Source organism: Gouania willdenowi, chromosome 16 (assembly GCF_900634775.1).
Source record: "Gouania willdenowi chromosome 16, fGouWil2.1, whole genome shotgun sequence".
Taxonomy (NCBI): domain Eukaryota; kingdom Metazoa; phylum Chordata; class Actinopteri; order Blenniiformes; family Gobiesocidae; genus Gouania; species Gouania willdenowi.
In genome coordinates this window covers 651,759-853,763 of record NC_041059.1, presented here as the reverse complement: position 1 = coordinate 853,763, position 202,005 = coordinate 651,759, and the positions used below count along the sequence as shown (strand labels likewise).

The window sequence follows — 202,005 nt, the reverse complement described above, 5'->3', positions numbered from 1 at the left end:
CAATGTGTGGAAAACATACAATAATGTAAAAATTATTAGTAACATAATTGATAATGTTGACGACAGAAATGTGAGTCCACACATTGTTTGATGTTGTAAATTAATGATAAAATCTTTCTGCTTAATTTTTGCTGCAGTGCCGTACATGAACTGCTGGGGGCAGTGTCGCTTCACTATATACATTGTGAAGAAGAATTGCGCAACCACAAAATATAACTTATATTTTTAAACGAACAACAAATTAATTCATACAGATTTTGTACAGTCATTGTGTTTTATGGCACTTAAAATATGTGTATATTATTGTAGATTATATTAAGAATTGTATTTAAGAAAACTGTAATGAAAACTTTTGACCACTAGAGGCAGTGGGCAACACTCCCTCTGTGTGTCTGTGGCTCAAATATCTCAGTGATTCAGGGACAGACAGAGCTGAGACTTTCAACATGGCTGCTGCTCGGTTCAGGGGTGTGCAATGTTGGATTTGTTTGGATTGCAATGATACCGTTAATGAATTATTTCATAAAATTGACTTAAATGCAGCTTTGCCGAACAGCTCAATATTTACAGGTAGTCATAGTAACTCAGGATAAGTTGAAATCTGCATAGAATCTACATGAGTGACCTTACAAAGGGCTTTTAAAAACGACTAAAGTGGGTCTAATATCCTAAAAAAAAATACCCAGTAAATATTGACCAGCAGGTGTCCTCAGTGAGCAATGTTTATAACTAAGGTGAGCAATAATATAATAATAAATAATAAAATTGTGTGTGTGTGGGTGTGTAATTCAGAATGAAATTTATATTAGGAATTAAGTGTTTACAAGGTCAGTTTAAAGAGGATTTCACTTTTATTCTGAAGACCCTGTTGAAAATGAGATGATTCATTTCAAGGGGTTTATCTTCTGAATAAATACATTTGAAATTAAAGCCCCCATGTAAACCATCCATGAAAAACCTCCCACGTTTCTATAGCAACACATACTTCCTGGACACTGCACTATAAAATATAAAGGACAACTTCAAGCCTCTAAAATATTGTAGAGTTTCATTAAATTGGTGAATTTAAGACATATCTATGGGTTTTTTGGTCATTTACACAATAATTCATGTTTTTTTTGTGAGTCATTTTAACTTTCCCCAGCGGGCCGAATTGGATGCTCTAAAGGCCCAGATTTGGCCCCCGGGTCTTGAATTTGACACACGTGCCTTATAGTCTATTTTGTCCTTTGGTTTTCGTCTGTATTAATATTAATATGTTCATGTCCTGACGGTCAAGAACTTTCTATTTTGAGCTGCTTAGGAATACGCTGCAATTTATTATATTAAAGCATATGTAGACGATGATGATGAGTAAAAAGATGATGAAAGATCCCGTGCTTTTATTTTGAAAAAGGAATCATTTACAGTATAAAGGAAAAGGTAATGTCTAATCTCGCCTGTGAGAAATCATTTCACGTCATCTTTGCACTTCATAACATTTTAAGTAGGCTAATCAATTTCTTATTGAATTTTGCTTTTTGTGTGTTTTGTGTGATATATTATTATGATTATATCAGAGATAGGTGACTTTGTCTGATCCGAGGGCCACATTATCAGCATTCATCTCAACATTTGGAATTATGACCAATCTGAGCATTAATACATGAGTAAAAAACTAAAGTTATGTGTTGTTGTTGTAGTTATTTTAGATTCATTTACACATATTCAAATGTATATGTACAGTATATATATATATATATATATATATATATATTGCTCATTTGAGGTATTTATGTTGTTTTGGGAGTCATTTTTCCATTTTTGTGATTTTCTGTTTTTTTTTTGGGAATATCCACAGTCGTCTTGTTTGTTTGTGAAGTGATTGTGGTTTTTTGTTACTTTTTCTTGTTTTTTTTTTTTGTTTTTTTTGTCGTTTTATGCCATTTATGTCGTTTGGTGTGTTTTTGCAATAATTAACGGTAGCTTTTTTTTTTTCACTTTGAGGGCCACACAAAATTAGACCGAGGGCCGCATGTGGCCCCCAATCCACTAATTGCCCATGTTTTCATCAAACAGCATGAACCTATTTTCAATGGTTTCTTCTTCTCCTGTGAATGTATTTAAAAGCTTATTTATAATAAGAATAATTTTATTATAGGAGTTATTATTTTTATATGTTCATAATTATTATTATTATTATTATTATTATTATTATTATTATTATTATTATTATTATTATAGGAGTAAACAGTGACACACTGTGGTTGAAAACAAAGCTGTTTTTAACAGACGGAATGGTTCAATCACGACTCCTGCCGACGCGCACGATTTCACAGCTTCACTTTTCCAGATGTGTGTGTGTGTGTGTGTGTGTGCGCGCGCGTGTGTGTGTGTGTGTGTGTGTGTGTGTGTGTGTGTGCGTGTGTGTGTGTGTGTGTGTGTGCGTGTGTTTGTTTACAGTGGCCTTATCAGCTCCAGCCACTCACGTCGTGATTTCAGACTTCAGGGACCACTCCAGTGTGTGTGTGTGTGTGTGTGTGTGTGTGTGTGTGTGTGTGTGTGTGTGTGTGTGTGTGTGTGTGTGTGTGAATGTTTCTAACAGACTGGGTGGAGCCGCGTTTGAAATCAGAGCGTTTTTCAGCTTCGTTAATGAGGTGAGAGGAAGAAATCAGAATATCTTTAGAAACAATGGAGAAACACACACACACACACACACACACACACACAGCAGAATTCTTTTAGTGTTATTCATTATTAATCTGAATTTAATTGAAAATCTCTTTTCGTGACACATTCATTCAAAAAATATAGCACATATGCTTTGAAATGTGTCATTTTAGCTCATTTTAAAAAATCCATTATAATAGACAGTAATAATACGTCAAATTTGACTCTAAATTGAAATATGAAGAATATTTAAATGATTGAGTACAAAGAATATCAATTATATTTAATTAAGACAAAATATTATTAAGAAGAAACAAATCATACAGTAATCAATTTAAAAGCTATGATATGGTACATAATTATCAATTTTTATTTTATATATTTCGAATTACAATTTCAACTTGTTTTATTCCTCTTTCATTAAAACTATACTCGTGGAAAAAAAAAAACATATCATTTTTCTTTTGCCATGCATTCTCTCTTTCATTTAGACCTGTGGCTCTCAACCTTTTCAAAATAAAGGTTCCAGAGAGCGGGGACCCCCACTGTACCATTTATTTATTCATCTGAATAATATCCACTGTTATCCAGGAACGTTTATTACTATTATAATCATCTTAAAGATGGAAATCATGGTTTTAATCACTAATAAAATGGTTCAAAGTGACCAAAAATGGTGGAAAAGGTGGTGAAATGTGATTTTAAAAACCACAGAATTTTTTAAAAGTTGTAAATTCGAGTGGATAAAAACAGACAGAAAAAGTGGTAAAAATGATTCAAAGTAAAATATTGGAACAATTAGTCTAAACTGGCAAATAATGGGCATGACTAATGGTGAATGTGGTTAAATTGGCAAAAATAAGCATGAATTAAATGAAAAGAGGTTAAAAGTGACAATAATGGGTCAATATATGTGACATTAGGTGTAAAAGTGGTAGAAATGGTTTATAAATGATGATCATGTCTGGAAAGTGGAAAAATGTGTAGAAATGTCATTAAATGTGATGTAGAAGTGTCAGAAATATAGGAGAAATGTAGCAAAAAGTGTGATCTGGTTAGATGATCTGGTTAGATGATCTGGTTAGATGATCTGGTTAGATGATCTGGTTAGATCAGCAGGTCTGGTCCTGGTCAGTAGATGATGGAGACCACTGAGAGTTCCAGGGGCCACAGTGGGGAACAGTCACTGCTGTGGTATCTGTCATTGTGTCCTTGGGCAAGGCACTTCACCCACATTGTCTAGTATGAATGTAGTGTGTGAGTGGTGGTGGTGGTGGTGGGAGGGGCCTATGGTTCACTATGGCAGCCTCGCTGCAGTCAGTCTGCCCCAGGGCAGCTGTGGCTACGATAGTAGCTTACCACCACTAAGTGTGGAGTGAAAGAATAATGCTTTAATTCTGTAAAATGACTTTAAGTGTCTATGAGAAAGTTCTATATAAAATTCAATGTAATATTATCATTATTATTATTATTATTATGACAAGAAAAAGTGATGAAAATATGGAAAGTTTGGTGAAGTTGCAGAAAAAGTGTCAAAATAAGCAAAAATGGGCTCAAATTGGGTCCTGACCCTAAGGTTGAGAACCCTTGATTTAAGCAATGTCTCATATCCAAGTCGTTATCTGAAATAAGAAATATCTAAACATATTTTAATAATTATTTTTATTCATGTTTTTATTGGGAATTTAAGAGTTTTCTGATATAATTTATAGTTTTTCATCATAAATAAGATTGTTTTTTCATGTAAACAGAGTCTGTTTATTCTGATTATTCTAATATTGTGTATTTTAATGACATGTGGTGAATGTGAATCTTCTAGTTGTAAAGTTTGGAAAGTTTGGATACCTGCTTCCGGTGGCTCGTGCGGGTCAAACGAACTTTTTTTTTTTTTTCTTGTCTGCAGGTCACGACGCAGCTTTAGCCCCGCCCCCTCCTGCTCCAGCTTAAATAGCACAGACACACACATATAACATAGCACACACACATATATACACACGTGTCTGTCCATCATCCAGTGAGAAGTGAAACATGTTCTGGGAGACCACGGTCCGAGCGGAGAGCAGGGACAGCGCCTTAAAGGTCTGTAACACTCTTTTAATCTCATTTATACACGTTTATTAATGCTTTCACTGAAGAACAAAGTCATGTTTTTCTGAATTGATGAGATTAAAATAAGTAAATTATAAAAATGGCCCTGGGTTTCTGTTTTTATAGGAAATGTGTTTTGGTTTTTCTGAATTTTATCTTAAAAACTTATCTCATCATCTCTGAAAAATCAAAATACATTTTCTATAAAAAAAAAAAAAAATTACAATTTCAGAAAAAACTAAAAATATTTCCTATAAAAACAGAAAAACAAGGCCAATTTTTTTGATTTACTCATTTTTTCTCATCAAATAATAAAAAAAAGTATTTTTTCTTCAGTGAATACAAAATGCTCCTGTTCATTTCTCACCATCATTTAGCATGATTAGGGGGTGACGTCACGTATTTACTACATGCTGAAAAGCATTAGCACGAGGTGTTTAAATGATCGGCGAGTTAGAAAATAAAATATAAGTCATTTTTGTCACTTTATGTATGTGTTGTAGTTATTTTGTGTGTTTTATGCCATTTTTGTTTGTTTGTCTATTGTGTTGAGATTAATATTCCTTCCAATTTCTTGAATTACAATTTTTAGAGGGATTTGTTTGTTTGGGACCGCACAATATAGACAAAGGGCCGTATGTAGCCCCCAAGCCCCCAGTTGCCCATGGCTGCTCTAAGATAAAATAAGATTAAGATTTTTTTTTAGATAAAATATCTAGATTAAGATAAGATTATTCTATCAATTATGTTCAATAAGAAATTATTTTACAAATAATACTACAACAACTTTCAAAAAGAGGATATGGATATAAATGCTGCCTATTCTGTTCAGTTATTATTAATAATAAAAATAACTTTTTTCTGATTTTTTTTTTTTGAAGAATATAGATACTGAATTTGATTAAATATAATATTTTTTATTGATTAAAATTTGTTCTCATTAAGGTGGCAGCTAATTTTTGGGCTTTTATCATAAATGTTAAAAAAAAATATATATATATAATCTTTCATCCACTTTTTAAAATGTAAAGTCTTTTTAAAAGATGAATATATATATATATATATATATATATATATATATATATATATATATTCATCTTTTAAAAAGACTTTACATGTTTTTTTTTCTCTCAGACATTTCACAACATTTAGGGTAAATTAGTTAGTAAACACATTTCTTATGATATAAATTCTAGTCTTCATGAATAAAGTTAAAATTTTGACCTATTTGATTTGTTTAGTTTCAGTCTGTTGAGTTTTTGTACATTTTATAACTAATGTATCTAATTTAATTAGTAATGATTGGTTGATCATGTGACTGACTTTACTCACAGATGGAAACGTGTCCCACTGAACTTTACGTGGACGACTTCAGTACCCAGGAGGTCCCTGCAGGGTTTGACTTCACGTCTTATGGTGAGTGTTTAAAATTAAACTAAACCAAGTCTAATTTAAAGATTAATTAAATATGTAAGTAAAATACGGTGAGGACTGAGGATGTGAGGCGTCAGAAGACAGATGTGTATACAGATGTTAGGACAGACATAGGCACAGATGTGGGAGCCCATGTGGGGACAGATTTTTGTATGAATGTGAGAGTAGACATGTTAGGACAGATGTGAGAACAGATGTTAGGGCTCATCTGGGGACAGATTTTGGACAAATGTGAGGGTAGACGTGTGGGCATGTGAGGACAGTGAGGACAGATGTTAGGATGTGATTACAGATGTGAGGGCCCATCTGGGGACAGATTTTTGGACAGATGTGAGGACAGATGTGAGGACAGATGTGAGGTCTGTTTCCCGTGGACCTTTTGGCGTCTGAAGGACAGAGGAAACACGTCCACACACCACATCTGTCACATCTGTCTGTGTGGGGTCTTGACTCCGGGTCTTCAAACTGTGGCGACGAGTGGCGTCGTGATAACGTTTTAACGTGTTAGCAGTTTAAGGCCTCTCTCCCTGTCCTCTCTAATCCTACACTCCAGACTTCCTCCTCCTTCGCCATCACTGCCCGTCACTCCCTCTCTTGGCGTTTCCTCCCCCCTCCCCTCCCCACCCCACCCTCCCCCGTTTCCTACTCTCGGCTCTATCCGCTACGGCTGAAATAACCTTGCATCTGATTGGACGACGGACAGACGTGTTTTCCTGGGGTCCGTCGTCACCGTAATGAACGCGTTTCCTCTTTTTGTGGAGCTCCCGCCCTCATTGAATGAGTGTTTCATCACAAGATGGATTCAGACACAATTTAAATGTTGAAATCCTCCACTTTGTAATCGTTAGCAAGGCGTGGTCCCTTCAAAATAAAAGCACCACAATGCAATGCTCCCGACCCAGAGGTTTGTGGTGGTTGGATTTCGACCTTCCCAGCCTTTCTGTGTAGTTTGCATGTTCTCTCTAAATGCAGGTTTGTGTATAAATAATCACAATAATGTGATGTGTGTATTTTCATTATAATCTTGTGTGTTATTGAACACATTTTTAGTATTTCTGTATATTTTTCTTTCATTTTGTGTTTTGTTATCGTTTTATGTATTTAATGTATGTATATATTTTTTGTGTGTATTTTTATGGACCTTATTTGTGTGTTGAACCTTCAGACTACCCTGGTGAAGACCTGTCGTTTCTGTTAGACACTAAAGTACCTGGAGAACACCACTTCCTGTCAGAGAGCAGCTACTCAGAGACGCCCAAAGCCTCCCATCCATTCGACCACAAAGGTTCACATCCATTATGTACTGACTTGTCTTGTCACGTCATCTCTTGGCTTGTCTAATCTCATCCTGTCTAATCTAGTCTTGTCTCTTTTCTCATCGTATAGTGTCTTGTCTTAATTTTTGTTGTCTTTATCTTGATGATTTTAGTCTGGTCTTGTTTTGCTACAGCTTTGTCTTATCGTCCTGCTTTACCTCGTCTTGTCTTGCCTTGTTTTATCTCAACTGTTTTGTCTTGTCAGTTTCATTTTGTATTTCTTTCTTTGCTTAGTCTTGTTTTGTCTTATCTCATCTTGTCTTGTTTTGCTTTACCTAATTTTTGTCTAATAGGTTTTCTTTCTGTTTTGTCTTTACTTGTCTCTTCTTGTCATCTTTCCTCTCTTAATCTCATTTTGTCTTGTCTTGACGTAATTTTGTCTCCTTACTCATTTTATAGTGTCTCGTCGTGGTTTTTGTTGTCCTTGTCTTGATGATTTTAGTCTGGTCCTGTTTCTTCACTTATTGTCCTGCTTTACCTTGTCTTGTTTTATCTCAACAGTTTTATTTTGTATTCCTATTTCTTTCTTGTCTTGTCTTGCTTTACCTTGTTTCGTCTTTTCTGGTCTTGAAATGCTAAATGTCATCAGTTTCCTCTTGTCTTGCTTTGCTTTGCCTAATCTTGTCCAGTCGGTTTTCTTTCTGTTTTGTCTTTACATGTCTCATCTTGTCATCTTTCCTTTTTTAGTCAAATTTTTGTATTGTCTTACTTTCCGTTTTCTTGTCTTGACCTGCTTAATCTAGTCTCACCTCGTGTGTTTTCTTTTTCTCATCTCGTCTCGTCTTTCCACGCCTTGGTTAATTTTGTCTCGTCTTGTCTTGTCTTTGTCTTGTCTCTAGCCGATGACTTAGTTTCTAACTCGTCTCTTTTCCCAACAACCACTTGTCTTTCAGAGAACACAGTCTTTAACCTGGACTCGTACCCAGAGATGAACTGGTGGACTTCGTATTCTCACGGTGAGTTTGTCCTTTTGTGGACAAGCAACGTTTTAAACGAAGAGACTGTACACATTTAGAACATTTCATCTGTAGATCCTAAAAACACTTTGCCTCGAAGAAAAGGGACCAATTACTGCCCCCTAGTGTTAGATATGTGACATTTACGTACAAGCAAACCCTCTTCAAAATAAAAGCACAGCTAATTTCCCACGACAAACTGACCTGTTTTCAGGTTTCAGCCGTCGAGTTGAGAAGCCCTGCTTTAGATCAATCAATAAATCAATCAATCAATCAAACAAACTTTACGAATAAAAAAATAAATGAGCAATAAAAAAGACACTAACACACGTGTTTACACAATACAGTGAAATAATAAAATAAATTAAAATCAATAAATAAATAAAATAAAAACAGTCTATAAAGAGTGAATGAATGAACATGGAGCCGCTGCAGTAATAATTATGTCTTATTTAAGACAAATAAATGCTTTTAAGAAATGTTAAGGCAGTTTCTGTTTGTTTCTTTTTTATTTTTTTAGTCATTAGTCAAACTATGAAATATAAAAATGTTAAAACAACAAATCAACACAAAAAAGAAAACAAAATAGACAAATATTAACTTTCTGATATTATTTATCATATACATATAATCATCTTTTATTTAGTTAATAGTGAGAATTTTTTTGTGAGTTGCAGCTTTGAAACAATCATCATCAATTAAACAAAACTAAGTTTAATTTCAAAGATCAATTAAATAAGTAAAATACAGTGAGGACTGAGGATATGATATTTACCAACAAAATACATTTAAAATAAATTTTGACCAGATTTACAGCAATATTTGTGGAATTTACTTATCTTGTAAAAATATGTCACTGTTAAATATAAATATACAGTCTAAAACTAAATATTAAATCTCAAACTAAATGTTAAATATGAATCTAAATGTTAATTGTTCAATATAAATGTTTGTGTTAATTAGCTTTATTTTGGTACTTCAGGTGATTTTACACATTAGTATTTAGTATTTAGTTTCACCTGTGATTTAATATTCAGATTTAACATTTAAATTTAACATTTAGATTTAACATGTAATGTTTGAATTTAATATTTAAATTTAACATTTAGCTTTAACAATTAGATTTAACAATTAGATTTAGATTTAACATTTAATGTTTGAATTTAACATTAACATTTAAATTCAACATGTAATGTTTGAATTGAACATTTAACGTTAAAATTTACCATTTAGATTTAACATTTAGCTTTAACAATTAGATTTAACATTTAGATTTAACATTGACATTGTCTTTTTACGAGAAAAGTAAGTCTCACAAATCTGGTAAAAAGTAACATAAAAACGTGGTTTATTTGAGCATGCACTACTTGTTTCTTAACTGTTGATTTGTCCTTTGATCTTTAGCTGCGTCCCATGTGGACCCGTCCCAGGGTGGGTACCAGACCCATCCTCAGACCTTCCACAGCCTGGTTCCTCAGAGTGGACAGTTCAGCCCAGCTGTAGAAGGCAGTCACAGCTCCTTCCTCACCCTAAAAGACCCTAACACGTCACACTGTAAGACATTTGATTTCTCCATCACTGATACTTGTTCACGCTGAGTTATTAATTATTAACGGTTCTCAGCAGGTGATCTAGACCAGATCTACTACGACTCAGACCCACTGAGACAGAACCCCCCCTCCTACTGGTCCGACTACCCTGGGTTCAGCTCCAGTCCATCTCCGACCCAGACCCTGACCCCCCCCTGCCCTCCTCACCAGGGTCATCAGCCCACTGTACACTGCTGCCCCCGTGTGGCCAAGAGGAAACACACACACCTGCATAGGGAGGGTCACATGATGTCAGCGTATCCAGGTGAGCTTTCTCTTAAACACACACATTTTTAACACGTAAAAAAAACAAAAAAAAAAAGGTAAACCTTTAAAAAAGAAGCGTCATCATCATAAAACAGATTTAAAATGTTAACAATGAGAGAATTTACGTAACAAAGGGTTCTGTGTGTGTTTACTGTGTTGTTGTTTTGTGTGTGTTCGCAGTCATTTCATGCATTTGTTTTGTGGCTCCGATAAAATTAGACCTAGGGCCGCAAGGACACGGGGTTCATATTTTTTGTGCCCCCCAAAGTAAATGCACAAAAATCGAACGAGAAAAAAATTATACAAAAGGACAAGAACACAAAATAATAATTAAAATACATCAAATCACTAATAACACATAAAACATCAACACAAATACACTAACAGATAATATAAATGCACAAAACAACTACAAAAATACACAATAATAGAAAGATACACAACATATGATTAAACAATACACAAAACTACAACTAAAATACACAAAATGACTCCAAAAAACACACACAACTATATGACAAAAATACACTTTTCCTATATTAATGGTCATTATTTTTTAAGATCAGTTTTTATTCAACACTTTTAAATATGTGGCTCCTTTGGTTGATGTTTGGATTGATGGAATGCTAATGGTGTTCAACACCTGGTTCACGGTGCAGGTTCCGGTCCAATCCAGCTGTGGCAGTTTTTACTGGAGCTTCTCCTGGACTCCAGCTGTCGGACCTTCATCAGCTGGACGGGTGACGACTGGGAGTTCAAGATGTCTGACCCCACAGAGGTAAAGACCACTCATTTCACGTCATCATTTTCCTAAAAAAGTTCATTTCATCTGATTTAAATCATTCTGCTGTGGTTTGTATTTAGTCTGTCGAGTTTCTTTTTTTTTTTAAATGATTTGTACTTTATTTTAGTTTTTAACAAGGAAAATAAACACACATGATGTCCCACTAACATACTTTACACCAGTAGTTCTCAACCTTGGGGTCAGGACCCCTTTTTGGGTCACAAGACACTGGGAGGGGTCGACAGATGCCTTCAAGAAATTAAGAATATATATATATATATATATATATATATATTAACAATTTGAGCCAATTTTTTTCTTATTTTTACCATTTTTCTGCAACTACACCAAACTCACCATATTTTAACATATTTTCATCACTTTTTCATGCCATATTTTTGCTTCTTTTAATGTATTTTTGCTACATTATTCCTATTTCTGACACTTCTACATCACATTTTAATGACTTTTCTGCACATTTTTTCTACTTTCCAGACATGTTCATCACTTATAAACCATTTCTACCACTTTTACACCTAATGTCACATATGTTGACCCATTATTGTCATTTTTAACCTCTTTTCACCAGATTTCATGATTATTTTAGCCACTATAAACACATTCACTATTTTTCATGCTAGTTTAAACTAATTGTTCCTACTTTTTTCTGCCACTTTTGAGCCAATATTGACACTTTGAACAATTTTTTTAGGTTTTCTTTCTGTTTTTTGTCACTGTTATCCAGATAGTTGACTATTATTTGGGCCATAATATATAATCATCTTAAAAGTGGAAATCCTTGTTTTAATCAGAAATAAAATGGGGCAAAAGTGAACAAAAATGGCGGAGAAGGTGGTAAAAGGGGAGTTTAAAAACCAAATAAATTGGTTACGATTTAAACTGTTTTCCTTACGCTAATTTGTAAACTATCAATATTGGCTTGAAAGTGGCAGAAATGGGGGGTGTTGGGGTAATGTAATTTAAAAATCAGGAACAAATAGTTTTAACTGGGAAATAATGGGCTTGAAAAATGGTGAATTGGCAAAAAATAAGCATGAAATCTGGTGAAAAGAGGTTAAAAGTAACAATAATAGGTCAAAATATGTGACATTAGGTGTAAAAGGGGTAGAAATGGTTTATAAGTGATGAACATGTCTGGAAAGTAGAAAAAATGTGCAGAAAAGTCACTGAAATGTGATGTAGAAGTGTCAGAAATGGGAGAAATGTAGCAAAAATATATTAAAAGGAGCAAAAATATGGCAAGAAAAAGTGATGAAAATATGTTAAAATATGGTGAATTTGGTGGAGATGCAGAAAAATGATAAAAATGGGCTGAAATTGTTCCAAAAAACATTCTAAGTTTGTTGAAGGCATCTGGGGACCCCCTCCTAGTGTCTCTCGATGACCCCAAGGTTGAGAACCACTGCCCTATAACCTAATTGAGTTGTTTAATAGTTGATTTCTTCTTCGGTGGTGTCAGGTTGCCAAACGTTGGGGTCAGTGTAAAAACAAGCCTAAGATGAACTATGAGAAGCTGAGTCGAGGTCTGCGTTATTACTACCACAAAAACATCATCCACAAGACGGCGGGAAAACGCTACGTCTACCGCTTCGTCTGCGACGTGCAGGGCATGCTGGGAAAAACGGCCCAGGAGGTGCTGAGCAGCATGAGCATCCTGCAGAGCAAAGCACAGGACGACAACAACAACAACGACAACAACAACAACAACAAGGACAGGGAGACGTGGGCGTCGCCATAGAACACCCAAGCGCTACGTCTTAAAACTTCACCAAATAATAAAACACTTTATTTTGAAATTTCATCCAGAGCCACATTATGGCTTCCACACTAGTCTGAACAAGTGAACATTTAAAATGAAACGCGTTTAAAGGTGAAAATTAATAACACCTGAAAAAGTGTTTTTTTGTTTAGTTTTTTTTTTTTTTCAACATTTTAATCACAATCAAAAGTTGGTTTGAATTTTTTTCCTATTACATTGGACATTTATTTTGAAAACCTCCAAAACTGATTTCCAGAGGGGTGTTCCATAAAGGAGGGTTAACAAACTCTGAGTTTATCCATAAACTCTGGGTCAACAAACCCAGTGATGGTAAACTCTGTGTATCTGATTCATTACAGCTGGTATGAAGTGTGTTAATCAACCCTGAGTATGTAAACATTGGATTACTGACGTGCACGCGTGCGACAAAAAGCCATCATCAATGGATCAGAGATTTAATCGAGCTGCCATGGCAACCAAACGGAAAATAGTGATTTATTCACCTTAATGGGTGAAATAAGTCGGTGTTTGATGAATATGATCCTGTTCTAAAGATGTGTTCAGTCTTCAGTGACTATAGTGATTAAATCACCTGTAATTAGTCACACTTTATGATCACTTCATCACTTTATTGCTTCAGTGACGTGACGAGTGGTGAATAATATGAATAAAATGTGTCTGAGGAGACGTGTCAGCATCATAGGATGTCTGTATAGAGAGTCCTCCTGTTACACTGGATATAAAGACAGTGACTGATGCTTCATATCTAATCAATTATATTGATTTTTTATGTAATATTGTCATCAGAGTCATCTCTACGTCCTAAAAAAATGTCATAAAAAAACACTGAAGCGGGATGTGAACCCGCAACTCGTCACTTACAAGCGTCACAGTTCACTGTGACATCATAACTTCATAGATGTATGATCTACAGATTTAACTGTATAATAATATAAAACAACAATTGAGCCTAAAAAGTGTATTAATTTAAATGATCATCTCCTCCTTTATATTATCTACAGGTTTATATTCAGTGAACTTTACTACAGACGTCAGTAGATGTTTTAATGTAGATCAACCTCTCAGTGTGTTTCACTTAATGATCTACATCTACAATGTTAGAAAGAAAACTACTGTTTGATAAAAAAATAAATAAATAAACATAAAGCAACACAACATTAGTAATGACGTGAACACGTCTGTGGTGTGTGATGTTAATAATGTGTTTCAGAGAAAAGTTAAAGTTTATTAAAGTGTTCAGGTGGGCGGAGCCAGGTAGAAACCCAGGGTTTCTTTGATAAAACCTGTCAGTGACCAGGTTTAGTTCATGGACAATGTTGCCATGGTAACATACTCAGAGAAGAACATACCTCACGTTTAGGAATGAGATACTCAGAGTTTCATCATTTGAGCCTGAACAAACTCAGAGTTTGAACATAACCTGTTTTATGGAATAAACCTCTGTTCCTTTTTTCAGACTACTTTGTAAATATTGTGTAAATGAGCCTTTTTATATTTTTTATTATTAAAATCTCAGGTTTTAAATCCTTTACGACTGATGAGAGTATATGTGGATGGTTTTTGGGTTATGTATTTGTTACTGTGTGTTGTTTTGTTTGTAATCATTTATGCATATTTTGTTGTCCTATTGTGTGGTTTTTTTTGTCATTTTGAGTATTTTTGGTGTAATTTTATGTTTTGTTTTTTTTAGTCTTTTCATTTAGTATTTTTGTATATTTTTCTGTCCTTTTGTGTTGTTGTTTTTTGTTTTTTTTAATCATTTTTTTCATATTTTTTTTGTCTTTTTATGTCTTTTTAAAGTCATTTGTTCCCCAGACCACGTTACAAATATGTAGCTTGTGTTGTTGGTTCCAATGTGAACCAGAATGATTTGGACCCTCCTTCATATCTAGATGCTTCCTTTGTTACTTCCTCTTCCTCCTCCTCCTCTTCCTCACTGTGGCTCTGTGCAGCGGAGGATCTGATCCAGGACTAAAGGGGTCTCTACCAGGACCTGATCACCGGGTGGAGGTGGGTTCTAGCTCTAGCTCTAGTTCTGGTTCTGGTTCTAGCTCTAGTTCTGGTTCTGGTTCTGGTTCTAGTTCTAGTTCTGGTTCTAGTTCTAGTTCTAGTTCTAGTTCTAGTTCTAGTTCTGTAGTTTAGAGTCAGAGAGGATTCACATCAACTGAAAAACGTTTTAGTTTCGCTTTTAAATCTTTACTGATGACGTTAAAAAGCTATATAAATAAGTACACTTTCGATTTTGAAAAAAAAATTACTTCAGGCTTAATTTCTACGGAAGTTTATTGTATTCACAGAAGAAAAATGTTTCAGTTTTTCTGAGTTGATGAGATAAAAGTTTTTAAAAAATTGGCCCCGTTTTTCTCTTTTTATAGGAAATATTTTCGGTTTTTCTGAACTGATGAGATCATTTTAAAGCTTTTTGCATTTACGGAAAAAAAAAGTTTCAGTTTTTCTGAGATGATGAGATAAGTTTTTACAGGAAAAATGTATCTTTTTTTTCCCCCATTGTAAAATGATCTCAAAGGTCAGAAAATATTTCCTATAAAAACAGAAAAATGGGGCCATTTTTTTCTTTATTTTTATCTCATCAATTCAGAAAAACCACATTTTTTTTCTTCTGTGAATACAATAATACGCTTCACTAAATTTCTAATGAGATTGTGATCAAATCTGGTGGTGTTTCCATAACTCACTGTTAACTGTTAAATCATTAATTCAGATTTTTGCACGTTTAGGTGTGAGTGTTTATTATGGGGTCATTTCAACACATTTTCAGGACCTGCAAAAAAGACAAAATGCATGGAGGTAGATTTGTCTCTTTATTATTCAATAAAAAAAACAAAAAAAAAAAATTCTCACAAATATTTTCCATCAAAGAAAAAACCATTTGAGACCCAAATAATTGCATTTGAACATTTTTTTTTTTTTTGCACTAATAATTTTTTTTGATAATTTTTTTTAAATGAAATAATAAATACACAAATTTACCTCTATACAAATGTAGAATATAAGAAATGTGTTCTTAGTTAATATGTTTTCAACAATGATTATTAGACACAGAGCCAAAGCTACATTGGCCTCATGTAAAGGATTTTCAATATTCACAAGTGGTGAAATAACCCAAAGTTTGGGTCCAAAAATAAGACAAGACATAAAGACAAATTGTTATATATTCCAATAAAGAGTAACTATCTGATCAAACTAATAATCACAGAAAAATTGGTAAAGATTTCTGATTTTTTTAGACTGAAGTGAGTGGGTTATTTATTTAAATGACATTAAATGACCTCATCTCAGATTCCACATTTGTTTTTGAATAAACTTAGCTTAGCATTTAGCTGCTGCGCTAAAGATCTGAACGATTTTTAAACATTTAAAAATGAATTAGATATACAATCCTTATCATTTTCAGATATTTCAAGTGACATAATTACATTTGTTATGAATTTAAACAAAAAACTTGAGTCTGTCTGTAGTTTAGCTTGACATAAAAAAAGGGATGCTAAATTCAACCCCATCTTGAAATCATTCTTAAACAAATTCAGATTTTGTTTGAACTTATTTTTATGTAAAAGTTGTTTTTGTATTCGTCAATTTGTTTTGAAAGGGGATTTATTAATGCATTAGAGTGTCATCTATTATAGATATTAAACAATGTAATAAATGTTTTCATTGACATGTTTTGTGTCCTGTTCAAATATGACATTTCCAGATGTGTTTGAATGCATCACTAAGGTCCAATTCTGTTTTACATGCAGATTTTAAACAGAACCTTTGCAAAGTTTCTGCTGAGTCATGATGAGGTTCAACAGTATCAGGATGAGCATCGCAAACGCTCTGGAGGACATCTGTCAGGAGGACTTCCAGAAGTTCTGCAGCAGACTCCTGGACCACAAGGAGGAGCCTCAGATACGACGCCGACAGCTGGAGGGAAAAACCTTCCTGGAGGTCACTGACCTGCTGGTGGTCACCTACACGGAGAGCAAGGCACTGACCACGACTGTGCAGATACTGAAGGAGATCGGCTGTAATCAGCAGGCCAACACACTCAGTGAGCAAAATACACACTAGCACACACACACACACACACACACACACACACACACACACACACACACACACACACACACACACACACACACACACACACACACTTTTTAAAGATGAAAAATGGACAATCCAACTTTTACATTGTTTTTTTTTTCAATCTAGTGAAAATGTGTATTTATTTAGAGTATTTTTTTAATATTAAAGATTAGAAAAAACAATGAAGATATGTCTGAACAGATTTTGAAGAATATTTTTTAATAAAAAACCTAATTAAAAATTTTTTTTGTTTTTGTTTTATTTAAATAGAGGTTAATATATTTATGTTTAATAATAATTCTAAAATCTAATGAATATTACAATAAAAATGAAAAATATCCTTAAAGTTAAAATAAAAATCTGTAAAACTATAATTAAAACGAAAATTACTAATAAAAAGTCAAATTCGAAAACAATTTAAAATGTTGTTTTTTAAGTTTAAATGAAGGTTCAAAATTAAAAATCTTTAATAATAATTCTAACAACCAGTACATTAAAATAAAAATAAAAACTGCTTAAAAGTTTGGTAAATCAAAGTTTAAATAATAATTTGTAAAACTATGATTAAAGTAATAAAAAATAACATTTTTGAACAGATCTTGAAGAAACATTCCTAATAAAAAGTAAAATTCAAAAATGATATGTATGTACTTTTTAAGTTTAAATGGAGATTAAAAATTCAAAATCCTTAATAACAATTCTTTATGAACGTTATGTTAAAAAAAATTAAATAGTTTATTAATTTAGTCACACCATGTTATTATTGTTCAGTTTGTGTTTTTGTGTTGATCATCAGGTGATTCTTCTCCAACTGTTGCTGTGAACTCAGCTGAAGGAACAGCATCTCCTCCATGTGAGTTACATGTTGTTTATCTCTTTATTATTTCATATTATTTACATGTTTCTCACACAAAGTCTGACTTTTCCAATCCTAACATCTTCCTTTAGCTGCAGCAGAGCAGAAGAAGATGTCAGAAGGTACTGAAACCTCCTCCATGTCAACGCTTTGTTATGGCCTGATATGTAACAAATCCCAAATATATATAATTAAAATAAAACCTGAAATGTAATAACTAGTCAATATGTAACAATATGCTGAACCAAAATATTAAAACATGTACCCATAGTACAGTATATATACTGTATATACTGGCTAGCTCAAATGGTAAGTCACCCGACTTGCACACAGAAGACCCCGGTTGGAATGGGCTGCCAGTGTGGGTCCTTAGGCAAGACCCTTCACGCTGCTGCCTTCCTCATACAATGATGAGAGACAACGAAATGAATGACATGCCGGCTAAGACGTCGCCCGGCCAAACAAGGTCTGCGTCAGGTGTTGGGGAACCAGAGCACCTCGATGTAAAATGGGCAACTGGAACAAGGAGGAAATGGGCGAGATGGTATTACTTCAGTAACCCTAGTCAGAGGGGCTTCATGCAGAGGATGTGGGAGAAATGGTTACTTCGAAACCCACAGTCCAAACTCACGGCGAAACAACTAGTAGCTCAGTGTTCTAACATCCACAAACGGCAACTGCTATCACAACTTGAGATTGACGAGGTACAACACCAATGCTCCGGCAACGGGGAGCCAGGACACGAGGTCAGAGGGGAGTTAACACCAGACCCCCCAATGGAGATTCGGTATGAAGCCCCAATAAGTGCAATCACGCTGAACAAGGCAGCGACTGACCTGAAAAATAAGATCATGTCAAAAATGTCCATCAGGCAACCCCAAAGCCAATTACAGAGGCTAAAAGAAGTACCGCCAGAAAGTCTCCTAGAAGATGTGAATGCAGCTCTGAGAGCAATTCCTACATCAACCATCACTGAAACCAATGAGCTGATATACTCCACAGCAGCAGTGATCCTAGAGACGCTTGGTAAGAGCAACCATGAGATGAAATACCCAACATGGAAAAGAAGGCTGGAGGCTAACATCAAGGCAGCACGGAGAGAAGTGAGTCAGTTGACAGAGGCCTTGAAAGGTGCAATGAAAAAGCAAGTACCCAAAAGGTACAGCCAGATGCCCATACCTGAAGCATTGGAAACTGGCTCAGCATCAGGTTACGTTATTGACCAGTTATTACATTTTGGGTTTTATTAAAACATTTTTCTAACACTTTGGTCGTTGTTACATGTGGTGTCCCTGAACTCCTCTTTCCCTCCTCAGACAAACACTTTGTGGACAAACACCGTGTGGCTCTGATCCAGAGGGTTTCTAACATCGAACCCATCCTGGACCAACTCCTGGACGCTGGAATCATCCAACAGGAGTTCTACGACCACGTCCGATCACTTCCCACCTCTCAGAAGAAGATGAGGATGATCTACAGCGAGCCACTGAAATCTGGCCTACGTGCTAAAGACGTCTTCTACCAGATCCTGAAGAAGAACGAAGAATACCTCATCAACGACCTCAGCACCTCCAAATAACGCTTCACCTCAGGTTCTAAAGGGGAAATACACCAGTGTGTTATAGGGTCACATTAGAATAAATATAAATATCAGCACTACCAGATTAAAACGGGAATATTTCAAGATTAAAGTTGTAATATTTCAAGAATAAAATCATAATTTTATTAAAGTTGTAATATTTCAAGATTAGTGTCCAAAATCTAACTTTTTTCTCATAAAATTACCACTTTATTCTCTAAATATTACGACTTTTATTTTGAAATATTACAATTTAAATCTCATAAAATGACCACTTTATTTTCATAAAATATAAAACTTTATTCTCAAAATATTACAATTTAAAGCACATAAAATCACGACTTTAATCTCGAAATATTACAACATTAATCGTAAAATATTACAACTTTAATCCGGAAATATTATTACTTTAATCTCATGAAATTACGATTTTACGAAGATACGACTTTATTCTCTTAAAATGTACAACTTTATTCTCAAAATATTACGACTTTAATCTCATAAAATGACAACTTTATTTTCAAAACATCGGGACTTTAATCTTGAAATATTATGACTTTAATCTCATAAAATCACGATTTTATTAAGATACGACTTTATTCTCATAAAATTACCACTTTATTCTCGAAATAGTATGACTTTAATCTCGTAGTGCCAAGATTTCTTTTTTATTTTAATGTGGCTCAAATACGTCATCGTTGAAACATGAAAACGAAACAGGTTTCAAATAATTTATATTTTTCTACAGAGCTTTATTGATTTCATGTGAGATAAAAACATATTTTACTGTTGAATAAACATCTTTTAAACTCAGTTTTGCGGCTTTTTGTTCGTGTTGTGATGTATTTATTTAGTTTTTCTTCTCTTCATCCAATTTTAATTCAAGTTTAGCCTCGGTGCCCCTCCCCAGAAAAATTTTAATCTTTATTATCTTTATATTTAATATATTATATGTATTTATAATTTTTTAATATAGTTTTTTACTTCATTATATATACAGTATACATATATATATTATAATAATAATTATATATATATATATATGACTGGAAGTGTGCAGTAATTGCAGTCCTTTATTTAATTGTGTACATCTATGTTTTCTTTTCCATATTTCAGCGTTTCTTCTTTTTGTTCGAAATATTTCTTGACCATCTTTTTTTAAAAAAAGGCAATTTCGCGGTTCACGGAGCCTCACAATAGTTTCCAACAGTTTGTGATTCATTTATGAACGGTGAGACGTTTAAATAATCATTGGATATTATTATTATTATCAGCGTATCTAAACCCATTAACGTGTGCATTATTAACTAATTATTAATTAATGAATAATACATTATTAACGTGTGCTTATGACGGTGTATTGTATAAATATTGTAAATCAATAGAGTTATTGACGACACATTTCCGAAAATCCCAGTTATGTCACTCGGAATCAAAGGATTCCAATTGCCCGCCAGTAACTTCCGGGAACTATTTGAGTCTACATGAATCACGTGATAGTCAAACATTTTGAACTTCCGTTGTCGCACGCGCAAGTCGGTCTCATCTTCCTCTACTGACGTTTTAGCCTGTAATTCAAACGTGCGCTAAGCTAGGCTCGTTTAGCATAAACTTGGTTTTCGTGCGTGTTTGTGACTGTTTTTGTAGCGCAGATGTAAGGAAAAGCACTAATTTTCGTCTTTGTGTTGAACCAATGTTTCCTTAAATGTCTGCATCGAGAGGGTTTTTTAACGCGGTGGAATAAAGCAACTGTTTTTAGCATCAGTTAGCACTGGATGCTAACAAGGAATAACCTGAAAGTGAGCTACGGCGTCTGAGGTTTGTATTTTAAAGTTCATATTAAAATATTCATAATTATTGGTTTGTCTTTAATGGAGTCCACCGTGATATATGAGAGTCAACTGTTGACTAATGAACTTTAAATTTATATTACATTTATACTGTGCAAATCCCAGTTTGCTGCCTAAACATCAGTCATGGAGGTAGAGTTTAGCATGTTTTTTTTTTTTTTTTACCTTTTTCTGCAACTACAACAAATTCACCATATTTTAACTTATTTCTTTAATCACTTTTTCTCTCCATATTTTCGCTCCTTTTAATGTATTTCTGCTACATTTCTCCCATTTCTGACACTTCTACATCACATTTCAATAACTTTTCTACACATTTTTTCCACTTTCCAGACATGTTCAGCACTTATAAACCCTTTCTACCACTTTTACACCTAATGTCACATATGTTGAATGTTGACCCATTATTGTCACTTTTAACCTCTTTTTACTATATTTTATGATTATTTTTTTCGCCATTTTAACCACGTTCACGATTTGTAATGCCCCTTATTTGCCAGTTTAAAATAATTGTTTTTAAATTTTTTTATTTTTATTTTTTTCAAAAAATGTACAACTTTTAACATTAAAATGTGATGTAGAAGTGTCAGAAATGGGAGTAATGTAGCAAAAATACTTTAAAAGGAGCAAAAATATGGCACAGTTGTTGTTGACGTAATGGGTGTTAAATATTTTTGCTGCTGAATTTAATGTTCTTATTGATTTTTAAGCTGTTGAACGTTTTCTGTTGCACTTTTTAATCATGTGAAGCACATTGAGTTCCTTACGTATGAATTGCGCTATACAAATAACTGCCTTGCCAAGAAAAAGTGATGAAAATAGGTTAAAAACTGTCAAGTTTGGCGTAGATGCAGAAAAATGGTTGAAAAAATAAGCAAAAATGGGCACAAATTGTTTCTTGAATGCAACTGCTGACCCTCTCCCAGTGTCTTGTGACCCCAAATAGGGTCCTGACCCCAAGGTTGAGAACCCTTGGTTTAGCGTAACCATTTTATAGGGAAGACATTGTGTAAATGTGTGTTATTGACTTTCCAAGACCATACATGTAAGGTATATTCTTCTGTGTCATATTGTTATTTCTGCCTAATTTATCATATGTAATTTTAAAAATACATTAAAGAAATTCAGATTCCAGGAAGTGGATTCCGTTAATTTTAATCACAGACGGGGACCTTCCTAATGTAATCAGTTTAGCTTTGACCAATTGGATTTGATCTAATTATGAGGCAGTTTGGTGGTACAAAAAAGCAAAGTCAGCAGTTTTGTCACTATCATTTTTTACTTTAAAAAAAAATGTCAAAAACAAAAACCCTTTTTTACTTTCTTAGAGAATCACTGCAGAAGTTTTTGCATCATTAGGTACCCGTCTGAGATTTTTCTGGTGTTGTTATGATTGTGTGTGTGTGTGTGTGTGTGTGTGTGTAGCCATCATGGCGGGCCTGGATCAGTGGGTGAACGACCGTCTCCATGACATCCTGGGGCTCAGCGATCGCTACGTGTCTCAGTTCATGATCGGCCTCGCACGGAAAGCGGGGAGCGCTGACGACTTTGTGTCTCGTTTGGAGTCGACGGGAACCATCGACATCGATCCCAGCGTCTTGTCCTTCGCCAAAGAGCTTTACGACAAGGTGCGTCCCTGTCTTAGAGCTGCTTGATTATAGAGAAATTAATAATCAACATTATTTTAGTCATAATTGAAATCATGATTATTTTTTTGTACAAAACAATGTAAAATTCATTCTTTAAACATGAATACAATCCTTCAAACACTAAAATCAAGTACATTTACTTTTGCACAAAACAAAAAATAATATTTGAATGCAAAATATGAATTAAAATATTATTCAAGTATATTTCCTTTTGTAAACAAATGAACTGCTTCAGACAAGATAAAGTAATTTTAAGGGAACTGTAAATTTCACTGTAGTATAAAACACTGTAAAATACATTCTTTGAAGACTTGAGAAAAATAAAATTGCAACTTGAAAAAAAGTATGTTCACTTTTGTAAACAACAATCAATGAATTAGAAGTATATTAGTTAGAAAGAGAAGAGGAGGAGGTTTTAACTCCAGAGTTTATAGATTTTTAGCCTGTTTACATAATCTGGATTCAGAGACGCTCGTCAACAACTCAGTTATTTTTTCTTGTGTGTGCCAAGTTTTATTCTCTGTAGATATCCTAAATAGTGGAAGTTTGCTGACTATGTGCATTTGTGAATAGCAAAAAAAAAAACATGTATAATTGGAAAAAAATATCTTTTTTTTTTTTTTATTATCTTTTTTCTCGATTATGTTAATTTTGTAGTCGTTAAGTATAATAATCATAATCAAATTGTGATTAATAGCACAGCCTTTTATTTCTGAAATCACGTCTGTGTAAACTAATTCGTCGACGGGTGTTTTTTCCGCACGTTGCAGATTCCTCGCCAGCAGCAGCCTGAGAAACCTTCCAGAGCCCTGGAACGCCAAGCCATCGAGATGGAGAGGAAGAACCGCACGTACACGCTGCTGGAGGACAGCGACGGAGAGGAAGAACCCGCTGAGGAGAAACAGAAAAGGAAGAAAAAGAGCAAAGAACACAGAAACAAGAAGAACATCCGTCAGAGGGCGAGCAGCGAGTCCAGTGGAGACGATGAACCTCCAACCAGGTAGAAATATACACAAGGTATCTGAAGCTACTTCACCTAAATGTTTGTTTGTATAGATATTAGTATAGATATTAGGGATGTGACCATTCCAGCAGCTCATGATTTTTTTATCCTCAGAAAGTTAAATTGCAATTAATCACAATTAATGAGCCTGAAATAAATAACCTAATAAAAGTTAACCTTCCTCTTGTGTTAGCTTTCTGTTAGCATCTGTAACGCTATCGGGTCCTAAATCAGCTGTAAAATACACAAAAAATTAATATCTATCTAATTTATTTCTTATCTATTGATTACCTTGTTAGGCTTCATAATCAATGAATATATAGGTTTTAATATTTATGGTGTGGGTCAGTATACCTATAGATTCATTTATCTTTTAAATGGTAAAATGTGGTAAAGCTTGATATGAAACATATTTTTAAAATGATTAACTACATATATATGTAGAACTGTACATATAGAACTGTAGCATGGTTACCTAGTTTTGCATTAAATTATAATTGACAATTTTTGTACCATTTTCAGTCAATTTTCTTAACTCAATTACAATTGAATTACAACAACAGATTTTTAAAATGACAGTTACAACATAATTACAATTAATTATCAACAATTATAATTGACCCCAACCCTGATTCAAACTGGTTCTTGTTTCACAATCAATACTCTTGGTTACAACGATTGCCAATAAAAACTGATCGTGTTGAATAAATAAATTCTAAAATTGTAAATAAACAGGAAAAATTTGGACAAGGAGGTAACATTTCATTTCCTTATCTCTTTAAATTAAATCAGTAAAATACTTTTTAATATTTCTGTGGCTGCAAAGTTTAACAATTCATTGACATCAAAAAAATAAAAACTCTTTCTTAGAACAAAAGAAAACAATAAAACAATTCTTATTTTATCAAAACAAAAAAAACATGTTTAACTTTTCAGTTTCTGTTGTAATAAGTAAATAAGAACACCCACTTATCAGCTTCAAAAGTAAAGATTTGAGAACATTTTAAATTAAATATGAAAATAAAAAATGACATTTACGTATCAGTATCAGCAGATTAAAATATAAATAAGTACATCTACATTTTATGGGACTACTAGGTAGTACGCTGTAGGGGCAGATCTTTTTTTATTTTTTAGTATGAATGTAGTGTGTGTGTGTGTGTGTTGGTGTTGGTGGTGGGAGGGGCCTATGGTTCACTATGGCATCCTCGCTTTTGTCAGTCTGCCCCAGGGCAGCTGTGGCTGCAATAGTAGCTTACCACCACTAAGTGTGGAGTGAAAGAATAATGCCTTAATTCTGTAAAGTGACTTTGAGTGTCCAAAGAAAGCACTATACAAAATTGATTTATTATTATTATTATTATGGGATGGCTTAAAAAACATTTTTTAAAAATCAATTCTAGAAAATTTTGAATTGATTCAAAATCTTAATTAATAAAAATCATAATTTGGACATGAATGGATGTTTTCAGGTGCCCTTAGTACATATGGAGTTAAACATTGGAGTTCCTCAGGGATCATATTTTCACCCTCTTTACTTTTATTTACTCCACCATAAATAAAAGTTCTGTCCTGTTAGCTTCATTACAGAGTTTAGTCGTATAAACTGGCCTGTGTTTCATGTCAGGGGGGCTCCAGGCCAAAAGTCTGTGAAAAAGGAGGAGGAAGAGGAGGATGAGGAAGAGTGGGAGAAGGAGGAACGGGAGCGTCTGCAGGACATCGAGGAGAGAGACGCGTTCGCTCAGAGAGTCCGTGAGAAAGACAAAGACAAGACGAGGAACATCGCAGAGAGGACGGACAAGAAGGTAGAGGAGGCTTCAGTCTGTGGTTCTCAATCACTATGGCAACGTTTGTTTACCTTTGTTTGTTTTCAGGCCTACGAAGAAGCTCAGAAGAGGTTAAAGATGGCCGAGGATGACCAGAAGAATATGGTACGAACCAGGCTCAGGTGTGATTTCTAATTAACAAGAAAAGAAATAAAGTGTATTAGCCTTTTTCATCCTTTAATGTCATTATTTATTATTGAAAACTGCAATAATTTTATCAAAATTAACTCAAATGTGTCTCCTTCTGAGACACTGGTACACCGACTAATTAATTTTTATCAAAAGAACTATGTCGGCCATGTTTGCTCTCAATAAAGCAATAAATGCATCTGTTGTTTTAAATGCCCTCTATAAATTAGGAATATTTATCACGAAAAACATTTTAAAAATTTGTCTGAAACACAGAAAAAAAAAATTGTCTGAAAAACAGAAAAAAAATTTGTATTAAAAACAGAAAAAAATGACTCCAAAAAACAGAAGACTAAAACATTTGTCCAAAAAAAACCTGAAAACCAAACAAACAAAAAATATTAAGAAAAAGCAAATTATTTTCTTTTCAAGTGAATACAATACACTTCTGTAAATTTTTACTTTAAAAAAATATAGATCTACTAATGAAGAAGGTTTTAGGACATATTTATAAAAATGTTGGATGATCTCTTTTAGTTTGTATTTGATTAGTTAATTCCTTGCTTGAATGATTGAGTCGTTTTCTCTGTTTGCAGCTCCCAGAGCTGAGGAAGCGATCCCGCTGGGATTACCTGAAGAAGAGGGAGGAGGAGAAGCTGGTGGACCTGGAGGCAGAGATCGTGGACGAGGAATATCTGTTCTCCACCGAGGAGCTGACGGCGCGGGAGAAGAAGGAGCTGGAGTACAAGCGCACGCTGCGAGACCTCGCCAAGGACTACAAGAAGGCTGGAGCCAGAGAGCAGGAGGAGAGGAGGAACCGCTACTACATGCCTGAGGAGAGCAGGAGCAAAGTGAGAACAGCAGGAGGAGGAGGAGGCACTATACCAGGATGGATGTGAGCTGGGTGTCTCCTCCTCTGTGAGCAGGTGGTTCCTCAGAGGGAGCTGGAGCTGGAGGAGGTGCCCATGGAGCTGGGAGGAGAGCAGGGTCGCTGGGAGGAGGAGCGTCTGAAGACGGCCTCGCTCAGCTTTGGAGCCAGAAAGGAGAGAGAGCTGGAGAGGAGGAGGGAGGAGGAGAGGTATCAGCTGATCCTGGAGGAGGACCAGATGATCGACTTCGTCAGCAACGCCATCACCATGAAGGGGACGCTCTCCCAGGAGGTTAGTGCAAAGGCCTTTTATTTTGAAGGGGGATATTTCCCTTTCTAATTCCAGCAAGTTCATTTTGTCTTCTTTTTTTAAATTAAAATGTTAAGGCAGTGTTTTTCAACCTTGGGGTCGTGACCCCATGTGGGGTCGCCTGGAATGACTTGTAATTGATAAAGAAAATTACTGATTAAAATTGCGTTTTTAGGGGTGGTGTGTAGCTCAGTGGGTAGAGCGCCCGCCCCATGTACGGAGGCTGTAGTTCCTCACCTGCAGCGGGTCCAGGTTCGATTCCCGGCCTGGGACCCCTTCCTGCGTGTCATTCCCTGCTCTCTCTGACCCCCTTCCTGTCTAGCAACTGTCATATAAAGGCCACTAGAGCCAAAAAAATCTTTAAAAAAAAAAAATTGCGTTTTTAATTATTTTAAATTGTCATAGTTTTTTAACTAGTTCTTTAACTACAATCTCAAACAACTTTATTCTATACTTTCTCAAATATAAATCTAGTTCAAATAAAATGTAAACAAACAGATCAAAATAAATTAAAGGTCTTTAAATATCTGAGGTGTAACATGTACAATGTCATGTGATAGTGTGAAATATATATATTAATAACCCAGAAAAGGTTGGGAATCCACTGTGTTAAGGTTTAATTTAATCTGACAACTTTTTTCAGGAAATTTACTGTGATCTGAAAAAAGTTGTGAGATTAAATGAAACCATCTTAATTTCCCTTTCTAGTTTCCTACCTCATATTATGGTTCAGATCAATCGTTCCTTTGATGTTTTCTGTCTGATTTTAGCCTCTGCTGAAGACAGATCTGTTCATTATATCCAGATTTCCACCTTAGATGATATAACAAATTAAAATATCACCTATTACGATACAATTTCATTATAGGATTTTTGCTTTTGTTACGTCTTCAGCCAAAAATAAGCACATAATGATATTCTGCAGCTGTGAGGACTTTATTTAGATAAAAACAGTGAGATTTATATCGTGTCTCACCATTTTGAGGAAAAATATTGAATATGGTTCATTTGGTTCAGCGTACCTGAGGTGAAGTTATCTTCTTTTCTCGATGAACTCAGCGTTTTGTTTCCTGAAAAAGCGCCGCTGTCGTCCTTGTCTCTTTTTCTCAAAGCTTGGATAATATGAGCTCATCTCTGTGTTCAGGACACTCCCACTTTGTCTCAGGCTGAGATGAAGAAACAGTCCATGCAGGAGGTGAGGCGCAGTCTGCCCATATTCCCCTACAGAGAGGACCTGCTGGCCGCCATCGACCAGCATCAGATGCTGGTGATCGAGGGTGAGACGGGATCAGGAAAGACCACCCAGATTCCCCAGTACCTCCTGGAGCACGTAAGTGATGACGCCACACACCGAACCACTGATCTACTGTGTTGTAAACCTGTGGTTCTCAACCTGTTCAGGCCATGACCCCCATAATAAATGTCCCATAGAGCAGGGACCCCCACTGTAGCTGAAGGTGGTTGAACACAGACATGAACATTGAAGAACAGTCATGTGGAGACAGGACCATCTATAAGGGGGAATAAAGGAGAGATTTTTGGGGTCCATCCATAAAGTCAGTAAAATGATGGTCCATTGTTCTATGAATCTGTGATAACCACATTTATTTATTCATCTGAATAATATCCACTGTTATCCAGGAACGTTTATTATTATTATTATAGTCATCTTAAAGATGGAAATCCTGGTTTTAATCACTAATAAAATGGTTCAAAGTGACCAAAAATGGTGGAAAATGTGGTGAAATGGGATTTTAAAAACCATAGAAATTGGTTAAAAGTTTCAAATTAGAGTGGACAAAAACAGACAGAAAAAGTGGTAAAAAGGGTTCAAAGTGTCAATATTGGAACAATTAGTTTAAACTGGTAAATAATGGGCACGATAAGTGTAGGTTCAGTGGTAGACTGGGTCGTACAATAACCGAAGGTAGTAGCTTACCACCACTCTGTGTGGAGTGAAAGAATAATCCACATAAATGTAAAGCACTTTGAGTGTCTTTGATAAAGCACTATATAAAATCCAATGCATTATTATTGTTATTATTATTATTATTATAAGAACCACTGGCCGTTCCTCAGGGCTACACCAAAGGAGGGATGAAGATTGGATGCACGCAGCCTCGAAGGGTCGCCGCCATGTCCGTAGCAGCCAGAGTGGCCGAGGAGATGAGCGTGAAGCTGGGGAACGAGGTGAGGTGGAGGTACAGGTTTGAATGAGTGTGTGGTCAGTATGTCACGCTGCTCATCCTCCTCCAGGTGGGCTACAGCATCCGCTTTGAGGACTACACGTCAGAGAGAACCATCCTAAAGTACATGACGGACGGAATGTTGCTACGCGAGTTTCTCACAGAGCCGGATTTGGCGAGTTACAGGTGAGGACGACCGAGGTCTTCATCAGTCTTCATCACTCTATCTCATCCTCCTCCGTCCCACAGCGTGATCATCATCGACGAAGCTCACGAGCGCACGCTGCACACAGACATCCTGTTTGGTCTGATCAAAGACATCGCTCGCTTCAGGTCTGATCTGAAGGTTCTGGTGGCCAGTGCCACGCTAGACACCCAGCGCTTCTCCTGCTTCTTTGACGACGCCCCCGTCTTCAGGATCCCAGGAAGGAGGTTCCCCGTAGACATCTTCTACACCAAAGTAAGAACATGTAATGTGAACCTACAGGGCAGGATATAATCATACATAACCATATATTTTACTTTTATTTAGAAGATTTTTGTATTTTACTGATGAGAAGTTTTTGATTTATTCATACATGCAAATTCGTCTCATAGGTGAAATTTGTCATTTTGAACTGAAAATAGGTAATTTATGTAAATCATATACATCTGATGAGTTTTTCCGGGGGTGGGGGATTTTCTTAAAAAGGAGCAGGAACAATAATGCAAGTCAGTTAAACTTATATCTACCTTTAAATTGTATTTTACACTTGGTTATTTATAAATTACATTTTTATTTTGGCATGCATTTTTGTTTAATTATGGTTTTCTTTTTTTATTATTATATTTTGTTTCCTCACAGGAGTTAAAAACAAAAAATTTTCCAAAAATTGCAAAGAAAACCCCAGAAAAATGGAATTTTAAAATATGACTGTGGGAAACAGAATTTGTAAGATAATAAATTGAATTTTATAGAGCCCTATGTATGGACAGGAAGACAAAGTTCCTTCATTATTTCCTGTTTGTGTGTTCAGGCTCCAGAGGCAGACTACCTGGAGGCCTGTGTCGTGTCTGTGCTGCAGATCCACGTCACGCAGCCTACAGGAGACATCTTGGTGTTCCTCACTGGACAGGTACTGATACCTGATTCATAGTCATTAATATATATAGTCATTTTATAGTGTTAAATCTCTAGTTTTAATCACTAATAAAATGGTTCAAAGTGACAAAAAATGGTGGAAAAGGTGGTGAAATGGGATTTTAAAAACCACAGAAATTGGTTAAAAGTTGCAAATTAGAGTGGACAAAAACAGACAGAAAAGGAACAATTAGTTTAACGGACAAATAATGGGCATGACAAATGGTGAATGTAGTTAAATTGGGGGAAAAAATCGTGAAATTTGGTGAAAAGAGGTCAAAAGTGACAATAATGTGTCAACATATGTGACATTAGGTGTAAAAGTGGTGGAAAGGGTTTATAAGTGCTGATCATGTCTGGAAAGTAGCAAAAATGTGTAGAAAAGACATTAAAATGTGATGTAGAAGTGTCAGAAATGGGAGAAATGTAGCAAAAATACATTAAAATATGGTGAGTTTGCTGGAGTTGCAGAAAATTTGTAAAAATAAGGAAATATTTGGCTCAAATTGTTGAAAAAACATTCTTAGTTTTCTGAAGGCATCTGGCATCCCCCTCCCAGTGTGATTTCCACTGGTTTAAACAACTGTATTCTATACTTTGACTTTCTCAAATTTAAATATAGTTCACACAGTATGAAAATATCTGAGGTGGCTTAACTTTTCACTACTCTTGGCTTTCTTGTATTTGTAAGAAAGTATAACAAATTTAACAAACAAATACTAATTCTAACCAGAGGTTTGAGATATTTAAATGGGTCACAATCCCCAAAATCAGCTTGGTAACCATTGGTTTACGTTGAGAAGACGGTGGATATATTTTTCTCTGTCTGTAGCGTCAACACTTTACAGACTTTCGGTTTATCACAAACCTCCTTTTTAAATGCTGACCTACTGTTTTTAAGTTTATGTTTTAATTCTATACATGTTCCTATAGTTAAATCACAATGTTTTTCTGTGTGTGTGTGTGTGTGTGTGTGTGTTACAGGAGGAGATTGAGGCGTGCTGTGAGCTGCTCCAGGAAAGGTGCAGACGACTCGGCTCAAAGATCGCTGAGCTGCTGGTGCTGCCCATTTACGCCAACCTACCGTCAGACATGCAGGCCAAGATCTTTAATCCAACGCCGCCCGGCGCCAGAAAGGTGACGCAACAAAACCTGACCTGTTAACACAACATTTAGACCTAAAACACATTGGACCTCATCACACATGCTAATAATAAACCCTTTTTGTTTCTATAAATATGTCCTATAATGTTCTAACTGTCCTTATTAGTAGATTATGTCTAACAAAACATTATTATGCACTATATTTTATTTAATTATTTAAAAAATAGGACTACATTACAGTTTTAGAGCCTGTGTTCCTCCGTCTTTAAATCATGTGATTGATGATGTCACACGGCCCCACTGCCTGTAAACATCCCATTGTTTTCTATTGGAGTGAAACATTCAGCCTGATTTTTACATCATTTAGTAGATTTAATCGCTCTTTAGATCATTATCTCCATCAAGAGCAGAGCGGGAGGTTATGTTTTACCCTGCGTCTGTTTGTCTGTCTGTCTGTCTGTCTGTCTGTCTGTTTGTTAGCAAGATAACTTGAAAAGTTTTGAATGGATTTTGATAAAATGTTCAGGAAATGTTGATAATGGGACAATGGAACAGCTGATAAAATTTTGGTGATGTTCTGGATTACCAAAAATGAGAAAATACCACTCGTAGAAATCACAATATGGGTGGATGTGCCTGTTCCTTTAAGTGCAGTGGCTTATGGGTAATGTAGTAGTGGTAGGAAAGTGCATGCTGTACTCTAAATCACAATATGGATGGAAATGAGCTACTTGGCAGAGGTGTGCGCTCTCCGAGAGCTCAAGTTTAGTAGCTTTTTCAACAAGTTGTGCTGCTTTTGGTTCCTGTAAATAATCAGGAAAATTTACAGATGTCGCTGTAAAGAGCTTTTGTTTACAGAAGGAGGATAGAAACAGTTGTCGTCTTCATTTTAAACACATGTAAACTGTTTTTTTTTTACTTTTCTTTGAAAAAGGAAAATAAGTAAAAGGCAGCCATTGGAAAATCTTTTCAACTTGTCGGTTTGACACAAACCAAAATAACACACAAAATGCATTGTTTTTCTGAGAAAATGGTTTTTTGTTTTAATGAATGTTAAATTTAACATTCAGTCTGATTGGTTTTAGTATCAGAAAATTTAAGGTTGCAAATAATGCAGTTCCAGTTCAGACCACTGGGTGGCAGAGTTTAAATGCTGATAAAAACACTCTAAAGTTACTTTATTAAAATGTTACATGAGGTGTTGCTACATTGCTTTACCTGTGAGTTGTGTAAAATAATGCATGTGAAGGTGCAGCTAATGACAGAAATTATACAGTAGTACAGCTGTAATTAACTCTGTTCTTCTTTCTCTAAGGTGGTGGTAGCCACCAACATCGCAGAAACCTCACTCACCATCGACGGTATCATCTACGTCATCGACCCTGGTTTCTGTAAACAGAAGAGCTACAACGCTCGCACCGGCATGGAGTCGCTCATCGTCACGCCGTGCTCACGGGTAAAAGCTCCTCCATTGTCAGGACCAAACAAATGTTCTCGACATCCCATAGTTTGGTTTCTCAAAGGAGGTGAACGTTGAAGACTAAGAACTACAGACATGACAAGGCGTGTTCTAAGGAGGTCTGTGTGTGTTTCACCCCGTCAGGCCTCAGCCAATCAGAGAGCAGGCCGTGCAGGCAGAGTGGCTGCTGGGAAATGTTTCCGTCTCTACACGGCCTGGGCCTTCAAACATGAGATGGAGGAAACCACGGTTCCTGAGATCCAGAGAACCAACCTGGGAAATGTAGTCCTGCTGCTGAAGAGTCTGGGTGAGGAAGATTTAAAGAAAGAGTTTACATCATTTCTGGAGTTTATCTTCTTCTTTGTCTTTTTCTAATTTCTCCTCCTTTTTCTTCTGTTTTTTTCTTTTTCTCATTTTAATTTCTTCTTTTTCTTTATTCTTCATCTTCGTCTTTTTCTTTGTTTTGTAATTTCTTCGTCTTTGTCTTTTTTCAAATGATTTCTTCTTTTTCTTGTTTCTCCTCCTCTTCCTTCTTCTTTTTCTTCTCCTTTTCCTATTTCTTCTTTTTTTCATTTTCCATTTCTAATTTCTTCTTTCTTCTTCTTGCTTTCTTTCTTCTTTCTTCTGCTGCAGGCATCAATGACCTGGTTCACTTTGACTTCATGGATCCTCCTCCCCATGAGACGTTGGTCCTGGCCCTGGAGCAGCTCTACGCTCTGGGAGCTCTAAACCACCTGGGAGAGCTGACCAAGGTGACATTAACATCTAACGTTAACTTTAGCATTACAGTACAGCTGGAACACACGTTTCACTTCATTTGCTCTTAATGTCAATTATTTATTGGAATTAACCAAAAAATTGGGAGTAATTTTAAATAACGTGCTGATATTTTAAATAATACTATAATCATATTTTTAGAGTTTCCAGCTTTGAAAAATTCCTGTAAATTTGCAACCCTAATAAAAACCAATGCTTCATGACGATATATCACACCATAAATACACATGAAATAAGTTTATAATGTAATGCGTACTAGTGCACCACAGAACGTGTGTTTGTACAGTAAATAAATGATATTAAATGTTTGTTTTATTCAGTTTATTCATGTGAGCTAGCTCCACTATTCCCACTATGATTTGAATCAATACATTAGTGTTTTCCTAAGATTTTGGCTTTAAGTGTAAAATGCATGAATGTTTATTTAGTGGTTGTGATGTGCACATGGGCCTTAATATAAGATTATTATTAACGAGGGGTTGACTGATTATAGAGCCTGATAACCCATAATCTCATTTATTTATTAATGTTTTCCTGATATTCTTGTGTGTTTTCATCAGCTGGGACGCAGAATGGCTGAGTTACCTGTGGATCCGATGCTCAGTAAAATGATCCTGGCCTCAGAGCAGTGAGTGTCATCATCACACGTTATTTTTATAGAATTATCATTTTATTTCTTTTGATCACCATTTTCATTTATTGAATACAAAGTTTAATCGTAAAAATGTGTTTACATTTTATTTTTCAGTAAAACAGAAATTATAAATAAAATCAACGAGATCACGTTTTACAGGAAAGATAAATATACATTTAAAAAAAATAAGTAAATATGGATAACTTCATCCACTTTTGTTGTTTTTCTTTTTTCTTAACAAATATCCATTACATTTTCCATAATTATAATTAAATAATAATAAAATAATGTTGAATTTGAATAAAAATGTATTAATTATTAAATAATTAGAATTAAATAAATAATAAATTAAAATCCATAAGGTTTTCAATTTTCCATGATTTATTTATTTATTTTTAATTTTTTTACATTATTTTACATAATCATTCAGGCTTTATAGAATTAAAGTAGATTTATTTGTGTTTAAGGGGAAAAAAATTATATACAACAATCTGTTATATATCTATATTTTTATTAATCCCACTTAAAGCCTTTGCAAAAATGTATCTGGAAAAGATATTTTATTTAATTCTCCCAGTTTTTACTACGTTATCTTAAGTTTGCATTATTTGATCTTAAGCTGGTTATTTTTGGATAAAAAATATAAAAAAAAAAAAAATTAAAATCTATTAAAGTTTAGATAAAAAAAAAACAATAAATACTCCATAAAATGTCAAAAGTGTTTAAATAATATAAACATAAATACATTTTTTTGATTTGGTAGAATTTATATGTGACCTTTGAAATTAATAATTTAGATAAAATACAGAAAACATGTTGCAGTTAAAGGTAACACTTTTAATTAGGGGTGTTGAAAAAAATTGATTCAGCGATACATCGCGATACTACGTCGCACAATTCTCGGATCGATTCCAAATGCATCCATATCGAATTTTTTATTAACTCATTCACTACACACAACCAATATCTAAGCTGTAGGGTGATGTAGTAACCAACTGTGCCCTGAAGGTGGCAGCAGTGCACCTTTAGATGAGAGATTAGCCACTGATGCTACCATTAGCTAAGGTGGAAGAAGCAGGAACGAAGGAGATTATGTAACTATGAAGTGATATTATAAAGTATCCAGCAGATCACATATATTATACATACTAACACAGAACATGTGGACCTGAGTGGATTATTGATTATGTTGCGATCGTGAGATAAAACCATCAACTAACAGGGCTAAACGGTCATCTCTGCGTGTTGGGAGGAAGAAGAAGTTACGTGTGTGATTGACGGGGGAGGGACTTGGAGGAACGCCAAAATACAGTAAGAAAACCATTCAGGTCTGACCTAGATAACAAAATAATAATGATGTTGCCATCATATAGAAGGAAACTAATGTTGAGGTGTCACTAAAACAAAACAAATTGTTTCAAAGTCATTAATAGATTTTTTCAGAAAAAAAATAGTTTTCACAAACTGGTGATTTGTGTGAAATTTGCCTCTGTTCAACTGATGATTACAGAACAAAACAAGCTAGAAACAAAATAATTTTTTCTGATGAAATTAGAGACTTTAATCTTTCAGAATTCAGATTGTTATAGTAGAAAATATTCTCTTTAAAAATCAGTCAAAATGCTCTAAAACTGCTGGCACTGAATGGATCTCCATAATCACCTGATACTTTAGTAATAAAGGTGATATATCGTATCGGGATATGAATCGTATCGCCAGATACCAGACAATACACACCCCTACTTTTAATGCTTCTGCAGGTATAAATGTTCAGAGGAGGTTCTGACCATCGCTGCCATGCTGTCGGTCAACAACTCCATCTTCTACCGACCCAAAGACAAAGTGGTGCACGCCGACAACGCCCGCATGAACTTTCTGATGCCAGGTGGAGATCACATGGTTCTGCTCAACGTCTACACACAGGTAGGAGACGCAGAACTCCTGTGTTTGACCACGGGTCAAAACAAACACACAAAATGACTGTAAACATAGAAAACAGAATAAAAACACACGGAATTACAGAAAAATACACTAAATGGCTTTAGACATTCAAAACAACAACAAAGATAGTTAAAATGACCTAAAAATATCCAGTATATATAAAACCACAATAAAATTCAGAAAAGTACATGAATTGACTACCAAAATACATGAAATGACTCAGAAAACCAACAAAATAAAAGTGAAATACAAATGACACGAAAAAATAACACAGAAATCACACAAAATGACCGACACCCCAACAGCAAAAATACACAGAATAACCATAAAATAAACACAATGACTTGAAAAACACACAAAATAGCCAAAATATTGCCAATAAAACAACAAAAAAGAACATGATTAAAAGACAACAAAATACACAAAATGAATCTAAAAATATATAATGCGTCAAGAAAAGAAGCAACTGAAAAATACACAAAAACACAAACTGAGAGAAGAACACAAACCCTTTGTTGTGTCATTGGTTCATTAATGCTAACTTTAGAACCATGTGTTTGTTCTGCAGTGGGTGGAGAGCGGTCACTCCACTCAGTGGTGCTACGAGAACTTCATCCAGTTCAGGTCCATGAGACGAGCGCGGGATGTCAGGGACCAGCTGGAGGGCCTGATGGAACGCATCGAGGTGGAGGTGGTCAGCTCACAGGGGGACAACACGCCCATTCGGAAGGTGAGACGCACACACTAACTAAGGCAGGGGTTCTCAACCTTGGGGTCAGGACACTAGGAGAGGGTCCCCTGATGCCTTCAAGAAACTAAGAATATTTTTGGAATAATTTAAGTTTTAAGACATTTTCAGCTCTTATAAGTTAAAGGAACTCTTTTTCTACTGTAATGTAATGTATTTACTGATGATTTTAAATGTTTTTATTGATGATTTTAAATGTTTTGTTGTCAACTTTAAAGTTCTTATTGATTTTAAGCTCTTTCACTTTTTGATCATTTAAAGCACATTAAGTTACTTTGTGTATGAAATGCTCTATACAAATACATTTGCCTTATAAACCCTTTCCACCACTTTTCCACCTATTGTCACATGTTGACCCATTATTGTCACTTTTAACCTCTTTTCACCATATTTCATTATTATTTTTGCCACTTTCAACCACATTAACCATTTTTTTATTTCCGGTATTTGCCAGTTTAAACTAATTGTTTCCAGTAATTGTTCTAATATTGACACTTTGAATCCTTTTTACCACTTTTTCTGTCTCGAATTTGCAACTTTTAACCAATTTTTGTTGTTGTTGTTTTCTACCATTTTTGGTGACTTTTAACCCATTTTATTTGTGATTAAAAGAAGGATTTTAAGGATCTTTAAGATGACTACATACTAGAGCGCTAATAATAATAAAGTTCCTTTGATAACAGTGGATATTAAACTCAGACTCTAAATCCTCAGCCCAATAGAGATAAACACACGTTAAACCAGAACCAAACCATGACCTGATCCAGACTGGTTCATGTAGTGGTCGGTTAAAAAAAAAGCCTCAATAATAGGAGCGTGTTCCACCTTAGCTCCGCCCACTGATAGAAACAAAGACTATATCAGCACAGACGAGGAATTCCTCTCTTTCCTCATCAAACAGCCACGTTAAGAAAACAATGTTAAACACACATGGCCTAAAAGTCTAGTAATAAAGGTGTGTGTGTATGCATGTGCGTGTGTGTGTTTAAGGAACACACCCATGAACCACTACAGATAAGCGAAAATGGACGTTCCAGTGTTGTTTGAGTTGTTAAGTCTCCTCTGAGCCCCTCAGTCACAGTGAGCTCAGCACTTCTGTCCAGGAAGTTTTCAGGACAAACTGAGTGAGTCACTCTGAAATGTTTAATGAGCCGTCAGTCAGATTACTTTTATATTTTATAAAATAAAAGATCAAAAACAATAGCCAAACTACAAATAAACTAGAGTATTTGCATTTCATTAAGCAAACGTATTAGCACTGCATTAGCTTAGCATTAGCATACATTTGTATTAGCATTACTATTAGCCAGTATTAGCTAACATTAACATTAGCATACCCTAGCAATGACATTAACCTAGCAATAGCATTAACCTAGCAGTAGCATCAGCCTGACCTTAGCATTAGCCTAGCATTTACATTAACCTTGTGTTAGCATTAGCCTAACGTTAGCATTAACACCCTAACCTAGCTTTATCATAGCATTTTGTAGCATTAGCAATAATAATAATCATAATAATGCATCAATTTTATATAGCGCTTTTTTGGACACTCAAAGTCGCTTTGAGTTGATTATTCTTTCACTCCACACTTAGTGGTGGTAAGCTACTGATGTAGCCACAGCTGCCCTGGGGCAGACTGACAGAAGCGAGGCTGCCAAAGTGCGCCATTGGCCCCTCCCACCACCACCAACACTCACACATTACAAGTGCCTTGCCCAAGGACATAATGACAACTTCACAGATCTAACGGGATTGGGCAATGACAGGGTGGTTTGGCCACGCATTAAGCTAACATTAACATTAGCCAAACGTTAGCCTTAGACTAACATTAACATTAGCCAAACGTTAGCCTTAGACTAACATTAACCTTAGCCTAGCGTTAGCATTAACCTAGCGTTAACATTAGCCTACCATTAACATTAACACTAACCTAATATTAGCATTAGCCTAGTGCTAGCATTAACCTAGCGTTAGCATTAGCCTAGCATTAGCGTTAGTATTAACCTAGCATTAGCATTAATCTAACATTAGCATTAGCCTAGCATTAACAATTACCTAGCGTTAACAATAACCTAGCATGAATACTAACCTAGCATTAGCATTAGCCTAGTGTTAGCGTTAACCTAGCATTAATGTTAGCCTAGTGTTAGCATTAGCCTAGCAATAACATTAACTTAGCGTTACCATTAGCATTAACACTAACCTAGCGTTAGCATCCTAGCATTAGCTGAAAATTAGCAATAAGGTTGAGTTTAAAAAAGTTAAAAAAGCTGAAATTTCCAATTGAAATAAATGGGAAAGAAAACTTTTAATAAGTCAAAGTTTAAAAGTTACAAAAGTGAAAAAAAGGAAAACAATAGTGAAGATATTTCCTGTATCATCACTCATCAATAAGTGATTTCTGTCTGGTTAAATAAACCTTTAAATACTTTCCTCCTCTTCCTCCTCTTCTTCCTCTTCCTCCTCCCCTTCCTCCTCCTCCTCCTCCTCGTCCTCGTCCTCGTCCTCGTCCTCCTCCTCCCCTTCCTCCTCCTCCTCCTCCTCCTCCTCCTCCTCTTCCTCCTCCTCCTCCTCCTCCTCCTCCTCCTCTTCCTCCTCCTCCTCCTCCTCTTCCTCCTCCTCCTCCTCTTCCTCCTCCTCTTCCTCCTCCTCCTCCTCCTCCTCCTCTTCCTCTTCCTCCTCCAGGCGGTGACTGCAGGTTATTTCTACCACACGGCTCGTCTGAGTAAAGGTGGATATAAAACGGTGAAGAACCAACAAACCGTTTACGTTCATCCAAACAGTTCATTGTTTGAGGAGCTGCCGAGATGGTTGATTTACCACGAGCTGGTGTTCACCACCAAGGAGTTCATGAGACAGGTCTGTGTTGTGTTGTGTTGTGTTGACCCCCCTAAAACAGACATAAACATATAGAATTACAAAATACACAAAAGTAACAAAAAACAGACAAGATAATAAAAATAAACAAAACATAAAATATATCAGAATCAAAATATATCCATTTGTCAAATTATTTTACTTTCACTTTAAATGCATATTTTTCTTAAAAAATCAAAAAGTCCGTAGAAAGCGACCAGCGATCTTTGTAAACGGCAGTAGTAACCATGGCAACCCGTTTGAACTGTTCCAGGTGATAGAGATAGACAGTGCGTGGCTGCTGGAGGTGGCTCCTCACTACTATAAGAGCAAAGAGCTGGAGGACAGCAGCAGTAAGAAGATGCCCCGTAAACAGGGAAAGACCAAGGAGGAGCTGGGCTGAGGAACCATAGCGTGGAGGTGTGGCCACGATGGACAACGCCTAAATAACGCCTCCACCTCTTTGTGTTTGTGTTAGTGAGAAAATAAAGTTTTACAATTGTTAAAACCTTTGAAATGTGTTTATTTTTAGGATTTGTATCTTCAGGTTAACCCTGTTGGTCACATGACCTCAACATCTCCACCAATCAGAGCCTCACTATGTTGGTTTGAAGCTGGTTAAACAAAAAGTTGGTTAAACCTCTTTAAAGGTAATCTAAAACTAACCCAGTGCCCACATCTAAAACCAGTGCTAAGATACGTAGGAACCAGTTCACTACTGGATCCCATTAACAGTCCATTCCAGTCCCAAACCAGTTTAAACCTGATTTAAAACCAGCTTAGGTTCACTATGTTTGGTTTGAAGCTGCTTTTTTGAAAGTCTGTTAAACATCTTTCCACATTAATCTGAAAGTAACCCAGAGCCCACATTTAAAACCAGTACCAAGATACCCAGGAACCAGTTCTTAGACCCAGGAACCAGTTCACTACTGGATCCCATCAACACCAGCGATTTGGACCAAAAACTTCAAATGTTTCAAAGTGGTCAGAAATAAACGGACGTCCAACGTCAGACTCGTCTACAATAGAAACGTTATTTCATCAGACTTTTATTTTGAAATTTATCGTTAAACTTGCCAGAATGAGTTTCCTCTGTTGTTAAACTGGGAACCAGTTAGAAGCAGCTGAATAATCAACTGGTATTGGACTCCTTAGAGCTGCTGTCTGTTCTGGATCATGGTTTGGGACTGGAGTTAAAGTGGTTTTAAATCAGGTTTAAACTGGTGTGAAGCTGATTTTAGAATGGTTTTAAACTGGAGTGAAACCGGTTTTAAAGTGGTTTTAAACTGGAGTGAAACCGGTTTTAAAACAGGTTTTTCAGTGGGTTTATCAGAACATCCTAATGGTCGTGTGTGAATGCCTCGTTGCTAAAGGACGACTGAAGTCATGTGACTGTCTCAGTAATTCTGTGATAACATGTTGTGTTACTTTGATAAACTGTGATGTTTATTTTTATATTTCCTCTGTTTTTATCAGAGGTGAATCTAGTTCTGTGGTGTCATATTTCAATGGTGGTTGAACTGGTCGTACTACATTCATCCCTCATAGATGTGTGTGTGTGTGTGTGTGTGTTAACATGTTGATAGAGATCATCTTTTTATTGTTTCCATCACAGCAGTGAAGGAAATGTACACACACACACACACCATCCTGCAGCTCTTCTGATAATATTTACTGTATCTTATTCTGAAATCAAAAACGTGCTACAATAAATCTTTTAATTATTTAAAACATGTTTTTAATTTTAAAATAATGTATGAAATATTTTATATATGATCAATAAGACGGAGTATTAGTGCCACATTAAGTTAAAAATAAATCTGAAATCATTAAGGTACAATTTTATGAAGATACCACTTTATTCTTATAAAATTCATACCTATATTCTAAAAATGTTCCGACTTAAATCTCGAAATGTAATGATTTTTATTAAGATACGACTTTATTCTCATAAAATTACAATTTTATTCTTGAAATATTACAATTTAATCTCGTAGTGCCCATATTTTTAATTTATTTTAATGTGGCCCTAATACACCATCGCAGATCAAAAATCATTTAAAATAGCTTTTAATCATCTGCACATAAAATACTGTTTTTTTCAGCTCAACAGTTTTTATATTATAGTTAATGAAGGTTTAGGAACATTCTCTAATTGTTTTTACTTCTATATAAATCCATCTCTTGTACATTTCTGTGTTTTTCTAAATAAATCTGACTGATTTTGTTACATTTAGTGGAGTTTTTTCTGCTGCTTTGCATCAGTGCTAAAGTTATGCAAACACTTTATTCAAAACTGCAACAGTTGCACTTTACCACTATTCTGTAGCACAATTTAACCATTAATATCTATTTAATTTACAGCAAAAAATATATACGTTTAAACCTGTATTATCAGGGATTACAGGTGGATATTTAAGGTGTTAATAATTTACTCTGTCCTTGTTTTACTGGAGCTGATGAACGAGTCGCTGCAAACATTTAAATAATTATTCATCAGCAAAAACCTCACAGTCGTAAACATGTTTTTAATTCAATAAATCACAGATTAGTCCCTGGAAATGAAAAGAACAGGAGACTAATGTCATCAGATTAAATATACAACAGAAATAATCATATTGAATAAGAATAATAATAATACCAGAATGTTGCTCATTTAAAATCACATCAGAATATTAACCATCTCATTTTCTTTTTTCCCCCAGAAAAAATATTTTTTATTTATTAAACATGTTTTATGTAAAGTTGTTGTGAAAAGATTCCACTACATGTGGACAAATGCAGACATGAAATAAAAATATGTATTTTTAAAAATAAAAAAACAGAATAAAAAAAAAACATTAAGAAAAAATCGAAAGTTTTTAAAATCAAATAGAATTTTCTTAAGTTTTAAAATTAAAATAGAACCATTTTCTATTATCACTTTTTGTAAATGGATTTTTTAAAATTTATTTAAGTTTTAAAAAAGAATAAAAATATATATTTTTATTTAAATAGGATTTTTAAACAGTTTTAAAAATAAAATATGTTTTTTTAAAATATAATTTTTCAATTTAATTTTTAAAAACAAATAGAAAATTCTTTAAATTAATAAAAAAAAATAATTATAAACATCAGGAATCAGAGAAATTTTATTTATATTTTTTGTGAATCACTGCAGCAGTTTTAAAATATTTTAAATCTCATAATGAGTCCCTGTAGTTTTTAATTGGATCATTAGTGATAATGTTCAGACTGTGATGATGATGATGATGATGATGATGATTATTACACAAGGTGGAGATCATCCTCCACTGTGTTTATCTGAAGTTAAACCAGACGAGCTGGTCCAACATTCACTGGTAAAACTAGTGATGTTTAAGTCATGATAATTCATCAAAAATGACACAAATGTGACAAATATTGTTGAATTTTAAATTCTGTTTAATGTTTTCTTCTAAAGACTTAAATAGTTTTTGTAAATTTTACAGATAAACAGGTCAGTGAACGCATCGTGGAGCACGGCTCTGGAGCCACATGAGGCTCTTTGGCTCCGTTACTGTGACTTCTGTCACTGAGGAAATAAAAAGTCACTTCTTTCCTTTTGAACAGACACAAAACTTTATCTGATAAAAACATATCAACTGATATAATATTTAACACGTGTTGCGTCAAAAATTCCCAAAGTGATTATTGATGAATGATTCATTAAACTTTAACATTTTCTTTAGTGTTGTTTGTGTGTTTTTTTAAAAAAGAATTTTTCTCAAATTTTTTGTTTGATGTCATTTCCTGTATTATTAAAGTTATGTTGTTTTTTATGTTCCATTTTGTGTCGTTTTGTTTTTATTCTGTGAATTATTTGTAAAAAGGAAGTGAACTGTCTTTCATTCCCATGTCTCCTGATATATTCCCACGGTGTGACCTCACAGGTTCTTCTCTGTGGAGGATTTTAGGTTTTAAAGTTCTTTAGTCCTGGATTTTCTACACAGAGAGAAAACAGTGGAAGCAGCAGCTGGTTGGACTGGTCTGACTGGAACCTGCAGCAGTAGGAGGGGGAGGGGGGAGGAGGAGGGGGAGGGGGTAGGAGGCTAAAAGTCGAGGAGGAAACATCAGAGAAGTGAGAACAGGAGCTGATCGTCTCTGCACGTCTTTGGATTTTATTCTGATTTGTTTCTAAGATGCAGTTTTGCTCCTGTGACCAACATCTGGATGGTTCCCCCTCCTCAGACCAGCTGTGACCATCGTCTACCTGCTCAGGTGAGTCAGTGTTTGTTCTGCTGAGGCCCCTAAAGATCCATGTCCTCCACCTGGATCACTGCACACTGAGGGAATGTTCTCACTGGGTCTTTCAATGTTCACAAAAGGAAACGGAAAAACTAAAAAACTAGTGGTGATTTGATTTTTGTTTTTTAAATTGAAAAACTAAAATTTAAATTAAAGCCATGTTTATTCATCAGGATCAAGAATTGATTAATAAACATTTAAAAATCGCTTGATTTTTAATTTTTGTTTCTAAAACCAGAAAACCAGAAAACAAAAACAAAACAAAAAAAAGCTTCTTTTTCATTATGGTGAGACCGGAAGTTGTTTTTTCAAAATAAGAGCACATATATGAGGACGAATTACGTCTACATTTCCCCTGCTGTTTAAAATGTCTTTGAAACCGTACAGTATGCACATATTACATATATTATATCAGATTTACAGATACATATCAGTGAGTCTGATTAAACCATTTTCTGTACAAAATCTCCTCTAATGTCTTCCTGAAAAACTCCCACTTTTGTTGTGATATTTTTGCAGCAATTTCTGCAGATGACAAGCCTTCTTTTGCCATAATTCATATATTTTGGCGCCATAAAAACAGTAGCGTCCTCGTAAATGTGCTCTTATTTTGAAAAGGACAACTTCCGGTCTCACCATAATGAAAAACGAACCCTTGTTTTTCTTTTCCAGTTTTTTGGTTTTAGAAACAAAAACTAAAAATCAACAGCTTTTTGTGTGTGTGTGTGTGTGTGCGCGTGCGCGCGCGCGCGCGTGTGTGTGTGTGTGTGTGTGTGTGTGCGTGTGTGCGTGTGTGTGCGTGTGTGTGTGAGACGCCTTCCCACTATGACTCTGCACAAATCCTGTTTGGCTACATACAGTAGCAGATGTGACTTTATGTCACATTAAAACTGGGAAAACGTCCTGTGTTTGTTTGTTTAACAATTTTAGAAGGAATATGAAGCATAAAACTACACAAAACTTTAAGAAGAAAAAAAAAAAAACACACAAAATTACTCCAAAAACACAAAATTATTCACAGAATAATACACAAAATGATAACAAAACTACACAAAATTATTCTTTAATAATATAAAACATAACACAGAAATTTTTAATAAATAACATCACACAAAACAACACAAACGTTATTAATCTAGATTAGCTCTTATCACGTTAACTTCCAGGGTTTAATCAGTGTGTGCTGGACTACGAAGCTCGCTAACGTCTTATGGAGCTAAATCACCATGGTAACTTAGGCTGAACGACTAGCCTGGTCCTGAGCAGGTTTTTCTCTGGGTAGGATCTTAGCGAGTACTAAAGTCCCGCCTCCTGACCAATCAGATCTCTTAGAAAACTAGCTGTCTAATAAAAGGTGATGTGTGAACACGTCACTGACGCCATATTTAGACATCGATGCAATCCTTTCATTTACTGACGATATCATTTAGGAAACATATAGATTTATATTATCTGATGGACTGATGAAGAAAAATCATTGATTCATGTATTGTGTGGTGACGCTGAGAGCCTCAGTCCTGTAGATAATATAAATATAAATATATTCCACCTTATGAGACACAGACAAGGTAAAAGAGAAAGTGAAACTGAGTCTCCGTTTATAATCTTATTAATTTAAATACAACACTCATCAATTCCTGCATTAATTACTTTCTGCTTTTACTGCAGCTACAGTGTTGTTTATGGTCTGAATTATGTATTTTAATTCTTCATATCTTTAAAGAATTGTTCCTCATTTGTGACGTTCTACAGTTCATCCGTGTGATTGGTCTGACGCTGTAATATCTGCCTCTGTCACTAGAGTGCGCCAGTAATTAGACTGAAATCAACACGCTTCACTCAGCCTGTTGGGATCGACCTTCATAGGACAGCTTCTGTCTGACGGACAACGTGTGGTTAGGTGACGCCCGCTAACGGAGATTAATCCAGGATATAATTATCTAGATTTGTAACATAGGCCCCAAAAAGTAACTAAGAAATACACAAAATAACAACAGAAAATTACTCAAAAAACACACAATTAATTTGAAAAAATACACAATGACAACAAAGACAAAATGTTTCTTTAAGAATACAAACAAAACAACACAAAATGACAGAACATTTTAATAAACAACAACGTACAAAATGACTCAAAACACTCAACGTAACTTTAAAAATACACAAAATGATGGAAAAATTCTTAAGAAATAACAAAAACGCTCAAATTACGCAAAATAACAACAGACAAAAATTATTAAAAAAAACAACAGAAAATTACTTCAAAAACACAAAATAATTCACAGAATAATACACAAAACAAAGACACAAAATGTTTCTTGAAGAATAAACGGTAAATAAATGAAAACCACAGAAAATGTACTTTAAAAAACTTTAAAAATACACAACATGACATAAAACACAAAATGATAGAAATTTTTAGAAAATTAACAAAATAGCACAAATGACAACAAAACTAAAGAAAATGTTTTTTAAAAAACAAAGATACCAAAACACACACAATGACTAAAAAGAAACACAAATGCAATCAAAATGATTCAAAACGAGTTTCAAAAACCTACAAAATGCCTCTGAAAATACACAACACGTAAGAAAAATGCATGAAATTTTAATGAAAAAATGATCCAAAAACCGTTTAATGTTTGTTATTGACGTAGAAATATATTAGATTCTTTCATCAACATCTTTTCTAAAGCAAAGTCTCTAAATTCATACTTTTTTGGTTCCCTTTTTGTTGAATTATTGGATTTTATTTCCAAATTGATCCTCAACGCAACCTTTTCAATTTAAAACTATTATAGTTGGTAAAATCTGTAATAATGACTAAATGAACTCGTATTAGTTTGTTTTGTAGTCTTTGTGTTGGAGAACAAATTAATTCAGATTGGTTCATTTAACGTCCCGTCACACCCTCTAAGCCACGCCCACTTCCAATGAGACACATTAAGAACTTTGTTGTTTAGCTTTAGTGTTTTTTACGAGACAGTTTATTGGTTAAAAGTGTGTTTTTCATCATATACTCCCACACTGTTAATATTTAAACCCTTATTTGATTCCAGTAACAACAGTAGAGTTTAAATCAGATAAAGTCTTTATCATTTCCAGGAAAAACCTACAAAACAAAGATTTGACGTCAAACCTGTTCATGTTGGTACTTATCAATGAATGGATACAATATTAGAAGATTAGCCGCTAACGCTACGTCACTGTGACTTCCTGCTGTTCTAGTTTAAAGGTTCTTTTATCAACGTTGAAGTCTTTTTATCTCTATACACTTTGTTTCTCCACATCGTTCCATCAAGGGAGTTACTGCCTTAGCACAGGGGTTCTCAACCTAGGGGTCAGGACCCCATTTGTTGTTGCTAGACTGTCCCCTAGATTCTTTCAAAAAACTAGGAATATTTTTTTTTGAACAATTTCTGTCCATTTTTGCTTATTTTTACACTTTTTCTGCAACTCCACCAAATTCACCATATTTTAACCTATTTTCATCACTTTTTCTTGCCTTATTTTTACTCATTTGAATGTATTTTTGCTACATTTCTCCCATTTCTGACACTTCTACATCACATTTTAATGACTTTTCTACACATTTTTTCCACTTTCCAAACATGTTCAGCGCTTATAAACCATTTCTACCACTTTTACACCTAATGTCACATTTGTTGATCCATTATTGTCACTTTTAACCTCTTTTCACCAGATTTCATGATTATTTTGCCACTTAGTGTAGTATACATAGTGTAGTATACATAGTGTAGTATACATAGTGTAGTATACATGGTGTAGTATACATGATGTAGTATACATGGTGTAGTGTATATGGTGTAGTATACATAGTGTAGTATACATGGTGTAGTATACATGGTGTAGTGTATATGGTGTAGTATACATAGTGTAGTATACATAGTGTAGTATACATGGTGTAGTATACATGATGTAGTATACATGGTGTAGTGTATATGGTGTAGTATACATAGTGTAGTATACATGGTGTAGTATACATGGTGTAGTGTATATGGTGTAGTATACATAGTGTAGTATACATGGTGTAGTATACATGATGTAGTATACATGGTGTAGTATACATGGTGTAGTGTATATGGTGTAGTATACATAGTGTAGTATACATGGTGTAGTATACATGGTGTAGTGTATATGGTGTAGTATACATAGTGTAGTATACATAGTGTAGTATACATAGTGTAGTATACATGGTGTAGTATAAATGGTGTAATATACATGGTGTAGTATACATGGTGAGGTATACATAGTGTAGTATACATGGTGTAGTATACATGGTGTATTATACATGGTGTAGTATACATAGTGTAGTATACATGGTGTAGTATACATAGTGTAGTATACATGGTGTAGTATACATGGTGTATTATACATGGTGTAGTATACATAGTGTAGTATACATGGTGAGGTATACATAGTGTAGTATACATGGTGTAGTATACATGGTGTATTATACATGGTGTAGTATACATAGTGTAGTATACATGGTGTAGTATACATAGTGTATTATACATGGTGTAGTGTACATAGTGTAGTATACATAGTGTAGTATACATGGTGTATTATACATGGTGTAGTATACATAGTGTAGTATACATGGTGAGGTATACATAGTGTAGTATACATGGTGTAGTATACATGGTGTATTATACATGGTGTAGTATACATAGTGTAGTATACATGGTGTAGTATAAATGGTGTAATATACATAGTGTAGTATATATGGTGTAGTATACATAGTGTAGTATACATAGTGTAGTATACATGGTGTAGTATACATAGTGTAGTATACATGGTGTAGTGTATATGGTGTAGTATATATAGTGTAGTATACATAGTGTAGTATACATAGTGTAGTATACATGGTGTAGTGTATATGGTGTAGTATATATAGTGTAGTATACATAGTGTAGTATACATAGTGTAGTATATATGGTGTAGTATACATAATGTAGTATACATGGTGTAGTGTATATGGTGTAGTATATATAGTGTAGTATACATAGTGTAGTATACATGGTGTAGTATACATAGTGTAGTATACATGGTGTATTATACATGGTGTAGTATAAATGGTGTAATATACATAGTGTAGTATACATGGTGTAGTATACATAGTGTAGTATACATAGTGTAGTATACATGGTGTAGTATACATGGTGTAGTATACATAGTGTAGTATATATAGTGTAGTATACATAGTGTAGTATACACGGTGTAGTATACATAGTGTAGTATACATGGTGTAGTATACATAGTGTAGTATACATAGTGTAGTATACATAGTGTAGTATATATAGTGTAGTATATACGGTGTAGTATACATGGTGTAGTATACATGGTGTAGTATACATGGTGTAGTATACATAGTGTAGTATACATGGTGTAGTATACATAGTCTAGTATACAAAGTGTAGTATACATGGTGTAGTATACATGGTGTAGTATACATAGTGTAGTATATATAGTGTAGTATACACGGTGTAGTATACGTGGTGTAGTATACATAGTGTAGTATACATGGTGTAGTATAGTGTAGTATACGTGGTGTAGTATACATGGTGTAGTATACATAGTGTAGTATATATAGTGTAGTATACATGGTGTAGTATACATGGTGTAGTATACAAAGTGTAGTATACATAGTGTAGTATACATGGTGTAGTATACATGGTGTAGTATACATGGTGTAGTATACAAAGTGTAGTATATATAGTGTAGTATACATGGTGTAGTATACATGGTGTAGTATACAAAGTGTAGTATACAAAGTGTAGTATACATGGTGTAGTATACATAGTGTAGTATATATGGTGTAGAATACATAGTGTAGTATACATGGTGTAGTATACATGGTGTAGTATACATGGTGTAGTATACAAAGTGTAGTATACATAGTGTAGTATACATGGTGTAGTATACATGGTGTAGTATACATAGTGTAGTATACATAGTGTAGTATACATGGTGTAGTATACATGGTGTAGTATACATAGTGTAGTATACATGGTGTAGTATACATGGTGTAGTATACATAGTGTAGTATACATGGTGTAGTATACAGTTTTCAGGGTTAAATCACTGTCGTACAGGACACAGGGAATAAATCCTGGATGTTAGCGCGATAAGAGGAAATCTAGCTTTGTTGTACAGGATCAATGTGTAGCAGCTTTTTAGATCATTTAACAGCTTTTTCAGTTAAAATAACAACTTGTGCTACTTTTGGTTGCTCTAAAAAAACCAGGAAAAGATGTTGATGTAAACGTCTTTTGTTTATAGAAAGAGGATAAAAAGAGACAATGAAGAAGAGCTCTTCTAAGGGACCTTTACTTTCCCTGAAACAGTGCGCTGACATGCTCTGGTGGCTAAAGTTAGAGAGTAAATCACTGACAGGTGAAAGACTCTCATCCAAAAAGACTTTTATCTTCAGGCTTTGTGTTTCTTCAATAGTATGTGATTTACTATCATTATTATTACTAATTCCAGTGAATCATTTTGGGCCAAACTTGGACTAAATGTGTTAAATCTGGACCAAATTAGACGGTCCATAAAAAAAGACAGATCGACCAGATTTTGCCCAAAAAAGAAAGTTCTAAATGACATTTGGTGTTTGGTTTCTCGTGTGTTTTAGTGTGAAAGTATTTCCCATGTGCTAAAATATAAAGTTTGATTTGGTTTGTTTTGTTCGTAGGGAGAACCGGGAGTCAGACCCGTCCATCATGAGCGATGACGGGAACGGACGCCCGGCCCAGAACGTCAAACCCAAACTGGGCCAGAACACCAAGGAGGACATGCTGAGGAAGGGCCAGCCCGTGGTGGGGAGGAGGTCCCGGAGCAGCGACTCCCAGAGGTCGGAGAGGGGCCGTAGGAGGGAGCAGGAGCGTGGCCAGAGGAGGAGGCGTGGCCGCAGCGAGGAGGCCCGACAGCGCCCGCGTAGAACCAGAGAGGGCGACGGACGCACGACGGGGCCGACCGAGCCCGGCTGGGATGACACGGAGTGCGCCGTGTGCTTCTGCTCCTACGACAACATCTTCAAGACGCCAAAGCTGCTGGCGTGTGGCCACACCTTCTGCCTGGAGTGCCTGGCCCGCATTAACGTGACCACGCCCGAGATCAAAACCCTGTCCTGCCCCGTGTGTCGTGAGCTCACCGAGCTGCCCCACGGCCAGGACCTGCCCCGCCTTGGCAACAACCAGGACATCATCAGCCGGCTGCCACCCGACATGCAGCGGGCGCTCTCCATTCGCTTCAAACGCAGAAAAGGGAAGCTGATGCTGAAGAGGGCGCCGCCCACAAAGCCCACCGTCCTCTCCCTGCCCGTTAAGAGCCGGGAGGCTCAAGCCCAGGTGCCGCCCGGGGGCGTCCTGAATCAGATGGAGGAGGGGGTCCCACCTGCCACCGTCTTGAATGTGGGGCGGCCCCCCAGCCGCGTCCGGGGTCGCCTGCGCCGCCTGTTCCGCTCGGACCAGTGTTACTACGCCGTGGTGGGCTCCATCATCACCATCACCGTGGCTCTGATGCTCATCGGGATTCTGGCCTTCATCATCATACCCAACGTATCCTTCCACCGGCCCCCGCCCACTAATAATACCGGGAACCGCCCGCCCACCCCCAGGCCCTGAGACCAGACGAAATCTGCAAATGATGAGCTAAATTTAGTGTGTGTGTGTGTGTGTGTGTGAGGCCTGGGCGATATAACGAGATTTGTATTTTGTCGATACAGAAAATTACACTAACGTCTATATCGATATATATTTATTTTATATCTCATTTTGTATTAAAATACTCGTTTTAGGGGTCGCTGCTTTCACCACTTCTCAGAACATGTAAAGCTCAGTTAAATGATCACTGTGTGTTCTAACCCAGACCTTCCCCTAAACAAGCCACACTACAGAACTCACTCACACATACTGTCCATTAGAGGAGAAAAAGCCAAAAGTGGAACGGAATGTGCAGCTGTTCATTAATAAATGTGCCAGAAATACACAAAAGAACAACAAAAACACAAAAAGTTTCTCCAAAACTACTACAAAAATAAACAATTCAACAACAAAAATACACAGAATGACTCCAAAATATATCAAGATTTGTATTTTGCCAATTACAATATCGTCTATATCATTATATTTATTCTATATCTTATTTTGTGTTAAAATACTAATTTAGAATTTTTTTTCTCCACTTGTCAGAACATGTAAAGCTCAGTTAGATGGATTTCTGAGTGCATTCTAACCCAGACCTTCATCTAAACAACACACACTACACTACTCACTCACACGTGCTGTCCCTAGAGGAGAAAAAAGGCCAAAGTAGCAAATATTGTGCAGCTGGTTGTTAATAAATGTCCCAGTGCATTTTTTCCATCCTTTTATGTATTTTGTTGTCCTATTAAGTATGTGTTGTTCTTTTGTATATGTGTCTGTTAATTTGTGTTTTCATAGTAAATGTGTGTATTTTTTGCTGTTATTTTGTGTATTTACTTTAGGGGAGTAACTAATTGCCCATGTTTATGATACACGCACAAGTTATTTTTTTTTATTTTATTTTACTAATCTTAAAACTGTGTGATGTTATTTTAGCCTGTTTGGTATTTTGCATCAGCAAATTTAACCCTGAATTGTCTTTCTGGTAATAATTTATTTGAATTTTGTATCGTATGTCGCCATTTTGTGAAAAAATCGCCCAGCCCTAGCGTGCGTGTGCGTGGGTGTGTGCGTGTGTGTGTCAGTGAAGAACAAGCAGCAGAACCAAAAAATGAAGGAAAACAAGGAAGGCAACATTTTTTAAGGCGAGCGACGCCGACAGGTTGGACTGGAATGACCATGTGACTTTAACAACAACAAACCCAAATGCACATCTTCACTCTGGATTATTTGATTGTTTAAACACTTCAAACCTAAACTAATCACCCACTTTATCAGACACGACAAACATACAACTCATTAACACAAAGACGTCAGCGAGTCAGCCAATCACAGGGCAGCAGTTTCACGTTCTTAAAGGATCCTCCACTGTTTTATCAAACGTGTCCTAAAACCTTCTAAATGTACTTATTAGTAGATCTATGTCTAACAAAACACATTATTATGAACCATATATTCATTTAATTTCCTTTAAAAACAGGACTACTTTACAGTTTTAGAGCCTGTGTTCCTTCATCTTGAAATCATGTGATTGATGATGTCACATGACCCCACTGCCTGTAAACATCCCATTGTTTTCTATTGGAGTGAAACATTCAGCCTGATTTTTACATCATTTAGTAACTTTTTAGATCATTTAGCAGATTTTTCAAAATAAAAACTTGTGCTGCTTTTACTTGATCTAAATAATCAGCAAAAGTTAGAGATGTCGATGTAAACCTCTTTTGTTTATGGAAAGAGAATAGAAATAATTGTGACCACAGGGGACAACAGTTCGAACTCTGAGGTTTGGTAGTAAACAATGAAGCAGAGAAGAAGAGCTCTCCAAACGGACCTTTACTCTCCCTTAAACAGTGTGCTGACATGCTCTGGTGACTGAAGTTAGAGAGTAAATCACAGATAGTTGAAGGACTTCCTCCCTAAAGGATTTGTAAAAACAGTGAAGGATCCTTTCAGGAGGTTCAACAGTTGATTTTTTTTGCTGTAATACTACGTTCCACCACACGGTGGTGTGTCGAGCCGCTATGTGTGAACAAGCATAGGAAAATGGACGCTATCCATAATTCAGACATTTTGCACTTGGTTCGTTTGGAGGAAACTTTTACACTGATTGTAATGACTGTGAAACACAGACGCTGAAGAATAATATGCTGTAAACATTCAAACTGCACTAAATTCATAAATTGTTTCCTTTTTTATAAACAAACAAACAATCATGGTTGATGTGAAGGAGTTGTACATAGGAGCCCCACAGAGGATTTGTACATTTTGTAAGTATGAGAATCAGATTTTATTAATAAATCTCCAGGTAAAGAGTGAAGGTGTTCAATGTCTGTCTTTGAACGTCTCATGAACTCCTCTGGTGCCCTCTAGTGGTGTCAGATACATAACATACAGGCACTTTGACTTTGACTAATTAGATTTATTATTTTAACATTAATATTTATTTAACTTTTAATATAGTAAATATGCAAATGTATAAAGTATGTATGTATTTAACATGTTTTAACTAGTGTGTTCATTTGAATTATTTAACTTTAGATGAAACTTCATTTAATTATACATTTATTTAATATTTAAATAATTATTTAATTCTAAATTAAACTATTTGATTATGTATGCACCTGATATATATATATATTTTTTAATTTTAATCATGATTTATTTAACTTGGTTATATATGTATTTAAACTTTGTCATAATTGTTATTATTTAATATTTTACTTAAATTAATTGTTAAAGTAAATGTTTTTTGGAATTTATTTAACTTTAAATAAAATATTTACTTTACGTGTGTTTGATATTCTCTGAAAAAGGACAATGCAGGTCTGAAAATTGATTAATTTTGATTAATATTTTAATTAGAATTTATTTAACTTTGATTATATATGTATTTAATAATTGTAATAATAAATATTATTTAACTTTTTATTGTGCTTGATTTCACTTTTCTTTGTAAATTTACTGTAGTTTTGGAGGATTGGTGCATTTTTAACATTATTTTATTTAGTTATACTGTAGTGATACAGTGTGTTGTGTAGTTATAGTGTAGTGTTACAGTGTGTTGTGTAGTTATACTGTAGTGTTACAGTGTGTTGTGTAGTTATACTGTAGTGTTACAGTATGTTGTGTAGTTATACTGTAGTGTTACAGTGTGTTGTGTAGTTATACTGTAGTGTTACAGTGTGTTGTGTAGTTATACTGTAGTGTTACAGTGTGTTGTGTAGTTATACTGTAGTGTTACAGTGTGTTGTGTAATTATAGTGTAGTGTTACACTGTGTTGTGTAGTTATACTGTAGTGTTACAGTGTGTTGTGTAGTTATACTGTAGTGTTACAGTGTGTTGTGTAGTTATAGTGTAGTGTTACACTATGTTGTGTAGTTATACTGTAGTGTTACAGTGTGTTGTGTAGTTATAGTGTAGTGTTACAGTGTGTTGTGTAGTTATAGTGTCGTGTTACAGTGTGTTGTGTAGTTATACTGTAGTGTTACAGTGTGTTGTGTAGTTATACTGTAGTGTTACAGTGTGTTGTGTAGTTATAGTGTAGTGTTACAGTGTGTTGTGTAGTTATAGTGTAGTGTTACAGTGTGTTGTGTAGTTATACTGTAGTGTTACAGTATGTTGTGTAGTTATACTGTAGTGTTACAGTATGTTGTGTAGTTATAGTGTAGTGTTACGGTGTGCTGTGTGTAGTTTATTGTTGTGTATCAGTGTTGTGTGTAGTCCACTTTAACCGTAAACCAAACCCTGGTCTGAGGACCTTCCCCCGGGCCTCCCTCACCTCTCCCGGGTCAAATATGGAGAGCCCCCCCCCCCCTCCGTCCCCGTGAACTTTGATCTTATTAATGTGACGTTTGGACTCGGGTTGGGTAACCGAACCCGGTGAAGGAGTTGTGGGCTCTTTGGACCCGTAATGGCCTCCACTCCATCCACCTCCGCGCTCTCCGCCGTCCTCCGGTGTCGGGGGAAGCTCTGGGCCCGGAACCCGCAGACCAAGCGGCCACAGGCGGCCTACGGACTCCGAGTCCCCGGAGCAGTACTGCGAGAAGCTCCGACCACACCATGGGAGTCTTTCCGCCGCGGGGAGCGGGTGTTGGTGGCCGGGGGGCTGGAGCTAGAGTACCGGACTAGAACAGACTCTCACTGCGGGCCTAGGGTGAGGGAGTCCCCGGAGAGGGAGCCTCTGCTCCGGCTCAGCCCCGCTCTGAGCGGACCAACCCCAGGACTTCACTGGGGACACCGGACCGGACCCGGATCTGCTGCGGGGGTCCTGAAGCTCACCGTCAGGTCCAAGTCCTGGTCCTGGTTCTCGGTTCAGGATGCGGGTCGCTCCCAGTGGACGGTCCGAGGTGGATGGTCCGGGCTGCGGGGCTCCCTGCTCTCTCTGACGGCCCTGGTGTCCTCCATCCTCTCGGTGAGTCCAGCACTGGGATCTGGACCCGGTAGACCCGAGGATGGAGCTCCGTTCTCCAGCATCCAGAACCAGGCTCAGCAGGTTAGCATTAGCATTAGCATAGCCTCACTGTCTGTGTTTTCACCGTACCAGGACGGCCCATGGTCTGAATCAAGAATTCTTCTATCCGCTGCTGTGGGTCGGAATCCCACTTTTGTCACATATATTTTTACATTTTAACATTATTAACACGGAAAATTCTACCTTTAAAAATACATATACGAAAAAAATAAACATTTTAGGGTATTTTCTGGGTTAGGGTTAAAATAAAAGGGTTAGCGGGGTAGCTAAAAATAAATATGAGTTAAAACAAAACTGACGGAACTTTAGGTCACGTGGTGCACCTATTACGTCACATAAACTGGCCAATTAGGGGCGCTGCATATGAATAGACTAAAACTCTATTCATACGTCGCCGTATCAATAGCCACTGCCTTTAACAATTGGTTTACTTTTTATTTCTAAACTTGTTGCTGTATTATTTAACAGCAATACATGTTATGTATTTTTAGGTGGTTTTGTGTATTATTGTGTCCTGTAATTTTGTTTATTATTGTGACTTTTGTCGTCATATTGTGTATTTGTGTGTTTTTGGTGTCATTTTGTGAATTCTCTCCATTTTGTGTGTTTGTGTACTCATGTATTTTTTTTTTCATTGTGTGTTTATTTATTATACTTTTAAGTGGTTTTGTTCTTTGTTTTTTTAGAACCATTTTGAACATTATTATTGTCCTTTTGTGTGTTTTCTTGTCATTTTGTGTATTATTGGTTTCATTTTGTGTATTTTTTTTCCCGATTGTGTGGGTTTTTGGACTCATGTATTATTATTTTCATCAGATGTTTGTTTCTTGTACTTTTAAATGGTTTTGTTGTATTGTTTCAGGCTTTTTGTTTGTTTGTTTGTTTTTTTGTTTGAACAAACATCAGTAATGTTTGTGTGCACTTTTCTCTCGCTCAGATAAACACTTTGACTTCCTTCTCTGATGAGACGAGCTGCAGGAGGATCACTGAGGACCGACCCGACTGAGAAGAGTGTCCAAGGCCTCGACACACACACACACACACACACACACACTCACGCACACACGCACACACACTCACGCACACACACACACGCACACACGCACACACACTCACGCACACACACACACACACACGCACATGCACACACACACTCACGCACACACACACACACGCACACACACACACACACACACGCACACACACACACACACACACACACACACACACACAGTCTGTATTTACCGTCACTGTGTTTCTTTCACAATCGATGGACTTCAACCTGCTCAAATACAGAAGAAACCTTCATGAATCAGAGACGATCATGTTTGACTGGATCCTGCACGTTTGCACAGATGCAGTAAATATGTGAAATAAATACTACTTTGAATTGGTTGGTCCTCTTTGTCCTGACGCCTGCTTGAAAACTGAAAATGCACTCATTATGAAATATGGTAATTTATTTTCATTTTTTTCATTTTAATTACTTTATTAATCCCTGAAGGGAAATTATGTTAAAAAGAGGTTAAAAGTGACAATAATGGGTCAACATATGTGACATTAGGTGGAAAAGTGGTAGAAATGGTTTATAAGTGCTGAACATGTCTAGAAAGTGGATAAAAATGTGCAGAAAAAGCATTGATAAATACATTAAAAGGAGCAAAAATGGCAAGAAAAAGTGATGCAAATAGGTTAAAATATGGTGAGTTTGGTGGAGTTGCAGAAAAAGGGTAAAAATAAGCAAAAATGTATTTGTACAAATTGTATATTCTTTGTCTCTTGAAGGCATCTGGCGACCACAAATGGGGCCCTGACCCCAAGGTTGTGAACACCTAATTTACACAATAAAGCAGCTATTACACAGAAGTAAAAACTTAAAATTAAATTAAAAATTAATAACGAAATGATGTACAAATCATTCAACAAAACAGCCTCAATAAAATAAAATTTGAAATATAATTTAAAACTTTTATTTAAAAAGAAACAACTAAAATACATTTCAAGCCTTATTGTCATGGTTACAGTGGCACAACAGATGTGAAGATGTGAAAATTCACAAAATATTTGTGGTTTTTCTGAATAAATGAGATTTAAATAAGTAAATTAAAAAAAAATTGGCCACTATTTTATGGGAAATATTTTTCAGTTATTCTGAGATGATGAGATCACTTTTCATAGGAAATATTATTATTATTATCATTAATTTTTTAAACTTTTTTTGATAGGATGTTTTTTCTTCAGTAAATGCAATAAGATTCTGTAAAAATACATGTTGAGAAACAGTTTTTGTGTGCAGTGTGTTTGGAGATTTTGATTTTAAATGGTTTTACTGCTGATTGTAATGTCATTTTTGACTTTTAATTTGTTAAAATATTTTCTATTGCACTTTTCAATCATGTAAACCACATTGAATTGCCTTGTGTATAAAATGCGCTGTACAAATAAATGTGCTTGTCTTGAAGATACATAATTTATCTAAGAACGGGTAAAAAAAATTAAAACGATTTATAATTAATGTGCTAAATTAATAAGTTTGAAGATCAACCCAATACTAAACAAAGCCCAGATATTGAACTTTAAAGCCACTCCTCAGAGCGTTGATCTGCGCAGACTCCTGAAGTCTGTTGCGTAACACCTGAAGGTGACAGAGGGGGCGGGGCCTGTGTGTCTTCCTGTCTGGAACAGAGGAAGTGTTTTCGCTTTCACGAGCGGATCTAAAAGAGTCCAGACGAGGACACGATCTGACCTAAACTGAACCGAACCGAACCGAGCTGAGCTGAACTGAACCGAACCGAACCGCTCCACCCGGTAAGACCTCCGTCTGTCCGCCTCCCACCGGGTCCTGGTCCTGGATCGGTTCTTCTGCTGACTCAGCACTAAAGTAACTTCCTGCTCACATGTTTTCAGTCAGCGGACCTGAATGAAGACTTCACAACAACAACAGTTCATAGTTTAATGTTTGTTTTAAATTGTGTCAGATTATTATTTATTATTATGATACATTATTAGAGCTGTTTAAAGTGTTTATTAAAAGTCTTTTTAATATATTTCTATATCCGTTCATTTTGTGTTTCTATATATATATTATAATTCGGTAGGGTCTTTTTTTGCTCTCCAGTAAAGTTAACAAAGTCTGATAAATCAAGTTCAGTTTCTGTGTGCAGGAGGTCAAAGGTCATAAACAGGGGTCCACTGCTGTGTAGGTCACTGCTTCAAAAGTTGGGCAACTTTGTCAATATTTGTTGCTCATTAAAAAAATTAAAACACACAATTTCTAATTGATGTTTTTTTTTTTTTTTTTTTTAAATTATCATGTGTTGGAGCCACTTTGTGCATTATTGTTGGAAGTTTTTGTGTTTTTGGTGTCATTTTGTGTATTTTTTTGACTCCATCACCCTGGAAGTCGCCATTTTGGAGATGAGCAGCAGGTTTATGTAAGGTTACAAACAGCATGCAAATGAGCAAATCCTGAATTTTGAGAGGAAATGGTGAACTATTGCAGTGTTTTTGCCTGCACTAATCGGTCAGAACGTGATAAACATGGAGTTTTATAGACTGACAAAAGTTCTTACAATCAGGGAAGAACAATGTCTGCATTTTATAGTCAGTAGTTCTAGATCAGGAGAACAGTGACATGAGACTAACTCACTGTTGTTGCACCAGTTGATTTGCATATCGTGTAGGGTTAAATGCACCGATTTGCATTTAAATCCAGCTTCAGGTCCAGTTTGTTCTCCAGGGAACAGACATTAGAACACAGGATGGAAGGAAGCGGCGTTCCTTGAGGATTAGCTTTTAGCTTGGTTGCTAGCCCCGCTCCTGCTTCCAATCACACCGCTTACGTGTCCTCCGCTGGCGGACACTGCTGGTACGAGGCTCCGTTGCTTTGCAGGTCGCTGGATGTAGCCGACGTAGCAGTCTGAGGCTCCAGGTCCAGAGGACTCTCATCTAACGGACTATAACCGTTTGATTTGCCTAAATCTAAGGTTGCTTGGCGGTCGTATATTATTTTACAGTAACTACGCTGCAGGTTCACTGTGAAATTATTAGAACTAGTTATCTGCCGATACACAGTTTAATATTCGTTGTTAACGCGAGTCTCTACAGACATACCGCTCTCGACCTCCAAAGATCTATAAGATTTAAGGTGTTCCGCTGTGCATGGACTTGGTGAAATCCAGGTATTTGAAGATATCAGGATACATAATAAACGGAACACTCTCCGGGTCGTCATTGATCCAAGACGAAGGAGCCGACTCGTATACCTTTGCATCTATAACGCGTTTTGAGGAGCTTTTCTGTGATTTATCCATCGCTGAGTACACCTCTGTGAGCCTCCAACATGTAGCGTCAACATCCGTTTACCTCCAACATGGCCGCGCATCTGGGTTACTGCCAAGAAAGTGACGTCGGTGAAAACCCTCTATATGTATTTCTCTTTTCATCATGTGTTTATTTCTTGTACTTTATGGTGGTTTTGTTGTCATTTTATGTATATGTCTTCAAAAGTTGCACAACTTTGTCAATATTTGTTCCTTTTAAAAACATCTATCTAATTATTTCTATAATTATTGATTAGTTTATTTAAGGGTTTTTTTTGTTTATTTTTTATTTTTTTAAAGAAAATTTTAAATAGCAAGTTCTGCAGCAGAGCAGAGGCATTATTTCCCCTAAACTGTTCTTAGTGTTTAAGTCAGGTTTTTTCAACTGGAATTAAAATGGGGTCACCTAAAATGTGTAGTAAATGATAAAAAAAAAGAATTCTGATTAAAATTATACATTTATAATTTTTAGATTATTATTTTTTTTCAAATTAAAACACCACACGCAATTCCAAACAACTGTATTCTATCCAGTTACAGACAAAATCCAATTTTTAAATTTCTTTGACTTTGTGGCTAATTTTTATTCAATTTGGGAAAAATTTGTGGAATAATTTCAATAAAATTGCAGGATTTTGGAAAATATTTCTTTTTCAACAATTTGCGATTTAAAAATGACTCATGATGGAAGTCTTTAACTTTTCCTGATTATTTAGAGCAGCACAAGTGGCATTTTAACTGACAAAGCTTCTAAATGATGTAAAAATCAGGCTGAATGTTTCACTCCAGTAGAAAACAATGGGATGTTTACAGGAAGTGGGGCCCTGTGACATCATCAATCACATGATTTTAAGATGGAGGAACACAGGCTCTAAAAGGCAATAAAATGAATATGGTGCATAATGATGTGTTTTGTTAGACATAGATCTAATAATAAGGACATTTCAAAGGTTTTAGGACATATTTGTAAAACAGTGGAGGATGCTTTTAAATAAAATCCTAGAATTTTTTTCAAAAACACATTTTTACAATTATCTGTGCAGTTAATTGTCTCTTTTGTGTGAAATGTGTGTTTTTAGGTGAGGAACTGCTCTGACGCTCTGAGGAGTTTTAATCCAGGATGATTCTCGGTGCTGGTGGTGGTTCTGTCGGTTCTTCTTCCCTTTTTAATGATTCTAAACATTGGTCCGACTCCGCGGTCGCTCTCATGTGATGTTCCAGAACACACGCAGCCTTTTCCTGTCATCTGTAACGAGGACACGCCCCTCCTCGCTGTTGCTGAGTCATGTTTCGTAAGAAAGGCTCCCTAATCGTCTGTGGTGCGTTTGTTTTCATCACCTGGAATGCCATCCTGGTGCTGTTCCTGCGGGGCCGAGAGCCGGGCGACCCGGGCCGGCAGCAGAGGGAGGCGGTCCCTGAGGGCCCGACCGATGATGTACTGGGTGAGGTGCTGAGAATGGCCGACACGTTTGGGGCGGAGCTAACGAGGCAGAAGGACATCCTGCTGCAGATCCAGAAGCACCGCTCGCTATGGGAGCCGGACCGAGGGGAACCGGACCCCCCCGCCCCTCCCCCGCCCGTCATCCCCATCCTGGTAATTGCCTGTAACCGGGTCACAGTGCGGCGCTGCCTGGACAAACTGCTGCAGTACCGGCCCTCGGCCCAGCTCCACCCCATCATCGTGAGTCAGGACTGTGGCCACGCCGACACCGCCCAGGTGATCCGTTCCTATGGCGACCAGGTGATGCACCTGGAGCAGCCGGACCTGTCCGACGTCCCCGTCAAACCAGAACACAGGAAGTTCCAGGGCTACTACAAGATCTCCAGGCACTACCGCTGGGCCATGAACCAGGTGTTTAACAACCCCGCCCACTCGACTGTGGTGATCGTGGAGGACGACTTGGAGGTGAGTCGGACCTTCATCACAACTTTTCCATGTTATTTAAACAAATGATTCACACACTTTGGTCTCAAAAAATTCAGAAATGTTGACCAATTGTTCCTTAATTATTTAATAGTCACACTGTAAATGTTTAGTTTGATCGGATGAATACTTTGAAATATGAATAATTTGGTTACGTAACAGCTATGTACATACTAAAGACCGTTCAAATCACCCATAACCAGTGCTTAATTTATGAACAAGCTCTTGACATCCGCTCATAGAATATCCATGTCAAATTACAGCCCGATTCAGCGAGCATTAACGGAGGAATCAGAAAAGTTAATTTATCCCAGAGAGGAAATTAAATTTTCAGTAGTGGGTTGGGTTGTAGCTAGGGACAGAACATTACACACACATTTCATCTTCTCACAGTTATAGCTACAGCAGTTACAATATTGCGATAAAGTGCAATATTGTAAAAAAAATTTTGTGAACCATTAGTTAAAATAAAAATGACCCTTTTATACCATTGATCAGTTGAATATGGCATCTAACGTTTCTTCCTTCAGGTGGCGCCGGACTTCTTCGAGTACTTCCGGGCGCTGCTGCCTGTGTTGCGCGCCGACCCCAGGCTGTGGTGCGTGTCAGCGTGGAACGACAACGGCCGGAGCGGCTGGGTGGACCCCGGCCAGGCCGCCCTCCTGCACCGCACTGACTTCTTCCCTGGCCTGGGCTGGATGATTCTCCGCCAGCTGTGGGAGGAGTTAGAGCCCAAGTGGCCGGACGCCTTCTGGGATGACTGGATGCGTCAACCAGAGCAGCGTCGGGATCGCGCCTGCATCCGCCCCGAGATCTCACGCACGCTGACGTTTGGGCGTCAGGGCGTCAGCCTGGGTCAGTTCTACGATAAATACCTTCGTTTCATCAAACTCAGCTCAGAGTTCGTTCCTTTCACCAAGCTGGACCTGAGCTACCTGCAGGAGGACACGTACCGGGACGCCTTCACCAGGGAGGTGTACGGCTCCCCCCTGGTCACGTATGAAGACGTGAAGCTGGGCCGGCTCCAGGGTCACGGACCGGTCCGCCTCCAGTACTCCACCAAGGATAGCTTCAAGATCCTGGCCAAGAACCTGGGGGTCATGGAGGACCTAAAGTCTGGAGTGCCCAGGACGGGCTACAGGGGGGTCGTTGGGTTCTTCTCAAAGGGAAGGAGGATTTACTTAGCCCCTCCTCCAGGGTGGAGCCACTATGACCCCACCTGGAGCTGATGGTCCAAAGGTGGTCCCACTACCAGTACTGCCAAAAACTAAGTGCACATAACTCCACAGGAAGGAGGGTCGTCATGACAACCAAATGACTTTGAAATTTCACAAAATATTCACCATGAAATGTGCCTTAAATTCAACCGTTTACAGATTTTGGTCCAAGAATGTGGAGGATGTGCTTTGCCCCGCCTCCAGGGTGGAGCCTTTATGACCCCCGCACCACCGTAGCTGATGGTCCTTAGCCCCGCCTCCGGGGTGGAGCCTTTATGACACCCCCCCCCCTCTCTCACACACACACAAACACACACACACACCTGTAGCTGATGGTCCTTAGCCCCGCCTCCAGGGTGGAGCCTTTATGACCCTACTCATAGCTGATGGTCCTTATCCCCGCCTCCAGGGTGGAGCTACTGGAACCTGGGGGTCATGGAGGACCTAAAGTCTGGAGTGCCCAGGACGGGCTACAGGGAGGTCGTTGGGTTTTTCTCAAAGGGAAGGAGGATTTACTTAGCCCCTCCTCCAGGGTGGAGCCACTATGACCCCACCTGGAGCTGATGGTCCAAAGGTGGTCCCACTACCAGTACTGCCAAAAACTAAGTGCACATACCTCCACAGGAAGGAGGGTCGTCATGACAACCAAATGACTTTGAAATTTCACAAAATATTTACCATTAAATGTGCCTTAAATTCAACCGTTTACAGATTTTGGTGCAAGAATGTGGAGGATGTGCTTTGCCCCGCCTCCAGGGTGGAGCCTTTATGAAACCCTCCCCCACCCGAAGCTGATGGTCCTTAGCCCCGGCTTTATTGTCACAGAGCCTGTTTGACTTTATTTAAACAGAATCAGGTAAACTTAAGGAAATATTTTTAAGGTGTTTCTTCACATTTCAGTCTTAGCCATAAGGTAAAATAGCCTTAATGTTCCCTTAAACTCTTCACACAGAGTTGTTTAAGTCAGCGTTTGAATCCACATGAGGCACATTTTTAGTTTATTTTCTAACGTAAACCCTTAAATAATAAAATAAAGAGCCAAAATAAAATAAATACTTAATAGTTTATTCTGAATATTTCTGATATAGATTTAAAATTCAATAGAAATAAAACCAAATTTGCAGTCACTGAGAAACAAGTCAATTTATTTATCAAGAATATGTTAAATATCAATCATCCATTTAAAAGAAAAATGCTTGTGTTTAACAGACAAAAATTAAAATGTCTAACCCTGTTTAGATGTAGGAGTCTGATATTTCCTTAGAAAAAATATTAGGCAGAAAAATAATTATTAGTTTTATATTATGTCAAAATTTAAACTACCTGGAAAAAACAACAAAGAATTTCAAAATAGACTAAAAACTTTTTTGACACACTAGGAAATAGTCATTATAAATAATGATCAGTATAGGAATAGTGGAATTAGTTTAAAATATTTTTACGTAAATAAAATATTGCAACTGTCAAAAGCTAGTGTAGAAAAGTAAAGATAATAAATATATTAAATGAAATGTGTGAAAGAAAACAAAAGTTCATTAATCACAATTATTATTCATTTAAAAGAGATGAAATGAGTACAGGTGGAAGGGATTAGTTTTATACGTGGGGTTTTCCATCTTTCTAATACACGTGAAGGACTGCTGAGTTGTTTTTACTGTTTCCAGAACTGAGATGGATCGTGAAAGACTAATAGACGTGTGTTAAAAACAAGTCATGTCAATGTAAAAGAAGCGTTAAAACTTGAATGTTAAACATAACACAGAGAATGTGGAGCTCAGCGTGCTTCATTCAAATGTTGGACCAAAGAGGATGTTTCAGCTTCTTTTCCACAGAAACAGTTCATGTGTGGTTCATTCAGTGCCAAAGCTCCTACACTTCATCACTTTACGTCATGTGCTCAGGTCGCTCACATCCCTGTTTAAACTCAGAGATTCAACTTGTGTCGTCTCTCATTGATGATGATGTTCACTGATAATAATCTGCATCAGTGTGTGTTGGACTGTTGTGTAGCTGTTCTAGTGTTTGTGTGTGTGAGGCTCACGCTGCCTTAACGTCTTCAGTCCAGCAACTCATACAAAATAAATGTACATTTAAATTTCAACGGGAGCCTGGATTTCATTTGGGCCTGAATGGATGGAAGATAAAAATAAATCTAACAGTTTGTCAAATTGAACAGTGGTAATACAAGTAAACAAAGCTCAGGGTTTTCACATGAATACAAAGTAAATGCAGCAGAATAACAGAAAATATTACTTGCAGCAGGGGTTGTCAACCTTAGGGTCAGGACCCCATTTGGGGTAGCGAGGCACTAGTAGGGGGTCGCCAGATGCCTTCAAGAAACTAAGAATTTTTTTTTTTTAACAATTTGACCCCATTTTTACCCTTTTCTGCACCAAACTCACCATATTTTAACCTATTTTCATCACTTTTTCTTGCCATATTTTTGCTCCTTTTAATGTATTTTTGCTACATTTCTCCTACATCACATTTCAATGCCTTTTCTCTACATTTTTCTACTTTCTGAACATGTTCAGCACTTATAAACCTTTTCCACCTAATGTCACATATAGTGACCAACTATTGTCACTTTTAACCTCTTTTCACCTTATTTCATGATTATTTTTGCCAATTTAACCACATTCATGATTTATCATGCCCACTATTTACCAATTTAAACTAATTGTTCCAATCTTGAAACTTTTACCCAATTTCGGTGGTTTTTAAAATCCGATTTCACCACGTTTTCTGCCATTTTTGGTCACTTTGAACCTATTTTATTAGTGATTAAAACCAGGATTTCCATCTTTAAGATGACTATAATAATAAACGTTCCTGGATAACAGTGGATATTATTCAGATGAATAAATAAATGTGGTTATCACAGATTCATAGAACAATGGACCATCATTTTACTGACTTTATGGATGGACCCCAAAAATCTCTCCCCTTTATTCCCCCTTATAGATGGTCCTGTCTCCACATGACTGTTCTTCAATGTTCATGTCTGTGTTCAACCACATAACATATTAGATAAAGATTATTACCTTGAAATATTTTTTTAACCTATACATTTGTGAATATAACATTAAACTTAAATGTTCATATCTTTCTAATTATTTCTAAAGCAATATGATGACACACATGCTTTGCTTTTCAGATGGATATCACTTAAAAAGAAGCAGTATTAAAAACAACAGAACGTGTTGCGCATCCTATATATATATATATAGAGAGAGAACTATAATAAACATCAGCGCATCTACGGAGGCCGAGCTGGCTCAGCCGCGGCTCCGTCTGTTTACACCGGTGCCGTGAGGCCGGGGATCCCACAGCTCTCCGCCCGGCTGCAGTGACGCTGCTCCTGGGGAGGATGGGGACAGCTGGGAGTGTTTGTTGGGAGAAACTACAGAACTGATGCGTTCATCAGTCACGTCACTACGGCTAGTTGTGTCACCTGCACCCGCTAACTTCCACCTGACGGTGCTAGCATGCTAAGCTACACATGCTATTGATTTAATTTAATATGACAAATTAAAAGAAATATAACTTTTTACACCGCGGGGATTACCCAATTATTTACACCTACGCTATAACCTAAATCTGGTGTCAATAGGACAGGGTTTGTTGATCGCAGCATCTTGGAGCTTCCTCCGGCTTTACCCTAAACACACTAGGCCTGTGATGGAGCCTGGGGACTTGCGTGAAAGCCCCGCCGGATCCGGGGGGTCAGATGTCGGGGACTGGAGGGAGGTCGGCCCCGGCGGGGAGGACGAAGAGATGAAAGACCCAGAAAGTTCCCGTGAGACTATGGATATGGTGCTGAAGGAGCTCAGCCCTGACAGGGAGCCCCTGAAACCCGCTGTGGAGACCCGGCAGAGTCCGTACGAGGAGGAGCTGGATCCCCGCATCCAGGTAAGAAACTGAACAGGTGTTTGGTTGATAAATACGTATATATGCATATGTGTATCCATAAAATGAAGAGTCCGTCCTTAAGACTGCTCTACTGTAAAGTGTCTTGAGATACCATTGGTTATGATTTGGCGCTATACAAATAAAAGATTGATTGATTGATTGATTGATGATTGATAAGGGCTGTTGTATATTCAATATTCATGACACATAATTAACTTTTAACATACGTACAAAGGTAGATTAATATTTAATTTTGGTAAATTTTTGTCAACCAATTTCTATTTCTTTTAAAGTGTTTGCACTATTGTAACCATACATAAATACATAGGTTCATATGTATTCCAACAACAACTCTTACATTTTTAACACGTAAACTAAATAAAAGGTGAACCAGGTATCTGTTTGCAGATTTTGAATTTTAAAAAGTTCATTAAATAATTAGTTTTGTTTTGTTTCTCCAAAAAGATTAACTGATTAAATGATTATTTTAATGTAAATATGGAGAGAAGAAATACAAATAAAAGAAAACAAAAATTAACATTTTTAAATTTACCAACAGATTATCAATCAATCAATCAATCAATCTTTATTTGTATAGCGCCAAATCATAACCAATGGTATCTCAAGGCACTTTACAGTAGAGCAGTCTTAAGGACGGACTCTTCATTTTATGGATACACACATATGCATATATACGTATATACACATACATATGTATCCCACACCCAACATGAATTCATCATGGCGGCAAGGAAAACCTTCTGTTAAGCAGCAGGAACCTTGTGTGGATCCCATTCCTATGATGAACAGCCATCCACGTTATGCTGTGTTGGGTGTGTGCAGAGGAAAGGGTGGAGACAGAGTTGTTGAGACTCTGTAACTCCACACTGAGGATCCCACGGACCTGCAAGACAAAAGCCAGAAGGAGAACAGGAGCAAACACACAAGGGAAGAAGCAGACATAGAGGGAGTGTTAGAGAGAGGAATGGGACCCTCTCTGGTCCCTCTCTAACCTAAATGACCTCTCTCTTAACGCCCTCTCCAACCTCTCTCCAACCGAGCATGCCAGACCCCCCCGCCCCCCCCCGGCAGTCTATGCCTATTGCATCTTAATTATGAGCTATGAGCTGGTTCCTAACTAAAAGCTTTATCAAAGAGGAATGTTTTGAGCCTAACCTTAAAGGTAGAGAGGGTGTCTGCCCCCCGAACCGTGGTTGGTAGATGGTTCCAGAGAAGTGGGGCCTGATAACTGAAAGCTCTTCCTCCTATACTACTTTTAGAGACAAATGGAACAACGAGTAGTCCAGCATTTTGAGAGCGTAGTGTTCTGGGGGGATTGTATGGCACTACAAGCTCCTTGAGATAGACTGGTGCCTGTCCATTTAGGGCTTTATAAGTGAGAAGAAGAATCTTGAATTCTATTCTATATTTTATGGGAAGCCAATGCAGAGAGGCTAATACAGGAGTAATGTGATCTCTTCTCCTAGTTTTAGTCAGTACACGTGCTGCAGCATTTTGAACCAGCTGAAGTGTCTTAAGCGACTTGCTCGGGCAGCCTGCTAAAAGAGAATTACAATAATCCAGTAATTATAAATACACACTTAAATCATTCAATTTAGGACAAAATATAGATTTGAAATAAATACATTTTTACACACAAACATTTGATGTGAAGTTAATACATTATATTTTAGGTTTATTAATGTTTTCACAGATAAATGACAAGATATCACAAGAAGACAGAATGATAAAGATAAATGTAACCATGACAACGTAGAACAACAAAGCTCTGAGTGGTGAATAAAATGTATGAATGTCGCTTTACAGGAATCATAGCCAGTGATTGGCTAACATTGGCTACCCTCAATACTATAGGGTTACTCACAAACGTACGTACGTACGTGTGTGTGTGCACATTCTCACAGGAAGAGCTGGAGCATCTTAACGAAGCCAGTGCAGAAATCAACAAGCTGGAGCTACAGTTGGACGTAAGTCGCACAATTCTGTGTTTGAAACAAACCTGTGATTATTATCTCTAAAGAAAACATTTGACTTTTTTATCATTTTTGGGCCTGTCTGTTGTTATATAAATCATAATTCATATTCACATAATTGAAAACACCAGTTAGCTGGTCATGTGACCTGAGTACAGAAGGAGAATATCTGAAAGAGAACTGATCCAAACCCAGAATAACAATGTTTGAGATAGTTTATTTGTCATCTTAGACATGAAAAAACGGATTACAAAGTTAAAAAAAAAGAAACCCTAAATTTATGCTATTTTCAAGCACTATATACATTGAAAATCAAAATAATTATGTTTTTACATGTACTAGAATCTCTATTTTTTATGGACCTTAGGAAGATTAGCATCCCCCATGGTGGAAGCTAACGGGGATCCAATGAATAAATAAACAAGTTAAAATAAAAAGGAAAATTATGTTTTTCTTCTATATTTTCACTGAATCAGCCAATTCACAATAGAATCGGATCTAAATTAAATAAATAAACGCTAAAATTACAGTTATTGAATTTTTTTCCAACACAATAAAACCATGACAAACATAAATATTGACAATTGTCTTGTTGAGAAGTGGAGCAGCAGAATGAGTGAAATGTAGGACAGATTTTCTATTTTCTGACACCGTGAACCCAAACCAGCAGAACTTATCCAATGAAAGATGTTCAGTGATTAAAGTAGCGCTACATGTAATGAGGCATGCCAACACAGATCAAAGAGAAGCTTTGATGTTGAATGTAAAAAAACAAACAGATTCTAATCATAAGAAACGTGCTGGGCCTCTTTGTGAGTGTTTAATATTTAATCAGAGATCAATGAGATGATGATAGATCTATGAGCACAGAGTGGATGAGTGGAAGTGCTGCTGCTTGGAGGTCGATTCTCTGCTTCCTGCTGTGAAATGTGATCAGGTTAATTTAATCCTGTTCTTTCCCTGCATTAACCCAGGACGCTCGATCTGGCTACAGGAAGATTCTGACTGAGTCAGCCAGGAAGCTCAATGCTCAGAGCTCTCAGCTCGGCAGCTGCATCGAGAAGGCCCGACCGTACTACGAAGCACGCCGCCTCGCCAAGGAGGTACTCCCCATCACACACACCTACACATGTGGGAATCAGCACTGATTATACTTTGTGTTCATGGTCAATCAAAGGCCAATTGACCTTTCGCAGAACTCCGCCCACAAACAGTCATTGTCCAATCATACATCCTAGCAACCGTTGCTATGTAAACAGAGTCCGACATGCAGCACATTGGTGCATCGGTGTGCTCATGGCTTGTGTGTGTGTGTGTGTGTGTGTGTATTTATCTCATCTTGTCTGCACTAATGTGTTTGTGCAGCAAAATGACAATAAAGCTTGATTTTGATGAAATTAGGTGACATAACTATACATACACGTACCTAGTGAAGTCCTTCTCATGCCGGTTAGCGTCGCTAGCTCGTCCATCTTATTGGAGATAGATCTAACATTCCTCATGATGATGGACGGGAGGACAGGCTGATATCTTCTCCTTGCTCTGCACTTTGACCCCGTGCGACAACCCCGTTGTTTCCCCCTCAGTTCATGTCGGGTCTCCCTGCATAGGCTGGCGTAGCATTAGCACGGAGCACTAACAGCTGATCTCCGTATAAACATTCCGAGCAGTATTTCTCGACACGATCAAAAAAATTGCAGACACAAGCAGCAGAAAAAATAGTGTAGTTTGGGCGTCCATGTTGGAAAGAAATAAAGGAACACACTAAGAATAAAAAATATAGGTAAACAAGGTAAAAAGGTCAGTTGTGAGCTGGAGCTGCTGCTGCGGACATTCGGTGAATCGCTTCGATAGTTGTAATGTTTGTTTTAATATGTTTAATATATATATGTATAATATATTTCTCCAGTTTATTGTAATCTTTTTTGCCTGGATCTGGAGGATATCGTGCAGGTATTTCTCCAAAAAGACTCGCTAACACGCACAGGTAGACTTTTTCCAGCCATTCCAGACGAGAGAACTCAGGAAAACATTGAACCTCACAAAAGTAAACAAGGGGGGCGGGGCTTTTGTGAAAGGTCAATTTTCAGCATTTCTCTCATGTTTTCTGTAATTATTTTAACAAACTTAGGATGCATTCACAGAGACGGATCCTCCATAAAATAAAAACCCTTTGAGGGCACTCAAACAACTTTATTGTTGCTTTTTTACTTAATGTGATGCACATGTTATGTTATTTTTATGAGTTTTGAAGAAGAAATGTATTTTTTTTTTTACCCATTTTGTTGAAATTGTGATGCGATGGCGGGTCATACATTTATTTATTTATTTTTTTGTTTTTCAAAAGTATGGAAGTAGATTTATGTCTTTATTATTCTATTAAAAACACTTTAATTAAAAAAATATTTTCGTAGAAGAAAAGTGTTGCAAAATACATTTGAGACCCAAATAATTGCATCTGAACACTTTTTGTTGTTGAGAGAGAATTCTGTCAAACGTCATTGGTGTAGAGACTTGTCACTCAAACATGTCCGACTATTGGGGAAGCCTCCGCCCACTTCAATCAATAAAAAAAAGTGTTCAAAAGCAATTTATTATTTTTGCATTCAAACACTTTTTTCTTTGATTAAATTTTTTTTTATTGAAATATATATACATATTTTTGAATAATAAAGACACAAATGTACTACCCATAATTTGGCTCAAATATAAAAATTATATCTTATTTGGGTCTGAAATTTATATATATTTTGAAAAAAAATTTTATTGATTTTTTTTTTTGTTGTTGATTGAATTAAACTTTTTTTGATTGAAGTGATTTTTTTTCCTAAAATTTCCTTTGACATTTAAAAAAAAAAAATTCAGATTTTTTTATTTATTGAAATAAACTTTTGTATTGAAGTATATCTTTTTGTTGAAAAGGTTTTTTTTTATAATGAATATTTAAGACTAAAATCTACCTCCGTACAAAGGATGACACAACAAAGAAGGTTTAGGAACAACTGGTCTGCAATACAACCTTTTACCACTAGATGGTGTAGTGAGTGTTTTTGAATTAACACTTAAAGCCCAAAGTTGGAGTGAAATGCACGAAAATATCACAATAGACTTAAAAAAAAGTGATATTTAATTGTTTCTTGTTCCAGCATGTGTTAATTTGCAGATGTTTTATGAAAATATTAATCATTTTAAAGGATTTAGTCTTTAGGGGAACTGTGTGTTTGCAGTGAGGAGTGTGTGTGATGATTAAAGTGGGCGTGTCCTCTCTGCCCCCCACAGGCTCAGCAGGAGACCCAGAAAGCAGCTCTGAGCTATGAACGAGCCGTCTCCATGCACACAGCAGCCAGGGAGATGGTCTACGTAGCAGAGCAGGGCCTCATGGCCGACGGGAAAAACACCCTGGATCCCACGTGGCAGGAGATGCTCAACCACGCCACCTCCAAGGTAACGACGGAGGAAGACCATGATAGGATGAAGATGGATCTCTGACTCTTTAGCTGTGATTGTGTATCAGAAAAGCTGTTGCTTGGTTACATCCACTAGAAGAACAGTTTATGGCCTGATGTTACCTCTACAGCAGAGACGGACCACTGCAATCACACTGTGATTGGCTGATCAGAGGGTCACATGATCAACTTTCACCTCAGCATTTAGAATAATGACCAATAGGGGTGTGTATCGTATGTCATCTGGTGATACGATTCTTATCCCGATACAAAGGTCACGATACGATACGATATATCCCGATATTAAAGTACAAGGCGATGACTTAAGAATCAACTAATCTATAAATGTGTTCACCGTCATGAGAACATTATTTATGAAATATATTTTATTGCCATATTTTACACACAAAACATTGGCTTTAACTTGACATGTGCCAATAACTTCAAATAAAAAACAACACAATCTGTCTGTGGCTTTTAACAAATAAATGCAGAAAGTTAGAACTTTGTTTTTAGATTTTATTGAAACATTATTTATTTATTTTTAAATTGAAAAAAACGAGATATGGATGCTTTTAGAATCGACTTGAGAATATCCTGAATTGATTTTTTTCAACACCCCTAATAACCAACAACAAAGAGTTCTGTGTTTTTTGTTGTTGTTTTTCCTGCTATTTTTATTTATTTTTGTTGCCATGTTGCATAATTTATAGTTATTTTGTGTATTTCTGTTCACATTTTGTCTGTTTTTGTTTGGTTTTTTGTTGTTAATTTTGTGTATTTGTGTTGCCATGTTGCATAAATGAGGACCATTGTGTGTATTTTTGTTGTTGTTTTCTATTGTATTTCTTATTTTGTGTGTGTTGTTGTTTTCTAGTCATTTTGTGTATTTTTTGCCATGTTGCATAATTTATAATTATTTTGTATGTGTGTGTGTGTGTGCGTGCGTTAGGTGAACGAGGCAGAGGAGGAACGTCTCCGCAGTGAGAGAGAACACATGCGCGTCACACACGCGTGTCAGGAGGCTGAGGCTCGAGTCCAGATGCTCCAGAAGTCCCTGAAGAGGGCCATCGTCAAGTCCAAGCCTTACTTTGAGCTCAAAGCTCAGTTCAACCACATCCTGGAGGTGAGTCTTCATCAAGAAACCACACCGTCCACATAAAGACAAGAAGACCAGTCACTTACACTCAGATTTATTTTGGGTGAGATTCGTTGTTTCCATGTCCGTCACATGCTTTATTGATTGTATTTGGTAATTAAAAATTGCCAAATACAATATTTTTGTAGGAGTTCTTATTATTTTTGTCATCCTCTTAGATTATTAATGCAGCACTAATGACATGTATGTCATCTCATAGGGACAATGTTAAGGATGTGCAGTCAACCTTTTTTGGAGCTTCAATGTCAAGGTCAAGGTCAAGGTTGCATCAAGTGTCAAAAAAACAAAATTTTCAAATATTTATCGTACAAGTTTGATGAAAAGCTCGTCTCAAGTGGACTATTTTATTTTATTGGACTGAAGCTGTACGACCTGCCAGTAAAAAGATCGGTAGGGGTCGAAGTTCAACACGACTCAATGTGAAAAAAGTATATATACTGTATATATAATATATATAATATACTTTTTTCCCTATAACGTGGTCACAAATTGACATCCAGTGCTCAGACTGGTACCATTGAACAACATTTCCTTTCAATGTGTGACTTTGACCTTCACTCAAGGTCATATTTAAGGTCAGTTTTCTGTTTTTCCTGCATTATTACTTTTAATTTCATTAGTAAAAATAACAACATAAAGGGACGTTTCTCAGCAACAGAATACACACAATAACATGTTTTTCACATGAACAATAATAATAATTTGACTGGCAAATTCCGGTCTTACCTAGTTTTTCTTATTTTTATTGAACAATAAAGACACAAATGTACTACCAATATTATGGCCCAAATACAAAAAATGGCTTCAATGAAAAGAAAAAAAAAATTCTATCAAATTGTAAAAGTGTTCAAATGCAAATATTTGGGTTTCAAATATTTTTTTTGCATTTTTTTTCTTTATATAAATGATTTAAAAATAAAATAAATGAAATAATAAAGACAGTGATGTATTTCCATACTGTGTTAGTTTGTTGTGATGATGATTTCCTCCGTGTGACTCCAGGAGAACAAAGCTAAGGTTCTACAGCTGGAACAACTGGTGTCCAAAGTAAAGACCAGATACTCTGTGGCCCTGAGGAACCTGGAGCAGATCAGTGAGCAGATCCACGCCCAGAGGGGGCGGGACCCGGTCTGCGGTGGGCGGAGCCCCCCCGTCGGAGCCGAGGCCGACGCCCGACCTCCAGGGGAAGGAGGGGGAGGAGGAGGCGGGGCTTGCGGCGGCGTGGCGTCCATGGATCTGGTGGAACGTTACAAGGACCAGGAGGGAGAGAAGGAGCGAGATAGAGCCGGGTCGGACTCTGTGTCGGTGCTCAGTCTGCAGACCATCGCATCCGACCTGGAGAAATACGACTCCATCGAACACCTGGGAGACCTCAGCGACGTGGGCAGCGTGACGGGGGACGACGGGGAGCGAGGGGTGGGCGTGGGAAAACGAGACGTGATGGCGGAGATGAGCGCCAAAGAACGACAGCAGCAGTTTTACAAGCAACACCACCGTAGCTTCAGCCTGTGAGAACAGCACCAGGGGTTGAAAATGGACCAACATGGTCCGACGAATGGAGGGAAATAAACTATCCAGAACAAAATAAACAATTAAAACAGGTCAAAACCAACTAAATCAACCTCTCAGACTCTAGAGTTTCATCTACACATCATAAACAAACGAAAAAGGTCAGAACGAATAAAGAAGAAGAATGTTGGAAATGTTACAAACTTAAAAAAAGGGAAAGTGGAGAAAAAAACACAACAGAGAAAAATAAATAATGAAAACACAAAATAACAAAATGCATCTAAAACAACAACAACAACCTGTTTAAGCATGTGACCAAACATTGATGATTGTGTAGATAAGCACACACACACACACACACACACGTATGTACACTAGACATGACTTTATTTATGAATAGAACACTACGGACTGATGCATTGTGGGTATGACGAGCTGCTCCTGGAGCACACGTTCAGAACCACAGAGAAAACTAACCCCATGTTGTTTACCTTCTCGTCGTCATGCCAACAGTCGTCGCAACCGAGCAGGAAAAAATGACAAAAACGTCTCCGTGGGAACTCGAAGTTTGTCGTAAGTTTTATTATTTCCTGCATCTGTTTTTTGAGTTTCCTGCAAACGGTGATGACTGTTCCACTCTATGTATTTTCTGTAATATTCTGTTTCACTATGTGGTCACACATTACGTTTTCTCTCTGCGTTTGCTTGTCTGTCGTGAAATATCTTTCACTATTTTATAAATATGTCCTAAAAGCTTCTAAATGTCCTTATTTGTAGATCTATGTCTAACAAAACACATTATTATGAACCATATATTCATTTAATTAACTTTAAAAACAGGACTACTTTACAGTTTTAGAGCCTGTGTTCCTGTGATTGATGATGTCACATGGCACATTGTTTTTTATTGGAGTGAAACATTCAGCCTGATTTTTAGATCATTTAGTAGATTTTTTTAGTCAAAATAACAACTTGTGCTGCTTTTAGTTGCTTTAAATAATCAGGAAAAGTTAAAGACGTCGATGTAAACCTCTTTTGTTTACAGAAAGAGGATAAAAACAGTTGCGACCACAGGGGGCGACAGTCCCAGCTCTGAGGTTTGGTAGTAGACAATGAAGCAGAGAAGAAGCGCTCTCCTTTAAACAGTGCGCTGACACGCTTTGGTGGCTGAAGTTAGAGTAAATCACAGACAGTTGAGCCAGAGCCACCAGAGCGTGTCAGCACACTGTTTAAGAGAGAGTAAAGGCCCCTTAGGAGAGCTCTTCTTCTCTGCTTCATTGTCTACTACCAAACCTCAGACTTGGGACTGTCGCCCCCTGTGGTCACAGATCTATTTTGGGGCACAACTGTTTTTATCCTCTTTACATAGTTTATATCAACATCTTTAACTTTTCCTGATTTTTTTTAGAGCAACTAAAAGCAGCACAAGTTGTTATTTTGATTGAAAAAGCTGCAAATTGATCTAAATGATCTAAAAATCAGGCTGAATGTTTCACTCCAATAGAAAACAATGGGATGTTTACAGGCAGTGGGCCGTGTGACATCATCAATCACATGATTTCAAGATGGAGGAACACAGGCTCTAAAATATAGTTCTATTTTCAAAAGGATATAAAACAGATTTGTGGTTCATAATAACGTGTTTTGTTAGACATAGATCTACTAATGAGGACATTTAACAAAAACATAGGCGTGTTATTGTTGTGATGCTGTTGTTTTATTTGTATTATTGTTTACAATTGTGTGCGTCTGTTGCCTGCGTTCTAGCTCCGCCCCCTTCCCTGTAATTGTAACGTGTGCCTTCGCACTAAACAGGAAGTCCTTAAGCTCCAGGTTTGGTGAAAGAATAAAAGTAAATAACAGGACACTCGTGTGACGGTGCATTAGAGCTGCAGCTAACCCTAACCCTGTGAAAAAGATCAACTATTTAACATTTACACAATAACATAAAAATCTAGAATTTTTTAATTAGAAATTAAATTAAAATATTTTGTTTTAATTTTTTTTTCAACAATACATTTCATTTTAATAAAATGTGAGTGCGTCATGATGATTAATTGTGTGTTTCATCTTATTTTGAATTATTATTTTTTATTCTTTACCTGTTTTTTTATTTATTAAATTAATTAAAATATATTATTTTTTCTTGTTAAAAATTCACGTTTCTGGAATAAGACTGAAATATATGAATAATATTAATAATAACTTATTAAAAATACTCTCCTAACAATTTTTTGCCGTTTTGATTTTGCAAAATCACATTTGGACTATTATTTTGAAAAGCTGCATTTATATACTACATTTAAAGTTTAATTTTCAACATGAACTTATATTAAATTATAAACATATGTAGAAGCTTTTTAAAAAAAATTAAAAATAAAATACATTCTTTATTTTAGCTTTCAGTTACTTATTTTTTTTTTAAACTTTAATATTTTTTTCCAAATTAAAAGCTTTAATTCTGCCCCCTTTTTTAAAAAAAATAAAATGTACTTTTTTCATCACACGATAACCCGTCTATATTCTCCTGGTTTCCAACTGTTCTCGCTGTATTTTCTAATGATTTCTTGACATTATTCTGAGTTAAAATGAGATCATTGAGTCTTTTATTGTGTAAAGCAGCTCTGATCCACTGACACTTGAAGAGTTGTGATTTTTCTGTCAAAATGTAAAAATGTGAACAATGGAGACGATAGTGAGTTATAATTAGTGACTGACACTGAGTACTGATGATGATGAGTTATGTTTAATATTCTGACTTTATTTGTACAGATGTTGATGTATTCATGCGTTCATCGTTAACCTTTTTCTGCTGAGTCAGCAGATCGGCCTCTGAATCTAACCGATGTCGCTCACGGTTATTAATATTTATGCATCGTCAATAAATTCGTCATCAAACATTGACTCTGTTTATTGTTCTAAGGAGAACCTTTATTTTTTTTATTTTTCTTTCATATGGAACAATCCCATAATGCATCTCACCACGAATACTGTAAATATTATAGTTTCTCAACATGTGGATGTGGTGCTTTTATTTTGAAGAGGTTTTATTTAACACTCCAGTGTATGAACTTTTACTATTTGAAGTTTAATTTATCCAAAGCACATTTTGATGACTATGAATGGTTGATTATTGGAATTTAAAAAAAGCATTTTCTATATTTAATCTGAACTTTTGAATGTATCTCTTTTTTTTAAGTTGTGGAAGAAAATATTTGTATTTTTTTTGAGAATTTTTAATTGATGTTCTGACTGTTGGTTTATGTCTATTTTTATTGTCATTTTGTTTTTATTTTATCCTCTGTATTTTTGTTATCTGTGTTTTTGTAGTCATTTTGTGTCTTTTTGTTGCTTTGTGTGTTTTGTGTAATTTCCCGTCAGTGAGTTTTTCATATAGTCGTTTTGTAATTATGTTGTGCGTTGGTGTTGTCACTTTGTTTTTGTTTTTTTTATTTTTATTGTTATATTTTGTGTGTTTAGGTTTGGGTAAAAAGAAGAAAGTCGAATAAACAATGAACATAAACACACATAGGGCGTAGAGACCTAAAGTTAATATAAATATGTATTATTGTGTGAAATGTTAATGTTTATTTCTGATTTATCGCTGCTATTTTATTTCTCACTGTGAGAATAAAAATAATAGTTTCTTATTTATTGTTATGCAGTTCATATCTATAATCTCTGACAAACACCTGAGGGTTAAATGTTCCTCATGTTTCAGGATGAGGTTCTTCTGTTCTTCAATAATTCAGCAGATGGATGAGGATGGATGAGCAGTGATGGATGATGGAGGAGTGACAGAGTGACTTAATCTATGGAGGCTTAACGGCTGAAGTCTGCGTTAATGCCGCCGCCATCTCTGCTGTAGGGAGAGGAGGAGAGCACACCACCTCCATGTCTCCAGTCCACAGACCAGAACCAGTCTGGGTCCTGGTCCTGGTTCTGGACTGACGGGGGGGGGGCGGGTTGCGTTATTACGCACAGCGCGTCTCCATCATGACGTCGTGAATCAGCTCCAGATCGAAGCGGGGGGAGGAGAGGGAGGGAGAGAGGGAGGGGGGTGAGCTAGAGCTAGAGCTAGAGCTGAGCTACGTCTGAACGGGACGTGTTTCAGGGACTGAACGAGTGGTTTTTATCCACGGACACGGACCTATCCATCATCATCATCACCGTCATCATCATCATCTACTGCTGCTGTAACCACAGGAACTCCTCCGGGCTCCATCGGCCTGTTTACGCCCCGCGCCCCACCGTGTGATGATCAGCTGTGACACATAAAACGGGACGTGGACGCGGACTGAGAGCACCGAGCCCGGGCCGTAAGTACTGAGTGATGTGGGTCTGTGGGTGGTTGGATGGTGGTTGGATGGTGGTTGGATGAGGAGGCCCGAACCTTTCCGATCCCGCTCCGCCCTGCAGGTCTGAGGTCACACCGTGCACACCGTCACCGTGCACGCGGCTGGTGGCAGCCTCTGTGACCCGTGCGTCTCCTACAGTTCACGCTCATTCATGCACGAAAATGCACCATCTGAGTCCCAGGGTGCGCGCGCGCGCGCGTCCCGAGCGGACCTGCGCGTGCAGCGGCGCGCCACCGACAGACACTGAATCAGACCTGCAGAGGGTCCGTGCGCGTGACAGTGCGCGTGCAGGGACCTCCTCAGGTGTGTTGTTGTCGTTAGGTGTCACGCGCGCCGCGGGCTGAGCATGCACTGTGCGCGTGCTGTATGTGCGTGTGCGCGCTAGGGCTGTCCATTGCCAAGATTCTGACGATATGATTCCCGATTTGCATGACACGATACGATATTCTCGATACTAAACAATACGATACATCTCAATATCAACCTTTACAAGTACAAAATTGTCTGAAATACAATTTATTTCATTATTTTTAAGTAAATAGTAAATATCAAAAAAGTGAATGTTTATCAAACTGTTAAATTACATTTTATTAATAAAAAACAGTTTAACTTGTGCTTCTACAACAGATTCTGACTCTATTTAGTTCTTAAATTCTTTAATAAAAACTAAGCACATATATCTATGAAAGTATGTTATTAGAATAAAACTAAAAGTCATATAGTAGTTTAATAAGGTGTGATGGTGCGTTCACTGACACCTAGTGACCGCAGGGCGTTTACGTATAGTATATAGTATATACTGTCTATGGTCTACTACATGTTAGAGTATATCATGTCTATACGAGAGTATATACTGTCTACTATATACTATAGTATATACTGTCTACTATATACTATAGTATATAATGTCTACTCTATACTATAGTATATACTGTCTACTATATACTATAGTATATACTGTCTACTATAGACTATAGTGTGATTATGATGATGACGTTCCCACTAAAGTATAATTCCAAGTTTCCCCAGATGCATCTGGAACCTCCAGCGTTAAAAACCTTGTTCACACTGAGGTTAAATATCTCTGTTGATTCTCCACCTTTATTTTGAAAGTTCTGAAAACATTTGAAGTGAGAAAGTGACCAAGTAGAATATCAACATGTGCTCATTTGATCCATAAAACTCACGTAGACATATTTCACACATTTTCAGAGTCCCTCCATTGGTCTACTGACTAAACTTCCTGTTCACTTCAAAATAAGAGCCTTATTTACAAAAGAGTTAAAAAAAAATAATGGGAGACAAGAAGAGATGCTTTTATTTTGAAAAGGGGATGTTTGATTTTTATCTGAAAGCTGATCCCAACACCATTTTACATTCAGCTCCCAGTGCATCATGGGACGGTTTAGTATGACTAGTATGCATACTTAGCGTACAAACACCAAAGTGATTGTTTTTGGTAATTCTCCCACACACATTACATTTGGCACCAGTTCTGTTCTTAAAGGTGAGATCAGGAACCATGTGGTCTTCACCCAGCCAATCAACAGACATCACATGATTGTGACATTTGACCAATCAGCAGAGACCTGGGAGGCCTCAACTTCCTGCTTTCTCTGAAGTCAGAAAAATGTGGTCATGTGCATTTCTGATTGAAAACATTTAAACTACCGTTGGTAAGTCGATGAAACTCACACTGTTTTTAGTCTAGTTTTACTAATTGAGGAAATATGTTTTGTTTATGGACAACTTAGTGAAATTACTGCAGGAAAAATGTAGGCGATATATTTGATCATACGCCCAGTTCACCTAAAAATGAGTGAGTTTGGTGTGAGTGCTTTAGGACATGAAGCATCTAACATACATGTGCCAAACTCAAGGTCCGGGGGCCAGATCCGGCCCTTTACAGCAGAGGTTTTAGTTCAGGGGCCAAATATTAGGAATGCTCCGAAATGAAAATTTGAGGCCGAAGCCGAATAAAATATGAACGCTGGGCTAAATACTGAATATAGAATGGGGTTAAGTTTTACACTATTTTTTTTTTACTTGTGCATAAATAGCCTAGAATACATTTATGTTTTTTTTAAAGAAAATAAATGTTTTTTGAATATTCTGACATTTTTTAAATATTCCAGTAGCCTTTGCTTTTCACAAAAAGCACAACACAGTTTATCATTTATATTAACCCTTCAAATAAAACAAAACATGCATTCCAAAAAAAACCTAAAATGCATTAAATAGGAGAATAAATGACTTTCTAATGGTTTATCTACAGTGATATAGATAATTTAGCCTCATTCAGAGGAACAAAGTGTAAAAAGTTATGTTTCCTCTCTTGTTATTACATATTTTATTTAAAGTCAGCTTTAAACAGGGCAGTTGGATTTTACCCACGTTGGCAGGTGACGTCACCTAACACGCCTCCTAGAATGTTAGCTCCTCCCTCTCCAACTATCTAACAGCTAAAACAAACACTGCTGTTTAATATAGAATATATATTATACTTTATTACCATATATGTAAATACAAACTGCACTACTTTTTCTGCTGCTGATCGTGGTGGGAGTCACTGCTTGGAGCCACGCCCACTGTTTACACACATCAGCTGTTAGCTAATGCTAATGCTACACCAGTCTATGCAGTGAGACCTGGTGTAGTGTAAGGAGGAAACGATGGAGATGTTTATAGAATCATGGCTCACAACGCTAACAATGCTAACAACGCTAACAACGGACTCTGTTGTGGAATTGGACGTTTTTTAACTTTTACGCGGTGACGAACAACGGAGAGAATCTGGATGTGTTTGTGTGTGAAAAGGAGGAGCTGCTGCAGCTGGTTCTACAGTAACGCGCACACACTTTTCCGACTCAAAATCACTGCACATTGTTTGATTGCGTCATTGCGTCACACGCTACTCTTCGGTCTTGCTTTTAACTCACCAAACCAAAGGCCAAATGTGGCTTTTTTTGCAGTATTCATATTCGGTGCATCCCTAAAAATATGAAGCAGTTTATCTTAAGTGGGCTGCTTATTTTAAGCGGAAAAATTAGTAATTGAAGTATACTGTAAATAAATTCTAAAATATAAACGACACTAATAATATCAAATCAATAAGTGACAGATATCAGTCCCTTCATTTCAATTTATTTTTTCATATTTATTAAATTTGGGGAAGTTTTGTGGAATAATTTCAAGAAAGATGCAGGATTTTGGAAACATTGAGTTATTTTTTTTTTTTATATCAATTTGAGATTAAAAAGGACTTCCATCAAATGTGAGCCCTGCTAATATTGTGGAGTTTAATTAAATTTGCGTATTATTTTTGAGATATCTATCTAAGGTATTTACAATGGTTAGTTTTATTTGCACAAAAATTAATGGTTTCTCTGACTTTTTTGCTTTCTGCAGCGGGGCCCATTTGGACTCTCTAAAGGGCTGAATTTGGCCTCGGGACCTTGAGTTTGACATGGGTGCTTTACACTTACAGTATCAAATTCAGCCCATTCAAGGAGGTGAAAAACTCAAATAAAACCCAGAATATTTACAGAGTTCAGTTTTTCAGTTTTTGGCAGTCAATTTTAATCTCAGATTGTGGAAATAATTATTCCACAAAATTTCCACAAATTCCCAAAATCAGGGAAATGTAAGTGAAGATCCTGCAGGGACAGATATACTCACATACATTTATATATCATTTATACGTGGAAGTGTTAACCAGTGCACAATAATGTTGACTGTGCTCTTTTTCCAACCTATAGTCTGTGGCCCACTTATGGTCAAACTGGTCCGTATTTGGCCCCTGAACTAAAATGAGTTTAACATTCCTTATCTAACAGGCACAGTTTTTCTACAAATAAGGTAATAACACTAAGGATGTTACGTTTTAATGCTACCAAATGTTTTTTATAACAATAAAACCTTTATATTAATTCTGAAGCTATAATTAGTAAATATGTGATTTTGATTGTATTTAATAACAGTTCTATTGCAGTTGATTAGTTTTTATTAAAAGTCTGCTTTGATGTTTTATGTCTAGAGGAGAGTGATGGTTGTCATGGCAACCAGTCCTGCCTTTAGTGATGATGACTAGGAGGAAGATGATGAGGTGCTAGATGCTGGCTGTGCCCTAATATTCCCTCCTATCTCCTTTCCTATCCACTTTTCCTTAACCCAGGAAGTGTTTAATTGGCGACCATGATTAGGAGCGTTCCAATTCTCATTGAGCTAAGGAAAGGCGGCTCAATGTTTCCTTTATAACCTCCTTTAGTCTAGGAAACACTGATGCGTCCTTTACCAAAGGAGACCACATAATGATATCCCACAATTCATTGCAGCAACATTTAAAGGGACACACTCATCAGAGTGTTCACGTAAACTCACCATGACATTAAACAGACTCTCTGTGGTTCTAGAAAAATGGATCAGAGACATTTTTATCCACTTTATGTTTTATTCAACATAATTAATTCACCTACAAATGCTTTGTGTGGTTGTACATGTGTATGTCTACTACATTATGTTGGTCTATATCTGGCATAAATGGAACTATTTAATAAAATCCTACTTGTTTTGGATCAATGTTGATTAGTGAGTGGAAGGTGAGCATTCATTCTCAATGTGACGTTCTTTTTAAAATTTACATTCAAACCCTGTGATTTTTTTAGATGATATCAGCGGAAAGTGTTATAAATGTGCTTTTAGTCCATTTTCAGACATTTATAGTTTTTTCACCATGTCAAACATCACTAACCTTATTATTATTATTATTACGTCACCTAGTGGAAGTGCGTCTTTTCCTAACTCCTTTAGGAATATTAGACATAGACCCTGATTTTGTCATACTCACCAACAACCAGGACATTCCAGGTAGTGGAGGTGCTTTAGGACAGTTACAGTTACAGTGAGGACTATGGTGATGATATGTAGCAGAACCTCTGGAGCATCTTTCTGCATAACATCCTGGTGATGGATGAGACAGTCTTGATGGCTGGCTTTGAAAGACGAAAAAGATAAATGATTTGTTTTTGATTCAGGCTAGCTCAGTTTTGATAGCGTTGAGTCCCGGTCGTCAGCAGTAATCCAATGAGGTGGCTTTTAAACTTGCAAGCCAAGCATTTCACTTTTTCAAGTTGGATTAAATTTCACGTTAACTTTCCAAAGCAGCTCCTGCTTGCTTTTGAGATCATTCATCACGAGTCTGAGTGTTGAGAGTCCTGCTCCATCCATCAGAAATGACTGGCAGCCTTCCCATAACAGACTCTGCGATAGGTCAGAAAGCTGCCAGCTCCAATCAGCAGCATACCTGCTACCATAATTCCAATCATGTAGATGTCTTCCACGACCTCTACGTAAAGAATGGACAGACACACGACCCGCCACTTTTCCCAAGAGTCGAGCGCGTATCCAGACACAAACGTATCGTTGGACAGGCGAGCTCACCTCTGCCCGTTCTTTTTGTTGAAGAAATTTGGTTGATTGCATTGAGAGACCGACTGATCAATTCCATAATTTCAGTTTTTGGATGAGATACAAAGAGAAGCTCCTGTTAGATTCACAGGACCAGACAAAATAAATCAGCAGCAAGGACGATACGGGTGGGAAAGAGGGAGCAGAGAAACATGTGACCGCCTTCATCAAGGTGCAGGAAAAAAAAAAAAAGCTGATGTCAGCATCACAAATGCCTGAGTTGTGTACAAACAGTGTTTAGTGGTGTCAGAGGTCAGCCACATATATTACAATCCGACTGACGTGTAAAGAATTTTTATTTTGATTTTTGTACAGATGCCTTTGTGGAAAATAAATTAAGTTCTAGTTGTGTCTCTTTAAGTTTCTACATGAGATGTTTACTGTATGCATGGGAACCGTACCAATATTTATTACCAAAAATAAACGTGGGGGGGGGGTGTGAAAGTAACTAGTAACTTTTACTTTGAGTACTATTTACATGCGCTACTTTTAACGTGTACTTGGGTACCTGTGTCAAACTCATGGCTCGTGGGCCAAATCTGGCCCTTTGGAGTGTCCAATTTGGCCCACAGGAGAAAGTAAAAATGACAGAGAAAACATGAATCATTGTGTACATGAAACTCAACAATATTTGTAGAGGCTCACAGTTTTCCCAGGGCTTATATCTCACAAATGCAGTCATTTTTAATGTTAAACTGTTGAAAAAAACTCAAAATTCTAACTAAATCTTTCAATTTTTCTCAAATTAATATATAATATTTCCATTAATTAAAGAGTAGCTAAGCCCCTGCTTTCTCCTGATCTGCCACTAGGAGGGAAATTTAAAGAAATGCCTTGATTATGGGTGGGGCTCCTGTAGCAGTTTAGACACACCCACTCTATCCTATAAAATCTCCAATGAACAATCAATGCTATGCTATGCTAACTAGCTACTCATTACTCACTATAGCTCTCTATTCACTCTTCTCTCAATCCAACCTACTCACCGCAGATTGTTGTCCACAGGTGACAGTTTTTACAAAAGGGGCGGAGCTAACAATGCTTGTTTGTGATGGAAGATGGTCCCAAAATGTCACATGATCTTGTTCTCAGCCAATAGCAAAACTCAACTGTAATGTCCTGGTTTCAACCCATAGAGGGCAGTCACTGATATTTTACAACTAAACACATCAAACTGAACTACTTTATCAACCAACAGCACTTCTTAATACACAAATACAATTTTATTGTTTTGGGGTTTAGTTACTTTTTAAATAGAAATGAATCACAAAATCTAGGAAATGTAAAGTGTAGATCCTGTTGGGACTGATAACGGTCACTTATTGCATTGATATTGTCGGTTTCTATCATATTTTGTATTTTATGTATACAGTGCAAATAGGACACAATCATGTTGAAATGAATTGTTTCTTATATAAAATCTGTGGCCCACTGGAGATCAAACTGCTCCGTATTTGGCCCCTGAAGTAAAATGAGGCCCTTGGCCTCTAGCATATCTTCATCTGTTAGCTTCTTGCTAACTGAGTAAAGTGTAGCTGCTACAGCAGTGACAGCAGCTCCTAAAGCTTCTAATGAGTGTTTTCTGCTCCACAGACGTTAAAGCTTCTTTTAGAGCCTCATTGTTGGAGAGCAGCCATGTTTGATATCTGCTCTGACTCCTTTGTGTGTGTGTGTGTACGTGTGCGTGCGTGCGCGTGTGCGTGCGTGTGCGTGTGCACTCGAGGCACAGTGCGTCTCGAGGGAATTGCGGGACTTTGACTTTTTGCTGATTAGCACATTTTCTCTGCACACTGAGGTCAGAGAAGTTTAAAACATAATCATCTGAGCTGTGACACACGTCACCAGAACACAAGACGTTGTTCATTCTCGTTCGTCGGCGAGAGGAAAAAAACAACAGCCTTTAGTTTTCTCGGCCCTGGTTTTGTCGGTTTGTCGTTTTGTTCCACAAACCGTCTCAGATCAACATTTGGTTTGTAATGTGACTGGTGTGGTTAATGTTAATATCTTGCAGTTGGGCCAATAAACATAAGATGTGCATGCGTGCTGAGTGATGGGTGTGATCTGATGTACATGGTCATCGAATGACGGTCCGACAACCTCTTGTCCATCTCCTGAACGCTTTGAGACAGGAAAAAGCTGATTGTTGAGTAGGTGTTACAGTTTGACTAGTGAACATGTTATCTTGTGACTCAAAGTGATGCTGGTTCTAACGACAGATATTGAAAACGTGCATAACTGTCATGAAAAGTGCTTTAAAAGGGATCCTCCACTGTTTTTACGAACGTGGTCTAAAACTTTTAAATGTCCTTTTAGATCATTTTTGTTGATCTAAATAATCAGGAAAAGTTAAATATGTCAATGTAAACCTCTTTAGTTTAAAGAAAGGATAAAAACTGTTGTGACCACAGGGGGCGACAGGTCCAACTCTGAGGTTTGCTAGTAGACAATGAAGCAGAGAAGAAGAGCTCTCCTGAGGGACCTTTACTCTCACTTAAACAGTACGCTGACACGCTCTGGTGGCTGAAGTTAGTGCGTAAAATCACAGACTGTTGAAGACACACAAACCCTGAGGATAAAAGGAGTTTTGGGTGGAAGTTCTTCAAGTCTGTGATTTACTCGCTAACTTCCTCCACCAGAGCGTCAGCGCACTGTTTAAGGGAGAGTAAAAATCTACTAAATAATCTATAAATCTACTAAATAATCTATAAATCTACTAAATGATGTAAAAATCAGGCTGAATGTTTCACTCCAATAGAAAACAATGGGATGTTTACAGGCAGTGGGGCCGTGTGACATCATCAATCACATGATTTCAAGATGGAGGAACACAGGCTCTAGAACTGTAAAATAGTCCTGTTTTTAAAATACATTTAAATGAATATGGTTCATAATAATGTGTTTTGTTAGACATAAACCTGATAATAAGGACATTTAAAGGTTTTAGGACATATTTGTAAATACAGTGGAGGATAACGTTAAGTGATTGTTATCATTGGTGGAGGCTTCTATGTGTATATGTCATATCACAGTGTGGTTGAATAGTTTTCCTGCTTCTAGGACACGTTTTACCACACGTACGATCTATTTTAGTTCTCAGTGAAGTAACCAGGATGAATAAAGAGTGAATGCAGAATAATTTAGTTTGTAGAAGCATCAGCAGACCTGGATCAGGAGCCACAGTATGTGGAGGTTTCCCTTAGTACACACACACACACACACACACACACACACACACACACACAATCTGAGCTCAAACAGAGGGAGATGATCCACCAGAATAACCACCAGAGAGGTGGAGGAGGGTCCACGCTGCCAAAAAGTTGATGCATCCTTTTGGACGATCAGCAGTGAAGCAGAAGTGTGTGTGTGTGTGTGTACAGCATCTCCTTTTAAACCCCTCCTCTTCTCTCTTTCTTTCAGATCCAGACATGTCTCTCCTGTTGTTCCTGGTTCCTCTGCTCTCCCTGCCCTGCCTGGTGGTTCCTATCCATAATTCATCCACTGGAGGTAATGTGTGTGTGTGTGTGTGTGTGTGTGTGCGTGTGTGTCATTCCCAAACCCTCCTAGGTAATCATTTTAGCAACACAATCATTTTCCCATAATCTTTAGCGTCCACATCCTTTAGTTGAACGATCATTTCCTGAATGTTAATGTTTTACCTGGACGTGTATTATACACACATTATTCCACATAGACATAGTTTGGAACCAGAATCATTCCTCTATCATAGACTATTTTCTCCAACAAACGCAGCGCTGCATGTGTGAGCCTCTGAGGATTTGATATCACGTGTACGGTGTAGATTTTAGGACGTCTTCAGATTTCAGGAAAACTTCTGTTTATCATTTATCAGACCAAACGGACTGATGACTCAGCAAAGCCTCAGTCAAATGAAACGGCCTCAGGCTTCAAAATAAAAGTAATCAGACTCTACGGCATCAGGCTGTAAAACACCACATGCCATTTTAATTTGAAGGAACAGGAAGTAGGGCTGGGCAATATATCGTGATTCGAGATTTATCGAGTTTTCTATGTTGGCGGTAGAGAAAATTACAATATCGCTGAATCGAGTGACTGTATATCTATATTTTTTTTTTGCTTGTTTTAACTTATACACTCACACTGTACAAATCACATCTATAATTCATAGAGTACAGTCAAACAGTGTTCTATACAATTTTAACACATTTCTGAGATATATATTTTTAGAGGTTATTTTGTATTAAAATAGTTCTAACCCAGACCTTCATCTAAACAAGCCACACTACAAAACTCACTCACACGTGCTGTCCCTTAGAGGAGAAAAAGACTAAAGTGGAACAAATTGATCAGCTGTTTGTTAATAAATGATCTGCCATGTGTGGCATTTTGCTTCAGCAAATTTAACCCAGAATCTGATTTATGGAGTTAAAAATATGGAGAATAATTTTGTATATCGCCATTTTGAGAAAAAATATGGAGATATGAGTTTTGGCCCCTATCGCCCAGCGCTAAAGTACATATTTTTTTTTCTTTTTTAAAAATTTAGATATATCAACATATTGTTTGATTAATAAATACACAGTTAAATGTATCTTAACTTTTAAAAATAAATAGAAAATAACAGCTTTCAACTTTGCTGTTATATCTGAAGCAGCTCATATTGATGACGTCATGTTTATTTACGCTGTATTTAAAACAAATCGTCATGTCGTGTTTTACGCCCTGAGGCGTTGAGTCTGATGACTTTTATTTTGAAGCCTCAGGCCGTGTCATCTGAGGGAGGTTTTGCTGAGTCATGATTCAATTTGGTCTGACCATTGACAGAGGTTTATCTGATACCTCACTATGAGACCTAAGGATGTAATACGTACGTGTCGCTGTGATTAATCCTCAGACTGACTCCATCTCTCTGTTGTTTCCAGGCTGTGCCATCATGAGACCCCCCAGGGATGGAGGGATCCGCTACAGAGGTCTGACACAAGAACAGGTACCAACACTGACCCAGTACTAACTGATCCCTGCTCCATATTTACATCCTCAGCCAGCACTGCTACATGCTAAGCTAACCAAAACATGACTCATCACTGGTGGTCTGGATTTCCTTTAATCACGTGTGTCAAACTCAAATCTGTCCCTTTAGATCAGGGGTTCTCAACCTTGGGGTCAGGACCCCATTTGGTGTCACCAGATGCCTTCAAGAAAATGAGAATTTTTTTTTAACATTTTGAGCTTGTTTTTGGTCATTTTTACTTTTTTCTGCAACTACACCAAACTCACCATATTTGAACCTATTTTAATCACATGTTTTTGCCATATTTTTGCTCCTTTTAATGTATTTTTGCTACATTTCTCCCATTTCTGACACTTCTACATCACATTTAATGACTTTTCTCCAGATTTTTTTCACTTTCCAGACATGTTCATCACTTATAAACCATTTCTACCACTTTTACACCTAATGTCACATATGTTGACCTATTATTGTCACTTTTAACCTCTTTTCACCAGATTTCAATTCATTTTTTTTTTTTACCAATTTAACCACATTCACCAATATGTTATTATTTTGTTTGATATATTTTTGGAATCTTTGTATTTCTGTGTCATAATGTTGTGTATTTTTCTGTTGTTTTATGTATTTTTTTTAATTTGTTTTCATTATTACTTTGTGTATTTTGTAGTTATTTTGTGTCTTTGATTTGCATTTGTTTTATTTTTTTTGTTTGTTGCTACTCTATGTATTTCTATGTATTTTTGTTGTATTTCTTTGTATTAATCTGTTATTTTGTCTGTTTTTGTTTTACTTTGTGAATTTTTGTTGACACTTTGTGCATTTTTACTGTATGTCATTTTTGTATTGTGTTGGATATCCTCTTGAATTTCATTTTTTGTGGAATTAGTTTTTGGGGCCACAAGGTGTGGAGGGTGAACGGGATCATCATCAGTCAATCAATCTTTATTCATTTATATAATGCAAATAATAACAAAAGTCATCTCATAGTGCTATCAAAATATAAAATTAATATAACCATTTAATTTAACCATTTTTAGCGATGTGTACAATCACTTGTGTCAGCATATGCACAATATTATCATTGTTTTTTTTTTGACATTTTCACATCAAAACAAAAAAGGGAACAAACATAGGAACATTAAAGAACCTCAGGGTTGCTGACATTTTTCCCAACATGTCAGCAACTGGTCTTTTTTATTTACAAATGCTGTCATTTGTTGCATTTTATAGATGTTATAGAGTTATATTCCACCACTCTGATTGGGTGGGTGTGTCCTGTGTTAACCGTCATTTAGTTATAGATTTTATTTTACTTGCAACCAACTTATCCTTTCTTTTCCATTCTTGTGGTAAACACCCAAAATAAACTGTTTTCATATTAAACACATTTAAAAATATCTTCCAGAGACCCATAAACATCCCTCCAATACTGTCTAATAAGTGGGCGGTCCCAGACGATATGCAAATGTTTGTCCGTTGTTCTCCACATTTTCTCCAACAGATAGAGAACGTTCATAAAGTATCTTATCACAGTTTTTCATCTATATTCCTTTTATCTCTGTGAGTTTGTGCATTTCCACTGGAGTTTCCATGTTGCAGTTTATTCCTCCTCAGATGTTCTCATCCCTCCTTCTTTCTCCCACGTTGTCTTTACATATTCAGTTGAATGAGATTTATGATTCATCAGACATTTATTTAAAATTGAAATAAGTTTCTTATTAGTTTTCCCATCAATTGAATTTGTGAAGTATTTCAATAGTTCCATGTTGACCTGTGACACCGCCTTTATATTTGTATTTATATTTGTGTTTATATTTGTGTTTATATTTGTGTTTATATTTGTGTCTATATTTGTGTTTATATTTGTGTTTATATTTGTGTTTATATTTGTGTCTATATTTGTGTTTATATTTGTGTCTATATTTGTGTTTATATTTGTGTTTATATTTGTGTTTATATTTGTGTCTATATTTGTGTTTATATTTGTGTTTATATTTGTGTTTATATTTGTGTTTATATTTGTTTATATATTTGTCTATATTTGTGTTTATATTTGTTTATATTTGTGTCTATATTTGTGTTTATATTTGTTTATATTTGTTTATATTTGTGTTTATATTTTCAGATAACGATAAAAGTCTTGTTTCTCCAGAGCATATTTATGTTTGTGTATCAAAGCTGATTACTGCACCGTCTTTAAGGTTATTATCTACCAAAGCTTATTGCATTCACTTGAATAAAAAAAAGTTTCTGTTTTTATGAGAAAAATGAAAATACTACAGTATTTGTCAACTTTCAGAAGACATCTCAGGTGTGTGTGTGTGTGTGTGTGTGTGTGTGTGTGTGTGTGTGTGTGTGTGTGTGTGTGTGTGTGTGTGTGTGTGTGTGTGTGTGTGTGTGTGTGTGTGTGTGTGTGTGTGTGTGTGTGTGTGTGTGTGTGTGTGTGTGTGATCGTACTGTAATAGGTGCTGTTATGAAAACAGAAACTTTTTTTTATCCAACTGATGCAATAAGTTTCTGTAATTATCCCTTTACAGGCCCAGAATTTAAATTGTGGAAAGTCAGAATCATATGCATATCATTTTAACATTATGATATATTTTTCCAATTTATATTCTTTAACCACATTTTACCAAACAGAAGCTGTACATTCATTATCTGCAGTGATTATGTTTTTCTCCATCAGCCACAGTTGCGTGTATCGGGAATGAAAAACTTTATCTCTACAGTATATTTTTGCACTGGGCAGTACTGTATATGAGATCAATTTATCAATGTTTTCATTTGTGCCGCATGAACGTAATCCCTCAGAGACGACAGGCCCCTCCTCCTTTCTCTAATGTTATAATACTCCTGGTTTTTTCTCTTCCATGTTTCTCTTGATTTCATCGTATCCCATTCATTAAATTGAATTTGATCAATTTGTATTGGTAGCGTCTGAAACAAGTATAGTAGTCTTGTGTATGTATATATACTGTACATATATATATTTACAATGTTCAAATGATATACATACTGTACAAAGGAGGGATCACATCTAATCTCATAAAACACCAGTGACGTCATCCAGAAAATACACACATATAGTTTTGTCAGGGAATAATTTCCTGTTTATTGTATTTTATCCTCTATGGTTTATTATGTTTGAGAAGAAACATTATTGTCAAATAGTTTTTAAATTTTATTTAAAGACAGTGGATTCGTTATCCTAAGTTGATTATTTATATTAGTTAAACATAAATGAATGTGCAAAGGAAACTGAATGATAATTTTTTTAAATTTCAATTTTTTTATGCTTATAAACCGCTGTTAAAAAAGAGAACACTGGATGTCTCTATACTGGCTAACTATAGACCAATCAGAACCTTCCATTCAGGGCCAAGATCATTGAGAAGGTGGTCTTCAACCAACTGAGTCAATTCTTAACATTCACCAAATATTTGATAAATTTCAGCTCTAGCATTAGCTTCTTCGTTAGCCTCTGAGGAAGCCATACTCGCTGCTTTATCTTCACTTGGTTTTTCTTCAGTCTCGCCTTTTTGCCGTGCATCTCTCTTCCCCATGATCGCCCCGTTTATCCCGAACTATTACCGAGAGAATAAGAAAGTCTGACACTTTTGGTTTATGCTTCCATCAGGGATGGTGACGTCACCGGAAGCTTCTCTACATCACATTTTAATGACATTTCGACACATTTTTTTCCACTTTCCAGACATGTTCAGCACTTATGAACCATTTCTACCACTTTTACACCTAATGTCACATATATTGACCTATTATTGTCACTTTTAACCTCTTTTCACCAGATTTTATGCTTATTTTTTGCCAATTTAACCACATTCACCATTTATTTTGTCCATTATTTACCAGTTTAAACTAATTGTTCCAATATTGACACTTGGTACCTTTTTAACACTTTTTCTGTCTGTTTTTGTCCACTCTAATTTGCAAACTTTTAATTAATTGTGCTCTACAGAGGAGAGTCTTTATATATTTATCTGCTGATGTTTGAAAGGAATAAATCCTGTAAATGATCATGACGTGTGTGATTTATGCCACTAATCAAACAACACAAAGATGTAGATATAAAAACACCTCGCTGTTGTCCTGTGTGACTCTGCACAGACGCTCTGAGCATCATTTTCTTCCCATGACGACGTTAGCTTCAGTTTTAGCTGCAGATTCACACGGAAAAACCCCCGTTTTAGCCTCCGAGCGCTCACAGATTTAACTAAGTGTGAATTCATGAATAAAAGACGACGTGGGGCTGCTTTGTTAGAGATGAGAGCAGCAGATTTTAAAGCTCCAATAAACACAAACATACCGATTTATTCTATATTTAGTTTTACAGTTGACTATGGATTAACACAGGACAAACATTTGTTCAAAACTCATGAATTTATTTCTAAAGTTAATTTAAAAACAGCTGTTGATCAAACACTGAAAAACACAATTTTACACATTGTGTGGACTTGTACACTGCACCAATAACATGTTAGGTTTATACAGGACAGGGGCGGGGCTTAGTCAAACCTTTGCTGTGATTATTTTCAATATAGTTTTGTGTATTTTTCTTGTCATTTTGTAATTTTTTTCCCATCTGTTCTGTTTCATTGTTTTATGTCTTTGGTCATTTTTGTATTCTTGATGTCATGTTGAATATTTTCTGTTATTTGTGTGTTTTTGTGTCTTTATCTTGTTCTTTTGTGTTTTATGTTTGTTTTGTCTTCATTTTGTGTATTTTTTTTCCCCTCATTTGGTGCGTTTTTGCAGTTATGTTTTTTTCTTGTCGTTTTGTACAAATAAAAAAAATTCCATTCTGTTTTGTTGTTTTGTGTTTAGTCTTTTTCGTATTTTTGATGTCATTTGGAATGTTTCTCTATTATTTTTGTTGTTTTCTTGTGTGTTTGTTTTCCTCCTTTGTGTTTTTGTTGTTCTTTTGTGTTTTTGTTTGTTTTGTGTATTTTTTTTCTCTCATTCAATGTGTTTTTGCAGTTGTTTTGTCTATTTTTTGTTGTCATTTTCTAAATGTTTTCCTCATCCCATTATGTTTTGTTGTTTCACGTGTTTGGTGATTTTTTGATTTTTTTGTTGTCATATTTTTCTATTATTTTTGTAGTTGTCTTGTGTGTTTATGTTGTTCTGTTGTGGTTTTTTGTTGTAATTTTGTGCATATTTCCTACATTCTGTGCTTTTTTGCAGTTGTTTTTTGTATTTTTCTTGTTGTTTTGTACAATTATATTTTCTTATCCTATTGTGTGTGTGTGTGTGTGTGTGTGTGTGTGTGTGTGTGTGTGTGTGTGTGTGTGTGTGTGTGTGTGTGTGTGTGTGTGTGTGTGTGTGTGTGTGTGTGTGTGTGTGTGTGTGTGTGTGTGTGTGTGTGTGTGTGTGTGTGTGTGTGTGTGTGTGTGTGTGTGTGTGTGTGTGTGTGTTGCAGATCCGCAGCGTGCAGATGCTTCCTGTTGACTATGAGATCGAATACATCTGCAGAGGAAACCGAGTGATCGTGGGACCAAAGGTCAGGAAGTGTTTGCCCAACGGCACGTGGACAGACATCGCGCTGCACAGTCGATGCTGTGAGTCTTAAATATTTTATTGTTATTGTTAAACAAACCTGCTGATCAAAAATGATCAAACTTTATCTTATATTCATAAATAAATCAGTTAACATTCAATCAACCATCATCTTTGATTCAGATTAAATATAAATCAATGTTTGTGCTTTAATATTTTTCTATTATGATTTGTGTGATTAAACAATCCAGAGAAACAGCTGAGAGGAGAGTTTCATATCGGAATAATAAATAAATGTTAAATTAACGAACAAAAATGTGAGTATAAATAAACAATTGACACACTACTTAAAATTAAAGGGGAGATAACCTTCAGAAACAATTAATATATTTTAAAACACCAAACATTCATTTATGAGACAATAAAGTATTGAACAATGAATTAATATAACTCAGACTTATTATTTTTATAGTTATCTTGAGTGTTTGTTGTTTTGTGTTTTTGTTATAATTTAGTATACTGTATATTTTTTTTTCAAATTTCTTGTGTGTTTGTTGTGTTATGAATGATTTTGTGAGTATTTTACACTTTTGTTGTCATTTTCTACATTTTCTATTTTTATGTTTTATTGTTTCATGTAGTTTTTCTGTCACTTTTGTGCATTTATTCAATTTTTGTTGTGTTTTTGTTGTAATTTAGTCTATACTTTTTTCTCATTTCTTGTGTTTTTGTAGTTTTGTGTGATTTTTTTATTATTTTTCATGTATTAGTTGTTTTTTTCTTGTTGTTTTGTGTAGTTTTTCAGTTTTTTTGTGTTTTTAAGGCATTTTTGTGCAATTACTAATTTTTTTTGGCTACTTCTGTTTAAAGATTTGTTTCAAACTTTTCAATAAAATTAAAGGTATGAATAATACATCTTTAATTGATTAAAAAGGGGGGAGTCCAGGATTTACACTATGCGCTCAAGATTTATGATAAAATTCTTTAGAAAAACCCCCATTTATTAAATATTTCTTTGAAGTGTAATTTTTGAATGAACAGAACATGTTCTCATCTTTTGGTCTCTTTCTACTTTAAAAAGCTTTGAAATGGAAGAAGCTTTCTTATGATAATAATAACTATATTTCAGATATTTCCCAAACACTAGCTGCATATGAGCATTGATTAATTAATGATTAACTAATTTTTTCAACAGTGTGTGTGTGCGTGTGTGTGTGTCCTCTCAGTGCTGCTGTGTCCTCGGGTGTGGACATCCCTGGAGAATGGGCGTGTGATGGCGAGGCCCCCGGGCCCCCCAGTGGAGGGGACACAGCTGCACTACAGCTGCCACGCTGGCTTCATCCTGGAGGGAATGAACGCTAGTCACTGCACCAAACTGGGCAAATGGGATGCCCCTAAACCCACCTGCCTCTGTGAGTATTTATTGATTGATCAATATCATCACTGATCAGGAGCATCAATGAGAAAAGAATCTCTACAAAATGCATCAACTCTTATGGTTTATATTTTAGTCTGTTACAGATGAAATAATCATGATGCAAACATTATTCGTTAAAATCAGTGACGTGCTGTGACCACTAGGGTTGAGTAGGCGGAGCGTTCTAAATGTAGACCACCAATGATCATTTCATGTTTCTGCTGGCAAGTGTTCAATTCAATTCAACTTTATTTGTATAAAGCAATTTACAACAAAATCATCTCAATGCGCTTATCAAAATGTAAAATTCATAAGAAAGAAAAAAACCCAACAAGATCCACATGAACAAGTATTTATCATCTAACAAAATCAACATCATAAACACCATTAAAGAAACATAAACAATATTTAATATAGCCTCCATACTCTCCAACAACATATATCTCATGACACGGCAGCACATCTGTTGTTTGTGTTATAAACAGAAATATGGAGAAAATGACAACAACAACAACTCAGAACATCCTCAGTGAGGAACATCCACAAAGTCAATCCTTCTTTTTGTTCCATTCACTGTAGAAAGAACCAACAATGTTCTGACCTTAGCTTTGATGAAGCTCTGGTAGCTCAGGTGTTGGTCTCCATCTTTTAAAAGATGTTGTTTTTCCTCAAAACAAAGTTTCTCTATCATCTCTAGCGCTGTCATCCTGACTGTAGTGTTATCCCGCCCACTAGCTAGAGAACGTAGCAGCAGCCACGCTGGATCAATTCACTAATGCACTGTGAACGTACGTATAGCATTTAGCATAGCAGCTCTCTACGCTGCCTTTGGACGTAAATGGTTTTTATTTTGGAGAACTGACCGAGCATGTGCAAACACATAAAAACACGCTCTGGGGACAGAGGCAGAGCAGCAATGTGCTTTTGGGAGAGGGTGTGGCCTCCTCCTGGCTCCTCCTCCTCCTTACAGTGGAGTGAGACTGTGCAGCGCCTCTGCCGTACCAGGAAATAGTGATGTTTAGTAATTTGGGCTATGAAAACCACAAAATGCTGATACTTTCAAACTTATAGGTACTGTAGGCTATTGGAAATGGAAAAATAAATTATTTATAATTATGATACAGTTAAAACAAATAATCAAAATATCAATTCACCCTTGGGTAGGCACTGCCTACCTTGCCAACCCTGACTGCACGTCACTGGTTAAAACAGTGAACAGGGGTTCTCAATCTTGGGGTCAGGACCCCATTTGGGGTTGTGAGACACTAGGAGGGGGTCACCGCCTTCAAGAAACTAAGAATATTTTCTGAACAATTTCATCCCATTTTGCTTATTTTTACTTTTTTTCTGCAACTACACCAAACTCACCATATTTGAAAGCTCCAGGTTTTTGCTATTTTTCACTCATTTCTATTTGTTCTAAGAAACCCAACAACTCAGTATTTCAGCTTTATTTTCCCAAACTCACCTGTTTTCTAGAGTTTTAGTCTCTGAAAAGTGACTTTAATGACGCTTCTAAACACAGGCTGTTTTGAGGGCCTTCATGCATATGTATGAGTGGGCGTGTCTATAGACGCAGACTCCCCACCACAGCTTTATTATCACTATAGTGATTTTCTTTTGCTATCCACACACTCTGGTTTTTGTTTTCAGCCAAAAAAGTGCACATTACAGTAAAACACATGGATATTTAAGAGGCTATTGTGATTGTGAGTCAGACATACACTGTTCCATGGTGTGTGTTTATCACATCAGCAGCAACAGCGGAGTCAGTCAGCTGTTTCAGATGTTTCAAACACTCACCAGAGATGCTACATCACTTTCTCCTCCTCCTCTCCTCTACTGATTACAGGAATAGTGCATTTAAGGTGATAATCACTGTTTAGTCCGACCGCTGCTTCACATTGGGTCACAAACACGTTAGATTATCTCAAAGGTGATATGAGGTGATATAACGGGTACTAAAAATGGAACTGCTCCCTGGGTGCTACACCGTGGCAATTCTATATTAAACCTCAGTGTTTGTTTTAACTGTGAGGTAGTTTGAGAGGGAGGAGCTCACATTCTTATATGGTAGGAGGAGCCAGGATTGTCATGAGGAGGAGTTTCTGCTACGTGATACATAATATTTATATAATTTGTATATTTTATTATTATTATTAATAATAATATTAGTATTATCTGACCCCCAATTTTTAACAGTCTTTTACTAAATTATACACGTATTTATTGTTCATTCTTTCTTTCGTTTTTGTTAAGGTTTTTATTCTTTTATTTGTGATTTATTTATTTATTTTTCTGTGGCTGTAACATAAGAAATTTCCGCCTGAGATTAATAAAAGAATTCTGATTCTGAATATTATAATTGGGGGTAAAATCCAACTTTCCCGTTTAAATCTGACTTTTTACAACATGTTGAATAACAAGGTATTTAACCTCTGACCCTCTGAATGAGGCTAAATGAATGTATATCACTGTAGCAAAACCATTAGGAAAATAGTTATTCATAATACTGACCCTTTCCATATTTTCATCACTTTTTCTTTCCATATTTTTGCTCCTTTTAATGTATTTTTGCTACATTTCTCACATTTCTGACACTTCTACATCACATTTTAATGACTTTTATACACATTTTTCTACTTTCCAGACATGTTCATCACTTATAAACCATTTCTACCACTTTTACACCTAATCTCACATATATTGACCATTATTGTCACTTTTAACCTCTTTTCATCATATTTCATTATTATTTTTGGACAATTTAACCACATTCACCATTTGTCATGACCATTATTTGCTAGTTTAAACTAATGTTTCTAATATTGACATTTTTTAAATCCTTTTTACCACTTTTTCTGTCTGTTTTTGCCCACCCCGGGGCGACCGTGGCTCAGGTGGTAGAGGGTCGTCTTCTGATCGAGAGGTTGGGGGTTCGATCCCAGTACCTGACTATGTGTTGAAGTGTCCTTGGGCAAGACACTGAACCCTAAGTTGCTCCCAGTGGTCGACTAGTGCCTTGCATGTCAGTCCTGTCCCACTGGTGTGTGAATGTGAGAGTGATTGGGTGAATGAGCTGATATGTAAAGTGCTTTGAGACTGTTTCAGTGGTGATAAAGCTCTATATAAATCAAGTCCATTTACCATTTACCACTCTAACGCTCTCTGGGACTTTTATTTTGAAATTTTGAAAGGTTGAGAACCACTGCTGTAGGTGACCATTCAGACTCTAATCACAATAATGCACAACACCTGCTCCCCCAGCAGGTTGCTAGGCAACGATAGAACTGTCATCTGCCCCCCCCCCCGTCCACGCCGTCAGAGCCTCTTGAATAAATCTCTGAACGAACGATAACGAAGCTTCAGCAGAAAATAAATAAATAAAAAATCCACAGAGATGAGACGGCGTTGACTGCCAAGTGGTGGTGATCAGCTACAGCTGGCGCCGCAGCCGGCAAAGTTGCTATGGGAATGGTGTTATTAACGGAGATGAACGAGGAGTAGTGTCGGCACAGTTGGGATGAAGAGTGAAAAGTGGCTCTTATTGTGTGATTCTACTGTAATTTAATGCTTCTAATGCTCAGGATCAACCCTGGTAAAATAAAAACTAAATAAATATTATCAACATCACCAATTACAGCATTAATATGGAAACATACTTAAACATATATTATATTTTTGGTGTTTTGTGTTTTTACTCATTTTGTGTATTTTTGTTCTGTTTTGTGCAGTGTTTGGAAATCATTTTGTGTTCTTCTGTTATTTTTGTCTATTTTTACTCGTCTTGGAGTCACTTTAGTTTATTTTTGTCTGTTTTTCATATACTAGTTTTGTGTGTTTTTGGATAAAATGTGTGTATTTTTGTTGTTCCTTTGTGCAAATTCTGTAATTAAAAAAAATAAAATAATTATATTTGTTTACTATTGTTTTGTGTATTTTTGTGTCCTTTTTGTATATGTTTTGCTCATTTTGTGTATTTTTATTCTGTTTTGTGCATTTGGAAATCATTCTGTGTATATTTGTATTCGTCTTTTGTGTCAATTTTGTATAATTTTGTGTGTTTTCCTGCTATTTTTCTTGCAAACTTTAAGTTGTTTGTGTATTTAGAGAAAATGTGTGTATTTTTGTTTTTTTTGTGCAATTTTTGTAATATTTTTTTTTTGTATATTTTTATGTCCTTGTGTTTTTCTGTCATTCTGTGTGTTTTTAGAGTAGTTTTGTCCATTCACTTATCATGATGTAACATCATTTATTTTGGGACAATATTAATATGTTGTTCCTTTTTGCAATTTCTGTAATTTAAAAAGGTTTTGCGCGTTTGGTTAATACTTATCACGATATAACATCATTTATTTTGGGACAATATTAAAAATAAATATTTTACCCTTAGAGGTAACTTTGCTTATTTTTTGGAGTTTTTGAAAACAAAATGTTAGAAATGGTTTTGTTAATGAGATTGTGTGATTCTACTGTAATTCAATGTTTTTAAAGCTCAGGATTAACCCTGGAAGAAATAAAATAAAAACACAGTACATTTGATCAGCACATAAATGGCATCATTGTCTTTCATTTCATTAATCAGAATGTATTGATCCCTTTGTGTCAGTAAGTGTACACAGAATAAGTGAATCCTAATATTCTGTTATTTGTTTTGTTTTTTTTTGTTGTGTATTTTTCAGTTATTTATTTGTAGTTATGTAGTTATCAATGTGTAATTATGTGTATTTTTGCCATTTTTTGTATATTTTTGCCATTTTTTGTGTATTTTTGCCATTTTTTTGTGAATTATTTTAGTTTTCTGTGTATTTTTTTAGTTTTCTGTGTATTTTTTTTTTAGTTTTTTGTGTATTTTTTTTTAGTTTTGTGTATTTTTTTTGTTTCTTGTGTTTTTTTTAGTTTTGTGTATTTTTGCCGTTTTTATGAATTTTTGCTGGTTTTTGTGAATTTTTGCTGGTTTTTGTGAATTTTTGCTATTTTGTGTGTTTTTTTTTTGCAGTTTTTGTGTTTTTTGTGTATTTTTGCATTTTTCTTTGTATTTTTGCTGTTTTTGTTTATTTCTGTAGTTTTTTGTGTTTTTTTGCTGTTTTGTGTATTTTTTGCAGTTGTTTTTTTTTTTTTTTTTACATTTTTTTTTTTTGTATTTTTGCTATTTTTGTGTGTATTTTTAGTCATTTTGTGCTTTTACTTTGGAGGGCTGCACAAAATTAGACCGAGGGCCGAATGTGGCCCCTGGGCGTATTTTAAGGCGTTTATTTATTTATTTATACATTTATGCATGAGTTTATTAGATCTGTGTTTGTCTGCGTTGTAACTGTGTCACTGTTCCTTTCATTACTGTTAGGAATATTTACAGTTTTCTGCAGTAATGTGTTCATTAATACATCAAAAGTAAGTGAATAAACTCACTGCCACTTTATTAGGGACACGTTACTGTAATTAAATCTTGCCTAAAGCAGATGTGAATGAAATAAAGTATTTTAGGCTTCATTCCTCAGTATATTAAATGGTGTCTGTAAATAATAAAATGGACAATGAGTATTTTCTCTCACGCTGTTACATAACAGTGCTGACGTCACTGCTATCCCCTCCTCACTGTAGTGTGATGCTGCCCTCTAGTGGAAACTATTCGTTTTACGCGTATATGTGCATTTTAATGTTAATTAAAAATATTCATTTTTCTCCTTTTCTTTTGCTCACCAAAGATGACAGAAACTACACAGGTAAGAAACCTTATTTTGAAAATGTGTTTTTAATAAGAGACTGTATATTAAATCATCAATCTGCAATGAAGCTATTATTATTATTATTATTATTATTATTGTTGTTGTCCAAGTTTGGACTACAGATTGTTGATTTTTACACGATTTCACTCACTCTGCCTTTAATTTGTAGATTTATCTCAGTAGGTTTTTAATTAACTTATTGACTCATCTTCATCACATTTACCTACAACGTTCTCGTCTTTGTCCTCATTAAATAATATAAACATTGAGAATGACTCCATGTGAAGGTCACGCCCCGTAGGGCCTGTAGCTACGCAGCTAGATTAATTTTTATCACGCCAACTTCCTGGATTTATTCGGCGTGTGCTGTACTACGACTCTGGCTCATTTCTAACCGGGATAAATCACCATGGTAACTTGGTTACCATGGTGATTTATCCTGTGTCAGACACTCTCCATATGTAGAACAGATCAACTTAATCATCCATCCATCCTGTATACTGTGAGGCTGATAATTGTGTGTGTGTGTGTGTGTGTGTGTGTGTGTGTGTGTGTGTGTGTGTGTGTGTGTGTGTGTGTGTGTGTGTGTGTGTGTGTGTGTGTGTGTGTGTGTGTGTGTGTGTGTGTGCGTGTGTGCGTGTGTGCGCGTGTGTGTGTGTGCGTGCGTGCGTGCGCGCGCGTGAATAGAAACAAGAAACAAGAAACTAAATCTACATTAAAAATAACTAAGTTACTTCAGAATAATAACCTCTCTGTGCTGTAATACACACTGTGACCACAGGGGGCGACAAAGACCAGACATTCAGTGTGTGTTTATTAGCCTATAAAAAATATTATGTTTTATTTTAGTTTGCATTCACGTGTATTTCTTTTAATTATTCATAGTCTAGTTATTGTCATTTAATAAAATATAGTTTACATAAACTGATAATGTTACAGTGCTCAGAATTCCCAGTTGAAGTGAATATAACTAATATTGATAAACCTCTGAAATCGACCACTTCCTCCACTTCCTCCTCCACAATAAAAGAGTCTATTATTAGCTCTAAATCAGTCTGCTTCTTTGGAACAAACGCAAGTGTTTTCAACGTGTTTAAAGTCCTTAAAGTGATAACAGTGGTTATGATAATATTTCACTATGTGTGAAACATAAAAACAAATAGAATCTCATTAAATGTTCCACATTTTCCAAAACGACAAAACACACAACATCGTGTTTGGATTTAGATTTTATTCTCATAAAATTACAACTTTATTCTAGAAATATTGGACTTTAATCTCGCAGTGACCATATTTTTTTTCTTCGTTTTAATACGTTGTCGTAGAGATAAATAAAGCAAGACTAAAAGTAAAAATGATTTTCACTTTAAGACGCTGAGCCTGAATCCAAATTTGCTCTCTCTCTCACACACACACACACACACACACACACACACACACACACACACACGCACACGCACACGCACACGCACACGCACACACACGCACACACACACACACACACACACACACACACTGCAGTATCTATGAGACCACTAGGGGGCAGCAGAGACCTGTATCTCCTCCATGTGGATCATCAAAGGCCTGGAGCTCAGACACTAGAACTAAGACTTAAATAGAATTAAATCCTCTAAACAGGACAATCGTGGCCCAAAGGCACAGGAACTAAACCATCAACCTCTAGGAAGGTTTCCCTACATGTATTTACAGCTCACTATCACATAGATCTGCGTCTAATCAGGTCACACGGTTCACCTAAGAACAAAAATACTGTTTTATCTTTTAATGCAGGAAACTGACTCCATAAAATAATTAATATAATATATGTGTGTATATTTCAAGCACTCCTGGGCCCCGAACCTAGTTTTCTGACCATTTTTATTCTATGTCGTTATCTAGTGTTTCTCCTCCTTGGCTGCACATGGTTGGGTCATGTGACTTCTTCATCAGTGATTATATATAGGTCAAAGCATAGAATTATAAAGTTTAAATCTAACTATTATTTCAAACAATCAGTTATTATAATTAGTTAAAGATGACATTTACTGCTGATTTAAAGCAATACAAAATATGTTAAAGAGTTATTGATTGATTTATTATTATTAATCATTTAGGGGTCTATTGTCTGTTTTATTAGATTCATTAGGTATATGTATATGAGTTGTTTAATGTGTATTAGGTTTAGTATTTAAAATAGAATTATTCTTATTTGGTAATGATTTAGATTTTGCACATTTTGCTCAAACTGTTTTTTTTAGTGTTAATCTCACTGTCTGGTGATTATATCTGTTTTGTCTCTTTACTTATGTACTGTACATATATTGTGTTGTTGTTAGATTTAGATTAAGTTGTTAAAATGGCAGCTAACAAGTTCACCTAAATATGTTTTATGAATAGATTTATTGAGTATAAAGACCTTTATTTGTAGTATGTTAAAAAAGAAACCATGAATAATAATCCATATTTATAATATATAGAGGCTGATGCTTGGATTTATGACTTCCTACTTCCAGGAAACGAGTTCAGGGAACCAGAAACTCAGGATAGAGATGCTAACGCTAACGCTAACTGATACTTTGGCTCAGTTGAAAGGAAAAGGAAGTTCCTCAGGCCGTTCAGTTAATGAAGCTGATACAGACTTAAGACTAATATGAACTGTAATATCAGTGAATGAAGACACACGTTAGACCAGTGGTTCTCAACCTTTTCAGGCCCCGACCCCCAAAATAATGGTTCCAGAGACTAGGGACCCCCACTGTACCTGTAGGTAGTTGGACACATAGTATCTAGTCATCTTATCACTAAAAAAAATGGTTCAACGTGACCAAAAATGGTGGAAAAGGTGGTGAAATGGGATTTTAAAAACCACAGAAATTAGTTAAAAGTTACAAATTAGAGTGGATAAAAACAGACAGAAAAAGTGTCAATATTAGAACAATTAGTTTAAACTGGTAAATAATGGACATGACAAATGGTGAATGTGGTTAAATTGGCAAAAATAATCATGAAATCTGGTGAAAAGAAGTTAAAAGTGACAATAAGGGTCAACATATGTGACATTAGGTGTAAAAGTGGTAGAAATGGTTTATAAGTGCTGAACATGTCTGGAAAGTAGAAAAATGTGTAGAAAAGTCATTAAAATGTGATGTAGAAGTGTCAGAAATGGGAGAAATGTAGCAAAAATGCATTAAAAGGAGCAAAAATATGGAAAGAAAAAGTGATGAAAATATGGTGAGTTTGGTTTAGTTGCAGAAAAAGGGTAAAAATAAGCAGAAATGAGCTTAAATTGTTCAGAAAATGTACTTAGTTTCTGTTAAACAAAGACTGTACTGATGCATCACCAGATATAATGATCACCAGTTAAACCAAAACACCAACATGTAAATTATATCGTGTTAACTTTTCTGTTTGTTCCAGATTAAAGTCCTTCAGTCTGATGAAGTTGGTAAAAAAAGGCTTTAGAAGCTCATTTTTAACTCATTTCACACATAATTTAGTCTAAGGATGTCACACACACACACACACACACACTCTGAGAGATGTTTAACGCACAGTGCAGTAGAGTGTGATGTGCTCAGTGTGACTGCCAGCTGATCCCTGCAGAGAACCACGAGTTTATTATTATATATTATGCACCGTCGACCCCGTCCAGGTTGAATCATGGAACAGAAAAACACACCCACTGCCAACTCTCCTAAAGTCTTTAAATCTATTAACTTTAAAAACTGTCTCAGTATGTGCCGCAAAGTACACACACAAACACTCCAAAAACTGACAAAATGACCCATAAAACACACAAAATGTCTCCAAAACATAGAAAATGACAGAAATGTACAAAAAAGGACTCAAAAAACAGATAAAACGACTCCAATAATACATAAAATGACTCCGAAAACACACAAAAAGGCTTAGAAAATACACAAAACCACAGAAAGACACACAAAACAATTACAAAAAATCACAACAAAAGTAAACAAAACAACTCCAAATACTGATGACTCACAAAACAGCAGACAATGACACAGTGACAACCAAGTACACAAACAGAAACCCACAAAACAACAACAAAAATACACCAGAGTGCTTAAATAGATCAATTGACAAAAAAAACTCTGTAAACACACAAAACAAAGACATAAATACACAAAACGACTCAAAGAATACATAAAATGGTGTCAAAGATACTCAAACGTACTTCAAAAACACTCAAAACCACAAAAAACTACAACTGCAAACAGTTATGAAAGGGGGCCGAGCCTTCCCGCACAACTCGGCCCCAGGTTTTGCGGAGCCGATGGAAGTACGTCACGAATAATGACGGGATTGGGGCGAGTGTCAGGACGCAGGCAAACGTGTCATTTGCAGTTTTGTAATAGCAATGGGCGTGGCCCAGCCCAGGTGATTCAGTACTATTCAGGAGTGGGAGTGGCCTATGTCAGAAGATGCGACTGTATTTAGAGAACACGTAGATGTAAAGTTTATAAAGATGTTATTTAAAATGTGAAAGTTACAGGCCAAAATGCATGTGCACCCATTATAGCGCCACCTAGTGGCGCACTTTTTGGTATGGGTGATCTGTGTGCTCATATAAGTACCCTGTAAATTTCACAGCCCTCAACATAATACGTCAGCTGAAATAAATGTTTGTTGTTTATGTTGTAATAAGCCACGCCCACTTTGACCAATCACGATTAACTTCGAGATACGGCCTCAAAAGTGAACCACGGTCATACCCACCAAATTTGGTCAAAATGGGTCTTGCCATTTAAGAGATATAAATATCCTATGTTTGTAGCGCCCCCTAGTGGCCTACATTATTCAACACTATACATCTTGTTGAATGTTCTTTTTGTTTTGTGCGCTTTTGTGTATATTTCTGTAGTTTTGTGTATTATGACACAATGTTCTGTGTTTTATACATATTTATGTCTTTGTTATGTGTGTTTATGGAGTTGTTTTGTGTATTTTAAGAGTTTTTGTGAGTTTGGAGTCGTTTGGTGTATTTGTGTCATGGATTTGGAATCGTTTTGTGTCTTTCTGCAGGTTTTGTGTATTTTTAGTCATTTCATCTGTTTTTGTCCTTGTTTTAAATACTTTTCTTCTCCTTACATTCAGTCTTTGGACTGTGTGTGTGTGTGTGTGTGTGTGTGTGTGTGTGTGTGTGTGTGTGTGTGTGTGTGTGTGTGTGTGTGTGTGTGTGTGTGTGTGTGTGTGTGTGTGTGTGCGCTGATGGAAAACACTTCAGGTTTCACCCAACTGACCATTTTCTACAAGTATCCCCACAAGATGTGGATGAAAACTTTGCAAATGTCACAGTCCACGCACACGCACACAATGACCATAGCAGCCTAGACGATGTGTTTCCTCTAATAGAATGTTCCATGGTGACCTCCTCCTCCTCCTCCTCCTCCTCCTCCTCCTCCTCCTCCTCCTCCTCCTGCTCTACTCCGTCTCCTCTCCATGTGCATCGCCTCCCACTCACTGCCTCCTCAGCAGGAGAAAGGTTAATACCTGCTCCTGTGTGTGTGTGTGTGTGTGTGTGTGTGTGTGTGTGTGTGTGTGTGTGTGTGTGTGTGTGTGTGTGTGTGTGTGTGTGTGTGTGTGTGTGTGTGTGTGTGTGTGTGTGTGTGTGTGTGTGTGTGTGTGTGTGTGTGTGTCCACTCTCCGTCTCCTGTAAAAACAACCCTGAGCTGATAATTAAAACCAAACAAAATGACAGGAAAACAATATATGAAGAATATTTTCTGAACAATTTTTACTTATTTTTACTCTTTTTCTGCAACTACACTAAACTAGGGCTCCAACTAACGACTATTTTAATAGTCGACTAGTCATTGATTATTAAAATGATTAATTGACTCATCAGATGACAAATTGTACAATTATTTTATTAGTGATTAAAACCATGATTTCCATCTTTAAGATGACTGTAATAATAATAATAACCGTTCCTGGATAACAGTGGATATTATTCAATTTTAGTAGGAAAGTGTTTATGTCGTTAAAGTTGTAGAAAGTTCTTCACAGAATCATCTGCTCTAATGTTTTAACGCTGAGCGTGCACTGGTGTGTAACAGGCCATAATGATGCTCACACACACACACACACACACACACACACACACACTAGAAGGATCTCATTAGAGCTGCTCAGCGACACCGTGATGGTCCAATCACATGGTCAGGATGATCCTCCCATCGTGACATTTACCACTGCGGGGGTTGTTAGCACCATGCTGCCTTGCTCCAGCTGTGGGGAAACGGTGGCTAAAGATCCGGGGCTGAATAATTGATGGGTGAGTCTGTGGGGTCAGAGGGGGGGGGGGGGGGTGAGGAAGAGGAAGGCAAATGGCAGTAGATGAGGTCCAGTGTCAGTGAGGGCTGTTCTAGCTGGATGTGGACGCTCTGAGCAGATAATGAGGTTTGGGTAACGAACCAGTGTTATATAATGACTGTATCACTGTACATACTGTAACTACAGAGGGTTTCATTCATAGCTGAGGAATAATAGACCTCAACCACTGATGTACACACAGAGTTACATCAGCACACACACACACACACACACACACACTAACACTAAAAGTAGTTCATCAGCCAATCACGTGGCAACAGACACGGACCCCCCCCCCTCTTTGTTCGACTACAACATTTTATTTAAAAACATCTATAGATCATAATAATGAACACACATTTTAAAGAATCTCATTTTGTAAAGAAATGAAAAGAAACATTATTTATTACAGTGGTTCACAACCTTCTTTGGATCGTGACCCAATTATAACATCAAGAATTTCTGGCGACGCTAAAGATATTTATTGTTTTACTGCATTTCAGTTTAACTAGATTAATAATGTAATAAATAAAGTATAAAGTATAGAAATAGTTGTTTAAGAATGTGTTGTTTTAAAGTCCGTATAAATCAAATTCAGACATTTTCTTCTAAACACATTAAATAGGTCATAAATGTTAAAACATGTAAAAATCCATTTAACCATTTATAATGTAATAGTGAAGCTATGGATTCACAAACTGTATTTCATATTTCTGTGTTCAGGATTTAATGGGCGGGTCAGAAATCATAGCTGCGTTGTGTAACAGAGCCCTCATTAGCATAAACCCGCCCCTGCTGCTGAAGCACACTAAACCTCCACGGCCTCCAGCGGGAACAATTCGGCCCCTAGTCAAAAACAAACCACATGTTTGGACTCGGGGAATAAACCACGTCCGCTGGTGCCACATTTTCTATGAAATGAGCACATTTTTTTGAACCGCGATTGTGGGTTTTTCGCCTCTAGTGGGCGCAGTTCTGACTCAACCCGGGAGGGATGCACATATTCGGACTCGGGCGGAGCAGACCTTTTCGGTGACACCTTGTTTGTCCCAATCCAAGCATTTTTGGAAGCGCTATCATTGCTGGAGCCACATTCACACTGCTCTCTCCCTTAGACACAGAAAGGAGGCGGGGCAAATGTGTCTCAGTGGTCAATGACACATGTTTCTGTCACACACTTATTTCTGCTTTACACAGACTTCAATGAAAATAAAAGATTAATTAAAGAATTCAAATTTTTCAGAAATTTCAGGTGACCCCACATGGGGTCCCGACCCTAAGGTTGAATAAAATTGATTTAGTGGCTCCTGAATAGACCTATTTCTATAGTTTTTAATCATTTCCAGTCATCTCAAGCCTGGGGGGACCAACACTGACACTCTCTCTAGTACCCCCTGTAGTGCCATCACGTACCCCTAAGGGTACACGTACCCTCATTTGAGAAACACTGAGATTATGACTTGAAGTGGACTAGGGGTGTAACGCTTTATTGTAGAAACAATTTGATCTGAATCATGATTCGTTGTTGCTGATTTGATTAATGGATGTTTTTAATTAATTTAAGATGATTCAGTGACTTTTCATCCAAAATAATAATGTGTATATACAGTGTGAGTGAAATAAATCCCTGATACTGGACAGTACAGGTGAGCTTTACTAGGTTCCTGATGTTTATTATAAAGGAATCATCTATAAATTAATGATGGACATAAACAATTAAACAACATTTAATCACAAATTTACATTTTCTTTGAATAAAGTCCAACCAACACTTCAGTTTAAATGAACAGGATGTTAACTTTTCAATAATCAATAAGTTTTCAATATTAATCTATATTAGGTTTACCTGACTCTGCTGATTGTTGTTATACATTAAAATAATACAATATTAATATAAACAATGATGTGTTCAGGTTAAATGAGCAGTGGTTGAACCTTTTAACATGATGGTTATCACGAGGCTTCTGCAGTGCTAATGCTAACGAGCTAACGCTACATGTGCTGCCTACACACACTAACATCTTTATTATTATAAGAGCTTTTAAACACATCCATATAAAGTAAATATAAATCAGTTATTTACTTTGTAGAATGATTGTTCATTTTAACTCCGCTTTTATTCACGTTAGCTTTAAACAGCTTGTAGCGCGACACACACGTGAACGCAGGCTTTCATAATAAACCTAAATCCTATTGGCTGCTGTAAACTGCTGTGAATATGACCTAATGTGCTTCACATAACCAATATATGACATACTGATATCGATACGATGGATTGATTACCTTTTAAACCATTTTAGATCAATGTGTGTTTAGGAAGGACAACTAGCCGAGCACAGATCAATGTCGTTGGATCGTAGGAATATAAATCTATTCATTGTTCTAATGATGAATCATTACAGCCCTAATAGACAGACATCGCTACTGGTTTAAATTATCTTAATATTTTTGGAAAATGTTTCGTCCGGCACAATAAAAAAAAAAGTTTGGGTGCAACTATAAAGTTTGTAAGTTGTTAAAAATCTGTGGTTTATTTTCTTTCCCTGGAGGAAAAACTCAGAATTCAGATAAAGTAAAGATTCTCACGATCTTTTCATTTCTAGACAAATAACAAGAGTTAAGAGTGAAACTATTGAGTGGTTTGTTAGAAAACTGTGTTTCCTTATAAAGTGTAAACACCCACACACCCACACACACACACACACACACACACACACACACACACACACACACACACACACACACACACACACACACACACACACTGTCCTGCAGCAGAAACAGAAGTTATTGAACAAATACATCATTTCTGAGGCTCAGCGTGGAGTGGACTCTGTTAAGAATAATAAAGTATGAAATGCTCCTGTGTGTGTGTGTGTGCGCGTGCGCGTGTGTTCTGATAAATGGACCAGCTCTTTGTGTTGTAATTGATAACAAAAACAACTACTGGTGCTTATCTCAGAGTATGGAACAAATGGGAATTAGATCATTTATCTCCTCACGTTGGGGAGGACACACACACACACACACACGCACACATACACACACACACACACACACACGCACACACACACACGCACACACGCACACACACACACACACGCACACACGCACACGCACGCACGCACGCACGCACGCACGCACGCACGCACACACACACACACACACACACCTGCCTATTTCCAGCCAATCACAGAGCAGCAGTAGCTCAGTTAACTCAGGCTCATAGATCTGGTTCAGATAAACTCCAGAAGATCAGATTGAGCTTCAGAATCTACTGAGACCCACTGCAGTCTGTGGTGGACCAGGATCATTGAAAACAAATGTGTCAAACTCGAGGCCCAGGGGCCGAATCTGGCCCTTAGGACAGTGGTTCTCAGACTTATTTGGCTCTAGTTCCCCTTTCTGTGTTTTCTGAATGTTTGTTGTTTGTCTGTGTTTTTGTTGTTGTCTTTGTGTATTTTTGGTATTGAAATAATTCTCTGTGTTTTTTATGTTGTTTTGTATGTTTCTCTGTTATTTTTGTGTATTTTGCAGTAATCTTGTGTGTTTTTCTCTCATTTAGTGTGTCTATGTTGTCATTTTATGTATTTTGTTGTTCTTTCTGTTCTTTTTATTATCAATCAATCAATCAATCAATCAATCTTTATTTGTATAGCGCCAAATCATAACCAATGGTATCTCAAGGCACTTTACAGTAGAGCAGTCTTAAGGACGGACTCTTCATTTTATGGATACACACATATGCATATATACGTATATACACATACATATGTATCCCACACCCAACATGAATTCATCATGGCAGCAAGGAAAACCTTCTGTTAAGCAGCAGGAACCTTGTGTGGATCCCATTCCTATGATGAACAGCCATCCACGTTATGCTGTGTTGGGTGTGTGCAGAGAAAAGGGTGGAGACAGAGCCGCTGAGACTCTGTAACTCCACACTGAGGATCCCATGGACCTGCAAGACAAAAGCCAGAAGGAGTACAGGAGCAAACATTATTATTCAATATATTTCTTATTTTGTGTATTTTTGTTGTCGTTTTGTGGGTTGCTAGTAATATTTAGTATCATTTTGACTAAAAAATAAACTGTATAAAACCCCATATTTCAATACTTTCATTTGTTATTTTCCTCTTTCTCTTTCTCAAGTATCCCCTGTAGTGCCATCGTGTACCCTAGGGGTACACCTACCCCCATTTGAGAAACACTGCTTTAGAGCATCCAAGTCGTCCCGCGGCAGAAAGCAAAAAAGTCCGAGAAACAATGAATCCTAGTGTAAATTAACATCTAATTCAGTCGTAGTTATCTTCAAAATTAGCAAAGCTCACATTTTTCCCATGTGCTTATACATGATGGCAGTCATTTTCAAACTGTTAAAAGAAGCAAAATCCTGCAATTTTCTCTTAAATTATTACACAAAATTTCCCCAAATGACATCAAGATGTGTCACAGAATCAAATAAATGAAAAGTGAAGATCCTGCTTTGATATTATAATGTCGTACATGTTTTATTATTTATTTATACGTGGATTTAAGAACTACAGCCAAATAATGTTTAAATCTGCTGCTCACTTAAGATAAACTGCCTCATATTTGACCTTTGAATTGAAATGAGTTTAACAGGCCTGAGCTAAAGCATGCAGGACAGGGACCCTCCAGGAACCACACACACACACACACACACACACACACACACACACACACCTGCTGCTGACCTTGTGTTTCCTGGAGCTCTGATATTAATCTTAAACTAACTGACAGCAACATGAAATATGTGTGACATTAACCCTTCACGCCTCTATCAGCAGCAGCTTCTCTTATTAAAGCGACACTGTCACACCCATACAAGGTAATATTTGCCAAATATTGGAGTCAAGAAAAAAAAGCATTTTTATTTTTTTTACAAATAATTTGCAACTGAAAATGACACGAAATGCCATCCATTGAACTATTTACATCATAATTCATGTTTTTGTTGGAACCAAATCCTCCCGTGGGCCAGATGGGATAGTCTAACAGGCCAGATTTGGCCCGTGGACCATGGGTTTGACACACCTGTTCTACAGATTATTTAATTTAATTTAATTTATTTTTTTCCTCCTTGCTCTCAGAGGAGACGGATGCTTTTTCCTTCGCTCCCTTCTTTTCTCTCCTACTTGCTGCTCTTTGTACACGTATGCTGAGGAGGTTTGTCCTAGTTTTACACTGTCCTCCCCAATAGGGAAGATAGTTTAAAACCTGCTTTTTCCCCCTCACCTCTCCTCCTGTTGTTTTCTCATTTTTCATCTAAATATGGGGCGCCGCCCATGGCAACCCACAGTTTCTTCCGTTCTTGTCCTCCCATGTTACATGTGATTGTCTTTTCATGTTTCTTTGGACGGAATGAAACTGAAATGTTTCTACAGCACTTTGTGCTTTTTTACTTGTGAAAAGTGCTTTGTAGATAAAATGTACTTACTAATAAAAAAGAAGTGTTAAACTCGAGGTTTGATTACGGTTTTCAGGGTCAACTTACGGTGAATGGAAGAAAGATTAATATTTTTAATTGGACATTTCTTTTAGTGAAATTCTGAGTTTGTGGATGAAAACACAGTTATGTTTCCATAGTTTAGTATTTAAATCTTAGACGTCATAATTGTCCATCAAAGTGTGAGTTTACTAAATGTGTTATGAATCTAAGCATGTTATGGAAATACAACATAACATACTGATGCTGTACATAATGATACAGCTAACTTGGCTTTTAATATAACATTTACACTTAAACTGACCTTTACCATAGGCTACTCAACATGCATAGACGTGTAGCATGGCAGCGGCTAATGCTAACAATGTTTTTAGAAGAGATGCTGTTTATTAGAATATGGAAAAGAGATATTATCTTCATCATGGTCACACTTTTTATTTTAAAACCAAGTGCTGCCGTTTAGGTCAGAAGCTAGTCAATGCATATCGTTAGCTGTATGCTAACTGCTATTTAGCCACGTATGGGACTCTACTAGCTCAAAGTACTTTTAAATTCAAGTTCATCAGATTAATTTAGGATAAAATCAGGCGGTGGATAATGAAGGATTAGAGAAGATTCAGCAATAGAACAGAGTAGATTAATAAACAGATGCTAATGTTGATTGATTTGGGATCTTAGCAATAATTATCAGGCTGTATAAAAGCTACCATTTAAGTCTGATTTAATTACTGGCACAACTTTCCATGAGAAATGTGTTCACATTTGGAGAGCCGTGAATTAGTGATGGCGGTTCATTTTAAAATGATTAAAATAGGGATTTTTAGTCAAATCTAAGCTATTTAACAATGTTAGCTAGCTGTTAGTTATAAAGTGAAATGTGTATGTGAGAGAATATTTGACCTTTGACCTGAGGCCAACAGACTGAGGATAAACAGCTAGTGTGAATAATCTCTGGGCAAAGCTACAAATGCTTTAAAAACATTGAATTATAGCTTTTTAAACTTTAATTTCCATCATCATTTCAACCCGTCATGGCGTAAAGGCGTCAGCGCTGTTAGACCCGCGACTCCATCTGATCTGTATCCACCTGTGATAATTCACATTTCATCCATGGCTCCACATCCTGAGCTCTGTCACTGCCACAGATGATGCTGCTGCCTGAACAAAAATGAAATAACACGCCATGCAGCATCAATCACAGCTGATCTCATTTGCTTTGATCTCAATCTGAGCGTACGACGCTCTGCACTTTGTGTTTACATCAGTCACCTTTGGTCCTGGAGGTCCACTGTTCTGCATGTTCACAATGAGACACTTGTTATCAGGATTTTGGTAGAAGTGGAAATAAAACTTTCATCAGATTTAAGGAGCAACTGAAGCATTATGGGCGGGGCTTCTGGAGCAGTTAAAGTGATCCTCCACTGTTTATATAAATGTGTCCTAAAATCTTATAAATGTCCTTATTATTAAATCTATGTCTAACAAAACACATTATTATGCACCATATTATAACACATTTCATTTCCTTAAAAAAATCAGACGACTTTAGTCTCCTTGAAAAAAAGCGATATATAAATATAAGCCATTGTTATAATTATTAGTACAGTGCCCGTTGGAGGTATGTATTCATACAGTGGGAGGAGCCTAAGTAGAGTTAATTATGTCCAAATGAGTATGTGTTTGAAGGTTGTATGTACATAGAGGTGTACATACTGTACTCTGTAGTGTTATAAAGGGTTTATTTATGGATGTAAAATAAAATAGTGTGTGTGTGTGCGTGCGTGCTTGCGTGCGTGCGTGACTCTCTACTTGTCCTGGTTACCATGTGGGACTCTCCATCACCTCCGTGGATTCTCTCTCACTCACACGCGCGCACATCAGCCACGCACATGCACATACTCCGTCACAGATTGTTGAAATGTGTGTAGAGAGAAAAAACGGACCCACTGGAACTAAATGAAAGAACTTTTCCGTTCTCGCAACTCTCTCTCTCTCTAAACAGCTCTGTGTGCGTTCAGCATCTACTGCATTTGGTTTTATACGTAGCACGTGGTGAAAATATCAGCGTTTATAATGCTGTGTCCACGGAGAAATGTGCAGCTTTTGCTGTTCACTTTCAGCACAGCCGCGACCATTGGCCGCCATTAACTTCTGGGTCACGTCCGGGTTAAACAGTGAACGTCAAGCAAACATGAAAATAAACGTTTTGAAATGATCAAATTACTCCAAAATAACGGATGCGAACACTTGCGGTATTTGGAAGTTGTTGACAAAGTTTCAGGTCGAACAGATACCACGTCTGGGAGTTATTTGCTCCACACACACACACACACACGTACGCACGCAGACCTTTCTCGCTTTTATTAGTAGGTTACCTAGTGACCAGAGGGGTGTTCCATAAAGCGGGTTATGTTCAAACTCTGAGTATGTTGGGGCTCAAATGAGGGAATATTCCATTCCTGCAGGTGAGGTATGTTCTTCTCTGAGTTTGTTACCATGGTAACATTCTCCATGAACTGAACCTGCTTCCTGGCAGGTTTTATCTAAGAAACCCTGGGTTTCTCCCTGGCTCCGCCCACATGAACACCTCTTCTCAAGGAACACTTTATTGAACCTCGACACTGTTCTCTGACACACATTACTGACATCACACACCACAGACGTGTTCACATCATTACTAATGTTATGCTGCTTTAGGTTTTTTTTCTCCAAACAGTAGTTTTCTTTCTAACATTGTAGATGTAGATCATTTAGTGACAAACACTGAGAGGTGGATCTACATTAAAACATCTACTGTAGTAAAGTTCACTGAATATAAACCTGTAGATAATATAAAGGAGGAGATGATCATTTAAATTAATACACATTTAAGGCTCAACATTAACTTTACATTTACATTGCTCTTGGGAGAATAGGGTTGGGAGTTTGAATCCAAGCTCAATCTTTTTTTTTATCACGTCTGTTTTGGACGTCCAGACGACTCTCATGACTGCATTACATTAAAAATCAATATAAATGATGTGACGTCACTGTCTTTATAGCAGCTGCAGTGGGAGGGCTGTACACTTCCTCTACTAACTGGGGCCAATGAAAGTGGAATACTCCTTAAATACTCCTTAAATGCTCCTTAAATACTCCTTAAATACTCCTTTTAAATTATAATTAAGTGAACTCATCCTTGATAAACTCTGTAAGTTGATGATTTAAACTAGGGGTTCTCAACTGGTCTCCCCCTGGGACCCACATTTTGCCACGGTCATTAAATCGTGACCCAATTTTTTTTTAGAATTCAACCAACCACATTTAGTTTTTCAAAAATAGCTGTTGAAAACACAAATATGTAATCTTTTTTAAAACATAAATCTGTATACTTTCCTGTGCAACATGCATTTCACTGCATGCCCGTCAAAAGAAAAGTTTCTTTAAAAATAAAAGGCATATTAAGTATTTATTTATTTTTGACTAGCTTTCCGCGACCCACCCAGTACAGATCCGTGACCCACTTTTGGGTCCCAACCCACCAGTTGAGAATCACTGATTTAAACCATAAGTACAGGTGGAGCTGTCTATGATAAGAGCTGTAAATGTATGACTGTAGAAGAAGTGATCAGCCCTCTCAGTGAAGATGCCCCGCCTCCACAGACACATATTATTCCCCAGTCGTTACGTCACTGAAGCAATGAAGTGATGAAGCGACCAAAAAGCACGACTAATCATGGGTGAAGTGGCGTTCAGTGTGAACACCTTTAGAACAGGTTCATATTCCTCTATTAACACCTGATTATTTCACCATCAGGGTGAATAAATCACTAGTTTCCTGGTGGTTGCCATGGTAGTTTGTGTTATCTTTGATCCATTGATGATGGCTTTTTAACATGCTCGTACATGTCAGTAACCCAAGGTTTACATACTCAGGGTTGATTGACCCACTTCATATCCAGAGTTTACCATGGGGGGGTGGGGGGGACCACCTTTTTGGAATACACCCCAGGAGTTTACGTGTTACGCAGATGTTAGCGACATTAAAAACATGATTAAAAAAATCAATTTGTACATTTTTTGGATTGATACGATAATCGCGCAGTGAAATATTGTGATTTTTTTCTTACACCGTTATGAATAATAGCTTTAATATTCTTGTTAGAACAGATACAGGATGTGTTGAAGAGAAGCTTGTGACACAGATAAAGTCCTTACAACATGTATGAGGAGGAGCTTTTAACATAATATGGTATGATTTAATAAAAGCTTTAGAGAAAAGGTTGTGGAAACATAAAGAGACGAGGAGGAGGAGGAGGAGGAGCTAGTGGTGCTCATTTGGAAACATCCCTCCCTCTCTCTCTCTACCATCCCTCTCTCTCTCTCTCTGTTGCTGCAGTGGATCAGACGCAGAGCTCAGAGGCTCTGTCACACACACACCTCTCTGTTTCTCTCTCTGTTTCTGTTTCTGTTTCTGTTTCTGTTTCGAGGCAGAATCTGAGGATGCATCCTGATCTTCTTCTTCTTCTTCTTCCTCCTTTTCTCCACACACTCAGAATCCAACCCCTTCCTCTGATTCATCATCTCTATCCGTGCACGGTGTGACCCCCCCCCCCCCATCCCCAGCAGCGGACGCGGTTTTCTGAGCGGAATCCTGCGCCGGACGCGCGTCATTTCTTCGTCTTTGTGCGTAAAAAGCGACGCGTTCACGCAGCAGAAATCTGCGCCTTTGTTTCTTCTTTAACGCGCCGCGCAGGGCTCGGTGGGTGGGAAGGGGACGGATGGAGGTTCGGGGGTTGGTTTTAGAAACTTGACTGAAGCGCATCGTGTCCTCGCATGAGCTCCTGATCAGTCCCTGATCACTCATCAATAATTCATGTGTCATGATGCTGAACTGATGGAGTTATTGACTGGATGTTAGTGACAGGAGGAGCTTTTACCTGCTGCTCCACACGGACACGTGTTGCCTTCACGACCCCTTCAGCAGCTCCTGACCTGTGATCGGTGACTCGGTTCGGTTCGGTTTGGTCCGGACCATCATGTGTACCTGGCGCAGTGTTTCCGTGCTCCGTGCGTGCCTGACTCTCCTCCTCCTCTTCCTCCTCCGGCCATGTGCAGGGAAGAAGAAGCTGTACATCGGGGCTCTGTTCCCCATGAGCGGGGGGTGGCCCGGGGGCCAGGCCTGCATGCCCTCCGCCCAGATGGCCCTGGACCTGGTCAACAACCGGAGCGACATCCTCCCGGACTACGAGCTGGAGCTGATCCACTACGACAGCATGGTGAGTCCCCCCTCAGCCACTATAATGCCAGGGGTTCTCAACCTTGGGCTCAGGACCCCATTTGGGGTCGCGAGACACTGAGTAGGGGTCACCAGATGCTTATTTTTACCCTTTTTCTGCAACTACACCAAACTTTCCATATTTTAACCTGTTTTCATCACTTTCTCACTACATTATTCCCTTTTCTGCACATTTTCAGCACTTATAAACTCTTTCCACCACTTTTTTTTATCCAATGTCACATATGTTGACCCATTAATGTCACTTTTAACCTCTTTTCACCATATTTCATGATTATTTTTATTTATTTATTTTTTGCCATTTTTAATGCCTGTATTCCGCTCATTTAAAAAAGGTTCCCTACATTTTAAAATTTCATAACCCTCAAATAAAAAAAAAAAAAAAAATCACATTTCACCACCTTTTCCACCTTTTTTGGTCACTTTGAACCATTTTATTAGTGATTAAAACCATGATTTCCATCTTTAAGATGACTATAATAATAATAATAAACGTTCCTGGATAACAGTGGATATTATTCAGATGAATAAATAAATGTGGTTTTCACAGATTCATAGAACAATCTCTCCCCTTTATTCCCCCTTATGGGTCCTTAGTCTCTGGAACCTTTATTTTGGCGGTTTTGGGCTGAAAGGTTTGAGAACCACTGGTCTATTCAACATCTGTGTGTTTGTCGCTTCGATGACCTTTAAAAACTTAAGGATTGCAAAAGCATTTCAAGGAAAACTAAAGAAAGAAAACAAGTCTCTATTAATCGATCACAGAACTCTGATCATTGAAAGTTATATCGATACTAAACAATGATCTAAATGAACATCTCATGTGTGTGTAAAGAGACTTTAGGAACATTTCAAACAAAAAAAAAGGGAAAACATACGATTCCTGTCAACATCACAACACAAGACCTTCCATATCTTTTCTGTAAAAGATTTATTAGCTTAATAAATAAACAGCTTCACCTCATTTTCTAACTCTAATTATTGAATCCCAAATCACAAAAACCCACAACGTAGAGGAAACATTATTTATTCATTGAATTATTCAAATATCTAACATAATAATAATAGGGTTTATAAGCCTATTTCAAACACGGATCATTTCTCCATGTATTGAACAATAAAAAAAGCCATGATGTCTCATAATGTGTATGATTAACCTAAAGCAAAGTGTCAGCTGTTAAAAAATGTGAATAAAACATGACTAAATGTGTTAAACACCTTGTTGTTTCTGACACAATGGAGACACAAAAACAACATGTAACAAACATGTAATGATGAGAGAAAATCACTGATTTAAATCCAGACTTAACCTGTGTGATGGAGAGTTATATTTCACATTTAATAAAATGTTACACGTTTTGTAGATTTTATCTCATAAGGATTTGGTAACAATAGAAACTTATCATCTCTGATTTTTTCCAGATGTTTTTGAGCATTTGTTTCGTTGTAAAAGGGCGTGTGGATGTATTTACAGTTTTCTGAAGGTTTTTTTCCTTTATTGTGATATTGTGATATGGGGTTGATGTAGAAAATGTGACGACCGCGCTTCAAAGCTGCTCGGTTGGTGTCGTACACGGAGCAGTCGTATGTGCACAGCGAGGAACAGACAAAGACGCACAGCAACAATCTCCATCTTTGACTGATTTTCATCTAATAAACACATTCATGATTGACTTGGAGGTTTATAAAATTTATTTCCTGTCCTGTATTCATGTTTATGGCATTATCTACAAATTTAGTGAAACAAATCTTCAAAATTAAACTAGAGTAAAATCCCCTCTCTTTGCTTTAACTTTGAACTCAGTGGTTCACAACCTTTTTTGGATCGTGACCCCATTTTTATATCACAAATGTCTGGCTTTTTTATATATCTATCTATAATTAGTTTTTAGTCATATTTGTTATACTGTGTAACACATACATTAGATGTACCAACGCAGATATTTTTGTTCATACCATGGCCGATCCTGATTTTTTTTCATAACTGACATCAAACACGTTGAATGTTTCAATCTTATTTTATTATAAAACATTGAACAATACCTGTGAAACAGTACAAATGTGTTGTTTTAACTGCACATGAGGTAATAATTTCAAATATAAATTAACATTACTGTCCAAAATACTAAATTATATCACTTCCTTTAGTCTTTCATTTTTCACATTTTAAAAAGTAATAAATGTCCAAATGCAGCAGCTTTGTGGATATTTAAATATAAAAATATTATTCTAAAAATAACTTGCAACAGTTACATGACAAACGCTAAATAAATAAATAATAGTATAGTGCATCATGTGTGACATTTTCATAAGTTAATGTGTAATAACATAATGAACATGACTCAGGTTTGTTGTTTTATTATTACAGTCACTTATACATTAAAAGGTTTTTATTTATGAACAAAACCATGAAATCCATATTCCATTCTTTTCACTGATAAACGCTGTCAGCAGACAACTGGCTCTGTATACTGCTAGCATTAGCTTTAGCATTAGCTTGATTTCTTGCTTCAAATGCTGCACACTGAGCAGTGTGGTGGTTTATTAAATGGTGAATAATGACGTAGCGTTTTGTTTGCAGCTCCACAAAAGCTTATTCAGGAAGTACTAATTGCGATCCTTTGCTCTTTTTTTTTGTGTAAAACTGCCAAACTTCCAACATGCTAAGCTAATCGTGCTGTTGTTGTCATCCTGACCTGTGTAGCAGAGGCATGCGCAGCACGCACATGCACACATGAGCTGATGGGCGGGGCCTGTCACTCACCTCAAGGATTCGCCGACCCCCCAAAATAAGGGAAATCGGCACTGATCGATTGATCGGTGCATCCTTAATTACAAGACATTTCAGGTGAACCCATTTCAATTTCAGGTGACCTCACAAGGGGTCACCACCCCAAGGTTAAAGAACACTTAACTGGTGTCTCCTTGCAACATAAAACAACTGCAAACTAACTACTGCGCATCTGCAACGCTGCCCCTAGCTATACCTGTATGCTAATGCGGCGGTTACTATGGTTACGACTATGCACATGTGGCTGCATCTGGGGCGTAGCCATAGTTAGCGTTAGCATGGTTAGCGTTTGCAGGTGCGAAGCAGCCATTGTTTACTCTGGCAAACAGGTGTCTATGAGGGAGGGATGGACATTTTTTCTCACACTTTTTTTAACTCACCTTTTTTGCAGCCTGCAATTGCATTTAAATAAACGAGTGCAATGCCCGTATGAAGTACGTATATATTTGGCACTGTAATATAGGCTAGCATACATCTGCAGCCAGCTGAGAGAGAGAGAGATACAAATAAACTATCTGTCCTCCTGGTTGCCATCAGCTGCGCGCTCATGCACATACTCTGTCATAGGTTGTTGAAATGCGTGAGACACAGTGCGTTAGTGAGTCATTACACAGACAGTTCTATGGTTTAAACAATGGAAAACTTGTCTGTAAAAGACTCACCAGTGTCTGACGGTTTTAAATGATCTATTCAGAGAGAGAGACGCTAACGATAGCATGGTACAGAGATGGAGACGGAGGAGGAAGTGGACTCTGTGACCCGCGATTTAAAGGAAGTTTGGGATCATGGGAATAATATTAAATAACCATGAAATATTAACTTAAATAACTTTTAGCAGTACAAAAATATTTTTAATACTGACCTTTTTTAAACCCAAACAAACTGCAACACAGTGACGTCATGAAGTGGAAATGGAAGTAGTGCACTCTGAGAGGGAGCCATAATCTTAACATGAAAATGAATGTTTTGAGCGTTTGTTACACCAAATTACTCCAAAATTATGGGTGTACACACACGGGGTATTTGGAAGCCATTCACTAAGTTTCAGGTTGAACAGATACAGTCGGGGAGATATTTGCTCCACAAACACACACAGAACATTCTTGCTTTTATAAGGAGGAGATAATAATAATAATAATAATAATAATAATGATGATAATGATAATGATAATAATAATAATAATAATAATAGTGTGTGTGTGTGTGTGTGTGTGTGTGTGTGTGTGTGTGTGTGTGTACATACTGTATGCTCATATGGATGCTAATCAGGAGCTCGATTTACTAACAGCTAGCAGTGCAGTCTGTTATTGGTCACAAGTTAAAACACTCACCAGTAGATTGAGAACAGTGGTAATCCAGTGACTTATTGATTTCCTGTTATTAATGCTGCCTTCACTCGTTCTACTAAATTCGCTGCCACTACTCACTAAGACGCCTTCATTTGAATAGTTACGGGTGTTCATTTCCATCCCTAATGCAACCGTATCCATGGTTACACACTAATGAAGCAGTGTTAGTGGTTAAATATGTAATGCTTGCATTAATGCAGGCTGCTGCATGATACATCATTAACACACAGTAGTGGGTCATAGCATTATAGATATTAATATCGTTCCTCACACACATTATTGTTCTTGTAAAGGTAGAAGTGTAGAAGAAGAAGAAGCTTTTCTTTACCTTGTAGATGAAAACATAAGTAGTATTTCTACATAATAGATCTACAAACATAGAACGTGTGTTTGTTGTCAGCAGTTGGTTTATAATAAACGCTTTAATCTAAAAATATTATGATTTTAAACTCATAAAATTAGGATTTTATTAAGACACCCTGGATGTTGTGGGGCTGTCATGGCTGACACGACTCTGCAACATCGCGTGGACATCGGGGGAAGTGCCTCTGGATTGGCAGACCGGGGTGGTGGTAGCCCCTTTTTAAGAAGGAGGACTGGAGGGTGTGTTCCAATTATAGAGGGATCACACTCCTCAGCCTCCCCGGTAAGGTCTATTCAGGGGTACTGGAGAGGAGGGTCCGCCGGATAGTTGAACCTCGGATTCAGGAGGAGCAATGTGGTTTTCGTCCTGGCCGTGGAACTGTGGACCAGCTCTACACCCTCAGCAGGGTCCTTGAGGGGTCATGGGAATTCGCCCAACCAGTCCACATGTGTTTTGTGGACCTGGAAAAGGCATTTGACCGTGTCCCTCGGGGATTCCTGTGGGGGGTCCTCCGGGAGTATGGGGTATCGAACCTCCTGATAGGAGCTGTTCGTTCCCTGTATGACCGGAGTCAGAGTCTGGTCCGCATTGCCGGCAGTAAGTCGAAATCGTTTCCGGTGAGGGTTGGACTCCGCCAGGGCTGCCCTTTGTCACCGATTCTGTTCATAACTTTTATGGACAGAATTTCTAGGCGCAGTCAGGGCGTTGAGGGGGTCCGGTTCAGGGGCCTCAGTATTGCATCACTGCTTTTTGCAGATGATGTGGTCCTGTTGGCTCCAACATACCGTGACCTTCAACTCTCACTGGATCGGTTCACAGCCGAGTGTGAAGCGGCCGGAATGAGAATCAGCACCTCCAAATCCGAGTCCATGGTTCTCAACCGGAAAAAGGTGGAGTGTCTTCTCCGGGTTGGAGATGAGGTTCTGCCCCAGGTGGAGGAGTTCAAGTACCTCGGGGTCTTGTTCACGAGTGAGGGAAGGATGGAGCGAGAGATCGACAGGCGGATTGGTGCGGCGTCTGCAGTGATGCAGAGTCTGCACCAGTCCGTCATTGTGAAAAGGGAGCTGAGCCAAAAAGCGAAGCTCTCTATTTACAGGTCGGTCTACGTTCCAACCCTCACCTATGGTCATGAGCTTTGGGTCATGACCGAAAGAACAAGATCACGGGTACAAGCGGCCGAAATGAGTTTCCTCCGTAGGGTGGCTGGGCTCTCCCTTAGAGATAGGGTGAGAAGCTCAGTCATTCGGGAGGGGCTCAAAGTAGAGTCGCTGCTCCTCCGCATCGAGAAGAGCCAGATGAGGTGGCTCGGGCACCTAATTAGGATGCCCCCTGAAAGCCTCCCTAGTGAGGCATTCAGGGCACGTCCCTCCGGAAGGAGGCCCCGGGGAAGACCCAGGACACGCTGGAGAGACTATGTCTCTCGGCTGGCCTGGGAATGTCTCGGGGTCCCCCCGGAAGAGCTGGAGGAAGTGGCCGGGGAGAGGGAAGTCTGGGCCTCCCTACTGAGGATGCTGCCCCCGCGACCCGGGAGAGCGGAAGAAGATGGATGGATGGATGGATGGATTAAGACACGACTTTCTTCTAGAAATATTGTGGCTGTAATCTCAAAATATTTTAATTCTTATCTTACAATATTACTTTAATGTAATAAAATTGATTTTATCAAGATGCAACTTTATTCTCATAAAATGTATGCTTTAATCTTGAATAATTATGACTTTAATATAATGAAATTGGGGTTTTATTAAAATATGACATTATTCTTATGAAATTATGTTTTTCTCAAAATATTCTGACTTTAATCTTGCAGGCCCAGATTGTTTTTATTTTATTTAAATGTGGCCCTAATACGCCGTCCTATTTACATTGTTGACTTTCTATAACCTTGTGTTGATGTAAAACAATTATTAACACGTTTACGTCATTGAACAACAACACCACAGGGTTACTGTACATGTGGATGTGGCTTTCAAAATAAAATGATCTCCTGGAATCCTGCTCTGCTAGTGCTCATCAATCATTAATCACCTTGGTATTTTAAAATGTCAGATTTATCAGACGCTGTAAATTTAAAACCTTCACCACCACGCGTGTGTGCGTGTGTGTGCGCTTTTTTTTCATGTGTGCATGTGTGTATGTGTGTATGTGTGTACGTGTGTATGTGTGTAGTGTTTCATTAGTGTACGAGCATCATCCCTCTTTCTATTTCACTAAATAATCACTTCATCTTGCAGTGCGTCCCGCATCACTCTCATGGTTATTGGGATTTTTTTTGTGTTTTTTATTTTGCAGAAAGAGGATGAGTGCAGACACACACACACACACACACACACCCGTCTCCTGCTCTAAGGTTATCAATCACGCTGCAGGACAGCAGCTGGAGCTCCGTCCAGACTCCAAACGGTTAAAGTGCTCAGGAAATTTAGCTCTGAGCTTTCAGCTGATTGGTGTTCACTTCTCTGCAGTGTGTGTGTGTGTGTGTGTGTGTGTGTGTGTGTGTGTGTGTGTGTGTTTCAAAGTGTGGAAAAGATGGTTCCTTCAACTGATGATCTTAAAGAAAGAAGAAGTTTCCAATAGAAACAGTAACAAGCGTGTGTGTGTGTGTGTGTGTGAGAGAGAGAGGCAGGGTTGCCATGGCAACACTGTTGAAGCAGAGCTGGGAAACAAACAGGGTTTCAGCTCTGTGAAAGAATGCAGGGCTGAATGTGTGTGTATGAGCTGATACACACACACCTGGTTCTCTGCAATCGCCTCGTGTGTGTGTGTGTGTGTGTGTGTGTGTGTGTGTGTGTGTGTGTGTGTGTGTGTGTGTGTGTGTGTGTGTGTGTGTGTGTGTGTGTGTGTGTGTGTGTGTGTGTGTGTGTGTGTGTGTGTGTGTGTGTGTGTAACGTAGCGCTAGCTACAGACTGATCCTCTGTAAACAGGCAGATAACCGGTGGCTCCTCCTGCTCCATTTTGTGTGTTGGGACATTTTTTTGAGATATGGTTTTATGAGTTGTGATTTTGTACATTGGGAATTTTTTGTTATATGTTGAGATTTTGTTACTGGGTGTCTGTGAGTTGGATTTTTTAAGCTAGGTTTTTGTGATCTGGGATTTCCTGCTTTAGAATTCTGTTTGTTGGGATTTTGTTTGTTAGAATTTTGTGCGTTGGGATTTTTTGCTGCTGTTGCTGCTAATGCTGCTAATGCTAATGTTGCTGCTTTGCCTCCGGCTCAGTAAATGAATGCAGATCCTTCTGAGCAGTGACGCTGACGGAGGCTCTAACGAGGATTCATTCCTTGAATGAAGTCGAGATTGAAGAGAATTTACTGTTAAGAACCAACAAGCTTTCTTCTCTTCACCTTCTCGTTTCTCACCTGGCCTTGGAATGCTAACGAGACGCTCACCTGAGAGCAAGCAATTATACAGCAAGAGATGAATTATGCTCAATATTTACACTTCCTGTTTGGGTCACATGACATCCTTTGACTGATTAAGACCAGAATGTTTTTGTTTTGCTCCTCATCTCCAGATCAAAGCTGAGTTTTATATAAAAGTTTGAGAGAAATGGATCAAAAACGCTGCTTTGATGTCCCGTCACTCTCTGCCTTTGTTGTTCCTGTGCAACAAAAAATAACAGAAGAAGAAATAAAACCAAAAGAAATTGGGTTCAAACATGTCGGTGAAAAACACACTCTGAGATGCTTTAAAACCTCCAATATATTGTCAATAAATGTAATAAGAATATTGATAAACAGGATATGTATACTGTACATGAACACAAAATATGATTTACTACGAAAATACAATAAAGAACTTTAATTTGTAACACTGTCAACACAAGGACTGTAAAGCCTCTAATAGATACTAAGAATAATCAACATGATTAATTATTGGGGTTCTACTTTGACATTTGAGTGAGGATTTTGTCTTCGTCATAACGATATGGCTGATCAGTGTGTTTTCATTGATGAAATTCAAATCTCTGAATATTGTGTTTCAAAGTGAACTGTGACAAATGTGCACAGTGGCTGGCTCCTATTGGCTAGCTCCTATTGGCTGGCTCCTATTGGCTGGCTCCTATTGGCTAGCTCCTATTGGCTGGCTCCTATTGGCTAGCTCCTATTGGCTGGCTCCTATTGGCTAGCTCCTATTGGCTGGCTCCTATTGGCTGGCTCCTATTGGCTGGCTCCTATTGGCTGGCTCCTATTGGCCGACGGCCTGGCGCGCTGCGCTCGCTGCTGGAAATCTGTCCTCAAAATCTGAGCAGATGTCTGAGGCAGAACCAGAATAAATCAGGTCATTAATGCTTCCTTAAAGCAGCAGTGGAAGAGTCAGAGACTTTTCATCACATCACAGGGCGGAGAGAGGACGCCAAGTTTGGAAATGATCTGGAATTATGTTGGAAATCGTCTTTTTTTTTTTTTAATTGGTCTGTGTGGACAACAACAGGAATTTGCTGTGTCTGAAGCTGGTGTTTACACACAATCAGGAACAATATCATATTATATATATATATATAATGTATAGTTTTCATATTTATTTATTAATATCATTTTTATTTCATTTAATTTATTAAAATTTGAACTCATTATGAGGTCATGTTTAAAACTTGATATAAAAAAAATAAAGTTGTATATTCTCTATATTTTCTGTATTTATATTTTTATATTGAACCTGTTTGAAGTTTTTCTTTAAATGCTGCTGGAAACTATCTATACATCTATCTATCTATCTATCTATCTATCTATCTATAGTATCTATCTATTTATCTATCTATCTATCTATACATCTATCTATCTATCTATACATCTATCTATCTATACATCTATCTATCTATACATCTATACATCTATACATCTATACATCTATCTATCATCTATCTATAGTATCTATCTATTTATCTATCTATCTATCTATCTATCTATACATCTATCTATTTATACATCTATCTATCTATCTATCTATACATCTATCTATCTATACATCTATCTATCTATACATCTATCTATCTATCTATCTATCTATCTATCTATCTATCTATCTATCTATCTATACATCTATCTATCTATCTATACATCTATACATCTATCTATCTATCTATCTATACATCTATCTATACATCTATCTATCTATACATCTATCTATCTATAGTATCTATCTATTTATCTATCTATCTATCTATACATCTATCTATCTATACATCTATCTATCTATACATCTATACATCTATCTATCTATCTATCTATAGTATCTATCTATTTATCTATCTATCTATCTATACATCTATCTATTTATACATCTATCTATCTATCTATACATCCATCTATCTATCTATACATCTATTTATCTATACATCTATCTATCTATACATCTATCTATACATCTATCTATCTATACATCTATCTATCTATCTATCTATCTATACATCTATCTATCTATCTATACATCTATCTATCTATTTATCTATCTATAGTATCTATCTATTTATCTATCTATCTATCTATAGATCTATCTATCTATCTATACATCTATCTATCTATCTATCTATCTATACATCTATCTATCTATTTATCTATCTATAGTATCTATCTATTTATCTATCTATCTATCTATACATCTATCTATCTATCTATACATCTATCTATCTATACATCTATACATCTATCTAGCTATACATCTATCTATCTATCTATCTATCTATCTATCTATCTATCTATCTATCTATCTATCTATCTATCTATCTATCTATCTATCTATCTATACATCTATCTATCTATCTATACATCTATCTATCTATCTATACATCTATCTATACATCTATCTATCTATCTATCTATATATCTATCTAAGCTGTAAATGGACTGATACGCAGACGTGGAGCAATGAGGAGGAGACTTTATTAGTTGAAACACAGAAATGTCAGTTAAACCTAACATGAGTCTAACAGCCCTCCTAGCTGCCTGTTCTGATTGGCTGAGTCGTCTGAAGGACACCCTCATCAGCCAATAGGGCGGAGCCTATGCAGAGCTCTACGCTAACGTTGGTCACACCCTTTTTTTTCAAGCCATGCTGATGAATAGTTGATTTAACTGGCGTTCTGTAGTTGAATGATGTTTGTTTTAATGTCAATATTAATATTTCAATCAGTGGCTGAAATAACAGGTCATTTATTTTAAATCATTTTAAACAACATTAAATCATAACAACAGGTTACATTTATTCTGTTTTTTTATTTTACATAAATGCTGTACATGAATTAATTTAACAGTAACATAACCAACTTCTCATCTGCATTGTTTCACCATGAATTAAATTGAGAGGGTCCAGCTCTGATAGTGGGGTCTCCTAACCCTCTTCCCCTGGTCAGGGGTCTGTAACCTTTACTCTACAAGGAACCATTGAACCTCATCTCACCTGGATTAAAGTCCTCCTGGAGCCATAAATACCTTCTCTATGAAGACAATACAGTGTATTACATTATATACAGTTAGAATTATATAGAATAATGTTTGATTTATATTGATTATGTAAATGGAAACTTAAAAATAGTTTAAAATAAAATACATTGAAATCAATAAATAAAACATTATCTTCATCTTCAAATTCTTACACATCTCAGTTTATATGAACACAATGTTTATAAAGTAGATTTTTATAGTTAATATATATGAAAGTCTATAAAAAGTAACATGAATATAATAACACATGATCATGTGATCAACACATGCTAATTACTCATTTCATAAAACATACATATTTAACCTGTACATTGGTGGTTAAATGAATCTGTTCCCACACAATTAAAATCTGTATTTTCTTCCAGAAATAGTGTTTTTGTTGGTTTAGTTTCTTACCAGGGATTTAAAACTTAAGGTTAGTCACAGGTGGAGGAAAGTTGATGATCTGTAGATGTTGTAGGAATGTGCTGAGTCATTGTACAATGTGATTTATTTTAGGTTAATACATTGTTATATTTTTATTTTATTTGACATTAATTATTAATAACCTCTGTAAAAAATAACTATTTATTTCAATAGTTTTATAAAGCTATAGGGAGTTATTGTATAAGAGTCAAAGGGCCACATTAGGCCCCAGAGCCACAGGTTGCAGACCCCTGTCCTAGGAGAACACAGCTGAACATCTGTCCTGGTATCATAGTCCATCAGTTCTGGTCCCTCCATGATGGTTCTGATGAGGTCCTCCTCGTTGGTGTGGAATCGTGTATGTGCTGCGCGTGTGCGCTCGGCGCCCCACATGCACTCTGTCACTATGGCCGGTGAGCTCAGCGAGCCCTCTCATCCCATCACCCCACCAATCACCCACCAGCCTTGTGTTCTGTTGCTCCGCGTGCCCTGATGCCCGTCCCTAGTGTGTGTTTGTCCCAGTGTCCTTGAACGCAGCACAGACCGTGTCTCTCCCCAGTGTTGATGACTCAGCAGCGTGTGTTTTGAATTTTCACTCACACAGATGTGACCAGATGATATTTTTACTCGCACACACTGAAAAAATAGTCGCATATGCGACCAATTTGGTCGCAGTCTCGAGCCCTGCCATTTTAAGCTGAGGCCTTTGTGTGGATTTTTCTTAGAAAATTGCTACATTATTGGAATTCAGACAATATGTGGTGGGCTTTTTAGTCTGGAAATTATGGTAATATTTTGTGTATTTTTGGAGTCATTTTGATGTAGTTTTTCTTATTTCTATGCGTCCATTTTTGGTTTCCATAGAAATTCAAATATGTTTAACTGACCTACCTTTGTGTCCCAACCCACGAGTTGAGAACCTGTGGTTTAAGAGTAAAGATGTTGTGATTCACAATGTGGGTCAAACCACAAATAAAGAAAAGGGACTAAAGTCAGACTGGCTTTACTGACAACAGCACGACCTGATTTAGCAACACACACGCACGCACGCACACACACACACACACCAGGGAATGGGAGTGCGTCTCTGCTTGTTCAACATCATCTAATATTCATGAATCTCGACAGTTAATCCCATCCTGTCCTTTAACTCAGGCACACATACCTCGATGGAGCAGAGCGGCTCACTCCTCACTGCTCACAGACTATTTACAACCCTCAGAAATACACACACACACGCACGCCGTTGCCATGGATACATCAAAGCCCAGCCTGCAAACTTTGATCAATTATTAACAGACGTGAGTGAAACAGAGCAGCTTCATCATCTCCTGCTCTTTATTTCAATCGTTTCCATCACACGTAGTAATGAACACACGCACGCACGCACACGCACGCACACACACACACACACACACACACACACGCATACACACGCACGCACGCACACACACACAAGCATACACACGCACGCACGCACACACACACGCGCACGCACGCATGCACACACACACACACACGCGGACGCACACACACGTGTGTGTTTGTGCTCTTATTGGTTTTAACTTCAACAACAACTCAATATTTGAGGTTTATTTTCCCAAACTCACCTGTTTTCTGGAGTTTTAGCCTCTGAAAAGTGACTTTCTGAGCAATTCTAAAAACGGTCTGATTTGCGTCCTACTTTATGCATATTCATGAGTCTATGGACGCTATCCACACTCTTGTCATTGTTTCAGCCAAAAAACAGCACATTACAGTAAAGCACATGGATATTTAAGAGGCTATTGTGATTGTGAGTCAGACAAACACTGTTTGTTATATGTCTATAGAACTACAGCAGCAGCAGGAGTTCAAACACTTCAAATGACATCATCTGTTCTAGTGATTACAGGAATAGTCCATTTAAGGTGACAGTCCACTGGACACACCAAACTTTACCTCTGATGTCACTACGGTAACGCCATCAGCAGTTTAAAACTAGAATGACTGCAGCATTTTCTCATAATTACACCCAATACATACAGTAGTGTACAGGGTTATTATAACAACTACTCACACATGCTACAGTGAACCCAGTAGAACATGTACACAGAGGTTCCTGGGACGCTGTAGAACCAGAATGTGGTGAGTTTGCTGAAAACAATTTGATTTTAAATGAGTTTTTGGCTTCTGATGACTTTACCGCAATACACTGAACAGCCTGTAGCCCCACCCACTTTACCAGTGGGTGGGGCTACAGAGACCATCCAGGAATCATGGGTTTTCCTCATTGTGGGAGTCAGCAGGCTCAGGAAGGACCACTTTATAGATGTAGAGACCAGAAAAAACATCTTTTTTATAATATGGGAACTTTAAAGCAAAAACAAGCACATGAACTTTAAATAAAGTTTTGATAAAAAACAGTTGTAATTGAAAAAATTGTAAAACAAGACAATAGAACAGGAATTAAACAAGTTGTTTTTTAGTTTATAAAGGATCCTCCCTTGTATTTACAAATGTGTCCAAAAATCTTCTAAATGTCCTCATAAGTAGATCTATGTCTAACAAAACACATCATTATGCACCACATTAATTTTATTTACTTTTAAAAATGGGACTACTTTACAGTTTTAGAGCCTGTGTTCCTCCATCTTGAAATCATGTGATTGATGATGTCACACGGCCCCACTGCCTGTAAACATCCTATTGTTTTCTATTGGAGTGAAACATTCATCCTGATTTTTACATCATTTAGTAGATTTTAGATCATTTAACAGCTTTTTCAGTCAAAATAACAATTTGTGCTGCTTTTTGTTGATCTAAATAATCAGGAAAAGTTAAATATGTTGATGTAAACCTCTTTAGTTTATGGAAAGAAAATTAAAATAGTTGTGACCGCAGGGGAGACAGTTCCAAGTCTGAGGTTTGGTAGTAGACAATAAAGCAGAGAAGAAGAGCTCTCCTAAGGGACCTTTATTCTCCCTTAAACAGTGTGGTTTTAATTATCAATAAGGAAATGACAGAAAAATACATAAAAACACAACAAAACCCCAAATATACAAAATAATAACAATAGTAGATGAAATGGCTCATTGGGCACCTGTTATTACAGTAGGGGATATACTGTATGTGTTGTATATTTTTGTTGTCAGTTTGTGTTTAAGAGTCTTTTTTGTTGTTAATTTGTGTATTTTTCTGTGTGTTTTTGGAGTTATTGTGGTGTATTTTGGTTGTTTTGGACTTGTAGAGTCATTTGTACGTATATTTGTTGTTCTCTCTGGGTTTTTGTGTCTTTTTTATGACTTTTTGAGTCATCTTTGTCTTTTTGGGTTTTAAGGGTCATTTATGAATACTTTTGTTTTCTTTTTAGTGTTTTTTTTTTTGCATTTTCTGTTGTTTTGGGTTTTTGTGCTGGTTCCATAAGTGATAGCCGCTTCCTATTCTAGGTGTTTCTACATGGACAACAGGAAGTGTTTGTCACAATAAATTCTCCCACTTTTCCTGACTTTTCATCCCGTCTTTCTGCTCAGACCCATGTTGTGCTGGGGTTAACCAACAAATCAAAGCTGATGTGCTCTGAGCAGATTGACTGAACACCTCTTTGATCTTAGAAACGCTCATCATTTGTTGCCCGATTAATGCTTTTTAAAGACTAATTAGCCTTAGCAGTCAATAACACAGGGTTTCATGGCAGTTGCGTGTCATTTTATTTCCCCAGTAACCCTCCAGGTGTAATTATCCTCCTCCCCGGCCCACCGGCTTTATTGAGACGTAGTTAGAATGCAGCGTCTCTACTTAACCAGTTGAGGAATAGCAGCAGTTGAATGCTTAAACAGCCCAGAGGAGGTCAGCGCCTGCTATTTTTAATTAGATTTTAATTTCTGTGCAATACAAGCAGAGAGTGATTTGGAAATTAGTCAAAACAAGCTCTTATTAAAACCTGCTAATGATTGAGTGATTGGAATTACATGGAGATAATTAGCGTAGAGAATGAGTTTGTGCTTATCAGACGTTTGTTGGTGAAACTCCATGTGATGGATGGTGATGTAAGAACCTCAGGGGTTTGAGTCGATTACCGATCAGTGGAAGTGATAGAAAACGATCAACGATCGCGCAATAAATAAAAGATCAACCTCTTTAATTTTGTCATGACATTTAACTCTTAGTGACATCATCAGAATATAAAGTAGTGTCTCGTCCTGGTTTTAATCATAAATAAAATGGGTTCAAAGTGAACAAAAATGATGGAAAAGGTGGTGAAATGGGATTTTATAAATCACAAAAATTGGTTCAAAATTGCACATTATGGGTAATGGAAATAAAAAATGTAAGAACAGTGAGTTTAAACTGGCAAATAATGGGCATGAGAAAGTATCAATGTGGTTGAAAGTTTCAAAAATAATCATGAAATCTGGTGAAAAGAGGTTAAAAGTGACAATAATAGGTCAACATATGTGACATTAGGTGTAAAAGTGGTAGAAATGGTTTATAAGTGATGAACATGTCTGGAAAGTGAAAAAATGTGTAGAAAAGACATTAAAATGTGATGTAGAAGTGTCAGAAATGTGAAAAATGTAGCAAAAATATATTAAGAGGAACAAAAATATGGCAAGAAAAAGTGATGTTAAAATATGGCGAGTTTGATGGCGTTTAGCCAAGCCACCAACACGGCTAGGTGAATAACTTCTCCAGTGACTTCTACAGTAATAATAATAATGTCTTTTTCTTCGTCTTCTTCTGCTTAGTCGTCGTTATTTAGAAGTGTTGAAGTCATGTGGTAGACTAGTTTCCATGGCAACAGAGGACCCAATGGCACGGTGAGATGTGTCACCAACAGGAACTCCAGTGTTTGTTCATCTAACGAGGCCATAACATACTGAGCAGTTATTAATAGTTTAACTGATTGATTCCCAGTGGAGCCATTGATAGGTGATCAGGTGATCAGGAAGTGTTGGTCACTCGTTGTTTCTCTTTATTCTTCCTGTTTTTACATCAGACGTAGATGCAGAGAAGGTACCAGAAGACTTCTGTCTTTGATTGGATTATTTAATGTATCCATGAATAATTCTGGTAAACATGTTTGAAGGCCAACAAAGTTTCAATCTAAATTAGACATGGGTGTTTTCATTTCAGTAAAAAAACACAGAAAAATGGCAAAAATACACAAAAATGAAACTAAAAAATCAAGACAACAAAAATGAGCGTAATGACAAAAAAAATACACAAATGAACAACAAAAATACAGAAATTATATTTACAAATCTAGTTTTACAGATTCTGTGCCCTCGTTTGAACATGTATTATTGTCTTTATCAGATTTGTATCGACAAGATGGAAATTCACAAATACAAATGAACAATAATAAATAAATAAATAGACAAACAATAGTAAAAGTAAAACTAATCTTATCTGTGAGCAAATAGTCCTGTATAAACATACTGTTTGTGCACAAATGTTGGCGTGCTTATATTTTGACGGTAAACTTTTCACCAACAAACTAAATAACTAAGAACTAAACGATGAAATAAATCAAAACACAAGCTCAGAAGCAAAACTAGGACACAACTGTGATCAAAGCCCAGTGGGATTTGATCACAAAACCTCTGAATAAAAACACCTCCAACATCTCCATCACAACAACCAACCAATGAAGTAAAACCACAAATATACAAATCAATGATTGTTTCTGATCTGAGGGTCACATGATCAATAGTCATGTCAGCATTTACAATAACGACCAATCAGAGCATTAACAGGAAACAGCAAAGGGTTAGACTGGGTTTGTTGTTGTTTTGTGTTTTAATAATAACTAGTACAGTGCCCATCTGAAGTATGTATTCATATAGTGGGAGGGGCTTAAGTAGAGTTATCAATTATGTCCAAATGAGTATGTGTTTGAAGGATGGATGTACATAGAGGTGTAAATACTCTGTAGTGTATAAAGGCTTTATTTATGAGTGTAAAATAAAATAGTGTGTGATTTATCTGGTTTAATTCTATGAGATATGAATATGATAAATTAATAAAGTTTCTACCAAAGCAGTGGTTTAGGTAGAATCTGATAAAAGACATAAATTTGTACAAATAAAACTATTTATTATAGTATTTCAAAAAGAACAATTTATTTTTCAAAGAAACATGATTATAATATATATATATATATATATATATATATATATATATATATATATTTTTTTTTCAGTGTGATTTTGTTGATTTCTATTTGTTTATATTTTCCTGTCACTTTGGGTTAATTTTGTTGTTGTTTTAAAAGTGATTTTGTGTGTTTTTGTTGTAGTTTTGTGTTTTTGGAGTAATTTGTCTAATTTTCTTGCTGTTTTTTTTTTTTTTATTATTATTGTTCTGATATTTTTGTGTTTTTTTGTTGTTGTTTTTTGGTCATTTTTGGCTATTTCTGTGTGTTTTTGTTGTTTAAATGTGTGTTCTGTATCATTTTGTATATTTTTGTTGTCATTTTGTGGTTTTGGAATCATTTGTGCTTTGCATTTTTTTGTATTATTGTCCTGATTTATTTGTTGTTTTCCTGTCATTTTGTGTGTTTTTTTGTTATTGATTTGTGTGTCATGAATCCTTTTGTATTTTGTTTGTTTGGAGTAATTTTTGTGTATTTTCCCATTATTTTTGTTGTGTTTTTTTGAGTAATTTGGACGTATTGTCAGATATAGTTAGTTGTACTGTACCTGTGTCACTGGTGCCAAATTTCTATTTTTAGTGACAGGTCGACTTTAGTCTATTAAACATATAATTTATCACTTTAGTTAAAGTTCATTTCTCTGGTTTCCTGCAGACGTGTTTTTTCTAATCTGTCCATGAATTTAACCTGAACATGTTTCAGATTGAATTATCAAAACGCTGTGTTAACCTGCTGATATAATGAGTGGACAGCGCCGTCATTCCAGCTGATTCAGAGTTAATGGGAAACACGTCGATAGAGAACACCGCTCCATCACGTGTTCCTGGTCCCTCAGGTTGATTACCAGGAAAATCACAGCATTGCCTTAAAGACAGATTTACACACACTCATCTGGAGTGTGTGTGTGTGTGTGTGGATCGTGAGCCGTGTCAGGCCCAGTTAGTGTTGATGAGCCTGACGTGTGGGCGGCGGTCTGTTGGTCACATGGCTTATGGTGCGTTTAGTGACGGTTCCTGTAAGTGAAGCAGCAAAAACAACGACTAGTATTTGAATACAAAATAAATTAGAAATACAGTTCATTTTGTCTTGTTTTGAATAATATGTCAAGGTTTTCTATTTAGAAAACTTTTCAGGTAATTGACTTTGATCTCAACGGTCAACTGCCAGTATTCCTCAAAGGCATCTGCTGATCGCTTTTATATGCTTATATGGCACATCAAAGAAAACTGTAACACAAAATAAGTTATAATTTGATAATAATTTGTCACAGGCGATATTGCAATTTTCTATATTCCTATCCAGAAATCTCGATATATTGCCCAGCCCTAATCCTCTCTGATTGGTCAAGGTTGTTTACATTTGGTTGGATTTTAAAATGAGAAGTAAGAGGTTTGAGTTTCTATTCAAACCCAAACAGATAACCAGAGCAGGTGTTCTCAACCTTGGGGTCAGGACCCCATTTGAGGTCACGAGACACTGGGAGGAGGTCGTCAGATGCCTTCAATAAACTAAGAATATTTTCTGAATAATTTGAGCCATTTTATTCCTGCTTGTTTTGTGCGACGCTGACTCAGCTGTCTGTGATTGTGTGGTTGTGTCCTCACCGTGTAATTGTGTGTAATTGTGTGTATTTGTGTGTTCTCAGTGTGACCCTGGAGAAGCCACCAAGCTGCTCTATGACCTTCTCTACACTGAGCCAATCAAGATCGTCCTCATGCCAGGATGCAGCGGCGTCTCTACGTTGGTGGCTGAGGCCGCTCGGATGTGGAACCTCATAGTGGTACGTGGCCATACCATTTATATACCATTTATATATCATTTATATACCATTTATGTACCATTTATATACCATTTATATACCATTTATATACCATTTATATACCATTTATATATCATTTATATATCATTTATATACCATTTATATACCATTTATATATCATTTATATACCATTTATATACCATTTATGTACCATTTATGTACCATTTAAGTACCATTTATATATCATTTATATATCATTTATATATCATTTATATATCATTTATATACCATTTATATACCATTTAAATACCATTTATATATCATTTATATACCATTTATATACCATTTATGTACCATTTATGTACCATTTATATATCATTTATATACCATTTATATATCATTTATATACCATTTAAATACCATTTATATATCATTTATATACCATTTATATACCATTTAAATACCATTTATATATCATTTATATACCATTTAAATACCATTTATATATCATTTATATACCATTTATATACCATTTAAATACCATTTATATATCATTTATATACCATTTAAATACCATTTATATATCATTTATATACCATTTATATACCATTTAAATACCATTTATATATCATTTATATACCATTTAAATACCATTTATATATCATTTATATACCATTTATGTACCATTTATGTACCATTTATATACCATTTAAATACCATTTATATATCATTTATATACCATTTATATACCATTTAAATACCATTTATATATCATTTATATACCATTTATATACCATTTATGTACCATTTATATACCATTTATGTACCATTTATGTACCATTTATATATCATTTATATACCATTTATGTACCATTTATGTACCATTTATATACCATTTAAATACCATTTATATATCATTTATATATCATTTATATACCATTTAAATACCATTTATATACCATTTATGTACCATTTATGTACCATTTATATACCATTTATGTACCATTTATGTACCATTTATGTACCATTTATGTACCATTTATATATCATTTATATACCATTTATATACCATTTATGTACCATTTATATATCATTTATATATCATTTATATACCATTTATGTACCATTTATATATCATTTATATATCATTTATATATCATTTATGTACCATTTATGTACCATTTATATATCATTTATATATCATTTATATACCATTTATATATCATTTATATATCATTTATATATCATTTATGTACCATTTATATATCATTTATATATCATTTATATATCATTTATGTACCATTTATGTACCATTTATATATCATTTATATATCATTTAAATACCATTTATATACCATTTATGTACCATTTATATATCATTTATATACCATTTATATACCATTTATATACCATTTATGTACCATTTATATATCATTTATATATCATTTATATATCATTTATGTACCATTTATGTACCATTTATATATCATTTATATATCATTTAAATACCATTTATATATCATTTATATACCATTTATATATCATTTATGTACCATTTATATATCATTTATGTACCATTTATGTACCATTTATGTACCATTTATATATCATTTATATATCATTTATATATCATTTATGTACCATTTATGTACCATTTATATATCATTTATATATCATTTAAATACCATTTATATATCATTTATATACCATTTATATATCATTTATGTACCATTTATATATCATTTATGTACCATTTATGTACCATTTATGTACCATTTATGTACCATTTATATACCATTTATATATCATTTATATATCATTTATATATCATTTATATACCATTTAAATACCATTTATATACCATTTATATATCATTTATATATCATTTATATATCATTTAAACATGAAAGTTCAAACGTTAATGAATTTGTTCATATTTAACCTAAAGTCCGTGTAAAGCAAAATCTCACGGTTTCTTCTAAACACATTAAATAGGTCATAAATGTGTTCCTTAAAATACTAGTACAGTGCCCGTCTGAAATATGTATTCATATAGTGGGAGGAGCTTAAGTAGAGTTAATTATGACCAAATGAGTATGTGTTTGAAGGTTGTATGTACATAGAGTTATAAAGGCTTTATTCATGGGTGTAAAATAAAATAGTGTGTGTGATTTATCTGGTTTAATTATATGAGACATGAATATGATAAATGTTTGGTTTTTTTATTTTCTAATTTTTATATTTTTGTCGTTTGGTGTATTTTTATGTAATGTATGTTTTTTGGAGTCATTATGTGAACACACACACACACACACACACACACACACACACACACACACACACTCAGACGGTCCTGTAATTAATAGATAGATGTACAAATCCATTAAACCATTTATAATGTAATAGTGAAGCTATGGATTCACAAACTGTATTTCATATTTCTGTGTTCAGAATTTAATGGGCGGGTCAGAAATCATAGCTGCGTTACGTAACAGAGCCCTCATTAGCATAAACCCGCCCCTGCTGCTGAAGCACACCAAACTTCTGCGGCCTCCAGCGGGAACAAGTCGGCCCCTAGTCAACAACAAACCACACATCTGGACTCTGGGAATAAAACATTTTATATGAAATAAGCACTTTTTTGCACCAGGATTGTGTGTTTTGCCTCTAGCGAGCGCAGTTCTGACTTGGAGAGATGCACATATTGTGACTTGAGCAGAGCAGACCTTTGCGCTGACACCTTATTTGTCCCAATCCGAGCACTTTTAGAAGCACTAACGAGCCTCTTTCACACTGCTCTCTCCCATAGACACAGTACAAGGAGGCGGTGCCGTGATTCCAGTGCCTGTAACTGACACGCCCCCAGCGTCTCAGAACAAAGAAGTGCTTGTTTTTCTATGATTTTGAGAACTAATTTTTTATACTTAATGATTTTTTAATCTTTCAAACGTGTCTCAGTGGTCAATGACACGTGTTTTTGTGGTGTCACAAACTCATAACACACATTTATTTCTGCTTTACACAGACGTTAAGGTCAAAATGGAACTAGATGTTTGACACCCCTGCTGTAGAGGAATGTGTGTCTCTGTGAGGAAACCACAGACACGTGCACAGTTCGTCTTTCACTGTTTCTGAACCCTGTGTTTATGTGGAACAGCAGCTTAAAGCACTTGACAAACAAGCGGGCAGATGTTGGGGAGTGTGGGAGATTTTCAGCCTCGGACTGTCTGTGTCTGTCTCTGAGCTTGACGGCGTAAGCACTGATGCCTCAGGGCAGACACGGCTCTGAAGTGTGTGTGAGTGACAGAACTGATCCTCAGCATCCACCACTCAGCCAGAGCCAGACGCCACAACACAGAGGAGGAGGAGGAGCTGATGTGGCATCGGACAGTCATGAAGCTCTGAGTGCTGTAGAGGGAGTCGATCAGAAGACGCTCTTTTCCTTTGATCTGTGATTTGATCAGTGGTGCTGGTCTGTAGCGTCTGTTTACTGGTGTCAGTTTCACCCACAGCTTTGGCCTTTAGCTCCTCCTCTATCACCACGAGCTGACGCACCGTATTATTCCTCCTCTCCTCCCTCGTCCAACTGTAGATGATATTTATGGAAACTGTTTAAAACTTTGGGGTCATGAGACACTGGGAGGGGGTCGCCAGATTAGGAATGTGTGATTGTTTATCGTTCATGATTTATCATTAAAAACATTCTCACCGGTAAGAACATGTCATCCCACGAGGGGCATTTGTCCCTCAGTTTAGCCAAGAATGTCCCAAAAACCTTGTTTTACGGGACAAAACTGTCCCTGTTTGTTGTCAACAACCTATTATTCTCTGGAGGACAACGTTGTTTACAGAAGCTCTGCCGCAGAACCTCCACGGTGTGCACCACCAGCCCTCCCGTTCCCACCCCTCACACACACACAGACGGTGGTGTTCGTCACGGGTACCTGAAGCTGCCGTGCTGTGATACATCATGAACCACTACTGGGTTAAAACCAGATAAACATCAACAAAGTGAACCAATCCTAGTTCCTCCATCAGATCCACCCAAAGTTCCACAAACACGGGGACAGAGATGAACCTGTAGCAACCATTATGAACTGGAAACTCAACTAAAGCTAACTATGCTAAGCTAACACACCGACACACAGACTGGGCTAAGAGCTAATGCTAACCACTGCATATAAGAATAGACCAAATAAATAACACGTCTTACTGTCATAAAACCACAGAGAGCTTGGTGTATATTATTATATTAAAAACTGAAATTGGGAGCTAACTACGCAGTTGTGCAGAACTTCTTTTCTTCTTAACATTTTTAACACTTAACACTGCCTTAAGTAAAACCACAGAGAACCATAGATTAGCTTATGGTCAGATTTAACACTTGTATGGAAGAATAAAAACTAAACATGTCACACATTGTGTGAAATAAATGTATAATGTATAATATTAATGTCACTATTCATTCATCCCAACTTGTGAAACGCAATATATTTATTAATATTTCACGTGTTCACAGACTAAGCTGATCCCATTAGACTAATGTAACTATTGAGATTATTACACATAAATATACTGAATGATTAAATCATCAGCTTGATCGGGTTTAATTATAGGAAATCAGAGAAATATTTATCAATTATAATTTTATGTAATTCATTAGATATAATGTAAACTAGAAAAAAAATTGATTTGGCGATATATCGTGATATTAAGTCACTTTCTGTGCTTTTTGTGGTTTTAATGTTTTGGTTCTCCTGATCACCCACAATGCCGTGCGCTTTACGTCGTCTTTGACACTTTCTGTGTTTGCTCCGAGCTGAGAGCGTTTGTGTGTTGGATCTTGAATTTCAACCTTGGAAATATCCGTGTGTGCATTAAATGAGTCTCTGCTGTGATTGGCTGACAGTTCCATTAAAGCTGGTCACGCTGCTGCAGGTCTGTTCACACCTTCCATCCGTGACATAGAGCTTCCTGTTTCCTGTGGCTCCGCCTACCTGCGCTCACCCTCAGGTTTTGTTATAGCAGCAGACCCACATTTATACATCTATCATCCTCTACCCCCCCCTCCTGACCTGCTACGGGTCCCTGAACACATCCTCACTTCATTCAGACGAAGCCCGTGGATGTTTTTCTCCACGTGTGAATCTGTGACTAATTGGTGAAGGTTTCTCTCCATCCTTCACGACTTTCTGCGTCTTGGTGGAAATTTAAATCCAACTGCAGCTCGTAGAGCTTCAGTAACAGGGAGAGTAATTAGATGATTTTATCATTTGTTCAGTAATAATAACAGTGAACGTCTTCATTTCATACGATGGTTTTCATCTGAGCCGCCATTAAAAATATTAAAACTATTGAGTTTATCCACACACATCATGAACCAGAGGAATGATGGGATTTTAAATCACATGTGTCAAACTCAAGGCCCGGGGGCCAAATCTGGCCCTTTAGAGCAGGGGTTCTCAACCTAAGGGTCAGGGCCCAAATGTACTATTATTTGGACTATAGTATATAGAGATCTTAAAGATGTAAATTATTGTTTTAATCAGTAATAAAATTGATTAAAAGTGGCCAAAAATGGTGGAAAAGCGATTATAAAAACCACATAAACTGGTTAAAAGTTGTAAATTAGTGTTAAAAAATGTGTCAGTATTGGAACAATTAGTTTAAACTGGTAAATAATGGGCATGACAAATGATGAATGTGGTTAAATTGGCAACAAAATAATCATGAAATCTGGTGAAAAGAGGTTAAAAGTGACAATAATGGGTCAATATATGTGACATTAGGTGTAAAAGTGGTAGAAATGGAAATTTTACTTTGATATTCGGAACTGTTTTGACTGTCAACTGTCAGTCTTCCTCAGAGGAATCTGCTAATCACTTTGATGTTTTTATGAGTTCTATCTGTGTGTGTTAGTGTGTTGACTGTGTATGTGTGTGGCCTGGTGTCGGATTGTGTTAAAGTCGGCATTTTTGCTGCGTTCACATAAAACCACATGGTGTGTTTGTGTGAAGCTGGAGTTGTGTAGTTTTTGTTGGATGTGGTTTTCCTCCTCCTCTTCCTCCTCTTCCTCCTCTTCCTCTCCAGCTCTCCTACGGCTCCAGTTCTCCAGCTCTCTCCAACCGTCAGCGTTTCCCCACGTTCTTCAGAACTCATCCGTCCGCCACGCTCCACAACCCCACCCGGGTTCAGCTCTTCCAGAAGTGGAAGTGGACGCGTATCGCCACCATCCAACAAACCACAGAGGTCTTCACTTCGGTCAGTGTTTGTAACTATGAACTTATTCCACTTCAGATCTCATCTGTGTTTGATGTCAGACTGTAGAGGTGCTTGTTTGTGAACATTTTTGCTTATTTTTACCATTTTTCTGCAACTACACCAAACTCACCATATTTTAACCTATTTTCATGACTTTTTCTTGCCATATTTGTGCTACATTACTCCTGATACTTCTACATCGCATTTCAATGCCTTTACTGCAGTTTTTTCCACTTTCCAGACATTTTCAGCTCAACCCATTTCTGCCACTTTTAAGCCAATATTGACACTTTTTACCACTTTTTCTCTCCGTTTTTACCCACTCTAATTTGCAACTTTTAACCAATTTCTATGGTTTTAAAATAATCCAATTTCACCACCTTTTCCACCATTTTTTTGTCACTTTCAACCCATTTTATTTCTGATAAAAAAACAAGGATTTACATGAAATGAGATTTTAAAAACCACAGAAATTGGTTAAAAGTTGCAAATTAAAGTAGGTGAAAACAGAGAGAAAAAGTGGTAAAAAGTGTCAATATCAGAACAATTAGTTTAAACTGGTAAATAATGGACATGACAAATGGTGAATGTGGTTAAATTGGCAAAAATAATCATGAAATCTGGTGAAAAAAAGTTAAAATGACAATAATAGGTCAACATATGTGACATTAGGTGTAAAAGTGGTAGAAATGGTTTATAAGTGCTGAACATGTCTGGAAAGTGAAAAAATGTGTAGAAAAGTCATTAAAATGTGATGTAGAAGTGTCAGAAATGTAGCAAAAATACATTAAAAGGAGCAAAAATGAAAATAGGTTAAAATATGGTGAGTTTGGTGGAGTTGCAGAAAATGGGTAAAAATAAGCAAAAAGGGGCTCAAATTGTTCAGAAAATATTCTTAATTTCTTGGTGACCCCCTACAGTGTCTCACAACCGCAAATTGGGTCTTTATGCCAAGGTTGAGAGCCCTTGTCTTAAAGGACTGATGGTTTTGCTGCTGATTCCTCTCATATTTAAACATGCAGACAGTGTCTTTTCTCCCCCTCAGTCACAGTTGGAAGCTTCTTTCTGAAATATTCTTTTTGTTCTGACTCTTAAATCTTCACCTGAAAGAGTCAGATTTTTAAAGTTGCAGAGACGTGTTGTTGTGGTGTTCTGACGGTTCATGTTTAGTAGTTGGAGCACTTCTTCCTCTCCTGTTTAAACATGCAGGCAGTGTCTTCCTCCTCCGTCACAGTTGGAAGTATTTCTGAAATATGTAAACGTCTCCTCTCTCTCGCTTTTCTTTTCCACCTAAACCAGGGGCGTCCAACTCATTTTAGTTCAGGGGCCAAATACGGAACAATTTGATCTCCAGTGGGCCACAGATTTTATGCTGGAAAACAAGTCATTTCAACATTATTGTTCCCTAATTGTCACTTCACCATATGCATAAAATACTAAATATGTAAGAAACCAACTATATCTAAGCAATAAGTCACAGATATCAGTCCCAACAGGATCTACATTTACATTTCCTAGATTTTGTGACCAATTTTTTTAATTAAGCAAAATATTATGACATAATTTAAGGAAAAGTTTTCAACAGTTTAACATTAAAAATGACTGTAATCATGTGATATAAGCACCTGTAAATATTGTTGAGTTTCATTTACACAATGTGTTGGATGCTTCAAAGGGCCGGATTTGGCTCTTAATGGACACTTCACTCCCAGCTGGTCTGGCTCACTGGTGCACCACATCCCCATAGCCAACCCTCCAGAGGTTGGATGGTGGGGCTGGGGGTGGAGGAGGCTGCCGTTGTGCTACTACGTAGTGGCGTGGGGGCGGCACTCCCACCTCAAGTTGACCTACCAATTCCTCCAATTTTAATCACACCTCAACAGACCACCCCCCACAGAGGGCGACCACCATTTCCACCCTCCAGAGCTATTGCACCACATACACATATATACACAAAGGTTGGATGGGGGCACCACTCCCCTCCATCCCCTATTTTTTTATTGCAACTCATACATTCACTAAACACACATTCACACAGAGGATAGAGGATGGTGCCTCTCCCCAATGGAGAGGCACCATAACAAAATGGTGGGTAGACTCACACTGTGGGGCCTGTCGGGTGGGGGCCCGGCCCCCCTGTTGATGGCTGGGCCACCGTGTAGAATACAATAACATCAGGATGGTGCGGTCGGGCTTGGCTTGGTGCTTGTCTTGCCCCCGGTTGCCTTGGGGGCGGTCCCTGCGGTGTGCGGGCCCGGAGCTGCCTGCTGCGCTGGTGTGGGTGGGGGGCCTTGGGGGTCGGTGGTGGGGTGCACTGGGTCCTCGGCTTCTTGAGGCTTTCTCGGGTGTGTATGTATGTAGGAGCGGTGGCTGCCTCTCAGCTTGGGATCTCGGGGGTGTCTGGGGGGTTTCTCAGCCATGGTGGGGGTGGCCTGGGGCTCCCTGGCCCCCACTCTCTCTGCTAGCCTGGCTACATCATCAGGTCCAGTTTACAGTAGTGGTTCTTACACATACACTGGTCTATGATACACTGACATGTCTTAGACTGTAGATAAAACTGGGCTTAACTTTAGACACGTTGATCCTAAATACCAGTTTTAGGTTTTATCTCTCACTCCTTCTCTCTGTCTACAGACACCACCATTAGACCTAAGCTACACACTGGTCACCTGACTGGATTGATTACACAACACAATAAACACAATATACACAACTATAACTACACATCTCACTTTAAAATAATCAACTCTTCTCCAACCTTTACATTTACTACCCTGAATCTCTCCTCCCTGTTCCCTTCCTTCCTTTGGTCGACCAGATTTATTAAATATGTAGGGACTTTGACTTTCAATTTCAGCATTAAAAGTTGTTCATTATTTGCAAAATAATAAAATTACAATTGTGCCATTTTAATACTGTAGTCTACTGATATATTTTGTAAGTAAACAGGCTTTTTTTCTGTTAACTCTCACTGCTGTAAATGAAGTATATGACACAACGCTGCATGTGCTGCATCAACCTGACTCTCATACACACACACACACGTACAGACAGACACACACACACACACACACACACACACACACACACACACACACACACACACACTATCTGCTGTGCAAAAATGATCCAGATTTGACAAAATAAAGGATTACATTCAAGACCGAAGCAAATATGACTCTACAGGGTCACTGGTGTGTGAAACTAAATCAGGGCAGATACCACAGACTCCTCCTGGCTGAGAAGCCACTCCTCTGCGTCCCTACCATCCACGCCCACAGAGCGCATCTTCTTCAAAGCGTTATTAATGCTCATTTCTGATTTTTTGTTTGTCACATGACCATTTAAAATGTGACCTGTATCAGACTCCAGTGTGAATTGTCATGTTTGGTTTTGTGCAGCAGAGCCGGAGAATGAATGATCAGGTGGAGGACGAGGGGAAAAAAAGAGAAACAAATATTGTGTTTTGGTTTTTGGTGGTTCAAGCATTTATGATATGATCCTTATTCGAGCTTTGGCCCAAACGTGAAACTGAAACCTACAGGTTTGACAGACATCAGGTATTTATATCAGAGCCCAACCCGAAACCTACATTTAAAACCTATTTTTTCATCATACAAATGACATATTTATTTCATTTCATTTTTCATTTTATTATTTATTTCATTCATTAAAAAAAAATGCAACAACAGCATTTAGACGAATGAAAAGGAGCAGAAAGAAGTAAAAATTTATAATGTCTGCCCCTATCAACACAAAATTATTTACAGTTCCAGTTCATTTGAGCTGTCTATGTTTGTTTTAGTGGTAAACTTTTATTAACACTTAATAACAACTGTTAATGTCATCATCAGATCAGCGTATGAGGAAACAAGTGCACGTCAAACACACACGCTATAGATGGTTTTATTTACATAATCCACGTATCAAATATAAGGATAATCCATGTTCTTGTGAAGAAAAATGATTGATTCAACAGTGGATGCTCCAAGCGTGTCTTAATTCTGTCTCTGCTCCAATCAGAGGACAGTTCACTGACAGCTGCAACACGCCACCTTTTTTTTAATTTTATTATTTATTTTTTTCGACTTATCGCTACCTGTGCCATAGTTTTGGTCGACCAACCATTTCCTTGGTTGACTACAGCCCTAAAAAACAGAAATATGATGAAAACCTTCTATTTATTTATTGTTAGGTCTGGAGTTGTTGAAAGATCTGACGTGAAAAAAAGTGGGAAAATGATTATATATGACATTGTTAAACATGCAGGTGGTGTCTTTCCTCGGTCACAGTCTCTGTCTAATGAGATGCGTCTGTAACCTCCACCTGTCTTCCTCTTCCTTTTCCTCTTCCTCTTCCTCTTCCTTTCATCTCCCAGACGCTGGACGACCTGGAGGAGAGGACGAAGGAGGCGGGGATAGAGATCAGCGTTCGTCAGAGCTTCCTCACAGACCCGGCTGTCGCTGTCAAAAACCTCAAGGTGCTTTGATCACACATTCCTCCTCAGCTGTTGCCCTTCATCTCCTGCTTTGATCACATGGCTGCATGCTAATTAGCACACGGCGGCGTCCTGTGATGCAGCAGAACCGTTAATCATTGTGAGCTTTTTCTCGCTTTGTTTGTGTAACCGTTGTGTGTGTTTTGCAGCGTCAGGACGCACGTATCATCGTGGGTTTGTTCTATGAGACTGAAGCTAGGAAGGTGTTCTGTGAGGTGGGTACATTATGCTAGTCATATTAGCTACGTAGCTTTAAAGGAATTTTATTCTAACTTCATTCATTACTGAAGGTTTTGTATTATTGAACAACATGGTTAGAATATTTTAATAGTATGAAGGAATACAGAGGATTTTATTCTGAAGGAAAAACAAAAACAGAGAAGAAAATATTTACAGATATCGTTACAAAATCAAGCAAAGTAAAAGTGGAACTTGTTTAACTTATTGAGTTTTTACAACTTTCCTGTTGATTTAAACATAAACATCACATTCTATATATACGTCCCCCCCAAAAAATAAATAATGGAATAATAATGAAATTAAACTGTATGCATATATAAACACATACATAATAATAATAGTAAAACAACACAATTATGTCAGACAAACAGGTAACCAAAGATAAAGTAGAACCAGTGGAAATACACAGAAATAATACATACATTTCATATTTACCAATCTTTATGAAATTTGACTAAGTTCTTTTAGGTTGGTTCCTCAGTTATCCCACCAAGTTTCATCTCTATTGAATCCAGAATGCAGATTTCAGCACCATTTTTAGGAAAAAAAATGGTTTTGGTCACGACCCACTTTTTTTACAATTTCACCAACTAAATTTAGCCGTTGAAAACACACATAATATTTACAGTGTGGAAATTTCCTGTTCTACTGAATGACACATTATTGACTTATACTGAACTGAATTCAATTATCTAATAAGATCTTTTTTGTTTTCTAATATCAAATCAAAAGTTGTCGGGAATCCTTTTGTTCATGCTTTTATTTTGAAGGGCTAATACAATCTCTTCCCTGCAGTAATGCATCACTTCCTCCTTCCTGTCAGGTGTTCAAAGAGAAACTCTACGGTAAGAAGTACGTGTGGTTCCTGATTGGCTGGTACGCTGACAACTGGTTCAAGATCAAAGACCCTGCGATCAACTGCACGGTGGAGAACATGACGGAGGCCGTGGAGGGTCATGTGACCACAGAGATCGTCATGCTGAACCCCGAGACCGTGAGAGGAATTTCTAACATGGTGAGTGTATATAATTATACAGAATATATTCATCTATTGGGCGCTGATTGTAAAGTAACACATGCTAAAATAAACATTTAGCAACAACCCATATTTAAAAATGCATGTGAATTTTTTTCTTGTAAAAATATAATGTTAAATCTAAATCTAAATGTCACATTTAAATCTAAATGTTTACTCTAAATGTTGGATTTAAATCTAAATGTTAAATCTAAATGTTACATTTAAATCTAAATGTTACATTTAAATCTAAATGTTACATTTAAATCTAAATGTTTAATCTAAATGTTACCTTTAAATCTAAATGTTTAATCTAAATGTTACATTTAAATCTAAATGTTAAATCTAAATGTTACATTTAAATCTAAATGTTACATTTAAATCTAAATGTTACATTTAAATCTAAATGTTTAATCTAAATGTTACCTTTAAATCTAAATGTTTAATCTAAATGTTACATTTAAATCTAAATGTTAAATCTAAATGTTACAGTTACAGATTTAACATTCAAATTTAAATGTTACAGGCAGTGGGGCCGTATGACATCATCAATCACATGATTTCAACATGGAGGAACACAGGCTCTAAAACTATAAAGTAGTCCTATTTTTAAAAGACAAAAAAAGAATATATGGTTCATAATAATAATGTGTTTAGTTAGACATAGAGTTAGACATAGATCTACTAATAAAGACATTTAGAAAGTTTTAGGACAAATGCAGACCTGGGAAGAATAATAAAAAAAATGAAATATTAAATGTTCTTTTTTGCTCTAAAATAAAGATTCATTGAAAACTCAAAGACGAAGCAGCAGCAGCATCAATAATAGTCGCCTATTTTTGGTTTTTCTGACTCATTCGGTTCCGTTCGGCTCGGATCTGTCCTTAAAGGGAATGATTCCCATGAGATGGAGTTATTTCCGTAAAGCTGTGGCGTTGACGCGTGCTTCGTTGAACTGTACGACATAAATCAGAGTTATATTCAACGCTAGGGCTGAACGCGACATGGACGGTTTCCTCCCAAACATCTTCTTTTAGAATATTCCGTGACTTCCTCCGTCCTTTTCTTTTGTCTTTGCGTCTCCTTTTCTGTGACCTTCCTCCTCCTCCTCCTCCTCCTCCTCCTCCTCCTCCTCCTCTTCTCTTCATCAGCAGCTGTTTATATTCATGCAGCACCTGCCACTACCTGCTGATTTAGCTGTTGATGTGCTGCTCGGCGGGAGACGGGAATTACATCCAGGGCCCGAGCTGCTGTTTCTCTATTCAAATTCAATTTCCAACTTGGAGATTGGCACATTTCTCTGAGATAAAACCAACGCTGCTGCAGCCGTCAGCCCGTTTCCAGCGGGTCACATTTTAAATGCCAAGACGCGGAGGAGGAATTTCAATCAGAGGAATTTGACATAAGTGAGTTAAAGGTGTTTGTCTGGAATCAACCTCAGGGACACTTTGATAAATGGAAGCAATAATCAGCCTCTTCACACGCAGCAACAGGCACTGGTTGGACTGTTTAAAGCAGTGGTTCTCAACCTTTTCAGACCACGACCCCCAAAATAAAGGTCCCAGAGAGCGGGGACCCTTCAAAATAAAGGTCTCAGAGAGCAGGGACCCTCCAAAATAAAGGTCCCAGAGAGCGGGGACCCTTCAAAATAATGGTCCCAGAGAGCGGGGACCCTTCAAAATAATGGTCTCAGAGAGCGGGGACCCCCACTGTAGATGAAGGTGGTTGAACACAGACATGAACATTGAAGAACAGTCATGTGGAGACAGGACCGTCTATAAGGGGGAATAAAAAGCCACAATCTTCACTGAAATAAGTTGAAACTGTCAAAATTAATAATAGAACAAAATTCACTGATTTCTTTTGAATGAAGGTTTAACAGTGTTATTTTAAACAAGTTTAGATGAACTATGGAACGCCTCAGTCAAATGACTCAGCTCCACTGCGTAAAAAAAGGCTCATACGGAGTAATGGGCTCCATTCATATATTGGTATGTGTCAATGATTCGCTATCACGTCGTTATGTTTGACTCACAAATAAATGCGAAAACGACTTTAATGGGAATTGCCAAAAAGGGGGGTGGGCCCTCGGGCCCCTAATCGAATTATGCGAGGCATAATCATAACCTACGTTGAATTACCTTTGAAACGATATATCACCGACTATGTTCCTTTAAACCTGGACATTACTGGAAATGGGAGGTGGGCCCCCAGGCCCCATTTAAAAAAAAAGGACTTTGAGTATCTCATCATATTAATTCATAGAGTATCCATGCCAAACCATTCTGATCTAATGAGAACTAACGGAGGAGGAGTCATTTCAAAAATGGCGCTTCTGTGACACATACAGAGTAATGGGCCCCATTCATATATTGGTATGTGTCAATGATTCGGTACCACCAACCGTCATAATGCTTGACTCACAAATAAATGAGAAATTGAGTTTTGTTTTTTTCTCTTTGGGGCCCACGCTGGGCCCCAAAGAGAAAATCGGGCTCTGAGCATCGTTGCGTATATTTTAACTAGTGTACACAACAAGAAGAACAAAGAGAGGGGTGTTAGGAGTCCGGTAGCTCCGCCCTAAAAACACAATAATGAAATTGGCCTGGACAAAAATGATGGTACCTTTAACTTAATTATTTGTTGCACAACCTTTTGAGGAAATCACTGCGATCAATCGATTTCTGTAATTCTCAATGAGACGTTTGTACCTGTCGACAGGTATTTTGTTCCACTCCTCATGAGCAGATCGGTCTCAGGTTTGAGGGGTATCTTCTCCAGACGACTGCACGTTTCATCTCCTTTCACAAATGTTCAGTAAGATTCAGATCAGGCCTCTTAGAGGGCCACGTCAGAATAGTTGTTTTGTTTTGTTTTAAAAACCACAGAAATTGGTTAAAATTTACTAATTTAAGTTGGAAAAATCCTGGTAAACTGGTAAAAAGTGTTGATATTGGCCTAAAAATGGAACAATTAGTTTAAACTGGCAAATAATGTACATGACAAATTATGAATGTGATTAAATTGGCAAAAAATAATCATGAAATCTGGTGAAAAGAGGTTAAATGACAATAATGGGTCAATATACAGTATGTGACATTAGGTGTAAAAGTGGTAGAAATGGTTTATAAGTGATGAACATGTCTGGAAAGTGGAAAAAATGTGAAGAAAAGTCATTAAAATGTGATGTAGATGTGTCAGAAATAGGAGAAATGTAGCAAAAATACATTAAAATAATGCAAAATGACAACAAATATATGAAATTACAGTAAATAACAGCAAAAGTATACAAAACAAAAAAGGACTCTGTGAACCTATAGTACTGTAACTAAAGAACGAATGTGTCACAATGAACTAGACAACAACAAACAGAATGAGAAGAACACAAAATATTAAAATATTAAGATTAAAAACACTTTGTTGTTTCCTGTGTTAACGTTCTGACTGCTCATTATTCTAATGCTAACATGAATGTTGATCATGTGACCCTCTGATCAAACATACACATTTTTATGGCCCTGCTGTAATAATAGTCATGGAAGATTCCATTAATATCATAAGGAGGAGATTCGGATCAATAAATTGATTCTAGATCAGTTTAAATAATGTTTATTATTTTATATTTATACATTTATATTTCTCACATTTTGCCACATTTAAAAAACTCCTATTTCATATTTAATAACTGATGATCTTTATGAACTTTATGACTTCCAGACTTCTCAGGAGTTCATCTCTGCCCTGATGTCCCGCCTGGGGGGGAAGAATCCAGAGGAGACGGGGGGGTTCCAGGAGGCCCCGCTGGCCTACGACGCTGTGTGGGCTCTGGCTTTGGCCCTCAATAAGACCGTGGCCCCTCTGAAGGCCAGGGGCCGACGCCTGGAGGACTTTAACTACAACACCCACGACATCACGGCTGAGATCTACAGGGCCATGAACACCTCATCCTTTGAGGGGGTGTCGGTGAGGGACACACACACACACACACACACACACACGTTTAGTTAATGTTCCTCCTGTTCTCTTTAGTGAAGCAGGTTCTAAAGTGTGATTTAATCGTCCTTGAAAGGTTAGATTAGAGATAATTCCCTTTTTGGCGTGTGGTTATCACACTTTAGTCCAAACCAATAAAGTCACTGTCGTTTTTCATAAATTCAGGATAAATATGCACCAATTTTTCATCATCAAGGCTTTGTTATTAATGGATGATGATGATGATGTCACATTTAACAGCTCATGGAGAGAAGGTGGAGGCTTCCATTATGGCTCAGAGATCATGTCAGACACGAGTGATCATCAATAATCATAATAATAATAACAGCAAACATTAGTAAACCAAAGACGTTCACACTAAAGACTGAATCACAAAAGCAGAAAACTCCATGTCAATGGAAATAGGAAAATCCACAAAATGTAAAAGAATACACTAAATAACAACAAAAATACTGCAAACTACACTAAATTATTTGTTTTTAGAGTCATTTTGTGTAGTTTTGTTGATGTGTTGAAGTTTTTGTTGTGTATCTCTGATCGTATTGTGTAGTTTTTGTTGTCATTTTGTGCATTCGTTAGTTATTATTATTATATTATTCTGTGTATTTTGTTGGTTTCTATACTCCTTTAATCCTCTTTAATGACACTTTTTGGAGGATTGTTTTTTTTGGGGCCGCATTTAATGAAACAGAGGGCCGTGTGTGGCCCCTGGACCACCAGTTGTCTATCAGTGCTGTGTGCTAACAAACAAACAGTTTATTGACAGTTAGTGAATGCATGTCCTCTTCCTCTTCCTCTTCCTCTTCCTCTTCCTGTGTTTCAGGGTCAGGTGGTGTTTGACGCCCAGGGCTCCAGGATGGCCATGACGCTCATCGAGCAGTTGCAAGGTAGCCCTGCCCACTCCCGTAGCCCCGCCCACTCACTGAGTGACATCACATTATCCACCGTCTCTTTCTTAGGCCGTCCTTCATCCAAACACACACCTACACACACACACACACACATATATGTATATTTTGTGTATTTTTCTTTCCTTTTTCTGTGTTTATCTTTTGTTTTTTTAATTTTTTGAGTCATTTTATGTATTTTCTTTTTTTTTGTACCTTTGTTTTATTCATTTTGCTCTGTGGGTGATTTGTGGTCACCTCACGTTTCACTCTTTACTCATTCTTTTCTCTGTGTGTGTGTGTGTGTGTGTGTCTATGATACATGTTCTCCTTCTCTTTTTTAAAGGCTGAGCCCCTCTTTAGCTCTCATACCTCATGTCTCTCAGGGCTCAGTGGGGAGGTGTGCCCCCCCCCAGGCCATCCTCTGATTGGCTGCTAGCTTTGGTTTGAAGTTGTTTCTGCTAACATCTTCCTATTTGTCACCAGTAACTGAGTCTAAGGTGGAGGATTAGTTTCTAAAGGATGTATAATCCCGCCCTCTCATATACTTCCTGTTGTGGTTTGGAGGTAATTTGACGTCCAGTGTGGGGACCTGATTAGTATTCCTGCTCAACGCTCCACATCGTCCCCTCAGTGCCTCATTGTTGCTCCTCCACCCTCACATTATGATTAAACGCCACAGTTTGAATATGAATGTCTCTGAATATGGGAATTAATTAGAATAGCAGCACTAATTAAACGTCTTCTTTTGTCTCACTCTGACACACAGGAGGAAGCTACAAGAAGATCGGTTACTATGACAGCTCTCAGAAGAACCTGTCCTGGTTTGGGAACGACGTGTGGATTGGTGAGTGCGTGTACGTGTGTGTGCGTGTGTGTGTGTCACGTGTTCTCAGCCCAGTTTAGCCCCTTTCCTCTAAATGACGGTAATCATGGCGGTTTCTCCTCTAACTGCTACTTTGGGTGAAGCTTGTAATTCACACAGATGAACACGCCCTCTCCGTTCAGCACGAGTTAAATGAGACATGTGACACACACGTAAAGCTAACACATGTGTGTGTTAGCTTTACGTGTGTTTCAAACATCCAAAACAAATCAAAACCTCTTCCAGCAACTCTTTATCACACAAAGCGACTAGCTACAGATGTAGCCACTTTTCCTGCTGATATTCAATACTTTTTCAGATGAAATCATGGACAGTTTTTGTTGATCAATGAGCAGCAAACCGTAATGATTTGATACTTGATACAAAATTATTTCAAAAAGACAAAAAAAAAGAAAGATAAAAAACACAATTTGATTTAAGGGGACATATGATGCTAAATCCACTTTTTTAGCCCAAACAGAGCACTTCAGTAACTGTAAATAACGCTAAAAAGTGTGATGATAAGACGTCCCTGTCATTGTTTTGTTAGCATTAGCAGTTGCACCGTCTTCATATGTTAGCGCTGTGTGCTCGTTTTAGATCCTTGATGATATGGCCTACGTGATTTAATTTAAGTCTAAAGTTTTCATTAGTCATTTCATTTTGATGTTTTTGTCTTTGAAAAGACTGTATTAAAATGCATTTGGTGACGTTAGCTTGGCGCTAGCGTTAGCTCGGTGCTTGTGTTAGCTCACTTGTTAGGGTTCTGCAGGTTCATCATCTTCATTTTCATGTCGCTCCACTGGGTCAGACTCTGGCTGGAACATGTAAGGCTGGATGGACAAGTCTAACGTTGTTGACATTTTATAAATAACCTCTGAATAAAAAGTTTATGCTCCGCTACATAGCCGTATCTCTTCTATCAAACTACAAAAATGGCCGAGCAGGGTGGAGTTGAACTGAGTGTCACCTGAAGAGGGGGCGGGGTATGAAGTGTCTCATTTGCATTTAAAGAGACAGCACCAAAACGAGTCGCTCTCAGAAACACATCAGAAAAGGGTAGAAAAGGGGTGGAGCTATAATAATGAGGAATTCAGACCCAAGCATTGCAGTTCTGCTTTATATAGACCACAACTGTATGATTTATATGTAAAAAGGAAGGATTTAAAAGCATGATATGTCTCCTTTAAAAAAACGACGACACACAAAAGTAAAGAAAAATACCCAAAATATACCAAAAGCCTCCAAAAACACAGTTAACTACACAAAGTGTGTCTAAACACACAGGACAACAACTAAAATACACAAAATGACGCCGAAAAGACTCAAAACCACAACGAAAAATGTAAAAAATGATTTTGAAAAGACAAAGAATTGAAAAAAAAAACAAAAAAAACACACAAGTTGATTTAAAAAACAACAAATATACACAAAATAAAATAAAAATACACAATATCAAAAAAAAAAAAAAACAACTTATTTTTGTGTAAGTGCTGTGAGTATTTTGTGTATTTTTGTCATTTTGTGTGTTTTTAGAGTCGACTTGTGTATTTGTTTTTGGCGCCACAGACAAACTGAGACCAAGGGCCACATGTGGCCCCCAGGCCACAGGTTGCCTATGTCTGATCTTAATGGTTTTGTTCCCAAACGTTGGACGGATGGAGCTCTCGTTGATCCCATGATGTTCTATAAAAGTTATAGATTTCAGTCCTGATGTGAACGTCAAACATGATGTGTGACTTTATTCTAAAAACACCGTCTATCACCTGTAGGTGTTAAAAAGTATCTTTTTAACTTTAGAAACACTGTGTGAGAGAGTTTTACACCTGCTTTAATCTATCAATGCTGGAGGAAATGTTCATTTATTTATTCATTAAAAAAACATGATTAATGTGAGCATTTTAGAAGCATCAGGTAATAATAATAATAATAATAATAATAATAATAATAATAATAATAATAATACATTACAATTTATAAGCTCAGCCTTTTCTAACTTTTGCTTTTGTGTGTTTTTTATTTTGTTTTGTTTTGTGTGGTCCTTGAATTATTGTTTTAGATTGTGAAGATGAAAGATGAATTCTTATTATTAACAGAGAACATTTAATCTATTAAACAATAATCTATGCTTTATAATCCAGCCTGTGTTTGTTTTAGTCTCTGATGTGAAAACACATTACACTGGTTTTCCCTCAGACACTGTCTGTTTCTGTCTGTCTGTCTGTCTGTCTGTCTGTCTGTCTGTCTGTCTGTCTGTCCCTGGAGACGTGACATAGTTGTCTACGATCAATCCTGCTTTCAGGGCCCCGCCTCTTTTATTTTGTTTTTGAGCTTTTTTTATATTATTTTATTGAAGAATATAAGATCCATCACTTTTCAGCATTTACATTAACAAAATGAAATTTATTTATTTATTTATTTATTTATTTATTTATTTATTTATTTGTTTGTTTGTGATAAAGGACAATGCACATTAATGGACATGAAAATGTAAACGTGTCAGATTTCCATCCATAGACCCCGACAGGTTGATGAGAAATTATATTTAAAAACCACAGAAGAAGAAAAAAAACCCAGACAGAATGGACAGAACAATAAAATACTATAAATAAGATAGACATTTAGCTGATAACAGAAATAAAGTGACCTTTGCAGTTAAAGTGAATAATGCAGATGAATATTTGACTTAACTGACGTACTGTAGTTGAAGTAAAGATTGACAGAGACACAAGATATAGTTGCAAAATGTTTTAGTGTCAATATTAAGTTTTCAAGCAGTGGCTGAAATAACAGGTCATTTATTTTATATCATTTTAAAAGACATAACAAAAATGTTTTAAATAACAGCAAAGCATAGCAACAAGTTACATGTATTCTGTACTTGGAATATATATAATTATTTTTTATCATAATAATAACTTTCCTAGTAACAGTAACACCCCTCCCCCTCCTTCCCTGTGATACTTATAGGAGCTACATTTGTACTAATTTGTTTAAAAGAAGAGAACCAAAGATAAAAAAGAAAATAAACAATACAAAAAGGAACTAGAACTGCAAGCAGTTATGAAAGGGGGCCAAGCCTTCCTGCGCGACTCCGCCCCCAGGTTCCGCGGAGCCCTTGGAAGTACGTCACGAAGGATGAAGGGCTCGTGGCGAGCGTCAGGACACAGGCCAATGTGCCATTTGCTGTGAACAGGTGGATATGAAGCTTTGGAAGATGTGATTTAAAGTGTGAAAGTTACAGGCCAAAATGTGTTTGCACCCATTATAGCGCCACCTAGTGGCGCAATTTTTGGTATGGGTGGTCTGTGTGGTCTTTTATATCTACCCTGTAAATTTCACTGCCCTCAACATAATAATTCAGCAGAAATAAATGTTTGTTTATTTATGTGTTATGATGTCATTAGCCACGCCCACTTTGACCAATCGCGAATAACTTTGACATATCGGACCCAAGATCATACCCTCCAAATTTGGTAAAAAATGTTCTTGCCATTTAGGAGATATAAATATTCATTATTTGTAGCGCCCCCTAGTGGTCTACATCATTCAAATTTGGCGCATACCCTCACAGTCACATGCCAACTAAAGATCTCAGATTTGGTGTTGTTAGCATTTATTTTGACCGAGATATGCGCCACTTTGCATTTTTATAGCTAGCTAGAAAAATTTAATCGTTAGTAATTTGCGCATAATTTACCCGAACAAACTCATTTAGTTAACTCTGTATCACGTCCAACTGAAGACTCTACATGCCACGTTTCACGCTGATTGGACAAAACCACAAGGAGGATTTCAAAAAAGTAGGTTTTCCAGTTTTTGCGATTTTGCTCCGAGAAAAGTTTAGGCGGAAATGGGCGTGGCCTAGCCCAGGTGATTCAGTGCTATTCAAGGAATCTCTGGATATGAAGGTTTTAAATTTGCAACAAACAGTGTGGGAGTTATTGGCCAAAACGCGTTGACCTTCGTTATAGCGCCACCTGCTGGCGGATATTTGTAAATTTTTGCATCCAAGGTCCCCTGGGGGTTTTGGACCCACCCACCAAAGGGCACCGCCCTACCTTACACGGTTTATTCTGCAGCACCACTTTTACCCAAGGAAACATAAATATAATAAAAACCCTTGCGATTACAATAGGGTTCCTAGCACCACTGGTCCTAGGACCCGCCTATGCTTACATACACGGTTCCCTGGCCCCGCGGGCTTGGCCCCCTAATTAAAAGTAATTATTATGACAATAATATTAAATTTAGGGGGAAAAAACCAATGCTGTTAATGATGATTGGACAACGTTAAACAGGTGGCCCCACCCCTCCTCCTCCTCTTCTGTATCGCTCTCTGCACGGTCGCCCCTGACAACCGTATTGGCTCTGCTCGTCTCCTAATCGCCGTGGCAACTGTTACCGAGCTGGGTCGCCATGGCAACACTGTCCTGATTCCTTGATCAAGGACGGAGGAGGAGGAGGAGGGGGGGGGATGGTAGGGATGGTTGCAAAGAACATTGACACACACACACACACACACGTACATCGCCTCAACCAAGACATTAACGCACACGGACTGACCCCCCCCCCCCCCCCCCCCGTGTGTGTTAATGTCTTGGTTGAGGCGATGGAGGAAAGCTTGGCTCTGCCATTTCCTCCTCGTGCAGAGTTTACATGTTCTCTTTTGCAAACCTGGGTTTCTGCTACGTATGTCCATTAGCATTAGCATGCGTGTTAGCTCGATCTGCGCCCATCAGCTGATGATGGGAGTAAATATACACATATATACACATGGTGTAGGTGGAGTTTCAGATGTTGACTCATTTCTAGTGAAAACTTGTTGATAATAAAGTAGAAGTTAGTCCTGTGGATGACAAGAAAAATACACTAGAACAGAAATACACAAATCCATTCCAAAAAGCACACAAAAAGTGACAAACTACACAAAGCAAAAGAAAAATGCACAAAACAGCAACAACAAAAATACACAAAATGACAGAAAAATTAACAATACTGGAAAAGAAATGCACAAATAATTTGAAAAAAATACTCAAAAATGCCAAACTACACAAATGTAAAAAAAGAATTACACAAAATTACAAGAAAAATACTCACTTGTACACACTAGAACAGAAATACACAAATCAACTCCAAACAGCACACAAAAATGACAACAAACCATCACAAATTAAGAATTTAAGCCAAATTATATAATTATAACAGAAATACACAAACTGAATAAAAAAAACACAAATATGGAAGAAGAAGAAGTGAGTTCATATACTGTATATACTTGTTGCTCCATGTGTGTCTACATTTCCCAATGCTCTACGTTATGGGTGGGGCTTCTTCTTCTTCTTCTTCTTCTTCTCCTTCTTCCTTCTTCCTGTGGATGTAGTGTGTGTGATTGATGGCTTTAATAATGAGTTCCCGGCGGTGCCTCGTGCTCTCCTGGAGGCTCAGATCAAAGTGATATCACTGCAGTCACAGATGTTAGTGGAAACACGACCAGCGTGTTAACCCGCTCTGACGGGCACAGAGACCCCCACAGGGGACGACACCCTCACACTTTACTCTGACATGTGACGCATCGGCTTCAGGAACACACACACACTCACACACACTTGACTTTATGTCTTCAATGACGAGCAGCTCCACAGTTCATTGGCTGACGTGTAGATCTGCATCATCATATATATATATATATATATATATATATATATACAGTATATATATATACAGTATATATATATATATATATATATATATATATAGTATATATATATATATATATATATATATACAGTATATATATATATATGTATGTATGAAACATGTGTGGAGCTCATGCACACACACGTGCACACACGTTGACCCACACATCTGTCCTTCTTTGAACCTTCTGCACTGAGGAGAAAAAGCTGCACAGGCATGAATAATAATAATCCATAATATAATGCAAAAAAGGTCTGCGTGTGTGTGTTTGTGGTTTGTGGAGTGAATATCTCTCCGCCGCGGTGTCTGTTCGACCTGAAACTTTGTCAACGGCTTCCAAATACCACAAGTGTGTGCATTTGTTATTTTGGATTAATTTGGTGTTTTAATTTAAATTTTAAGTTTACGGCTCCAGGTCACTGGTCACTTTGTTGCAGTTTGTTTGGGTTTAAAAAAGGTCAACATTCAAAATGTTTTTGTACTGCTAAACGTTATTTAAGTTAATATTTCATGGTTATTTAAAATTATTCCCGTGATTCCAAACTTCCATTAAATCGCGGATCACTTTGTCCACTTCCTCCTCCGTCTCCATGACTGTGGGCGGCGACTGTGCTGACGGCCAATAGCGGCACCTTATCACAAACTATCTGCTTCTTCAGACAGAGGAATGTAACGTTTTAGTGAGCGAATGGGTCCACAACACGACTCTACTATGATTATTGTTTGTTCTGTGCAAGGGTGAGTGTTTCTTCTTATATTAGTCTATGTGTTCAGATGCTAGCAGCTACAGTGTAAACACACACATGGCTGATGTGCGTGCGTGTCAGAGTGCCAGGATGTAGATGCTGAACGTACACAGAGCCGTTTAGAGTGTTACAAAACTTTATTTTTTGTGGTACTTCTAGGTCTCTCTTTTATCTCTACAACCTGTGATGGATTACGTGCGTGTGTGTGTGTGTGTGTGAGACTAACAGAGGAGATGGAGAGAGTCCCACACGGCAACCAGGAGCGAGACACACAAACACATACACACACACACACACACACACACCAAACGTCAACAAAAATATGAAAATGACTCAAAATACACAAAACTAAATATTTATACAAAAAATACACAAAATTACAACAGAAATACACAAAACTACACTAAAAAAGATTAAAAAATACACAAAATGATACCAAAATTACACTACAATGGCGACAAACAACAACAATTATACAAAAAAGGCACAAAAAGACAACAGAATGATACAAAAATACACATAATGACATAAAAGAAAAAACTAATCAATATTTATACAAAAAGTACACAAAACAACAAAAGAAATGCACAAAAATATACAAAAAGGCTCCAAAAACACACAAAATAATTACAGAAAAATATACCAAACAAAAAAAATCTAACAATGAGTAAAAAACAAACACATTTATCATATTCATGTCTCAGAATTAAACCAGATAAATCACACACACTATTTTATTTTACACTCATAAATAAAGCCTTTATAACACTACAGAGTATGTACACCTCTATGTACATCCAACCTTCAAACACATACTCATTTGGTCATAATTGATAACTCTACTAAGCTCCTCCTACTATATGAATACAGCCGACTAGGGATGGGAATTGATAAGAATTTAGAGATTCTGATTTTATTATCAATACTGCTTATTGATTCAATTCCTTACCAATTCTCTTATGGATTCTCATTGGGTGAGGGAAGTCCGTGCAAGAAGCAACTTTAGCGTGAGTGTACAGAACCAGGAAGTGACTAGCGTAGCAACAGAGACGCTACAAACACAGCACAGCTGTGGGTGGAGGAGGTGGATTCTCTGTATGGTGGACAGTAAACAACTATATGGTGGGAGGAGCTTCACTTGGTGCTAGCATAAACACAATATACAGGACCTGGAGGAGTTTATTGTTATGTATTTGCGACATAAGAGGAACCGATAAGCAGAATTGACAAGCAACCAAAGAAACGATTTCTAGGAATAGGATTAGTGGGAACGGTTCCCATCCCTACTTCTAACCTGCACTGTACTAGTGCAGAGCTCTACAATAACTTTATGACGTTGGTCACACCTTTTTTTTCAAGCCACACATGCTGATGAATAGTTGACTTAACTGGCGTACCGTAGTTTTGTATGAAGTAAAGACTGACAGTGATTCGAGACATAGTTGCAAAATGTTTTAGTGTCAATATTAAGTTTTCAATCAGTGGCTGAAATAACAGGTCATTTATTTTATATCATTTTAAAGGACGTAACAAAAATGTTTTAAATAACAGTAAAGCATAACAACAGGTTACATATTTTTATTTTGCAGAAATGCTGCATAACCAACTGGAATTAAATTGAGAGGGTCCAGCTCTGATAGTGGGGTCTCCTAACCCTCTCCCCCTGGTCAGGGGTCTGTAACCTTTACTCTACAAGGAACCATTGAACCTCATCTCACCTGGATTAAAGTCCTCCTGGAGCCATAAAGACCTTCTCTATGAAGACAATACAGTGGATTACATTATATACAGTTAGAATTATATAGAATAATGTTTGATTTATATTGATCATGTAAATGGAAACTTAAAAACAGTTTAAAATAAAATACATTGAAATCAATAAATAAAACCGTATCTTTCATCTTCAAATTCTTACACATCTCAGTTTATATGAACACAATGTTTATAAAGTAGATTTTTATAGTTAATGTATATGAAAGTCTATAAAAAGTAACATGAATATAATAACACATGATCATGTGATCAACACATGCTAATTACTCATTTCTTGCCACACATAAAACATACATATTTAACCTGTACATTGGTGGTTAAATGAACACAATGTTATATAAATATATATATATATATATATATATATATATATATATATATATATATATATATATATATATATATATATTTTTTTTCGTTAATGAGTTTGGTGTAGTTGCAGAAAAAGGGTAAAAATAAGCAAAAATGGGCTCAAATTGTTAAAAAATATTCATAGTTTCTTGAAGGCATCTGGCGACCCCCTTCCAGTGTCTCACGACCCCTAGCGATGCTAACGCTGCTAGCGATGCTAACAGCTGTGTTCAAACAGGTCGTCGCAGTGGCGTCACTTTGGTCAGGCGTCATGAGGCCTGGCAGCAGAAAGTGTTAAAGTGTAACAAGGTGAAATGTGAGGGAGTTTAAACCCTGGCTTTGTCGCCTTCACACTCAGAGTGTTAGTGTGAAGTTATTATCAGTGTTAGCAACGATAACATGTTCTGCTACTGCGTCAGAGACGTACAGGGATCTGTTAAAGGGACAAAGAACAGCTCATCTAACACAGGAGTTCTCAAACTTAGGGCCAGGACCCCATTTAATGTATTTTTGCTACATTACTCCCATTTCTGACACTTCAACATCATTTTCCAGACATGTTCAGCACTTCTAAACCATTTCTACCACTTTTACACCTAATGTCACATATGTTGACCATTATTGTCACTTTTAACCTCTTTTCACCAGATTTCAGGATTATTTTTGCCAATTTTACCACATTCACTATTTGTCATGCCCATTGTTTGCCAGTTTAAACTCATTTTCCATACATTTCTAAATTCCATTATAATAGAATAGAATCAACTTTATTGGCCATGTAATGTATGTTATACACACAAGGAATTTGACTTGGTGAACTGTGCTCTCTCTAATAATGTAAACATTAACAGTAGTTGGACTAATATGTGCAAAACTAAATGAAATAATATGACAAGATAACAATAACAAGATAAGATAATAATAATAATAATAATAATAATACTAGTAATAATAATAATAATATAGTAGTGCAGTGATGAGTAGTGCAGGTGAACATTTAAATTAAATAGTATGTACATTAACATTCTCAGTGACAGATTGATCCATCCAACAAGAGCAACAACAAGAAAAATACACAAATGACAAGAAAAATAGACTAAACAAGAACAAAAAATTATACAAAATGAGAAGAAAAATAGTCAATACTATAACAGTAACACAAATCAACTCTAAAAAGCACACAAAAATGACAACAAAAGTACACTAAATTACAGAGAAATGCACAAAATATGAAACATTAATCACAGTTTTGCGTTTCTTGCTGTGATAAAACCTGCCCTGTAGACATTATGGTAATGGTTCTCAATCTGTGGTCCTCAGCCCACAGTTTAAGATTACTGCTTATTATTATTACCTCATTACTACTTTTCTAAAATATGTGATTGAACATTTTGTAATTTTTACGATGCCCAATAAATGTACATTTTTTAACCATTTTGATGACTAATATCTTTATGGTTGGCAGTGTTAGAGTTTAATAATTTCCATTGTTTATTATTTATTCCTTTTGAGCTGAAAACCAGTGAGTTATCGTTCAGATGTGGGAGTGACTAATGTATGTGGTTCTCACCCTCAGGTGCGGGGCCTCCAGCTGACAGGACGGTGGTGATAGAGGAGTACCGCTTCTTGTCTCAGAAGCTTTTCGCGGCCGTCTCTGTTTTTGCCGGACTGGGCATCCTGCTGGGCATCGTGTGTTTGACCTTTAACATCTACAACGGAAACGTGCGGTGAGTTTTAGTCCCTTTGAGTTTAGGCTTTGAAGTGATCATTTTCATTAACCAATTAAAGTATTAAAATATGGGGTTTTATAATGTTTACTTTTAGTTAAAACAGATAATCATATGAAATATTACTATAAAATACACACAAAATAACAAAGAAACAACCAAACGACACCAATAACACACAAAATAAGAGAAAAATATACTGAATAATGAAAAGAAGAAGCAAACAACAACAAAATGCACAAAAAAACACACAAAATGATGATAGATGATCTTGATTAGAACATGAAGTAAGAATAATAAAAACTATAGAAATAAATGTATTCATTAGTGTTTCATTCAGTTATTTACTAAATGAGATTCTTTAAACTGTGTTTATTCACTCATTCATTCTATTATTATGATCTATGTTGTTTTACTTATAGTAAATGTAGTAGTCAGACATAAGGGGGACGAGAACCACTGGTGTGTGTAGTACGTTAGTGAAACATTTACAACACAGTCTTGTGTTTCTCCCTCCTGTCTCCACTCAGGTGTATCCAATCCTCTTGATTACTTCCTGTCACTATTAATTTTGATCACTGAATACATGTGTGTGTGCTGGGAACATTGTGCAGTTGTTAAGTATTGTTATTAATGTTATATTTATACACATTATAAATTTGCCGAAATCACGTACGAGATCACGTGAGATTTTGCGCTGGATTTCTTGTCCAGCCATTTGCTACATTTGACAAAATAGACATTAAAAAAGAAGTGTGGAAATGTGTAATAATGTCCTAAAATATGTCAGGAAGGGTTTATTTTGTGTCCATTTCTCAATAAAAAATAAAATGGAAAATATCCTAAAACATTTGTCTTTAACTGGTTGAAGCGTTTGTAACATTGTCTCTGTAAATGTAATTGTTATTGTACCTTTTATAAAGAGACAAATCCATATAGAAATAGTAACTTAGGGTAAAAGCAGTGTGTGAAAAAGCTGCACAGAGATGATAGATGTGTGTCAGATGGATAGGTGTGTGGAACACATTTGAGGAGCGAAAACAGCCTTAAAAATGTGAGCGTTGAATGGAAATGACATGTCATTAGAACTCATCTCTCTCTCACACTGAGAGCAGCTGAAAGGAGCAGAAATAGCTGCGAGCTACTTTTCTCAGGCTAATGGAAACTCAGACGAGGCGACGCTGGTGTGTAACCAGTCCTGGTTTCATGTGTTTGCCCCCAGAATAAATGCAAATATCTGCCTTTTCAACCGAGCTTCAAACCTGTGATGTCTCCCTAACAGCGTATGTAATATATATAATACACGATAACATCGTATTTAATGTGTGACTCTGCAGGTCGAAGGGATTTCAGGTCCCTTAAGTCCACCAGCTCATCACGAGGTTTGCTTTCTCATCTTTTGTGGCGCTGCACAGCTTTTTAATCCGTCTCTTCCTGTGGGATTCTGTGGCCTTTTCACAGCTTTGATTATATTTCAAACGTAATCTCAGTCAGGACTGTGAGCCAGATCAAATCCAATGTTTTCAACCAGGAAGTCTCCACCGGCTGCTTCGTTAGGAGCCAAACATTCCCATGGAATAACATCCAGATTAATCACAGGCTCATTAAAGCTTTGATGTCAGTGTCATGCCACACCCCTTTATTTGAGTCCACATTTAGAATCGTATAGAATATACAATTGTTTCTGTAACCAATCATTTTGAACTTCTGTTATATGCTCCATTATTAAACATCATCATTGTTGTACCCAAATTTTTAATTTTAAAATGGTTTAAAAAACTCCAAAAATATTTTCCTTAGTAATAATCTCTATTGTTATACAGTATATAGCAATTGAAATTGCTTTGTGGTGGAACTCCTCCTATAGATTATTAATGCAGCACTAATGACACGTATGTATCTCATAGGGACAATGTCAAGGATGTGCAGTCGACCTTTTTTGGAGCCAAAATGTCAAAGTCAAAGTCAAGGTCAAGGTTGTGTCAAGTGTAAAAAAACAAAATGTTCCACATCTCCACCATTATTGATAGTATAAGTTTATTTAATCAGACCAAAGCTGAACGACCCACAAGTAAAAAGATCAGTAGGGGTCAAAGTTCATGACGTCACAAAAAAAAGAAACTTTTTTCTCTATAACTTGGCCACACATTGAGATACAGTGCTCAGACTGGTACCATTGAACAACATTTGCTTTCAATGTGTGACCTTGACCTTCACTTAAGGTCATATTGAAGGTCAAGGTCAGTTTTCTGTTTTTCCTGTGTTATTACTTTCAGTTGAATTAGTAAAAAGAACAACATAAAGGGACATAAATACACACAATAACATGTCTTTTGCATGAACAATTTTTATAATTCAGAAATGTGTACTTTAACCAGTTTTATGATATTTAATTTTTTTCCACAAATTTTGCAGTTTTAATTTTCAATTGCCAAATACAATTCACCTTGTGAATACAGGTTTGACCTAGTTTCTATTTAAAAATTAGACTTTTTTCACCCAATAAAATATTTTATTGTAGAAAAAAAACTAACATGTAATGTGTACTTTGTGTGGAAAATTCTAGCATACTCATGTTTGTCTGGTAATATTACTTTACTTTGTTGGTTTAATATTTTTTTAGTTAAATGTTTTTTTCATTTGACTCCATTCCCTGCCTTCCTGACTACATTTATTTATTTATTTTTTATTTTTCTCCTGTCTCCACATGCTGTCAAAGGTCAACACTACAAGAAGTACAATCTTTTATAAACAGCAATGCATGTATAGTTATTGCAATAAAATAACTGGACATAACCCCAGACCAGAAGAACAATCTCTGCACCATCATTTTTAACTTCTAAAACTTCCAAAACGTTTTATTTTTACATCAAAAAACTCCAAAACAAATTGAATCCCTAGTCTCTATTTTAAAATAGATTATACAGCAGAGGAACCTATTCATGTATTTTTGTTATTTAAACAAGGATTTATATCTTTAAGATGATGATGTAGACAACTGGTGGCCCAGGGACCACATGTGGCCCTCACTCTAAATTTGTGCTGCCCCCAAAGCAAAAGCACAAAATGCCTTTAATCCGGGTCCTGAACCTTTTTTCTCTGACTCCTCCTAATAACATCTAAAACAATCACCCTCGAGGACGTGAATTGAAACATCTGTGTGTGTGTGTGTGTGTGTGTGTGTGTGTGTGTGTGTGTGTGTGTGTGTGTGTGTGTGTGTGTGTGTGTGTGTGTGTGTGTGTGTGTGTGTGTGTGTGTGTGTGTGCATGCGTTTCAGATACATCCAAAACTCTCAGCCGTACCTGAACAACATGACGGCAGTGGGATGTATGATGGCTCTGGCTGCTGTGTTTCCTCTGGGCATCGACGGACACCACGTACACACCACCCAGTTCCCCGTGGTCTGCCAGGTACTGTGTGTGTGTCTGTGTCTGTGTGTGTGTCTGTGTATGTGTCTGTGTGTGTGTGTGTGTCTGTGTGTGTGTGTCTGTGTCTGTCTGTGTCTGTGTGTGTGTGTGTGTGTCTGTCTGTGTCTGTGTGTGTGTTCTGCTCTGTTGGCTCAGCTCAGACTTCCATCTGTTCCCAATCAATCATTACTAGATTTTATTGATGAAAGGAATCCATTAAAATGACTTCAGAGACTCAAAGGTGTCGCTTTCCCAAAGCCTTCAATTATGAACACACTCACACACACACACACTCACACACACACACTCTCACACACACACACACACACACACACACACACACACACACACACACACACACACACGCACACACACTCACGCACACACAGACACACACACACTCACACACACACAGACACACACACACAGACACACACACACACACACACACACACACACACACACACACACACACACACACACACACACACACACAGACACACAAACACACTCACACACACAGACACAAACACACACACAGACACACACACGCACACACACGCACACACAGACACACACAGACACACACACAGAATTTTTTACCTGTAATCAGTGAAATAACTCATTAAAAGCACTGAGCAATGACATCATCAGAGCTTTGATCAAAAAGGTGATTGATTCGAGGGTCACATGATCAACATCACGTCATAATTAAATAATGACCAATCAGAGAATTAACACAAGAAACAACAAAGGAAGTGTGTGTATGTTGTTCTTTATGTGTTTTTGGAGTATTTTTTGTTGTTGTTTTCTGTGCTTTTGAGTCATATTTGTGTGTTTTTGGTGTAATTTTGTGTGTTTTGTCATTATCTATTTTTGTTATTTTGTGTGTGTTTTGTTGATATTCTGTGCATTTTTGTTGCACTTTTGAGTTAATTTTTTTTTGGTAGTTTTATGTATTTTTCTGTCATTATGTGTATTTTTGTTGTTATTTTTGTTGTTGTTTTTTGTGTGTATCTTTTTGTTCGTTTGTGTGTTTTTGGAGTTATTTTGTGTATTAAGTCTCATAATAGGTGTATAAATTAATTTTGTTTCCCCAATTTGTCATGAAATACTTTGTTTATTTCAAGGAATTTGCTTAATTGTGACGTGCAAACAATGACACGCCCACAGGACAAACAGGAATGTTCATCTAAGAAGAATAAATATTTGGAGTGATGTGATAAAGTGATGATTGTGCAGGTGAAAGACGTCTCTTTTCATAATTTTATGACCAACATTTAACGTCTATGTTGTGTTAAATGTTCACAAAGCAGAAGAAATCCAACATAGTTTATATATTTAGTTATTCAACAAAAATAAATAAATAAATAAAATACACAAAAATAACTCCAAAAACACACAAAAATACATAAATAATCATGAAGTAACAAACATACACAAAACATAAAAAGAATGTCAGTAGATTACATAAAACGCCTACGGAAGTAGAAAAATAAAGTAAACAACAACGAACATACACAAAACAATGACCAAAACAATAAAAAAATAACAGAAAAATGTACAAAACCACAACAATCACAAAAAATGAGAGAAAAAAACACATAAATGTGTCGTAGATATGGAATAGTATAATATTAATATTATATACATCATATACATGCATGTGTATGTATGTATATGTGAATGTATGAACTGTATATATTTAATGCATATTGTAAAAATAGTAATACAAGTTAAATTATTATTTTGTGTGTGTCTTCTATTATGTAGAGCCTTGTTTAGTTTTGTTGTGATGAGGTTGGTGTGTATTAGCTTTGCTTCAACCTACACACTTTCAGCTGAAGAATTTCTGAAGGTTTTCTGAAAACTGCAGAAATTAAATTAAAATTAAAATAAGAAATAAATACACAAAATGACTTAAAACAAACAAACAGCTTCTCTATGAGTAAATAAAAGTAATATTCTGTCATTAATTCAAAGGAACCTATACTTCCATTCATATATATATAATACTAATATTATATAGGGATGTAACGATTAATCGTAAGGCAGTTAAAAATCGATACATAGGTATCACGGTTGATATTGATTTTCTGAAAATTGAATCGCAGTACTTTTTTTAACCATAATATATATATTTATCCTTCTCTTGTCCAAATGCTGAGACGGCGGGCAGAATCTGCTAATACTTTCTTTCTGGCCGCCTTCTACTCTTAAACATGTTCATAAATGATTCCTTACCCCTTTAGCACCGAAAGAATATCTGTAATATTACGTGAATATCTGTAAAAGTCACGTTTTTCTATTAGCTCTGTCTGCTAGCATAGCATCTCTTCTTCACTGCACAGAATAACTGCATGCCAACCGACCACTGGGTTTCCAGCGCCCTCTGCTGGTCCAAACATATCTGATGGAAATACAATGAAATGACTGTGTTTTTTTTTTTAAAGTTCAATTGTTAAGGCACAAAATACATTTTCAGTTGCACTTTTAAAAAGAAAAAGAACTATTGTGCAGTTTTGCATTGTTTACTATAGAACCATAATTTAAATTAATAGGCTTATTCATTTGTATTATTCCTTTATTTATTTCATTCAAGATTTATTTTTAGTTAAATTGCATTGTTTTGAATAGTTTATCAATGGATTCTTTTGACAATGAAAAATAAAAGTAAAATAATACAGTATTGTCTATTTTTTTCCCCAAAAAAATAAAGCAATATTTTTCAGTCATCATTTGACTACAGTCCCATTTTGCAAAATAAATCGTGAGAGAATCATATTGTGATCCCAGAATCGTATCGGGAGTTGAGTGAATCATTACATCCCTAGTGTTATATATAGTACTGTTATATATACCTGGGTGTGTTTCCTAATGACTTCCTGTTGTTATCCCTGTAGTTCCGTCTATGGCTGCTGGGTCTGGGCTTCAGTCTGGCCTATGGCAGCATGTTCACTAAGATCTGGTGGGTTCACACGTTGTTCACCAAGAAGGAGGAGAAGAAGGAGAAGAAGAAGGTACGGAGTCACATCCCTGTGCTTTATGTCATTTTGTTCATTTATTTAACTATCAAAGTTTCTTTATAAATGTTCTTTTGATAAATCAAACATAACTAAACTGAAGTCAAGCGTTCAGTGGAATTATTAATGTGATAATCAATCATTTTGACTGAATGTACAGCGACTCCGTGGGTCTGATCTCACGCTCTGACACGCCTCACATGGCGCCATATTCTCCCGTCTGGACTTTTTACGTGTTCTCTGGTCCAGGTTCCTGACACGCCCACCGTGCGTAAATCAACCAAAAGCGCGTAGTCTATGAATGAAGGTGGTCTGAAGCAAAGGAGGCGGGGCAATTATGTCATTTTTGGGGGGTGTGTCTAGGGATCATGGAACATGGAGTTTTCCCAACACTTGTAAATGTCATTGAAATCTGTGAAAATGATAAAGTTCACTTTTAATTTGAAATGCCTTCGTTGATAAACACTGTAACATGTTGATTTGATCAGATTATTGATCAGATTATTGATCAGACTATTGATCAGATTCCTGCAGTGTGAAGATCGACCGCATTTTTAATACATTTGATAACAGTTTAGTGTATTTTTAATTAATTTTTTGAGTTTTGTTGTTTTTGGAGTTTTTTGTGTATTTGTAGTTTATTTAGTGTTTTTGGGGGTGCTGCATGTGTCCCAGGTCTGTTTTGAGGCTTCACTACATTCTTTGTGACCAACCAATCAACACGATTAGCGTTGGCGTCTCAGATCAAACCTCCGTGTTGACAGAATGAAGCGTTTTTATCCACATGACGAGTAACGAGCCTCTCTGATGAGATGCTGCTTTGGAGAGAATGAGACGAGGGAGGATAAGCCTCTCAGTGGTCTCTGAAGGGGAGTGTGTGTGTGTGTGTGTGTGTGTGTGTGTGTGTGTGTGTGTGTGTGTGTGTGTGTGCGTGTGTGCGTGCGTGCGTGCGTGCGTGCGTGCGTGCGTGCGTGCGTGCGCGTGTTTGTGAGTGTGTGTGTGTGGCTGATAAAACAACTTTGGTTTAAAACTTTCACACTAAGCCTCAGACGCTGGCACATCACCAGACACACACACACACACACACACACAGATACTGTAGCGATTTACTGTGTGTGTTAACTTAGCATGTTAGCTTAGCCCACGCTGCCACAGCCAGAGAATGTCTGATAATCATTGGAATGAGGGGCTGAGCCTTTTATTGAATAAATATGAATATGGATGAGGTTCAACATTCCATGAATAAATTTAGCTTTGCAGTGAATGATCAGAGGGAATTATTAGTAATTACTTTGACCCAGAGGCCACAATATGTCAGTGATAACAATTATACCAAGGGCCAAATTGTCTGTTTTTTTCCATTTGACTTGTAAGTAACACAGACGGTGTTTCCACCATTATTATTATTATTATTATTATTATTATTATTATTATTATTCGACAGAGAAAAAGATTCATGTAAATCTGTTACTGACTGAATAAGATCATAAAGTATAAAGAAAAACCTCTAATAAGATTAATTGATTAAAAAATGGAGAGGTTTATCAATTACTACAAGGATCGTTGACCGTTGCCCTGACTTCATATCAGCCTGTGAGAGACTGAGACACACACACACACACACACACACACACACACACACACACACACACACACAAAATTGGTGTCCAGTCACCCAAGAAGCACAAGGACGGTTGTCTGATTATTTGATGACTGTGTGTGTGTGTGTGTGTGTGTGTGTGTGTGTGTGTGTGTGTGTGTGTGTGTGTGTGTGTGTGTGTGTGTGTGTGTGTGTGTGTGTGTGTGTGTGTGTGTGTGTGTGTGTGTGTGTGTGTGTGTGTGTGTGTGTCACACAGCAACACTTGGAGCCATGGAAACTCTACGCTACGGTGGGTGTGCTGCTGGCCATTGACTTCCTGTCTCTGATGATCTGGCAGATTGTGGATCCACTGCACATCACTGTGGAGGTAAGACTGATGACATCATCACTGTAGTGTTCAAGACCACACTACCTGAGACCAAGACTTGCCCGGGACCAGAATGCATCGAGACCAAGACCATAAACATTATTATTTTTTTTTTCAATTTAAAAAAAAATATATAAATAAATAAAATTATGACAAGGTTCAACAGTTAAATAACATTTTCTCTTTAATTTTAGTTTATTTTAAATACATTTGACGGACAAAGAAGGTGCCTGCAAAAAATTAACTATAATATTAAAACTACTACTGCTACTGATAAATTCACAATTATTCTACATATTTGAAAACAAGATTTTTATGTCAGCTGAATGTACAGCAAGTGTTTAAAAGTATTTCTGCCAAGAAATAACGATTCTCGATTCTGATTCTTTCAGTTGTTCAGGTCAACAGGTCACAGATTTCACAAGATCATTTTTTAGTTTTAATAAAAATGGCCTGTGTAAAGGCTTTTTCATTCACTTAGTTGATACAGTTTAATTTGGTTGCTGTAATATAACTAGGATATTCAATAACAAAGGTTTCTAACTGTAACTGTAAAAATGAAACTTTCTGAAATAAAACTACAAACAAGTTGTCATCAGTGTAAAAAACATAGAGCTACAGGTAGATGTGAAACTAAATAAAACAAACTCTGGAACAGTCATGTGACAAATCAATCAATAGTTCTTGTTGAGAATTATTATTATTATTATGGATACAGTGGAAACAGAAACTATAAAAATAATTATATTGTGAACCTGTTTATATTGTAGGGAACATATTATATACATAAATGTAATTAGAGTCTAAAGATACAAAAAAACACCACTTTAAAAAGATAATAAACTAATATTAGACCTCTTTACAGTTATTTGAGTCATTCTGTGCTAGTGCAACTTGCGTTGATGACGCGCTGGTGACGACATAATCCAAGATGGCGACGGCCTGGACTACAGCTGATATTATGTAATAAAGCCTTAAAAAACATGGATATAATGAAAAGATCGAATGGACAGAGACATAAACATGTAGACTTTCACACGGACACACACAGACTTATTAAACACACACAGACTTATTAAACACACACAGACTTATTAAACACACACAGACTTATTAAACACACACAGACCTCAGTAAACACGGTAAACTGAACAGGCTTCACCGATCGGCTGGCACTAGGACCCAGAAGCAGAGTAAATGCGTCCCCTGTCCAGCCTTCACAGACTGTAATATCACCAGTTTATCATTTTACCAGTTATTAGAGCTACTGTCTTTACCAGGAAGATAATATTTATTACTGGTGATTGTTTTCTGGATTTTTACTGGGACCTTTAAAATTTGGTCTCGAGACCAAGACCGGTCTGGACTATTACAACACTACATCACTGTGTGACAGACTAATGACATCATCACTGTGTCATCATTAATGTGTGAGCCTCAGATGAAGAAATGATGACGTCAGGGATGATAAATAATAACTAGTGAAAATGTATATAACATAAAATCTGTTACTAAATATTAAACACATTTTAATGCTGAACTAATCAACGTTAACACATTCCAGGCACGTATTCATGTTGGCTGCAACACGCAAATAACCAAGAAATAAAGAATTACATGTATTAATAATAAACTAAATATGTGCACCTTTTCATAAATCACCATAGTGAAATTTCTTAGGATGTATAAAAACTAAACTATAAAAACATAAAACTTACCAGGTACCAGTTGGCTGAAGGTGTTTGGAGAAACGAGTCGTTTAATCAGAAATCCAGTTAGTTGTTAGAAGACTTAGTAAACTTCTTGTGTCCTAATAGTCCCTCCTATCTCCTTTCCTATCCACTGTTCCTTCACCCCCGGAAGTGTTTAAGTGGCGGCCATGATAAGGAGCATTCTAATTCTCTAAAAGCTAAGGAAAAGAGGCTCAATGCTTCCTTTATAACCTCCTTTAGCTTAGGAAACACTGATACATCCTTTACCAAAGGAGACCACATAATGATGACCCACAATTCATTGTGGCAACAACATTTAAAGGGACACGCACACCTGAGTGTTCACAGAAACTCACAAAGAGTGAAAACGGACGGAGATCATGTAATTTACCAATGCAATAATATGAACAACTTTAAATAATCTGAAATCCATATATTATTATTATTATTATTATTATTATTATTAAGACATATCAGATTATAACTGACATTTTTATCCACATGATGTTTTATTCATCATAATTCATATTAGTGAGTGGAAGGTGAGTGTGAGCAACCATTCTCAATGTGACGTTCTTTTAGTTTCCCTTTAGTTCCTCGTAGCCATGGTAACCTCTTTTCCTTTGATTCACATTCAAACCTTATGATTTATAAAATTATATCAGTGGAAAGTTTATAAATGTGCTTTTAGTCTATTTTCTGAATTTTCTGACGTCACTAACCTGATTATTACGTCACTTAGTGGAAGTGCGTCTGATTGTCGAAACAAACATGATCGATTTTTCCTAACTCCTCTCCTAACACCTTTCCTTAACCCTATGATGTCATACACAGGGTTAAGGAAAAGTGGATAGGAAAGGAAATAGGAGGGACTATTCAGACGCAGACTCCATGTTGGAACAGCTCAGAGACATGTTTAGTGCAGAGAGGAGGGGTTCTCCTCTGAGGATCATCTGTGGATTCCTGCTGACGCAGCATGTTTTATGTCTGCTGATTTACTCACATCATCTCTCTCTCTCTCTGTGAGCAGAAGTTTACTAAAGAAGCTCCTAAAGAAGACCTGGACGTCCTGATTCAGCCTCTGTTGGAGCACTGCAGCTCAGAGAAGATGAACACGTGGCTCGGTACCTCCTTCCCTCTCCTCTCTCTCTCCGTCTAACAGTGCTGATATTTTACTATTGTGGGTCTCTAACTGACCCGTGGCCCCACAGCGTCTCTACGCTCCCAGCGTTTGAAAATCAGCTGGAGACAAAGAGACGTTAGTTTATCTCCCACTGATTTATTCACTGCCTCACTGAGGATTTTAATGGACTTTATTACTTTAAAACGCTGTGACATAATAAATCCAAACCAAATAAAACAATGTGAGTAAATCACTCTTTAATTAATTAAAGGAAATAATATAAATGGAGATTTTTCAAAGTAAGAAAATCACATTAAATGTTAGGTTTCAAAACATTTTTGAGTTGAATTTGGTCATTAAAAAAAACATTAAACAGCTGAAGTTTAAAAATTCTAAGTAATAGTAACACTTTTATACACTATAAACAGTAATGATGCTGGTGGAGAATTGTTTGTTTTTATTTTTAATAAACTGTCTTTAATTAATAAGTAGGCAAACAAGTGTCAATAATAAAGTTGTGAGGTTTGGCGTCAGCACCCCCAGCATGCACGAATAACGCCCCTTCACAATAAAAGCATGCAACAAAACAGCTCTTTCTTGGGCCGACAAAAACCGGTCTGTGACCTAATTTTGGGTCTTGAACCTCCCTGGAGAGAGGGATGAGTCTGCACTGAGAGGGCTCTACACTTCTTTACAGTTCTTTTTATAAACAGTGAGATATTTTTACTGATTTCAGGATAGAATATTAATCTTTAAGTCTGTAAAGTGAGCTTCTGTCCTCACTGCAAATAAAATGCAGTGATGTTTTCTATGTTTACAGTTACACTTTCCATTGAGTTTGAATTCCAGGATTTAAAACTATCCTGTTTGAAATAAACATATGATTGTACTATGATTTTACTTCATAAACAATTTGTCTGAATGCCAGTCTCAAGGTATGAAATTAAAATATTAATTTGGGTGATTTAAACCTTTAAAATCTAAGGTAGAATATAATTAATACTTTGTGTAATATTCTGGTCCTAAAAGTGACGCCTCAGGCTTTGGGGACAAACTTATTGCATCCAAATGAAAATGGAATAATCCTTAAATAAAGCTTTTTAATTATACATTTATTGTTAGTGAACTCATCCTTTATAAACTCTATAAGTTGATCATTTAAGCTGTAAGTACATGATAAGGGCTGTAAACTTACAACTGTAGAAGAAGTGATCAGCCCTCTCAGTGCAGCACATTCATACTAGTCACACTAGTCAAACTAGTCACACTATTCATACTAGTCATACTATTCATACTACTCATACTATTCATACTAGTCATACTATTCATACTAGTCACACTATTCATACTACTCATACTATTCATACTAGTCATACTATTCATACTACTCATACTATTCATACTAGTCACACTATTCATACTACTCATACTATTCATACTACTCATACTATTCATACTAGTCATACTATTCATACTATTCATACTAGTCACACTATTCATACTACTCATACTATTCATACTAGTCACACTATTCATACTGGTCACACTATTCATACTAGTCACACTATTCATACTAGTCATACTATTCGTACTAGTCATACTATTCATACTACTCATACTATTCATACTAGTCACACTATTCATACTACTCATACTATTCATACTAGTCACATTATTCACACTATTCATACTATTCACACTATTCATACTATTCATACTAGTCACACTATTCATACTATTCATACTACTCATACTATTCATACGAGTCATACTATTCATACTAGTCACACTATTCATACTAGTCACACTATTCATACTATTCATATGAGTCATACTATTCATACTAGTCACACTATTCATACTATTCATACTACTCATACTATTCATACGAGTCATACTATTCATACTAGTCACACTATTCATACTACTCATACTAGTCATACTATTCATACTAGTCATACTACTCATACTAGTCATACTAGTCATACTAGTCATACTATTCATACGAGTCATACTATTCATACTAGTCACACTATTCATACTAGTCATACTATTCATACTACTCATACTATTCATACTAGTCACACTATTCATACTAGTCACACTATTCATACTAGTCATACTATTCATACGAGTCATACTATTCATACTAGTCATACTATTCATACTAGTCACACTATTCATACTAGTCATACTATTCATACTACTCATACTATTCATACGAGTCATACTATTCATACTAGTCATACTAGTCACACTATTCATACTATTCATATGAGTCATACTATTGATACTAGTCACACTATTCATACGAGTCACACTATTCATACTAGTCATACTATTCATACTACTCATACTATTCATACTAGTCACACTATTCATACTAGTCACACTATTCATACTAGTCATACTATTGTCCCAGGGAGGCATATTTAACATGCAGCTTCTCTGTAAAGATGAGAATTACAACGATGGTGGAAATGTTCTCATTCCCATGTTTTTTGACAGTCTGTGCAGCGACTGTTTCTCATTCCCACCATGTTTTAACATGTAAAAAAACTCCAAACCAGTTCCCACATGTTCTGGCTAGCTTAGCACGTAGCGTTAGAAGAGCTACCACAACTTGTGTTTCCAGTCCTGGTGTAATGTCTTTATCCTCGTCCCTCAGGTGTGGTGTACGGCTACAAAGGTCTTCTGCTGCTGCTGGGAATCTTTCTGGCCTATGAAACCAAGTCCGTGTCCACGGAGAAGATCAACGACCACCGAGCCGTAGGGATGGCCATCTACAACGTAGCTGTGAGTCCGTCTGCCTGTAGCGTTTTTTATGGCCTAATGACTGCAGTAGATGTGTAGAAGTTCATCAAAGCTGATCCTTTTGCTCATAAAAACAACGGAGGAAAAAGACGAGTCGACCTCATCTTTGTTTTTATTGGTTCAGACAAACACGTTACACCAGGTGATTGTCCTGTTTGGTTCGTTAGGTACGTGAGAAAACCAGATTTCTATGTTGGAGTTTAGTATTGGTTACCTTTGTCTTTGTGAAAGCGTTTCCATGGCAATACATGATGTCTGAAGCTTCAAAGCTCACTAGGAGCCTTTATAGTTCTATTCATGTCTTCAGATTATTTTTGATATCATTAACATTCAGCACTGGGAGGGGTCGGCAGATGCCTTCAAGAAACTGAGAACATTTGTTTAAACAATTTGAGCCCATTTTTGGTATTTTTACCCTTTTTCTACAACTCCACCAAACTCACCATATTTTAACCTATTTTCATCACTTTTTCGTTCCATATTTTTTGCTCCTTTTAATGTATTTTTGCTACATTTCTCCTATTTCTGACACTTCTACATCACATTTCAATGACTTTTCTGCACATTTTTCCACTTTCAGACATGTTCAGCACTTATAAACCATTTCTACCACTTTTATTTTTTGCCAATTTAACCACATTCACGATAATTTGCAAATTTAAACTAATAGTTTAAATATTGATTTCCATCTTTAAGATGACTATAATAATAATAAACGTTCCTGGATAACAGTGGATATTATTCAGATGAATAAATAAATGTGGTTATCACAGATTCATAGAACAATGGACCAAGTACAGTGGGGATCCCCGCTCTCTCGTACCTTTAGTTTGGGGGCTGAAAAAGTTGAGATCCACTGATTTAGATGAATATAATCAGGTCATCATCCATCTATTACTCATTAATATTCATTAGGGTTAGTTCTGAGGTCTTCTGGTGGCTGTAGGTTGTTTCATTTTGAGGCGAGCAGGTCCTAGCTGTCCCTGAACCAGCCTGAGTTCAAACTATGGAGCAGAAAAGATCCCACATGAGCGTCTGTCTGTGGATTTAACAGAGGAAGCTGATGTCAGGAATGTGTGCAGCATCTGTTTCCTCTTGTGAGCTGAGCAGGTTATTTGTAAAGGTGATAAATGTCCTTCAGCGTGTGGGACAGTGGACAGAGGAGATGTTACAGTGAGGATCATACCTAATGCACCAGTACACTCATTAAAGCTTTTCAGGTTAATGTAATCTACATGCTTCTTTTCGCAGCATTTTAACACAAATATCATCTACCCATTGTTGCATAATGTCTGAAAAACAAATGAAAAAAATCTGTCATTTTAGTAGGGCTGGGACTTTATCATGTTAATTGCAATGAATTAATTACAGAAATATATATTAAAAAATGCAAACAGCATGTAACCTTTCTACTCATTACATGAGTTCCTGGTATTCCTGGTCATGGCTGTGCTTTGTGGGTGTTCATTTTATTCTAAATAAAAACACTGGATGGAAAACTAAAACCTCAGCTAGCACCTCAATGCTAAACATGTAGCAGCTAGCATGGACAATGTTAGCTGCTACATGCTCCGAGATGGCAGTGTGTCTGAGTGTGTGACACAATGAAAATATAAGATATTACTCCAAAAACACACAAAATACATAAAATGATTCCAGGAACACAAACAAATTACATGAAAATAGACAAAATATTACAAGAAATTATGCCAAAATTACTAAATACAACTAAAATGACTCCAAAAACACAGAAAATGAAGGAAAACTACATGAATAGTGTTAGAGTTTTTTTTATTGTTTCCCTCATAAACACCTCAGACCTTATTTTACCTTTATTTTTGTGTGTATATGTACACACACAAACCTTTTTTTTTTAGTTTACTAAACAAAACTGAAAAGCATGAATATATCTTCCTGCTTTGTTAACATCTTTATTGTTATTATACTGCACATTATGTTAGCACTCAGTGATGGAAATAATGAAAACTATTTCGTTGTTTAAGATCATTTACAAAAATCCATTTAGATTGGAAAAACTTTGCTTTTCATGTCAAATATTATTAGGCCATTCATTTAGAATAATCTAGATTAATTCACATTCATTCGCTTAATTTTTCTTAATCGAGTCCCACCACTAGTTTTGTAATATAATGTAATCCAAAAATGTTTGAATTTTAATATTATTAAAATTAAAATCATATTTAAATGCAATGCAAAAAACAATTCTTAAATCTGTCTACGTGTTTTTTTCAATGCAGTGATTGAGCTGAACGTTTAGAAACACACTGTGTTGAAGCTTCTGTGGGTTTAAATCAATGTTCTGTGACACACTGACGTCTGTTTGGATCTTAAACTGGTTTATATAAAAATATTCAAGCTAAAAGTCATTGTTTCCTGTGATGTGCACTGATCTTTAAGTCTCTTTCATACATCTGTGAAACTCAGCCTGATCCTGGGCATCTTAAAGAGACACAAAGCGTTATTGTTGCTATGCTTCCTGTAGGATACACAGCTCGTATTAGTATTATTATCCTCTGTGAGGCAGCGATAGGTTCGCTTTAAACCAAGCTGTGCGTCATAAGCATTTTTAGCTGCTCTTCACAGCCAGTGGATTATGTTTAAAGAAGAAACCTCACAAATGTCAGATATTACACTCACATGAAAAAAAACACGTTTTCTTTTTGAATTCTCACTCTGAACTCTTTCTTCTTATCACATTGTTATTCTTCTATTTTCCAAAAGTGGTCGTTAGACAAAAACTGTGTTTTTCTCTTCAATAATTACACTGAATTTACAAATTCATTTGGCTTTTAACCAAAGTGAGGATTCAAGGATTTTTATTATCATTATGTGAGTGAACAACATGTACACAACAAAATAATCATCAAGTTCCTTGTTAAGTCCTTAAAGTGATCCTCTATTGTTTTATATTGGAGTGAAACATTTAGTCTGATTTTTAGATCATTTAACAGCTTTTTCAGTCAAAATAACAACTTCTGCTACGTTTGGTTGCTCTAAATAATCAGGAAAAGTGAAAGATGTTGATGTAAACTTCTAAATCTACTAAATGATGTAAAAATCAGGCTGAATGTTTCAATCCAATAGAAAACTATGGGATGTTTACAGACAGTGGGGCCGTGTGACATCATCAATCACATGATTTCAAGATGGAGGAACACAGGCTCTAGAACTGTAACGTAGTCCTGTTTTTAAAAGTTAATCAAATTAATATGGTTCATAATAATGTGTTTTATTAGACATAGATCTACTAATAAGAACATTTAGAAGGTTTTAGGCCATATTTATAAAAACAGTGGAGGATAAAGAGTAAATGGAGTAAAAGAATAAGAGTATACTGTAAATGAATAAAAATAGAAAAACACCAGTAATATAAATATAATTTATACAAAATTACATAATAATACAATATTATACAGAACAATAGAAGATTTCCTAGAACAATAATGTATTATAAGTTGTGGGATGGACTTATTGTATCAGAGGTTTTAAAGTCAGGCTAATATAATCCCACACTGGTTTGGTGCTGATAGATCTGAAGTCACTTCACTTTTCTTTTCTCCATCCTGTCTTTTCTCTGCGTGTCACACAGAATCAAATCCTGACTCCGCCTCCTTCTCCTCTGTGGATTTTTAATTAATAAACAAAACCTCTGTGGTTTGTTTATCAGAGGATTATCATTCATCCATCGTTTATGCTGCTTAAGCACGACCTAAAACGCAGCCTGAGCTTTTGTTTGATTTTGGATTAATACACTGCTGTCCATAAGTTTAATGTGTGTAATGACGGACTGCCTCCCGTGGGCGGTGTCCCAGCGTTGTGACTTCTTAATGCTGCTCTCGCTCTGCGGACTTCTCCATGTCATTATAAACAGCTGTTTGATGCTATTGTGGATGGATGTACTTTTCCCCACACCCTTAGCTCTGCTTAAATAGACGCCGTGGGAATAAAGACACTCATTTATAAAAGAAAAACCACCTTAAAGCCAATGTTTGTAGCACACATACAGGAAAAGTCAAACACCAGCTTTTATTAATGATGCTCCATCTTAAAACCACAGAGGAAGTGTGTGTATAAGATTTGTAAATATTTATACAGATTTAAATATCTTAAAATTCCTAGGTTTTTTTCATTTTTATTTTTATTTTTTTGCACTTGATTCCTAAGCAGATTTTGATAAATATTTCTTTGCTTGTTTTTACTGTAGTAGATACGATTGATTTAATTTAGTCAATGCTCTTAATTCAATTTATTTTATATTCACCTTATAATTTTATTTTGAAGTATAGCCATTTTTTGCACTCAGGCCTGAACTCAGTGGTTCCCAGTCTTTTTTGGGTCGTGACCTCATTTTGATATCACAAATTAAGACATTTTTTTTTTACTGTGTTACAAATACAGAGCAGCCACGTTTTTATATTGATTTATGTTTTAGAAAGGTAAAGTGTAGAATACAGGTTAAAATGTGCAGAAAAATCATTTGAATTTGATGGAGAAGTGTCAGAAATGTAAAGTAGCAAAAATGCATTCTGAATAGAATAGAATAGAATAGAATAGCCTTTTATTATCATTACATAACATGTAATGAGATAGAGCTCCCCATAAAAATACAAACATAAGAATAATAATAAGAATACAATATAAATAGATTTAAAAAAAGTTCACACACTCATATCAGTATTAACATAATACTGTGCCAGCATATTGCATAGAAACTATTGCACATTACCCAGTATATTGCACCAGTTAGATAATATTGCATAACAGTGTATGGTATTGTAGATTTAGTGCATATGAGAGTTCAGAATGGTTATGCCTTTCGGAAAGAAACTGTTCTTGAGTCTGTTTGTTCTAGCTTTGATACATCTGTAGCGCCTACCAGAGGGCAACAGGTTGAACATGTGGAAACCAGGGTGTGAACTGTCCTTGATGATGCTATGTGCTCTGTTGAGGCAGCGTGAGGTGTAGATGTCCGTCAGGGAGGGGAGAGGGCAGCCAACAATCCTTTGAGCCGTTTTTATTACCCTCTGAAGCCTCCTCCTATCTGCCTCAGTGCAGCTCCCGTACCATACAGTTATACAGTATGTGAGCAGGCTCTCGACGGTCGAGCGGTAAAAGGTCAGCAGCAGTTTTGAGTCCAGGTTGTGCTTCCTGAGGACTCTCAGGAAATGTAGTCTCTGTTGGGCCTTCTTGGTAACCGCAGAGATGTTGTTTGACCAGGAGAGGTCCGCAGAGATGAGGACACCGAGGAATCTGAAGGTGTGGACCCTTTCCACACACTCACCGTTGATGTAGAGGGGTGCAGGGTCTGCTCTGTGCCTCCGGAAGTCCACGACAATCTCCTTGGTTTTTGTGATGTTAAGCTGCAGGTTGTTAGCAGAGCACCACGCTGTCAGCTTCAGGACCTCCTCTCTGTAGGCTGACTCCATTGTTATCCAGGAACTTTAATATTATTTGCACCATATTATATAGTCAACTTAAAGATGTAAATCCTTGTTTGTTACCAGAAATACAATGGGTTAAAAGTGACAATGGTGAAATGGGATTTTAAAAATGACAGAAACTGGTTAAAAGCTGCAAACTGTGGGTAATGGAATTTCAAAATGTTGGGAAAATTAGGTTAAACGGGCAAAATAATGGACATTACAAATGGTGAATGTGGTTATATTTTCAAAAATAATCATGAAATCTGGTGAAAAGAGGTTAAAAGTGACAATAATGTGTCAACATATGTGGCATTATGTGTAAAAGTGGTAGAAATGGTTTATAAGTATTCCCGGCCTGGGACCCTTTCCTGCGTGTCATTCCCTACTCTCTCTCACCCCCTTCCTGTCAAGCAACTGTCATATAAAGGCCACTAGAGCCAAAAAAATCCTTTAAAAAAAAAAAAGAAATGGTTTATAAGTGATGAACATGTCTGGAAAGTGGAAAAAATGTGCAGAAAAGACATTGAAATGTGATGTAGAAGTGTCAGAAATGGGAGAAATGTAGCAAAAATAAATTAAAAGGAGCAAAAATATGGAAAGAAAAAGTGATGAAAATAGGTTAAAATATGGTGAGTTTGGTGGAGTTGTAGAAAAATGGTAAAAATTTGTAAAAATAGCTGAAATTGGTCAAAAAACATTCTTAGTTTCTTGAAGGCATCTTGAGACACCTGCTGTAGTGTATTGATGAGGTCAGGCACTGATGTTGGATGAGATGGCCTCATTCCTTTTCTTTGTGCACCGTTGGCTTGGTTACGTTGTTGTTTTTATTGTTGTTATTAAGAAGTAAAACAATTCAATCACATTTTCTAACCTTGTGAACAAAATAGAAATCAGATTTAGGACTGGACTATTCACACCCTGACGGTTGTGTGTTGTGTTTATTGAGTGTGTTGTGTTTATTGTGTGTTGTGTGTTCCTCTGCAGGTGTTGTGTCTCATCACGGCTCCAGTCACCATGATCCTCTCCTCTCAGCAGGACGCCTCCTTCGCCTTTGCCTCCCTCGCCATCGTCTTCTCTGCTTATATCACTCTGGTGGTGCTCTTCGTCCCAAAGGTCCAACACACACACACACACACACACAACATTTGATTGCATGTGTTGTTTGTTCACCTTTTGCGTTCCATCAGGTCCTGTTTACACGCCAACGTTTTCTAAACGATGAGGTGTAACGATTTGTTCTAACAACGATTACAGTCCAATCACGATTCGTTGTTGGTGATTTGATTCATGGATGATATTGGTTCATTTAGAACGATTTGATCTGAAATGATTCAGTGGCTTTTTATCCATAATACTAATGTGTACACAGTGTGAGGGAAATACTGGACAGTACAGGTGAGCTTTACTAGATTCCTGATGTTTATTATAATTTATTATAAATATGTTCACATTTTATTTGAATAAAGTCCAACCAACACTTCAGTTTAAATTAACAGGATGTTAACGTTTCTGCTCTCATTTTCAATAACTAACTTTTTGGTCATTTTCAATAACTAACTTTAATTAAAAAAATACATATTAGGTTTACGTGACTCTTCTGATTGTTTTCATACTTTAAAATAATACAATATTCATATCAACAATGATGTGTTCAGGTTAAATGAGCAGTGGTTGAACCTTTTAACATGATGGTTATCATGAGGCTTCTGCAAAGCAATGCTAACAAGCTAACGCTACATGGTGGACACAGGGAACCACAGCTTTAGAATATCTCTGTCTGTGATAAAGACAAAGGGGCGGATTCACTAAAGGTTTCGGGTCTTAAAACGTGTTCAAACATCACTCCACGCACTAATAAGGGGTACAAACCCCAGGGAATTAGGAGTGTGCGTCTTCAATACGCCCACATTCCATTTAGCGTGTTTCTGTCTGATGAATATGTGACGACACAATGCAATTCATCAAATCTGGAACTGTTTGCTGTGATTGTTTTAGCAGCGGAAAATAGTACGACTGACACGCAGGTGCAGACACACACGCAGAGATCAGCTGCAGTAAATGTTGACACAAAGCCAAGCGGCTCCAGTTAACCTTTCTAGTATAGGAAAAGAATTGAGATAAAACAATAATCAATATTAACAGCCACTGAATGAGAAAATGCAGAGTAAAGTGTGTGGAGTCTGGTGGCTCTGGTGCAGAGGGTCGCTGTGCACGGAGCTCCATGGATGTCGCTGTGGACGCACTGAGCTCCTGCGTCTTTCTCTCCATGTTTTGACCGTAAAACTCTGGTGTCGCGTTGATGAGAGGAGCATCAGGTCATAATCAGCTGATCAGCGGAGTAATTTACACAGCGATGGAACAATATTGTCTACATATGAGTGTGGTGACACAGCACTGCTCAGACCTGCTGGATGATGGTCTGTCGATCATCTTCAAATGGTGCTGACCGACTGATTGACAGACTGTGTTTCTGCATTAATTCAGATTAATGACATCAACAGATCAATAGGACGGTTTCCATCCAAATCTGCCTGTTTTATGAGCAAAGTTACATGACCTAAAGGAGCACCCACATTTAATTAGGGGAAAATATCATTAGGTATTAAAGTTGTTGTTTTTTTGTTTGTTTTTTTTAAACATTTTTCTTTGTTTATTTATTTTCCTACATTATTAAATGTTTGTGCAGCAGACAGTGAAGTCCATCTGCCTTCAATTGAACGTCAATTTAATTAAATTCAACTTTATTTATATATCTGAAATAACAACAAAGTCATCTCAAAGTGCTTAACAAAAAAAAAATCTTCAAATGTTATTTAGTGCTTGTGTGCACTCACCTCTCCACGTTGAATGAGCAAAATGTTCATTTAAATATGGCGTTCTCCACCACCTCTATACATGCACCTACTAGTGCTACAATCTTAGTGAATTCCTCACAGCGCCACCTAAGGAATTATGGACGCACATGGTTTACCACCTTTTATTTCACATCTCAGTGAATCTGCCCCAAAGTGTTTCACACACTGGACCCAAAGGTGGTCCCAGCCATTTCTCCTCCATTGTGTTTAGTTGTCTGCTGGGGGCGTGGCCATGACGTCACACACACTAACATCTTTATTATTAAAATAGCTTTAAAACACATCACTTATTTACTTGTATTGGTACAATCCATTGATTACCTTTGAAAACCATTTTAGATCGATATGTGTGATCAGGAAGGACAACGAGCCGAGCACAGATTCATGTAGTTGGATTGTAGGAATATAAATCTATTCATTGATCTAATGATGAATCATTACACTGTACCTTTATTTATTTATTGTTTTGTGCTGATAATTTTACACCTTGAGTCCCAAACGTTTGCCTTCTCGTCTCTTTCACTCTGTGATGTTGTTTCACGTCTGTTTTCCTTTTTTAATCCACATTTGGTTTCTTATATATTCCTGTTTCACATTATTCTGTTTGTATTTGTGTTGCTGATTTTTTCCCTTCATCTTCTGTTTATTCTCCAATGATTTTGTGTCATTATGTGTCGTGCGTGGGTTTATTTGTGACTCTTTGGGCCTTCACACACTCAGCCTGTCTATTATTGTGTGCGTGTGTCAGGGAAATGAGACGATAGACTTTGTATTGACTCCAGCAGTGGTAATATGTATATATATATATATATATACAGTATATATATATACACAATATATCCTCAGAGAGAAGTCAGTGTTATGGCTGCAGATATTAAAGAAACCTTCTGTGCATTATTCATGAGACCTCTGTATTGACTCTGGGCTTGTGTGGTCTCTGCAGATGCGACGCCTCATCACCCGCGGTGAGTGGCAGTCAGAGCAACAGGACACACTAAAGACTGGATCATCTACCAACAATAATGACGAGGAGAAGTCCAGACAACTGGAGAGAGAGAACAGAGAGCTGCAGAAGATCATCCAGGAGGTGTGAAGACACACACACACATACACACACTCACACTATGGGGGGTGAATCCATTCTAAATTAATGCGCACCAGTCTAACGCACGCTCAAACACACACGCACGCACACACACACACAAACACACGCACACACACACACACACACACACACACACACACAAAAACACAAAGTTACAGAAAAACACAAAATGATGATAATAAATATTGATAATGTCACATATTTGCGTCCCTCGCTGTGATAAATGTTATCATCTCTTTTCCAAAGGATTATTTCACTTTAAATGTTATGAGGAAAGCATGAATGAAGACCTTTTCAACATGTTGGTCGGGACCCCAAAGTGGGCCGTGAACCTGTTTTGTGCTTGGAACAAACTTGCTTTTGATGTCATGTCTGATGATGCAAAGTTAGAAATACATTTTTATTTGAAAATAACTTAAAATAACTAGATAATGGACAGCAGAGTTTTTGGGAGGCTGTGTGCTAACATGCTAACTATTTTATCCACAAGTGACTAGCATGTTTTAACGTCTTCTCAAGTAGAATTCAAATACTATCATCTCACACTGGTGTGTGTGTGTGTGTGTGTGTGTGTGTGTGTGTGTGTGTGTGTGTGTGTGTGTGTGTGTGTGTGTGTGTGTGTGTGTGTGTGTGTGTGTGTGTGTGTGTGTGTGTGTGTGTGTGTGTGTGTTTGCAGAAAGAAGAGCGCGTGTCGGCGCTTCGTAACCAGCTCGCTGAGCGTCAGGCTCTGCGTAACCGCCGGCAACCGTCCACGGGCCAGAACCAGAACCACAACGCTCCGCCTCCCTCGGCCCAGCAGGACCCCAAGTCCCTGCTGCCCCCACCCGGTTACCCCAACCCCACCATAGACAATCACTCCCGTCCCCCCTCCTTCTCTAACTCGTCCAACCTGTACCCAGCGGAGAGCAAGATCAACCGGAACCACTGCCACAACAGCCAGATCCCCCTGCTCTACAAGTAGAACCATGGGTCACATGGTTCACACAGAGAACACCAGAACTCACCGTGGTGGGGGGTTCTCCTGGTTGAAGAAGCACAGATGTTGTAACTGACCTTCACCCCCTCCCCCACTGGTTGTTCCTCCTCATTCGTTCCTGGTTCTGTTGTGGAGACGTCGTGTCGAGGATCGTGAAATGAAAACTTGTGCCGGTGTCTTTGTTATTTTACTCCACGCTTCGTCTCACGTTGTGATTACGATGCTTTTAAAACACTCGTCAAGTTTGTTTACTTTATAGATAAAAGTACGGAAGAGGGTTAGGGACAATTATTCTGATGGAGAGAAACATTTTGGGCAAATTAATAATAAAGTTAAAATGTTGAGATTAAAGTTGAAATTTGATTTGCCCAGAGTTTTTTTCTCTACCTAAATTGTCCCTAATCTGTTTCCTTAGTAGAAGTCGTGACATGTAAAGCTTTTTGTCCCATCAGATGTTTTTACGGCTCGGGACACGAGGAAGGAAGATTTGATGGTGTTTCATCGTAATGAGCATGTCAGTCATCATGTGTGAGATTAATTTAATTAATTAATTTTTTATTTTGACCGAACCAATGAGAACCTGATGATGATCATGTGACCAACCTGCAACCTTTTAGAGTTGTAGGCTCATTTTAAACAGAGATAATTATATATTCATTTATGTATTTAATTCAGACGGATGTTGATTTGGGCTAATATGGATTAGCAGCTCATTGTTAGAAGCCACAGCTAATGCTAACATCTGCTTCTAAACACTAGCGATATTGATGACGTCGTTTATGGCTTGAAAACAATGCTAACAGTTAGCTTGTTGCACTAGTAGCAAAGCTGCATTAACGAAAAACAATTTCAACAACAAAACCTTTACAACAATTTAGCCACCTAATGCTAACGCTTATTCAGCAATGCTAGCTCCTGCCTCACTGCAACAAATACTAAAAATGCTAAAGCTAAACATTCACAGCAGTGCTTAATTGGGAACTAATGCTAACGATAATATTCAGTTACCACATGATATCAATACAGCTGTCGCTGTAATCTAGTGCTAATGCTAAATGCTAACTGAAACAGTACCAGAACACACACTGCTTTTCCTCAGTTCAGTTAACCAGTGACACGACTAGTCATAACGCTAACAGACATCAGTGAAACAGTAATGGAGTTTAGCACTGATGCTAAAGCTAACTCCTACCTAAGTGACTTCATCCAATTAAGAAAGCCTAAAAGTCATCAGTAAACTGTCAACAACACAAAGCTTTTATTTTATGAGGATGCTCATTGTTAGAAGCTAATGCTAACATCTGCTTAGCGATGATGCCGTTGTTCCTTGCTGGAAAACAATGCTAACAATTAGCTTCTTGTACTTGCTAATGCTAAATGTTGGCTAATGGAAATTGCAGCTAACTGGGATTTTTTTTCTTGTATTAAGTCTTTATTTTTATGTTTATTTGTTTATTCTCTCACAGTCGGGATGGTTTGCTATGATGCTCATTTTTTTGCATGAATTTTTATATTTTTTAGGTAATTGTAGAAAACTGAGTCTGCATCGGGAGCCGTTTACAAACCAGTGCTCCCAGTCAGAACACAAAGACAGGTTTTTTAAATTTATTTATTACTAATGCTGAATAATTAATGAATAAACAATAAAGCAGGTCAATGATTCATGATTAAAAAAAAAAACATCCCTAAAATGTTGCGTCAGCAGGTGAACCACTAGAGAACAATCATTGGTGATTAATCACATTATCACTCAGGACCATCACTGTTGATCTCAGTTAATGCATTTATTTATTTATTCACTGTGCAATATGTGTGGATCAGGTGGGTGTAAAATACAAAAATCATTTAAAAAATTGTTGTATTTATCTTGTACAAATACAGTCATATACAGTACATGGATTTTAGGGATATTTGTATATTCACTATATCAAAGATCTTAAATGTTGAATTCCTTCAGAATATGTGTATGCAGATTAAATTAATAAAATATGTTTTTTCACTTGTTTTTGATGTTTTTTGACTCTGGTACAGCTGCGTGTGTGAGAATCAGCCACTAGAGGTCAGTGTTCATTAGGATGATTTAAACCACAATTCAACACAAACTCACTGAGAAACAAATGCAAGGATAAAAGAATGATTTCAAAGGATTGTTGATGTCTTCTTGATGAAATGTATTTAGGCAATTGTTCTCAACATTGGGGTTAGGACTCCATTTGGGGTCGCGAGACACTGAGAGGGGGTCACTAGATGCCTTCAAGAAACTAAGATTTTCTTTTTTTAATAGAAAACTAATCACACAAAAACATGATAGTTTTCTTTTTACACTGAAATGTATTGTATGAATTTTACAAGTTGTTCCTGAATCCATCACCGCCCCCAACAAGCCTTTACCATACATGCTAGAAGCCTGGATGGTGTTACCGTAGTAACAATAAGTATCACATTAGTATCTCCTCACACCGCAACTATCTCGTGGACACGCATCATATTTTTTTTCAATTCTTTCTCTTCACCTTTCTGTGTTTTTGCAAAAACTAGAAATGGTTTGTGTTCGTTGTTTTCATCCGCAAAAGTTTCAAAATCATAAAAAATCAAATATGATTTATCAATGCTCGGAGCTAAAGGCTCGATGTAGCACAGGTGATCACCCCTCGGTTTTTTCTCTCCGCAAATGTTGCATTTTGAGCTCGGACACTTATGCACATCCCCCTTTGTACCTATTTTGTAAATTAAATGACATTGTCCGCATTTTACCTCACCGCATTGGCTTTTCACCCTCGGTGGATAGAACATTTTGTGTCTGTTGTAACATGACACTGAACGACACGTCCTGTTACAATCGGGACAAATTAAGGACCTCACTTCTTCAGTCGGACACACTCGATCTTCACACACGCCGCAGTAACCGATGCAGCGATGGTTATGGCTATCGTCACGAGGTTCGTAACAAAAATCACAAATGAATGTCACACCCACAAAGGCTTTGAGATCCTTTATCCCGTAGTGGTGGTTTTGTAGCAAAAACAGAAACAGAGGCTTGGAACGATCTGAGAATTTTGTCTCAAAATGTGTCCTGGGGTCTTTGAAAAATACGATAATTTTCCGACCTAGAATTTTCTCAAATTTTTCAACGTCGTTCAAAGTGACGGCTGTCTGATCGCTCAAACCGACCATGTGTTGCATATTCTTACCGATACTCTCACACTCTTTATCAGTGAGGTCGGGGTGTATGACATGAGCTAAGCTAATGGCAAAGCATAGTTGATCTGATCTATTGTCAACGATGAACAAGAAACGTCTTTTTTTGTTTAGGACTTCACAGTCTAAAAGTTTCTCAAGTTTGCGCTTCGCACCCCCTGTCGGATTTCTGGTTACCTGAACGCTTAGCTCTATGTCTTCATCCCCGACAATGTTACCGTTTGACTGCATTAAACGATCGAGCAAATCTTCAAAAGCGGGTTGGATGTTATCTTGGTGATCATCCACGGTGATTGTAACATGTTTGTGTACATTTTCACTAGATAATTGAAGTTGTACAACATCACTACGCAAAGCGTGTGATCTCGTCTCATTGGCCAAATCCTGAATAATCCCCATCACATCACGATAAAATGTTGCAATACTTGGGACTTCGCCTAGGTTAGGAATCGTAATTGATCGTCTCAATCTGAGCGTGTTAAAATATTGACCCATTATTGTCACTTTCAACCTCTTTTCACCAGATTTCATGGTTATTTTTGCCAATTTAACCACATTCACCATTTATCATGTCCATTATTTACCAGTTTAAACTAATTGTTCTGATATTAATGCGTTGAACTCTTTTTACCACTATTTCTGTTTGTTTTTTTGTCCACTTTAATTTACTTTTAACCAATATCTGTGGTTTTTAAAATCCCATTTCACCACCTTTTCCTTTGAACCCATTTTATTAGTGATTAAAACCATGATTTCCATCTTTAAGATGACTATAATAATAATAACTGTTCCTGGATAACAGTGGATATTATTCAGATGAATAAATAAATGTGGTTATCACAGATTTGCAATAACTTGTTTCACACCAACGACTAGATCTTACATTTGCAAATCTGAGATCAGATATTTAAGTTTCCGTATATTCGTTCCTTATTTTCTTTCACTCATTTTATTTATTTATTTTGTCTTGAAACGTGGCATTTAATACGATTTTATATACTAACAATCACTGTCAACAATTTATTAATGCCAATAAAATGTTGTTTTTTTAGTCTGTTATGTAATATAATCACAGATCATCAAACAAACTGTCATGAAAGAGAAAATCCAGTTTCTAAACAAACACTTGTTATTATTGTATGATTATCTGTTATTAACCACATTTTTAAATAAGCTGAGTAAGATTCCACTGACTGCACCCAGACACCAAAACTCTGAGTTTCACATCCTCTTCCTTGTGTCATTCCAGTGAAACTGTAACAATACGGAATTAGATAAAAAACAACTTTTTGATGTTGTGCAACAAACAATACACATATAATGTTTGTTATACATTTTGTACATGTGGTGTAACATAGTTAGCGTTAGTTTAGCAGTTAGCCATGTACGAAACAGAGAATAACAAACTATACTAGTGAATAAAGTGACTGAAACATATCATAGAAATAGTGATAACTGTTTTTAAAAATGTAATCACACATTTTGTGTTTGTGAAGACGAAGAATCACTTTTTTTCCTTCTTTTTAAAAAATGTTTATTTATTTAATTGCATGAATAAATTCATAGATGTCACAAAAAGATTGCACTACGTGTAGTGTTGACCTTGAACACACACACACACACACACACACACACACACACACACACAAAGCTTTCATAGCCTCCGCCTTTCCACGGTCGACCTGAGGCCAGGAATGTGGCGATAGAGGGTGGGGGGGGCGGGGGGTGGAGGGGGCGAGGCTGGAAAATACACGGTGCTATAAATAGAAAGAAAACAGAATGATTGCTAAATATTTGAGCTCATTGGTTAAAACGAGAACAAAAGCAGGTAAATAATGATGTCATCAGATGTAAAACACATAAATACATCAACAGTGAATACAACTATAATATATATGATTTTATAGAAGGATTTGGGGTTTTTCTGATCAAGCAAAAAGAGAGAAGCTTGTGATTTTATCTTAAAAATGAATTTATAGGCGCTATATTTTTTTCATTAGGTTGAGCTCCGGACTCCTAACACCCCTCACTTTGTTGTTGTTCTTTTTCTTGTGTACACTAGTTAAAATCACTCCTCTGTTATTCATGAACTGATCTGGTTGATATTTGGTAGCTATGATCTATGGATATGTACGCGTCCACGCTCAGAGCCCGATTTTTTATTTAGGCCCCCCCCCAAAAAAAATAAAAAAAACTCGATTTCTCATATATTTGCAAGTCAAATTTTACAACAATTGATGGTACCGAATCATTGGCACATACCAATATATAAATGGGGCCCATTACCCCATACGTATCACGGGGGCACCAGGGGGGCCTTGGGGGCTCCATTTTTCAAATGACTACTCCTTTATTAGTTCAATGCTGTTTGATATGAATACTCTAAGAATGAATAGATGAGACACTCGGAACCCATTTTGGGTAATTTCACAATTTATAAGAACATAGTCATGTGATATGTTGATTCAAAGATAATTCAACATAGATTATGATTATGCCTCACACATTTTGATTAGAGGTTTGACTTTTTCTGCTATTTCCATTAAAGTCATTTTCTCATTTATATGTGAGTCAAATATTACGACAGTTGGTGGTAACGAATCATTGACATATACCAATATATGAATCGGGCCCATTTCTCCATATGTGCCACGGGGGCACCAGGGACCCCATTTTCAAATGACTACTTCTCCGTTAATGCTCGTTGAATCAGGCGCTAATATGACATGGATATTCTAACATAGATTATGATTTTACGTTGCACAGTTTCATGTGTTTTACACGGTGAAACTGAGTCATTTGACTAAATTCTCTGTAACGTGGTACGTGCTATTTGGCGCGGAGACATTCTACGGGCCCAGACGTAGTTCATCAGAACTTGTTTTTACCAATGGTTTGAATGATAAAAAGAAATAATCATTTTTGTCCCGGAGAGTGGGGACCCTCCAAAATAAATGTCCCAGAGAGCAGGGACCCCCGCTGTAGCTGAAGGTGGTTGAACACAGACATGAACATTGAAGAACAGTCATGTGGAGACAGGACCATCTATAAGGGGGAATAAAGGAGAGATTTTTGGGGTCCATCCATAAAGTCAGTAAAATGATGGTCCATTGTTCTATGAATCTGTGATAACCACATTTATTTATTCATCTGAATAATATCCACTGTTATCCAGGAACGTTCATTATTATTATAGTCATCTTAAAGATGGAAAACAATATTGAAACTATTAGTTTAAACTAGCAAATGATTGTAAATGTGGTTACATTGGCAAAAAATAATCTGGTGAAAAGAGGTTAAAAGTGACAATAATGGGTAAAAATATGTGACATTAGGTGTAAAAGTGGTAGAAAGGGTTTATTAGTGCTGAACATGTCTGGAAAGAGAAAAGGCATTAAAATGTGATGTAGAAGTGTCAGAAATGGGAGAAATGTTTGGTGGAGTTGTAGAAAAAAGGTAAAAATATGCAAAGATGTGCTTAAACGCAAAATATTTAAACTTTATCACAGATGCAGATTTTTAAAAACCAAACCATCCTTTCATGCTTTTCACAAAGAACTTTCCTTTTTTTTAATCAGTGTACCATCGATGAATTGAGATGAATGGAAACCCCTAGTGTTTGTGTATTTTATATTTTTTTTTTTTTTTTTATTATTATTTCACTCATTTGTTGTTTCTCTATTTTCACTTTATTAACATTTCATAATAAAATATTTTTTTGTTCTGACCCTATGAGTGTTCTTACTACAGGTATACATGCTTTTGCTATTATTTTTCTACCATGAATGTTTTAATGATGTTCTGTCTGTCGTTAAGCAGACAATATGGAATCTGTGAAATGGGTTTATGTGAGTTTTATGGATCATTTTGTGTATTTTTTGTTGTGCTATTATTCCATGGTATTTCACTGTTATTTTATGTATTTCATTTGTTATTGTCATATTGTTATTTTCTGTGCTGTTGGGCTCTAAATGTCATACTACATACTACTCATACCGTTTTACTAGTCATAGTTTAGAGCAATCACATCCCCTTTTGAAAATAAAAGAATCTCTTCTTGTCTTCCATTAGTCTTTTTTTTTTTTTTTTAACTATTTTGTAAATAGGGCTCTTATTTTGAAGTAAAGAGGAAGTGTAGTCACTAGACCAATAAAGAGTCTCTGAAAATGTGTGAAATATGTCTACGTAAGTTTTATGGATCAAATGAGCACATGTTGATATTCTACTTGGTCACTTTCTCACTTCAAATGTTTTCAGAACTTTCAAAATAAAGGTGGAAAATCAACAGAAATATATAGCTTTTTAATGCTGGAGGTTCCAGATGCATCTTGGGAAATTTGGAAGTATACTTCAGTGGGAACGCTCATCATCCTAATCACACTATAGTATATAGTAGACAGTATACACTATAGTATATAGTAGACAATATATACTATAGTATATAGTAGACATTATACACTATAGTATATAGTAGACAGTATACACTATAGTATATAGTAGACATTATACACTATAGTATATAGTAGACAGTATATACTATAGTATATAGTAGACATTATACACTATAGTATATAGTAGACAATATATACTATAGTATATAGTAGACAGTACATACTATAGTATACACTATAGTATATAGTAGACAATATATACTATAGTATATAGTAGACAGTACATACTATAGTATACACTATAGTATATAGTAGACAGTATATACTATAGTATATAGTAGACAGTACATACTATAGTATACACACTATAGTATATAGTAGACAATATATACTATAGTATATAGTAGACAGTACATACTATAGTATACACTATAGTATATAGTAGACAGTATATACTATAGTATATAGTAGACAGTACATACTATAGTATACACTATAGTATATAGTAGACAATATATACTATAGTATATAGTAGACAGTACATACTATAGTATATACTAGACAGTATATATTTATTAAGTTTGAGTACAATAGGGTGACATTTACAGCCGTCCAGGTCTGGAAAAAGTCACAGCGTCAGCAGCAATGCATTGTGGGCCAGCTGGGGCGGCGTGTGATAAGCAGACTTGGTTTGAGGTGAGTGAGGGAGAGTCTGAGGGGAAAACCCACTGTGGCTTACTGCTGACTCAGCTAAAGAAAGGCAGGAAATTCCCCTTCAGGTCTGTGACCTCATAGAGGAAGTATCCACGCTGGACTAAAGTGGGACACTTTTTCACCTCAGGTGTGACAGTATTTCAATGTTAAAAACCATCAATAACCTTTTCTCAAGAAAAAAATTCCCACTTTTTTTCCATTTTTATGCCTTACCTCCGAAATTTGGGTGTTTTTCAATTGTTTAAAAAATGTCATGCTTATATTAAATTCAACTACATTTGTACAGTGCAAATTACAATTCTAGTTGTAACAATTTACAACTTTACAACATTTACCCCAGTTTAGGTGTGCTCATCATATTTGAACTATTTTGTAGGGTCTTATCATAGCCTAAAATAAAGGAAAAAAAATGTTATGCCTTACAATAGTCTTACCTCTAAAATTTGGGTATTTTTCTCATTTTTCATGCTTTAATACATTTTACCCCAATACCCAGTTTAAGTGTGCTCATCACATCTAATCTAGTTTTTGGGTCTTATGAAAGCCTTATCTCAAAAAAAAGAAATCCAAAATGTTTCTATTTGTATGCTTTACAATAGCCTAACCTCTGAAATTTGGACTTTCAAAAAAAAAAAAAAAAAAAATAATTCACTTTTTTACACCTTACTACATTTTTCCCCAGTTTAAGTGTGCTCAATAAATTTTAACTGGTTTTAGGGTCTTATGTTAGACTTTTCTAAAGAAATAAAAAATAAAAAAGTTTATATTTTTTTGTTTTACTATAACCAAACCTCTGAAATTTTGGCTTTCAAAATGTTCAAATTTTTTATGCCTTACTACATTTTACCCCAGTTTAAGTGTGCTCATTATATTTTAACTGGTTTTAGAGTGTTATGTTAGACTTATCGAAAGAAAAAAAAAAAAAAAAGTTTATATTTTTTTGTTTTACTATAACCTAACCTCTGAAATTTGGGGTTTCAAAAAAAAAAAAAATTTCATTTTTTACGCCTGACTACATTTTACCCCAGTTTAAGTGTACTTATTACATTTTAACTGGTTTTAAGGTCATATGTTAGCCTTATCTAAAAAAAAAAAAAAAAAAAAAAAATTAATTTTTACCATTTTTATGCCTTACTATAGCCTTTCCTCCGATTTTGGGTGTTTTTCAAAATTTTCAAATTTTTTACGCTTTACTTTTAACCCCAGTTTAAGTGTGCTCATGACATTTGAACTGGTTTTAGGGTCTTATGTTAGCCTCATCTAAAAAAAAATAAATAAATTAAAAAAATAAATAAATTCGTTTTTATGCCTTACTATAGCCTTACTTCTAAAATTTGGCCTTTCTGCCAAAAAAAAAAAAAAAAATCTCATTTCTACTCCGTACTACATTTTAACCCCAGTTTAAGTGTGCTCATTACATTTAAACTAGTTTTTAGGGTGTTATAAGAGCCTTAACTTAAAAAAAAAATAAAAAAAAAAATCCAATTTTTTTACCATTTTTATGCCTTACTATAGCCTTACCTCCGATTTTAGGTGTTTTTCAAATTTTTCAAAATGTTTATGCCTAACTGCATTTTAACCATTTTAAGTGTGCTCATCATTTTTTTAACTAGTTTTTAGGATTTTATGATAACTTTATCTAAAAAAAAGTTAA

The 202,005-nt window shown here is 36.7% G+C and overlaps 8 protein-coding genes across 10 annotated transcripts; all 8 read left to right on the top strand.

The window, feature by feature from the left end:
* The first annotated feature begins 4,632 nt into the window (after window positions 1–4,632).
* etsrp (ETS1-related protein) lies at window positions 4,633–12,906 on the top strand. Of its 2 annotated transcripts, none has more exons than XM_028471473.1 (8): window positions 4,633–4,728; window positions 6,072–6,153; window positions 7,337–7,456; window positions 8,381–8,443; window positions 9,848–9,997; window positions 10,070–10,297; window positions 10,959–11,077; window positions 12,564–12,906. In XM_028471473.1, the coding sequence occupies exons 1-8, from the start codon at window positions 4,678–4,680 to the stop codon at window positions 12,840–12,842; spliced, it is 1,092 nt and encodes a 363-aa protein (XP_028327274.1). In that variant the 5' UTR covers window positions 4,633–4,677; the 3' UTR covers window positions 12,843–12,906. The 2 variants fall into 2 exon arrangements, with proteins under 2 accessions (XP_028327274.1, XP_028327273.1); XM_028471472.1 differs by having other exon boundaries at window positions 10,067–10,297.
* Window positions 12,907–14,718: 1,812 nt separating this feature from the next.
* On the top strand, window positions 14,719–19,579 carry LOC114478275 (apoptosis-associated speck-like protein containing a CARD). The gene is made up of 5 exons (XM_028471238.1): window positions 14,719–14,894; window positions 16,646–16,938; window positions 17,770–17,826; window positions 17,922–17,951; window positions 19,146–19,579. The coding sequence occupies exons 2-5, from the start codon at window positions 16,683–16,685 to the stop codon at window positions 19,406–19,408; spliced, it is 606 nt and encodes a 201-aa protein (XP_028327039.1). The 5' UTR covers window positions 14,719–14,894; window positions 16,646–16,682; the 3' UTR covers window positions 19,409–19,579.
* A 1,370-nt stretch (window positions 19,580–20,949) lies between these two features.
* dhx16 (DEAH (Asp-Glu-Ala-His) box polypeptide 16) lies at window positions 20,950–40,376 on the top strand. The gene is made up of 21 exons (XM_028470849.1): window positions 20,950–21,226; window positions 22,684–22,886; window positions 23,678–23,907; window positions 25,538–25,715; window positions 25,785–25,841; window positions 26,462–26,716; window positions 26,792–27,025; window positions 28,188–28,373; window positions 29,123–29,233; window positions 29,300–29,415; window positions 29,479–29,689; window positions 30,246–30,344; window positions 31,334–31,486; window positions 32,769–32,909; window positions 33,057–33,219; window positions 33,546–33,664; window positions 34,250–34,317; window positions 36,084–36,246; window positions 36,833–36,994; window positions 39,698–39,871; window positions 40,143–40,376. Exons 2-21 carry the CDS (start codon window positions 22,689–22,691, stop codon window positions 40,269–40,271), a joined length of 3,147 nt encoding a protein of 1,048 aa, XP_028326650.1. The 5' UTR covers window positions 20,950–21,226; window positions 22,684–22,688; the 3' UTR covers window positions 40,272–40,376.
* Window positions 40,377–43,943: 3,567 nt separating this feature from the next.
* Window positions 43,944–52,000, top strand: rnf183 (ring finger protein 183). The gene is made up of 2 exons (XM_028471753.1): window positions 43,944–44,107; window positions 50,850–52,000. Exon 2 carries the CDS (start codon window positions 50,878–50,880, stop codon window positions 51,778–51,780), a length of 903 nt encoding a protein of 300 aa, XP_028327554.1. The 5' UTR covers window positions 43,944–44,107; window positions 50,850–50,877; the 3' UTR covers window positions 51,781–52,000.
* Window positions 52,001–55,559: 3,559 nt separating this feature from the next.
* LOC114478588 (uncharacterized) lies at window positions 55,560–57,669 on the top strand. Its single transcript, XM_028471756.1, has 3 exons — window positions 55,560–56,297; window positions 57,214–57,319; window positions 57,452–57,669. Exons 1-2 carry the CDS (start codon window positions 55,716–55,718, stop codon window positions 57,280–57,282), a joined length of 651 nt encoding a protein of 216 aa, XP_028327557.1. The 5' UTR covers window positions 55,560–55,715; the 3' UTR covers window positions 57,283–57,319; window positions 57,452–57,669.
* A 1,271-nt stretch (window positions 57,670–58,940) lies between these two features.
* Window positions 58,941–65,840, top strand: mgat1a (alpha-1,3-mannosyl-glycoprotein 2-beta-N-acetylglucosaminyltransferase a). The gene is made up of 3 exons (XM_028471834.1): window positions 58,941–59,084; window positions 61,678–62,504; window positions 63,053–65,840. Exons 2-3 carry the CDS (start codon window positions 61,884–61,886, stop codon window positions 63,749–63,751), a joined length of 1,320 nt encoding a protein of 439 aa, XP_028327635.1. The 5' UTR covers window positions 58,941–59,084; window positions 61,678–61,883; the 3' UTR covers window positions 63,752–65,840.
* A 1,161-nt stretch (window positions 65,841–67,001) lies between these two features.
* sh3bp5la (SH3-binding domain protein 5-like, a) lies at window positions 67,002–76,614 on the top strand. 2 transcript variants are annotated; one of them, XM_028471836.1, is made up of 6 exons: window positions 67,421–67,651; window positions 69,577–69,639; window positions 70,620–70,748; window positions 72,925–73,089; window positions 74,044–74,217; window positions 75,253–76,614. In XM_028471836.1, the coding sequence occupies exons 1-6, from the start codon at window positions 67,421–67,423 to the stop codon at window positions 75,760–75,762; spliced, it is 1,272 nt and encodes a 423-aa protein (XP_028327637.1). In that variant the 3' UTR covers window positions 75,763–76,614. The 2 variants fall into 2 exon arrangements, with proteins under 2 accessions (XP_028327638.1, XP_028327637.1); XM_028471837.1 differs by lacking the exon at window positions 69,577–69,639 and having other exon boundaries at window positions 67,002–67,651.
* Window positions 76,615–79,822: 3,208 nt separating this feature from the next.
* gabbr1a (gamma-aminobutyric acid (GABA) B receptor, 1a) lies at window positions 79,823–193,731 on the top strand. The gene is made up of 24 exons (XM_028471833.1): window positions 79,823–80,078; window positions 89,004–89,090; window positions 90,488–90,552; window positions 96,017–96,155; window positions 97,320–97,505; window positions 103,216–103,233; window positions 120,140–120,300; window positions 139,453–139,587; window positions 145,657–145,827; window positions 150,206–150,307; window positions 150,475–150,540; window positions 151,389–151,580; window positions 155,298–155,543; window positions 156,397–156,460; window positions 157,230–157,307; window positions 167,472–167,622; window positions 170,900–171,032; window positions 173,933–174,049; window positions 175,909–176,019; window positions 178,762–178,855; window positions 181,523–181,650; window positions 188,097–188,225; window positions 190,911–191,054; window positions 191,749–193,731. The coding sequence occupies exons 2-24, from the start codon at window positions 89,012–89,014 to the stop codon at window positions 192,031–192,033; spliced, it is 2,994 nt and encodes a 997-aa protein (XP_028327634.1). The 5' UTR covers window positions 79,823–80,078; window positions 89,004–89,011; the 3' UTR covers window positions 192,034–193,731.
* Window positions 193,732–202,005: the final 8,274 nt, after the last annotated feature.

Excerpts from the sequence above, each read along its gene's own strand:
- dhx16 (XM_028470849.1), top strand. The coding sequence starts at position 22,689 with ATGGCGGGCCTGGATCAGTGGGTGAACGACCGTCTCCATGACATCCTG. Across the intron at positions 33,220-33,545 it reads CCTGCTGCTGAAGAGTCTGG|GCATCAATGACCTGGTTCAC; the intron begins GTGAGGAAGATT and ends CTTCTGCTGCAG. Across the intron at positions 36,247-36,832 it reads TGCTCAACGTCTACACACAG|TGGGTGGAGAGCGGTCACTC; the intron begins GTAGGAGACGCA and ends TTTGTTCTGCAG.
- rnf183 (XM_028471753.1), top strand. The coding sequence starts at position 50,878 with ATGAGCGATGACGGGAACGGACGCCCGGCCCAGAACGTCAAACCCAAA.
- LOC114478275 (XM_028471238.1), top strand. The coding sequence starts at position 16,683 with ATGATGAGGTTCAACAGTATCAGGATGAGCATCGCAAACGCTCTGGAG. Across the intron at positions 16,939-17,769 it reads TCAGCAGGCCAACACACTCA|GTGATTCTTCTCCAACTGTT; the intron begins GTGAGCAAAATA and ends GTTGATCATCAG. Across the intron at positions 17,952-19,145 it reads GCAGAAGAAGATGTCAGAAG|ACAAACACTTTGTGGACAAA; the intron begins GTACTGAAACCT and ends TTCCCTCCTCAG.
- sh3bp5la (XM_028471836.1), top strand. The coding sequence starts at position 67,421 with ATGGAGCCTGGGGACTTGCGTGAAAGCCCCGCCGGATCCGGGGGGTCA. Across the intron at positions 69,640-70,619 it reads AGCTGGAGCTACAGTTGGAC|GACGCTCGATCTGGCTACAG; the intron begins GTAAGTCGCACA and ends GCATTAACCCAG. Across the intron at positions 74,218-75,252 it reads AGTTCAACCACATCCTGGAG|GAGAACAAAGCTAAGGTTCT; the intron begins GTGAGTCTTCAT and ends GTGTGACTCCAG.
- etsrp (XM_028471472.1), top strand. The coding sequence starts at position 4,678 with ATGTTCTGGGAGACCACGGTCCGAGCGGAGAGCAGGGACAGCGCCTTA. Across the intron at positions 4,729-6,071 it reads GCAGGGACAGCGCCTTAAAG|ATGGAAACGTGTCCCACTGA; the intron begins GTCTGTAACACT and ends CTTTACTCACAG. Across the intron at positions 9,998-10,066 it reads AGACCCTAACACGTCACACT|CAGGTGATCTAGACCAGATC; the intron begins GTAAGACATTTG and ends AACGGTTCTCAG.
- mgat1a (XM_028471834.1), top strand. The coding sequence starts at position 61,884 with ATGTTTCGTAAGAAAGGCTCCCTAATCGTCTGTGGTGCGTTTGTTTTC. Across the intron at positions 62,505-63,052 it reads TCGTGGAGGACGACTTGGAG|GTGGCGCCGGACTTCTTCGA; the intron begins GTGAGTCGGACC and ends TTCTTCCTTCAG.
- LOC114478588 (XM_028471756.1), top strand. The coding sequence starts at position 55,716 with ATGGCCTCCACTCCATCCACCTCCGCGCTCTCCGCCGTCCTCCGGTGT. Across the intron at positions 56,298-57,213 it reads TCCAGAACCAGGCTCAGCAG|ATAAACACTTTGACTTCCTT; the intron begins GTTAGCATTAGC and ends TCTCTCGCTCAG.
- gabbr1a (XM_028471833.1), top strand. The coding sequence starts at position 89,012 with ATGTCTCTCCTGTTGTTCCTGGTTCCTCTGCTCTCCCTGCCCTGCCTG. Across the intron at positions 150,308-150,474 it reads TCGCTGTCAAAAACCTCAAG|CGTCAGGACGCACGTATCAT; the intron begins GTGCTTTGATCA and ends TGTGTTTTGCAG. Across the intron at positions 171,033-173,932 it reads AGTTCCCCGTGGTCTGCCAG|TTCCGTCTATGGCTGCTGGG; the intron begins GTACTGTGTGTG and ends TTATCCCTGTAG.